At 36.5% G+C, this 258,770-nt stretch overlaps 4 protein-coding genes across 4 annotated transcripts; 1 reads left to right on the forward strand and 3 right to left on the reverse strand.

The window, feature by feature from the left end:
• The first annotated feature begins 11,332 nt into the window (after positions 1 to 11,332).
• On the forward strand, positions 11,333 to 199,657 carry nlgn2a (neuroligin 2a). Its single transcript, XM_051115785.1, is given in 11 exon segments — positions 11,333 to 12,147; positions 93,512 to 94,022; positions 94,024 to 94,318; positions 115,267 to 115,277; positions 115,279 to 115,321; positions 136,697 to 136,846; positions 187,934 to 188,119; positions 190,630 to 190,895; positions 192,606 to 192,765; positions 193,359 to 193,725; positions 195,435 to 199,657. Coding segments are annotated over 10 exon segments (2,487 nt in total). The 5' UTR covers positions 11,333 to 12,147; positions 93,512 to 93,845; the 3' UTR covers positions 196,267 to 199,657.
• Positions 199,658 to 206,984: 7,327 nt separating this feature from the next.
• Positions 206,985 to 210,500, reverse strand: LOC127167557 (interferon-induced very large GTPase 1-like). Its single transcript, XM_051113686.1, has one exon. It carries the CDS (start codon positions 210,498 to 210,500, stop codon positions 207,606 to 207,608), a length of 2,895 nt encoding a protein of 964 aa, XP_050969643.1. The 3' UTR covers positions 206,985 to 207,605.
• Positions 210,501 to 210,502: 2 nt separating this feature from the next.
• LOC127167558 (up-regulator of cell proliferation) lies at positions 210,503 to 219,604 on the reverse strand (the record flags this gene model as incomplete). Its single annotated transcript, XM_051113687.1, has 4 exons — positions 219,423 to 219,604; positions 217,927 to 218,045; positions 217,588 to 217,618; positions 210,503 to 215,022 (listed from the first exon to the last, which is right to left on the reverse strand). Coding segments are annotated over exons 1-4 (4,851 nt in total), but the record flags the coding sequence as incomplete, so codon positions are not given.
• A 24,678-nt stretch (positions 219,605 to 244,282) lies between these two features.
• Positions 244,283 to 257,317, reverse strand: si:dkey-85k7.12 (interferon-induced very large GTPase 1). The gene is made up of 6 exons (XM_051115783.1): positions 257,263 to 257,317; positions 251,502 to 251,554; positions 250,869 to 250,974; positions 250,145 to 250,405; positions 249,739 to 249,999; positions 244,283 to 249,639 (listed from the first exon to the last, which is right to left on the reverse strand). The coding sequence occupies exons 2-6, from the start codon at positions 251,523 to 251,525 to the stop codon at positions 244,952 to 244,954; spliced, it is 5,340 nt and encodes a 1,779-aa protein (XP_050971740.1). The 5' UTR covers positions 251,526 to 251,554; positions 257,263 to 257,317; the 3' UTR covers positions 244,283 to 244,951.
• Positions 257,318 to 258,770: the final 1,453 nt, after the last annotated feature.

Below are 258,770 nucleotides of genomic sequence, written 5' to 3' on the forward strand. Positions count from 1 at the left end.
TAATTTATTCATGTCGCAATGCACTCTGGGAGTCAGTGAGTACCTATTAGAGGAATGGAGTAATTACATAAATTAAAAGCATTAAGTAAATTCAACTTAAAATGGTTGTTAAAATGACTCTTATATTTAAGTAATGATTACTTCAAGTTTTCCAGTAAACGTTACTTAAATATTTTAGGGCAACCAGTTTCCTTAAGTTTTTTTAAGTAAATTCAACTTAACCGGGTTTAGAGTGAGGGAGAGCAAGACAAGACAAATGTTTGAGATTGAAAAGTATTTAAATTGTATTTTTTTAAATAAAAATAACCGATGGTTTTGCTAGATAAGACGCTTCTTCCTCGGCTGGGATCATTTACAACCACATTTGGGATCGTTTGAAGCTGCATTTCAACTGCTTTTTGGAAGTTCAAACTCGGGGCACCATATCAGTCCATTATATGGAAAAAATGCTGAAATGTTTTCCTCAAAAAACATAATTTCTTTACGACTGAAGAAAGAAAGACATGAACATCTTGGATGATAAGGGGATGAGTACATTATCTGTAATTTTTTGTTCTGGAAGTAGACTTCTTCTTTAAGACTGCACAATAAAGTGTCTCCACTATATGGTTTTGTCATTTCAACTGGCCTCGAAAGTAATGAACGTTATGTATTTCCAGCAAGATAAAAGCTTGGTTTCATCCAGACTCTTGTAGAGAAACCCATCAAACTGCCTTGGAGGCTACTGCAAACTTTTTATTACAAGTTTTTATCTCTGCTTAGAAACATACTGATAATTTACATTCTACCAGTGTGCAGTCCAGTCTCATGAATAAAGGCCCATTTGCACCAAGGGCAATAACTATAATGATAACTAAATGTATTAATTTTTTAAGAATCATTCTAATTTTATGAGAATAGTGGAGTTCACATCACAGCTGTAATGATATTGTTGGAATCACTTTCAAAGCTGTGTTTTTTTAGCTGATTGGCACCAAAATCAGTCAGCTAAAATATAGTAATATATAATAATATAAAATGTACAATTTATATACTTTTTAACCTCAAACGCTTTGTCTTCAAAATCTTTAAAATCATCTTACATCGCTGTTTTGCCTTTTTTTGTAAAGGGCATTTGATCTTCTTTGTAAACACTGGGTCGGTACTTCTGCAGCGATGTAGGGCAATTTTGAAGTTGGAGGAGAAAATGAGATGGGAGTTTTTCAGCCTACCCTAACTGTCTTGATCCAGATTACACAGAGTTTGCATGCACATCACAGAGAATAGACAAGACGAGCGTTTGAGGTTTAAAAAGTATATAAATTGTCTTTTTTGGGATCGTTTAGAGCCTTTTGAAGCTGCATTGAAACTACATAATGAATGAAAATTCAAACTTGTGGGCACCACAGAAGTACACTATGTGTCAAAACTGTGCTGCATCCATAGAAGGATGCCATGCCTCGAAGTCTATGAAATTCGGACCAAGCATTATTTATGGTCTAGCCTATTGAAAATTGCTTGTGTACTTGTGTTAGTACTTGGTAACCATACAGTTAGCCATTGACTTCCATAGTATGGAAAAAATACTGTGGAAGTGAATGGTTTGGTTACCAACATTCAACATTCAAAATATGTTATTTTGCATTCAACAGAAGAAAAAACTCATACAGATTTGGAACAACTTGAGGATGAGTAAATGATGAGTTTTCATTTTTGGTAAACTGTACCTTTACAGATTGTGTCAAAGCAGCTTCAAAGGGATACACAGGAATACATCAGAATTAGTTAAGGAAACCTAACTATGGAGACAATTCAAATTCTGCTGTACACCAGCTCTAAAAGACAATAGTGTCATTATTTATGTCAACTTGGTTCAGTTTAGATTAACTGTATTAAAGGAGAAGTCCACTTCCAAAACAAAGATTCACATATAATGTACTCACCTCCTTGTCATCCAAGATGTTCAAGTCTGTCTTTTTTCAGTCGTAAAGAAATTGTGTTTTTTGAGGAAAACATTTCGGCATTTTTTCCATATAATGGACTGATATGGTGTCCCGATTTTGAACTTCCAAAATGCAGTTTAAATGCGGCTTCAAACGATCCTAACTGTGGTTGGAAACGATCCCAGCTGAGAAAGAAGGGTCTTATCTGGCGTAACAATTGGTTATTTTCATAAAATGTTTTCCTCAAAAAACACAATTTCTTTACGACTGAAGAAAGAAAGACATGAACATCTTGGATGCCAAGGGGGTGAGTACATTATATGTGAATCTTTGTTTTGAAAGTGGACTTCTCCTTTAAGTTCAAAGGATAGTTCACCTAAAAATTAAAATTCTGTCAATAATTACTCACCCTCATGTTGTTTCAAACCTGTAAGACATTCGTTCATCTTCAGAACACAAATTAAGATATTTTTGATGAAAATATCTTTCTGACCCTGCATACACTGTAAAAAATAACAAAAAACACAATTTGTTGAGTCAGCTTAAAATAATTTGTTACTCTGCTGCCTTAAAATTTTAAGTTCAGTCAACTAAAATAAGTTTAGTCAACTTGAAATGTTAAGTTGTACTAAGTACGACTTAGATATTTGTGTTTGCTAAACTGAACAGATGGGTAAGTAACCTAGCTGCCTTAAAATTTTAAGTTGATTCAACTCAAATATCTAAGTTGTCACTTATAATTGTATAATTTAACATTCAAAGTTGAATAAACATTTTTTTGAGTTGACTGAACTTAAATTTTTAAGGCAGCCAGGTTACAAATTATTTTAAATTGCGTCCCAAAGATGAACAAAGGTGTCACGGGTTTGGAACGACATGAGAGTGAGTAATTAATAACAGAATTTTAATTTTGAGGTTAACTCAATTTAGATATAAGCAGATCTACAAAAGCCAGCAATGTTGATATTCAGTTCAAGTCAGTTCAGTTTTGACTCAATTCAGTTTAATGCCGGTGTTGATGTTAAAAGGTGTGATTCGGCTGTAAAATTAAACATTCTTTCTGCCAGTGTAATCGCTTTTGTGACCCTGTAACGACATACTAATACCCACTCAAAAAACCTCAGAATGGCTATTCGGTTGCTAAGGTTTAACACTCAAACATTGCAGCAGTGAGCTTTTCACAGGCAAGCACCTTTTAAAATTTAGCTCAGGTAATACAAACATACATGTAATATAATTAGCACACCCAGCAATTAAATCATAAGCACATTACGTTTACAGACACAATTAAACATTGACAAAGGCGCCACATTTGTTTAACATTCTAGTTAATTATAGCATTTCATCACACATGGTCTTACTCTCAGCATGAATCCAGTCTTCATTACTGTGTATCTCAAATGCTCTGACATAAGCTACCGTATTCATGTCATATTAACGCCATGCCATCTTCTTAATTTTTTCAGTCGCCGGACAATGTACTTTTATTAAACACGCAATTCCTTTGCGTACGTCACACGCAGCCCCGAATGCTTCTTGACAGATGCTGTTATACTCTGAGTTTTGACAGGTGTCACCCCACCGTTCTAATACTGTGTGAGAAGAGACCTGTCAGACTGTCTGTCTAAAATAAATTTGCCATCAGCAAGGTAATGAAAGCTTCATGAAGTTAATGTTTAAAGATAGATTACATTTTTTCACCATCACCGCTCTGTGATGTGCCACCATCACCGGGGTGTAAAGAAGATTTTAGTTCCACGTGTTGATGGGAAAGTGTGATGCTTACACATGCAGGTCTGGGTGTGTGATCTTTATATGCCTGTTCATGTTTTCTTGCCAGTGTGTGTGTACGTGTGATACGGCACCACCTCTTTGCGTACGCTTTGACTCAATCGCATTTGTGAGGCATTTGAAGCGTGACTGGTGAACATAGACACGGGGGTGAGAGTGTTGTTCCAGGGAGCCATTGCTTGTTGAAACTAAAAGAAAGAAAAACAAGTCCCCCATGTGTAGGAGAACTGACTGCTTTCACAGGATCTCACTGCTTCAACAGTGCATGTTTTGTTTTTGGTAAACATGTCGGATGGCAGGTAATGTGGAAGGCGGTTACTGAGTGGTTAGAAAACTGGTCCCAGACCCCCGGATGGGCCTAGTATTTAATCTGTCTTAAACCCTGAACTCATCCTGCAATTGATGCCTCCTGACCTCGTCTCCAGGGGTCGCTGAACTGTAGATGACCCTGTACTGTGTCCCCCAGCAGCATGATAATTACATCAGTGATTTCATTACCAGTACTCTATTGAGGACATTGTCCGATCCGAATGTAAACGGTATAGAATATAAAAATTTAATTTTACAAAAAAAAAAAAATCATATTTCACCCCCAAATTTAAATGTTAACACTTTGCATTAAGAAACTTTTTTTGGCATAATTATTATTTATTTATTTATTTCAAATGATTTTCATTTCAGTTAATTGCATTTATCTGTACTTTAATGCATCCAGACACATTTACATGTACATACATTTACATTACATAAAAATAAATCTGTATACATTACGGGTGAATTTCACAAAAAATAAAAAAAATAAAAATAAAAATCATATTTCACCCCAGAATTACAATTTAAACATTTTGCATTAAGAAAATTAAGGCCTTTTTCATTATTTTATTTTATTTTATTTTATTTTTTTATTTTTTTATTTTTTACATTAAGTGCAGTTACCTGTACTTTAATGCATCCAGGCACGTTTACATTTACCTTATTATACAAAATTTATATTTCATAACTACATTGCTAGACCTTTATACTACTACTACCACTACTACTATTATAAAAATATATATATATATATATATATATGGCATTAATATTATTATTATTGTTGTTGTTATTTTTTAATTTTTAATTATTTATCTTACATTATTTTTAATTTCAATTAAGTGCATTTATCTGTACTTTAATGCATCCAGATGCATTTACATACATTTACAATACATAAAAATACATTTGTATACAGTATAGGTAAATTAAAAAACATTTCATATTTCACCCCAAAATTAAAATGTAAACACTTTGCAGAAAAATAAGCCTGTTTTTTGCTTTATTTATTTATTTATTTATTTATTTATCTTGCATTATTTTCATTTCAATTAAGTACATTTACATGTACTTTAATGCATCCATATGTAATTACATTTTTCAGAATTACCGGAATTATTCTTTTTTTTTATTATTATGCAAAATTTTCATTTCATAATTAAATTGCTACACGTTTATACTGCTACTACTAATACTACTAATAATAATGCTAATAATAATTTACATTATTTTCTGTCCAATTAGGTGCATTTATCTGTGCTTTAATGCACCCAGATGCATTTACAATTACCATACTTTTGTTCCATAATTTTGTTAATTAATTAATTAATTTATTTATTTATTTTTAATTGGTTTATTTTGCATTACATTTCATTTGCATTCCAGGGAATAATTTGTATTGCAGGGAAATAATACCAAAAAAAGAAAAAGAAAAAGAAAAGAAAGCAACAACAGCATGAGGATCTTAATGACGCAAATTCTTTGGATTTTGAAGTAAAATATGACAGTTTCACACATACAGGCAATATTTTGTATTGTGAAGATTTCCTGTAAACAGTGTATATACATTTAGTCATTTGGCAATCAGAAAGTTTAGTAACTGCCTCTGTAGGTTGCAAATTATATTTGTCAAAACACAGATGGAAGATCATGATGACTTAAAGCATCCAATAAACCCAACTAGCTTATTACATTACCATTGTATAAGAGCAATGACGACTGTACACAAAAATTGCTATAAGATTACAATGTGAGCGTGAAGGTGGATGAATTGCTGAAGGTGTGGAATCTGTAGGAATGTATGAATGCATGTTTGAAGCATCTTTGTGAAAACAAAGCCCCCTCAGCCTCTGACAGCAGGAGAGGATCTTATAAGACACTTCAAAGATTCTTCTCACTGGTCACTTACTGAGAATAAGACAGATCAAACGTCCCTTAGTAGAAATACGAGCGAGAGAGAGAGAGAGCATTGCAGAATATTTCTTTATAGAATGCTCAGCTCCCCAGGGGTTTCCTGTCCTGTTGTAGATGACCCCCAGCGGGCAAACACTGTGTATGTTTGTGCGATGTTTGTGTGTTGCGAATATCAAAGAGGTCGTGTGGCTACATCAACTCTAGCTCTGCGCATATGTCAGTCTTCTCTGGTGTGGACCATTACCTTTGATGGCTGATTTTTATCCATTGCGTCCTCAGCTCCCAACTCTCAAGCTCTCAGTCTTTGGTTCAGTGCAGTGGACATGTGAAATAAAGGTAATATGTCTCAGGGACATCAGGCAGCTTTGTTTTTGTCTTGGACAGTATCTTGCTTGTCACCGTCTTGAGTAGTGTCGTCAATCATAGTACACCTCCCCCTCCCCGACCTAATTGCTCTTTTCTGTTCACCTCCTTACATCCATCTAACACGTCCTCCCTTTTTCTCGTCCCTTGTCTTCCATGTTTTTCTTTGTCTTCATCACTGATAATCTGCCAGCATGACTGTTAAAAGATACTTTGGCAAAGCGCCATATCAGTCATTACAGAAATGTGACCAATAAAATGGGCCGCATGAGACGGATGTTTTTTAGCACTGTAACAATGCCATTTCTTCAACAAATCAAGCTTCTGAAAAAAATGATTTAAAAAAAAAGAAATTAATGAGGCTGCCATAGAAGAACCTTTTTTTGTTTTAATGGTTCCATAAAGAATCTTTAACATCTGAAGAACCTTTCTGTTTCATAAAAAGTTCTTTGTGGCCAAAGAATGTTCTTCAGATTATAAAAAGGTTAAAAAAAAAAAAAAAGAGATGTTTTTTAAAGAACCTTTGACTGGTTCTTTGTGGAACCAAAAATGGTTCTTAAATGGCATCACTGAGAAGAACCTTTTAAAGCACCTTTATTTTTAAGAATGTGGAAATGATTTTTAAAGGATTTAAAATCAGAAAAGTAGAGCTTGTGATTTTGTCAGAAGGCTTTTGTCAGAATATTAATTTCTTTATTAAAATGTGTACTGTTTGAGCTGTAACGTTATTTAAATCATTTTACAGTTGTTTTAAGGTAAACAACGTCGTATTCAGAATATAACTAATATAAAAATGTTTTTTTTAAAGCCTAAAAAATATATAGTGTCTGCACATGCGAATCAACCATTGATGATGAAATGACAACATAAACAAGAAAACATATAGATCTTGCACACTTCTCAAGTTTGCATCATAACAGAAATTTTACTGAGCAATGTTTCAGTCAACTGACCTTCCTCAGGGAAAATTAAGTAGTGTGTGTATGATCTATATTATTTTTATGTTTTTAAGAAAAAAGGAGGGAGAAGTGATTTTTTTTGTTGTTGTTGTTCTAATCAACATTATGCCACAAGTGCTATAAACACTTTACATATTTTGTGTCAGTGTTCTACTTTTATACAGTCATTCCATTAAAGCCACACTGTAAAAATGGTTGTAATATTTATATATTATTTTTGTATTATTATATATATATATATTTTTTATAGTATTTTTTTTTATTATTATTTTTAGATATTTTTATAAAACACTAAAAAAACTGTGGTAAAAACTGTTAACTGGTTAATGGTAATTTCTTTTAGTGTTTCATGTTACATCTTATATGATTTACTTAATGCTTACTACATTATTTTAGTGTCATTTTAGTTTGTTGCTTCACTGTAAAAAACAATTTGTTGAGTCAACTTAAAATAGTTGGTTACCCAGCTGCCTTAAAATTTTAAGTTCAGTCAACTCAAAAAAGTTTAGTCATCTTGAAATGTTAAGTTGTACTAAGTGACAACTTAGATATTTGAGTTGATTTAACTTAAAATTTTAAGGCAGTGGGGTAACAAGCCCAGCTTTTAAGTTTAACAAACCACATTTTTTGTTTAGCCGACTCAAATATCTAAGTTGTCACTATGTACAACTTAACATTTCAAGTTGACTAAACTTATTTAAGTTGACTGAACGTAAAATTTTAAGGCAGTAAGGTAACAAATTAAGTTGACTCAACAAATTGTGTTTTTTACAGTGTTGTGGAAAAGTTACTTGTGATGAATTTTAATTCATCATGTACCACTTGGTGTCACTTTTTGATGCTTTTTGAGCATTTTTCGACACGCAGAGTCCTCCATTGTTTTCAGTTCTTTGTCTTAATTTAATGGTTTGCGTGCATTTGTAAAAATAGAATTTTTTTATATAAATGTATACTTTCACTGGAGCACCTAACCCCACCCCTACCCTAAACCTACCCACTTCTGAACTATATAATACACGCAGCAGGCAAATATATGTACAGTCACAGGTATTTATTGCAAAAACTGACCATAAACAAGCAGTATAAAAGCATTACAGCAAGTCCTGTTGCATTCCGAGTCTTCTGAATCATGAATCATTAATACATTGGTTTGTAGTGCAATCAGTTTTACTGTTTGCACAATGTCCTTTTTCCTATAGCGGATAATTAAAGTTATCAAATACTTCCGCTTCAAAGAATAAGGTAGATACTGTAAAATCTACAGGTTGCTTTGTAAGGTTGTTAACATTTTACTGTATTTTAGACAATTATTCCAGAAACCACAGCTGCCAGTTTTGTTTTGTAAAAACAACAGGATTTTTCATACAGTGCATGCTGACTCTGGCTCTCAGACTGTAGATAAATAATTGTCTGTGGAACATTTGGGAAAGTGCCTCTGTTGTTTTCTAGTGTGTATGGTCTTGTAAGGTGGGATACTGTGGCAAGGCAGGCCAGTAAGTGTCTCCCTCCTGCTGTGGGAGGCAGGAGGAATGAATCCCTCTTCTGCCCAGAGCAGATGTTTCCGCTGCTTTAACAGATTTAGACACACCTGCTGCCTTCAGCTTCAGTTCAAATTAAGGTGAGACCGGTCTGCATGAGTTTAAGATCTCCTGAAGTTCCTCAGTGTTGTCTGGAGATTGTGATCTATTTCTTTATAACTAACTGGACGGGTTTCAGCTGGGTCTCACTGACGCCCGTGCTGACGCTCAACACATTATTCTGTAGAGCACAAATAGAATATAGATATTCCCACAAGAGTGCTGGGATTTTGCTTATTGCTGTCTCTAATTTTTTCTTTGTTTCATGAGTTTAGACATAATAGTACTGCAGTTTGTGCAACTGGAGCAGAATCAAAGATTATAGTTATTACATTTTTTTAATACATTTATCAAACTGCTGCTTTCTCATTATAATTGACTGATGTTAAGTGATGGAAGATTGTGAAATAATTGCATGTCATGTAGTTTACAATTAGAGTCTACTGAGTTAATTTTAACTCTGCATAAATTTGATGATTAAGTTATAATGGAATGTGTTTCCTTTCTGTTTTGTAAATGTAACCAAACATCTGATAATCCTGTAAATAAGCAGGTCATTGTCAGGTGCCATTTGTGTCCCCATAAGCCATGACTATTGATATAATTATCAGAATACTGAATTTACTTTCATTTTTTTTGACTGATTTGAAAAACCACAACAAATTCCTTGTGTGTTTGCGCACACCTGGTGAATGAAGCTAATTCTGATTCTGATTTGATTCAGTTTATTTAAGAAAATGTGCATTGTTTCAGTGGTTTATTCTGGTTTATTCACTATTACATTTTATTGGATTATAGAATTAGGTCAAAAATATTCTGACTTGCTTTTATTAAAATCAATTTTCAAAAAAACAAAAAAAACAACAACAACAACAAAAAACACAATTTAAATAGAACAAATACAATTGGATTTTACAAGAAATATGTATTTTTTTACCAATCTTTTAACTTTAAATTTTCAGCTTTAATTCAATGTGTTACTTGCCTCTTTTCTTTGTAACTTAATTATTGTGAAATTTACTAGCAATTTCCAAGTGACTGTTTCTAAATCAGTATTTTTTCCCAGTGAGAAAATATGTTGCAATAATAAAATATTCTAATACTTCAAATATCATGAATCTATTTTACCTTTATACACTGAAAAAAAAAAAAAAAAAAAAAAAAAACTTGTGTGTAGAAACAGTTTTCATTCAAAACTAGTTTCTTTACACAAACAAACGGCACATAACATAATGCATTGCCAATTTGAATATTTGAAAAAAATTGAAATAGTTGTATTTATTTATTTATAGCCTAATCTTTGTTTATTTACTTCGATTGACTTAATTTATGTAATTGTTTATTTAATGTCAATTAACATTATTTGACTGATCTGATGTATGTTATGTAGTGTTTTTTTTTTGTTTGTTTGTTTGTTTGGTTTTTTTTTTTAAGAAAATGTGCATTGTTTCAATGGTTTATTCTTAATCATAACATCAACCAGTTTGCATGTCCCCATTCATCACTATTACATTTTAATGGATTTTAGAATTAGGAGAAAGTTTTCTACTCAAGTTTTGCTTTTATTGAAATCTTAACTTTGTAGACGTACACTGTAAAAAAAAAAAAAAAAAAAAAAAAAAAAAAAAGATTATTCAAATTGTAAATAGAACAAAAAATATTGGAGTAAATTTTACAAGAAAATTACATTTTACAAGAAATATATATTTTTTAATCTTTAACATTTTTTCAACAATTTTCACATTTATTTCAATGTTTTATTTGCCATTTCTTTGTAATTAATTGTGAAATTTACTAGCAATTTCCAAGTGATTGTTTCTAAATAATTAATTTTTTCAGTAATTTTCTGAGAAAATAGATGGTTTGCAGTAATAGTAAAATTATAATACTGAAAATATTCTGACAGTAAATATTTGCAGTGATGTGTTATTTTACCATTATACACTGAAAAAAAAAAACTGGTGTAGAAACAATTTTGCACTCAGAAATTTAACAGACAAAGAAACGGCATGTAAAACATTGCATTACATGTAAATTTGAAAACTGAAAAAGGTAATAGCCTAATGTTTGTTTGTTCAGAAAATCTTTTTTTTTTCCCCTGTCTGAAGGCCTATATTATGCTGTTATGTGATGCTTCAACATTTCTGCTTATGTGTGATTAGTTCTAGGTCTATTTATTATATAAGTCCTGAATTTTTAGGCACAAATGTCATCGTTTCTTGAGAATGACGAGTGCAATCTTTTGTGTACCAAAGACGCGCGTTTCCATTCTAATATCAAACCAATAAGCCTTAGCACAACAGGCACATAAAAGAAGATCCCCCATCATTCACCGCGGTTGAGATCGTGTGATAGTGAACAAGAGGGGCTTCTGCCACTTTAATATGCCCTGACGTCATTCTGATGCAGGGCTGAGGATGACCTCGTGCGCGAGGAAGGAGAGAGAAATCAAACGTATCATATGATATAAAATTCAGCCTTGTTTTTTTGACAGCACTGCGGCCGTCAGCACGCAGTTATACGCCGGGGTCTGTTAGCGCTGTGGCCAGCAGACCTGTATCATACAGGAATGCAGGGATGCTGAGAGGCCGGCGTGTGGAATGCGCGCGTTGTCACAGCGACAGAGCAGCTTGGATACAGAGCGTCACAGAGAGCGTGAACGCGCATAAGAGAGAGAGAGAGAGCGAAAGAGATGGGCAATCAAAAACCTCACAGCATCTCTCTCATTGCAAAGGCGCCCGGAATCTCGGGGAAACGACAGCGGAGCCGGTGAGCACCATGACCGCGTTCAGTAGCTGGAATCAGACGCTCGAGATGCCGATAGATTAGAGACTTCACCGCTAAAGTCAGCGCGTAAAATCGCCGTTTGAAACGAAATATATCAAGTCTAATACGTTTAAACGGGAAGAGACTGTTGATTAGACTCATAAGAGGGGAAAACAGGTCATAGAAGTGAATTCGTGCTTGTTGTTTCGTTTTTCCCCATTCGCGCTATGATGGGAGAAGCTGGCGGTCGTTTCCAAACAAGCTTTTCAACGGACAAATCCAACTAGACTTCATTTGCGCAGACGTTCTGTTGATAACAGTTCCTCACTTCTGAAATCGTTTCCTCTGAAGCTGTCTTACGTCTGGGTGTTGTCGGGAGAAACCGTGAAACATTTCCTGCTGTTCTTGGGCAACGGAGAATCTTTTGGTTTATTCCGAGCTCAGGCTGATGGAATTGCGCTGAGCCGCGACTGAGAAAAAGAGGAAATACCCACAGATCTCCAATATACAGACCTCGGATTTCTGCCTGCGGCTCATTCCCAGGTAAAGGCACTTGTGTGGAAAATGTATTATAAATTCATCTCTCTCTGCTCTTACTGTTTGTTAGGCTGTTGTATAGTAAGCAGGGTTTTCAACTGGGACGTACGTAAAATGTTGTTGGCATAAGCGGAAATGATAGGAGCACTTTTTGCTGTTTAAACTGTGTGGTGCTGCAACCTGTTCTGAAGCCTTTTTCGAAATGCAGAGCGACAGGCGCTTCATCCGCGCGCGTTTCAACTGGGGCATAACGGGCACGCGCGGATGGTGCTGTAGCGTGCATGATTGTGTGTGTCGGGATATTAAACGTGCATATTGACCCATTTTAATACTAAGCATTAAAATGCTTTAAATTTGTCTTTCCTTTTTGGCTAGGGCAGATTCATATCTATGGCTATCCTAGTTCTCTCCAATTCCCAGGCACTGTTTTCCCACATTTTGTTTCAGCATTTAACTTTTAGTGTTTTTGCATTATATCTCAAACTTTGATGTAATACTTAAACATTTATTTTCATACAACTTAAAATATTTAGCAATCAGCAAAGTAAACTGCAAGTTAATGTCATGTGCCAAGAGTACCAGTACACTGAGTTGTAACACCAGTTGGACCTTTTAATTCTTTCCAGGAATTAGTGGTTAAATACACTTTTTATACTTTTTTTTTTAACTGTATATACCATTCCATATCACCGTCACCCAGCCAAACATTTTAATTCCCATTCAAAACAGCAAATAGAATTAGAATCAAAAATAGCAATGCATAAGCTGATATTTTATGTATATTTTGCTGATACTGCTCTGTACAATCTACTTGCCATTGAACTTAACATTCATTATATATAATTTCACATATAGAATTAAGTAAAATCTATTCAAGTAAATTTAACAAAGAAAATATGTAACTTTAGCTTGGCCACTAAAAGTTTGAGTAATTTTTACTTAGTCAAAGCTTACTTGGCAATACTTTGAATATGTTAAACCATGCATTTAATGTTTATGTTACTTAGAGAAAAATCTAAATACTTTATATCATGTAGACATCATATCTACATAATTAGTAATGTGGTACTCATTTGAACACAGAGACTTAAATACTTGGAAAAAAAATACATAGTGGCGGTAACATTCTGTGGTTCATTTTTGAGTATGAATGTGTCATTTTATCACAAGTTACCAAATCTAACAACAAAAGCAATGATAAAACTGTGTAAATACAGCTGGAAAACAGGACAAAATCAACTTTATTAATTATCCATGCACCAGTGCATGATAGAAACACCAGTATCAGGAAAGTTGAGATGGTTTTAATAAATTTTATAATGTTTATATTTCGCTTTAACTTCTACAATTGAGTACCAATATAGAATTTACTTTTTGTTGTTTTTTCTAGTTATTGCCTGAACTGACTTTTTCATGTAGAAATTACATTTGTTTTTCTGTAGTATTTACTACACCACAGAATAATTTTTATCAGTGTATATATACTGTAGGCTATATATCATATCACATATATAATCTACTATTCATTAGCATGATCATAAATGCAGTTCAGATTCCAAGTCAGGGGTGAAATTCTGTTTTTCTTTTTTTAAATAAATCCTTTATATTTGCACAAAGAGGCATACATTCTGTTAGTAGTGATTTCACTCCATGTAGTCCATTTACAATTTGTTAAACACTGCTTGGGCTTCCCTTGTTTTTTCTCTTAACATATTTGAAAATGCTTTGACGTCATAAAGCGCGAAAATTAGATTATCAAAGAATCACTCCAGCCCCCAGCATCCTTCTCTGTCCTCCTGCAACACACACTTACACATACACACATACACTCAAACACTGGAACGTAAACCTTTCACCGTATATCAAAGACAAGTAATCGCTGGTTCACTGATGTGCCGAACATCTGATGGGAGGAGAGGTCGAAGCAAGAGCAGCAGTTACCCCCCACACACACATAGTCTGAAAGAATGGGCCACATTTATATGCTATCCTAGTATGGCCATTCCAAACCTAGTGGATAGCAGAATTGAGAAGAGACAGAAGCGCTCTGTTCTGTGAGCAGGGAATGCTGAGCTCTCTCTCTTTTTCTCTCTGGCCCAAATAGCAGATATGGAGCTCACTGTGTCATTTGGGAGCAGTGTAATGGATGGAAGCAACTGTGTGACTGTCCTTGTGCTGGACTGATTTGTTACTGTAGATGTTCATTTTTCCACTCGCTGCAAAACTGTAGAGTTTAAATTGTGTGTGGGTTTTGGACTGTAGCTTATGGACTGTACCCAGACACCACCCGTATTTGTTTGCTGAACATTTCATTTCAGTGCTTTTATGTTGCTGCTATAACATGTGCCACTCTTTTCGTAAGACTTTCTACTAGACGTTGAAACAGGGTTGTTGGGATTTGCTCCCATTTGAGGTGATAATGTTGATGTCATTGTCATGCACATTTTTCTTCTTCCCTGCGTTATTAATCAATTACTTCAACAAATTATACATTAATTGAAACAAGTATCAACATTTAACAACAGCACGCGGAAACATGTTTTTAGAGTGTTATTATGGAAAAAGCATATTTACAACATGACACATTTTGACTTATACAGTTGAGGTCAAACGTTTACATACACCTTGCAGAATCTGCAAAATGGTAATTATTTTACCAAAATAAGAGGGATCATACAAAATGCATGTTATTTTTATTTAGTACTGACCTGGATAAGATATTTGACATAAAAGGTGTTTACATATAGTCCACAAGAAAAAATGATAGTTGAATTTATAAAAATGACCCCTTTCAAAAGTTTACATACACTTGATTCTTAATACTGTTGGTACCTGAATGATCCACAGCTTTGTTGTTGTTGTTTTGTTGAGTGATAGTTGTTCATGAGTCCCTTGTTTGTCCTTAACAGCTGAACTTCCCGCTGTTTTTCAGAAAAATCCTTCAGGTCCCACCAATTAGTTGGTTTTTCAACATGTTTGTGTATTTGAACTCTTTCCAATGATGACTGTATGATTTTTAGATGCATCTTTTCACTCTGAGGACAACTTAGGGACTCGTATGCAACTATGACAGAAGGTTCAAATGTTGCTCCAGAAGGAAAAACCATGCATTAAGAGCCGGGAAACATTTTCTTCTGGGAAACATCTTCTGCAGCTTCTGAAGGGCAGTACTAAACAAAAACTATCATATTAGGCAAAATAAGAAAAATGTACACATCATTCTGTTCAAAAACACAGCTGTGGATCATTCAGGTAACAACATAGTATTAATAATCAAGAGTATTTAAAATTTAGATTTTATTTTCTCTTGTGGACTATATGTAAACATCGTTTATTCGAAATATGCATCTTATTCAGGTCAGTATACTAAATAAAAAACAACATGCATTTTATATGATCCCTCTTATTTTGTAAAATAATTAACCTTTTGCATATTCTGCAAGGTGTATGAAAACTTTTGAACTCAACTGTATGTAACTAAGTTAAAGTGCATTTGTTATTTTATGTCATTTTGTGGAGATACAAGTTATAATGTTATATAATAGGATATAAATAGGAGTTTTTATATAATTTAAAAAGATTTCTACCTTAAAAAAAGATTAGAGGATTGTTAATATGAGAAGTGTTGTTTTTATTGTCATATGTTAGTCAACAGTATGCGTGTGTGTGTATTAACATCGTCATTGTCATGAATCCCAACTAAAAATTTCATTGATTTTGTTGATTATCAGCACAACAGGCCAGTCAAACTCATGCCAGACTCAGAGAACGATTTCTGTAAGAGCTTCATTGTCATGCTGGAACATAAAAGTTCTTGGAAAGCACACAATTCTCTAGAATGTCACTCACTGTATTCTGTAACAGTAAGTTTCATCTGCACTGAAATAGTGAAACCCATTCACAAGGCGGTTTCCAGACACTTTTGGCCATATTCAGTAGCATATTTGTGTACAGTAGTGCAATATGTAGACGTGTCATTTCAGCTATTTGCTGCGTGTGTGCGTGTCAGCAGCAGCACCAGACAGCATGTCTTGTTTATTCATGCAGAAGCTTCGGATCAATGAGCTCTAATTGATTTCAATGAACTGATTAAAGACAGGAAGGCAGGAGGCCACATCGTTGAAGGATATATGAGCATGTGTGCATGTGTTTTATGTGTTTGATGCCTTGCTGGAGTATAGACTCTGTGATCTCACAAGATGGAGAGTCCAAACATATGGGTGTAGATGCACACAGAAGTGAATGTGTGTGTGCTGGTCTCGTACCCTGCAACAGATGGACTGGACTGAGCCTGATAGGGAGTTGGACACCATGCTCTTGAATCTCCATGTGTTCATCTAATAGTTACTGATTTCTCGGTAGTCTAATACTAGGACTGCATACCCATATTTACCTCGCCGTTCGTTCACTTTGTCCGGAGTGTGTTCATTCAGAGCAGCTCATCGGATTCGTTTATGCTCGGTTGGGGCTGTGAGATATGTGTGTGTGTGTTGTATTGTCATGGATGAATTAAGCTGGGGGATAAAAGGTAGTGCTGTCAAAGGTCAGATTTGATGGTTTCCCCTGGTTTATGTCATTTCTATCCGCTTTTGTTGTACAGAACCTATCCAGGTGTTTAGTGGTCTTGGATCAGAGCCTGTGTGATGTCCAGATGTAAGGGATAGATTGAGGGGTAAAGTGAACGAGATAAAAGCAGGATTCTCTCACAAACACGCACACACATTCTGGATTCTCTCTGGTCATGCATCTCAGAGCTTTAAGTCAATGCTGGCCATCATGTCACCACTCGGCAGCCATTTTAATGAGATCTGTGTCCTCACTAGGGTGTGATGGTACTCCTGTCTCCTCTGGTTTGTGTTTTCCCTCCCTCCCCCTTCGATAGATTGTTCTATTCTTTTTTGTTCACAGCACCTCACTTATCTCTTACTCATAGGCTCTCGTTTTAAGGTTAGAGCAAGGTCAAATGCTCAAAAGAATCACATTCGCACACACGGCTACCACGGTGTGTGAAGTATACCCTCACATCGGTGTTATAAAACAGACCAGTGAAGAGGGCCAAGCGGATTAAAGACATGAATGAAACCATTGGACACACACATAGACTTACACACACTCGCATTCACATCCCTCAGTGTGTGAAGGCACCTGTTGGGTTGTAAGACTTAAAGGTGATGTGTGAAGAGTTGCAGCTCTGCAGAAATTCGATCTTCCCAAACAGAATTCTGCTATGTATTCCATATATATATATATATATAAGCTACAAAGTTTTAGGTTGGTGAAATTTTTTTATGTTTTTGAAAAAAGTCTCATGTTCACCGAGGCTGTATTTGTTTGATAAAAGTAAAAAGCTAAAAAGTAAAAACAGTAATGTTGTGAAATATTATTGCAATTTAAAATAACAGTTTTCTATTTTAATATATTTTAAAATTTGTAGAATTTTAAGCAGCCATTACTCCAGTCTCATGGTCCTTCTGAAATCGTTCTAAAATTAGGGCACTATGATTTTTGCGATGCAGATGGAATCAGGGAATTCAGTCATAAAAATGGAATTTACTGTATAACGTGGAATGTCACAGAATTTGGCAAATTTTGGATGAATGAATCTAAAAAGTAGGTCAGTACACTGAAGTCAAAACATGATATGGACTAGTATCGGTGAATATAAAGCCACAAAATACTATTTAAATGTAAATCCTGCATGCTCTGTGTGAATGAATGGCACAGACGCACGGTTTCGTTTACTTGATTGATCATGAAATTATTTTTAGAAAAGAAAAAAAAAAACTATATAGCTAATATATATAGATGTATATGTAGATGTGATGTGTGTGTGTATATATATATATATATATATTGATCCTGAAATTATTTTTAGAAAAGAATATATATATATGTGTGTGTGTGTGTGTGTGTGATATCAAAAAATAATGGGTTTTCCAGACAGTTCTACCGCCTACATTGTCTCTGAGGAAATTGCTTACTTTTAGCTGTCTCTGCTTTGGGATAAAAATATTTTAACATCAAAAAAATACACACTTCACTTTTAACTCGAAGTTTATTGTGGCAGATTTGTCAGCTCCCAGAGTGTGTTTGACGGGACAAATAAACCCACAATACAAGCAGCCGGAGCAGATCGCAGGTTTCCAGGGCATGACGCTGTGAAATTCATTCAGTGTTAATAAGAGCCGTCTAAAAATATATTCACTCAGGTGGGGATGGTGTTAGCTGATGTTTTTCCTGTTTATGTTTAGAAATCTGTTTAAAATGCTGTGTTTAATTCATCATCTGCTGTTCGTACATTCTCTCCATCCATCTAATGGAAATCACTGCAGGTTGAACACACAGGTGTCGCTGAAGCATCAACAGGACATGTCTTGATTGCATCGATCCGCATTGATATTCAGTTTAGTCACTGCCACGAGTCACGTGACCAGCGCAGCAAGGTCACTGCTCGTCTATGGCCTGATTTCCTCTTCCTGCTGTTGAGGGGATTTGAGTAAATCCGCATTGCACGATGACGCTCAGCTAGATTAGTATATTTATTATGTAAGACACGCGCATACACACACAGACACTTGCACTTATATCTGTAATCATATTCTGTCAAATTTTGGGGATATAAATAGAAACATTAGTTGCCAGTCTGTCCTCGAATGGAATTCAAGCAATGCATTCACCATCAGAGCAGCGGGTTGAAATGCATTGAGTGGGCTATTACACCATTTCCTTCCTGTTCTGTTAACATATGCACACACACACTTACACACACAGAATGAGACTATTAAGCCAAATGGCTGCTCTTACGGCAAGTGGGTCCTGGCTACTCCTGGTAACGCTGTGAATTCTGGGAAACTGATATAGTTTGAATATAGATGTTAATCTGGTATGATGGACACAATAAGATCAAGACCTAGCCATTTAACTGCTAAAACAACCCGTTTTCTTGATTCGTCTCCCGCTTTACTTCTCTGTCCATTCAGGGTGTTTGTTTAGATAGTCGTGTGTGTGTGTTTTGACTGTCTGCTGTGGGTGCCTGGGTCTGTCTGTGCCCTTGTCTGAATGTTAATGTATAATAGGCGTTAGACAGCACACAGTAAGTGCCATCATAACGGCCTGCGATATGACAACCGACTGTCACAGGCAGGTTGCTGGGGACAATAACGAAGCACTAAACATTCCGTCTGTATTTTCTATCGTCGTTCTCCCCATCTTTTTCTCTCTCTCCCTAAAGTCAACATGAAATAGCATTTGCGCTTTACTTCCATAATGTGGCATATTTATGAGTTAAACAGGATTTTTTTAAATAAAAAGGGAAAAAATTAGATGCAGTCAAGGACCTGATTGGTTTGGAATTTCCTTTATAATATTTTTCTTGATATATCCCTTTTTTTCACAGTGTTGCACCAATACCATAGGTTCTATTAGTAATATTTTAATTTATTTATGTGTTTATACAGTCTCATTTTTAATAGTGGTCAACTGATGTTGGCCAGTATCAGGCATTTTTAATTACTGGCATCAGCCAATAATGTTTTCAATTTGGCCGATATATCAAAAGCTAGACTTTAATTTTGACAGCGCTAAAAATGCCAGCACCTGAGTGCATGGAACTCCTGTCTAATAAAGTTCTGTCTAACAAGTCTTTTAAAGGAACACTCCACTTTTTTTGAAAATAGACTCATTTTCCAACTCCCCTAGAGTTAAACAGTTGAGTTTTGCCATTTTCGACTCCATTCAGCCAAACTCTGAAAACTCAAAAATGACCATATATAATGACTATAGTGACACGGAAAAAGAAGAAGTTACGATTTTCTAGGCTGATATGGCTAGGAACTATACTCTCATTCTGGCGTAATAATCAAGGAACTTTTCTGCCGTACCATGGGCTCTGTCAGCTCTGCCGGCTGCAACTCTGCATCTACACAAACTTAGTGCCAGTCACTTTCAGACGCTGCGTAATATCATTGCGCCTGCTGCACCCATGGTATGGCAGCAAAGTTCCTTGATTATTACGCCAGAATGAGAGTATAGTTCCTAGCCATATCAGCCTACAAAATCGTAACTTTTCATTTTCCGTCAGTCTTAGTACATGATGTAACTACAGAAGAGTCAAGTTTTAAATAGGAAAAATATCGTCATTTTGTATGGTCATTTTTGAGCAAGATGCTAACGGTCTAATCGGATTCAATGATCTATGCTAAGCTATGCTAAAAGTGCTACCGCCAGACCTGGAGACGTGGCTGAATGGATTCAAAAATGGTAAAACTCAACTGCTTAACTCTAGGGGGAGTTGGACAATGAGCCTATTTTCAAAAAAAGTGGAGTGTTCCTTTAATCTCTAATTTAATTGAATTATAAGAAATGAACACCACATTGTGTTTATTAAACAAATAAACAAACAAATACATCAATAAATAAACAAATAGAAAGGATTCCTGGTGTAAAAAGACTTCTAATTTATTCATATTTTTAACTATTTCTTTATTTTTTAAAAATACTATAATAGGATTACAGAACCAAAAATTTGCCAGCTAAATAAATCTATTTTACTATTTTCTATTTTTTATTCGTTTTAAATGATTGTATCATTCATTTTTATCTGACTTATTTCTAGTTTAGTAAATATTATATAAAATAATAAATTTTATTTCAACAATTGTTATGCACGTTTTCTTATTATCTTTAAATTAAATCTTGTGATATCATATATATATATTGGCTCTTAAAAGATATCAGCATTAGCATCAGATTTTTAACATTTTTAAATGATCAATCAGTCTTTTTTGGTCAGTTTGGCCAAAGTATCAGAATCTGGACTTTTATTTTGACAGCACTAAAAATGCCAGCACCTGAGTGCCTGGAGCTCCTGTCTAATAAATTTGTCTAATGAAGTATTGCAACAAGTGATACAACTTCTATTTTATTAAACATTTAATTTAATTGTGAGAAATTAGCACTATAGTGTTATTATTAAAAAAAATAATAAATAAATAAAAAATAAAATAAAAAAGCATTCCCGGTATACAAAGACTTTCTAGGTTACTGTCACTGTTGGTTACAGTGTTTACTTGTTTAACAGTTGCTTTATTTGTGAAAATACTATAGGATTACAGAACCAAAAAATTGCCAACTAAAAAAATCTATTTTTCTATTTTCAATTTTATTTTTTTTATTCAGTTCAAATTATTGTTTCATATTTTCATTTTTCATTTATTTATATTTAATTTAGTAAATATTACACAAAATGAATATAAATTTAATTTCAGCAGTTAGCATCATCAGATAGCAAAAAATCAATATCGATCAACTACTAATTTTCAGTAGTTCAGCTATTCAAAAGCAATTTGTCTAAATAACTGGATGTTGTTTAGACAAAGTATAATATTATGAGGTAGTTGACGAATATACACATACTTTTTCAGGCTCCGCTTTTTTCTTTTAGCTTCACCCGCTTTTTTTTACCCCCTCTCTTCCTCTCTGTCTAGAGGCATTTCCACACTGAGGACATGACTGTGTGTCTCTGGCTGGCTGGTTATGTAGGTTAAGGAGGGCGACGGAGGCACTGAGGACTGAGCGCTGCAGTGCTGCACTTTGGGAGGATGATGTGATGGCTAGAGCCTCTCTCTCTTATTCTCTCTCTCTCACATTTTCTTTTTTCTTCTCCAGAGCACTGCTGGTCCAAATACTCCTCTGCAGTGCAGGGTTGGCCACTTGACCTGTGTCAATATTAGAGCACAGCAGCTGCTCCTAGATCAGTGCAGCAGGTGTTTTGGTTGAACTTGAAGTGAAAGAAGAGAGGATGGAGAATGGGGCAGCTAATCAAGGATCTGCACTCACTCCCTGATGCACTATGTACTCTTTCTGAAAGTACGCTTTTAACCCCCCATTTCTCTCTCTCTTTCTGTCTCTCTCTAGTGCTCTGTTTCAGACTCTGGTACAGTGTGTAGCTATTCTTTTAGATGAAAGACTTGTCATAAATCTTCTCAAGAACGTTGTCTGTCATATTTCACCTCAGCTTCAAAAGAGAAAAGAAAAATACATTTTGCATAATAAGTGTTTTTTGTGCAATCAAAGTTTTTTTTTTGCAATTGCAAAAACAGTGTTTAAAATGGTAATTTTTTTAAGGTACAGTACAGTAGCATTGACAAAAAAGAGGATTTAATTGCTTAACTGAATACTTATACATTTTTATGTAAATATTTATTATATATAAAATAATGTAAAATATCATAAAATAATATTAATACACAATAATAAAAAAAGCAAAAATAATGCAGTAATAAAAAAAATCCACAATAATAACGATGTGAATATATTTGAAATATATATGTATTTTTTTCTGTTGATTTGGGGTTGAGATATTACCTAGACATAGGAATGAGAGCAAAGAATTGTAAAGGATTGCCAGTGTGTTTTGTCGTTTTGTTCATCCTTGTTACTGTCACAATCAGCGGCGAAAAAAATCCACACTGAGCCAAGACTTGAGCAAAAGAGACTGAAGGAAGGATTCAGAGAGAAAATAGGAGGGAGGGAATTAAGTAAGCTCAAGTCTCCAATAAAAAAAAAATGCCTGACACGGTTTTCTTGGCCGATTCAGCTTGTTGAGTTGTTCGTCTCTTCCTTCTCTTTAAGCGCTGGGCGTTGCGTTTGGTGCGCTGCCATTTTACACGTGAAACAGCGGCTTTTTCAAGATTCATTAATCAGAAGGCTCTTTCTTTCCCTCAAGGCCAAATCAATTCAGCAAAAGAACAAAAAGTGGAAAAAGATAGGCGGATCCAGTGAATGCTTGTATAGATGAGTTGGCATCGTGTTAAAGGTTTCCAAAGTCACTTCACTCAGTAGAGTTCAGTTGTAAGAATAGTGTGTTAATTGCAATGTCAGTAGTTCACGAATTCAGTAAATATTAAAACAGCCATTTGTCTGAGTCATGCTCTTGCTATTTGTACATAAGCTTGCTGTGGTAAGCATGTGGATAATGTAAGTTTGAATGTAGTATGCAGTGATGTCTATGAAATTTTGTTGGATTGTTGTTGCCTGCCAGATGAGTGTGATTGCTTGCAAAATGAAATCACATTATCATTAGCAAGCACCGCTCTTAAAAAGGGCAAAAAAGCCTTTCCTCCACCAAAAAAGCCATTTACCCGCACTAAGAATAATGGGCACCTGGCAGTTGGTTGTGGTGCATCGGATATTGCAGCTTGTTCTGCCAGCACCACCAATTTCAGAGCGACAGTCATTTGGGACAAAGTGTGCTGCATCAGAGACATGGACACGTTAACACCCTGCTGGACAGTGGAGGATGTTAATGTCACTCACTGACAGGCTCTTGGGAACGGCACATAATATGTTGCAGCTTTTTTTGTTCACAACACATAGTATGGCATAACCCAATGAAGTGGGATGTCACTTAATGCAATCCCATGGCTGGCTGAAACACCAAAGAAAAGAGTTTTTGAAAGCAGGAAGGAAAATTAAGAATTGTACTTTTTCCCTTTTTTTGAGGGAACTAAACATGTTTTCAAGAATTAGACTAATTTCTTGCAAATCATGCCTCTCATCTGTGAAAAGAGGAATCATATAGTCTCTCTCTGGCCATTTTAATTGCTTTCTTAAAGTAGACCTATTATGCTTCTTTTTTCAAGATGTAATATAAGTCTCAGGTGTCCCCAGAATGTGTCTGTGAAGTTTCAACTCAAAATACCCCACAGATCATTATTATATAATTTTAAAAATGCCCATTTTGAGTGGAAGTACAAACACACTGTTTTCGTGTATCTTTAGATGCAAATGAGCTGCTGCTCCCCACCCCCTTTTCCAGAACAGGGCTGTGCCTTTACAGCTTGTACCTCAGATATTCAGCCAAAAAACATCTGTTTGGTTTTGATTATCATGTCTATTGCGCTGAAATCATGAGTTCTAAAGCCATTTAAATTTTTGGAATTTCGGAAAGCTGAATAAACAAGCTTTCCATTGATGTAAAGTTTGTTAAGATAGGACAATATATGGCCAAGATAAAATTATTTGAAAATCTAGAATCTGAGGGTGCAAAAAATTCTAAATATTGAGAAAATCGCCTTTAAGCTGTTCAAATGAAGTTCTTAGCAATGAGTATTAGTAATCAAAAAATATGCTTTGATATATTTACAATAGGAAATTTACAAAGTATCTTCATGGAACATGGTCTTTACTTAATATCCTACTGATGTTTGGCATTAAAAGAAAAATCGATAACTTTGACCCATACCATGTATTTTTGGCTATTGCTACAACTATATTTGTGCTACTTAAAACTGGTTTTGTGGTCCAGGGTCACATATACAGTGTACACATCCAAAGCACACACACAGAAAGGTCTGTCACATGGCATGTGAGTACTAAACTAAGTACTAAATTCTCTTTCATGTCTCACTGTGCTTAAACTGTCAAATACACACACTTTTATGTTAAAAACACACAAGTTACAAAAACAGTCGGTTATGTCTGTGAAGGTGAACAGCTGGGAAGAAATTGCATATTTATATTAAATCTGTGTGGCAGCAGCGCAATATATGTGACCCTGGACCATAAAACCAGTCTTAAGTAGCACAGGAATATTTGTAGCTACAGCCAACAATACATTGTGTGGGTCAAAATTATTGATTTTTCTTTTATGCCAAAAATCATTAGGATATTAAGTAAAGGTCATGTTCCATGAAAAAAAATCGTAAATTTCCTACCGTAAATTTATAAAAAACTTAATTTTGACTGGTTTTGTGGTCCAGGGACACATATAGTAAATAAATAAATAAATACACAGTTTTTTTTTCTCTGTCTTCTGAGGCTGGTACTCTAAATAGCGTTCTGTGCTCATCTGTGCAACCAAAAACAGAACAGTTTTTTAAAGCATGCTTTACGTAAACTTTTGTGATGGCGTAGAACCGGTACACCATTGTCATTTGCAAAAACAAAATGACACACTGTGAGTTGAAACATGCAGAGTAAGGGACAGTAATTAGGACTGTAACGGTTCACAAACTTAACCAAATTGGTTTGATACGACACTGTGGTGTCATGGTTCGGTATAGAAAAAATAAAAAAATGCCAGAGAAATGTATCTTTTTTTTTTTTTTTTATGTATTAAAACTAACGTCATAAAGTATAATTTGTTTTTTACTTTGAACAACAGTCACATTTCCGATCAGCGGCAGGAATCAGGTTTCATTTATCACATGAGGAAAGTGAGTCGAGGTGAGAAAGACAAGAAGTTGGCGAAAGATTTAGTTTCGAAACGAAATCAAAAGCGCCTTTTTAAAAATATTTTAGACTTTGGAAGGCCTATTGACTTTTGCCGTATATATCTAAGATGATATCAGGCCAGTTGCATAAAAGGTTTAGACTAGTCTTAAACAGTCAGCTCATTTTTTCTTTATAACTGGTCATAATTTTTTTTTTATTTAGTTACAGAAAAATGTAGATTAGTCTACAATGAATCCAAAAAATAAGACTACTATTACTATTTGGTTAACTGCTAGTTGGTCCGACTAGTACTTAAGACACTATCTTAACATAGAGGCTAAGTATATGCAACTGGCCTGATTTTGTGAGCTTTTTTTAACATTCGTTTCTTATTTATTTGGTTCCACAGTTTTTGCTGATTTTCAGTATTTTATATTTAAACTTTGTGTAAGTTATTTGTTATTTTATAGCAGGCCTAAATCATGGTCTATTTGCATTCATTTTGTTAATGAATTAAACATTTTATGTTTATTATAAGTGAGTTTTTCATAGTTTTGTTGTCAATTAAATCAATTGATGCCGAATTGCTGCTAATTCGAAAGTGAAAGCATTTACAAGCAATTTAAAAGTGAATAAAAACAAGGAAAAGAGGGAAAACTCTAACAAACTACCGTACCTCACCATCACAACTACTGAACTGCACTAAGAACATTGAATTTCACATACTTTCCACTCTTTTATTTTCCAAATGTAATAGGATTAGTCCAACGAATTGAATCGAATTGAAAACCTCGTACCGAACGGTTCATTATGAATACGTGTATCGTTACACCCCTAGCGGTAATATTATAATAAGATCCCCTTCCTACGTCACGGGGGAGCGAAATTACTGTTAACCAAAGTTACTGGATTGTCCTTTCTCACGTTTTCCGGGGATGCACCGGGGACCCAATTATAGCACTTAAACATGGAAAAAGTCAGATTTTTATGATATGACCCCTTTAAATTGTTTTAAAATCGTAGCGGTGCCAAGGTTGCAAGTACACTGTACAGTTTTGACCTCATTTAATTTATGAATAAAATCAATTTAAAACTCTTTTAATTGAGTGGAAGTATCAGAAGTGATTGTGACAAGTTTAAGATGAAGATGTTTTTATAACACCATGATGAAAACATCTTTGTATTGATCTCGTTTTTGGACGGAAGGTTTTTCTTTCTCTCTCACACACCTTTATGTCTGTTTGAATTATTGAAACCTTGCCTTACAAAGTCATTGTTAGTTAATCACACAGAGCAGATCCATGCATCAGAGAAGCACAGTAGCAGCAATCTCCGAGCTTTCAGACATAATGAATCATTTGCAAGCCTTTCTTAAAGCCCATCAGATGAAATGTCAGCCGTTTTAATATTAATTTCAATGCCAATGCGGCCAATGTAAACAACGTTGTAATTATAGAAGACTACATTTCCCATGACCACCCTTCATTCTTGCAGCTTTTCTTTGCTCTTTCACCCCACTTCCCTCGTTCACGCTGCTCAGTCTCTCTGCTTAATTAACCATTGATCAGCATGCTCATAAATTAGGCCTCCAGAGAAAGGCTTTCTAAGCCTCCTACTTCATCCATTCTTCCCTGTAATTCAATAGACGGGGCTCGAACTGCTGCGTTTAACCACAGATGTGTCATTTTTAATGGACCGAGGGACATTTTTCACTTCCTTAACCTTTTCTTATTGTCTTTTTAAAACCTTGTTTGTTATTTGTAGATGTATGCACTTTCCTTCGGGGCCATAAAAGGTTAATCAGCAATGTTTTCATTCATTTCTTCCACTGGGATGGGGGTTGAGATTTAAGCTTCAGTCTAATTAGGATAGACTGGTATCTCCCTAGCCCAAACCAGCCCGCTTCCCACTTAACCATTAGCATATTCTTCACACACACACACATACTCACACATACACGCTGTGTCAGAACCTAATGAGGCAAGCCGGTTGCTAAATGGATCAGGACCAGGAACATGTGTCTGTGGGGGCAATCAGCAGACATGATTTAGTGGGGCGAGGCCTCCCTGAGCCGCCGAACTCGGGGTTTAATGCTCAGATGTCCTCGGAGGGGAGTACAGCTCTGTGAAGCACATTACCATGTCCGTTTCGCCATATCTCTAATAAGCTGAATGCATCACAGTGTTGCTGTGATGTATGGAGGAGTTATTTTGTTTTGTTTGAGAGGGGAATCTTCTAATGACGGCCCGTTGGCGTTGTTCGATGAGGAGAGTATAATGAGTCAGGCATCCAGGTCATTTGTATTACCTTGCTGTAGTGCACATGCTGGAATTTTTATTTCCATTTGTTTCTCTCCTTTCTCCTGCAGAAGGATGTTATCTGGTGTACAAATGAGGGTGGTTCAATAAATGCGTATTGAGTTGCCCAAGTCATTGATAATTTTGTAGCTCCTCCGAGCAATTGTTTAGTTCTTGAGTGTGTAACGCCACACTTCAGTTACAGAGTAGTGATATTCAATGAATGTACATAGTGTTTTTTTCCTGTATTACTGAGATTGTAGAGGAAACATTTTTTTATGTTGTTTTTAAATGTTAAAAATTAAAACGTAAGTGTTCTGATTTAGCTTCAGGCAACTGATTTAGCTTTAGGACCCATGCATTACATTGGCCATCAAATTGCTATCCAAAATTTCACAGTGCCAAAATTGTTTATCATACAAAAATGTATAATAGAGTACTGAAATGTATTAATTAGTTTCTTAATGTCACTTGGATTATTTTTTATTTTTTTGAAATCCAATAATTATTAATAATTCTCCAACAAAACACATTGTTGTTGTCACAAACTTTATTTATTCTTGTTATAAGTTTAAATATATTTATTGTAGTCTGGAGAATTTGAAGATACACTATTGTTCAAAAGTGTGGGATCAGTAAAATATAAAGAAATATAAAAATACCCTGCTCAAAAAGTAATAGATTTAAAATGCATTTATTTTATGCTAAGTATAGTTTAGTTCTATTAACATATTTACTGACATATCGCTTAAAACCTACTAATATAAAAATTGTAATTGAACTGTATTTGGAGTTCTACTTGTGCACAATGCACATTTCTTAATATTAAGCCTAAAATATGTTTTAATGTCACTATTGATGAGAATTGTATGGTCTTTAAATGCAGAATATTTAAAGTGTACCAACTTGTAATAGTTCCACTTCAGCACAATCAAATATACTTCAGCTCTACTTACGCACAATTAAAGTGCATTACACTTGCACAATTAATGTTCAAGTACAAACTTGCACATTAATTGAAATTTAAAAGTTGCAATTTAGCGGACTTTAAATATATTAGTTTAGTGTACTAAAAGTTGAATTGCAGGGTATTTTTATTAAGTACATAATCTATGTATATGTATTTGTAGTATACTTAGCATTAAATAAATTTATTTTAAATACATTTTAGTATTTTTATTTGTCACTAGGGTAGATGCATTAAATTGATCAAAAGTGACTATAAAGACTTTGAGAGCTTTGCCATCGCAGGAATAAATTATGTTTTACAATGGAGTTCAGTTCTTTTATATTGTAGTAATATTTCACAATATCATTGTTTTACTGTATTTTTGATCAAATAAATCCTGTTTTGGTAAGCATAAGAGACTTCTTTCAAAAACATTAAAATCTTACCCCCCAAACATTTAAATGATAGTGCGTGCAATGCATTTTGTTTAAATTGTAATATTATTTTTCAAATTGTGTTGTTGTAGCTTAAAATGCATGGAACTAGCAAAGCCAAGGCCATGAGTTTAATTGTTTGGGAATGAGTCTGTGAGATGTATGTCTTTAATTCAATGAAAATCAATGTACAAGAGTCTCCCAAATGCGTAAATAATTTTATATCTGAAACTACGGACAATAGCTTGATTAGCTTTCATTCAGCATTGTTTTCCCTTCTGTCCTTGACCCCATCAGAACAGATCGTTTGAGAACCTCTGCTGTCGCGTATGGATATTTTGTATTCGCAGTGGTTGGGTTCTGGCAGTTACAATGAAAAGCGAATCAACACCGTACACTGGGTGTACATGCACATTTCCACCTACTTGATTGATGGTGGGGGCAAAGAAGCTAAATGAAATCTGTCAAATAAACTTAGCATCAGTTTTAGTTGTTCAGTCTCTCGCTTTCTTGGAGTCACAGAGTGGAAACCTCATGATGTTACTGTACACCGTGTAACCAGATGCAACACAATAAAGTGCCAAGCCATAAAAGCTATATTTTCCATGAACCAGCCCTAACCGGCCATGACTGCGACAGGCGACAGAACACTTTGTTGGTTATTTCCTTTCTATTTTTATAGCCCCGCCCACTGTGAAATCCCATTGAAAGAAATCTCTTTCTACTGCATATTAAACATCAAAGATGTTCTGATTGCCTGTGATTATATTGCAGCACTTTTGCTTCCAATGAAGACAGACAAATGACCTGTTCCTGGAACTTGTCACTTCGCATCTGGTTAGGACATGGTGTAACAATCCACCTTAGATGCTGTGAATGAGGCTGTCAGGATGTTGACGATTGCTTTAGTAAAGCCTTTTTCAGCTTCTCTGTCTGTCAGTTCACCTGATTCTCATTTTCTCTATCTTCCTCATCCCCTCTCTCTTCATCTCTCTCCCTTTCATGTGCCCTTCCGAAGCTCGTGTTAACTGCCTGGAGAGTTGCCCATGTCTCTGGGGAGTACTGTTCACTCTTTCATTCTTGTTTACTGCCGAGGCTACGGCAGGGCCACTCTCCCTCCATTACTAGATTGCTGACTGCCGTCGAAAAGGCCGAAAGGTTGAGATCTTTCCCACAGATCTGCAGATGTGCCTGCAAGCACGTGCTATGGCTGGTGTGGCCAAACACCATGCTGAGTTGAACTGGGAATGCCTCTCAGTTCCTGAATTGTAACTGAGGTAGCATGATGTGTAATGACAATTCAAGTTTGAATGTAAAGAAGTTCGGGCTGGGCGAAAAATCGATAATGATAATTATCGCCAATATACAAAAGATCGATAAATGTTCAATACAATGAACGAAAGAGCGCTAATCATTTAATACGCGCCACTCGGACCATTTATCCGCTCCGACCAAATTTCAAGCGGTGATGTGGCATGAACTTACTAGAGCAGATGCTTTCACTTGCTGATGAGAGTCAGTTACTAAACAGCTGCTGTGAGATCCAGTGTGAAGCGCTTGAATTCAGTGAAGAACACAAATGACTCGGTTTAAAGCCACATGAAACAAAAGATGAAGCGCTGACGAACAGGAGAGACACTGTGTGCAACGATATACTCAGAAGTCTTTTAATTCTAAAAATTGCCATTATTTACCATAGATTTACTATACCTGGTCTCATGAAAAACGTACCTTGGGCACTTTTTCACGACACATGAAATACTTACCAATAAGTACATATCACTGCAGTTTCCAAAAGAAATGAACACTACAGGCAGTAAAACTTCGACACCTTTTATTCCTTTTTTACCCTGGTGAAAAAACCAGCATATGCTGGTAGGCATTTTTGATGCTGGGATGCTGGTTAGGTATGTTTTGGTGCTGGTTTAAGCTGGTCCTTTGCTGGTTTATGCTGGTCTTTTGTTGGTTGATGCTGGTCCTTGACCAGCAACATGACCAGCATAAACCAGCTAAGGACCAGCTTAAACCAGCATCAAAACATACCTACCAGCATATGCTGTTTTTTTTCACCAGGGTAGACAAAGTATGATTTACAGAGTTTAATAAAGCATAATTTTCACACAATTACTTGAAGAATATTGACTTAAAACAATTTTAATATGCTGGGAGATTTAAAAAACTGATGCTTTTTAATGTTAGCTTCGTATCTATGGGTTTTCATAAATGGTAGCTTTGTTTGGTAGCTCACACAGTACGGAGATGTACTGCAGAGGTGAAAAGCTGTGGTTCGAATCCTGTCCCAGAACTACGATTCGACAAAACATTTCAAAACCTGCATGAAAGTAAGATTCAAATGGCACGCTTGTGTCAATAAATGTGTTTTTATATCAGTTTTACATTTGTTAAGACTATCAGGTAGGTTTAGGGTTGGGTTTGGTTTAGGGCATATTTCCAGCGTGATAGAGCATGACATTTAGCGACAGTCCCTGGATATTTGAACTCTGAACCGCCACAATACGTATCTGAAGCAACATTATAATAACACAGCAATACATACCTACAGCAACATAATAATAATGTAATGCAATAATGCAATTGCTGCAAAAAACTACCCAGAGGTACGTATTTTTATGAGACTGGGTTGGATTTACTGGAGTAGTACTAACTGCACAGTGGTATTGTGTCAGAAATGTGGATAGAAAAGCGTTTATGCATTTATTCTAAATGTATTTACTGTTTTTCATACAAATACCTAGAGACCATATTACATTTTTACCATGCTATTGAGGTGCTATATTTGTGGTTTGAACTGGTGTAGTTAATTAAAAACTCAAACAGTCAGAATAATTAAATTTGACCATATAAAAATGAGGTTGTTACAATTTTTACAGATATTACTGATTTGATAATGAACATAAATCTACATCTGCATCCAAACTCAAGCTACTATCAAATGTGCATTTCTAAGAGACAATTTTTTTTATATTATTAGTAATATTATCAGGCAACACAAACCTGTTTATTGATTTAAAACAATATTACTCATTCAAACATGCAGAATTAAGATTTTTTTTCTATTAAAATATTTATTTTGTTAAGGAAAAATGACTGGAAAAAAGTTTAAAGAGTTCAAAAAACATGAAGCGTTGTCATGTTCTGACCATAAAAAATAGTTTAAAGCCATAATTAATTAACCATCTGGTTTTTACAACTTTCACATTGTAGCAAAAATCTGCCTTTAAACTTGAAAGAAATCTATCTATCTATCTATTTATCTATCTATCTATCTATCTATCCATCCATCCATCTGTCTGTTTTTTTCGTTTTCTCGTTTCACTCTGAAATACTTTATGTTATGGAAGTAAAATGTAATTTGATGCTGACTCTTAGGGCGGCCTTCCGAGTGCAATATTAACTGTAATCATGTTATTTATAATCAAAAGACTACTCGACCATTTCAGCAGAATGCTGAAATGCTGATTTATGTAGATTGTATTAAAACAGGCCTAGCTCCTGAGAAGCATTTATGGTGTTACTGTAGTCCTGTTTGGCAGTGGGAGGCCTGTTTTTGAGGATCAGGTATAAGGTGAATATGAACATATGGCAGACAGGCTGTTAGTCACAGGACAGTGCTAAATTTGTAGACGGTCTGGACCAAGGAGTCTAATGGGAACCAACCCAACACTGCCACCTACAACATAAAAGTATGATGAAACTGGAAATTTGAGGCTCTGCTCGTCTCTTGAGAGCTTAACTTTACTAGACACTCTTTGTTCTGCTGTGTCTACACATTCTGCTTTCTGTCTTTATTTCTTCACTAGCAACAGTCATTGTAATGATGTATGAATGTGATGTTGTATTGTACTGCGGGGCATTGGACAGTGAAGTTTCATTTGCTCACATGAATCTATATTACAGACCGCCAGCCTGGGACAGGATTATAGCACATTGCTGTCAAATGAAAAACACACTAGAATAAGATTAAATGTGACTGTGCAAAATAATATATTTTTAAGGTAAAGTGGATTGTTATAAAAGACTGAAATCGTGATGATAGTATCGAGGAGGAGAAAGTGTTATTTCACTGTCGTATCTAATCATCAAGCAAGGACAATTACACTTTTTTTGAAAGCTTAGTAGAGTCAATACGCAATCAGAATTGAAGATATGTACTTTCTTATCACAAATGTATGGCCTTGTTGTGAATGATTCACTGCTGCATTTTTGTCTATGTAGTATTTCAACAAAATTTAATACTTAATTTTTTTTACAGACAGCACTTATATTAACCAACAGCCAAGTAGTTATTTGCTTTAGCAAACTTATAATCAGATCTGGGTCCATTCTGGGATGAAATGCCTTTTGTTAATGTTTAAATAAATTTTTTAAGGATAAAATCAAGTTTGAACCAACATTTTTTTCCTTTTTTCACTCAGAATGTAATTTTCTAGTTTGTTCCAACAAGTTAAATTAAATAGTATAAACACTATTAGATTATTATAAATATGTAATACAGAGCAATACAGAGTTCCACCTTTTAATTTACTGTAAAACTGTGATTGGATGGATAGATAGATAGATAGATGTGAACATATGTGACCCTGGACCACAAAACCAGTCATAAGGGTAATTTTTTTTTTTTTAATTGAGATGTATACATCATCTAAAAGCTGCTTTTCATTACTGCATGTTTTGTTATAATAGCACAATATTTAGCCGAGATACAACTATTTGAAAATCTGGAATTTGAGGGTGCAAAAAAATCAAAATATAGAGAAAATCACCTTTAAAGTTGTCCAAATTAAGTTCTTAGCAATGCATATTACAAATCAAAAATTACGTTTTTATATATTTACGGTAGGAAATTTACAAAATATCTTCATGGAACATGATCTTTAAAAATCTATAATTTTCATCCATAAAATGTATTTTTGGCTATTGCCACAAATACCCCCGTGCTACTTCCGACTGGTTTTGTGGTCCAGGGTCACATATGTTGTGTTGCAATCTAAAAATGAAATGATAAAGAATGTTTATATAAAAACCACATGAAATATTTCTGATCTCTTACATTATACAGCAGTAACCACATTTTAGCCTGAAGTTCTCCCTTTCTATTTTTACCCCGGCTTGTTGTTCCCTCACTGCTCCATATTCACAATCACACACCGGCTTAACATTACTGCCCCGAGAGGCACACACAAACCCGCGTGTACACGCGGGAACTACCTCACAGCACTCTGGCCTCTTTCCACCGGCCGATATGGACACTCAGGGCTGTCATTCAGCTCAGACCGTGGCTGGCCAGAGGAATTGTGGGTAAAGGAGCGCTCCCGGGCGGGCGTCTCATCTGTCATCCGGTGCGTGTCAGTGATGGAGCGAGTGTGTGTTGCCATATAATCGCACGGGGCGCATGTCCCATTATACTCAACATCAGCACACCCTACACAGAATAAACAGCCCGGCACTTTGATGAAGAAAAACGACAGGCACCCTGGAGTGAGAGCTTTAGAAAACGAATGAAAAGAGAGGGAAAAGTAGAGATGGTGGAAAGGGGAAAAAGTGCTCAGCACCAGGGGTTTTTATTGTAAGTTGCCTTGGTACACAAGAGCTTTCTAGAAATATAAATGTAAATGTAAACATAATCCGCTAGGCAGAACTACACATACGCAATTCATGCCAAACTTAGTTTGCAGCAGCAGATCTATATGCAAGCTGTATGCATTTGGACTTGGAAAACGCTTACACATGCTTCACAAAACCCGGCCCGCATACACACTCTCTCGCTCTCTCCCTCGCACACCCTCGAGGGCGTTTTAAACATCTATGCGGTTGACTGTGCCATAATTGTTCAGTGATACAGGTGTTATTCGCATTGCCATGCGAGCTAGGGCATCTCATAGAAAATGAACAGTTTTACAAGAGCATGATGATTCGCCTGCGGTTGATTGGCACTAATTATCCACGTCTCTCTTATTTTTTTATTTTATTTTTTTCAAGCTACTCTGGCTAAATGCACCTGCCAATCAAAGCGAAATAACACCATTAAGGCATTTTCAGTTGAAGCATGTAGGTCAAGTAGACCATGTGCTATGAGAGCGTGTTCATTTAAACAAACACTCACAATCAGGCCCTGGCACCATCAAACACCTGTAGTGTGGAAAGAGGGCAAGTGGGAGACAATGGCTTTTGGAAACTATTTTTTGGGTACACATGCAGGCAAGATGCTTTTTTAGCCGGATTATGTTTTGTTATTACATAAGTGATTTATTAGATTTGTTGAGACAGATAACTTTTGATCTTTTTGACTTGTAAGTTAAAAAAACTGGTTCATAGGAATCATTTGTTTATATTACATTTATCAGACTGTACTGACTGTATGTTTTTTTGTTTTGTTTTTTTCCAGTCTGAGATTGCTTTCAACTTAGTAGTCAAATACAATCATCAAATCAAAGATCTGTCATATAAGTGGGCAGATTTGCTTGTGTGATCGTCGGGTAAAGGTGACAGTAATGTCACACATGATTAAAAGGAACTTGGGATGCGTAGGGGAAAGCGGCTGCTGCTGTTTGTGGTGGTACGATCTGTGTAAATATGGATTGAAAGTTTGCCACCATAATGTCACATTTCATAGCGTTTTTGCTAATGAATTATATTTAAAGTTTGCACAGCGGAGTTGGTGCTAAAATAGACTCCACGGCCTCCACGACACTGGGGTAAAAGCAGGCTACATTTGGCCCACAGGATTTAATTAACTTTAAATCTGGCCTTTAAGTTCAACATGTTGGTTGGTTAAATACAAACAAAAAAAACATGAATTTTGTTCTTAATTTTATTCTTAATGGCAAAGCTGTTTTTTGACGTTCATTAGTCTTTAGTATCACATGATCCTTTGCAAATCATTCTAATGTATCTTAATATTAATTTATTAATGTTAAAAACACTTGTTACTTAATATTTTAATGTGAACTGTGATACTGCAGTTCAAAAGTTTGGGATCAAACTTTTAATGTTTTTTAAAGAAGTCTCTAATGCTCATCAAGGCTGCTTTTATTTGATCAAAAATACAGAAAAAAAAATTTAATATTGTGAAATATTATTGCATTTTCAAATACTGGTTTTCTATTTTAATGTACTATAATTTATTTCTGTGATGCAAAGCTAATTTTTTTTTAGCATTATTGCTCCAGTCTTCAGTGTCACATGATTCTTAAAAAATCATTAATATGCTGATTTATTATCAATGTTGGAACAGTTGTGATGCTTTTTAACTTGTGATACATTTTCAGGGCTCTTTCATGTATAAAAGGTTAAAAGGTGTTTTTCTTTTCTTTTTAAAGAATTTAATATCTTGTATTAAAGGATGTGTTAAATTGATACAAATAGTGATAGTATATTGTTAGAAAAGATTTCTGTTATGAATAAATGCTGTTCTTTATAAATACTGAAAAAAGTATCCCAGAAAAAAAAAAAAAAAAATTAGGCATCACAACTGTTTCCAAAACTGATAATAAATCTGCATATTATAATTATTTCTGAAGGATCATGTGACTCTGAAGACTGGAGTAATGATGCTGAAAATTCAGCTTTGCATCACAGGAATAAATAATATTATAAGTACATTAACATATTTTAAATTGCAATAATATTTCACAATATTACTGTTTTTTTCTGTATTTTTGATCAAATAAATGCAGTCTTGATGAGCATAAGAGACTTCTTTAAACATTTTTAAAAAATCACACTGATCCTAAAAGTTTGAACAACAGTGCATATATACACAAACACACATTGTTATATTATTTTTCATTTATTTCTATATTATATTGTTATATAAACAATTTAATTTAAAAAAAAATATTTTTAGGCCTATAACCATGCAATATTGTAACTGTGTCTCAAATCACTTTCTAATTCACACATACATTATTTCCTACATAGACATCATTTTTTCCAAACTGGACGCATTGGAGTGCAAAGACTAAATTCATTCAGATGTCATTAGTCCTGATTATAGTTAGTAAGTTTATACTAACTAGTAAGTTTATAGTTGTAAAAACAGGCCCTCGACGGAGACGTTCACCTGGCTAGGGGCTCCCAGGCAATGTGTAAGTTTGCGGCCCTTGTTTTAAGAGCTCTTAAGCGCTTCCTGGTATTTAATTTGATGTTTGTCTTTGTCCTCACTCAGTATATTGAAATATCAGTCAGTCAAGCAGCAGTGTAGTCCTCGAGTTTAGTATCCTGGAGTGCACAGGAGAAGACATTTAGCATAGAGAAACTGTTGCCGTATAATAGAATTGACACAAAATGGCAATTCACTTCACAGATCAATTGTTGAATCACACTAAAGTAAATGCCACCCCCTGAGGTTGTTTTAGTTTTTCCAAGAGCTATTCAGGATTGGAACTTGCTAATAGCTTGAGCATATCAGGCCCCCAGTGGCAACGCACCATGGAGAGGCCCACCAATAAATGAATCACGCACACTAAATTAGCATCAAAATTCTCCTACTCACTGCGATAAACTGTTTAAATTTCATCACTCTGAATACGCCAAAGGCTTCATGTTATTTGTGTCTAATTTTTTAAAAATTACATTGGTCAGATGTGATTTAAGGAAGCTGGTTTCCCAGGGTGCTAGAGTGGATTGCATATGAATTTAAATTGGGTTGGCGCATAGAGGATTGGTTTCAGCTATTAGAGAATGGAAGTAAATGTGGAGGTGGAATGGGAAAGGATTATACCCCCTTACCATGACCTGGACGGAGAGAGAGAGCGCGAGCGAGGGATTGAAACGGGGGGAAAGAAATGTGTGGAACGCAAATATAACATGGATGAAGCGAGGGGAAAAGAGAGAGGAAGATATGAAGCTGAAGGTTACAAGTGGGGTGTTATGCGGTAATGAAAAAGGGTTTGTGGGGAAAGCTGAAAGGAGGAAAAGAGAAAAATGTTGAAAGAGAGAATGATATAAAAGGATGATTTCAAGCAGGAACCTGCAAATGAAAGACAGCGAGAGAAAGAGATTATAAAAGAGACGGGTGCACAACAAAAAGGATTATGGTGAAATGAGGAGTAGAAGGAGAGATGGAGAGAGACAGAAAGACAGTGGACTGATCCAATCTGAGGTAATCGGGTCTGTGGTACTGGGGGTTATTCATGAGCGATCGGGGGAAATGAGATGAGAGAAGTTTGAATCGCCATCGATTGTTACGTGAAGCCTCTGCTAAAGTGCCCCTCCCTTACAAGTCCATTTTATACAGTTACCTCCGCTCATTTCTGTGGTTTATAGCCTCCTCAGATTTGACCTTGGCCACAAGAGAGAGCCTACAGTCATAGCGATAAATTTTATATAGAAAGAATATAGACTATCCAGTACTAAGCCTTAAAATTGGCCATTTTGTCAGCTGGAATGTTATTTTAAGTTTTTGGAGGTCAGTCTATGGTTAATGCAGGTTTTGTGTCGAGCTGTGCTTTGAAGTCGATTTTCTTGCAATAAGACTTTCACACAATAATGTACAACAAAATCGCTCAGTCGAAGGGAATCTGTTTTGCCGAATCCAAACGACTAATAGTGCGTGTGATTATTCGCTGTGTTTGAGTTCATTGTACAGAATCTGTTTTTAATGTATATCATTTCTCTCCGAATCTCATAGCTGTCAGGCACCTCATAAGGCACAGCTCGTCTTGCAACAATATGGCTTATTTTTAAGGAATGATATAAATTTGAACAGTCCTACGTGACATGAATGGTAATAATGGTTTGATGCGTAGGGCTACATCAGGATATGAACCTCCACCCCTGCTTATTTTGAAATTGGTTACTGTTAGAGCAGGACTAAGAGCTCTTTTGATCTGTTGGTACCTGACAGAGGCAGTGCGCTTAGAACTGAGCAAATGGCATTCATGATGACAAATGAAGCTTTGCATTCTGGAAATGTGGTGAACTGTAATTATTATATTAGTTATGGTGTTTTAATTTAATTGAATGACCAGTTAAGACATTTCATTGCTGACATTGGCTATGCAAGACTCTCCAAAATTATTAGACCCCCAAAATTATTTGGCCACTTGAGTTATTTTATTTTATTTTATAAAAGAATTTCATTGCATTCAAAAAAAAAAAAAAAAAAATCTGATTGCTATATGCATGATGTTCAAGATTTTTTTTATTTTCTTGTCAAATTAATTAATGCTTTTAATTTTTTGGTTAAAACTTAAAGGAGAACAAAAAATTACAAATAATTTACTCACCCCCTTGTCATCCAAGATGTTCATGTCTTTCTGTCTTCAGTCGTAAATAAATTATTATTTTTTGAGGAAAACATTTTAGGTTTTTTCTGCATATAATGGACTTCATTGGTGCCCTGATTCTGAACTTCCAAAATGTAGTTTAAATGCAGCTTCAAAGGGCTCTAAACAATCCCAGCCAAGGAAGAAGGGTCTTATCTAATGAAACGAACGGTCATTTTTTCAGAAAAATAAAAATTGTGTAATTTTTAAGCGCAAAAGCTTGTGTAGCACAGGCTCTGGAATGCGCGTTCACGACACTACGCACTATTGAATCACGTCGAAACGTCACGCGGAACATAGGCGGATCTACAGGCCCAGTGTTTACAAAGCGAACGCGCAAAGACTAAGAAAGTGGAAGTCGGTCAAACGCTGTTCACAAACAAAAAGGTACAACGATGTCGGACAATTCTTAAGTTGTAGGAGAAAATAAGATGGAGTTTTTCGCTATAGTATACCTTTTTGAGCTGGAGTACACAGACAGTGAACTTAAACCTTATTCGTAGCGTCGTGAACGCGCAGCCCAGAGCTAGTGCTACACAAAAATGACCGATCGTTTCGCTAGATCAGACCCTGCGTCCTCAGCTGGGATCGTTTAGAGCCCTTTGAAGCTGCATTTAAACTGCATTTTGGAAAAATCGGGTCACCAATGAAGTCCATTATATGGAGAACAATTCTGAAATGCTTTCCTCAAAAATCATAATTTCTTTACGACTGAAGAAAGAAAGACATGAACATCTTGGATGACAAGGGGGTGAGTAAATTATTTGTAAATTGTTGTTCTGGAAGTGGAGCTCTCCTTTAAAAAAAGAAAAGAACTTATATTTTGGGGCCACTGTATGCAGTTCACTGTTGTAAATGACTGTTTGTTTCACAAAAATAGTGTTGGTTTAGTGCCTGTAAATGTGACAGCCTAATCGTTGGCGATCGTTGATGATTGATCCTCCATTCAAAGCTAACCAATTAATCTTGTCCTCATCAATTCATCAATTAAACAGAGCGCTTGAGCAGTCAACAAAGTCTGGGAGCCATGGTGTCTCTGGAGAGGACGTTGACGGCTGCAATATGGCTGCTGTGTCTTGAGCGGTATTGGCTGAGCAGTATCTTCTAATTCATTTACAGAACATATTAGACTTGTATTTGCAGAACATATTAGACAAGAAATTACCATGACTTTTATAGTATCTGATTGAAATAACATTAAGTATATTGCTCTTTTGTTCCTGAGACAGTTATTATGATTACTTTATTAGACATATAAACTTTTACTAGCTTTTTGTGCATTGGGGGTATTTCGAATGATGCAAGTAAAGCCATTAAATTAATTAGCTGTTTGCTGTAATTCTTTATGAGGTTTTGATGAGACAATGGCACATATGGCGCCAGAGGAAATAAAAAAAGACCCCTCCCCATTGTCTCTTGATCCTTTTTTCATTTTCTCACTCCCTACTGTGCACATTTTTTTGATCCATCCCTTCATCATGTATTCCGAAGATTTTGCTATGTGGGAACAACAGAGATTGCAGCATGGAGGTCAAGGCCCGCAGTTATCCACAGGTAGACCAGAAGCCATGGGAATCGGGTCAATACAATCACAACTCAATTAAATGCGAAGCATGGCTCTGTGTCGACCTAAATACGCATGCTATGCATTTAGTTCCTCTTGTAGTGCAAGACGGGGGGCAAAACTAGCCTGGCCACATTTCAAAAGTGATGTCAGCAGGTGTGTGATGTTCATATCTGTAGAGTCAATCAATATACAGAATGAGAGCGAAAGATGAAAATGTTTTAACAAACAAGACTCAGTACTAACTGAGGAAAATTGTATTGCTCAGTGGTGTCTCTTTCATAGCTCGAGGGAGATAACTAAGGTCTCAGATGTGTTTTTCTTTTAATATTGATATACCTTTTAAAGGGGTCATGAACTGCCTTTTTTATTATTTTGTACTGTTCTCTCAGGTCCACTTATAATGTTATCAAGATTTTTATATCAAAAACACATTATAGTTTAGAAGAAATAGACTATTTTCGGTCCTGTTTTTAACACACCTCGTCTGAATGCTGTTTGAATAGGTGTGACAGATTGTAGAGTGGGAGTAAATGCCCATTGCTATGAATGGCTAACAGTTATGTTTGTTTGACAGCCTACATCCTTTACAGATGGACGCATAAATACTCATTATATATCTGTAATAACAGACAAAGCAATAGTGACCACATAATAAGAACAGTTACTCACACTTGTGTGGTGCGACGTGACTGTCAGATCCAATATAGTCAGCACAGCATTGTCTTTTAGTTTCAATCTTTCTGAAAATCTTGCATCGAATTGCGCCTAATTGTAAACGAAACTGTGAAATGAAGTGAACAAAGGACCAAGTTCTTAATGACGCTTTAACTTCATTAAAAATAAAGCTCATCCGCTCTTTCCTAATGTTGGGATCAGAAGGAAGGCAAGGCAAAAATTGTGTTTTTCCACAACTTGGCACTGCACAGCGTCACGCTGTTTTCTGGGCCATCTTTATCGTTTGGTTTCTGTGTAGTGATGCACTCTAAAAACTGCTGGGTTAAAAACAACCCAGCATTGGGTAAAATATGGAAAAACCCAGCAATTGGGTTGTTTTGACCCAACCTTCTGGGTAGTAACCCATCCACTGGGTCAAAACACTACATTACATCATAAAATGACATATTTGACAATCTGACGTTTTGACAGACTGACTTCAATATAAGCAGTTTTTTGACTAACAAGAAAGTTTCGACTTCTGAAACTTACAGATGTTTTTATAGTACAATGACCTCTTGCATGTCAGAAGGTCAAGGGAATTTTGATTTCTCAGTTTATCAAAAAAGTCTTTGTTACTTTGTTGTTTGACATTGTTACAAAAAAAGTTTAGTTCTATTTTCTGTTCATCAAATAAATAAGTTTAGATTGCAACTGTTTAAGTCACTGGTAATAATTTGAAGTCAAATTAAAAAAAGGGAAAATCATATTTTAAGCTAGTCATTATTTTAACCAGTTCAGTGATTTGTTAATTCCCTGACATTTTTTTTATTGCATACCAATCACATTTGGAAATGTTGAGTTAGCCACACTGATGTGCATGCTGTCTCAGGGCACCTCAAAGATTTTGGTGTTTTGGGAACCTTCAGAAATCAACACATTTCTGGCCACATTTCTAATTTTCAGCCATTTCTTTATGTACATTGATATTATGTCAAATAAGAGATAAATGTATTGTTTTTTGTGTATGAGTACAAATAGTACTTTTAGTATTTTAGTACAATAGTATTTTTCTTTAAATGTAAAGATGAGTTTTATTGCCTTGTGCACAAAGCTAATCTCAAGGTCAAATCATTAGCCTTACTGAAAGATGGACTGCTGAAGAATTTATTTACAAGTAAATACATCATAAATTGTTTTGCAGAGCAGATTATTTTCATAAATTAACTTTTTTTTAAAAAGATGGGTTTAATGATACAGCACCACAAAATGCATGCAAACTACAGTCAACACAAAAAAAAACGTAATATTTCTTAATGCGGGCACAATGAATACATTTAAGCGTTTTTGTAAAGATATCTTACATTTTTAAAGAAAAACACTTTTTTTATCATTACTCACTGTGACCTTCCTTAGTTCAGCGGTATAGGCCAAGATTTCAGAGTGTCTTTAAGTAGACTGTAAACAAGAAGCTAGAATATGTTGTTTTGTAGGCTAAGCGTAAAATAAAAGAAGGAAAAATTTGACGTGATCTAAATGTGGTTTAGACTAGTGTGTCTTTTTTACAGTCTTTACAGGTCCTGTGTGGCTGGGGTTAAATGTTATTAGTACAGGAGATGAGCGCTAGCAAACATTAGTAAAAGGAATTTAAAAACACTTCTGTGTCTCTGTGTAAATATATTAATGCTTTACTTCTTAAAATCAATATGTTTTTATATACTTCGAGAATAAATCATGATGTGGGCTTATTTGGAACACATGCAGGCTTAAATGGACTTTTGACTTTATTCATAAAATATCTTGATTTTATATTCTAAAGTGTATAACCAACTAATTAATACATTTTTAAATGAGAGATAAATCTTGCATTTTAACAATTGATTTTACTTATAAACCATGTCAATATCTATGAAAATACATAAACTTAGATTTTGGTGGGCTTAGTGGGTACTCATACCCTTTGTTAAAATATAAAAGTTATTTTAAATTTAAGTAATTACTTAGATAAATGCAGCAAAGCTTACCAACCCCAAACTAAAAATAAAATATAGAATATCAAATAAAATGCAGAACTGTCAAATTAATATGGAGAGTGGAGAAATAATTCAGTTCATACTGAGATTTCTTACTTTTTGATGAGATAAACGTTTAAACCTATAGAAGAGACATGATTCTTGTATTAACATAAGCAATAGTCTCCATTTTGTCTGACTGTTGTCTAGAATAAATAGTTATCATATTAAAGAGAGCTGATTTGTGATTCCCCCAAACTTTCCCAGGAGAAACTACTACCATAATTCTTGTCTTAAGTGTTGGTCTCCATGTGGTCTTCTTTTTGTCTCATTGCTGTCTAGAAGATTTGTGATCCCCCCGTTCCCCTTCCTATTGACACATGCAAGTTCACTTATTAAATAAAATGTAATTTGATTAAATATAATTCCAATTTGCTAGTAACTGCAGCCGCTTGACCCAGCAGTCATTTTCCTCCTCAGCGTGAGGTGCTATTTATTTCCTTTCATGAACATCTCACTCGCCCCTGTTTTAAACACCGCATGATCAGAGCTCTTCCACTCTGTCCTGAAGGGTTTCTCAATGGTCTCTTCAAAGAGCTCTCGCTTCCTCCGAGTGTGAGGTTTCAAATGGTCGGGGGGGTTAGGTTAAGATGACAGGTGGGGTGAAATGTTGAGAAGTGGGTATTTATCCTCTCTAGCGGTGATGATAATTATGACCAATTGACATCCTCCGTTCCTCTGGAAACCATCCTCTCCAAAACCCTGGCGGAGGGTAGTGCTTTAAACGTCTCATTGACAGGCTTCTTCCGAAAGAAGACAGGTTGAATTACATCAACCGTTTACAGGCTTGTTATTGTAAAGTCTTCAGATGGGATATAGTCCTTTTGAGCTTTATCTGAGATAACTATTATGTTTTTTGACAATGAGAGAGGATTTCAAGGTTCTCGCTGAATCTCGAGAGCAGAAATAATGACTGTGCGAACAGCGACCGGCTGTTTTTGCTCTTGAGATTCAGCAAGATGCAATTTGTGTGGATGTGGAGTATATACAGTATATACAGTTATTTTCTCTGTGTTTTCTATCTTTCCTCATGTTTGTATTTCGCATTTATTACTGCTGTCTGTCAGCACCTGTCATTGGATTCCTCCCTCACTGTACACCTCCGTCTCTCTCCCTCATATATCTCTCTCCTTCCTCATGCGCTGATGATTTAGCCAGTGATTTTCCCTCAGTAATGCAATAGAGAGCGTGGACTGGTGATTATTCTGCCAGCCATATTGACTCAGCAGCTAGTGCTCAGAGGTGTGGTTTAAATCAAAACAGCCTGTTACTATGGAGGCGTCACTCGCATCACTGCAGGGCTCCACCTTTTCACGAAGTCCTCATTTTATGCTGTATTTTCCTCAGTCTTTTTTTGCTTTTGCTGTAGGCAAAGGCCTTTTCTGCACTTGGTATCCAAATCCCTTTACTTTTTGAAAATCTCTGTCACATTCAATTAGGTTAGATTTTTTTCATGTTTCGTCCATTTCTTATTTCACTCCTTTTCTCCTGTACCATTTAATGTCTTTTTTAGGGTTGACACAAAGTTCAGTTTAATACCAATACCACTAAAATTTCATAGAATAATTACAGTTATTATAAAACTGTAAAGAAATTGAATTAAAACAATGCCATGTAGCTCAAATATTAGTTAAATATTTCTCAATTAAGTAAATAGCAGTGAGCGTTTTTCTTATTTTCTTGGTAATATTGTTATTTGATTAATATGTATGACTTGGGCTGTATTAACAGTGCAAGGTCTAATGCACAAATCTGATACTCAATTTTTTTTTCTAGATTCAGTTTTGCATGTTTCACTGAATAAAAAAGGTTTGACTTTTTGTATATCTTGCAATTCTGTTTATAATTGCAAGTTTAAATCTCAGAATTCTGCTTTTTTCTCACAATTGTGAGTTTATATCACAAAGTACTGTGAAAAAAGGTCCGACCTGTGAATTCATATTTCGCAATGCTGACTTTATAACTCACAGTTGCAAGCTTATATCTCTTAATTCTGAGAAAAAAAAGTCAGAATTGTCAGAATAGCGGGATATAAACTCGCAATTGCAAATTAGTTTTCTCAGAATTGTGAGATATAAATTAGCAATTCTAAAAACATATTCTTTTTTATCTCAGAATTGGACTTTATAACTCGCAATTATGAAGTTATAAAATCAGAAGTCAGAATAGAGGGATGTAAACTCGCAAATACAAGTTCAAATCTCGCAATTCTGACAATTCTGACTTTGTAACTTGCAATTAGGAGTTTATATTATGCAATTCTGAGAAAAAAGTCAGACTTGTAAGTTTGTATTATGCAATTCAGAGAAAAAAATTAGAATTGCACGTTTGTGTTATGCAGTTCTGAGAAAAAAAGTTAGAATTGCAAGATGTAAACTCGCAATTGCGAGAAAAAAAATTCAGAATTGTTAGATAAATATTCGTAATTACCTTTCTTTTTTTATTTAGTGGCGGAAACTGGAAACTGGCTTCCATAATTTCACCACCCTATTATTAGGTTTAAAAAAATACTGTTACTTTTCTGCTATCTCTACTTTATTCATACTCCCTTCTCTGTCCGGTATAATTCCTTTTTTTCCCTTCACCTCTTCTATTTGTTCAAGTGACCTGTCCTTTTTCTGTCACACATGTATAAAATATTTCTGCATATTTTTCTTTCTTATTTCTCCTCTTTACTTTAGGGGTCAGTTCCAAGAGACCTGTGAGAAAAGGGATTAAAGGGGAAAAGAGAAGAAACTGGAAATAAAGTAGGAAAAAGTAAAATCATAGAAAGCATGGGGTTTCAAACAGGTGCAGAGAGAGAAAGAGATAGATGGAATTTGAATTCATCACAGCTATAACAGATGCTAACACATTAGCCACACTATATTGTTTACTGTTGGCTACTTTTACTATGTCATCTTAGAAACACTATTTAAGTGATGAAATGGATCTTTCATCACTTGGGAAACAGTCTGTTTTCTCCACAGATTAGCTCACACTCCGTTTTGTCCACCATCTGCTTGCATCTGCCAAAATGATGCTATGTGCTAGTATAAGATAAATGCTCATGTTGATTTATGGTAAAGCGGTAGATGTAAGTCTGAGAAATAATGTGGCGGAAAGAGGAGCTTCTGGGACAAAAACCAAGTGTGATGCATCTCAAACAGTGGAATCTCAAACAAACAATAGTCACAGTGAATTTTGCTATTGCTATTGTTTTGTCTGAATGAGCTTAGAGGATAACTGGATGTTGGATTTGATTTATATTGACAAAATGTAAATCAAACTCAAGTCACAAATTCAAGCCAAAGTCAATTTACCTGTGACAACCTGACATTTATTTGTTTTCTCAAGTTGTTCACTGACTGCCTGCATATTTGTTAAAACTTACAATGTTGCATTTGTTGATATTTTCTATTCATTAAACTTTAAGAGACAATTCAGTAAATTTCCATTTCATTTCATATTCAGAACCACTCCAAATTCAGTCTAACCAGCATTAAATGTGCTGAAATATTACTGTGGCATAATTTTTCTACTGCAATTTCTGCGAGTAGAAGAATGCGAGTAGATGAAAGTCATTTAAAAGTTATGTTAGTGTACATTTTTTATTGATTTGCCATGCAGATTGTGTTTAGCACACATTTTTCTGGGTGCTGTTACTTGATTTACATCATTTCTTTAGCGAATTGGCCAGTAAAACGACATGTATAATGTGTGCAAATAAACAGCGTGATCTGCAGGAGCAATTCATTGTTAGTGAATTCTCTCCTAAGTGCTTAACGGATTGATTTACAGTCAAATATCCTTATCTTAGAAATGAGCAGTGGGTCTGGTGGTAGAGATTTAAATCAACAGGAAATTTGAATTTGGCTTGATTATTTTTGACACATAAAACCAATTATTTGGCATGAGCCCTTATACTTGAGTTTGACTTGCGGTTTGGAAAGCCACAACTTGGTTACGGCTCTGCGTTGTTGTAAGTATGCCCCTTGCAGCTCAGCTAAGCAGATGAGTCATAATTAGAATTAAGCCTAAATTGGCTTTCATTCCCCCTATACTCAGAGCCGCATGGTGCAAAACAAGCCCAAAATGTCACGACTCATGAATGTGAGAACATTTACATAAATCTGCATAAATTTGAACATCACCACACTGTCACACATTCCTTCCTGTGGCACTACAGTAAACATCACTGTGTGTTAATTTCAGTGCCACTGCGTGGGTTTTCCCAACGATGATGTGAAACCTTAAAGTTGTGTTTAAATTTTTTTTTTTATGTTGTTATATTTCCCTGGGAGTTCACTTATAATGTTAGTCATGGTTTAGCGCACCAAAATCAGTTGTACGCAGGCTCCAATAATCCTAACTCGCAGTCTGTGAGTTTGCGGTCAGGCCCAGATATATTTGGTACCACGTTTTTTCCATTGCAAAGCTGGATTTATATTGTGTCAGGTTCACCAAACAATCAATGTTGAAATGTGCTACTCAAATTGTTAATGTCAGACTTGTTAGGATGCTTGTTTCTAATGTTGGGATCTTTTTGAAGGCAACAGGTTCTTGCAGGCCAGAAATGTGCAATTTTTCAAACATTTGCACTCTTATTGTTAATTACATTTCAGGTCAAAAGTTTACATACACCTTGCGAAATCTACAAAATGTTAATGATTTAAACCAAAATAAGAGGGATCATACAAAATGCATTTTATTTTTTATTTAGTACTGACCCGAATAAGATATTTCACATAAAAGATGTTTACATATAGTCCACAAGAGAAAATAATAGTTGAATTTATAAAAATGACCCTGTTCAATAGTTTACATACACTTGATTCTTAATACTGTGTTGTTACCTGAATGATCCACGGCTGTGTTTTTTTGGTTAGTGATACAGAAGTTGTTCACGAGTCCCTCGTTTGTCCTGAACAGTTAAACTGCCCATGTCCTTCAGAAAAATCCTTCAGGATCCCCCAGCAAATTCTTTGGTTTTTCAGCATTTTTGTGTATTTGAACCCTTTCCGACAATGACTGTATGATTTTGAGATCCATCTTTTCACAATGAAGACAACTGAGGGACTCATATGCAACTATTACCAAAAGTTCAAATCGTCATGTTGGTCCAGAAGGAAAAATTATGCATTAAGAGCTGGGGGTGAAAACTGTGTAGATTTCTTATTTTGCCCAAATATTTTTTTTTATTTTTTTTTCATTTAGTACCACACTTCAGAAGCTACAGAAGAAACATACATTTTTCCCAGAAGACAAAATAAGTAAAATTTACTGATCTTCAGATTCAAAAAGTTTTCACCCCCCGGCTCTTAATGCATCGTTTTTTCTTCTGGAGCATCAGTGACCATTTGAACCTTCTCTAATAGTTGCATATGAGTCCCTCAGTTGTCCTCAGTGTGAAAATCTGGCCGTTTAACTGTTCAGGACAAACAAGGGACTCATGAACTATCATTAAAAAAACAAAACAAAACAAAAAAACAGCTGTGGATCATTCAGGAGTCTTTTTTATAAATTCAACTATTTTTTCTCTTGTGGACTTTATGTACACGTCTTTTATGTGAAATATCTTATTCAGATCAGTATTAAATAAAAAATAACATGCATTTTGTATGATCCCTCCTATTTTGGTAAAATAATTAACATTTTGCAGATTCTGCAAGGTGTATGTATATCGTCCGGCGCTAGTACTGTCATTTAATTTTTGACAAGAACAAAATTGAGGTTGTAAGGGCTAGTACAGTGTGTTTAATAGATTACTTTTTTTGCGTAACATAACGATTGTTCATAATCTTTACAAAACGCATTTACTAGACAAAATGCCATTAAACAGTTTTGAACGTTGTGAGTTTTGAAAATTGCTTGTGAACTAGGACCATTATAAAATGGATTTTACACAGCCTTGTACAAAATTTAATGCGTTTACCATGACTGGATGTTCTACATTGCTCAATACTGAATAGGACTCGTTGATGTGTAAAGTAAATGTAGGCGATCAGGTGTTAATGTTTTCAGCTTTCTGGCATCTGAATATCTGAATATCAGGTCACAGAACAATCTGTTTTTTGTAGCGTTGTTTCAGTAAAAGTACAATTGTTGAGTTCTGAGCATTACAGGAAGTTTTCATAGTACATTTTGCACTTTTCTTCAAAAGAATTCCATTTGGAAATCATCTTTGGTCTCTGTTTGACCATATTTCTTTTGATTCAGAATAACTTCAATTATTTAAAATCACACTGACCATCCAGTTAGTGCTACTTTACAGAGCAGGACTCTCTTGCAGAAATTGTAGATGAATCTTTGGCTCCAGGATTGCATCTGAAGGATAACATAGAAATCTTAATGTAGCCCCTTCATTCTGTTTCCATTTTCCTTTTACTGAGGACCTTCTCAATAACTATTACCTGTCTTTTTCCGCTCCACTCTTCCTTTAATCTCGGCCCTCCTCAGCCTGGCTCCTAAAAAGCTCAGATGAGGTGCCTTCTTCTCCTTCAGCTCTGCAAGGTGTGTGTATGTGTGTGTCTTCTAATACCCGTGTGCACAGGGGTGTTTCATCGACCACGGCCGCAGCTCAGGAGACGCGTCTGACGGAATAATGTCGGGAAGAGAGTTGAACGGAGGGGGGGCATGAAGGTCTAAAAATAGATAGGAGGGCCAGTCGCTCCGAAATGGAATCGAGTAAAGACGCATCTGCTGCGGCAGGTGAGACAGACACGTAAGAGTGTGAAAAAGAGAGAAAAAGGGTGATGGCAACAGAGAGAAAGAGCAGGACAAATAGTCAGAGGAATGATGAGTGCTGTTAGGACAGCTTTTTCCTCTCACTGTTATATTTAGAACGAAAAAGGTGCAAAATAATTCAGGAATCAAAATATAAGATGGCTTGTGTGTGTGTGTGTGTCTGCAGGATTTCACTTTATACTAGGTTTTGCTTTATCATTGCAAACAGGTTTCTGAACAGTGTTGTTTTAGTATTATTTAGGGCTGTCAAACGATTAATCGCATACAAAATAAAAGTTTGAGTTTGCCTAATAAATATGTGTGTACTGTGTGTAATTATTATGTATATATAAATACACACAAATTAACATATATTTAAGAGAAATGCTATTTATGTATAAAATTCTATAAAAATTATAATAAATACATATACTTGTAAATATTTCTTAAATATGTACATGAATGTGCTTGTATTTATATATACATAATAATTACACACAGTACACAAACATATATTAGGCAAACCCAAACTTTTATTTTGTATGCGATTAATTGCGATTAATCGTTTGCCAGCCCTGATTTATATACCATTACAGTATTAATATTTTGATTTATCTATTATTTTATATTTTCAGTTTTCAGTTTTAATTTTAGTTTTTTATGTTTAGCTTAATGTTATGTGCTTTATTTTTATTACGTTTTTTAATAATCCCAAAACTCAGGCTATTGGTTGAGCTACTGTTGCTGTGGTGGTTTGATTGGGATGCCCATGATAGATACATGATTGGTTGTGTTACAGAACCACATTGTTTACATTTCTAGGGAATCATTTTACAAATAGCTTGCTTGTTGAGCCTCTGCATATTAAGCTGGGATGGGAAAAACATTAAGCGTCAAAAATATTACACACTTCAGCTTTAGGTTATAATGCCTGTTTGTGAGGATATATTCAGTTTTGACTGGTTCTTATTGCTTGTTTAAGCAGGTTACTTGTCATGAGCTAAATGCATTATCAGTTCCTGGTTTATTGTTATTTCTGTGTTCTTCAGCTGGTGTGGAAAAGGCAGTACAGGGATAATCAGCCCAAAAATAATAATAAAAAAAAATGTCATCATTTACTCATGTTATTCTAAACCTGTGTTACTTTTTTCTACTGCAGAACATAATATAAGATATTTTGAAGAGCACTGGCAACCAAACAACACCGGAATATATTGACGTGCGCTGTATGGACAAAAAAAGAAACACTAGGGCATTTTAACACAACAGTTTAAACTGCCTACTGTTCCTCAGAAAAATGTTTGTGAATTTGAACTCTTTCCAACAATGACTGTATGCTTTTGAGATCCATCTTTTCACACTGAGGACAACTGAGGGTCATATAACAGAACTATTACAGAAGGTTCAAACACTCACTGACGCTCCAGAAGGAAAAACTATGCATTAAGAGGGTGTAAACTTTTGAACAAAATGAAGATGCGTACATTTTCCTCATTTTGCCTAAATAGCTTTTTTTTTTTCATTTAGTACTGCCCTTCAGAAGCTACAGAAGATACTTGCATTTTCCCAGAAGACAAAATCAGTAAAATTTGATCTTCAAATTAATTATGCATTGTTTTTCCTTTTGGAGCTTTAGTGAGCATTTAAACCGGTAACACTTTATTTTGATAGTCCACTTTAGACATTCTACTAACAGTAAGTAACTTTGCAACTGCATGTCAACTAGTCATTAGAGTATTAGTAGAATGTCTGCTTAATATCTTCTAACACTCTTCTAAACTTTGCAAGTATATGTCAACTTATTCTACTAATCCTAAACTTAACCTAACAGTCTGCTCTGAGAGTTAGTAGACATGTAGTTGCATATTCATGAGAATTAGTTGACATCTAGTTGCAAAGTTACTTATAGATAGTACAATGTCTAAAGTGGACTATCAAAATAAAGTGTCCTCAGTGTGAAAAGACAGATCTCAAAATGATGCAGTCATTGTTGTAAAGGGTTAAAATACAAAAAAAAATGCTCAAATACCAAATAATTTGTGGGACCTGAAGGATTTTTTTCTGAAGAACAGCAGGCAAACAAAAAACTATCACCAAAAAAAAAAAAAAAGTCTCTGGATCATTCAGGTAAAAACACTGTTAACAATCAAGTGTATGTAAACTTTTGAACAGGGTCATTTCTATAAATTCAACTGTTATTTTCTCTTGTGGACTATATGTGACCCTGGACCACAAAACCAGTCATAAGTGTCAATTTTTCAAAATTGAGCTTTATGCATCATCTGAAACCTGAATAAATAAGCTTTCCATCGATGTATGGTTTGTTAGGATAGAACAATATTTGGCCAAGATGCAGCTATTTCAGTATGTGGAATCTGAGGGTGCAAAAAAATCAAAATATTGAAGCCTTTAAAGTTTTCCAAATTAAGTTCTTTGAAAAGCATATTACTAATCAAAAATTAAGTGCTGGGACACAGGCCGGAGTCTGATCAACTCTGGTCGGGTCGCCTGGGTGAGGGTGTCTGATGTTGAAAGACCCGAAACACCCAGTGACCCCAGGTTACATCACTGATGATGTGTCCAAGCGCATCAGCAAGATGTATCTTTCACAGTAGGAAATTTACAAAATATCTTCATGGAACATGATCTTTACTTAATTTCCTAATGATTTTTGACATAAAAGAAAAATCTATAATTTTGACCCATCCAATGTATTTTTGGCTATTGCTACAAATATACCCCAGCAACTTAAGACTGGTTTGGTGGTCCAGGGTCACATATGTAAACATCTTTTATGTAAAATATCTTATTCAGGGCAGTTCTAAATAAAAAATAACATGTATTTTGCATGATCCCTTTTATTTTGGTAAAATAATTACATTTTGCAGATTCTGCAATGGATATGTAAACTTTTAGGAAACATCTAGGAATTGAATGAATTATGAAAAATGGCCTTTAAGACAGCAGGGGGGGTTGAAAAATAAGAGGACTTGGTGATGGCAAACACAAAAAAGGCAGACTGAAATATTACATTTTCATGAAAGATTATGAATAGAATAATGTGCACTAATAAATCATATGAAACCAGATGTATATGACAGCAAAATAGTTTCATGTTGACTTTAAGGATGAATCTCTATGGCTGATTTAACTCTGTCTAGCAAATGCAGATTTAATTGATTTAAATAGTCACTCACTACTGTAGTTTTCTCTTGTGATTCCCAAATTTGAGGTCTGTTGTATATGTGAGTGATTCCTTCCGACAGATGTGTTTCCCTACATTTAAAATGGCTGCTACATCCCCTATATGTGTATGTGAAGTATGTGTTCTAGTGCTCAGTATGGAAGCTTTTTTTTTTGGTAGCTGCTCTCTGGGGACTGAGCTAGCAGGTGTTACCTATGCATACAGACTTTCCTATAAATCCTTCTTTTGCACTGTCACATTCTCAAGCACACAAGCATGCACATCACTGTCCACATCCTGCTGGAAATGAAAGAAGAGGCTTTCTGGTGTATTAGTACTGCAAAGACAGTGACGGGTTTATTAAGAACACTTGAGTGATCAGAAGCCATAATCACACACAGCCTGCCCTGTGCCTTTCACCCCCTCACACACTCCGAGTTCCTCTCCCTTACATTGAAGTATGCTTAAATGTGCTCCCTTGAGTATGCACTACACAATGACAGCTGCTTCAAAGGTTCAAGGGTGCTCACTGCGTCCTGGAGCCACTGTCTACAGGCTCAGATATTCAAACAGTTAAAAATTCACATCTTCTTTCTTTTTTCTGTGGCCTGATGTTATTCTCTCCTCGTCTCTTTTTGTTCCTGCTTTACCTTTGAGAAAATTATATAGACTCAATTTCAGAGTGCTATTGCATTTGTGACCTTTAAGCAAAGAAACAAAACAAAGAACGGAAGAGAAAAAAAAGAAATAGAGTTATTATTTATTCGTTTATTCAACATGTATAGACCTCAATACAGAGCTGTGCTTCATATAAAAAGATGAAATAGAATGTGTGGGTGAATGTTTGGGTGTTTGAGAAAGGCAGAAACTTTGTTTGCAGACTTTTTTTACATATAGATATGCATTCTTCACCCATAGACCCACATCTACAAAGTGCATACACTATATATACATACAATGGATTCTATAATCCATACAGAAAATCTAGGACTCAGTACAGAATTTAAACCTGGAAATAACAACGGGATAACACCAAGGTTTTATTTGTTAACAGTAGGGATGTGACAATAATATCAATATCGTGTTATTGCAATGACATAATATCGTTGTCAAATGGCGATATGAAACGATAGGTCTTCTGGGCAAAAAGTGTAGTTTTTAAAAATATATTTAAACGTCTTATTCTAACATATAAGGTCAATAAAGTTGTGTTTTGGGGCATTATGCTTTGGCACACTATCTGTGAAGCTAACTAAAACCAAAAACACAATATGGCTTAATCTCTTCATCAAGTCTGTTTTCACTGTGCACACTTCGTTAAGGCAATCAGCTTGATCCGGTGTTTTCTGTGCCTCAGAACGGCTCTGTTCACAGCGAATGTGGTGAACTCGTTTACTGCGTGAGCTGTGAGTTTAGCACACGTTTGAGAACACAACAGCCACATGTTATGCTTTATTTTTGCGGCAGATGATTACACATTTCACTCAATTTGTAGTGAGAGGTGTTTTCACTGAAGCTGGAGTTTTTTTTGTCAAAATAAAAACTCTACTGCCGTTTCCATCAAAATAAAAGCTGTCTAAAATAAAAGTGCAGTAAGAATTTCTGACAGCTAGTGGTTTCAGTGGTTCCAGTTCAAAATATCTCTTTTTTTCAAGTGTGGAAATAAGGAAAGAAACAATTTAATTTCCCTACTGTAGTGTAAAACAAAAATTTTAAATTTTACAATATATGGCTATTACTGTCATAGGAATAACAATAATATAAAATTATTATTATTTTATTATTATTATATTTTTAATTTGTTTGGTTTCCTAAAACATCTGTGTGAATGCAATTTAGACTAAGACAGTATACCACAACTAAAAAGAGGGTGGAGTCCCCTTTAAAGTTCAGGTACAAGTCAATTCACCGACTTTTTTTCTGACTTAAGTTTTCTTAGTTAAGAACTTGGGTTGGAGCTCTTAATTTTGAACTCTCAAAGTACATTAAATAGAGAAATTAACTTTAAAATGTACAATTTTTTCATTTTCACAAGTCTACATTTTTAAATATTTTATTAAATATTGTATGTGGACTTCATATAGAGCATTATCATATTGTGAGATTTTTATAACGTTACATCACTAGTTAACAGTAGTTAAATACATAAGTTAACATGAACTAACAATGGACAATACTTCTACAGAATTTAGTTAATGTTAATCTCAGCAATTTCTATCATAATCATAACATTCAACAAAGGTTAATGAATGATGTTAAAAAGTATTTGTACTGTATTTACTCATTGATAGTTCATGTTTATATATAATAGCATAGTTTATATATAATAACATTTATATATAATAATATAGTGGACAATTGATATGTGTTTTTCAGGGCCAGTGCAATACTGATTATTGTAGAATAAATAGTCAAGTATTTTGAACCGATATATCTGGTGTAAAAATAAAAATTAATTAAGAATAACAAGAATAATTAAGAATAACAAGGCCCCTGACAAAAACGTTATTTAAATGCATTTAAATTATTTTTTTGGCAAATTAAAATGACCGATAACCATAAAAATGCTTAATATCGGTGTCGATTATCGGTTGACACTTAATATTAATGAATGTTAACAAAAGAGAATTTATTGTAAAGTAATACTGAAATGATATTACAGTATGACAGTGCAAAATCTATTTATTTATTTACTTATTTATTTCAAGAATAAAGTTGCCATGTTTTGAGAATAATCTCATAATGGGCCTTTTACAAGGATAAAGTTCTTATTCAAGAATTAAATTTGTTTTCATAAATTATTGTGTGTCATATCATTGTTTTGCCAGTAATTAATGTTATTATGAGAGAAATCTTAGAGAAATTCCACTCTCTATGGCTTTACAGGAATATTCCCTTTGATGTTGTTTTCCTGACGACATGTTATGACTTTAATGTCATAATGCAATTTATTATTCAGGGCTCACAATAAGGAGTGCCCGATGGCCCGGGGCCAGCGTGAAAGACGTCCGGGACCTGCTCGGGGCCACCTGCTCGGGGCCACCTGCTGGCAGAGACTGAGTTCGCGTTCTTTCAGTCTGTCTGCTGTTTTTCCCTAAAGCATCTTTTCATTTGTAATAAAATAATAATGATAAAATAATTTTTCAACAAACAAATAATGTTTAGACAAGTAGGTTTAAGTGTGGTATCAAAATTGGAATGGAGAATTGTAAAATTTAATTTGTATGTAAAATTTTGGTGTCATATAAGCTTATTTATTAAAATAAAAGATAACATGAGTCAAAAACAATAATAACAGCAACTATTTATTTTTTTGTGACAGGGCAAGTAAAAATTTTAACCACTGGTCCCTTAGTGTTGAGTCATGTTATTGTAATTACGACTGCTGAAAATATTCTACAAATATTTTTGCTTTAATATGGTAATAAGTTGCAGTAAAATGACAAAATGAATCCCAAACATTTACGATTGTAGAATGTTTTTAGATCACTAATCAAACAAGTACATCTGCAACATTTATCATGTGATTCCTGTGTACAGATGGTCACATGTTCCTGCTTCCAGAGAAGTACAAGACTCTCTGGATCATTTCCAAATCATGCTATAAAAATGATCATCAGGTTTTACACAAACTTGTAGAATTTATTCAGCTTCAGTGCTGCTGCATGAAAGCAAATTGCTATAATGTGCAACAAAAACAAATCTGTATTAAATTAGAAAAATACAAAATAGAAGCACTTCACTAGGGGTGTCAGACACGAACCCCATTGTATCCACACCCACGTAGATGAGCCTGCTCCTCTGTCATCTTTTATTAAAGACCACTCTTCTATTTCAAGCACAGCTGTGCTATGTCTATTTGCGTGTTCGCATACTTTTTGAAAGCAGCGAACTCTGCACAGAAAGAATCACAGTACAGTACAGTAACACATCCTGGGGGTGTCCGTACATGTTTGCAGTCGTGTATGACATCACACAAATCTCAGTGATAAAAGAGACATCTATTTCACATGTGTAATCCACCACAATCCACAGCCAATAACTCCATCACACACATCAGAGATCAGACCAGATGAAAGCCAGAGAGTAAATGCTAAGATACAGTCAGTGGGACGGAAAGAGCCGGATGCAGTGGAATGGAGTGGAATGGAGGAGAGTGCTTTGAGTGCGTGCGCACACACACACTCACTCTGCTAGCCACCAAATGGGGATGTACCTGTTGTATGTTTGTGTGTGCATGCTTCTGATTTTCAAAGTGTATTTTATGCTTTTAAAGCTTGTGTGTATGTGCGAACTATGTACACACAAGCTTTTGAAGTGTATTATTTCCTCTAAATGCTCGGGTGGCTACCGTGTGTGCGTGTGTTTATGTGTTTTCTCGTACTTAGTGGCATTTTCTTCAATGGGTCTTTAATGGCCGTGTTGCCATGGCCACCCCCTGTCTGCACGCTCAGAGCAATGGATCTTTTGTGCGACCGCTGAGAAAACAAGCCATCAGAAGACATTTGCACACACACGCGCGTGCACGCAGTCTAAAGACTAAATCAGGACTCTCCATTATCCCGCAGCACAACGATTATGCGTTTAACTATTATAATTGCATAACTCCGAAGCATCTGTACGTCTCGGTGGATTCTAGTTACGATTCATCAAAGCGCGCCTAGCATTTTCTACGATTTCAATTTCCCGATCAATGGCGGAATCTTGTCAAAATATAAAATCAATCGCAGTCGTAAAGTACAGCCAAATGGGTTTGTAAATCACACCCGTAGCCTGCGACGCTCAAAATTGCGGACGTGTAGCCATCTCGAGTGCTTTGTGCAGCCCTCAGCCATTTTTTAGGTAGTTATTTCCTTTTTTCTCCATCGCAAGTTTATGGAGAGACTTTAAATTTATAGTGGCTCATTATTTCGGAGGAAGTTGCCTGCTATAAATGACTGAAGTTCTTGTCTTTGTATACTCCGGGAAGAAAGCCTGGGAGAGGGAGAGATATTTTAATACTGTGTAGACGGAGCGTTTGTAATGACATTCACAAGTTGTGTTCAGACAGGATCTTGAGGGAAAAGAAAATATTTAGAGAGTAGCGTCTTGTGCTTCTCTTGAAATAGGCCATCTTCAGATACCGATTTAGAAAAACACATACGCTTTCGCACCAATTCGCTAGCTGACGAACGAACGCCAAATACCATTAAAGCTGATACACAGGCTGGCATTTCATTACACGAGGGCTTACTTGTGCGTATGCCTTTGATTTAGTTTAATATAATAACACAGTAGATAAAACAGCCACGAGCACTGTGATCTATGGCCGCCTGCATCTCAACAGCAGCGTGCATTTGTCTCAATGATGCCTCCTCTTATTTAGAGTGGAACTCCAGTGGGCATTTTCCCAGCCATATGGAATGAATGGACCACGATGCCATCGCTACAATACGTGCCAGGCCTGTGCCAGAAGTTGCCTTTTTGCGAATGTAATGCTTACTTTTGCTCTGCAACTTTTTTTTTTTTATCATCTTACGGATAGATTTAGGTCTGGTGCCAGACTTTTGCTACTGTGAATAGAGTTCTCTGTTCTGTTTCACGGCTGCCGAAAGCCAAAATGTCAAGCGCTGCAGTAGAAAGGGCATTTAATAGATGCTGTCTTAGAATTTCTTCTTGTCGTCTGAAAACCATGCACAATAATTACATGAGACGCTGAGTTTAAACAAGCTCGTTTTTGAAGATGTGTTACAGAAACTTGCTTGAAAATGTTTTTTAATCAGTCCGCTCTTCATCTTATTTAGAAATAGAATATGCTACCGTTGAATGGCTTGATATAATGAATAGAAAAAAGTTTTATTTGGAAGGAATTAATAGTTTTATTCAGCAAGGACAGATTAAATTTATCAAAAGTGACAGTAAAGACATTTACAATGTTACAAAACATTTGTATTACAAATAAATGCTGGTCTTTTGAGCTTTCTATTCATCAAAGAAGAAAAAAAAAATTAAAGTTTCCACATAAAATATTAAGTCGCACGACTGTTCAACACTGATAATGAGAAATATTACTTGAGCATCAAATCAAGTGATTTCTGAAGGATCACTTGAAACTAAAGACTGGAGTAATGGCTGCTATTGAAGATTCAGCTTTGCTATCTCAGAAATAAATGACATTTTGAAATATAAAAATATTGTTGTTTATATGCCAGGTTTCTTAAATACATAGTTATGTGTAAATGTAGGATAAATGTGACCCTGGACCACAAAACCCATCGTAAGTAGCACATGCATATTTGCAGCAATAGCAAACAATACATTGTATGGGTCAAAATGATCAATTTATTAACTTTTATGCCAAAAATCTTTAGGATATTAAGTAAAAATCATGTTCCATGAAGATATTTTTAAAATTTCCTACTGTAAATATAGGAAAACTTAATTTTTGATTGGCAATATGCATTGCTTAAGAACTGAACAACTTTCTCAATATTTTGATTTTTTTGCCCTCCTAAGATTCAAGATTTTCAAATAGTTGTATCTCGGCCAAATATTGTCCATACATCAGTGGAAAGCTTATTTATTCAGCATTAATATGATGTATAAGTTTCAGATGTCAAAAAATGTCCCCTTATCACTGGTTTTGTGTTCCATGGTCATAAATATATGAAATATATATAATGGATATATTTTATATTTATATTAAATATCAAGAATCAACCAAAAAATAAAATGAAAATAAAAATGTCAGCAGATAAGGTGATTTATCATTAATCCCTATATTTATTTTTTCCCTATATAAATACAATCTTGAAATTTAGTTTTTTTAAGTTATTGTCAGCACTAAATTTTTCATTGGCTTGAAATTGCTCGGTCTGAATGCAAACTCTATAAAAAGATTTGGAAAAATCTTTATCCAGTAACCACAAATGACTGGAAAATGTCATGGAAATGTCATGAAAATACACTGGTCAAAAGGTGTAGGAGCTCTGTTTTCAGCACAGATTTTTAGACTATTATTGATGGTTGAAAGAATTCTCAAATATTAAAAGTGTTAAATAAGCAAACAGTATATGCAGAACTGTATTTTGTGTTTGCATAGTGTAAACTCCGTTACTGTAGTTTCGTTAATACCCAATATGTTCTCTTTCTCAGCCTCACCCAATCTCCCTTTCTTTTCCCCTCCATCTCACACCTTGTCTCCTTGCTTGTTCTCTAACTGAATAAATTTGCAGTGCTCATATAACTCCGGGCCACCGTGTGTCTTGTCAGCTCTCAGCAGGGGAACATCTATAATATTACACCCCAGCGCTGCACTCCCCAGCTAAACCATGTCACAGCGCCGCTCTATCTAATAAACAGATGTCTTTATTGATCTGAAGTGCCATATCCTTCTCTTTCCCCATGCACTCAGCTGAAAAAACTTTGTTAGGAGCCAGCGATAAGTGTCACGCAGGCTTGGGTTTTTATATCTCAGTTACCACTGGAGACTAGAGAGTGTCCCACTGCGGTATATTGAAAGGTTTCGCAGGGTCAGAGGAGATGACGAGCTAAGAACTTAATAACTCCGAGTGTGTTTATAACAGAGAGCCGGGTGTATTATTGAGAGGGTGTGTTTGTGTGTGTGTGAGAGGGAACTGTTTGGAAAGGTGTTAACAGGACAGCAGACTAGTGATGTTGAATTGTGTTTCTTGAACTGCTACATCTGAATGGGTCATGTTTCTATACATTCACAGACTATGTAGCGTCTGTAATGGATACTTGCAGCATAAAATGCTTGAGTAACTCTGCAATGGTTAGTTTACAGTTTTGACACAAGCCTGTTTTGACACGTAACATCTGTTCTGATGCATCGTGGTCTGTTGCTGAGGGCAGTTGCCATAGTTTTGCAACATTTGGGCCGTGCAGTCATGTACATGTGTGTGTGTTAGGCTTGTAAAGAATTCAGAAATGAACTGAGGATGACTTTTAAAATCCAATTAAATTCCTGAATCTGAACTGAGCACATGAACTGAGGTAATAAATAGGATGCAGAATTATTGTTGATAAAATTAGAATGTAAGGTAGTAGAATGAATTTTAAATACAGAGTAATTCATAATACTGTAATTTTTTAACAAAAGCATATTTTGTCAAAATTAAATTTAAAAAAAGCATATTTTGTCAATACAAACTTTGAATGTAGACATGACAAAACTTTATCTAACAATATAGGGACCAATTCACACCATAACTATCTACTTTTTAGCATGCATATTACTAGCATATTGGCTGTTTATTAGTACTTATAAAGCACATACAGTATTCAGCATGACCATATTCTACATTCCTAATCCTACCCAATACCTAAACTTAACATCTACCTCACTAACTATTAACAAGCAGCAAATTAGGAGTTTATTAAGGCAAAAGTTAATACAGAGAATTGGGCCTTAAAATAAAGTGTGACCAAAAGGTATTTGTGAACTTGTGATCAGCTATTCTTGTTTTAATAGTTAATATAACTGTTTTTGAATTTTTCAGATCATTGGTCATCAAAGCTTGGTAAATATTGGTCACAGACACAATTTTTAAAAACATTTGTAAAAATCTAAAGAACCTTATTCGAATATATAGAACCTTTTCTGCCTTTGAAAGGTTCCATGAATGTTCAAGGTTCTTCATAGAACCATTGATGCCAATAAAGAACCTTTATTTTTAAGAGTGAAGCGGGATTTATCACATTAACCAATCATAGCCGATCATAATCAGTCATATCCAATCATATCGTGATGGAGGAAAGTGAGAAGTGGACTCCCACTGTAACTTTACCTGGTGGTGTCGCTGTTGGACAATGTTTCTTAGGAAAAAACAAGTAATTTGTACACTTTTTAATGTTGTATCTTGTAATATTGGAATTGTTTTATTGCTGTACTACCATTTTTTTTCTCATCCAATATTTTGAGGAGACTCTGCCTCCCTTGCCTCCCCGGAGGAAACGGCCCTTATAAATAGCATTAAACGATAATAAAGCAATAAGCCCTAAGAAGCCGTGGTTTACAGTGAATTTATTACAGCTAAGGGGCGTTGTTAGGCACGACGCTGTTATGAATTCACTGTAAACCACGGTTTCACTGTGCTTATTGCTTTTATAAAACTGTTATTCCGTGTACGTAGTAAGGTTTCACAAAATGAAATGGAGCAAATTAAGTGTAATGATATAAATAAAAACAGTATTCTTACACCAAACAATGTAGTTCCTCAGAAACAGTTGTGGTTGCAACAAAGTGGTTGCCATGCAACTAGGGGTGTGTGATATTGACAAAAAATAATATCTCGATATTTTCTGGGATTTTATCGATAACGATAATTAGATTATATTATGTTATTGTGCTGGTATCTTAAGGACTATCATGGACAGCTGACTCCTACCTTTTTTGATATTCTTCATATTCTGTGTGGTGTTCAGTTCACACTGATTGAAATTTTTCTTTTCCGATAAGTTTAAATTGATTTTTACCTGTTATGGGCATTTTAACCTTTAGCATTTTTTTAATTGTCTTTTGAATCAAATTCTTACATCTGAGCTGTTACCAAGCAAATGAAAGCTGTATCAACAAAATTCATCTTTCCAATGCAGAGGAAACATAGAAGTTGCATCTGAAGTGGCATTTAGATTTAGATTTAGTGGCATTTAGATTTAGATAGGTATTCACACACGGTTTAATGCAGGTCATGAATGCATTTAACCTGCAGTTACAAATGCATGAATAATGTTTTGATATTTTAAACATAAAACGTTGAATACTGATATTTGAAATTATTTAATTAATAAAAAGATAATTTTAAATGTGGAATTAAAACCGCTGGTAGGTGGCAGCAAAACACAGTTAATAAGTGAGTCATTGCGATTGAACTGAATCATTTAAACGGTTGAATCATTCAAGAACGAAACACCATCATGTTGCTTAGAGATGCGAAACAGTGCTGTGGCTGTGTTTGGAATGATTTTTGTTGGCGAAATAAAGCAAAAACAGCAATATGGTGTCTAAAACGTAAGTCTTTTAATTCTTGCCTTTTGAACTGTTGTAAAAATATCAATATCACATTTGTACCCATGGTAATTTTTGGAGAAGAAAACGGCACTCTTCGTGTGACATTAATTGACTATATGAAGTGGAATAAATCTATACGTTTTCTGTCCCCATGTCTTCAATTTGTGATCATTCTTAAATGTATTTTAATAGACTGAATCATGCAGTGAAAGAACACCCTGTTAATGTGTACGCGCACTAGTGATACTGACACCGACACAACCCATCGGCACATGTCACTAGTGTCAGTGGCACATGCCACTCTCCGCTGACTCATGTCACTGAAAACCGGAAGTGTCACTGGACGTGCCACTGAGCAGTGACGTGTGACAGTGGCATCCGTGCGTCAGTTGCCATGTCACTTAATGTTAATTCTGCCTCTTCACACAAGTCTAGACTTCACATAATGCGTGCAGTCCACAAAGCATGAGTTTTAAATGGTATTTGCAAAATTAAACATCATTAAAACATCAATTACGATATTATCACAGACAATATATATCGCACACCCCTACAAGCAACACACAAGAGTAAACAAAAGGTGTATGTTTGTAGAGTATTTTACAACGGCTTCGAATGCAGCTCAGCCAATTAGAATCAAGGACCGGAACTAAAGTATTTTTTTATAAATGCACCTAATTTACCAGAATGCATTGCCTGTTGAATGTCTTTGAAGTACTATTCAGTGCAGTCCTCTTCCAGTTATTTCAATTCAAATTTAACTTCCTGTTGAGGGACAGACAGGAGAAACAAAGCAAGTCATCAAAGTACCAACAATATTTATGCTACACTCATGAATTGAAACCCAGTTTTTCAGTTCTGATTGTGTTCATATGGTATGGATGAGCAGTCTGCGGTCTGCAGGAGAGCTGAGGTGTTCGTCCGTGTCCATCATGAGCATTTTAGAGCCCTCAAGCACCCCTAACAAATTTAAATCTGACCTTGGACAGCACATCTTATCATCAGTTTAATGAAGCACCTGCAGCCCATGTAGACTCATGATTGAATGGGGAACACGATTCCAGGTCATTATGTTTAAATACTCTGACTCTTTAATGACGCACACTTATTACTGATTTGGGAACTGTGTGAGGTCATTATTCAAGACATTAGTGAAATCTTGTCTCTAACACGACAGAGACCGAGCAGGGGCTGGCCATAATGTTTTGAGCTCTGTTAATGGAAGAAGTTGCTATCAAACAGCAGGGAAATCTACTGCACATGGTGTCGACGAGGTCAAACACACATTTCTCTAAATAAGGACTTACCATTGATGTCTATTGTCCTTAAATTATTCACAATAGATGTCTAACCCAAAAATGCAGCTTTTGCCATTTTAGATCTGTATTGAGATCTCTTCTGAGACCCTAGAGCTTCTAGAGTCTTTATTTGGTCTCATTGATTTCTGTGAAAAGTGAACGAGACATTAAAGAGTTTTTCTTTCCTAAAGGATGACAGGCCTTAAACCGGACTGGTTTATGCTGGTCTAGTTGGTTGGCCAGCAAGCTATTTCTGATGAAACCTGAGGACCAAGACTAAATATGGATATTTTTCTTAGACAAACACATTGATTAATTTCAGAAGGCCTTTATTAACCCACTGGAGCTGTGTGGAGTACTTTTTATGATGAATGGATGCACTTTATTGGACTTTGAAATCTCAACGGCCAATCACGGTCATTATAAAGCTTGGAAGACCTAGGACATTTTTTAATTTAACTCTGATTGTATTCGTCTGAAAGAAGAAAGTCATCTATGATGAGGGAGAATAAATAATGGGGTAATTTTCATTTTTGGGTGAACTATATATCTTTAAAAGCTATTCAGTAAACTAATTTAAGATCATAAATGGAGGAAAAATAGTCATTAAAAAATGACAATTACCCTTTTTTGTCAGATTTTGCTGAATTCATAGGATATTTATAACAAGCAGTAGCAAAGTCAGAAACACACACAAAGAGACAAACAGTTAAATTCTAGAACAATTAGTGTTTGTCCTTATTACTGATCTGAGACAAAGGTGTCACACATGCACAAATACAGCACGATTTATAACAATTAGACTCTGCTCTTGTCACTGATCCGTGACCAAGGTGACACACGCAACAGCATCAGTTGATTTCTCCGGTTCATTTCGGTATCATTAGAAAGGCAGAGGTCGTTACCAAGTTTAATTTGCCGTGATGATGTTTTGGTCAGCTGCAGAAAGAGAATTACCAGGGGCGGAATGTGTTCATTTGGATTTTGTAGGTTTATCTAAAACTCTGTGCTTGCTTTGTATTCACATCATGTGCATGTGTTTATGTGTGAGTGTGTGTGATGTATCACACTCACCATGTGTTAACACTCCTCAGGCATGTGTGGGTGCCTCACTGTGGAGTCATTATTTCAAACAAGCACCTATTCTATTTTGGAAAGATGTTTTTTAAGGAAGCATTTTAAATATTCTAACTGACAATGAATGTCATTAGATGTTAATTCATTATAACGTGACATCTCAAGTGAACTTAGTCTGTTAGGATATTGTGAATTTGTAAGGGAAGAAGGTGACAGCATGGAACCATTTCAAACCAAATAGCTCCTTTCGTTTTTTAGAGTTTTCTAAAAATTTATTTTAAATTCATTATTATTACATAATTAATTATTAATTATAACATTTTATTTAAAGATAATTGGTTACATTTTATTTTATTATATTATGTATAACATAATATTATATATATTATATTATATATTTTATTACTATATTATTTAATTGCATGTATGTAAGGTTTGGCTTAGAGTAATGATGAGTAATTAATTGTTTTTATAATAATAAGTACATGTAACATGTGTAACAGGAACACCTTAAAATAAAGTGTTACCAGATATTTTTTTAGATTTTAGTAAAATCTTTAATAATGGATTTTTAGATAAATAATTTTTAATAAATATTAAACCCTATTTATAGAGGAGAGAGAGAGAGAGAGAGAGAGATTTCTTTAAAAAATTATAAAAAATAAAATACATAATTTTTCATTTTAATTAAAAATAATTTTAGGTTGGTGTTTTTTTGTTTTGTTTTGTTTTGTTTTACGATTTTAATTTAATTTTAATGTAATTTACATTACATTAATTTAAATGAATAGAAAACCAAGTACATATGTTACATTCATTTAGCCATTCATTCATTAATTTGGACAATTTCTAGAAATTATTTAAAATTTTAAATCAACACTATTGCATGTGACAATAATTATTTTTTTAATTGCATTTTTAAATTTCTAATTTATTTATTTATTTCAATTTTTAAGTTTTAATTTCTATCTATATATATGACCCTGGACCACAAAACCAGTCATAAGAAGCATGGATATATTTGTAGCAGTAGCCAAAAATATACTCTATGAGTCAAAATTATAGATTTTTCTTTCATGCCAAAAATCATTAGGATAATAAGTAAAGATCCTATCTTCCATAAAGATGTTTTGTAAATTTCCCACCATAAATATATATCAAAACTTATTTTTTTTATTTGTAATATGAATTGCTAAGAACTTCATTAGGACATTTTTTCTTTTCTTTTTTTTTTTTCAGATTTTCAGATTTTCAAATAGCTAGTTGTATCTCGGCTGAATATTGTCATATCCTAACAAAGCTTATTTATTTAGCTTTCAGATGATGCATAAATCTTAATTTCAAAAAATACACCCTTATGACTGGTTTTGTAGTTGAGGGTCACACACACACACACACACACACATATATATACATATATAGTTAAGCTTTTAAAAATGTAATGTTTTGTGTTTAGGGCACTTTGTCCTTTGCACCTCTTTCATAAAAAGACTCCACAGTATCTGTGTTATTCTGTGTTCTTCTTATTACATTTTCTTGCATCCTTATTACTTATGAGCATTGAAACACACACACAGACAAACACACATATACCTGCCAACCTTCCACTCACATAAAGAAGTCAATTTATCAGATGTGTCACAAGCACTAATAAAAAGGCTGCTCTTTGTCATTTAGTGACACGTGTGTGTGTGTGTGTGTGTGTGTGTGTGTGTGTGCGGGATATTGCAGTCTGTTTGTACACTTCACATCCACACGTTGCTTGGCTCAGAGATAGTGAGATGACACTGGCATGCCTCTCTCTGCATACATTTCCATAATCAAAGCTAATATGGCTTCACCCGGTGTGTATTTTAAGTTTATATTGATGTGTGTGTGCATGTGTATGCGCAGAGGTGGGGTGTGAGAATGCGTGGGCACCGGAATATTAATCAGATGATAAATTGAAAGCGTGTGTACGGAGTGTACGTGTTGCGGTGAAGATGGAGGATTTAAGATATGAGAGAGCGTGTGTTTGTGTGTCGGCCCATCCTGTGCTGGTTAATAGACCGTTTACTGTGAGCGTTTGATCCCAGCAGAAACTGAAGGGCCACAGCAGCAGCCAGGTCACAAGAATTATGAGACACCGTCGCACCAGGTGACAGTAAATCTCCTCACTCCACACTGCATGAGTTTAGTATCGCAGCCCCTTTTAAGTGAAAATTACCTTACTGATATTAAAATCTAAGTAAGATGACACCCCACACAGGACAAACACGGCAAAAATCTTAATGGCTCTCACAGAAACTATGTTCCACACTAAAGCGCTACTCAGACAGGATTAATTGTCCAAACAGTTATTAACACATGGCGTCTGTGATGTACTGCTTTGGACGTGATTGGAATCTCAAGGGTTTCTCACACTGTGCTTAACCCTGGATTACTATCATCCCAGGTAAAGTTACGTTTTACACGTGTAATATAGAAGTGGGGTTAGTACGGCTTTTTCCCCAGGCTTATGAATCCTAGTCATGGAAACACTGCATGTTGTAGAAACAGTTGTTTCAGCTGTTAAACAACAGTACAATTTATCCAATGCACTGAATTTCTATCCCTCACAGCCTCATTTTCATTCCTGTCAAAAATTAAAAATGGCGCTACCCTGATGTATGAGGATTTGTAATTCTAGAGCTGTTGTTTAAACAGGTTGTGTGCTGCATTTGTCAGAATTACTCTGTAATCGCTTTTTACAGAAATAGCGCTGATTCTCGTGCCGGTGTGTCACTGAAATCTGAGCCAGTGAAGGGCTGCTGTTCGCCGGGGTAACTGCAAACTTCAGATGCGGCCTCGCGTTTCACTCGTAACTGAAAGATGCCGTGACTGACTCCAAAACCTGCCCATAAACAAACAGTACTGACATTAGAAACATATTTTAACATCAAATTAAATTAAACTCATATAACAAGTAAAGTCCATTTATTTTATGCAAGGCAAAAGGTGTTTCCATCATGCGAAGTGGCCACTGCTAATGCAGCTGACTGACATCTCGTCCTTATGTTGCGTTGCATAAAATAAAACAATTTACAGCACAGCAAAGAGTTTATAAATGAAATAAAATGTATACAAACCTTTATTCCGCTGAAGAAGTGCACCAAATCGGCGAGAATCAGCGCCGAGAACCTTCTGTAGAGGACTTATCAAGCCTGTGCTCTGACTGTAACTCAGCAGCTGTTTTGGCAGAGACAGGCTTAACCCAGGGTAGAAAAAATAACTCAGCGTTAAAAATGAACTAGCTACTTAGTTACAGAGAAACTACCCAGCACCTGGGTAAAAAATATTAAAAACAACTGAATAAAATGACCCAACAAGTTGAACCCAGCATTTGGGTTAAAAAAATAACCCAGTGTAGGATTTTAAAGTGTGGAATTAATTGTTAAGCCCTGGTATATTATGAGCAGTGTGAAACATGAAGGTAAATTGGTATTGTCTGTTGTCTGAATGTGGTGTGGGTAATGTGGTCTGGATGTGCACATCATGAAACCAATTGAAAAAGTTAATTTATGTGATATCATGTGTATATAAATATGGGAAGGAATTAAATTGGACAGATATATAATAAAAGTTTATTAGGCGGAGAAAGGGACATTTAGTTTCACAGTAGGTATTGGTATTCAGTTAAGGTCAGAATAGCAGAAACACTGTGAAAAATTAATATACCACAATCAGAGACATTTCTATACAATTGGGGTGAGATTCCTCAGGGGCCCCCCTGAGTTAGATGAAGAACAGTAGGTAATTTGCTCTGTAATTTTTCTGAGATTGTGTAAGTAAATCACAGACATGCTCAATTCAAGTGGGATTGAAATCACAAAGTCCATCTGTAAAACACAAATTAACCTGACTTTCTCAGGGAAAACTTAAAGCATCTGAATAAAGCTCTTTACTTAAAAGTAAAAACGTTTTAGAAGCAAATCATGTCTGTGAGGCAATAAAAAAAAATAAAAAGGAAACGTTTGTTGCTTAAAGGATATTCGTACTGCAGTTCAGGAGACTTAATAGAGGTTTCCCAGCCAAGGAAGAAGGGTCTTATCTAGTGAAACGATTTGTTATTTTCTAAAAAAAATTTACAATTTATATACTTTTAACCTCAAATGCTCGTCTTGTCTAGCTCTGCGTGAACTCTGTGTATTCCAGTTCAAGACAGTTAGGGTAGGTCGAAAAACCCCCATCTCATTTTCTCCTCCAACTTCAAAATCTTCCTACATCACTGAAGAACTGACCCAGTGTTTACAAAGTGAACACGCAAGGAGGTCAAACACCCTTTACAAAAAATTTACAACAGCGATGATATAAATTGTCAATTTTATTAGAAAATAACTGATTGTTTCGCTAGATAAGACCTTCTAGTCCACTATATGGAGAAAAATCCTGAAATGTTTTCCTCAGAAAACATATCTGTAAATTCTTGTTCTGGAAGTGAACTTCTTTAAGAACAGTCATTATTTCTGCAATTAACATTGGTACCACTAGTGGCCCCAAAATTAGTAGCAGCTTTTTATCAAATGTTTTTACCAAGTTTCTTTTGAAATAAAAGTAAAAACAGATTAAGCATTTGTTGATTTGCGTGCAGAGCTATAAAAGTAATTTGGGCAGCATCAGTCTTGGGAGAATTAGCTGACAAATGTTCATACTGAAGTATCAGACTTTTGATTGCAGAATTTAGATTCTTTTGAAATCTGAAAATAGTATGTGACACTGTTTAGATTCTCTTTTTAGATTCAAAAGTGCATGTGGTCTCTATTTAATCTCATTGCTATCAGAAATAGTGACATTTAATACATGTTTTTTTTCTGACTTTAGATTACATGAGAGCCTTCAACCAAAAAGCTGGTAAAGTTTACATTTTACAGATTCTTTTATCCAGACTGACATTGCATTCAAGGTACTAGCCCTCTCTGTGACTCAAACCCATGACATTGATGTTGCCAGTGCCATTCTCTACTGATTGAGCTACAGGAAGGCTTGAATCCTGAATTGTTGAATACTGTAAGATTTAAGCCCTGCCATACATGGTTTTGAGTGCTGCAGCCATTTGTCTGGCAGTAGATAATGATATATCAAATGCTTGGCCCAAATAATTCATTATTTTCCTGTCTTACATTAATTATCGCACAGTTACATGTGTTAAAGATTATTAAGCTGAAATTTTCTTTAATATATTACGAGACTCCGAGGGATGACCTCTGTTAAAGTCATTAGATGACTAATACAGTGCTCCCCGTAATGCGGTAGGGCCAGTGTTGTGTGTTGTCTGTGCATGTGTGTTGATTACTATGGGATTGCGTTGATTCTCAGCTCTCGCTAGTGTCAGTCAATAGCACAAACTAAGACTCCCTGGTGGCCAAAAGGCTGGCGGAATATCTAAAAACATGTCAAAAAGATGAGCAACACCATGAGCCATCGCTCCCCCTCCTTTTCTCTCACATCCACATGCAGACACGCGCTGGCATGAATATTATTCAGTGTCAGATTGAGTGAAGAAATTACGTGATGTCTAGATGTATGATGATGGCATCCCTAGTGCCACACATAGGCACACACACACTTCGCTCGTTTACTTCCAGGCTTCTGGCAGGCATGTTCCGGGGGCAAAGGTCATGGCCATGTGGATGGTTGCCATGGTGGTTAGCAACCATTGCTGTGGTGTTGAGACTGACTTTTCCAAGCTTAGACTGGCGTAATTAATATTGGCTCGAACCCCCTGATGATGACGCAGTCCAGCTCTGTCTGGCCCAAAGCAGCCTGGCGGCCCTCGTAATTCGAAGCACAACCTCTGCTATTTGCAAACTGGAGCGAACTGGCTATGCTCTCTTTCCCTCTCACTCTTTCTGTTTAGTTCATTTATGGAATCCTTTTGTTTTAATTAGGGCTGTCAATCGATTAACGATTTCAATTCAGCATATCATTAACCAGCACTCCATTAAAATTATATGCTGATTAATCTAATTAATTGTAATCACATACATAAATATTTGATAAGAACAACTTGAATGAAGGTAATTGATAATTAGACATTTGAAGGTTTTTGAAGTCAATATATTGTTTGTTTTATTTCTATATTTTTGGACATAAGCCTGTCCTACCGTCCATTTAGCAAAAAAAGCTCTGCTCCTGCTTGGTTACTGTTTTAGACAAACTCTACAGAAAATCCTATAGGAGTTAGGTGGAAATTTCTGTAAACTTTGAATGTGGTAAAAATAGTTTAGGAATTTTACCTGGCGGACCTGAGAGGAGCCAATGCCTCCATCACGATATGATTGGATATGACTGGTTATGTTCGGCTGTGATTGGTTCACACAAAATATCTTGCGTCTTGTGCATTCTGCATTTGCAAAACAGTCTGAATAAACAATATAATGCTGTTAATGGGAAGACTAGGTAAAAAAGTAAGTAAACAACTGAGTAATCAGCTTGATAAAAGTTAAATCTCTGCGTTTGTGACCATTATTTACTAAGGTTTGATGGCTGATGACCCGAAAATTAAAAAATTGTTAACTATTAAAATTAATAAGCTGAATAGATTTTTTTTTTTTAGGAAATTAATACTTTTATTCAGCAAGGATGCATTAAATTGAATAAAACTAACAGTAAAGACATTTATAATAATATAGCTGCAAGCAGCAATTACCGGGGTTCAAGCACTTGAAGGCATTTCAGCATATGACAAAAGACATTATTTAGCAAGCTTTTAACCACTAAATCAATGATTTTAAAAAGCATTTTGGGCAAATCTGGGCAATTTACCATAGAAATATTCTGTTTTTTAATGTGTTATAGCACCAGCTGTGGTCCTCCTAAAAATTTTGCATGCTTGTTTAGAATCACCTGCCTCATGTGCTCACCAGGTTTCGTGAAGTTTTGAGTTTTCCTTTAGGCTTTATAGGATTCTGGGTAAATTTGGACAGGCCCCTTTTTTAAACTACCCTGTTATAGCTTCCCAAAGGGTAAATTTCAGCATTTCTGTTGATAATTATTGGCTTACGAAGTCCAGAGAATTGTACTGCAGTGTTTTTTCCAGATTGAGCGAAAAACCTAGCACTAGTTTTACATCTTCTCCAAAACTGAACAAACAATGACAGCAATGACCATTTTTTGATAATTATTGATGTTCACTCTCCAGAGAATCTTCCTGCACTGGTTTGGTTCCGATCGGGCGGAATTTTTCAAAAAATGCTAAATACCTGAAAATTTCACCAGGTTCACAATCAAATCTGAGACATGTGTTTTGTCCAGTGTGAGACAAAGATTCCAACGACATTAGACACTTGAGTCTGCGACGGTTCAGATTTCCTACTTTTGATCGCTGTAGTCACATTGTAGGCGGTGTGAGTACTACCATCCTTCGAAGTTTCAAGTCTCTACGATTTACGGTTTGGTCTGCACGATCAGTTTTACATGGAGGATCGCTGATTCGTGATCCGCTACGCACTTGAACCCTTAATTATAATATATGAAACAAAATTCTATTTCAAATAAATGCTGTTCTTTTGAACTTTCTATTCATCAAAGAATCCTGAAAAAAATCCTGCCATGATTTCCAGAAAATATTAAGCAGCACAACTGTTATCACCAAATCAGCTTATTACAATGATTTCGGAAAGAATTTTTAGCAGCCGTTACTCCAGTCTTCAGAGTCACTTTGCCATCACAGGAATATTAAAAAAAACTTAATAGCTAAGGTTTATGTATACTTTATCATATCACTATAGATTAACAAGTTTAATTGACATTTGTAGTTTTACTACTTCCAAATATTTTTTTATGCACTGCAGGATTGGAGCTAAAATCTGTGCACTGTCGGTTGAGAGGGGTCGTTGTTTTGAGACCGAGCACCCTGTGATCATTCCGTTAGTAGATGTATGAAACTAGGACAAGTGCTGGTGGGGTGGCTGCTTGATTCTCTCTGGCTCTGTATCAGAAGCTGTGATGGAGCGATAGAGGGATAGACGTGACGAAGACATTGATGGACTGATGAAGAGCGCTGTTCTTTTGTCAAGAGCAATGAACGTTTAAAGCGCAGTCAGACACCTGCTCATGTCACCTGTGCGCTGTGATTTTTCGCTGTACATGAAAATGTTTAGGTTTGTGCGTTCAGGTGTGGTTTCATGGAAGAGTTCACATGCAAGATGTTGAGATTCATGATAGCGGCTGTATTTATTCATGTGTGTGTAGCATTTACAGGCACATATGTGAAAACATCATCTCGCAGTTGTGGTTGGGGTTTATTTCTACCTGCCGGGAGTGTGGGGCTGAAACTGGATTATAGGTTGATTTATTTGAAGTCACTTCACTCAACAGCCATCTTGGCAACTATTTTCTTGTCACGCAAGGATGGCTTCTTCCTACTTTAATAGGATAAAGACCAAAACCACCAAAACTGTTCGTCAAATCACGAATGCAAATCCAGTCCAGCTAATGCAAAATGTGTTCTAGAGCAAACAGACCGATGCCTCAATTCTAAATTGGCTTTTTAAAAGCAGGACTTCATTTTATACAGATCCTGATCCTTGTGATTCATTTTTTACTATTGACCTGTTTTCTCTTCCATATACTGTCTCTCTAAACCCACTAGACTTCACTGATTAAACTAATTTCATTATTGTTTATTATATTGGAACAAATTTCAGCATTTTTGGAAGATCAACTTATTGTAAATTATGACATTTTACAATTATGTCGAAAGTATGACAAAGAGGATGTTTCTGTAACATTAGACACTTTTTATGTCCCAGGGAACATTGTTTATTTATGCACATTTAATCTTTTTAATTTTCTTCCTCCTTCTTCAGCCTTTTCTTCCTCCTCCTCCTTTTTATTCTTTCTCCTTCTCCTCCTCCTTCTTCTTATTTCTCCTCCTGCTTCTTCATCGTCTTCTTCTTCCTCTTCCAACTTCTCCTTCTTCTTCTACCTCCTCCATCTTCTTCTTCCTCCTCATCCTCCTCTTTCTTCTTCTTCTTCTTCTTCTTCCTCCCTCTTCTTCCTCCTTCTCCTTCTCCCTCCTCCACCTTCTCCTTCTTCTCCTTTTCCTCCTCCTTCTTCCTCATCTTCCTCCATTTTCTTCTTCTTCTTCCTCCTCCTCCTTCTTCCTCCTCCTCCTCCTTCTCCTTCTACCTTCTCCTCTATCTTCTTCTTCCTCCTCATCTTCCCCTTTCTTCTTCTTCTTCTTCTTCTTCTTCTTCTTCCTCCTCCTTCTTCCACCTCCTCCTCCACTTTCTTCTTCTTCTTCCTCCTCCTTCTCCTTCTTCTACCTTCTCCTCCATCTTCTTCTTCCTCCTCCTCCTTATCCTTCCTCCTCATCCTCTTTCTTCTTCTTCTGCCCCTCCTCCTCGTTCTTCTTTATCTTCTTCCTCCTTCTTCTTCCTCCTCCATTTTCTTGTTCCTCTTCCTCTTTCTCCTTCTTCTTCTCTTTCTTTATCTTCCTCCTCCTCTTTCTCCTTCTCCTTCTCCCTCCTCCGTCTCCTCCACATCCCCCTTCTCCTTCTTCTTCCTTCTCCTTCTTCTTGTTCATCTTCTTCTTCCTCTTCTTCTTTTTCCTCCTCCTCCCTTTTCTTCTCCTTTTTCCTCTTCCTCTTTCTGCTCCTCCTTCTCCGTCTTCGTTTTCTTCCTCCTCCTACTTCTCCTTCTATGTCTTCTTCCTCTTCCTCCTCCTCCTCCTTCTCCTCCTCAGTCTTCTTCTTGTTTTTCTTCCTGCTCCTACTTCTCCTTCTTCTTTTACTTCTCCTCCTTTTCCTTCTCCTTCTTCTTCCTCCTCCTCCTTTTTCTTCTTCGTCTTCCTCCTCCTCCTTCTCCTTCTTCTATTTCTTCTTCTTCCTCCTCCTTCTCCTTCTTTGTCTTCTTCTTTCTCGTCCTCCTCCTCCTGCTGCTTTTTCGTCTTCTTCATTGAAACGGATTTGGAACGTAACTTTTTTGTCCCAGACTTTCCATCTTCAAATTTAAAAGCTCATAATATTCATTATAATTTGACTGATTTTATTAAATCTAAATGAAGAATAAAATAATTTATACATATTAATTTATTTATATGTTTAACATAACATAACATTTTGTTCTAAAAATGTTTAAATGTATTTTTCACTACATCATTTCCAATACAGAACACTATTTTGTGTGGAAGTGTTTAGAGACAGTTTTATATCTAATAATAAGAATGGTTTATTGTTCTTTTTGTGTTTGTTGTTTCATCTTGTGTATATTGCATGTGTTTATGAATATGAATAAGTACACATTGAACTGTACAAACATTCACAGTTTGCTTATCTAGCATTTTTTTCTATCTTGTGAAAGCTGTTTGCTAAGGAGAACCTTGACATGGAGACCAAGCGCTTCATGAATGCTGAACTTAATTTTCCGGTATTTAAACTGAGATTAATCTGATGCTTTTTGAATGGATGCTCTGGTTCCCCAAACATAGTTTCAGCCTCATACCTGTCCTGCGAAGTGCTCAGAGCAGAATACAGTGGCCATCATTTGCCATAAATTGGATCTCTGACTTAATGTGCTGTCGGTGCCACTGCTGTGCTTTACTTTGCTACGAGCACACACACCCACATACACATGTACACACACACAACTCTAGTCTAATGTTCTCTGCCCAATCCCATCTCCTGCCTCAGCTTTAGGTCCGTCCAGTAATCGTTATTGGCCATGGTAATTAATTTGTGTAGCGGCAGCTGTTATTGTGTGGAAATGGAGGCTGAATCAGAGGGAGTGTATTGATGTGATAGAGGGATGAAGTAAAAAGGTGTGGAGGGAAAACTGAGAGCCAGCAGCATTAGAAAGGATAGATGGAGAAACCTGACAAATAAGTTCCGTTCCAAAACCTAGTGAGCTGCCTACGGAGACAGCATTTTAAGGCCTCGTAGGCAAGCTTCCAACGCGAAGACTGTTGAGAGAAAATCTAAATTATGCTGCCTCCTAATACACCTCATTTTTGCCAAATACTATAGCAACATCGCATTTCTGCTTCACTATGAACGCAATTGCAATACCAGTGAAAACAATTCATCCAACATGGTGTATGATTTAAGATGTAAATTTAGTATAAATAGTGGTGGTTGATTTCAGATAAACTGGTATAAATTTGACAGTTAGTTTAAATTTTCAAATGATCATTTTACCTATAATTGTAAAATTCAGTGTCATCTAAAATTTTGGCATTGCAAGAATCCTATTTCCAGTGGCTTTGTTATGACAGTTTCTGAATATATGAGGTTTCATTCCAGTTAGCATGCATTAAATATTTAATATTAATGCAGTAGAAGGCAGCTCCCGTAGGTGTTGAAACAGAACTTTAATGTAAAGGAGAGAATTTGCCGTGTCTCAAGGCATTTGCATGATCCTTGATGCTAGCAATGTCAAGGTCACAGATTTGATTTTCATTGAAAGATGTGCAATGCAAGTCCCTTTGGATAAAGACATCTACCTAATGCATTGTATGTGCATGTAAATGTAAGGACACACACATACACAAACAAAGATTTATGATTTGGGGTGTGTTTTCATAGCTTTTACATTGCTTTGATATCAGTCCCATGGATGGAGAGGAGAAGAAAAGAAAGAGAAGATGAAGGGAGTGTGAAAGAGGGTGGGAGGATTCTGCTCTTTCACCATTACAGCCCCACTCCTCCCCTTCTCTGCTCCCCTGATTATGCTGTTGCTGAGGATGTAGAGCACATCAGTATTGCCTGTATGGTCCCAGCCTTGCAGACTCAGACTTTCGATGATCAGTCCTTTTCACTGCTTATTCTGTCTAGGAACACACAGCGTGAGGTCTGAAATTTTAAATTTACTTGCTACTAAGTGTCCCAAACTAAGGTTTGGGTTTAGTCATTTTCTAAATGTTTTGGAAAATCACCAAGGCTGCATTATTTGATTAAAAACAGTAGTGTTCTGAACTGTTTTTCATGTTAATGTATTTTAAAATGTAATTTATTCCTGTCCAGCTGAATTTTCAGCAGCCATTAGGCCGTGTGTCCACCAAAGCTTTTTTCCTGAGGCGAGCATATTTTTTTCAATTGGGAGCAATGGGAGTATTTAAAAACAGCAACAGCATGACGAGGCGGTGAGCGTTTACTTCACACTGAGCACTGCGTGCTTGGGATTTTTTACTGGTTGCTGAGAGTTGAAAAATGTTTCACTTTAGGTAAAACGCAGTGCTCATCAATGTCACTTTTTACCCAGTCATCCATCCAATTGTGGGAGAGGAGAGATGGGACAAATATCACTAGAGCTGGGTTGATTACTTACGTAATCCATTACATTACACATTTGAGGTAATTTAATCAGACTACTTTTAGGTTACTTTTAGATTACTTTTGACCTAAATCATTTATCATATTGATTTAAATAGGATAATCTTGTACCATATTGACATAAAAATACAAAGAGTAAGACAACATATTCCATTTGTTGAAGTTAATTAAACATTATATTATGTAAAGAGGTTGCGCTAGACTTCAACATTGTTCATAAAAATTCCATCTTAGTCTATTATTAGCTGTCATTTTAATTTTCTTATTTTAATTAGTATAACACATTTAATTGCTTTTTTTATGATCACAGTTTCGTTTTTAATCATGAACCCACAAGGCGACAGCGCAGTGTTTAAAAAATACACTAGGGCTGGGTAAAAAAAAAAAAAAACGATTTCTCGATTTTAATAGATTCTCATTTTAATGAACCAATATCGATTCTTAAATCACAATTGATCTCTTGGTCTATGCTGTTTTCAGTTGATGAATGGACAGTACATAGTGTGTCTTCCTTCCAATAAATAGCAATAGGCTAGGCTTTGTGTTACTTTTGACATAAAACAAAGTTCCTTAGGAAATTCAAGCAATAAATACCGTTTTGGCGCTCTTGAATGTGGCGTGATAGATCGTTGTAGCTTCTGTGTACTCGCCTGTGCGTAATCAAACACATAGGAAAACATTCGTGATAGCTTCGTTTTTGTACTGGATCCCGTGCTCTGCTGCCACACTGGAGCGCACTCGCCACCAACTGGACAGGCATGGGAATTACAGCTGCAATTTACAATAGATTACCCTCAGTGTAATCTGTTAAAATGACGGACGGTCTTCAGATTTTTCCGTCACTGATAAAAAAATTCCGTCAATGACAGAGAATTTTCAGTTAATGTGACCTCTGCGTCAAGGTTTCCCAAACTATTGTTTGTAAAGAAACTACAGGGGGTTTATGAAAAGCCAATAATTAATTAAAACATGAAAATGTTACATTAAAATAAATCATTTTAAAAAATCACTAAGAGTAAAAGAAAAACTTACTAAGAAAATGAAATGTTGTTATATTTGTTTATTTGCATGTCATGTGAATATAACCAGTGTCAGAGAACCAATGAACATGCATATGTGATACTTAAGTATTAAAATATTTATTTTAAAATATCAGGTGGACTTCAAGTAAATATATTAGATAAACTAGGATCAGATGTCAAAAAAAAGTTTTTGGAAAAAGTATTTCAATATGTGTAAAAGACAAAATCCTTCCAAAGACATAGAAATACTTGGTTAAATAACATACAGAGTGATAATTCAAATAAAAATGAATGTGTGCATCAGTAGTTGATGCAATATTGAAATGGTCAATGGTCAAATGCTGTGTAGCCACCTGACTAACGACTGATCTTTGTGTGAATGTCCAAAAAACTGGAAGACTTTTGGTAGGCTGTTTTGAAAAGGAAATTTTAAAAGATGAAAAAGAGGAAGTAGGGAGAATCAATAAATTCTGAATAATTTACTGCTGTTGTGTAAATAATATGTAATTGTGTAATGCATAAAAAAATAAATGTTGTCTGATTACGAGTATTTTAAAATCTAATTACAAGTACTTAATTTTGTAATTACAAGTACTTATTTTTTTTCTAATTACAAGTACTTTATTATTTAAATCTGGTTACGTAATCCAGATTACATGTAATGACTTGCATCCCAGCTCTGAATATCACCAACCATCACATTCTGCTTTTACAATGACTGAACAACAATGGAGAAGAAGTAGTCTAAATATTAATCGTCTCAGAGTATCAATGTCTATACCAGATGACTTCTCCAGACTACAACAATATTAATATAAAATATATTGCTTGGAGGTACATTTTGTTCACTTTGGGTCTAAGTGCTGTGCTTCCAAAGTGCTGTCAATCGCACACAGCTGGGCATTTTCAATAGAGCGCCTGCCATTTTCAGCTGGCTGAAAATGCTTTGGTGGGCACATGGCTGTACTCCAGTTTTCAGTATCACACGATTCTTCAGAAATCGCTCTAAAATTCTGATTTGATGCTCGAGACATTATTATTCATTCATTGTTCATTCAGACTGAAACACAAGAGGCGGGATTTATCGCATGAACCAATCACAGACGAAAATAACCCGTCATATCCAATCATGTCGTGACGGAGGCATTGCCACATTCATTTTCACTTACCCCCCAACAAACCCACCGCACACTTTAGGGGGTTTGTTTAAGGCGAGAGACGTGCTGTTGTACCTACTGGTGTCCCTGTTGGACGTTGTTTCTATAGAACGGGTGATTTTATATACTTCTCAATGTTGTATTTTGTAATATTGGCATGGTAGCACAGTTTATTTTTCTCATCCTCAAATATTTTGAGGAGACACTACCTCCTTTGCCTCCTCAGAGGAACCACCCTTGGTTCTAAATGGATGATTGTTGCATGCCCAGCATTTTACTTTGAGAGTAGACAGACAAATTACTTGTCACTCGAAGCTTGTTAGCAACTAGTTAGGACACAATGTGAGATTGAGACTGCAGCAGCAACAGTAGCAGTGCTTGATACATGAGCAACATCATTTGCATCAATTTCTATTCACTTTTCATTCCATCTGACAGATAGAAAGGGAGAGAAAGAAATAAAGGGAAGAAAAAGATTGTGTAAGCCACCAAATAACTGAAATTGAGAAAGCAACGCAAAACAGCATTACCATATTTTACAGCGCAGTTTTGCATATATGTTCACTTAAAAATGCACAGATACAGACACACTCACACAGTTATACACAAACTTGGTCATTCATCATTGATAAAGGACTCAGACTGTGAGCTACCCTGGGGCCTAAACAGTGGCTTACTCACACAGAGAAGTAGAGGAAAAAAATCTCTATCTCCCTCTCGCTTGTGCTCTCTGTCTCTCTGACACACAAAAACCCATTTATCATTGATTTTATATAAGAGTGATTGGGATGAGATTCTCTTTTGGATTTTCTTGATGTCTCTTCTAGTCTTCTTTCTGTTGGTTTTCCTACTTTCTGTTTTTGTTTGGAGTTTCTCTGCACAGGAGAGTATATTGTAATTGGCTAGAGGGTGTTGGCTCTGTGGGCTGCACATGTGTTGAATATGCAACAGTAACAGCCTCACTTGCTTTTGAATATTAATGAATGAGAAATTGTGGTGGCCGCTCTGCCATTTTTAGGAGCTGCTGTGCTGGTGCCGGTCTTTGTAATACAGTAAAAAGACTACAAATGTAATGACGGTTTAACACAGGCACACACGCACTTCATCAGACAGTGATTAAGCAGATATGAATGGTGTGTGAGTAATGGTTGTGTCTAATTAGCACGGCGCTGACTGCCGCTGACCCTTCACGGAGCGGCCGTGTCCCAGCTCATATTAAACCCCTGTAAATATTTGCTTTTAACTCTTCCTCATCTGTTGTTTCCAATTTTGTGCTCTGGTGGGCTGCGACCACTCATTCATTCCTGTGTGTTTGTTTGTGTGTGTGTGTGTCCTATGAGTGGACAAAGGTTATCCCTTATCGCTTATCTCTCTCTTTTTTCTCTAAACTGGTTGTGGGGAATAGATAGAAAATAGTTTTTAAACTAGACTTTGAATCGGCAGTGGGATTAGAGGTTAAAGGAGGCATTGGATTTGCATATAAACGTGTCTTAGCATTGTGTGGACACAACCAGCCTACAGCGATATGACATTATAATGCTCAGGCCCCGCCCACGACCACTCATGTACTGTCGTGTTTTAGCATATTTCCACCCTTAGCCAGTTGTACGCCGTCCACCATTGTCTGGTGCTCAGGCAGCTGTAGTGGCAACATTTTGAATGCAATGCAGGTGTAAAAGTGAACACAAGAGTCTTCATTTTCACCCAAAATCAGAGCCAACGAGGATGCAGTGGATTAGTTTTTTTTTTTTTTTTGATGGTAACGCACCACCGAATGCAGAAAAAATGTAAGAGGGGGCGGGGTGAGCAGTAGCTCATTATCAATTAAAGAGACATGCACTGAAACAGATCGCTGTGAACACAGCTGTTTTTGACAAGGTAAAAGGGTGTTGTTTTATATGACCATTGAGAAATTTTAACCAAAGTATTTTGCAGACATTTCATGAAGACCCTAAAGAATCATACTAACTTGTGGAAAATGGGTATCTGATGTCCCCTTGAAATATCTTCTAAAAACTCTCCTAAAAGTCTTCTAAACAACTCAGATTTATGTACTTTATTGGTATGACAAATGACTTGAATCATTTGTGTTAAATATGACATATAATTTTATGTTTGAGATGTAAAAATTAGGGGCAATGTGATATCATTTGTAATCATATGTATTCTTACATAAGTGTTGTAGCACATGTTTATGTGCTACATGTCCATGTTTATATGTTTGAACACTGAAATGTAAATTAGTAATGTATTGACAGCATCTAAAATGTAAGCATCTTTCATATGAACTGCTTCAGAGATGTAACGTTTTTTACATATACTTTCAGTTCATAAAATATTGAACTGATTGAATTAATAGGCTGAACTGACATTTTTTGGGTGGAAAAATGTTAGTTTTTTCATATATTTTTGAAAGAAGTCTCTTATGCTTCCCAAAATTGCATTTATACAGTTAAAACACAATAAAAACATTATACATTCTAAAATATATTAAAATGGAAAACAGTTATTTATTCCTCTGATGACAAAGCAGCAATTTTCAGTAGCAGTTATCAATACTGAAAAATGTTGTGCTGCTTAAAATGTTTATGAAAATGGTGATTTGATTGATTGATTTATTGATTGACTTTTTTAGAAAACAAAAATGGTTCTATCTACAGAAGTCTAAGGAATACAAAAACTTTGAAGCTCAATATCTCATAACTGCTCAGAATGCAGACAGAACCGTGTAATTCCAAGGTGGTAAAATGTAAACGTTTTTCTGTCACTTTTGATCAATTGAATAATTGAATAAATATGTGCTGAATAACAGCATTACTTTCTTTCCAAACTGATTGTAATAGATGTATTTGAAGTGTAATATAAAGGATTTGTAAAGGTCCAGACCTCTGTACATTTTTCATGTTCAAAAATAAAATTTGTTTTCTAAATTACTAATTTGCTACTAAACTCCTCATATGGATGTCTGCCATGTATAATTCAGTTTAGACAGTTTGCAAGAATATTTAGCATCCGTGGTATGCAAATATTATACGCATTTTTGGACTTTTAATTTGACACTTTAGAAAGTTCATTTTCATTTTTATTAATTTTTTTGGTGTTTGCTTGTTTTAAAGAAGAAGTCCACTTCCAAAACTTCAGATTTACATATAATGTACTCACCCCTTGTCATCCAAGATGTTCATGTCTTTCTTTCTTCAGTCGTAAAGAAATTATGTTTTTTGAGGACAACATTTCAGCTTTTTTCTCCATATAATGGACTGATATGGTGCCCTTAATTCTGAACTTCCAAAATGTAGTGTAAATGCAGCTTCAAACGATCCCAAATGCAGTTGTAAACAATCCCAGCCGAGAAAGAAGGGTCTTATCTAGCGAAACGATCAGTCATTTTCATAAAAATAATACAATTTATATACTTTTTAATGTCAAACGCTCTTCTTGTCTTGCTTTGCCTGAACTCTGTTTTTTCTGGTTTATGACAGTTAGGGTATGTCGAAAAACTCCCATCTCATGTTCTCCCTAAACTTCAAAATCGTCATATATCGCTGTTTTACCTTTTTTGTCAAGGGTGTTTGATCTTCTTTGCATGTTCACTTTGCAAAGACTGGGTCGGTACTTCTGCAGCGATGTAGGATGATTTTGAAATGATTTTTGAAGTTAAGGGAGAAAATACATTTTTTTACGTTTTTCGACATACCCTAACTTTCTTGAACCAGAATACACAGGGAGAATTCAGGGAGAGAAAGGCAAGACGAGCGTTTGAGATTAAAAAGTATTTAAATTGTATTTTTTTTAATGAAAATAACCAATCATTTCGCTAGATAAGACCCTTCTTTCTCGGCTGGGATCATTTACAACCGCATTTGGGATCGTTTGAAGCCACATTTAAACTGCCTTTCAAAATTGGGGCACCATAGCAGTCCATTATATGGAGAAAAATCTTGAAATGTTTTTCTCAAAAAACATAATTTCTTTACGACTGAAGAAAGAAAGACATGAACATTTTGGATGACAAGGGGGTGAGTACATTATCTGTAAATCTTTGCTCTGGAAGTGGACTTCTCCTTTAATAGCAATATCTGGCAACACTGCATTGTCGGCACTTAAACTGACAGTAATCGAAAAAGCCCACGGACAGGTTATTGCTGACAGGATACGACACTCGCTAAGAGAAGTGCAAAAAATACCATGATAAATGGTATTTTTTGTCATAAACATTATCAGTGCTGTCAAAAACAGTAACACTTAACACCAGTACACAGATTTGTAGAACAAGTAGGTTACAGAATGAAATTAAATACATAAACACTAGCCATATAGAAGTCTATGTCAGTATAGTCGTTAAATTTTCACAAATCATTCTATAAACATTCATAAGAGCACTAGACAAAGTCATGTTATATAGCATAGTATTGTTGCATGAATAATAAACAACTGATAAAATTATCCACCCCTAGCTATAGTAAAGTATCAACAAATTTTGATACAATAAATAGGGTATGATTTAAAAATGATTCCTCCAAAACAGAGAAAACATCTTTCACAAACATCTACATATCTGTCTCTTTTAAAGTGTTTATAGGGTATTTAATGTAGACTAGTTGTATTTGTATTTGTACCCCCGGACCTCACTAATTTTCTAAACCTGGCTACGGCCATGACTGCAGATGCACAAAATATTTTACGTTTTAGTTTGAATATATTCACATACTGTATTTTGTTCTGTGTTACCTTGAATTGCATCGAAGGTAGTAAAGAACAAAATACAGTACATTAGTTCAAAGAAGAAACAATAGACTCTATATAAATCAGCTGAAAAACAAAAGATCATTTAAAAATAAAAATAACCCATAATACAACCATTAGTGATAATTATAGTTCTTTCTTGATCTCTATCTTTTTTAATGCTTTCAGCTCATCATCCATCTGTGCTGTCTTTTATTCACAGATCAATGGACAGATAAGGGGGACAGAGAAATGAGATAAAGTGGGGGGCGGGAGAAGGTACCGACAGGTTGTGAATGTCTTTTGACCTGACCGTCAGCAGCTCTGCTATCAGTTGGCTGTCTGACACACACATACACACACACTCGCACACGTCGTAACCGCTGTCATCTCCCAGGGTGCCGAGCAGCAGCGAAACCTCGAGGGTCTGAATGAGGGCGCTTCTCAGAACCACCCCTGCACACATCTGTCCTCCTTTATGACACTCGCTGCAGGTATCTGCTGTCTCAGACACAGACAGGCCTGGTGCCAGTGTCTCCAATTCACACCTCACAGTTCCCCCTTCAGATAAAGCAGCGTATATGTGAGCGTGAGAGAGTGAGAGTGTGTGTTCCTCTATCTCTCTCGCCCACTTTCTCACTTGTAGCCTGTTTTGTCCGTCTGTCTCTCTCTGTCTGTTTACTTCTCCCATTCATCATTTTCCATCACACCCAGAGGGCACACAGCACGGCCACAACTGGCCAATTTAAGCCTTGTAACGATGCCAATCAAGCAATTAAGACCCAAACAACCTGTGCGCCCCCCTCCAGCCCCTATACTCGTGCCAACTTTGCGCCCGCTCCGGTCCTGCCGTTCTTCTTACTCTCTTGCCCCGGCTGCAGGGGCATCAGCTGCTGCTGGACCCATCCAGCCCTCTGATTAAACACAACGCACACTGGCTCACGATCAGGGAGGTGACAAGCTCATTAGTCTGACATAAGCCTTAATTACTGCGGCGGCTGATTCTAGATCAGTGTGGAACGGAATAGCAGATGGATATGTGGGAAAGGCATCGCATGGGAGTTGATTGACATATGTGATGAACTGTCAGAGGGTAAATGCAGCAGTTCAGCAGGGTTATGAGCCACAGGACCCTGGTGTGGGTTCTTTTGCATGAGTCATGAGCAGTGTAGGAAAGCTAGTTTGAAAATGTAGCCTGCTAAGCTACAAGCTACCCGCAAAGTAGCTAAATACAGTCAAGCTGTACTATTGTTAGCTAGCAAAACGGAGCAAATGCGGCCTTCAAATCAAATGGTGGCTACAAGTAGGTGGTGCCCATCCTAAAGGGCCTGCATCCCACCAAATTAAGGTATTTTAAAATTCACTTTTTGACTTAGATATACTTATCATTTTCTCTAATTGATTATTGGCTATTTAACTGTTGCACTGAAGAAGAGCTGTGGTCAAGGGATTCTTTATCCAGAAATGAAAATTCTTTCATCATATTACCCTTTTGGCTTTCATTATGGCCAACAAAATACAGATCTTTTGAAAATATCTTCTTTCGTGGTCCACAGAAAGGTTTGTCATCTCATAGAGGTTTGGAACAACACAAGGATGACTAATTGATGACTTTTTTATTTTTTATTTTTGAGTGAACTATTCCTTTAACAGTCAATGTATGTATGTTAATTAATTAATTAACTAACTATTCCTTTAACTTAATTTTTAGTAGTTTTAATAGTTTGACATATTTAGGTTAGTAGCCAAAATGTTTAAGTATTAAAATTAAAATTACAAATTAACTAAAAATTTTGAAAACTAATGTCGATTTTGTAATTCTGTTATAAACCTAAACGTTTTGGCAACTAACCTAAATACATTGCATACCAAACATTCCAAACATACCACAAACTGAAAACTAAACTTAACTAAAATAAAAAGAAAACTAAATACATATCTATCTATCTATCTGTCTATCTATCTGTCTGTCTGCCTGTCTGTCTCTCTATCTATAAACTAAACTATATATATATATATATATATATATGTATATGTATAAATATATATATATATATATATATATATATATATGTGTATGTGTGTGTGTGTGTGTGTGTGTGTGAGAATTATTAATAATTATTATTAATCATTACTAATTCTTTATATTTATTATTATTTATTATTATTTTATAACTTAATTTTTGCTTTTAATGTTCATTTAAATGTTTAGTTTTTCATTTATTTCACTAGTAGGCATTTTTATGGAATTAACAGTTGCAAACGGATTATAAAATTGCATAATTCCAAATCTAAATTAGGTTTGAAAGAGCTGTATGTTTCTTAAGTTGTTGCTTGGCAACAGTACAGTAAGTCAGTCTCTTATTTTACTTGGCAAAGTGCACAGTTAATTCCTATTATTAATATTAATTACACTTATTTGTTATATATTAATGTCACATCACGTCTGTGAGAAAAAAGTTCAGCTTTGTAATATGTTGTTGTTATTAGTACTAATTGTGAATGATGACTGTACAATTAATTTGTCAGGAATTGAAAAACAAAGATAGAAATAAAAACATAGGAAAACATGTTTTTTTCCAACTGGTACAAACGCAAATATGCCACCCGTAAATTGATGCAAAATACAGCTAGTATGAACAGCAAAAACACTATCATAGAGTATTAAACAGAAGTATTTAAAATATTAATTGTGATACAAAAATGAAGACATAAAATTCATTGTATGGTAAGTGAGTAGGAGCATCCAAACAAAGCGGCGCACCTAAATGAATCAGACATCCAAGCACTACATGCTTTTGTTGCCTTAGCTTGCTCAGTTGTGAGGATGTTTGTGCAATACAGTATGAAATAAAAACAGGCATGTCGTGCAACGCTGCTGGAAAAAAATAGCTTGTTATTTGAAAAGCTACACAATTTTGAAAACTGCCGAACTTCTGTCACGCTACTGAGATCGCAGTTTAGTTATTAGTGTCGCTACTTTTAGTTAGTTACGAAGCACTGATCAGAAGCTAGCCATACTCTTGCTGTTCCTTTCCATCTCTAATCTCTGTCATGTTTTCCCCTTATCTTTCTCATGCTCTCCAGTGTTTTTCACACAGCCCTCCTTTTCTCCTGATCAGTTCGTGTGTATTATTGTGTAAGAAGAGTGTGTTTAGTGTGTAGCTGTGTGTGTGTTGTGCAGTATGTTTGGTCTCTAAGGTTTAATTAAAGAGCAGCCAGAGAATCCTGTCAATGGTCCCAAGACTCCCCTCAGAACCCTAGAGTCATCCTCTTCTATTTTACACTCCACAGAACACGCACACACACACATATACACACACAGACGGCCGATAAAGTGCCGAATTATGAGAGGGATAATACAGAGAAAGATGGTTTTCAGTGTTTTTGACAAGAGTTGTTCCTGTTATACCTTTGACCTCTCCAACTTGAAAAAGAAATATGCTTGTGTTGCAAATTGAGGACGTATATTTTCAAGTGATGTAATTGTATAACATTTTAATAATATAAGTATTTAGTAATTCTATTTTTGTTTTAGTAAATAGTTTTTATCTGTAAATTGTTTAATCATTTTATTAAATAATCATGACATTTTATAAATATTTTGTGTTTGTGTGTGTTTGTGCTCAGCAAGCCTGCATTTATTTGATCCAAAGTACAGCAAAAACAGTAAAATTTTGAAATATTTTTTTTTCTATTTAAAATAACTGTTTTCTATTTAAATATATTTTAAAATGTAATTTATTCCTGTGATTTCAAAGCTGAATTTTTAGCTTCAGAAATCATTCTAATATTCTGATTTGCTCAAAAACATTTATTACTATTATTATTATGTTGAAAACAGCTGAGTAGATTTTTTTCAGGTTTCTTTGATGAATAGAAAGTTCCGAAGAACAGCATTTATCTGAAATAGAAATATTTTGTGACATTATAAATGTCTTTATCATCAATTTAAAGCATCCTTGCTAAATAAAGGTATTAAATTCTGTAATTTCTTTCCCAAAGAAAAAAAAAATACTGACTCCAATCTTTTACATGTTTTATATTTACATATACTGTTACAAAATCTTTTTATTTCAGATAAATGCTGGACTTTGAATCTTTCTGTTCATCAAAGAATCCTGAAAAAAAGGTACTCAACTGTTTTAAATATTTACAATAATAATAACAATAAATGTTTCTGAACAGCAAATCAACATATTAGAATGATTTCCGAAAGATCATGTGACACTGAAAACTGGACTTTTCAGTGTCACATGAAAAATTGAAAATTTAATGACATTTTAAAATATATTCAAATAGAAAGCAATTGTTTTAAATAGTAAAAATATTTCACAATATTACTGCTTTTTCTGTATTTTTGGATCAATTGAACACAGGCTTGGTGAGCAGAAGAGAATTCTTCAAAAAAAAAATCGTACTGTTCAAAAACTTTTGACTGGTAGTGTGTACACACACACACACACACACACTCACAGAGGATTTCATTTTCTAATATTTATTTTTTTTGCATAACAGGAATGAGTCACCCTTTATTGCATACAAAGGCTAAATGCATATACATATCTTCTATGCAACATTTTATCTTTATTGAACTTCATTTACATAAGGGTGGGAAATGAATGCAAACTAAGCACAGCATTGAGTCTTAAATTATTATGAACAAAGTAGGAAGAATTATAGTGCAATAATAAGAGGGATAGGCAGCTCAACTGTTTTATTCCTTTCGCATTTCTATCTGACCTCCTTAAATACCACATTACATATAGACTACTGGGGGATTTATACCAGAGTTGGTATTGGATTTTTACAGCATTTATCCGTATTTAAAGCGCTAGTGCCTGTACAGGCCCCTGAGCGAAATACCTACTATATCTTCACACCTCCGTTTTTCTCTCTCTCCTATTCCTTTATCTTTCTCTCATTCCCTTTTTCTCTCTCTCCAATCCATAGTTCTCAAATTCAAATAGCTTTATTGGCATAACAAAAAGACAGACACACACGCGGCGACAGCGCTGCACTAGAAACGCTAATGGCCACATTAAATGAGACTATTATAGGATGGTGATAAAGTAATATCACTGGAGGAGTCCATTCAGCATGATGATTGTTGCCACATTAACGATGATGGTGATGATGATGGTGATGATGAGGAAGCATTGTTTTGCTTTTTAAATAGCTTGCCATCCACATTTACTGCACCGAGGAGGTCGATAATACCTGCAGACAGCTCTCTGTTAGCATTCCCATTCCTCCCAACGGCCGTTTGAAATCTACCATCACTGCCAGATTTTTTTTTGAGCCAATCACCTCAGCTGCAGGAAATGACATCATGATAATGCTGAATCCATCTGTTCCTTCTCCTACCTTTTGTAATGTCTCTGGCCTGCACCTATTTGTGTCCTTCGGTGCTGTTATATATGACATTCCTGTCATCTCAGGAGTTGAGATTTAATGCCTCTTTCTCCATTAGTTTTAAAGTTCACTGCTTATGCTTGACCTTTTGCCCTCCATCTTGTCCAGACTTCAATTCTAAACCCACATTAAATCCATTCACATCACATAAATCTCTCTCTCATCTGTTTTAGCTAACCGGTAAAATGCTTAAGCGTATAAGCTAAGCGCTCTTGGCTAAATGCTAACACCATTTGAAACGAACATCAAAGTTTTAAAGCATCAATCAGCTCTCTCAGGCGATTAGAGGCTTTAAAAAACAAAAGAATGCGTTCACGGGCGAAATGCGTTGGTTCTTAATTAGACTTCATATCCGCACAGATGATTTCATTCAGGATGTGAGAGCTAAAACATCTATTTTTAGTTTGTTAGTCACAACTGAGTGATAGAGGCTCTTTGTGTGGGTGTTTCGAGATGTTTTCCTTTACATCACTGTCTCCCTGTCTCTGTCTCATTGTGTTTATGATGCTCATAATGCCCTGAACGAGCCGTCTGAGCTGTCACTTGCCTGCAGTGATGCTTTTTTTCAGGGCTTAGATGTAGAACTCTACGGGAGGCACTTGAACTGCTGAGTCATTGAATTTTTAAGCTACATTTAAACATCGAAAAACATGTTTGATGAGAAATATTATAGAATATTTTCAGTTTTCTGTCTCAAATGCAATCTAGCCTTGTCATCAAAGACTAAAAGGTTATAAGTTCAAACCTTATGGAAATCCTTCAGTTATAACCACTGTGAGCAAGAGGCTTAACAGTATAGTTCACCTAAAAATGAGTAACTCGCCCTCAAGCGTAGTTGCAAGCTTGTATGACTTTCCTCTGCAGAACACAAAAGAAGATATTTAGAAGAAAGTTGCAGCTGTTTTTGGACTTAGAGTCCCCATGAAATCAAAATTAAAGTTTTTTTGGCTTTTAGTATGAATATGTTAGCCTTAAATTTAAGCTAGTGTGCTCCAAAACAACGACAAAATTCGAATTTACAAGATATAAGCATTCAAAACTCACAGTCTCTCACTTCCGCCAATATGGATCAACGATTTTGATGACATCACCCTGCACTTCAGCTTCTCATCAAACTTTCTGTCCAATCAAATGCTCTCTTAAATCCGAAGCATCCCGCCCCCTACACTGCAAATAGACGTTGAAGCTGCGGCTGAGATCGATCACTTGTTTACAGTGTTAGTATTTTCTGTATAGTGAATGGCATGTAGAGCACAGTGTAGGCAATAGAGAACGATTTAGACAGTGTAAATATGCTTTTGATTGGGGCAAATGAGGTCTGGTTTTGCGTTGTGTCTCCGGTCCAGATACGCGATAGCACGGAGCAGATCATATGCACGAGTCAGCGTATATTCAACACTTTTGAAACAGCCTCAGCATGATTATGATCGCTATTTTGTTTTAGTAAGAGTTTCATATTAAATCTAGGGCTGTCAAATGCGGCTTTGCCGAGCTCAACGGCTCCAGCAGATATAAATGAAATGTTATTAGCTATTTTAAAAAGGGGTGGCTGCTCGATATGTCCCACCCTGTCTTCCTGATTCAGTTAAAATTACGTTAACACATAGAATAACGCTGCGTGTTTCAAAGCACTTCAGTGGACCTTTAAGGTGCTGTCACGTTAGCAAACTTCACATGCAAATAAAGCTCAATTTTCCATTGATGCTTATAATTTTCCTCGATAAAACAATAACAAGAGTTCGATATAACTTTTATGCGCCATTTGAACCGCATTTGAACCGCACCACACGGACCATTTTTCAGACCATTTACTCGCTGATAAGACTGGGCTTGCATCCCAATGTGCATACTATCCATCCTTAATTCTATGTGATAGTAGTAATTTCAATACTATTTAGGGCAGATAAGGTGGATAGTATGCATATTGGGATGCAGGGCTGGTCATGCAACCACTAAACAGTGCTGTGAGATCCAGTGTGAAGCGCTTGAATTTAGTGAAGAACACAAATGACTCTGTGATTTAAAAGCCAGATGAAACATCACTGACAAACAAGAGAAACACTGTGCGTAACACACTTAGAAGGCTTTTCAATCTGCATGATACTGAACTTTTTACCATGATATTAAGATGCTTACACGAACTCCCAATCACACAAATTCCTGTTGAAATGCCTGGATTTGATGAAATGTTGTTAAGCAATGGTTAATGCAACCACACCTTTAGAATGAAAATCTGTGGGGTCCAAAACAACCACTGACCTTCCTAGTGAAAAATAAAATATACTAAAATATATTAAAAAATACATTTATTCCATGCTAGGTATACTATAAATACATTTACATATTATGCACTTAGTATGAAAAATGTATGTAAAATACCCTGCAATTGTACTTTTAATATTCTAAACTGGTACACTTAAAGTCTTCTCAACTGGAACAACTAATTTTGTACTTAATGCACTTTAATTGTGCAGAAGTAGTGCTGAAGTCCAACTAAAGATATACTTAAGTATATTGCAAGTATACTTAATGTACACTTTAAATATTTTGCATTTAAAGACGATGTTATTTAAAGATCATGCAATCCTCATCAACAGTGACATTAAAACATAGTTTAATATTAAGAAGCAGTACTCCAAATGAAGTCTAATTATAATTTTTATATCAGTAAGTCTCTAGTGATATGTCAGTAAATATGTTAATAGACTTGAACTATACTTGCATTTTAAATCTAAGATTTTTTACTAGGGTTTTGTTGTATAGGCACAAAAACAGAGACATTCTTTGAATGATCTTTTGTGTTCTGCGGAGGTCAAATAGGTTTGCAATGAAATCAGGGTTTATAAATGATGACAGAATTTTCATTTTCGTGTGTACTATCCCTTTAGTCAAGGTTGCAGCATTTAACATGATACAAATTCATGTGGTTCATACATGTGATTGTGCATGTGCAAACTCGTAAATAAACCTTTAATTAACTCTTACCCCTTTTTTGTTGCTCTTGACAGGATCAGCAATCATCTGCGTGACCTCTTTAACTGACCCCATGAGGACGGCTGTGGGAGATGGAACGTAACAGACTTCCCTCTTTTATTCTCTGCGGCATTACCACGATAACCCACCAGGGCTGAACACAACCTCAGCCCCTTGTCCACCCCAACCCTTCCACAATCCCCCCATTCCTGTCCTCCCTCTTGCTCCCCACAAGACCAAAACAAACCAGCAGGACCACTTTTTCTTATTCTGTTGTAATAGTTTAACTTTCCTTTGCCCTTCACCCGTGACCAAGCGAAGAGGAAGTCAATAAACCAGCGAAGTGAAGAAGGAAAGAACAAGACAGTCATGTATCTGCCCCATGCCTGTAAACGTGATTTGGGCCATGCCCGCAATTCGGAGGCCACCCACGCAATTACACTCCTCTGGTTGGCACTGTGGATCACTTTGGCATCGTGTCAGCGCATTGATCCTGGCTCCAAATATCCCACCGTCACCACAAACTACGGCAAGTTACGCGGGATTAAAAAAAGAGCTTAACAACGAGATTCTGGGTCCCGTGGAACAGTACCTTGGCGTCCCCTATGCCACGGCGCCAATCGGAGACCGTCGTTTTCAGCCACCGGAAGCTCCCGGGTCTTGGCAGGAAGTGCGTAACGCTACACAGTTCGCCCCTGTTTGCCCGCAGAACGTGCACGGTGTTTTGCCCGAGATCATGCTGCCTGTGTGGTTTACTGACAACTTGGACGTTGCCGCCACCTACATTCAGAATCAGAGCGAAGACTGTCTCTACCTCAACGTCTATGTGCCCACAGAGGATGGTGAGTGTCTGACACAACACAGCAAAGCATTATGGTTATATCTAATAGGGGAACAGAGTGCAACACTGCCCATCCACTTTTTCAGCAGCCTTGGTTCAGGAAGTATTTTCCCATAGGGATTTTAAAACAGAGTTATAAGCCGCGAACAAAAACCAACCAGCTACGAAGTAAATAACATATTTGAAGTAAAAAAAATATTTGAAAATCCGACAAAAAGACAAGACTTTAATAAGGGAAGGAACTACAGTCCCAACAGGCATTGCAAATGAAATAATAGAGAAAATGATGAAAAAGTATAAAACAGTTTATGCTGATTGTGGATATAGAAACTATGTATTGCAAAATATACACTATTACAAATATATACATATGGGGATGTTTACCCTAATATGACATTCGCAGTGCCTCATGGGAGTGAGCAGGTGCAAATGAGTTGTTTTGGCACAATCTGCTTGTTTTGAATCTCTGATTGGTGACTTTTTTTGAAGAATCATAGGTAATTCATTTAGTTAACAACCTTGTAGGTCACAGTGGGTCGTCTTTAGTTTCCCTATGGAGAAAATGAATGGGGTTTTTGCTTTCAGAGCCCAACTGCTGCACTCTATAGAGTAATGGAACCTATAGACATGCATTTTTTTCGTGCATATTGTGCTGCATAGTAGGTACTACGGTACTTATAGTATACTTATAGTAGGATAGTTAGCTCAAATATGAAAATTCTGTTATCATTTATTGTTGTTCTAAACCTGTATGACTTGCATATTATAATATATCTAAACAATGTCTTGTTTTGTCCATCTAATGAAAGTCAATGGGGTCCAGTGTTGTTTTGGACCTCATTGATCTTCACTGTTGAAACATTCTTCAAAAATATCTTTTTTTGTGTGTGTTCTGCTGAAGAAAGAAAGCCATACAGATTTGGAATGGCATGAGGGTGAGTAAAATTATGACAGAATTTTCATTTTTTTGACTGGACTACCTCTTTAACACTACAAAGTACTATACAGTGAAAATGAAATCATTTTCTGACTTTGAACTTCAGTGCAGCTTTACCAGACCTTGACTAAGGATATGTCCTTGCCTTTTCCCAGTTATGATCAGTCCAATGCACTCTGGATCAGGACTTGTCAAGAATAGTTTACCCTGTGATTCACTTAAAGAGTGAGGCCAGCTGGAAAGACTAAAGCGTTCTGGGAAATTACTTATGCTCCGGTATAAGACGTACACTTACGACAAATTGCGGTAAATTGACGGAGAGTTAACAAACCAAAAAGTGGCTGACTTTTTAGACTGAGACAATACCCCTCAACGTTTCTCTTTTTTTTCTTTTCCTCTTCCAGTTCTTTTTTGTCTTTTTTTTTCTTTCTTTTGAGAGAGAGCAAAGTGGACAGATACTCTCAGAGGATGGAAAGAGCTGATTTGCGAGGAGGTGTTTTTCTCTCGCAATTAAGGCTCCAGCCGCCAAGTTGCCCAGAGAAACAAATCATTGACATCAGCAGTAATTTGCAATCTCAGAGCCCTTTTTGCTCCTTTCCTCAGTTTTTACCTCTTTTTGGCAGCCAGTGTAGGTGTTTTGTGTTTACAATGGTAATTGTCTTATTTAAGCAATTCTTTCTATTATGAAAGATTGCTTTGTAATTTGCAATCTGTGTTAATGAGGAAAAAGCTATCAAACGTATTACCTCAATATGTGCACTATACATGCCAATGTGTAGTATATAATGCCTAATAGTACATTCCAGCACATTGCAGTCAGACTGAACATCTGCATAGTCGTGTGTGTGTTTGTTCACAGCAAAGACGCCAGTGTTATTTTCTTGTTTTTTTGACATGATCAGCAGGAACGTGTCTCGTTTTCTTCCTTCCCTTTTTGCTTCTCTCTCTCGTTCTGTCTTCCAACACCCATTTTCATCCCACATTATCTCTTTCTCTGCGCCATGTGTCTTTCACAAAGCCCTCTGCAAATCTGCCGATTCCTAGATTCCCAAATGCGCCAGTTCCCATTTTCCCAAATCCCCAAATTCCCTTTAATCCATCAGTCTCTCCCAGTCCTAGCAATCCTGCGCATCAGAGACTCTATTTAAAACAAAATACGTTATCCAATGCATCATGCTTCTGCACCAAATGGTGGATTAATTCCTTAATTTACCTCTACATGACTATAAGTTCAGATCTAATAGCAGGCTCTTTTGTTTAGTTTTACATATGTAGACTAAGTCTATGCCTTAGAACTGCAGTAAAGATATACAGATTTATTCTTAGAAATGTATGCACGCTGTGCTGCAGTTGATCCATGTGAGAGTTAGAAGAGGGGGTGGACAGGAGATCAAAGCTACTACATCAGTTACTATATGTGGGGACCATCTTGGCCCCAAACTGCCCCAGGCAACTTATACAGCAGTGTATAGTCTCATTATTTGTCTCCCTTTGTTCTTGTTCCTCTGACTATATACAGTGACATCTGTTATAGCCTCTTTTAGAGTAAACTAAAGCAAAATTCAGAATTCTCAGATGCCAGAAGATGTGCATTAACCATTTTATGTTTTTACAGAATGGAATCGATTTCCATAATTCCATGAAATTGTTTTAATGTTTTGAAAATAGTCTCTTAAAGCATAATTTACTCACCCCCATGTCACACAAGATGTTCATGCCTTTCTGTCTTAAGTGGAAAATAAATGAAGGTTTTTGAGGAAAATTCCAGGATTTTTCTCCATATAGTGGACTTTAATGGTACCCAATGGATTGAAGGTCCAAGTCGCAGTTTCAAAGGGCCCTACACAATACCAGCCGGGGAATAAGGGTCTTGTCTAGCAAAACAATTGGTCATTTTCTAAAATAAAATCCATAAATGCTCATCTTGCAGTACTGTAGCTCTGCGATGCATGTGCGCGACTTCACTCACCCATCACATAATCATTTTGAAAAGGTCACGTGTGGTTTGTTCTTCGTCTGTGCACTCCGGTACAAAAAGATAAGGTAGGGCGAAAAACTCCATCTTATTTTCTCCTCCAACTTCAAAATCGTCCATCATCATAGTTCTAACCTTTTTTTGTAGGGCATGTTCTCTTTGTAAACACTGGGTAGGTGCTTCCACCTATATCACACGTGACCTTTCCAATGTGACTATGTAATGTGTAAGGTCAGGCTAGTGCAAGATGAGCCTTTGTGGTTAAAAAGTATATAATTTTGTCAGTGCTGATAGCCTAGCGGTTAGCGTACTGACATATAGTGCAATTGCACCTGACCCGAGTTCGAGTCCTGACTTGTGGTCCTTTGCCAATCCCATTTCCAACTCTCCACCCCATGCTTTCCTGTCAATCTCTACCGTCCTGTCTGTTTTTTAAGAAAGCAGCCGATCGTTTCGCTACATAAAACCAAACAGTGAAGCCAAAATGTTTCGATCGCCCCCAGGTGGCTGGTCTCAGTATTGGTCATAACCCCCGCCCTCTCCATGTAATCTAATGGGGCGTGAGACAACATAAACAAATAAAATTACACTTTAAATAATGGTTTCCATCATTTTAGGTAGTTCTTATCATGCTGATGTATGTTCAAGTGTTCGTTTTTCTAACAAGTTTGCTTTTAGTTATTTGATGCTATAAAAACGGGGTGTGGTGTTATGATCTTGTGATTGGGTCTGCGAGTTTGAGCGGGACTTTGATACCTCGGCTCCACCTCACGACACTTCTGCGCAGACTTGGGTTTCAAATTAATCTCTACTGCACAGACAATCCAGCTCCAAATGACGCAATATGATGCTGAGGTGTTTTGGCTTTACTTTCCTGTAGTGGAAGGAAGTGGAGACACGTCATCCATCTTTTTTACAGTCTCTGGATAAGACCTTTATTCCTCAGCTGGGACTGTGTAGAGCCATTTGAAGCTGCATTGAAACTACAATTTCAAACTTTATCCCATTGGCCACCATTGAAGTCCACTATATGGAGAAAAATCCTTGAATGTTTTTCTTAAAAAACTCTTTTCAACTGAAGAAAGAAAGACATGAACATCTTGGATGACATGGGGGTGAGTAAATTATCAGGAAATTTGTATTCTGGAAGGGAACTAATCCTTTAAGCTCACCAACAATGTAAAAAACAATTTGTTGAATCAACTTAAAATAATTTGTTACTCCACTTCACTTAGAACAACTTAACATTTCAAGTTGACTAAACTTATTTGAGTTGACTGAACTTAAAATGTTAAGGCAGCAGGGTTACAAATTATTTTAAGTTGACTCAACACATCGTGTTTTTTTGTTTTTTACAGTGAAGGCTGCATTTATTTTGCGGGCTATTTGTTACAATTTAAAATAACTGTTTTCTTATTATGCTATATTTTATAATTCATTCCTGTGATGGCAAAGCAAAATTACTCCAGTCTTCACTGTAACATGAACCTTCAGAAACCATTCTGATATGCTGAATTGTTGCTCAAGAAACATTTCTAATTAAACAGTTGTGCTGTTTACTATTTGTGTGGAAACAGTCATGCATTTTTAAAGATTCTTTGATTCTTTTAATTCAAAAGAACAGAATTTCTTTGAAGCTGAAATATTTTGTAACAATGTAAAAGTATTTACTGTCTCTTTTGTTCAATTTGATGCATCTTTGATAAATAAGTGTCAACTTGACAAAAAAATACCCCAAACTTACCTTCTGCAACAATAGGTTAAATATTGTGGAGCCTATTGTTATTAAATCCTTGTTGTTGTTTTCGGATGCCCAAATTGCTTTTCGCTTTTTCTCTCATTCTTGTCTGGTGGTTATGGCAGGGCTGAGTCAGCCTGGGGAGAAAGTAGCAGGACCTGTGGGAGTTGTTTGAAGGCCGGAGGCGGATGGTCAATCAGAGGCATGTGTGAGCAGGACTGATGGGTCGGTTTTAGCATGACTGTGCACTCTGCAGTCCACCTGATACTGTCACAGGCATGTTAATGCCACCAGCCTGTCTACTCACTCTTCATGTCGATTTGACCGAGAGAGAACACAAAGCCTACAGAATTTTCTCATTTTTTAAGTAAAAATAGATGAATTGATCAGTGAATCAACAAGCAACTAAAGCATTCTGCCTTAAAGGAGCTACAATAACATGCCATATATTGAAGTATCCCAAAGGCCAAGGAGGTAGAAATGAGAAATGGAAGAAAGAAATGAGGGAACGCTTGAACAAAAGACAAAATACGAATAGCACTCTTGTTTTCTATGGGAGCGAAATCAAAACTGCTTCGGAGAGCACCTGAGCGTTGGTGTGGAGGGCGTTTTTTAATTAGCTCCTGGAAGCTCTGAGGTATTCTGAATATAGACGGACCGTTGCGGGCCCCTTTGAAGTATTAGAAGCCGAGAAGCACAAAAACAGCTCTGCGACGCATGACAAAAAACAAATATTGCAAGAAGTTTACAGGCTACAGCTGGAGTGTTTGAGATTTTGCTTTTAAACAGGATCGGTAGAGTATAAATCAGAGGTGGACTGCTTTTGGCAGTGGCATCATTGTCATATTATGACCAAATGAATGTTTAGAGGGAAAAGAATAATTTAGCCTTCTCTCCCCTGAACTACTATAGCTTGTTCTGTTCCGCAGTTTCCCTTTTTTACTAAATAAAACCAAAAGGAAAGCTTCAATATCGCAGGAAGGTCAAACCAATGGAATCAGCCGAGGTCAGTTTCTCAGCTTAGAGTTTTTAGTGGAAAGTAATGAGAGCAAATTGGTAACTTTCCAGCTGAGAACGTGTGCAGGCTGACTTGAAATTGTGTGTGTGAGTGTGTGTGTGGAAATCCCAGAGCAGAACAGTTATATTGTTAGACTGCTGGGCCATGAGATTTTGGGAAGGAAGCGTGTGTTAATGAATGTGTCTATAAGGCTGTCAGCTCAAGAGAATAACAAATACTCAATTAAAAGGAAGAGATAACAGCTGACGGACACAAGAAAGAGAATAAGATGGGACGTGCGTAATAAAGATGTAAAGCGCAAAAATAAAGCATGAATATACTGCAAAGCAAGACTGAATAAGCAACAGTATTATAATTAAAGTAAAAGGAACACTGAAACGAGAGAGATGCAGAGAAATAGAAGGAAAATGGAGAAGGATGGAGATGAGAGCAGATATGTAAGGATAGATAACGCTGACACAGAATGAGGGTTTGGCAGGGGAAGGGGTCGCCTTGGCAACCCCTCAGCTCTTCCTGCGTGTAGCTGTCAGGCAGCACGTCAGAGCCATGCGAGCGCGTGTGTGCGTCCTTGTGCGTTACCACTAGACTCTCAATGAAGGAATTAGCAAGAGCTCTGCCACACACTCTATTTATAGCCACAGAAGAGAGAACCACTTGAGAGAAAGTTATGAGGTGTGTGTGTGTGAATTCTTGACGCAGGCCGTCGTCGTGCAGATGGCGCATTGTGCCGGGTCGTGCGGTGCTTTCGTTCTCCCTCTCTTCTTTGCCTCACACTAAAACTCTCCTCACATGCTAACAAGCTAATTGGTTTGACATCAGTTGCCGTCTGAGGTGTTTGTACAGTTGCAGGCGATTGATGGAAATGAGCTTACTAAAGATCCCACTGACTTCTGGGACTGATACAGAAAGTACAGTGAATGAATGGACTCCATTAATAAACACGTGCTGTATAGATTAGGTCTCTAAAAAAGCTGTTTTCAGGAGCGTCTAATTGCAACAGATGTAAAATGGAGGACGGGATTTACGCTAATGGCTGAATGCTGTTGGAAATTAATAGTGGATGACCAATATAGTTTTGTTTTGTTTTGTTTTTTTTGGCTGTTATAGATTAAAAGCCAATATCAAAACCAGTCTTAGGTGGCACGGGTATATTTGTAGCAATAGCCAACAATTAGTCAAAATTATCGATTTTTCTTTTATGCCAAAACTCATTAGGATATTAAGTAAAGATCATGTTCCATGAAGATATTTTGTACATTTCCTACCATAAATATATCAAAATTTAATTTTTGAATAGTAATATGCATTGGTAAGAACTTTATTTAGACAACTCTAAAGGCAATTTTCTCAATATTTAGATTTTTTTTCCACCCTCACATTCTAGATTTTGAAATAGTTGTATCTTGGCTGAATATTGTGCTGTCCTAACAAACCATACATCAATGGAAAGCTTATTTTGCAACTTTTTCAAATGATGTATAAATCATAATTTCAAAAAACTGACCCTTATGACTGCTTTTGTGGTTCAGGGTCACATATATCAAATGTTTAAATTTAAAGACAGCTATAAAATAGCATAAGCATAAAAGTTGCTACAATTAACTATTTCCATTGCCAAACAGAATTTTGCAATATTTATAAGACAGTGCTTTACTGTTATATGCTCTGGGCTGCCATTACACATCTCCTGAATGAGCCTAGAATCTTCTAGAATCTGATCAAAACACAGGCGAGGAAGATGCAGAAATGAGCAATCTCATATGTAAGCAGATACTTATAAAAAATAATGCGATCATCAACTTACAGTAAACGACATATAAATTAAAACTGCCTAATGTTACAGAGTGAAATGTCAATCCAGGAAGTGGTAAAGGACCGTGAAGCTTTGAGGGTGATGATGGAAGTGATCTACTGCATCTTTGCTTTGCTTAATATGATCCAGATGTAGTATTTGATAAAACCTGCTCAAAATGTTGCTTTTTTATGAAACTTACCTACATTTAAGTGTGATCAAATGCTTGAAACAGATTTTTTTGTTTGTTTGAAAGTGGAGTCTCTGATTTTATTTTGATATGTTGCATGCTTAGATATTCATATGACAAAATATTCTGGGGGCCATGAAATTTTAGTGAAAATTATTAAAAATGCTGGCGGTGACTGGCAACTTTTTTCAAAAACGGCAGTAGGGACATTACATTTATACTTAATTTCCATGTATTACACAAAATAGAAAATAATTCATTTGAAAAATAAATAAATAAATTGAACTTTTATTTAAAAAACTATAAAATAAACAGATTTATGTTTTAGATTTTGATTTAGCATCTAAATTTAGTTAGATGTTTATACAGGAAACAGTGTGCACTTCAAAGCTGGATTTTCTGAAGTTTGCAAGGTTTGTGGAATTAAAATGTTTAATATGTATTCAAAGTGCATGATGCAAATGTGTATTTTCTGAATGCCAGCGGTATATTAAAAAAGTATTATTGTGTTTCCCTTTTTTTATTAGACAGAAATGAGAGCTCCTCCAAGTCTGTAATCAAGCACTGAGCTTCTCCGACACTTATAGACCAAAAAGAAAAACACATTGGCAAATGCTGATAATTACAAAATGACGGATATTGACTGATGTCTGGTCCACTCTTAAAAATAAAGGTGCTTCACGATGCCATAGAAGAATCTTTTTGTCTAAATGGTTCCATAAAGAACCTTTAACATCTGAAGAACCTTTCTGTTTCACAAAAGGTTCTTTGTGGCAAATAAGGTTCTTCAGATTATAAAAAGCATCTTTAAAGAACCTTTGACTGAATGGTTCTTTGTGGAACCAAAAATGGTTCTTCTATGGCATTGCTTGAAGAACCTTTTAAGGCACCTTTATTTTTAAGAGTGTATTGGTCTTGGTGATACACATCAGTCAGCCATCAGTAATGAAATAGATGTTTAGTGTAAAATGTTGAAGGAGCAGTTCACTCCATTTGTTTACTGACTATCATGTCCTTTCAAACCCTTATGGTGTTCCGTGGAACAAAAAAGGGATAATTTTGAAGATTTTTTTTTTCTTTTACAGTTAATAGTGATGGATAAGTGTGCTGTCAAGAAAAAAAGGCACCATAAAGTAGTTATATCTGTTATATCTTGTGTGCTGTGTTTCACATCAGTAACAGATTTAATATCATGATGTTCTGTTATGAAACACTTGACACTGATGTTGCTGACATTCCATCTATGCTGTAGCCACTGTATTTGATATAAAAGCTGCACCAGAGAGAAAGATTATTGCTTAAAATACATATATTGTAGTTTCTTACATAAACTATTATGAGTTCAGTAGACTTGGGCACAGGACCTTGGAATAAAGGTCCATGAGTTGTCCACGCTAATACATTTTCGTTTGAAAATGCATGTTTTTCTCTCCGGTTTGGCCTTCTGTCGACACCAAGACAGCATTTTTGTCAAGGAAAACTGAGCTTTTTGAAAACGCTCTCCAGTGTGGATAAATTCATTTTCAATTTTTTTAGTGTGGACTGTGAAAATGGAGGCTTTTGCAAACATGTTTAGTTATGTAATATTGTACTAACAGATACCCATGTTTAAACCAGCATCGTGCCTGTTATGTGTTATTCACTTTCACACAATGTAAGAAGTTTTTACCAGTTTCAACTTAAGTTAAGCAGCTGCCTTACAATTTTAAGTTAAATCAACTTAAAACCACAAGTCATTTTAACTCATTACAATAAAATGAGTTAAAATGACTTGTACTTTTAAGTTGATTTAACTTGTGAGTTGAAATGACTTGTACATTTAAGTTGATTTAACTTAAAATTTTAAGGCAGCTGCTAAACTTAAGTTTTTAAGTTGAAACTGGCGAAAACCTTTTACAGTGTACTGTTGCTAACAATATGTTACTTTTTACACTCTTCATTTTACAGTCCTGCAAAGATGACAGAAAATTTGTGAGGGCAGTTGCGTTTTAGATCAAACATATAATAGTGAGTGAGCGTGACCTGGATGCAATAAAGTGATATTATCAGCAATAAAATGATCCTGTCAGATGAATTGCATGAAAACGTATTATGTCTGTTCCATCTGTATCACCTCAGTGAGCTTTTATGAGGTTTTACACGAATTGGCGAATTTAGCGTTTTCAAATGTTCCAGTGTGGGTGAGAAACTTCAAGGAAAGTGTTTTAAAATGAAAAATGTCAAATGTCTCTGGATTAATGTAGACGTAGTCTTAAATGGACTACTGTACTTTTATGGTGCCCTTTTGTCCTTTCTGAAGCTTGACAGCCCAGGGTCACTTAGAACCAGTGTTACTTTAGTCAGAACTATTTATTTTTTATAGAAAAATAATATCATATAGGTTTCAGGGTGAATAATAAATAATGAAAGAATTTTCATTTTTGCAATATCTATTTCTTTAACAACTACTTTAAGTAGTTTCTTTGTCTTGGGTAGTAACAGACTTAAAAAAATGCCATCTTGCATCTTTCCTTTCACTCATAGAGAAACATGGAAACACACACGTGTTCGCATGCATGCATGCAGAGCCATTGCTCTCTCCTTCCCTTTCTGTTTCTCTGTCCTCTCTCTTTCCTTCTGCTGCTTTCTTTCTCACTTGTTTCTTCTCTCTCCTTCTCTCTCTCTGCGTAGCTCAAAGGGCCGTCTCTTCAGTGCCTGCTGCAGCTTAGGCAGCAAGTGGCTGTGAATGCAAATTAGATTCAAAAACAGACACACGCACACTCACACACAGAGCTTGTACCTCTCCTGGTGCTTGGAGAAGGATGAATGTAGAAGTAGAAACTGTGGGAGAGGCAATGAAGGAAAGAGCAATTGGGGAGAAAGATGGAATAAGGTTAAAATAAAAAGGATAGGAAGTTTGAGAGTGCGTGAAGAGTGAACCAGTCTGACCTTGTATCAGTTTTTACTTTGTGAGGGGAAAAAAGATTTCGTACACGTCCCATAGGCAGGTCCAGATGAGATTTTTTTTCTATGCTGAATTTGTGGAAAAATCTGCAGATTTCTGTAGGATGGAGGTATTGAAACTTACTGGGAGAGCGAAACGATAGAGAAGAGAAGAGATGATGTTGGCATGGTGGAACATTGTCAGTGACAGTGACATGTTCTATTTTGATCCATGTGATTAGCGGCTGCTTTTGTGTGTTTTAACAGGATTACAGCAATGTCAGCGAGAAAAGGAGGAAAACAATAGTCATTTAAAATGAGCTAGATCATATTAAATCAGCAAGATTAGCCTGCATCTGTCATGTGTGCACTTATACACACAATCTCTCACATTTACACGCAGACACATAAAAGTCATTAGTTTGCCTCACAAGTCACCATGGAGTGTTTGACTTAGCTGTCACAAATCGTTATTGTAAAGTTATAAGTTATGATGATATGTTTTTTTTCTCTCCAGTACACTTGTTCTGATTCTTTTTAATTTATTATGCATGCAGATTTTAGAATCTCATATTAATTACGAAAAGATGTATTAATAATTGGTTCATTGAGATTAATAATATTATTAGATTTGTCTTCAACACATGCATTTGTAACAAGGCAGTACTATTCAGTTACAATGCAATTATTTAAATAACAGCACCTAAAATATACTTTTTTTTACCTGTGAATATATTTTTACATTAAATATTGATATTAAATGATCGTTTTCACAGCCATAAATATTTCTGTTTTCATTGATTATTGCATTTTATATATTTCTTTTATTTTTACATTATATTTTTAGCTGTTATCCCAACATAATAGTGACAAACAATGCCGATCAAAAACATAAAGACCCATTTGCACCTCATATTTTGATAGCGTAATACAAGCAGTGTTCCATGTGTCACCACATTGAGGTAAAAGTTGTCGGATGTTAGTCCTAACAGGTGTTTTCTTCAGATTTGACTTAAATCAGGGATGTCCAGGCTTCATAATTAAACACACCTGAACCAGCTAATCAAGGCTTTCAGGATTACAAGACACTTCCAGGCAGGAGTGTTGGAGCGGTTTAGAGCTAAATACTGCAGGAAGGTGGCCCTCCAGGAGCAGATTGGACATCCCTGTCTTAAATCATGCATATTATTGCAGTTCTTAATAAAGTTACTGGCCAACTGGCCTTCAATTTACCCACCCAAAGCCAATTTTTACTTGCCTTTGGCACTTGATGAGTGTTAATTTTGGACCCTGTTCTCATGTCTCGTGTCTCTTGTTGGCTGTTAGGAACTAAGATTTTTAAATGTTTTTGATAGAAGTGTCATATGCTCCTACCAAGGCCGTAATACACATGTCTGTGCAGTTTTGCTTTTCAGATATATTGATCTTGTTTTAAAGGTGACACATCATGAGATCTGACTTTTTTCTGTGTTTATGTGCTATAATCGGGTCCCCAGTGCATCTAACAACCCAGAAAACATGAAAAAAGGACAACCCAGCCTTGAAAAAAACTTGTGAAAAACAATCATGTCACATTTCACTTTTCCCAGGACATAGAAAGGGGATCTTCTTATAATATTACTGCCCCTTAATCTGCATGTTTGCACCCATGGCGCCGCCATTCTGTTTTCGCAATCCACACCAGTGTACCAGTTCTAACGCCATGGCAAAAATTAAAGGAAAGCATGCTAACTGTTCTGCCGTTGGCTGCATAGACAAACACAGAACACTATTTAGAGTCCCAACCTCAGAGGAGACAAGAGTACAGTGGATTTATTGATTTATTTACTGTATATTACTCTGCGCCACACAGATCTAATATAAACATGCAATTTCTTTCCCAGCTGTTTTCCTTCACAGACATAATTGACTGTTTTTATAACTCCTGTGTGTTTTTAACATAAACTTTTGTGTATTTGACAGCTTAAGCGCAACAAGACCTGAAAGAGAACTTAGTTTAGTACTCACATGTTGTGTGACAGACACGGTTCTGTGCACGTGCTCAGAAAAAGCTTTTATCAGAAGTTTAAACCAATATGGTTTAAAAGACATGATTTCAGTGCGATAAACATGATAATCAAAACCAAACAGATGTTTTTTGGTAGAGTATCTGAGCTACGAGTTGTAAAGGCACAGCTCTATTCTGGAAAAGGGGGCGGGGAGCAGCAGCTCATTTGCATTTAAAGAAACATGCACGAAAACAGCGTATTTCTGCTTCCACTCAAAATAGGCATTTTCAAAATGATTTAATAAATGATCTGTGGGGCATTTTGAAACTTCTTATATTTTGACTTATATTTTGTAAAAAGGGGCATAATAGATCTTTTTTTAAGAATGCTTAGATATGTTTACTAAAAAGGTACTAATTGAGTTTTTAATTTTGCAGCATATTTTGGATGATCTCTGTAGTAGTGGACCATCTAAGTACATTATTTCTTAGAATATGATATTACAGCAGTCATTATAATGAGCTCTTGGTTCGCGTCAGCTGTATGCAGGATTCGAAGAGCCTAATGTCAGTCTTATGACAGCTCTCTGCAGTCTTTATGACTGAGCAGGCAGATATATCGCCGGGCATCATGTTTCTCTGGAGACCCAGCTTTAATTCCATGCGGCGGGGGTTACCGGGGAAACAGTTTTAACCTTCATGCTGTCTGCATCTCCACCGCACCTAAATGTCATCCCATCCAGCTCTGCTCTGTTCAAATACTCCTCTTTTCACACATTCACTCCATCCCAGTCACCTTATCTCTGTGTGTCTCTCTTTCTCTCTATCTACACCAAACACTCCCTCCACTTTTATTCAGCCTCCTCTTTTTCTCTATTTATCATTCATGCTCTCGTTCCCTCTCAAAATCGACCATATTACCCAGTATTGCCATGGCAATACTATGGCTTTTTGGACACTACAATGATGGTAATATAATAGAGTTATATAAAATCATTTGCAGAAGTGGTTCAACAGAACATTGCAGTATTCTGTGTTTATTCTCAAAGTATATTGAAATAATTAACATGGTTAATTACTTTAAAATGTTAAAGTACTAAACCATGATTCATTTGGTGTTTCTGCACGTTATGTTCTAATCCAAAACTGTATGTTCTTCAGTAAAAACAATCATTAGTGGGGGAAAATAAAATAAATATTTTAATTTGGATTCGAGTTTGAATAAATGATGTTTAATTATAAATTAAATGAATAATAATTTCTTAATTTAAATACTTTTAAGCCACCCTTGGTAATTTGGTGAGGCCCTCTAGTGGCTCCTGACTCACTGTTTTGGAGTGTCATATAAATTTCATGGCATATGAATATGATAATCATACAGGACTATAGGTATATAAAGACACTTTCCCACACATGCTGTGTCTGACAGTTTAGGCAGCTGACTTGTTGCCTTGCTGCCTTATCAGGCAATGACATTGTAGGCAGCATTTGCACACAAAGGTACGTCCCAAAACTGATTTCAGAAAGGCTTCCATGATCTACTTAATAATAAAAGAGCTTTTTACTAGAGCTTTTTTTAGCTTGACTGTCACAGCATCGAACACACAGGATAGTGGGATATTATAGGCAGCGAAGGAAACATCAATGCTGCCTTCAAAAATCGATCGCATGACGGTGTCTTAGAAGACAGGATGTCATACGATCATAGGATTCAGATGTGCCTTGTTGCCTTCTTACCTCCATATGTTGCCTGCGGAGGTAGCATTTTTTAGCTTTCAGACACAGCCAGAGTTTTAGTTCCAATCATGCTCCAACACACCTGGAGGTAATTTTCAAGTAAAAGACCAAAGACCTTGATTAGTTGATTCAGGTGCTATTAATTAGAGTTGGAACCAAACTATGCAGGAAAGTGGCTCTTCGGGACCAGGAATGAGAAAGCCTGGCTTAGGCTGTGCATGTTATTGGATAATGGTAGCTAATAGTTCAATGCTGTAACAGCTATTTAAGGACAGCTTTGAGTGAGCAAATTCACATTTGCTTTGCCTCCTTTCTGATATGTATCCACCTTATTTTTCCCGCAAGAGCAAATGCAGCCATTTGTAAATTTGATGGGTCTGGCTTCTGATCTTGTCCGCGTCCAGCTATTTTTCGCTGTACAAAACAGCTCATTTTGCTGCTTTATATATTGCAAATTGGTATGTTTTACCATATTATTTTAATGTATTATCTTAATTATGAACACTCTGGTTTGTAGTGCAAACTGTTTTACCATTTATTGCACATTGTTATTCTTTTCATTATTTCCCTATGGCGGCTAATGAACTGGAAAGTCTCTGTGTTAAAGAATAAGGTGGATAGCCAACCATTCCATAAATTTGCTCACTGAATATCCAGTTTCACTTCATAAAATAAAAACTCACTTTGATTTAGATTTTAATATTATTTAATAGCCATATTTTCATAATAACTTAACCCTAATCCCCTAAAGCTCTATGATATTACTGTCTGTTTAATATTACCATTGTAAGTCTTTCTGTTTCTCTTTTAATCAATCTCTTTTTTTATCATGCGTCTATCAGGGTTATAGTTAACTAGACCTAAAAACATTAAAAAATTACTTGAAATTAAACAAAGGTTAAGTGAAATTAAATAATACAAATATTAAACTTATTTTTTCATCTAGGTATCAAGGTAACATTTCTCATTTTCATTTAGTTTAAGTTGATGAGCTAAAACAACTAAAACTAAAACCTAATAAAAACTGGCAAAATAAACACAAATAAATGACTAGTAAAAAAAAAAAAAGTAAAAAATGGACAATATAAAAACTAATTCAAAATATTAATAAAAACCATAAGATATCTCAGTGATACTAAACACTGGTACATTTTTCCTTTCTCAGTCCCGAGAATTTTCCTTACTACATTTATCTAAGCATTATCTAAAAAAAAAACTCAACTCATTATAGATCCATGCTGGACTGTGGCAATACTCTGTTTAATAGAAATGCCTCTAATGCTAAATCTAATTCTAATTTACATCTCCCCATGTCGTATAATAGAAGCGCACTTCACACCAGGTCGGCCAGGCATCTTTAATGCTGTTAAATAGAGCTCAATTATATCCAGTCTATCAAAGTCACTTGGGTGCTCTCTTTCTATCTCCGCTCTAATTTCTACCCATTTCCACTCAGGAGAAGCTGAGAGGCATGAAAACATCAGGTGGAAGCCATCTGGCTATCTCATTCCTCTTTCAAGCTGATTTTCTGAATCATATTTCTGTAAAGAGGGTGAGCCACAGGTAGCAGATTGAACTCATATCCCCCCGTTTGGGATATCAGAGGAGAGGGTAGATTCCTGCTAGAACGTTCCGGTCCACAGACACCTGTGGTCGGACTGATTACGAGCCCTGACATCTAACACTGAGGGAGTGTGTAATTCGACTGGCATCTGCTGATGAGGCTGGCTGTGTGTGTGAATGCGTGTGTGTGAGCAGCTCATCCACGCAAAACAGCGACCTCATATAACTCCTGCGTAGCGTTCATCTACTTTCGGTCACGTGTACATATGTACATACACTCAGACACACCTGCAATTGCCTTGAACAAACCTCCATACCACAAACATCTCAACAAGAACAGATCAGTTGTTAACCACAAATAGAGCATCACATGTGCACGTTCTCACGTAGGGCGTTTGTTGGTGTCAGCTGCCCTGTTAAGGGCAGAGGGCACAGCAAGGTCAGCACCAGGAACTGGGGCTGAAATAATAGATTGCATAAGCACTTCACCAAAGAGAATAGAGAGAAGGTAGGCTTGGAAAAAGAGGTTATGAGGAGAGAAATGATGAGGAGATGATCGGAAATAAAAATTGGATGGGAGGCGTGCAGCAGAGGAGAGAGAAAATGAATATGAGAGAGGCAAGGGACGGTCAAATGGATTGGAGGAGGATGAATTTGAGTGCAGTATCACCATCCAGGTAAAAATCAGAGAGTGGAAAGTAGAAATGAGCCTCTTGGATTGGATGGAATTGATTTTGGAAGGTAGAAAGGCCGTCCTGAGACAATAAGTCTATAAATGGAGGAATTATAATGATAAAGAAAACGACTCAGTGTGTGTATATACACACTACCATTCAAACATCTGGGGTGTGTTTTGTAAGAAATAATGCTTGTACATAGCAAGGATGCATTAAAATCAAAAAGTAGATATAGTGGTTACAAAAGATTTTGTCATGCTACAGTGAATAATAAATGCACAAAGATGAAGATCAAGTCAAATAGTCTTCAATAAATCCACAAGATGGTAAATCCACAGAAGGCAGGCAGGTAACACACGTAGGCACGTAGTAGACTAGACAGAGAACTCATAAGGAATGAAAAACATAACTAAACTGTTCATGGGTGTGACAGTTCGCCCCCTCTTGGAAGGTGTGAACAATGGGTGGGACGGAGCGGGATTTAGGAGGAGGACAAAGTGGATATGGGATGGTGACAGGGGACGGCAGAGGGCTGGCAGGAAGGCGGGCAGACAGTGCTGGAGGAGGTTTAGCGGAGGATGGACAACCAGGAGGAGGACGACGAACAGAATCCAGGGTGGAGATGATGGAGGGAGGAGCCAAGGAGGAAACAGGAGGTGGATCAGATGGAGGGAGGAGCCAGGGAGAAGACAGGAGGGACCTGGAGCAGGAGAAGCCAGGCAGGACCCAGGCCGCAGCCATAAAGGCGATCCATGCTGGAGCCGACAGAGGGAAGAGCCATGTTGGAGGGAGGGCTGACGACTCCAAGGGGCTGAACGACGGCGGCGGAGCAGGTGGAGAGCTGATAAGCCAGGGTGACGCTCAGGATCTGGAGAGCCAAGCCAGAGCAGATGGCTCTGGCGACCAAGGTGGAGGCAGGGATCCGGAAGGCACGACAGAGGACCAAGGTATAGCCAAAAGGAAAGAGGAGACTGACAGAGCCGGAGGGATGAGGCCTAGCCGGAGGAGTGGAGTCCTGAAGTGGCAGATGGTTGACGACTGACCAAGGTGTAGCCAGAGGGACGAGGGAGACCGGCGAAGCAGGTGGACTGATGGGCCACAGTGGAGATGAGGGCGCTAGAAGCCATGGTGGAGCCGCTGGGTCAACGGGCCGAGGCAGAGACAAAGGATCCTCTAGCAATGACGCCGATGGGGACTGGCAGACCCATGGTGATCCCACCGCACAGATGGTGGGTTGAGGGTGAGCAGAGAAGCTACGAGGAGACAGCAGTGGTGATGGTCAGGACTGGTGCAGAGGTGGTGGGAGAGGAATGCTGGGCGGGAGTTCAGGATTATCAGGGGGCTTAGGAGCACCAGCGACAGGGGAATGACCTCTGTGGTCATTGTCATACAGGCAGACAGTTCGGGGCAGATAGCTAGTTCACAAACAGCCTCCTTGGCCAAAACAGGATAGAGAGTTCAGGGCAGACAGACAGTTAAGGGCAAGCAGATGTTGACAGGGGAAGGACAGGTAATACACAGTCCCCTGAGCTCAGCTCACCCTCAGCCATGGTGCAGTGGGCGGAGCTTCCCTCCGCGCTCTCGCTGTCCATAGCCATCTTCCTCATGGCGAGCGCTGTTGCCGGCTCACACACCTGATCAGATGATCCTAAAGTCTCGGGCTCAGGGGAGGTCTCCAGCTTTGTCGCTCTCCTCTGTGATGGCTTGTTGATGGCGGTGGTCTCTCCGTCTGTGGTGGGATCGAGCTTTGGCTCCGTGCAGCGGGCGATGGTGGGCTGGGTCTGGCTGTGTTCTGGATCATGCTGTAGGTGCTCTCCAGATACCGGATGATGGCCTTCCTCCAGCTCAGTGGTTTTTGGGAGGTCAGTGGGGCGATGGTAACTAGCCCGATCCAGAACAGTAAGTTCAGCTTGGTGTCACCCAACGCTGTTAAAATGGTGAGCTGACTGAACTCAATTGCATACTCCAAAAAGGGAAGGTCTTTACGGCTAAGGAGGTGAATCTAGCGGGGAGTTCCACTGAAAGAAGAAAAACTTTCAAACAAAATTAAACATGAGGAAAACACATTGCGTTACTTTCACGCTTTTTCAGGTCCATGCTTCTGTCACGCTATGGTGGAATGAACACACAAAGATGAAGATCAAGTCAAACAGTCTTTAATAAACCCACAAGAGGGTAAATAACAGGACAGACAGGCAGGATACACATGTAGGGACGTAGTTGACCAGACAGAAAACAGTGAACTGAGAACAATTTAAATAGGAGGGCAAATGAGAATGATTAATGACACACCAGAACCAAATGACATAACCAAAGAGAGACAGAAATAGATAGATAGATAGATAGATAGATAGATAGATAGATAGATAGATAGATAGATAGATAAATAGATGATAGATAGATGTTAACAGTTTTCAACACTGATAACAATAACAAATGTTACTTGAGCACCCTTCATTGCATACAAAGGCTGCATGTATATACATATCTTTTATGAAAAATTTTATTTTTATTGAACATCATTTACAAAAGGGTGGGAAATGCATACAAACTAAGTACAGCATTGAGCATTAGCATCCTAATCATTGAGTCTTCAATGATTAGGAATGAAAGCAGGAAGCATTATAGTGCAATAATAAGATTAATAGGCATAATTCAAATTTTATATAACACTCTCTCCCCATTTTAAAGCTCACATACAAGAATTCAGCCAGACCTTTATTGAATCTCATTAAATTTGGCTTCCACATCTTGTCATTTCATTTCCACCCAGTCAGATTACCTTCTGACACCAAGCGGCCCATAGGGTCCCTCTCCTGTCATCGCAGGAAAAGGGAGACAGTAGTGGACTCACAGATACATCTGTGAACTCAGCGGCAGATGGCACTTCCTGTTTGGCCGGACTGCCTCTCTTGTGTGTTTGACTGACATGATATTTCTTTCGGTCAACGAATACACACATTGTCCCCTGATTTTACTCTCCATCTCTACCAGAGCGAGAGTGATCTGACCTGTCTTTCTCTCCCACATACATGCACTCTTTTCTTTTTCCTCTTTAATGTCGAGAAAGGACAGCCATGTCCAGTAGAGAGACCTCTTCATTATTTTTCTATATGTACCTATCTTTCTCTGTCTCTTTCTCTCTCTCTCGCTTTGACAGGCATTTTTCAGGTCAACTCACGCAGAAAGAAGTCTAAAAGGGGTCTAAAAATATCTTTATAATGCATTCGCTGACAAAAATGATTCGTTTCGTGAAGTTACACTTCTTTCTGCCTTTCCTCTTCTGTCTGCACCTGTTTAGTTTACAGTGAAATTTAGAAACCCGAGATGCTATTTTAATTCAGCAAGGTTGTATTAAATTGATCAAAAGCGACTAAAGGTATTTAGAATGTTACAAAAGATTTCTGTTTTGAATAATTTTTTTTTACTATTGATAGTAGGAATTGTTACTTACATTGGAATTCAGAAACCACTTGTGAAAACGTATTTCGCTTAAACCAACAATAAAATTTATTAGAAAAAAAAGCCTTTGGTTTAGGTTCTTGGTTTAATTTAGATGCTAAATGCCAGATTATCATTGTGGTCTCAGTCTTTTGAAAGAAGACCTTCAAAGGTTAAATGAAATGAGTATATGTTTGATCACAGATGTTTCAGAACACTTTGAGGGTTTATTTATGAGAGATGGTGTTAAAGTTTAATTGTTGTGCTGCGTATGTCTAGAAAGGCTAAACTCCACCGTTTACACACAAAGACAAGACGGCGTCAACGGCGTGCGTGTATGTGCGAGCGCAGCACCCTCTGTTCCTGTTTCCCCAGAGGGTGTTTGAGCCGTGTTTGTGTGAGAACACGAACACGTGCCCAGTGTGTTATGCCCTCCTTCCCTGGGGTCCTCTTCTCTACCACCTCTCACATTTTCAAAGCGAGGCGGATGATAGCTTGACCGGAGCACGAGGAACGACAGAGGAGGGAGGGGGGACCGGGGTGGGAATGGGAATTCTTGTTTTTCATACCTCCGAGGTTAATTCCTGATTCCTCCACATTGATTTTTCCTTCATCCCCGGAATCTAAACAAACCGTCGGAACGGTATCAAGTAAAAAGCTGGTGTTAAAGAAAGGCCTGCGAGCCGCAGCAGAACAATGGCGAGAGAGAATATTCACAGAGCTAACATCAAACTTCTTTGATCTTGTAGCCGATTTGTGTCTTTCTTGTTATTCTGTGTTTATGATGCTTTTTGTTGTTTGCCTTTGCTTTTCTTTTTTGTCACCTTTTGAACAGAATGAGAACAATAACCTCTTGCTGATTTCTTGTTTTTTGCTCTTTCTTGTTTTCTTTTTTGATTTTTCTCTTGCCACAGTAATCTTTTTTTGAATTTTCTCTTTTCTCTTTTTCCCTCCTTTTTGTCTTAACCCTAGGTCCACTCACAAAAAAAACACGATGAATCAACACTGAACCGGCCACGAGACGAAGGTATTTTTGTTGCATGTTTTTCCTTTTTTCTTGTCTTTTTTAGAAGTCTTTTTTGGAAAATTAAAAAGAAAACAGCCTTCCTTTGGTAGAGTATATGAACCACGTGTGCATATATATGTATGTGTCTGTCTGTGTGCGATGAGCTGAAACTTTCTCGTTTGACTTTGGAGAGAGACATGCAACTTCTAAAAGATGATGGCAGGAAAAAAAACACTGTATCTTCATTAAATGAGAGAAGAACAGTGGTTTTGAAATGTAATACTGCGATAGTGCTGTCTGAAGCACAATTTTACAGCAGTTGCTTTATGATGTTTTTCAAGACTCAGAGCGATTATTAGGCTTTAAACTTATCTCCAACTCTCATGAAGACAAAGAGGTGTTTTCACCGTGTTTTGTCAGTGTGAATAGTTCTCTGGATGTGCTAGTAAAGACCAGCCAATAAATCTAAGAAATAAAATGCTACCGTGGGGAGAAATGCCAGAAAAACACAGATACACACACACACATGGATCAGCACATGTTGTCATCTTTTATCTCGGATATTGCTATTAATGTTCGCTTTTTGAACTCCTTTCTTGAGAGCAATGTGTGGTTTTTTGCCCTGATGTTCTTTCTTGTGTTTATCAAAGACTTTTTTTTCTTCTTCTTTTTCTTCTTCTTCTTCCTTCTTGGTCTTGCTGTTTTTTTTACCTGTGGTTCTTTTGGAAAGTGAAAAATTGGGATCATAAAAGCTCTGAAAATAACTTTCCCTTATGCAAATTGGCACTCATTGGTTTTATTGTACTGATAAACTGCTGGTTGGATCCTTGAAAGCTTGTGGTCTCTCTAAAACTCACTTATGAACCCACTCGATTGTAGTTAGTACGCACACAATATGAATTTTTGAAAAAAGTGGCTAGGCAACATAGACAAAATCGTGATTTGAGAGGAGGTCCCTGTTAACTGCATACACATCTGACTAATGGTTAGAGACCTGTTAGTAACACACACCAAATTGTTTGAACTGGGCAAATAAACCGACTGTAAACGGACGTTAACAGTAGTCAGAGACACTGAAGACCAACGCAAAAAGGAGGAAATACTGTAGCAGACAAAGCAAACTGTACACGATGCACAAAATATTGGAAGAAAATCCCACTGAATTGGGGGCGGGGGTTTATATGAATATATCTCTGATAGGAACTGACTGTCTTCTGAAAAGTTTCAATGGTATTTTCTTTTCATCTTACCTCCATATAATGCATATTAGTGTATTATTTAAAGTCTTTGTGAAATCAAAAGTTTTTTGGCTTTTAGTATGAATATCCTAGCCTTAAGGTTATCTATAAGCTATAGAAGAAAGTTGCAGCTGTTTTTGGACTTAAAGTCCCCATGAAATCAAAATTAAAGTTTTTTGGCTTTTAGTATGAATATGTTAAGCTTAAAGTTATCTGTAAGGTAGTGTGCTAAAAAACAATGACAAAATTGGTATTTGTAAGATATAAGCATTCAAAACCTACAGTCTCTAACTTCCGCCAATATGGATCAATGATTTTGATGACATTACCCTGCACTTCAGCTTTTCGTCAAACTTTCTGTCCAATCAAATGCTGTCTAGAATCTGAAGAGTCCCGCCCCCTACTCTATAAATAGATGCTGAAGCTCCGGGTGAAATCGGCCTCTTGTTCACAGAATTAATATTTTCTGTACAGTGAATGGCACGTAGTGCACTATATAGGGGATAGGGAACGATTCAGACAATGTAAATATCCTTCCCATTGGGGCAAAAGAAGTCTGGTTTCACGCTGTGTCACCTGAACCACTGCAGTCTGCTCCGGTCCAGAGACACGATAGCATGAAGCAGATCATATGCGCAAACCAGCGTGGACCATAAAATGCATTGGATTCATTTAAATTCTACACAGAATGCAATATTTTATTGCGAAATGGATGAGATTGTGGCTGTCAAATGCAGCTTTACTGAGCTCAGTGGCCCATGCTAATATAAACAAAATGCTATTGGCTATTTGAAAAAGCCTATTAGGCTATTGGCTATTTATTTTTCTTGTTTCAGTTGAAATTCCATCAACAAATAGAATAATACAGCAGAGATTTTCTTACTATTGAGAGATGAGAGGGTCTGTATTACTTACTATTGGAGAAAGCATAACGGTCAACTTGGATCACGTGTGACTTGGTAACCAATCACATTACAGCTTTGGGTTGTGCGACACTCAGTCGCTCTTTACAGATACCATAGGAATGAATGGGAAATGAGGTAAGCTGAATCTCACCTGTTGCAAAAAGTCAGCGACTTATTTTATAAAACTGCCTTTTTCAGTCTAAACTCTACAAATAGTTCAATCCAAAAGTATTGTTTAGTGTAAAACAAGTTTAAAAAAAAATTATTTGCTGAGTGGTTGATTCATTATATGATAAGCTGTTTCCTCTAAAAAGCTGTTTATTCAGCATAGTGAAGGCAAGCTTGCAGGCTTTCCTTCTATTGGCTTTGTAATGCAGCATGTTTCAAAGCACTTCAGTGACCTTTAAAAACACAGTGCTGCTGTGTAACCAAGGAAATGCTTTACCACTGCTGTTCCAAAAGCGCCACCTGCTGTCAAAGAGTAAATTTGAATTTCATTCAGTCTGTCTGCTGTTTTTGTTTTGTGCAGATGTTTTATGTAGCATAATTTTACAAAGCTAAGGTCAGAGCGTTCTGTTTTTGTTTTCAATTTTGAAATTATACAGTCTAATTTATATAATACATATCATGTTTGGATCGTAATTAAAATGCAGTGGTTCATATAAAGTCACAGTCAGGGACAAACCACCCAGCACTACTATGATGATAAGTGTGGAGAATAAAGATCTGGGATGGAGAACCATATATATATACATATACATATATACATATACATATACATATACATATACATATACATATATGATTTCAAGCTTATAATCTATTGTTAAACTTTTTAAAATGTTTTTAAAAAGCACATGGCTCAATAGCGCCATCACTTTGCAATGTAGCAATAACCGTCATTTGTCAGTGCCTCACTTCTCAAAGTGTAATGAGTTTACCATTCCAAGACGGCGGATGCATCTACGTGCTTGGAGCAGTCGAATGGGGCTCTATACATATCTATGTGGAGGACAGCCACAGAGATAGAATGTGAATGTCCATCTGTCTGTCCATCTGTCAATTCCTAAATAAATTATATAGTTATATACAGTTCAAATTTTTTTTAGTATGTACTTTATATTTTCCTGGTTAACATAATTAACTCAAGCAATGGAGTTCTGTCTTCATTCAGCTACAATAGGTAAATGTATGTGAGTGTTTGTCAGGTGTTTATGGGAAATGCTATTTGTGAACATGGCAGTGTTAAGCTGCTGAAAACAAGATCGATTTTTTGCTGAGGGAGAAAGAGTGACGTCTGAGCGCAAGTTTGTGCATGTGTCTGAGTGAGTGAGTGCGTGATTAGTGTAAGCTTCAGCCGAAGGCTGGGTGTCAAGACAAAGGTGTATGTCCACCTGAGCCCGGCTCATTATTCAGACTGTGTGTCACATCATTATCAATGTGAACGCACACTCACACACACTTGAAATTTACAGCTTCATGCTCGCTTTCTCCCCTGTCTCTTACGCTCCACCTGTGTCCACACTTTATAAACTGTTCAGCCAGACAACGTCGAACACGACCTCTCACTCAACACCAGTCTATCAACACCTCAGTCTAGATCAGGTGGATTAAAAAGCGAAGACTTTAGGACCCTGAATCCATAGACTTCTCATCTCGCAACAGACCTAAACTGCTCTGATACAAGCCATCTGTTTAGGGGTTATTCTGTTCATGGCTCACCTCACTCAGGGTCTTTCCTTTTAGTATATATGAGACTTACGCAACAGAGCAGAAAGAATGTTGCTGTTTTTTAGGTTTGGAGATCAGTTAAGGTTATTAATTCATCTGCCAGTTCGAAAAATCAATAATAATCAGACATATTATATTATAGACTTAAACAACGAAAAGGTTAATTTAATTCCTCATTAATAGCTGACAGCTTTGGCAATGCAAAACATGGTTTTTACATTTTAAGTAATCAGTGTGAGAAATAAGAGTTAGGTCTTTTTTAGTATCATTAAATCATAACATATTGGCATGACTGCTAAATTTCAGTAAAGCTCTATCGTTTAGTAGAAATTGTTTGTGTTCTTCATTGGTTACTGAACAAGTCTTTCACGGATGGTTACCCTGATTTACAAAACACATTAGCACAAACAAAACTACTGCAGCAACAGCAATCAGCGGCTGATTGGTTGAGGGAATTAACACACTTCAACCAGAGTACGACAGAACAACTTTGTGTAGTTCAGCCTAGCAAAGCTAGATTGGGATGGTGCGTTTGACAGCAGTTGGATATTAACTTCTTGCCCCAATTGCTGCCTGTTTTTTTTATAGTTGTCCATATAACAGAATTAATTTTCTAGTGCAGTTTATTGTCATTTGGAGGATCATATAAATCAGTCACTGTTTTAAATAGTATGTCTTATAAATGTGACCCTGGACAAAACCAGTCATAAGGGTCCATTCCTAAATGATGTTATAATGGACTATTTCACATCCAGAGATGAAGGATCGGATGATGAAAGTGCTAAAGAGGAGGAGTCTGATGACAGTCGTTTTATGCACAGTAGTGCTGCTCTCACATTTACTACAATGTAGGGAGCATTATTCGTGCTATCTAAACATACAAGGGGTGATCAAAAGTTCGGAGACTATGCCCATCATAAACAGACATTAGTCTGTTGGTGTAATGATGCGGTATAGCGCTCCTGACTTGACAGACAACTCTCGTTAAACCTGTGAAGTAAAAGTGAAACCCATCTCACTTTAAACCAGTCTTTCTCAAAATTCCATTCCTGAAAATCATCACTATCAGCCAACTTAAGATAGTCATAACTGTTATTACGTTCAAGCTATGGACAAAATAAAAACAGTTTTGGAAAAGCTTTCAAATGGCATTGAAACCTAAAAAAAGGTAAAATTTTACCATGTGTTGGGTTTTCCTAGATCACATCACATATATAAATACACACACATGCAGTATATATTTTGAAAATATTTACAAGTATATATTTATGCACCTGAAATTTAATATAAATATGTTTTAATATATAAAAATAACATATTTTTCTTAAATGTATACATGCATGTATGTGTATTTATATATACAAAATAAATATACACAGTACACATACATATATTATGTACACAAAACTTTTATTTTGGATGTGATTAATTGTGATTAATCATTTGACAGCACTTATTTAATTTTTTAAAATATTTGTATGTTTAATTTTATTATTTTGAGTTTAATAGTTATATTAAGTTTAACAGTTATATTTTAAAAGTATTACATTTGTTTTTTGTTTTTGTTTTTTTCATTTTTATTTACATTAAGTAAAGCCATTTTAAAATGTTTTAGTGGTAACACTTTACAATAAAGTGTCATTTGTTGACAAAACATTAACTAACATGAACGAACAATTAACAATACATTTACTTCACTGTTTTTATTTATCTTTGTTAATGTTAGTTAGTAAAAATACAGTCGTTCATTGTTTTTTCATGTTAGTTCACAGTGCATTAACTGTAAAAAATAACAGTGAATTTAAAAAAAAACTGTAGAAATGCTACAGTAAAAAAGTAAGTTCCACTACAATATATGGTAAATAAATAAATAAATAAATAACTGTACTGGACATTGCATGTAATTTTGCAGTAGTGGGGCAGGAACACACGTACACAGATGAGACCGGATGACAAACACTGAACTGAAACCAACTTACAAAGACTTACAAAGACAGGTGATGGAGGGAGGAACCAGGGAGAAGACAGGAGGCACTTGGAGCAGGAGGAGCCAGGCCGCAGCCATGATGGTGGCCCACGGTGGAGAAGACGGTGGAGCAACAGAGGACTGAGGTGGAGCTGGAGGGAAGGAGGAGTCCAACAGAGCATGAGGGACAAAAGGACGAGGCACTGCCGTCCCGAGGTGGAGTTAGGGGGAGGGCTAACCAAGGCAGAGCTGGAGGGACGAAGGAGCCCGGTGGAGCTGGTAGACTGACGGGCTCTGGTGAAGACGAGGGAGCTGGAAGCCATGGTGGAGCCGCCGGGTTGTGGAATCTGGGCCTCGGAGGCTGGAGGCGGAGTCGAAGGATCCTCCAGACTCGATGCGAATGGAGCTGGAGATGGGCAGACCAGCGCCAAGCACCCGCCACAGATGGTGGGCTGAGGGTGAGCAGAGGGACTAACAAAATCCAGCAGAATGGGTGTTCTTCTCAGTTCAATAGTTCAGAAGATGATGGAAAGAGGATTGGTAACTCACAAACAAAGTCAATTAAATCTCCAGAGTCCAGTGTTTGCTCACCCCCAGTGGTGGTGCAGTGGGCAGGGCTTCCTTCCACGCCCTCATGCCCCACTGTGATCTCCTCCGCGGCGGGCTTCGTTGCTGGCACACCTGATCAGACATGTCGGGCTCTAGCTCCGTGGCGATCCTTGGCTCAGTCATTCTCCTTTGCGATGGCTCATGTGTCGCGGCGGGCTTTGGCTCTCCGTCTGCATTGGGCTCGGGCAGCTCCGCGTAGGAGGGTGATGGTGGGCTGGGCTCTGGGTCCTGAGTGGGGCTGGTGTCGTCGTCTGCATAGTCCACAGTCACCGATGACTCACAGGACATCAGCACCCACGCAATGAAGGTGGCGAGGCTCTCACGAGGACCCTTCCCCGGACAGCTGGGCTCGTATGGTGGTGTTCAGTCCAGCAAAATAGAAAGAGCAAAGGCGGTTGTTGCGTGTAGTTGGCCAGAAACACACAGTCCTCGGTGTGGTCCTCAAGAGAGCGGTCCCCCTGCTCCAGCAGGAGGACGAGGACAGCAGGATCATTCATAAAGGAAAAAAATTAAAATAAAACACTGATCAAAACGAAAAATAAAACACGGGGTAAGCATGCCGCAAACTTTTTTTTTTTTATAGGTTTGGTCTTCTGTCACAACTACGTGTGAAGGATAAGCACGAAGACGAAGGTCAATGAAATCAAAAGTCTTTAATATATTTCAAACGGCTAAATCCACAAGCAGGGCAGGAAACACGCACACATAGACAAGATCGGACGACAAACACTGAACTGAAACCAACTTACAAAGACAGGTGATCACAATGAACTTAATTAAGACACAGGTGGTACAAGGATAACTAATAATGACATAATGAGGGCAGGAACAGGAAAACCATATATGGGCGCAAGAGGTAAAAACCAATAGAAAGAGTTCAGGGGTGTGACAGGTGGTTATCAGTGTATTACAAAGGTACAAAACAGATTTCACTTCAATGGGTTGGTACATTATATCATTTGAATGAAATTACAATATTTAAATGTAAATTTAAGTTACAAACGTAAAACTTAAAACGTTGCTACCGTATTTTTTACAGTAAAATTCTGGCAACCACAGCTGCCATTTTTTACAGTAAATTTGACGTTAAAAATTTTGTGATTTTAATAAAGCATTAGTAAATGTTGAAATTAACATCAAGATAAATGCTGTAGAAGTATTGTTCATTCTTAGTTCATGTTAACTAATGTAGTTAACTAATATTAACTAATGAACATTACTGTAAAGTGTTAGCATTTAAAGTTTTAGATTTAATTTTAGTTAACATGGGAAGACGTGCTGTATATGAAGGCAGGACAGCAATCCTTCAGATAAAGATAAACTGACATCAAATGCAAATCTGTACAAGCAGGATGATCCCACAGCATATAGATTTGCTTGCTTATTTACTTGAGCTAAAAGGCACATCTGTCAGAGTTTACTTCCAGATTTAGGCCTAATTGACAACATTCTCAATATTTTTTGATATTTGACATCTAAGTCTAATACTGCCTACTCGATACTGTAGCAAAATGTTTATGCAGCATAATAAGAAGTAGCATAGTTTAAGTTTGCAAAGAGACCTGTGAAAACTATGAAAACTTTGCTGTTGTTGACACCTCAAGATGAGATGTTCTGTAACCTCTACAGCGTTCAGGACTGCACATACATTCATCATTAGAACTGTAGTGCCACAGAACTGCCGACACACTCCTGCAAGCAATAGATTTGCTGTCGACCTGAACGCGCACACAACCACACACACACACAGTTCCCGTTAGGTTTGATTGTGTGACACAGACTGTGATGTGTGCGCGTATGTGAGTATGTGTGTGTGTGTGTGTGCTTGTGTTCGTGCATTTATGCTGTGTCTGATGAAGGTGCTGAGCTGGAATCACCTAGAGAGCGATCCGTCATGTTCTCTTGCACTTTGCCGATCCCTCACTCTTTCTCTCTCTCTCTCTCTCTCTCTCTCTTTCTCAGTTTTTCTAAACAAATTTTCAGATCTCTGTTCAAGGACAAATTTTGGTCCTGCAAGGCCCTGGGGCACCAATCTTTTTGGAGTCCCCTTTTATTGCAATTTTGAGATAAGTAAGGAGAAATGATATCCTAAATGATAAATAAAGTTGAAATTGTGAGATATGAAACCACAAACGCAAGAAATTTTTGTGAAGAGCCAACCAAAAAAAGAAACACAAGTTTGACAAGATGCATAGAGTGAGAATCAGTGTTACTTTAGTATCATTTATATACTGTTATAGTATTTATTGATATTTTGAATTCCGTTTTTTATATTTTTAGTTTTCTTTTTTTATTTTATTTTGTATTAGTAATTTTGTTATGTGCTTTTGGGTTTTTTATTAAATTTTTTGTTTCAGTTTTAGTAATTCTAGTATTTCAATTTTAACTTATTTTATTTTAGTTTTAATTTCAGGTATATTTCATCTTTATTTCAATTAAAGAAAGTTATTTTTAATATGTTTTGTTTTAGATTTAGCTTTAGTTATCAATACCAACACTGGCAACTTGACAGCAAATGGAGGAAATGAAACTACATATACACTGCTTTTCAAAATGTTGGCATCAGTAATATTCTTTAAAGAATTTATTATAGAAAAACAGGAATATTGTGAAATATTACTACAGTTTAAAATGATGGTTTTCAATTTTAATATAGTTTAAAATGTAGTTTATTCCTGTGATGCAAAGCTGAATTTTCATCAGCCATTACTCCTGTCTTCAGTGTCACATGATCCTTCAGAAATCATTCTAATGTGCTGATTTATTACTTATATGATTAATGTTAGAAACAGTTGTGCTGCTTAATATTTTTTGGAATCTGTGATACTTTTTTTTTCAGGATTATTTGATAAATAAAAAAGTTTAAAAGAACACCATTTATTCAAAATAATCTTTTCTAACAATATAAGTCTTTGCTATCACTTTCTATCAATTTAACACATCCGCAGTGAATTAAAGTATTAATTTCTTTTAAAAAAAAAAGGACTGACCACAATATTTTTAATGGTAGTTTATCTTGTTACAAAATATTTCTATTTTAAATAAATGCAGAATCCTGAAAAAAAAAAGTTCCAACAAAATAGCACAACTGTTTTTAATAAATCAGCATATTAGAATGATTTCTGAAGGATCACGTGACTCCGAAGACAGGAGTAATTATGCTGAAAATTCAGGCTTGCATGACAGGAATAAATTACAGTTATTTTACAATAAAAAATATTTCACAATATTACTGTTTTTTTTTCTGGATTTTTGATCAAATAAACGCAGCCTTGATGAGCATAAGAAACAAAAAAACCACATTAAAAATCTTACTGATCACAAACTTTTGAACAGCAGTGTCTAATAATAATAATAATAAATACCACTGTTAATGGTCAATGTCCCATCAGTTGTCAAAATGATCCATTTGCCTAAATTCAGTTATAGCATTTAAAATGATTAATTGACATTATTTTAATTTTGTCAAAATAAAAAAATAATTTTAGGGCTGTCAAACGATTAATCGCGATTAATCACATACAAAATAAAAGTTTGAGTTTGCCTAATATATGTGTGTGTGTACTGTGTGTAATTATTATGAATATATGAATACAAACACATTCATGTATATATTTAAAAAATATTTACAAATATATGTATTTATTATCATTTTTATATAATTTATATATAAATAAAAACATTTTGTACATAACATATTTTTCTTAAATATGTACATTAATTTGTGTGTATTTATATATAATAATTACACAGTGCACACACATATATTAGGCAAACTCAAACTTTTATTTTGTATGCAGTTAATCGCGATTCTTTGTTTGATAGATGTAAATAATTGTAATATCACCCATTTGTATGTTATCAGCCATAAAATACAAATAATTAACAGTTTTTTTGCTATCAACAGAATACCTGCGATCCCTAATATTACTTTTTTCTCTGTTCTACAGTTCACTGCATTTCTGTCTGTCTTACTGTGTGTGTGTGTGTGTTTGCCCTGTAGGCACTGATGTGTGCTGACGTCTAACTATTCGCATGTTCTCTTTCATTAGCATTAGTGCCCTACCTCCATGATCCCTCAACCACAGAGCGCTGAGCCCTACAGCACCCCCTAGGGGTAAACCACACCACCCACACATTACCTGTACATTACACCGCAAAACAACATCTACTGCTTGTTCATTTTGTAGGTTAGACGATGTAAAGTGAGGGAAAAAACTATCAAGAAAGAAAAAAGAGTTGAACTGGAAAAATTGCCTGACAGAAACATTAAAGGCAGAAATAACAGAATAAAAGAAGAGATTCACTTACCTATACAACCATTAGCAGAGAGAGAGCGAGAAAGAGAGGTATGTCCTACTTACGTCAGATCTCTGTCTAAGAGAGCAGGTTAGACGAGCTGGCAGGGAAAGACAGAGCGAGAGAGAGAGCAAGTGTTGATCAAATCACAGTGACATTGTAATAGAATAATTCATGTTTGAGTTTCACCAGTGAGCTTTTCCATAGACATTTTCAAAGATGGAAACAGCAGCGTACTCAGCATCTCCAACATTCAAATGTATTGATTAGTAATAAATATGCTGGGGCGCAACCACAGATATTGCGTTGCTCTCACTCTTGCCGTCGCTGATTCCTTCAGGCTTTCTTTTATTATTCTCAATAGACAACTTCTAAAGTGTTTCAGAAGGCATATATCTTAAGTTTTATAGTCTTTAATTGAAAGAGGGTGCAATATAGAGTACAGTTAAACTTTGGACACACCTGCTTGCTCTTTTTTATTCATTTGAATTCATTCATTTTATTTAACAGTCATTGATCCATAAAATAATACAAATATACAGTATTTGTATTATTTATTTATGTCTTATTATTTTATTTAAATTATACATTATTTAATATGTATTACTAAAATGTTTTTAAAAGTCACTAATTGTAATTTAACTATCGTTTAGCTATAAAATCATTTAATGTACAGGTAAGTGATGTAAAAAAAATCATTTTTTTTTACCCGTTAAGAATATATAAAAGCAATGGCACTGTATAAACCTTTTATAAAAATTTTGTCAGAGATCACCTTTACACTTCTTTTACAATATCATCTACAATGTAATATATAGACTGCCGGTCAAAAGTTTGGGATCGCTAAGATTTTTAATGTTTTTTTAAAGAAGTGTCTTATATTCATCAAGGCTGCATTTATTTGATTGTTTATTTAAATTCAGAAAAAATGTAATATTGTGAAATGTTATTTTAGTGTAAAATAAGTGTTTTCTGTGTGAATATATTTTAAAATGTAATTTATTTCTGTGATGCAAACCTGAATTTCCAGCATCATTACTCCAGTCTTCAGTGTCACATTTTTTTTCAGAAATCATTCTAATACGCTGATTGATTATTAATGTTGAAAACAGTTGTGCTGCGTAATATTTTGTCGGAACCTGTGATACTTTTTTTCAAGATTCTTTAAAAAATAAAAGACCATCGTTTATTTAAAGGGGTCATCGGATGCTAAGTTCACTTTTTCATGTTGTTCGAACATTAATGTGTGTTGGCAGTGTATGTACAAATCTGCCCTATAATGATAAAAATCCATGCAGTGGTTTTTAATTAATCTGTAAAAACAATATCCCCTTTTTCAAATCAAGCCAAGTTAAGTAAGTTAGACAAGAATATCTCAGATTGAGCGACTGAGGTGTTGTGTTGCTGGATGTAATAATGAACATAGTAGTCGTCATTTACTCCCAACATTTATATTATATATAAAAAAACATTTTGTACATAAATAGCATATTTCTCTTAAATCTATACATGGATGTGCTTGTATTTATATATATATATATATATATATATATATAAATTGCCAATCATTTCACATAATAAATCTCATTTACCCTACAGTACTTGCAGATAAGTTTTCTCTGAAACTTTTTTTTCTCCCTCATTTCTCAGTACAGAACTACTGAATCCTAAAAGCAAATTCATGTGGGCTGCAATCACAGGCTTGAACAGGATGCTGTGTTTTTTTCTGGTTCACCAGTCAGTGATGCTTCTCTCTTGTCAACAGGCCAGACAGCGGTACTCTTCACAGCGGTTCTCCGTAATCTAAATGAGAGGAGGATGGAGATAGGTTTAATGAACCTCGTCCAGTCAAGCGGCCCGCCATTCAGATTCCCCCAGAATTCACTGCCAATTAAATGGGGCTTGCTGGATGAGGGGAAGTTTATGGAGAAAGGGGAGACAGGGACTTAACGAGGTTAAATTAGGACACCCTCTCCACGCACACATGCATTCCCACAACGACTGCCAGGAGAGTCCAGTCTATTATTGTTGGTCTTGCCATTATCCTGAAATAAACAAGAGCGAGCGTGCAATGGAGAAAGAGAAGAGAGGGAGTGGGGGAAAAGAAGCAGCAGAAGAAGAATGAGGGTGAAAAATAATGAGCAAGAAAAGAATTGAAAAATGAGGCCTTCATATGTGCTTTTGTGTGGTAGTTCGTGTGTGGTCGATTTGGGTGTGTGTTAATGTGCATGGTTGTTATTCACGGTTGAAGAACTCCTGCGTGACTAGATCTCAGTAATTGATCCTCTTTAAATAAAAACAAATCAAGTCAGCTCAATTTAAGCATGCTATTTTGGAAGCCCAGTAAGAAGTCAAGGAGAGAGAGAGAGAGCGAAAGACGAGTGCCGCGTGATAGCATGAGAAAGATTTAAAAGAGATAGTTCACCCTAGTTTTCTTTATATGAAAATTTTATGAAGTTCATAGTAGCCACGTGAACCACAACTGTCAAGCTCCAAAAATGACCAAAAAACAGTGTAAATGCAACATAAATGTGGTTCATATGATTTGTGTGCTATATTCCAAGACTTCTGAAGCCATATGGTAACTTCTTGCGTAGAAAATAATATTTAAGTCATTATTCACTAATAATATGCCTTTTAAGGAAACACTTAATAACTGTTGTTAGATGATTGTTAGATGATTAAAAAAAAAACTTTTTAACCATTTTTAGCTTAAAAACTTACGTCTTGCAGCTGCCTTAAAATTTTAAGTTAAATCAACTTAAAAATGCAAGTCATTTCAACTCACTACAATAAAATGTGTTTAAATTAGCTGAAAGTTGATTTAACTTAAAATCATACAATTTTATGGCAGTTTTTAAGTTGAAACTAGAGAAAAATTTTACAATGTAGAGTTCAAAAAATGTTGTATGAGTTGTGTAGAATTATTAGTTTGTGCCACTGAATAAAAAATTTAAAAAGGTATTTATGACTTTTTATCTTACAATTCTGACTTTTTTTTTCTTGCAATTGCTAGTTTACATCTTGTAATTATGCAAAATCACAACTCAGAGTTGTTTTCTCAGAATTGTGGTATATAAGCTTGCAATTTTGAGAAATGAAGTCAGAATTGCATGATATAAACTTGCAATTCTGACTTTTTTTTAGATTTGTGAGATATAAACACAATTGCGAGTTATAAAGTCAGAATTACAAGATATAAACTCAATTCTGACCTTTTTTCTCAGAATTCTGCAATTCTGACTTTATAACATGCAATTGCAAGTTGTAAAGTCAGAATCTTTTTTACCCTCAAAATTGGACTTTATAACTAACAATTATAGTCAATATTTCACAATTCTGAGAAAAAAAGTTAGAATACTTTTATGACTTTATTTATTTACTTTTCTCTTTTCTGACTTTTTAGTTCATATCATGCAAATCTGACAACAAAGTCATGCTTATGAGTTTGTCTCGCAATTCAGACCTTATTTCTCTCAGTTGTGAGTTTGTAACATGCAGTTCTAAAAAAAGTCAAAATTGCGAGTTTGTATCGCAATTCTGACTTCTTTTTTTTATATAAGCTGCAATAACCTTTTTGATTTTTTTATTTTGTGCTGTTATACAGTCTTATAGACTCATTTTATAGTATTTTTTGTTTTGTTTTGTTTTTTTTGAAGACATGAAGCTCTACAAATGTATGGGAAAAACAGAGTGTGAAAATTATCCTTGTGTGTTCTACAGAAAAATATAAAAGCATAAGAGTGAATGTAAAATGACAGAATTTTCATTTTTAAGTGATGTATATTTTTGAAATGGATAGAACATGGGGGAGGATGTGGTGAATACTGGAAAATAAAAATGTGGAAAAAACAAAAGTGAAAACAAGTGTACAGAAAGAAGTGATGGAGTCTATAAGTCCAATAGTAGGAGATTAGAAATAAGATGAATAGTTCTTTTGTTTCTGTGGATGTATAAAGAGGCCGTGGGGATGAGAAGATAGGGGGGTCTTTGTTTCAGAGAAAAAAAACCTTCTCTCTCGTCTTCACTATATTTGGCCCCCTCCCTCTCTTTTAGTATCAAGATTCTTCTGTCTTGAATTCAGAGAAACAGAGATCACTTACAAACACTGCTGCTGTGCTTAAATGAGTGTAGGTGAATAGTTCACCCCAAAATGAAAATTCCAACATTTTCTGGAGCATGACATTTAATAGTCAATGTCTAATTCAGTTGTACAGAAAAGAACAGCGTGTATGAATGGGACAAGGGTGAAGAAACAATGCTAGAACTTTCTTTTGCATGTAAATGTATGTGATATAAAATGGTGCATGTGTGCCGTCTACATATGTGCACTTAAAGACAGCAAGACAGCATTCATAATAGGAGCAATATTTTTCTCCATCTCCGTCCTACAGAGTGCTCTTTATGATATTGATCCACATATAAGAGACACTGAGAGACAGTCTGACTGCAGCCTGTAGTCTAAATGTTGATTGTCAGTCTCTCAAATGCCCTGTTTTCTGCTTCTTCAAACCCCCGCCACCTCACCAAAAGCTCCCTCCTGTAATCTCTCTCAGTCTCCCTCTTCTCATTTGCTCTTCTTCGTTCTTTCAGTCATGTGGTGTATCTTCTTTCATTCAGTGTAACAACGTGACTCAGAGACTGAAGAAAATCAGAGTTAATTTCCACAGCTGTAATAGCTGAGTTTTATGTTGATTTGGCATTACGGTTTTTATAACCAAGAAAAGTAACTCTTGCTTAACCGTCCGCAAAAATAGCAGCAATCTCAGGTAATCCTCTAGAAATGTATGACAGAAAAACAGGATTTTGCCAGTTCTGGTACTGGATCTTATTATACATTTTTTATATATGTTTTGATTATAGTGTTTATCGTTTCTTAAACTTAAAATTAACAGTAGAACATGATGCTAGCAACTCCAAGGTCATAGATAGATATATAGATAGATAGATTAAATTAAATAACAAAAAAGTGAAGTTTATCTGTCTATCTATCTATCTATCTATCTATCTATCTATCTATCTGTCTGTCTGTCTGTCTGTCCGTCTGTCATTCTATATCTGTCTGTCCATCCTTACATCTTTCTTTTTATTGGTCCATCCATCCATCATTCTTTTTACTACTCCATCCATCCATCTTCCTTTTTATTGGTCTATTCATCCATCCATTCATCCATCTATCTATCTATCTATCTGTCCATCTATCTATCTATCTATCTATCTATCTATCTATCTATCTATCTATCTATCTATCTATCTATCATTTATCCATCCATCCATTCTTCTTTTTATTGGCCCATCCATCCATCCATCCATCCATCTTTCTTTTTATTTATCCAACTACAAATCTATCCATCTTTCTTTCTATTGGTCTATCCATCCATCTTTCTTTTTTGCTATTTAAATAAATTTAATCAATTTGTCTGTCCGTCCATCCATCCATCCGTCTGTCACTCTTTCTATATCCATTCATCCATCTTTCTTTTAATTGGTCCATCCATCCATCTGACTATTTAACAATCCATCCATCCATCCATCCATCCATCCATTCATCCATCGTTCTTTTTATTGGTCCATTCATCCGTCTTTCATGTTATCGCTCCATCATCCATCTTTCTTTTTATTGGTCTATTCATCCATCTTTCTTTTTCCATCTGTCCATCCATCCATCCATTTTTCTTTTTATTTATCCATTCATTCATACATCTATCTTTTTTTTCAATCTGTCCATCCATCCATCCATCCATCCATCCACCCATCCATCTCCATCTTTCTTTATTTATCCAACTACAGATCAATCCAACTTTCTTTTTTGTTATTTAATTATATTTAATCTCTGTCTATCTATCTATCTATCTATCTATCTATCTATCTATCTATTATCCAACTACAAATCCACCCATCTTTCTTTTTATTGGTCCATCCGTCCATCCATCTTTCTTTTTTGCTATTTAATTAAATCTGTCCATCCATCTGTCCATCTGTCATTTTTTCTATATCCATCCATCCATCCATCTTTCTTTTAATTGGTCCATCCATCCATCTTGTTATTGGTCCATCTATCCATCCATTGATCTTATTATTGGTCCATCCAACCATCTTTCTTTTTATCGGTCCATCTATCATTCTACCTGTTTATCATTCTAACTATCATTCTGCTCTGTCCATAAGGTCTATAAAAACTAAGCCAACATAATACATACTAATGGACTATGAGTATTTTGTCCTGTCAGTCATGGGGTGTCAATCAAATTTATATACAAAACCAAATAAACCCACACAAAAAAAGAAATATTTCATATTTATATGTTTAAAACCGCAATTTTTTGGAATTTGCTCTAGTAAACACTAAATTTACAAGCACTAGCTATGATGGTATTTGGTAGCCAGCCTATCAGGCCGAGTTGTCTCAAGTGAGAAATATGCCATTGTGTTTTAGCACCAGTTTAATTGGATGCGGGTGACAGGAGAATAGAGGAAGGAATTGTCTATGTGGCTGTGTCTAATGGATTCAGAGCTAATTAAGTTCACACAAGAGATAGAGGCTCCCCACCATCAGAGGGACATAATGGCAGAATGTGTACGTGTTTGTGGGTTCACCCACACACATGCAAACGCGCTGAGCAGTAAACACAAGTTTGTTTCTAATCACACCATTGTCTCCGTTCTGCATGAGAGGATCAGAGGTGAGCAGCAAGCTCCTGTGGGCCTCTCTATCTGAGTATGCATGTTCCTTTGTTTTGGGTTTTTTTTTAGATCGTTCCCTTTCACGCCCTCTCCTACTTTTCCTCAATATCGGCCCCAGTTTCCTCCCTTCTAATCTCCTTGTCTTTCTATCTCTCCCTCCATTTCTCAGTGTGCTTGCAGACCTGCTCGCCCTCCCTTTGTATGCCCATTTTACGGTATGTTTGCGGCGTTTGAATGTGAGGACGCGAGGACACCAGGGGGCAAAATAAAAGAACAGGATGTTTTGGTGGTTATAAGACAGAACACATTGAGACTTAAAATGAATCTATTAAAAGGGTTAGAGAGAGGCAGTGAGGAAAAAGAGCAAAAACAGGTTGAAAATAAATCAAGGTGAACACAGATCTACAGTAGTGACTGAGTTTTTGAATGCTGTCTCTGGGGGGTATGTGATAATGTGAATGCACAGGGTCCAAAATTAACATCCATAAAACAATAAATGCAGGTAAAAAAAAGCTTTGGAGAGTAAATAATAAAAGATTACTAGCCAGTGGGTATTAGGTACTATTAGGAACTGCAATACAATTCATGTTTTTAAACACCAGAAGTTTATGATGGCTAGATAACTTTTTCCTCCAACCACCGCTAGATGATAGATAGATAGATAGATAGATAGATAGATAGATAGATAGATAGATAGATAGATAGATAGATAGATAGATAGATAGATAGAAATCTCTGTTATATATAAAACAGAAACAGTTCATATATAGTATCTTTGTTCAATGGCAAGTCAGTCTTTTACAATCATAAATTTTAAAAAAAAACATTCAATAAATGTTTTAGGTCATGACAGGTGCAGCAACAGCAGCCAGTGGAAATCTGTAGGAAGAAACTGGTATCAGTACGCTGTTCATTAAATCACAATCATATATATTCATGATTAAAAAGTTACATCAAAATTAGCTTCACCTCATGCAATCTCATCTGTCAGAAATTTAGGTTTCAGTTTTAACCCATCAAATCAACCCATAGCACAGCCACAGCTAGGACGCTAGACCAATAATGCTCCAATTGTAGTCAGTGGAGCTCATGTATACATTTTTTAAATATTACAGTGATGTTGCATCGTATTTCAGTGGTGATTGTGCATTTGTTTCGTGGGAGCTGAAGCTAAGACAGAGATTTCCTTGGAAATGACAACCTATTTTCACAAATATACAGTACATGACTCGGTCTGAAGGACAGACACAAGTAATCGCACACGATCAGTCAATCTCTCTCTCATTCGCTGTCTGTTTAGGCTTGTTAAAGGAGAAGTCCACTTCCAGAACAAAAATTTACAGATAATGTACTCACCCCCTTGTCATCCAAGTTGTTCATGTCTTTCTTTCTTCAGTCGTGAAGAAATTATGTTTTTTGAGGAAAGCATCTCAGGATTTTTCTCCATATAATGGACTGGTATGGTTCCCCGAGTTTGCTTCCAAAATGTAATTTAAATGCAGTTTCAAACAATCCCAAATGTGGTTGTAAACGATCCCAGCCGAGGAAGAAGGGCCTTATCTAGCTAAACGATCATTTGTTTTTATAGAAATAATATAATTTATATACTTTTTAATGTCAATCGTCTCGTCTTGCTCTGCCTGAACTTCATGACAGTTAGAGTATGTTGAAAACCTCCCATCTCATGTTCTCCCTCAACTTCAAAATCACCCTATATCGCTGTTTTACCTTTTTTTGTGAAGGGTGTTTGATCTTCTTTGCATGTTAACTTTACAAAGACTGGGTCAGTACTTCTGTAGCGATGTAGGATGATTTTGAAATGATTTTTGAAGTTGAGGGAGAAAATATGATTGAGGTTTTTCGACATACCCTAACTTTCTTGAACCACAATACACAGAGTTCAGACAAAGCAAGACAAGATGAGCGTTTGAGATTTAAAAAAAAGTATTTAAATTGTATTTTTAAAATGAAAATAACAAATCATTTCGCTAGATAAGTCTTCCTTCTTCCTCGGCTGGGATCGTTTATAACCGCATTTAAACTGCCATTTGGAAGTACAAACTCGGGGCACCATAGCAGTCCATTATATGGAGAAAAATCCTGAAATGTTTTCCTCAAAATCATGATTTCTTTACAACTGAAGAAATACATGAACATCCTTGATGACAAGGGTGTGAGTACATTATCTGTAAATTTTTGTTCTGGAAGTGGACTTGTGCAAATCTACTGAGCCTCTGTACAAATCAGCATGGTACACATTATGTTATCATCGCTAACTTATTTAATATTCAGTTCACATGCACAAAGTGTAAAACAACCCTGCTGAAAAAAACAATAGACACCATCACAACTTTTTAATGGTTTTACTGGTTATAATGGGTTTACTGGTAGTGGTTTTAATGGAAACTGTAATGGACCCTGTTGGTCTGGTAATTGGTCACCTTCTATTGGTGGCTTGTTAAAACCAATTAATCCTAATAGAATCTGTCCCAAAACACACTACAGGAAACTATTTTTTAATGGTTTTATTGGCTAAAAGTTGATGGTTTGTAATGTTTCTAATGGTATTAACACAAAACGACCATGTTTTAACCAGTTTGATTTGGTACACAGACCCAGAGCTGGTTAGGTATGTGAGGGGGTTCATCATTTGTACTGACAGTAAAAATGACCCAGCAGCTGATTTACAGAAAACTACCTAGCACCTGAGTAAAAATATTAAAAAATAACCCAATGCAACCAGCATTGTTTAGAGTATATTTCTCATTTATTCTTTATATTATGCTATCTGTCTATTGTTTGTTATATCTATCATTTGTTATATCGGTCGTTCATTAGTTCTGTTGTTTGTTCTATCATTCTACCAATCTGTTTTTAGTTCTGTCATTTTTTCTATCACTTTATTTATCAGTCTGTTTAACTTTTTTCAACCACCAAATTTATAATGAGCAACAAAATATCTTCAGTTAATTTAATTTAAAATGTAATCTAATTTTATTATTCCTTTATTATAAAAGGATAGTTCACACAAAAATATTCATCCAATAATATTCTGTTATCACTGGTAGCCGAACTGTTGACGGTAGCCATAGTATTTTTTATGAATTTCTATGAAAATTCTGTAGTATGGAGTAAATGATGACCGATTTTTTTACTTTTGAGTGAACTATCACTTTAATGACAATATAGTTTCAGAAAATATTTTGTCACCAGGAGTTTAATTTTAAGCTCATGTGCATTTTGGAAAAGTGTTCTGTTTGACCATGTTTGAAACAAATTTGTGGATCACAGGGCTCTTGGAAGCACACATGTCGAAAATACATCACAGCATCTGTTTTTGTCCAGTCATGTATGACAGTACATGTCCGTATGTGTTTTATGGACGAATAAGTCAATAATCCTTCTTGGCTGACCGTCTGTTTGGTGCTCTACTCTAGTAACGCTTGGATTCATTTGTGTTTGTGTGTGTGTGTTGGCTACTGCTGCATCTTGGAGCGCCCGACTTTATCAGTTATCTGCTTTAATGAAATCGACTGAGATTCAGGTGGTGATTGAAGGTGTCAAGGGGTTAGAAAAGTGAAAGTATGTGTGTCTGTGTAGTAGATCTCCATGGCAACAGTCAATGGGAGCGAGTCACATTGATGGAATGGCCTCTGTTGGGTAGATGGGGAAATCAAATTGAGGCAGTTACTATAGCGACGCTCCATTGCAGCTGCCTCTGCATCTGTCTTGGTGTGTGAGTGTGTGTGTATGTGTTGTTATATCTTGAGGAGTAAGAGCTTATCAGTGTCTAAAGTGACCTAACAACTAGCTATTTACACTCAAACAAAGAATCCAACCATCACCCTCAGATAAAAAAATAAATAAATAAAATGTGTAGTTGCACAAAGTGACTCATCATTTAATCTTTCTGTAGCTCTCACTTACACAACACTCTCTTTCCCCTCATTTTGACTTTTTTTAGACATCCGTGACCGCAGGAAGAAACCAGTCATGCTGTTCATTCACGGCGGCTCTTATATGGAAGGAACCGGAAACATGTTTGACGCCAGTGTGCTTGCAGCATATGGGAATGTCATTGTAGTCACCATGAACTATAGGCTGGGAGTTCTGGGTAAGTGTACTTCATTTATTTTCCCCATTAACTCACAGGAGGCACAGAAGCTGCTCTGTACGGCAGATCAGATAACATTTTTTAGATTACTTTGGGCCTTTTCACGCCTTTTTATATCATGTTTATGCAGGCAGCTTTGGGATTCATTTATTTTATTTCAGTTATTTGTTTATTGCAGTCATTTTATTTCAGTTCATTTGGACTGTTCATGTTTTTGTCTGATGAACCAATTTTTACCGAAGTTTTACCGCTTTTGTTTATATGAACTGTATGTCAATGACTAATTGAAATTCTGCAGGTAAGAGGGAATGAGATGTGTGTTTAAGGGATATTTCACCCAAAAAAGAAAACATGATGTTTATCTGCTTACCCTCAGGGCATCCAAGATGTAGGTGACTTTGTTTCTTCAGTAGAACACAAACAAAATTTTTAACTCAAACCATTGCAGTTTGTCAGTCATATAATGGCAGTCAATGGGATCCACGGCTCTGAGAGTCAAAAAAACATACACAGACAAAACCAAATTAAACCCAGCAGCTCGTGACGATACATTGAGGTGTTAAGACACGAAACAATCGGTCTGTGATCCACCGCAATGTCCAACTGTCCTAAGCATGTTCACAACAGCGTCAGCGTGCTCTGGCATAGTAAAAGCATGTGCAGAAGCGATTTGACACGCGTATACATCACTGATTGTTTACACAGTGCAAAGATTGTGGGTATGAAAGCTACTCAAAATGGTAATTACTTCTGCTTATCCTGATTGTTGCAGCTGATTAAAAACTAAAAAGTTACATTTGCTTGCGCAAACTCATCCAGGAGTGTTGACTTTTCACTGACTCCCAACGTTTGACACGTGGCTGTTGTGAACGCGCTTAGGACAGTTGGACATTGAGCTAGATCAGAGGTAAAAAAAAATTATATAAATTCTGCTCATCTTCTTGCACAGACTGATTGTTTGATGTCTTAACACCTCAATGTATCGCCACAAGCCGCAGGGTTTAATTTGGTTTTGTCCGTGTATGTTGTTTTGACTCTCAAAGCCGTGGATCCCATTGACCGCCATTATGTGACTGATAGACTGCAACGTTTGTGTTCTACTGAAGAAACAAAGTCACCTACATCTTGGATGACCTGGGGTAAGCAGATAAACATAACATTTTTATTTTTGGGTGAACTATCCCTTTAACTACCAATATTTCTGACTACACAACTCTAATGTGGGATCACTTTTAGCCGTCTGGTCAAGGTAGTTAACTTTTAGTTAATGATTAAATCTAGTTGAATTGAGCCATTGATTTTCTACAGAAAAGAGCACCAGCGGATCCCACAGTGCGGCAATTACAGGCTATAGGTCAAATTCTGCTTAATTGGTCTTATTATATAAGAGTCATTTAAAGTGAAACCTAGATCAGAATAACTCTCCGGGGAAGCTTCCTGCTATTGTCATTAGACTGAGTTTCTTCATTAGTTTTGACCACAAAGCAGAATGCGCATAGTTCAGAAGAGTTTTTTAGAGGTAATATGAGGTCTTATGAAAGCGTTTTTGAGTTAAAGTGCTAAATCCTTTCTCATTTCCTCTCTCTTTCTCTCTTTTATTATTTTACAAGACTGAAATATTGAAGAGTGATATATTCATGCAGATTAGCTTTGGCTCTGACGGTTTTATTGGGCCACGGCAGTTAGAAATATATTTTTCCATTTCTTACTTTAACTGCGGCACTGCCCAGAGCGGGGATAAGGCGGCCGTTAGATTTGCACTTAATAAAAAAAAGGAAATAAAAAAGAAAGGCGCTTGAGATGTTCAAAGCATTACTACTAAACTGCAGAATAGTTGGTGCCGGTTTGTATTCGTAATGCTTGTAATATATAACATACACACAAATACAGCTGAAGGGCTGAGGCTGAGTCAGATGTTTCTAAGGCCCTGGGTGTGGTGCTTTAGCATTTCGACTTTCTCTGGCGTATTAGTGCGTTATGTACTTGGCTCTGGAGCTTAGTGCAGATAGTCAAGCTTAAAGATGTCAGCCTCTCAGCTCAGTTCCTTCTGCCAAGCAAAAGAGAGTGCTTATGTTTGTTTGTGAATGCCTTTCTTTCACTGGCTGTTTGTCTTCTCATAGACTCAAGACTTTCCCCTCTAGATATAATGCAAAGCACAAGAAATTTAAATTGAGGCAGAGAGAGAGAGAGTGTGTGTGTGTGTGTGTGTGTGTGTCTACATTATTGATGAAAACTGTCTGTCTGGTGTGATGAGCAGTGAAGCCGCAGTGGGATTAGTGGTGACCTGTTTATTTAAATAAAAATATAAATGTGAATGGCAATAAAACTGTTCGTGGGCCAGTGTTGCAGAGTAGCTTACTCAAAGTAGAGACACTACTTGATAGCTTGATAGTAGCTAAGCTGTTTTCAAAACAGTTTAGCTTTTTAGTGTGTTCATAGTTTTATTGGTTGTATTTAATACAGAAGTATCATTTCAAGTTTAATGCTGTAACCCATATTGAGATGACTATTGTTTAAGTGTAAACTATATAATCTGAGATACTGTTCAGGGTCAGTAAGATGGATTTAAAAGAAATAAATTCTTTTATATCACCATTAAATTGACAGTAAAGACATTTAAAATGTCATAAAACAATTCCATTTCAAATTAAAGCTGCAAGTAGCGTTGTAAGGGCCCTCGCACCTGGGCTCACCGCCATCTGGTGGCTTTATGAAACCAGTGAACGGTGAACAATATGCATTTAGAAGGAATAAATATGAATACAGAAGAAAGTCATTTATATGTGCCAAACTTCCTGGTGCTAGCTGGTGGTGCTATGGCTATAACTGGATATTGGCGTGTAGAAGTCTTCAGGCCAACGCTTTGACAGTTTGGTGCAGATTGAACATGGTATGTTTGAGTTAGTGCAAAGCATGACGTATACTGTTGCCAACAGGTGACGCAATGATTGTAACTGAATGTTGGCATTTAGAAGTCTTCAGGGTAGGACTCATATCGAACGGTTGAAGTTTGGTGCTGATTGGACATTGCATGTTTAATTTGGTAAAACAAGCCATTTGCTGTTGCCAGCAGGTGGCGCTATGATTATAACTGAATATTGGCCTTTAAATGTGCTCCAGCCAGGACTCATATCGAATATGTGAAGTTTGGGGCAGATCGGACTTCGTATGGTTAAGTTACATCAACTTCTATTTCCATGGCGAAACATCAAACTTTGTCACACTGTCATGGGCACGCCCTTTAACGAAAACTCAAGATCTTTGCAGTTTAACATCGCAAAGGCCTTTAGATTAAACTGACCAATTATAATGTTGTTGTTATTAAATCTCTATGAGGAGTTCGTTAGAGCATAACACATGCCACTTGCTGTTGCCAACAGATGGCGCTATGTCTATAACTGAATATGGGCATGTGTTTAGAACAGGACTCTTATCAAACAATTTCCTTTTTCAAGTTTGTCAGGCCACCATGGACACGCCTTTCAATGAAAACTCAAGATCTTCGCAATTTAATGTCACAGAGGGCTTTAGATTACACTGACTACATTTGGTGTTGATCTGTTTGAATCTCTAGGAGGAAATTGTTTAAATACAACGCCTGAAATGGCAAAAATGGCACAAAACTTGCAGAGAAAATTCAAAATAACTGACTTCCGGTTGGGCTTTGGACTTTGTACCGGGGGACTTTTTTGTAGGTATTGGTGTGTTACATGTGTCTACTGAATTTTGTACATGTATGTGAAACAGAGGCACTTCGCTGAAATTTTATAGGTGACGCTATCAAGCCATTTGGCCACACCTACTTCTGAAACCCATATCAGATGTAAATTTTCACCACTTTTGGCGTGTGTGCAAAGTTTCATGAGTTTTCGAGCATGATTAGGCCCGCAAAATGCCTATAGGAGACTCCTTTCAAAAACTTAAAAAAATGTTAGACTCCAAACTTTAGTAAATGATAGTGTATATAAAAATATTGTCCCCCTTCGTTGCGCCTTTAGTAGACTGTAGTTTAGCTAAGTGCTTATTAAAAAGGCAAGCTTTACTTTAACTCATTATATTAGTGTCGTGCCATACCTGGACCTCAAGGACACCTGGTGCATGCAAGCTTCCACAAAGGAGAGATGTGATGCAGGATTTATAGCAGCAGTGACAGGACACAATTAACATCAGCACATCTCATCATGCCCTGGCAGCATCGTTCCGTCGTCACGCCCCTCCTTTCCACTATCAGCTTCTATCATGAGCCTGGATGGAGGCCAGCAATATGAGCATTGAGGCGACAGTGATTCAAGGAATTGCAGATCCTCTATCATCGTGGGCCGTCATCTGAAATGAGAATGAGTGACGTGACTCAAACTATAATTTAGATAAAACCATTGGCCTGCACACAGTCTGTCACTTGTTCAGTCACAGATGCTTTGCTCATTAGAGTTATGGATTGAATTTATAGTCAAACCACATCCAACCGAAAGAATTCGATTTCGTTTTTAGACTTTAGGAAGATTGCATAATTCATTCATTTAAAAGCTGTATAGTTGCACAGGTCATTTGAAGGTTGTGTTGGTTGTTTGAAGATTATATAAGCCATTGGAAAGTATTTTTAATACTTCATAGCTGCCAGAGATCTTATAAACATTGTGTTATGCTTACTCTCCAGGGTCATGTATTCTTATATAGTCATTCGAGTGGCTTTGCCAAGTGTCTCAGGGGTGACCTGAGACTCCAAAGCAGCTACTGACCTGTCACAACCATTGAATCAATACGTTGGTTAGACTTTGCTATAAGCTTCCATTAGTTAATGTTCGTTAATGTATTAACTAACATGAATGAACAATGAGCAATACATTACAGTATTTATGTTAGTTAATGAAAAGTTGTTTATTGTTAGTTCATGTTAATTCACAGTGCAATAACTAAAGTTAACAAACAAAACTTTTGATTTTAATAATGCATTAGTAAATGTTGAAATTAATATTATTAAATATTAAGATTAATAAATGCTGTAGAAGTATTGTTTATTCTTCATGTTAAAGCAGTTAACTAAAGTGTTACCAATACCTTTTCACTGTATTATGATATATCTTAAATAGTCATATTCACACTGAAAAGAAATATAATTTTCTTAATTAATTAATTAAAAAACAAAAACTTTACGTGAAGTAATCAGTAACATTTTACAAAAAGGCTGAATTTGTTAACATTAGGTAGTGCATTAGGTAATGCATTGGAAAATGTATAAAATTTGGTTAATGTTAATTTTAGGTTGATCTATTATAAATGAGCATGCATGAAAAAGCTATTTTTATGCAAACTATTTAGTAAGTTGAACCTTATTATAAATTGTTAGTGAAACTTCGGTTAGATCTGGTGGTTTCGTATTTCAATCTGGATGACCTTTATTTCCATTTTTATTGCGTACGTCACATTTGATCACATTTTTATGTGATTTTACTCACTGATTTTATTCATTTGGCCTGTATTGTATGGTAGAGTTGAGTCATAGTCTTTAACCAATTGAGTTTGAGTGGGAGATGTTTATCAACGTCTTTTTATCTTAATATTATGCTGTTACTTCATTCCAGGTCCAAGCTGCAAGTCCAAGTACCCCAACTCTGCTCTATGGTGCTATTAACATTAATATCTAGTGAAACTGATGTGGATACTCAAATAAGTAGTTAAATTGCACATCTAAAGCTGAAAGAGTCAGTCTGAGGATGACAGAACTGTAAATCTCCTTTTAAATTGTTGTATGCGTTTTGTTTAAATTGGTTTTGGCGACTGACCCACAAGTCTGTTAGCTTAGCTATGGAGCTCAGTTTAATTCATATTTATGTCTGAATCCCTGCTTTTGTTAGTATTGAATGTCTATGTTTGTGTGTGCATTGGAAACCCTCTTGGATCCAATTTAGCTAAACTACAGTTCATTGTTTTTATAGTGAAAGGGCTTGGGGGGTAGTTATAAATTCCGTATTTACACACACATCTTACTCTCTCTTTAGCCTTTCAGGTAGTTCTGCCTGTCTTTTCTTACCCTGCTGCAGGTTTTTCTGAACAAAGCCTAAGTAGACTACACCAGCATTCATCACTGCCTTGACACCATCACTTGTTCATACATCTTTTTCCCCTCCTGCTATATTCTGTTTTTCCCCTGGTGAGTGGTGAGCTGCAGGTAGAAGTGCCATCTTCATATTCCCCAACACAGCCATGTAGCTGTTTTTTTTTTCACAGCATCCCCTGTTACCGTGACGGTGGTTGCCGTGACGGCGGTTGCCGTGGAGGCAATGATTTAGGCTTACCACTTGCACTGCGTCTTTCTGTGGCTGACGGTGAAAATGGTGTCTCGACCCCAACCATCAGACGCTGGATATCACATCAGTACCTACACAAAGAAGCACATCTCTGAAATCCAGTGGATATTTTATAGCTTTCTTGTTTGTCTGTTCTCTCTTTCTTTTTAGTAGGATCGTTCTCACATTTGTTTTTGTTCCTTGCTCTCTCGCAGTCTGGAGTGCATTCTGAAGGGAATTCATCTCCATTTGTTAAATATGTAATGGATAAATCAGGTGCTGGCAAATTCATTAAGAGCTTGACCTTGGCTTTTCTGAGAGAGAAACAAAGATGAGCAAAACATAAAATTAAACACCGAAAATAAAGTGAGGATTTTTGGTAGAGGAGAGTGGGAAAGAGAGGAGCAATATAAAAGACCAATTTAAAGACATTTGAAAAAAAAAAAAAAAAAAATATATATATATATATATATATATATATATTAAAACAAGATACATCTTTTACACTGTATTTTTTTTTAAGTACTGTGGGGTATCATGTTAAAGGAACACTCCACACAAAAGGAACAGTTTTACCATTTTCGAATCCATTCAGCCGATCTCCAGGTCTGGCGGTAGCACTTTTAGCATAGCTTAGCATAGATCATTGAATCCGATTAGACCGTTAGCATCTCATTTAAAAATGACCAAAGAGTTTCAATATTTTTCCTATTTAAAACTTTTAATTTCTTTATTGTTATTGTATGCGTACAACTTTCGTTGTACCCACCAACAAAATTTCACATGCAATCTCCACACTAAATGCAATCAAATAAAAATAAATAAAATAACAATCTGATATATAAATAATCATAACAAACTTAATTAATAAAACAGTGCTCACAAGCTATTAAATCACGATTTAAACTGAAATCTCAGTCATTTATTAGCTTGGTTCAAAGCATTATTGGCTCTAGGAATAAAACTGTTCCTCAGACATGAAGTGTGGGCATAAAATGTCTTAAAGCGCCTACCAGAGGGCAAAAGTTCAAACATGTGATGGCATGGATGTGTAGAGTCTTTACAGATACTGATGGCCTTTACTAAACAGCGTGACCTGTAGATGTCTTCTAATGCTGGTAATTCAACTCCAATTATCCTCTGTGCTTGCAACACGACCCTCTGGAGTGCTTTCTTATCATTTACTGTACAGCTAGAGAACCAAACAGAAATACAATATGTTAAAATACTCTCTATAGTACACCGGTAAAAAGTAATCAGCATCTGTTGAGGCAAGCAAGCTTTCCGTAATGTCCTTAGAAAAAACAGTCTTTGTTGTGCTTTCTTTACTAGTGCCATAACATTTGTGGACCAAGTGATGTCCTCTGAAATGAAAGTGCCCAGAAACTTGAAACTGGATACTCGCTTCACTCTGTCCCCACTAATAAACACTGGAGCAAATTACAGCTGCTGTGTTCTTCGAAAATTGATGATTAACTCCTTAGTCTTCTCTGAATTAAGGGTCAAATTGTTCCTAGAGCACCAGCTTACCAAGTTCTCAATCTCCCATCTATAGGCAGATTCATTGTTGTTAGTAATCAAGCCAATCACTGTTGTGTCATCTGCAAATTTAACAATAATGTTAAATTATTGTTAAAACTTGACTCTTCTGTAGTTACATTGTGTACAAAGATGGACAAAAAATGAAAAGTTGCGATTTTCTAGGCCGATATGGCTAGGAACTATATTCTCATTTCGGCGTAATAATCAAGGAACTTGTTGTCGTACCATGGGTGCAGCAGGCGCAATGATATTACGCTCTGTCAACTCTGCCGGCTGCAACTCTGCATCTACACAAACTTAGTGCCGGTCACTTTCAGGCACTGCGTAATATCATTGTGCCTGCTGCACCCATGGTTCCTTGATTATTACGCCAGAATGAGAGTATACACTGTAAAAAAAAAAAAAACACAATTTGTTGAGTCAGCTTAAAATAATTTGTTACCCTGCTGCCTTCAAATTTTAAGTTCAGTTAACTAAAATAAGTTTAGTCAACTTGAAATGTTAAGTTGTACTAAGTAACAACTTAGATATTTGTGTTTGCTAAAGTTAACAGATGGGTAAGTAACCCAGCTGCCTTAAAGTTGATTCAACTCAAATATCTAAGTTGTCACTTAGTATAATTTAACATTTCAAGTTGAATAAACTTTTTTTGAGTTGACTGAGCTTAAAATTTTAAGGCAGCCAGGTTACAAATTATTTTAAGTTGACTCAACAAATTGTTTTTACAGTGTAGTTCCTAGCCATATCAGCCTAGAAAATCGCAACTTTTCATTTTCTGTCAGTCTTAGTACACGATGTAACTACAGAAGAGTCAAGTTTTAAATAGGAAAAATATTGTCATTATATATGGTCATTTTTGAGTTGGAGAATGAGCTTATTTCCAAAAAAAAGTGGAGTGTTCCTTTAAATATTCAAAACTATGGTACAGAACTTTTTTGTGAGGTTACATTTAAGAAATAATAATAATGAGATTAAAAAATAAGTTGAATCTATATAATAATAATGCCACACATTAATAAAATCAGAAATGTAGTACCATTATGTAGAAATACTTTTTAAAAATGTAAAAACTTTACAATTACTTTATTGGTTCAAATTAGTTAAATACTTCATTGAAAATTAAGGTAACACTTTAGTTTAGGAACCAATTCTCACTATTAACTAGTTGCTTATTAGCATGCATATTGGTAGAATATTGGCTGTTTGTAGATAATTCAAGACTTCAAATGCAAAATTTTTCAGATTTGTGAAATATAAACTCTCAGTTCTGAAAAATGAAGTCATAATTGTGTGATGTAAACTAGCAATTGCAAGTTATAAAGTAAGAAATGTAAGAAATAAACTCATAGTTCTGACTTTTTTCTCAGAAGCATGATATAAACTCGCAATTGCGAGTCATTAAATCAGAATTGAGATATAAACTTGCAATTCTGAGAACATTTCAGTCTTTTTTTCCTTCAAAATTGCAATTTATAACTCGCAATTGCAAGTTTATATCTCACAATTCTGAGAAAGTCAGAATTGCATGAAAAAAGTTGTGAGACATAAACTCGCAATTGCAAGAAAAAATCTGAATTGTGAGACACAAACTTGCATATTCCAGAAAAAAAGTTGCAATTCTGACTTCATATCTCAGAGTTGCGAGTTTATATCTCACAATTCTGAGAAAAAAAAGTCAGAATTGTGAAATAAGAAGTCGCAATAACCTTTTTATTTATTTATTTATTTATTTTTTTTTTTTTTTGTGGCGGAAACGGGCTTCCATATTTATGAGATTCACCACCAATTGATATTGTTTTGCTTGTTTATAAGTGCAGTTTGAGTGCTGTTGTAGAAATCGCCTGCTGTCTGTCACACCCAGGCTGACATTTAATCAACAACTAGAAGTTTATGAAGAGTAATGACATTCATGGGGAAGGCGGAAACCCTGATAGTTAATGGGGGGTCTTATTTACGTGTGAGCGTGCGTCCTGACAAGGTTGAGGGAGATATTAAGACGTGAGCGAAGAGCCAAACTCCAAATCCTGACCATCCGGGCAGTTTCCATAGCAACCCAAGGCAGAACAGATAAGCAGAGGCCTCTTGACTCCAAGAGTGTGAGTGAGGGAGAGAGGAGGAGATGGAAAAAATCAAAAAGAGAGAGACTGAAAGATCAGACTGGAAAAATAATGAAGGAGACAGAGATGGAAGGATGACATAAATAAGTGGCCTGATCTTGAAGCAGTGAGTAGCACTACTGCACACACACACAAACATTAGTGATTATGCAAGAAACACATTTTTCATCATGTGTTTCATCCATTTATTTAGATTTCTTTTTCATTTGCTCCTTTGCCCTCATCACAAATTTTCTTGCAGTCTCAGTTGTCTGACACTGCTTAAAAGTTTCCCCTTGTTTCCTCTCTCCCTGTCTCTTCATTATCTATTGCGTCATTTTCCAACTTCCTCAGCAAGATTTAGAAAAAGATTAACGGTGCTGATAGATGTATTACACCTTAGACGTGTTTTCTATAACTTCCTGAAAACTTATGGCTCCATTATAGTTAGAGATAAGTTTCCTCAAGCTTCTGACAGACAGGAGAGAATTCGCTCGGATTTGAGCAACTTTGCTTCAAACAGCTGACACAACTTTTGTGCTTATAGAGCGAGTCTGTGTTCGGATGTTGGAGTTTTCCACCTGACAGGTGCTTTAACCTGTGGGAATTAAGCCTTGGATTTTAAGTGGGTACAGAAGGAGACAAGGCCCATATGTATCAGCCATCTCCGAGTTTGACTGACGGTTAAATTCAGCTTGTCGTCGTATGGGAATTCTGTAGATGCGTTAGGATATAGAATAAACACAAATCCTGAAACAATAGTCTAGCTGTTTTTTATACATATAATTTAATGTTCAAGTTCGATTTTCATTCTTCATTCTGTTACCAAACTTCAGTTTTAGCCTTTTTTGACATGTCTATTCATATAGGACAAGATAAGGTGATAAGAGCCAGAATGTCAAGCGAATGAACACTAAAGCTCAACATGTCAAAGCACATGTTCTAGCTGCTCAGCTATGGCTGTTTATTATAGAAAATAATTTGGTGGCTTTGTAAGTATCACAGTAATAAAAAGCTATACTACTAATAACATCTCTCAATATTAGTAACATGATTGTTTGAAATGCACATGCCAAAATAAATAAACATTTAATTTTATTTTTGTTTTAATTTTGTCTAAAAATTACTTTTTTTGTTTTACATTTATTTAAAAAAAATTCAAGTAACAATTTTTTTTTAAATGTATTAGTCTTTATCTCACACAGAGAGAGGGAAATGCATTTTCCAGCATGCTTTGTTTAAATAAGTATACATTTGTATGAGAGTAATTGCTAAAATTAAGCACAAATTGTGTTTTGTGTGTGTGTGTGTGTGTGTGTGTGTGTGTGTGTGTGTGTGTGTGTATAGTCCTGGTGTTCCATATTGGTAATACCAGTCAATTTCGACCTTGTGGGGACTGTTTTTTTTTTTGGTCCTCATGAGGAAACAAACTTATAAATCATACAGAATGAAGTTTTTTGAAAACCTAAAATAGCAGGAAGTTTTGTGTGAGGGGTAGATTTATAGTAAGGGGATAAAAAATACAGCTTGTATAGTATAAAAAACAGTACACCTATGGAATGTCCCCATAAAACATGGGGACATGGGGACAAACCCAACGTGTATGTGTGTGTGTCCATAAGCTGCATGTATCTTTATTTTAAAAGAGTTTAAAAATGATCTAGTGAAATAGTTTCTAGAAATACAGATTTTTAAATTGCTTTCCTCAAATGATTTGTGTTCCATTAACCGGTTTGGTTATACAGTGAACTTACACTTTTATATGTCACGGTACTAAATGTAGTTATTCAGATCCTTACATTAATTACTCCATTCATACAGTATATTCCAGTATTTTCAGGAACAGGAACAGACTGCAGTATATAATGATTATATGGACTGTATTCAAAGTAGATGGCATATTTAATTTAGTGTGAGTGAAAAGGAGTATTGTACAGTCTGTTTAATAACGTATGCTGTCCAAGGGCATTTCTGATTTTTACTACCTATGATTTCTGGATATTTGCTGCATGTTAAGTTTAATTAATTAAAATGAGCTACTGCAGCAGTTCGTTTATCAAAACGTAATTTAACCACATTTAATCCACTTTAATTTGTAAATTAAGTATAAATGAAGTTTTCTAATACATGAACTTCAATTAGGCTTGTTCAGCAAAACATTACACATTATTTTGCATTAACAACAATGGAATTGTTCAAGTCAGTTTGGAGAAACTTCTGTTAATTGTGTGAAAATGTTTTCCTTAATTTTATTAAGTTTAAGTCATTTAATTAGAAACATATTTTTATGAAGGTAAACACAACAGTTTGAACAGACTGTACAACTATTCCCTATGGCCTCTTTTTCATTTGCATTAAAATAAATATTGTTTCTTCCCTGACTAAGGTAGCCGTAGCTTCTGGAATGACTTATCTATATGCAGTATCTTAATCCAGATTATTAACGGCTGTAATGGTCTTTGTCTGGATGTCCTGTAGAAGTTGAGAGGTCTTGCTGCGTCTCTATTCTTCTCTAGTGCATACTAACTGGACTGTAGCTATGCAGCTATGGCCTCTGGTCATATCCTGTCTGGAAAGCACAACTGGGCTTTTTGAATTCTGCTGCTCTCTTCTCATCTCGTCTTGTCTCTTCTCTTCTATTTTGAATATCTCTGTAGCATTTTAACTACACATACACACAGGGCAGCAGCAGTGACATTGATAATGACTGTCAGGCTGATTTGCATAAGCTGAAGGACAGGTGGAGGATGTGACCGGTGCCTAGTGTGACCGGATTGATTGACAGCTGAGGGCCGCCCCCTGCCTGACAAAACATACAGGAATGCAATAGGTAAAACTCAGAGGAAAAAAGGCATTTCAATGAAATATTAGTTTATTTGTGGAAAGGATACCTTTCTTAAAGGGATAGTTCACCCAAAAAAGAAAATTACCCCATGATTTTCATCCTAGGTGTATGTGACTTTCTTCTTTCAGACAAATATAATCAAAGTTATATTAAAAAATGTCCTGGCTCTTCCAAACTTTATAATGGCAGTGAATGGGTGTTACTGTACAATAGAGGTCCAAAAAAAGTGCATCCATCCGTCATAAAAAAGTATTCCACATGGCTCCGCGGTGTTGATAAAGGCCTTCTGAAGCACCACAATGTGTTTCTGTGAGAAAAATATCCATATAAAACATTATCCGCAATCTCTAGTGTCTGCTAACTGATGTGCTAACGTATGTGCGCGCATTCACGAGAGAGTGATGTTTCAGTGGATGACGTAGGACGTAGGTGTAACATAAGCTCCATTGAGAAGTCTGGCGAGAACCAAGTTTTGTTTACAGAAGCAAAGGAAGCAAAGTTTGTTGGCTTGTATGGAAATCCTCAGACATTTTTCTTTACAAAACCACTTTTTTTTTACTTCTGATTCATGATTGGTGTTTTGTTTTGCTCTTTTATGATAGATGGACGCACTTTATTGGTCTTCTATTTAACTATTGAATGGTAACACCCATTTACTGTCATTATAAAACTTGGAGGAGCCAGGACATTTTTAAATATAACTCTGATTGTATTCATCTGATGGTTTGAGAGTGAGTAAATCAAGGGGTAATTTTTATTTTTGGGTGAAATGTCCCTTTAAAGTCCAAGGAATACAGGGGAAATGGAGGAGAATGAGATGAAGTGACAGGGATGAAGCTTTCTTTTCTTCCATTAGGTTACATATGCTGAAAAAACATAAGTAATCAGTAGACAAAGTCTTTTATCAACCTGTACAAAAAAAGGCCACAAGACTTGATTAGAAACTTAAGCCACAGCTAAAATGTATGAATGTCTGGCATTTATTTTAAAGAAATATAGCACTTTTCAAGTAATTTGTAGTAACATCTGCCAAAAGCATATTTTGGTTAGGTTTAAAATTATAAAACGATTCATATTTTTCAATTGAAAGAATAGTGCATGCAAAATTGAAAATTCTGTCATGCTTTACTCACCCTCATGTTGTTCCAAACCTGTACGACTTTCTCTTTTTCACAGAACACAAAAGGTTTATTTTTAAAGCATTTCCTAGTCGTTCTTTTTCTTATAAGAAAAGTGAATGAAAACTGGGACTGTCAAGCTCCAGAGTGACAATAAAATATAAAAAACAATAAAAGTGGCATGACTCATGCTCTATATTCAAAGTTTTCTGAAACATATGATAGCTATATGATGAAGTATTCCTTTAAGACAAAAGGTATTTGGAAACTTTCTGGATATCAGTCTTAGGAAAAGTTTCTGTAGTCGTCTACATCTTTGTAGGTAATGTGAAGAACTACTAAAAAAGTAACTACAATATCTGCTGATGCCACTTGGTTTGATATTGGTTTTTGCTTCTGTTTTTACGTAGTTGACACATAATGTGATATTTTATTGTCAAGATTTTATGTTGTGATTTATATTGTGACTAACTTTTTAATCACCGTTTTGTCTACACTAGTCAGTTAAAATGATTCTTTAAAAGTCCAACATGTCACCCACCCTTTACATTTATGATCCAGAAATGTCCATTTTCTCCTCCCTCCGTTTTTCTTGGCCTTCTGCCAAGAAATCTCCATCTCTCTCCATCTCTCTCTATTTTAAGGTCATAACTGTGGAGATCAGCTGCCGCCAGTCCCTCAGCTCCCTTTTTCCTCGCATGCAAATTAGATCGGAAAGGACTGCACAAAGCCGCAATTACTGTAGGTTAAACGCACACACAGCACATGGGTGACTGATGGAAAGTAGCATACGGTGAAAGAGGGGGTGGTTTAAGGTTCATTTCAGGCTGCAATTTGGCGTAATCAGGTTTGCATACGCCATATTGCGTGTGTTTAAACGTGTGAGGCTGCATACCCGTGTGCCATAGCGCACCTACCCTACATTCTGTGCAAAATTCCACGTTTGCAAGCTGCTCATGCTAATTAACTCATTAACTCATTAACCAATTAACTGGTGCATTCTGGGGAAGCAGCCCATTTCCTGTCAGCGTGTTTTCACGCTGGTCTTGCAGCCTCAGGGGATGGTGATATCTCTGCCAGTCTCCTTTCATTCCTCTGTCTTGCACTGAGTGTTTAATAAACCTCCCACACTCTGCTGAGCAGAGACAAAGACCTCCACCGCTATTATCACTACTTATTTATTCCAGCGATGCTTTTCTATAGAAGGAGGAATTTGGTGGGGGGGAAGCAAACGTGTTTACACCCGACCTGTCCTCTTTGGTTTGCGGTGCTCAGCAAGGCGTGCTCCTTGTTTCATTCTTCAGAAATCGCTAAAGTATCTAACAGCAGTGTTCCTCAGTCAGAACTCGGGGACTAATCGAAGGCTTTGGAAGCTGCACACTACTAGTGCTGAGCCAATCAGGTGTTCCAGAGCCCCCGTGTCGTTGTGGGATTGGCCGGAACGGTGCTAAAAATGCTAGTGTATGATTTGAAATCAACATGTGTTTGTTTTTCCCATCCTTAATGCAGACAGAGTAGCTTTTTTGATAATGAATTCTAGCCTGCGGCTTCTGCATACAAACAGTTTAGAGGAGACAGAGACCGGCTAGAATCAGCAATGAGATGTTTGGCTTTATAAGTCCGGCCTGATCTCATCTGTTGTCCTTATAATTCATCTACCTCTAATTGTAATTATTCAAGCCCGCTCTGCTCATCGTGATGCATTTAGAAAATGCTTCTAGGTTTGCTTACTGACACAACCTTTGTGTTAATTAGTTCATAGGTGGCAAGTCTTCATTGCTTGTACTGATAAGCACTGATTATTTCACAAGAAAAAAGAATATATATAGTCATGGATATGTAGTTTACTTGATACTGATTTAAAACAAATCTATCTGTCTATCTATCTATCAGTCGACCTATCGTTCATTTGTTTGTTCGTTTGTTCGTTTGTTCATTTGTCTCAACATTCTATCATTCTATCTTTTTGTTATTCTATCATTCTGTTTAATTTTTTGTATGTTGTTCTATCTATCTATCTATCTATCTATCTGTCTAAGGGTCCATTCCTTGTTTGTTCATTCGTCTCAATATTCTATCATTCTATCATTGTTTATTTTTCTATATATTATTCTAATGATCTGTCTATCTATTTGTCTGTCTGTGTCTGTCTATCATTTGTTCGTTCATTCATGGGTTCGTTTATTTGTTTATGTCTTAACATTCTATCGTTCTATTATTCTATCATTCTATTTATTTTTCCATATATTGTTCTTACGTTTTCTTTATCTATCTATCTATCTATCTATCTATCTATCTATCTATCTATCTATCTATCTATCTCTAATTGTTCATTCCTTTGTTTGTTCATTCATTCGTTTTAACATTCTGTCTATCATTCTATCGTTCTTTCATTACATCATTCTGTGTATCTGTCTATCTATCTATCTATCTATCTATCTATCTATCTATCTATCTATCTATCGTTCGTTCATTTGTCTCAACATTCTATATATCATTTTATCATTCTATTATACTATCATTCTATTTGTTTTTCTATATATTGTTCTAATGGTGTAATGTTCTGTCTATCTATCTATGTATCTATCTATCTATCTATCTATATCGTTCATTTCTTTGTTCATTCGTCTATCATCATATCATTCTATCATTACATCATTCTGTTTATCTGTCTGTCTGTCTGTCTATCTATCTATCTGTCTATCTATCATCTATCTATATCATTCATTTCTTTGTTTATTCGTCTCAACATTATATCTATCATTCTATCGTTCTATCATTACATCATTCTATTTATCTGTCTATCTATCTATCTATCTATCTATCTATCTATATCGTTCATTTCTGTTGGTTTATTCGTCTCAACATTCTAACATTCTACCGTTCTATCATTACATCATTCTATTTATCTGTCTATTTATCTGTTAATTTATCTATCGATCTATCTATCTATCTAATCTATCTATCTTGTTCTAGTTAAAAACTACAAATATATTCATTTCTTTTAATTGAGTTTATATACTGCAGCCCCACTGCTACCTCGTTTTAAACTCAATTAAAATGTATATTGAATTAGAATTTAAAGGCCATTCTAAATTTATTTCCAAATGGTGCACCCTGACTCATGGAGGTTGCAAACAGCACTTGATGTGATTTTCACAAGTGCGTGTGCTGTATGCATCAGGTGGTCTATAAGCGGAGATGAGTGCATGTGCCGTCTGGGGCTGAAATTCATTGGAGAAGCAGCTTTGATGAAATTTATCTAGTAGAAGAGCACAGCAGTCAATGCCGCCCTAAGTTTTTTTTTTTTTTTGTATGTTTGTTTATTTTATTGCTTGATCAGTGTAGGATTTTTGAGCATGTTACACATTTTAGCATTCAAAATCAATTAACATGCAGTAAACTGGCTGCTTTATTCTCAAATGTTTCCCTCCACTGAGGGTACCACACTGAGCTGTGTTTACTTACGAAAAGTCATCATGTAATCACAGCCTTGTTCACACAATCAATGGTAGTTAAATGCAACAATGAGAGCTTTATTAATTCAAACATGGCTGCCAACAACACAGTAGCCATGAGTTCCCCGTCCACTTTGCCATTCTGTGCTGATCTGTTTGCCAAATGCCCCGCTGAGTTCTTGGGTTGAGTTTTTATGTATTTTTTAATTAAAATTAATTATAATTCTTTTTAATAAATAAAAAATATTTTAATAAAAAAGTAGCATTAGTTAAAGTGTCCAAGTGTCCTGTCTGTGTGTTTCTTTTTCTTCTGCTCCTTCTTCTTCTTCATCTTTTCACACAAACAGTGGCAGCAAAAAGTATTTGTACAGTACATAGTACAGTGCATATACAAGTGTATGTATATGGGCAGAAGAAGCACAGATGATATCAAGAAAATCTTTTTATCTTGAGGTGCAGAGGTAAATGATGACTTTTTTGCATTGATCAAAGGTAATTTGTAATATCCGAGGCAGAAAAATAACATCGGAAGAGTCCAAAGGCGTAACCTCAGATATGAGACTTTTATAACTGGAGACATGGGAGTCCTGGCTGGCTGACTGTGTGTTTGTGTGAGCCCAATTAAGACACTCTTGCAAGCTGACAGTTTGGCTGCATTCCTTGGATGGAGGAGTCTTCCGCAGCGTCTTTTCACTCCCACCAGCATTTCTCTTGCTTCACGTTGAGCTTTGCTTTTGTTTAATCAGTCTGGATTTGTACCAAATTTGGAGTTTTTCATGTGGAACGCAAAACTAGCAGAACAGTTACAGATCAAATCAACGATCTACATACAGCTAAAGAAATACACATGAAGTTTGGAAGGAGGAAATTAGAGAAATATTGGTTTGCATTTGCTTAGCTGTCTCATTTGATACGTTTAATAACTGTACAGCAGCACTATATACTGTGCTGAATTAAAGATGTAGCTTTACCTGATCTTTCTTTTGTCCCTCTCTCTCTCTTTCTATACCTTTACGCATTTAAACAATCAGTTTTTCTGTCATTCTCGTTCGTATCTACACAGTTTCATTTCATTAAGCATTTCGCTGCTTCACGCTGTATTTGCTTTCTAGCATATATTTTAAATATGCATAAATTCATATGATGTATTATTCAATATGAAGCTGGGAGTTCGGCACCTAGCACTTCACTTTCGACAATACTGCTGAAATTACTCATGTGAAGAAAATTACAGAGTGTGTCAACCCGCAAACTGTCACTCTAAACTAATGTTGTCATTTTGTAGGATTACCTTATGCTGAACCTCAATAGGTACTGCCTTTGGTGTCAGAGTTTGAAAAAGTGCTGGGACAGACAGTGTGGGAGAACTCACAGACGTCCTAATTGTGATGTCATAAAATGGCATATGAATATTAATCAGGTCATGCACAAATAGTTTATTTGATGCTTTTATTGTTTTGATAGATAGTCCAAGTCAATTTCCAAATCAAAATAATGTATTTCAGTTTCAATAACACATAAAGTTATTTTTCAGCACAAAACTAGATTTTTATTCCATAGCAATTTGACAGAGCAGTTCCTGTCAAACAATTTAAGTGCTCAAATGAACTTGACACATTTAAATGGTTAACTTCATTCCTATATTCGCCACTCTTAGTCCTGGGATTTTTTAGGTCATTGGATAAATGCATGGGTCCCCTAGTGTAAAATAAAAAAGGTAAAATCTATTTGAAATACATTTATTTCATGTATACTGCAAATACATTTACATATTTATGTACTTAATAAAATACCCTGCAATTGTACTTTTGGTATACTAATCTAATATACTTAAAGTCTACTAAACTGGAACAACCAATTTTGCACTAAATGGACTTTAATTGTGCAGAAGTAGTGCTGAAGTCTGACTTGTGCTGAAGTGGAACTGCAAGTATACTTCAGGTGCACTTTAAATAACTTGCATTTAAAGACTGATATTATTTAAAGATCATACAATCCTCATCAACGGTGACATTAAAACACATTTTTGGCTTAATATTTAAAAATGTGCATTGTGCACAAGTAGTACTCCAAATAAAGTGTTATTGTAATTTTTTTTAAGTCTCAAGCGATATGTCAGTATAGTGGCGTAGCAAGTCAGCCCAAGTGAAGCCTACGTTTTTATTGCTGTTTTTCATGTTAAATGTAAAGACAGGTTGGATGACTTTTTTTTTTTCTTTGTTGGCCGGAGGTGGAATTTTCACATTAACTTTACGCAATATAACATAATTTATTACATGAATTCTTTCGTTTTAAAGTATTAATTTAAAGCATTCTATAAATATATTTATTATGTCTGTGAGGCATATATTTGCTGAGTTTAGGATCATTATTTGTAAAGCGTTCCTCCTCAAGAGACGGCAGAAAGTGCATGTTTGTTTTCTTTCATTTACAAAAGCACAACATTTTGTTGATATTGTGAGTGCACACATATAAAAGTAGACCTTTTGCAGTTCCGAATGATGTATTACTCTTACCTTTATGAGCAAAATGATGGCATAAGTTTCCACTGTTATTAAGAAAAAAATACAAGTGATCGCGCTGGCGCTTCCATGTCAAGCGCGCTTTTGCTTCCACTCTCCGCACAAACGATTGGATATGAATCTAACAGCGCACATTTATCTAGGTTAAATGTTTAAATAAATATTGTGAAATGCATCAAGTGTTTTATGTCTATAGATTTTATTTTAGGCAAGTCGTGTTGATTTGAGAAGGCTAAATTGATCAAACATATGCTCAACTCATTGCCGTTGGCCGCTTGGTCATTATTTTAAAAAACAAAAGCTTGAATTTGACAAACATAAAATGTTCCAAACATATTTCTAAATTAACTTAATAAAGAAATTAAATGAATAGCCTCTTTGCCATTAAACCAAAATTAAGTTATCGTTCAAGAGCAGGGGTCGGGCCTGAGCATCTCAGTGCAGGGCTCTATCGTTTCAATTAAAAGTTCCCCCTCGGCTTGGCGGGCCTCTAATCTGCCTGGCCTGTAGGCACCTGCATACCCAGATGCTACACCCCTGTGTCAGTAATTATGTTAATAGATTTGAACTATATTTAGTATGAAATAAATGTATTTTAAATATATTACTTTTTCACTAGGGTCAGTTAGTTTCATGTCAAATATAGTAGATTTTTGCAGTTCAGACTACATTATCATACAATCACTTATGTGATTCATCTTTGAGATAAAGGCTTATCAAAATTTAATTTTGTGACACAGTTGTACTGGCGTGCTAGTATACTGGCTAACTTTGTACATTACCATCACCAGTCAAGTATATACTTTTTATACTTAGTATCTTATTATAAGTAAGAAAACTGCGGAAGAATTAATGTAGCCGCTGTGTGAAACACTTGCTGTAGGGTGAGTCACAGCACAGAAATCTAAGTTCCCACTGAGCATAATTTGATCAAACAACTTATTGTCCACTCATGCAATCACTTTAAAATGAAATTCCTGGCAGAATTATAGGTTTAAAAACAATTCAGCATACGATATATGCAGGAAACATCTGCTTAAGGCATGTTTCTCACACTAACACAAATACCACTGTGACAAAAGCTGTATAAAAATAAATTAGATTTGGATATGCCTAGGAATAATTTACCTTTAAGCAGTGATGTCGTAGTTTACATATTTACCAACCATTTACTATTTTGCTTATCCATCTCTTGTTTGTACCATTTATTTAATGCTTAACCTCTAAGTGCTTCATTTGACCAATCAGAATGAAGTACTCCAGCTGAATAACAAATGAGGCAATTTCATGAGAGTCATCAGTGTTTTGACTGATGACACTCATACTACCTATGCTTTATTAAAGATGATAATCAGGAACATTGCATTTTTCCCAGTCAAAAGATCAGTCCACAATGAATACCTCACAGGAAATTCGCTGGAGCTCAACAGTTGAACAGATTTTATGACAAGGGCAGGACGTGTTTACTGACCAGACAGAACAAAGTAGCATGTAGTCTCTGGAGTTCCAGCTCCGTCCTTCGTTCATTCCTTCCCTCCATCCTTCTTTTCCGTGCACTCTCACCCTGGCTGACAGGTCCAGGCCCGTGGCTGTTATGACAGCCTGTCAGAGTACATTCACAACACTCTCTCTCTCTTTCAGTGTCCCTTACCAGGAAATCATGTTGTTCATGCTCACTCTCCGCTTGTTGTACTTTTCCGTCCCACTCCTCCTCCTAATCCATCATCCTCTCATTGTCTGCTTTATTTCCGTTCCCCTCGTCTCAAACATTAATAGCCACCCGTCTATCCGAATCACTGCAGCAACATCTGTCTCCTTTTGCTCCTCCTGTCTCACCTGTTTGCCATTCCCTTTTCCCCTTTTGCATTCCTTCATCCCCTCTGTTTTCGCTGGCTAACGTCCCTAAACCCCAGATTCATTCATCTGTGTCTGTCTTTCTCTCTCATATGTGTGCGCTCTCTCTCTCTCTTTCTCTCTTTCTCTCTTTCTCCATCTCTCACTATTTACAGGTGTTTCTTCACCTATGGCCATGTTTGGCCCTGTGGACTTAACAATCTCTCTTAAAAACACACACTTTTTACACTCTTTCTAGTTAGATTTGTCAAAGGTTCAAATGTAGACATGCAAGCATCCCTACAGAATTAATACAGAATTCTTTTTTTCTTTTACTGTAATTCTTCTAAATAAATGACATTTCTACTACATTACAAATTATATATTAGACATTCTGTGGTAGAAATTGTAATACGTTTGAAATGCAGTAGCAAACTCTTTTGTTTTTCTAAGGCTGATTTAATAATTTTATGTATCCTAAAGATAAAAATGAGTGAGACAACCCTAAAAATTAATAGATTGTCACATTTACTTCACCATAGCAAATAAATCTTAATCTAATCATGACAAACTATACAGTCTTAAAAATAAAGGTGCTTCATGATGCCATAGAAGAACCTTTTTTGTCTAAATGGTTCTATAAAGAACCTTTAACATCTTCTGTTTCACAAAAGGTTCTTTTTGGCCAAAGAATATTCTTCAGATTATAAAAAAGGTAAGAAAAAGATGGTTCTTTAAGAACCTTTGACTGAATGGTTCTTTGTGGTACCAAAAATGGTTCTTCTATGGCATCGCTGTGAAGAACCTTTTAAAGCACCTTTATTTTTAAGAAGCCACTGTTTCGTGTTACAAATTATGTAGAAAAAAGTATTATGACAAGAGTGCACCTCAAAAATCTACTTCAGAACAGTTGACCTTTGTCACAAAAAGTCTTTCTTCATTGCCTTTTTCCTTATCATGTTTAAGATATCATAAGAAATGATATATCACTTGAAAACTTAAAATCTCAAAATTCATCCTTTGAAAACCATTTTAAAATCAGACATTGCATTACCATTGAAAATGTACATTCATATAATATTGCAAAATGTTTTTGTTCATGAATTTGAATAGTGCATTTTCATGTCTATGTTCAAAAATGGGAGTGACAGTTAAAGGGTTAAAATTTAGAGTAAAAGTATAGTTCAAGTCTATTAACATATTTACTGACATATCGAGTCTATTAACATATTTACCGACATTAAACTTTATTTGAGTACTACTTGTGTGCATTTCTTAATATTAAGCCTAAAATATGTTTTAATGTATTGATGAGGATTGTGTGATCTTTAAATAATATTGGTTTTTAAATGCAAAATATTTAAAGTGTACTTGCAATAGTTCCACTTTAGCGCAATCAAATATACTTAAGTATGTACAAAAATTCTTATAATAAAATAAAAGATTACAGAATGTTTGAAGATGAACAAAGTAGATATTGAATAATATGCTTTAAACTGCATGTTTATTAGTATTATGCACTACAGAATATCTGTAAAATGTATTATTAAAAAAAAATAGATAAAAAAGATGTTTATAGTCTTGTACATGAATTTAACACAGTTTAAATGTTTTAAAATTGAAATTGAAATTAAAATTCATGATAGATCTTCATGGTTTAAGACTGAAAGTCTGGGTCTGGTTAAAAAAAATACCAAAAGTAAATGATAAAGACATAAAAGGGTTATAAATTTTAATGTGCATATTAAAAAAATAAAATCTGTTAGTTTTATGAAAATCAATTCCGGGGACATAAAAATGTCTTTATGCACTCATTCATCCATTTTTTTTTTTTCCACATTTGCACTGTTTTATAACACTCGCCGTCTCTCTGGCACCTCTCTCACACCTCTGTGACTCTTAGAGCACTGGGTTGAACGTTGCTGGTTCAGACCTGCTGTAGATTCGCACCCTCACTAGCTGCTGCTAGTGCAGTAACCATGTGCAAACGTTGCTTCTGAATAAAGGCTGATCTCTATTGAACCAAGACACATTCTGAATGTGAGTGTGTCACAGGCAAGTGAGCCTACATATGTGTGTGTGTGTGTGTGTGTGTGTAAGTGTCTTACTTGGTTCAGACAGCGGTAAGCTTTTGCTCGTCAGCTTCCATTAGCCGCTGTTTAGTGTTGGCCTTCATATTCAGTTAGAATGAGTGACAGCAAGAGTACGGACACACACGCTCACACAGAGAGAGAGAGAGAGACTAAATCGTGGTCGTCTACACACTGACCAGCATTAATGTACTCTAGAGCATTTTATTCTATTCATCTGTTCCAGTCACCTGACCTTTTTTTCCTCGTAGCCTCCATATTTATGACCATCTGCGTGTGGCTCTGTATATAGGTCAGAGTACTAGAAAATAGCTGTAGTTTTTTAGCAAGATTTCAGCATGCTTCCATGCTTTTCCAATTTTATTGCTGTTTTCACATTATGAAACGTCTTTGAGTCTATGAGTCTTTGCTGTGGCTAATAAACTTATAAGCATATAGGCTAATTAAAGTGACAGTTTGATTTCTCATTACTTTGCAAGTTCTAAACATCATTGATGGATTTGTTCTGAGAGTCAAATAGCATGTGTGTGCATTTGCTCACACTTCTGTGCTCGTATAAATGTTTCCATACAAGTTAACAAGGTTAGCAGCGTGATCTCCCACGAAATCAATAGAGCCAATCAGATCACTAAAGTATGATGGGGTAAAAAGTGCTTTTTACCCATGCTCTCCAGGAGGGAAAGAGATGGGGAAAATGACAGAAAATAGGTTGAAAGGTCAGATGGTTTTGTTGGACTTGAACAAAGTTATTAAGTCACAGCGACCTGGTCGTGACCGTGCATTTAGATTCTTATGTCACCTTTGTGTCCCTTGTGATTGGACATAAATAAGCAGAGAAGGAGAAAGAGTGCACTGAGGTGATTGACGAAAGTGAATTGGACGGGTTTGGAAAGTGCCGGGGTTGCCATTCACCACCTTATGATTGCCTTCGGAGCCCTGAGGGAACGAATCGATTTGGAACACACACACACACACACGTGTCCGTGTGTGTTCCAGCTGAAACAGCATTCAGGTTTGGATGCTTACGTTATCACTGGATCACTTATGCGTATTTAGCTACTTTAGAGGTTTAAACCTGGCTCTATGAATTATTAAAAAATCAGGTCTGTATCACCTTTGTTCTTTGTACCATCTGTCAACTCCTGTTCTTACTAACCTGACAATTACAGTAGCAAAAGCAGCAGGGTACTAAATTATTCTCTTTAAATATACTGTCTTACACACATACTTTATAACAGTTATTTTCTTAACTCTAGGTGCTTTAGACCTGCCATTTTTGCTGTAAAAAATAGGTGATTGTAAGAGCATTTGGGGGCAATTGTAACTATTTGTAATTGCAATACAAAGCGATCATTGCCTGCTGTATGTCGCATTAGAGCAAACCTTTAATGATATCATTGATTCAACATGACTGAATAACATATTGAATAATTTTCACTTTTGTATGGTATTGATTCTTTTATCTGTCAGATATAATATGTACTTATGCACAGGTCTAAGTGGAACCTATGCTATAATTATGTGGAATGGGTTGAAGCCTTTGACTAAAATATGCTAATCAGCAGATGAGTCAAAAATTGTCTTCAACTAGATAATTAATGGAATGATCTTCATTGCACATGGAGTCATTTTTTTCAATCAGTCATGTTTTTTTTTTTCTTTAAGGGGTTGTTCAACCAAAAATTTGACAATTTACTCACTCTCTTGCTATCCAGTATATAGATGAATTTGTTTCTTCATCTGAACAGTTTTGAGAAGTTTCACATTACATCAGTTGCTCACTAATGGGTCATCTGCAGTGAATGGGTGCCATCCAAACAGCTAATCACAATAATCCACAAGTAATTTACAACTCCAGTCCATCATTTAACATCTTTTGAAAAGCTGCATGTTTGTAATAAATCCATCAAGATGTTTTTAATTTCAAACCGTTGCCACTGGCTAAAATACGAGTCCTCTACTATTGCTTTCTCCATTTAAAAAAGGGTGTTTGAATCAGGAGAGAAATATGCAGCATGCACATAAAATATACACAGGTCACATTTGTTTCGCTTCACAAGATGTTAATTGATGGACTGGACTTATGTGGATTACTGGTGTGTTATTGTTATGTTTTTATCAGCTGTTTCAACTCTCATTCCGATGGCACCCATTCACTGCAGAGGATCCACTGATGTGCAATATGTAATGCGAAATTAGTGTCACAGCTGCCACCAATCTAATAGCCATAATGACGTTTTGTATCGTAGTTGCCAGTGTCTATAGTACGTAGAAAGAGCTGTTAGCATTTTTATTCATCTCTTTGTCAGTTTCTGGTGCAAGACCCCAAGAGGAATCATACTGGCCATCCCTAAAATCGCATTTATAAAATGGATAGTTCCGGTCCTTGATTCTGATTGGTTGAGTCGCATTCAAAGCTGTTGTAAATTACTCTACAAACATACACCTTTGTTTACTTTTGTGTGTTGTGTTGTGTTCTCCGCTTTGTGTCGTGCCTAACAACGCCTCTTAGCTGTTATAAATTCACTGTTAACCACAGCTTCTTGGGGCTTTTTGCTTTATTATACATCAAAACCTTTTTTGTGACATGATCACATTGTTGTTCTCATGTAGAGAGAACTTAACTGAGCTTGAACAAGTCTCATCACTCACTAGATTGTTTATTTTTCACATGTAACTTTGAACAAGTTTGTAATGGCTGTACAGAAGGTCAGCTTGTTTGTGACCTCTTTTCAAATGCTTTTTCCCGTCCTGTCAAGAATCAACGCACAAAAGAGAGATTCACATATTATTTTTCCCTTTAATGAATTTATAAACTTCAGATAAAGGGCAGGTCATCTTATTTCTGAGAGTTTGAGAGATTTTATTGGCAGGAGATAGAAGGTCAGTATGACCTGGCGAGATCTGGCAAGAAAGCCTGTAGCACACAAAGACTTTATCAGCAGCTGGGCGAGGTTAGAGAAGAGTATTTGAATTCACGTTTAATGAGACAGGAAGCCAAAAGTCGAGAGTTAAAGAGAGCAAGGGGTGGTCCGAAACACGAGTGTTGATTTGGCTATGGCAGTAGGAACGTGTCCTAAAAAGTTAAGAGAATACTGAAACATTTTACCAATATTTCAGCCCTCACAGAATGTAATAAACAAGTCTCTTGTGCTCACCAAGTCTGCTTTTATTTGACCCAAAGTCTAGCAAAAACAGTACAATTTTGAAATATTTTACTATTTAAATGAACTTCTTTTTAAATATATTTTTAAATGAAATTTATTCCTGTGATTTCAAAGCTGAATTTTTAGCATCATTACTTCAGTCACATAATCCTTCAGAAATCATTCTAATATTCTGATTTGCTGCTCAGAAAACATTTATTTTATTATTATTATTATTATTATTATTATTATTATTATTATGTTAAAAACAGCTGAGTATATTCAGGTTTTCAGGCTTCTTTGATGAATAGAAAGTTCATGTTACTTGAACAGCAAATCACCATATTAGAATGATTTCTGAAGGGTTATGTGACTGAGGACTGGAGTAATGATACTGAAAATGTAGCTTTGGTGACAGGAATAAATTACATTTCAAACTATATTCAAATAGAAAGCAGTTATTTTAAATAGTAAAACCATTTCACAATATTACTGCTTTTGCTGTATTTTGGATCAAATAAATGCAGGCTTGGTGTGAAGAAGAGAATTAAAAAAAAAAAAAACATTAAAAATCTTACTGTTCAAAAACAGTAAACAGTGTGTGTGTGTGTGTGTGTACTTGTTTTTGCTACATTGTGGGGACCAAATGTCCCCACAAGGATAGTAAAACCTGAAGACTGGCCTGTAGTCTCAACAAATGATTAAAAATAGTAAATGATGTTTATCTGAAAGTGTAACGATGCAAACATGTTTTCTGTGAGGGCTAGGTTTAGGGTTAGGGTTGGGATAGGGGATAGACAATATCGTTTGGTCAGTATAAAATCTATAGAAGTCTATGGAAAGTCCCCACAATTCACAAAAACAAACATGTGTGTGTGTGTGTGTGTGTGTGCATAATTTACTCACAGTCATGAGGTTCCAAACCTGTTTGTCTTACTTTCTTCTTTGAAACACATGTAAAAATATATTTTCTAACTGTTTGTGTTATCCAAACAAGCAATTCGCTGTGGCCCTATCTTATTTTGACACGTTCTTCTTTTATGTTCTACAAAATTTTCATTTTGGGTAAACTATCCCTTTAAGCTTTGTCAATGCTGGATGCGTTCACTCTTGCACAAACTCCCACAAACAACGTGGGCACATCAGAGGTGTTTTAATGTGTGCTCTCCATTGCACTGTTCTTTAAAAGACAGCAGTGCAGATAAAATATTGGCTGAACCAGCAAGATAAAAGCAGTGAGAACTAAAAGTTTGTAGAACTTTAATCAGGAATGAATATTTTACTAAATATTAAAACTTAAAGGGATAATTCACCTAAAAATGAAAATTCTGTCATTACTTACTGAAGCTCATTTCATTCCAAACCCATAAGACCTCTGTTCGTCTTGGAATACAAATTTAGATATTTTTGATGAAATCCGAGAGCTTGCTGAGAGCCTGCTTAAACAGCAATGCAACTGACACGTTAAAGGCCCAGAAAGGTAGTGTGGACAGCGATAAAATAGTCCATGTGACATCAGTGGTTCAACCGTAATTTTTCAAAGCTACGAGAATGCTTTTTGTGTGCAGAGAAAACAAAAACAACAACTTTAATCAACAATTTCTTCTCTTCCACGTCAGTCTTTGTGCATTTCTTTGCTTGCAAACAAGGCGCAAGTAATTAATGACAGAATATTCGTTTTGGGGTGAACTATCCCTTTAATGAATCATGCACTATAAATTGTTTGGACCTTTTTTATTCAGTGTGGACAAAGTAATTTTCTGACTGATCATCCATAGCAGGTACTTTGACAGACAAAACATCTTTATATTTGATTGATGTCCCTACCAGCATGGAATAAATGGTTGAATGTTTGGAGTGACAGGCAGAACTGCTTACGAGGAGGGTGATATTGTATTCTCAAAAGCATTTTTGAACTATGTACATGTTTTTCTCTGCACTTGTCAGCAAATGGCTTCTCTGTTTTTATGTGTTTTTACACATACATTGTTAATAATACACTTTAAATAAAGGCCTTATTTGTATGGATGTATGATCTATTGATCCTGCATTTTGCCGTATGTGTTTAATCCCCAGACGCACGGCGCTTGTGTATTCATGTCTCTGCGAATATGTGTGCCAGATCCATATTTAGAACTGGCAAGAAGTGTTGAGGCCGCACTCTTTTTTCTCCCTTCCTCATTACCACACTCCCATTCCAGCTTTCCTGCTCTCTTTCTACAATTATAACGGCCATTAATTATGAATCCTTCCATGGATGAACAGAGCGGTTAAGACGGCTGAACGGGCGAAGGAGAGAGATAAAGAATGTGAGAGAGAGACAAATGCTTTCCATAGATTCATCATTCTTAAATGGTTACCATGGCAAGAAAGCCCAGCCTGTATTCGGTGCCGCATGTTCGCCAACGAAAGCAGGAGATTTCATTTTCGCTTTATTAATTCAGGTTGCTACCCAGTGGAGCGGGAGGGGGTGGGGGGCATGCTGTCTGTAATTATTTCCATATTATTGCTACTAATAGTAATAACGCTGATAACACGGAATTTGTTTGGCCTCTCAACCTAAAGCCAGAGCAATGTCGATTATGTGGTACTGAACAACCGCTAAAAGACACGTGGCAGCTGAATGCGTTCCTGGGGAAATGTGGTCAAATTCCCAGGGTTGTTCACTGTCAAACAGCCATGAACGGAAGAGGTTTTATTCGGAGAATGTGAAATCAGAACGAGCAGCGGGAATACATTTTCACGTCCTGTCATGCGTTGTCGAAGGAATGCACATTTTTGCAATTAAAGTGAAAAAATGATCACAGATTGCCTATGAAATGGCCTTTTGTGCCTCACAATATGTTCCTTGCATACATGTTCCTTGAGATATAATGTGCAAGGAACTCACTCTGAGCAGTCTTGATTACAGTAGGAAAATCACATTGTGCTTTCGAGTCTATTTAAATGCATAGTCTTACTGATTATGTTCCATAACCCAACCTGGAAGGTCATGTAAACACCTTAAACTGTTATTTAATCAAGGAAAGGTCAAAAATGGTTTAGGCAAAACACGATTGGCACAGATTTTTGCTCATTACCCCAGTTTCTGACATTTCTTCACATCTTGTGTGCATGTCTGTTTATGTTTACTAGAGAAACTAGAGAAAAACCCAATGATTACAAAATCTCATGCACATGCAGTTCATTCGTGTTGTTGGTTTTTCATAATGAGCTAATTTTTGATAGCTTTCAGCATTTCATTTTACATGTAAACAATATTCACGGATGTCAGGCTGGCGTCATTACCGTATCTATATGGTTCAAATTACACAATGATTTTCTGTTTTTGGGAGAATATATTTAATGGTATTGTGTATTATAACACACAGCAAAAAAAGGATGGAAAACAGACTCGCATTTATGTAGCTTCCGTGCACTATAATGCATACAGAACAGCTTACTTTCTCTCTTATTTGACCTGCCTAACATCCTGTCATCTTGTTTCTTCCTACATGAAAGGCACTTTAAAGAGAGAGTTCACCCAGAAATGAAAATTCTATCATTAATTACTCACCCTCATGTCGTTCCAAAACTTGTAAGACCTTCGTTCATCTTCGGAACACAAATTAAGATATTTTTGATGAAATCCAAGAGCTTTCTGACCCTGCATAGACAGCAACGCAACTGACACGTTCAAGGCCCAGAAAGGCAGGACATTGAAAAAATAGTCCATGTCCTCAGATGTCATCAAAAATATCTTAATTTGTGTTCCAAAGATGAACGACGGTCTTACATTTTTTTCAAACAGCAAGAGCGTGAGTAATTAATGACAAAATTTTCATTTTTGGGTGAACTGTTACTTTAATTGTTTAAGAACAAACTACTCGTTGTCTCTATTGTTTTGATATTAAACCTCTTTTTAAACAAAATTCTTAAAACAGAATTTTTATATATAGCATAATGTTTGGGACATGGTCTGGAGCTTTGTTTCATGCATCTGAAATTGCCTGACTGACTTGTAAAACTGTCTTTCATTTCAACAAAATGTTGCTGCTTTAATAAATGGTAACTTTAACAGGTTTTAACAGATTAGTTTCACATATTTAATTCACCAAAACTGTTGCAAATATATTCATGAGATACAATTCCACTTAAATATTATGAGACTCAATTTTGGATGAAAGCTGTCTTTCTAATGAAATGTTTTTATAGTTATCAAAAGGATACAGTATTACTTGTCTTTACTGAATATCATCTTTCAAACTGACTATTTCTCTACAAACACATTGGTTTGTCCCAGCTGACAGCTCCATCCAGATGGAATGTGCTATTTTGGCACAGACCTACAATCGAACCCTATGAAGAGAACAAGAGTTTCCCTCTCACACCCTCAAATCCCAGATGTTTCTCTCATTAGCTCGCTGTCATCCACATCTCGTTTCTCTGAACCAAATCGGGCACTCACGCAATGTCATGTGCAAATGGGCTGTGCCAGTTTAAATGCCACTGCCCTGGTAACACTTAGGAGGTGAATAGACAAGCAGCACATATGAAATTAAGTTAAGAAAATAGCTCTACAGTACATCTATTGTTTGGAAGTTCAGTGAGTTCATACTTATGAGCACTGGTTTTAGGAGAAGGTGCATTTTTGCCTCTAATCTTGAGTAATATAGACAAAAATTAAAATCCTGTCATCATTTATTCACCCATGTGTCATTCCAAAACTGGAATGTGGAGCACAAAAGAAGATACATTAAAAGTCAGTGGGGCCCAGTCGTTCATCTTCGGAACACAAATTAAGATATTTTTGATGAAATCCAAAAGCTTTCTACTTTAAAGTTATAGTTACTAGTTAGTTCTCACAAGTAGTAATTGAGTTAGTAACTGAGTTACTTCATTATAAAAGTAACTAATTACCAGGGAATGTAACTATTATGTAAATGTTCAAATATGTCAAATAACTTGGATGCCTCCAATATTAAATATGTTAAATGAATAAAACATTGTACACTAATCTACATTATTTTAGTGTTGCTGTGGAACAATGTGAGAGACACCTTCCAGGGAATAAATATCACATTATAGCGTTTGAAACTGCAAAGTCTACTTTTATTTGTGTATAGTCATAATAACAATAAAACAATTCTTTCGTAAAGAAATTAACAGGGTGCGCTCTGTCGTCTCAGTCTCTGTCACTTTTACAGACATGTAAATACAACAACCTGAATCTCAGCAAATACCTGCCTCATAGACATGAGAAATGTATAGAAAGCTTTAAAAAAAGTCTACTTTTAAATGAAGTAAGTCACGTCAAAAACAAATATTCTCTGATAAAGTAAAGGCTACTTTTCATTTTCGGAGAAAGATGTGTTGAGAGGAATAAGCCAGAAATTACCTCAGCAGAAGAACGCAATACAATGCGATGTGCAGGTTTGCAGGTCCTATGGCTGAGAAAGAGCCTACTTGGATGAAAACCGCTTCAGTGAGCTCAATTATAGTAATGCTGCATTTTATTGTCAGTAATAGTAACGGCCTTGCAATGGGGGAAACAGTAGTTTGTTTGATTACTCGTTACTGAAAAAAGTAATGACGTTAGTAACACCATTTATTTATAATCCATCACTATATATGATCCCATCACTGTTTCTGACCCTGCATAGACAACAACGCAACTGACACGTTCAAGGCCCAGAAAGGTACTAAGGACATCATTAAAATAGTCTGTGTGACAACTAAGGTTCAATTGTAAGTTTATGAAGCTACGGGAAAACTTTTTGTGCGTAAAGAAAACAAAAATAACGACTTTACTCAACAATTTCTTCAAAGACTGACATTGAAGAGAAGAAATTAGTGAATAATGTCATTGTTTTTGTTTTCTTTGCACATAAAAAGTATTAATGTAGCTTTATAAAACTGTTAAACCACTGATGTCATTGAACATGGTAGCTGTGTTGCTTTCTATGCTGGGTCAGAAAGCTCTCGGATTTCATCAAAAGTATCTTAATTTGTGTTTTGAAGATGAACGATGGTCTTAGGGGTTGGAACGACATGAGGGTGAGTAATTAATGACAGAATTTTCATTGTTGGGTGAACTATCCCTTTAAGAAATTATGAGGACTTTTCAGATTAGATTAACAACAAATATCTTTTAAGATTTAAAATTGGCAGATTTTGTGGTATAAACGAGCATTTCAGTTGAAAAAACAAAGTCAAATATGGAACTGACCTTTTCAGGGCATCAGAAAAGCGGTTAGTTCCTGGATCGCATTTACCACACCACAGCAGTTAGAGATGCACATGAATCCTTTGAGGCAGAATGGGTCAATCAAGCATGTGAGAACGCACCCATCCGAAGGTTTCGACCGTTTGTAGGACACAAGTCTTCATTTGGATTGAAAAGATCTTAGCTCCTCTTGTGAAGGTCCCTGTTGAAAAATCCAGCACATGCTAGTATGTTTTGAAGCATGGCTGCTGGTTTGAGCTGGTTTAAGATGGTCCTTAGCTGGTCATGAGCTGGTATAAACTGGTCATGTGCTAGTCCTAAACACATGGCCAGCTAAGAACCAGCTTAAACCAGCTCATGACCAGCTAAGGACCAGCATAAACCAGCTCAAACCAGCAGCCATGCTTCAAAACATACCTAACCAGCAAATTCTGTTTTTTTTAACAGGGGTGGGATTCAATTTGTGATTTTTTTTTTTTTTTTTTTTTTTTTTTTTTTTTTTAGCAAACGACACCTAAGGGTTTGCAGAGTCAGGGCTAAAATATCACACATCAGCACCTATTCGATTAAAGCATTTTCCCCCTAATGATTTGAGTTTGCGTGTGTTTTGATATTTGTTGATCGCTTTGAAGTCGTTTTAACCCCTGCGGAGCAGCTCTGTGTAGTAAGCCTAGGATTCTCTTAGATAAGCCAGAAACTAGTGTTTCCACTGCAGAAAAATTTGAAATTGCATTACCTATGATGATCTGCATGCTACATATGCTCCAGGTTAACTCTCGCCGTGAAGTGAATTATGACTCACCACAATATCGCTCATTTGCAATGTCCCGAGTCTCCGACAGAAGTTCAGTGACGAATGGCCATCTCAGAGCAGAGCCCCTCCACGTATGGATAAATCAATGTCCGACTTATTACCAGTATTTGCATATAGCACTACAACTTCCTCTTTGTCTGAGGGCAACCATGACTGGTCCAGCTCATTAACTTGCCAACTCATTTGCTTTTATTTCTCATTTTTCTCCATTTCCCTCATTTTACTCTTATTGTTAGCCTCTCCATTCATTTCTGTTCCTCTTTTGTTTCTTTTTCCATTTCATTTTCTCCGTCCCATTCTCTAATGGCAGAGGCCTGAAGTTGGCGGCTGTTGTTGTGCAAAAATATAGTCTGCAATAACTAATCAGAGCATTTGGTCTTTTTCTCTATCCTCCCGTTGGCGCTACAGATAAGATATTATTCGGCACAGTGTTTCCCTCTTATCAACACACACACACACACACACACATACTCCTCAGAAACTAGGACTGCAGATCTGTTGAGTCTATTGTTTAAGACTGAGATAAATAGACGTGTTGTTCTATACGATGTAAATGTTACTGAAATGTTGTCTCAGTGTCGAAGATGCCCTTGATGCACAGGAGAGCGTTGAGATGTGTTTGAGGATTGCTTATCGCATGGTAGACGATAGCATGAAAGAAAGCCGAACAAGATTATGAAACAACTATAAAAAGTGGGATAGGATGACAGAAAGAGAGGAAGAAATCTTTTCCATCCAACTTCCATTATCAGCAGCTCTTAATGTGGTGGCATCAGCAAGCTGGTGGGCAAGTAAGATTTAAAGAGAGATTATACCCACACATAAATACACACAGACGGCGCATATTCATCCAACTTCTCAAATGTGAACCAGATTGCCGTACGCACCAAAATTTACATATTTAACTGCCAATGTTTGAAAGAAATTGACAGTGTTTACTGAATATCTATGAAGTTTCATCCAATTGTTTTGGAGGCATCATGTTCAGCTTCTCCTGCCTATCACGATGATTGAACTGTCGCTTGCTTTTTTCCCCCAGTTTTGTCAAAATACTAAATTAATGAGCCTCCCACAAGTAGTCAAACCTGTCAGTCCAATTCTGCATTACTCTTGCAGATTATCAGAATCATAAAAGTATGTAATGAAATGCATTGTTGCTGCTTCTCAACACAGATGACTAAGAAGTTGTTCATGCATCATGTGGAATCACTTCTAGCTAGTCAGCATTTAAGAGCGGAGAGCTAAGGCCTAGGGATTTTGAGCCTTTGCATGAATTAATCCGTATTCAAATCAGCTTATGAATATGATGAGGCAGGCCGTGTTGCCATTGGCTGGATAAGGCTGTCTGAATGCAGCATGGTAATTAGGAGGCAAGATAAGATCATGGCCGCCAATCTCCAGCTATTCATCCCAAACCCGCCATTTCGGTTCGATGTGTATTCACTAGCTTACAGCTAATAATAATAATACCGATAAAGTTGTTTTTGAGAGTGCTGTAAGATGTATACATGCATAAAAGGAGCCTAATGCAAGGGATGCCAGGCAAGGGATGATGAATGTGTCCGTATTGCTCTCTCTCACACATTGATTGGGTATTGAACATATGAAGCCTATTTAATCCTGGAATAATCAGTACCATCAGCATATTTAATGATGGTATCATAATTTTCTCATTATAATCAGAGCGTGATTTAATATTTTGCTGAAAATGAGATATTCACATTGCTAATTAGTGGAGTAATGAGTCTCCGGTTTGAAATATTAGATTGATGGAAAAATGTTGAATTTTTAATTTTCATAAAGTAGAGGTTGGGGAAAAAAATCTGTTTTATAAAGTATGAAGTGAGATCCATCATTTTAAAATGCAATATTATTCTCTGTGTGTGTGGAGAATGATAGATGGAGCTCAAGAGAAAGACAAATACACACACGCTGCTTGTCAAATACTAATAAACTAGCCCAGAATGGTGTCACAGACTCACAGATTTTGTTATCTAGGGGAAGCATTTGTGATGCACAGATTTTACCATACTACTCCTCTTCTGAAGAGTTGCTTGCTTGTCATTTACATCATACATCAGTATGTTTCCACCCAAGTTTTGATTTTCTTTTAATAAAGATAATAAATTACTTGCAGTTTAAGGCATGCAGACGAATTCTCTGCTGTCTTATGTACACTCTTATGTGCTGGGTGAAATATGGACACACCCAGCGATTGAGTTGTTTTGACCCAGCAGTTGGGTTTAATGTTTAGCCCAACCTTCTGAGTAGTTTTATTTAACTTAACTATTGCTTAAAAATTCTTACATTTTTTGCTTAAAACAAGCCCAAGATAAGTTGGAAATTAATGTTTATTAATATGTTCAATAAAAGAACATTTATTAATTTATAAAGTTGAATAAATAATAATTGAATCATAAAGATTTTTTAAAAATTGCTTATTAATAAATGTTCAGCTTTTAATAATTGCTGATGCCTCTAGTAATTATGTGTCTGACCTTTCATTCACAACCTATTTTGGGTTCATTTTAAGCCAGCCATATGCGACCCTGGACCACAAAACCAGTCAACCAGTTTTCCATTGATGCACGGTTTGTTAGGGTAGGACAATATTTGGCCGAGATACAACTATTTGAAAATCTGGAATCTAAGGGTGCAATAAAAAAAAAATCAAAATATTGAGAAAATCAACTTTTGTTGTCCAAATGAAGTTTTTAAACAATAGTTTTGTTAAATAAATCTGCACAGAAGGTTGAGGTTAAAAATTTACCCCACATGCTGGGTCAAAACAACCTAGTTGCTGGGTTTGTCCATATTTCACCCAGCACTGGGTTGTATTTAGCCCAGTGTAGTAAATAATTTTAGTTATTTTATTTGTGATAAAACATTTTGATTTTTTTTTTTATTAAATACATGGATTTAAATAAATTAATTAAAATCATTATTTATCATTAATTACACATAGAAATATGTATGATTTATCATATTAATATAAAAAATAAATTTCAAATTAATTTAATTTAGATAGCAGCAATTCTGAATGTCCAGAGTAACATGACTTCTCCTAGTTTCAAGAATTATTCAGTTACAAGACTTGATGCAATGTCTTATTATTTTTTTGATGAATTTATTTGGGTTAGGGTTAGGGTTATGTACATGACCTGTTAGTTAATAAACTTGGCGTGCATGTTTTTATGTGCATTTTGGAAGTTTAAGTCACATCTTAGTGTTTACATCTAGCAACTTTAAAGGCAAGTCCCAATATTTTCATAAAAATATCTGAATGGAAGCCTGTCTAGTCTCCTTGTTTTTTATTTACTCTTACTCTCACTCTCCATCTTGATGTTAATCATGTTTTGTGTGTTTTAGTCTCACCTTGTTTTCTCTTCTTCATTGTTTTCTGTTTATCTTAGTCTATTTCAGTCACTCCTGGTGCCGTCTTTCTTTCAGTCCTCCTGCGGACTGCTCTGTCACATTGGCTCTCTTCCTCCATCTTGATGAATCTTTCACCATGTTTTCTATCACTCTTTCTGTATCTCCTCTGTTCAGGTCTTTGCTTGATCTCTTCAGGTCTTTGCTGCTTACCTGAAGCAGCAAATTCATGACAAATGAACCCGCAAACACAAGTACCTGTACGTAGCCTATACACTAACACACTTGTACCATTCTAGAGAGGTACATGTAATGCACCAACACACATATACATGCCAGAGGTACACACTCACGGGGAGATAAAAAGTCAAAGACATAAGGACAGAGACAGATGTCGACCGACAAGAATTGTCTCAGCACAGGCAAGTCTCTTTGCGGCAGCTTTGGAAGGTTGCCAGGCAACAGTGAACTGTGGCAGCCATGACTGGCCTTTCAGCAGAAGTGCTGGAACCCTGTGAAGCAACCTTGATAGTTTAACTATAAACTGGTGGCCAAAAGTTTGCAAGAATTGAGCACAAAGCACAAAATCAACTTAGTAGAATGATTTCTGGAGGAGCATGTGACACTAAAGACTGGAGTAATGATGCTGACAAGTTAGCTTTGCCATCACAGGAATAAATTAGATTTTAAAAAACATTAAACAGAAAACAGTTATTTTAGATTTCAGTGTTTCACATTATTGCACATTTGTGACCCTGGACCACAAAACCAGTCGTAAGGGTCAATTTTTCAACATTGAGATTTATATATGAATATATAAGCTTTCCATTGATGTACGGTTTGTTAGGATAGAAAAGAAAAATATTTGGCCGAGATACAACTATTTCAATATATGGAATCTGAGGGTGCAAAAAAAAATAAAAATAAAATATTGAGAAAATCCCTGTCCAAATGAAGTTCTTGGCAATGCATGTTACTAATCAAAAATTAAGTTTTGATATATTTACAGTAGGAATTTTACAAAATATCTTCATAGAACATGATCTTTACTTAATATCCTAATGATTTTTGACATAAAAGAAAAATCAATTATTTTGACCCATACAATGTATTTTTGGCTATTGCTACAAATATACCCCAGCAACTTAAGACTGGTTTTGTGGTCCAGGGTCATATTTTTACTGTATTTTTGATCAAATATGATGCTGTATGAGTCCGTTGTTTGTCCTGAGCAGTTAAACTGCCTGCTGTTTTTCAGAAAAAATCCTTCAGGTCCCACAAATTCTTTGATTTCCCAGCATTTTTGTGCATTTGAACTCTTTCCAACAATGACTGTATGCTTTTGAGATCACATGCAACTATTACAGAAGGTTCAAACGCTCACTGATGCTCCAGAAGGAAAAAACATGCATTAAGGGGGTGAAAACTTTCTTTAAAAAGTTGTGTACAAAGAGTTGTGTACATTTTTCTTATTTTGCCTAAATATCATATTTTTCATTTAGTACTGCCCTTCAGAGGCTACAGAAGATAGTTACATGTTTCCCAGAAGACAAAATAAGTTTAATTTACCCTGATCTTCAAATTCAGAAAGTTTTCAACCCCAGGCTCTTAATGCATGGTTTTTCATTCTGGAGCATCAGTGAGCGTTTGAACCTTCTGTAATAGTTTCATATGAGTCCCTCAGTTGTCCTCATTGTGAAAAGAAGGATCTTAAAAACATACAGTCATTGTTGGAAAGAGTTCAAATACACAAAAATACTGGAAAATCAAAGAATTTGTGGGACCTGAAGGATTTTTTTCTGAAAAACAGCTGGAAGTTTAACTGTTCAGGACAAACTAAGGTCTCATGAACAACTATCACTAAACAAAAAAACACAGCTGTGGATCATTCAGGTAAGAACACAGTATTAAGAATCAAGGAGGTTTTAACTTTTGAACGAAACTATTATTTTCTCTTGTGGACTATACGTAAACATATTTTATGTGAAATGTCTTATTCAGGTCAGTACTAAATAAAAAACATGCATTTTGTATAATCCCGCTTATTTTTGTAAAATAATTAACATTTTGCAGATTCTGATAGGGGGTGCAAACTTTTGACCTCAACTGTATATATATATATGTGAACAATATCACACAAGTAGTCGTGTGATATGGCTGTGTATCGGCTGTAATTTCGCCATAGGCAAAAGTCTGCAAGACGAGTGCGGTAGGTAATCACAGTTTGACAATTGTGATATTACAATATTGGTGGCATGAGTGTGTAAGTATATAAGAAACAACAGAGTGTCTTCAAAAACCCTCTTCCTTCCGCCATGGGTTCATGAGCACTGAATGGCCACTGACACCCTGGAGCTCTCTGAAAACATTGAAGCAAGTTTTCAATAGACATTTTGTTTACTAAGTCTAAACAAGTACATTCTCACCTTAAAAAACTCTTAAAGGGGTCATCGGATGCTAAGTTCACTTTTACATGCTGTTTGAACATTAATGTGTGTTGGCAGTGTATGTACAAATCTACCTTATAATGATGAAAATCCATGGAGTGGTTTTTAATTAATCTGTAAAAATAATATCCCCTTTTTCAAATCGAGCCATTCTCAGATGCCTGTCATTGTGGCTTCACACTGACAGAGGCCGCTCCCACTATAGTTGATTGAATGAGCATCTTACCTTAGATCAGTTGTAACAGTCCGCCCTCTTTGTTTCAATGCCGGAGCAGTGATATAAATTAGAAAAGAATATCTCAGACTGAGTGATTGAGGTGTTGTGTTGCTGGATGTAATAATGAACATAGTGGTCATCATTTACTCCTGACATCTGAGCTGCTGAAGATGCAGTAGATTACGTTTGTTTGTGAAGGGAATGCGCCTCCCATTCTACATATATCCGTCTATGTTCACGCAAATCATTCTGGATCCAGCTTCACTTACAGCAGAAGTGAGTGTAAGGGTTTTTTATGAATCTTTGCTAAATGCGGCTAAAGTAAACAGACTCGTCACATCACAGAGAGAAGAGAGGGACGGGCGTGCAGAGCTCATTTGCATTTAAAGCAGCCTCGACCAGAATGAGATGATTTTTGCAAAGCTGATTTTGGCAAGGTTAAAAGGGTTGTTTTACACTACCATTGAGAATTTTTAACCAAAGTATATTATAGTATAGACTTTTCATTAAGACCCTAAAGAATCATATTAACTTGTGGAAAATGGGCATCCGATGACCCCTTTAAAACTACACAAAAATATATTATTTATAAAATTATAGTGGATTTGGGCGTTCGCCATGACACTCGCTGTGAGAAATGCTGCAAGCGGAGTGATACAAACGGTAAAACAGTTGGATATATCACTAGAATATCGCACTCCTTTCAGCCAATCAGATTCAAGGACCAGAAAGAGCTGTTGTGTGTATATTGTTGTGTGCGTGTGTGCTGTATGAAGAGGATGAATGCTTTAGCTCTTTGTCTATCTGGGACTATTTCTCTTACAGAGGAGAGGGCTCTTTACACCTGCCAGTAAAAGCCTCTGCTTCCATCATCAAATAAATATGAGAACATTTCTTTCCTGCTGTCTCTTTGTCTCTTCCTCCCTGTGTTTTTTTCCCGGTCATTCTCCCAGTGAGCGTCTGCAATTTCCATCTCTTACTCATCCCTTTATTTTTTAGAAATATATCTAGCACTGTTACCATTGTATCATTGTTACCTTTATGTTACTAATACAATTACTGTGCCGTTTCTGTTACATCCCTGTTAAGACTAATCACTATACTGCTATATCAATGTGACCATTACCATGCCTGCCAAAAAAAAAAAAAAAAATATTAGCATAAAATAGCTTGCTGGTCTCTCAGGGTGGTCTGCTGGTTGTTTAGGATGGGTTTTTTGTCAGACTGAGAGGCCATCTTGGCAGCCAGCTAAACACCAACTTGGCAGGCTAGCAGAAAGCATTAACATTAGCCTGTGATTTTCAGATGAAATGGAAAGAAGTAACAAGTCTCCTTCACACGGAGAGATACTAGCATTATTGTGCGTAAATCCTGAAAAGATTGAGGCAGAGCCTGCTGAGTGTGTCTGTATTTGATTGTGTCTGTTTGTCAGCGAGAAATAGAGACAGAAAGTGTGTATAACTGTGTGTTTTCAGGTAGCACTGGTGCATTGCGCTGTTCCCTACACACATAGTGGGTAAACACAAAAACTCAAGTCACTCCCAGAAGCCAAACTATACAAACCCTGCACACTGCAGAACAGAGGGAGAAGGAGAAAAGAGAGACGGATGCACATTAAAGGACAAACTCCAGAAAAAAACATCAAAAACTTTGTATGCAGTAAAGTGCATGCAAATTTAGTCTTATGCATCTCTTGTTCTCCTGATAGTCTCCTTTACCTGTAGAGCAAAGTCTGAACTCAATGACATTTAATAGTCTAAGCCTCAGATGGACCAGTCCGTTCACTGACCATCTGATGCATATTGCACAAAAATTTGGAAAGCACCTCCTCAATCTACTAAGTTGTTGTTGTTTTACACCTGGAAATTGAAGAAGTCATGTTTACAAGGTGCCTGTATGAAACTACGAAGAGCTTTTGAAGTTAGAAAGAGGATATAAAAAGATTTTCAGAGTTTCCTTGGAGGCACTTAGTTGCTAGTTGCAGAAACAGCTATATTTTCTTATGTCTATGCAATATTATTTACAGTATGCGTTAAATAGTCTATAATTATTACTTGTGGACAGGCAGAAAATCTGATCTGCATCTACATGTAGTTTCCACTATTTTTTACAGCTTTTGTTTACAGCTGTTCCTGAAGACTGTCACGTTGCAATTCAAATTGACCAGCCTATTATTGTGGTATCGTTAACTTCAAAATGCAGTTTTATATGTCGATCAAACACTCTCTTTCTGTGTAATCAGGCGGTTCTTTATTAAAATAGTGAACTGTGTGAACCAGACTCTTTAGTGCCTACCACATCATTGTACTAAAATAAAAATATGAAACTGTGGGATTCTAATCTGTATTTATGAGCCATTTGTTTTTATAGATGATCATTTATAAATGTCAGCCAGTTGCAAAATATTATGAAAGTTTTGTGAATTGTGAAAGGCTCAACAGGAGTGCAGGTATTGTGCGTGAGTACATTTCTTTCTCTTTTTTTCTGTGCTGAAATATTCCCAATAATGAAGAAAAACATTATGACATTAATGTATAATTTATTGCATTCATTTATTTATAGTGTGAGTTATGAATGCATGAGTCCATCGCCTTCACTTCCATCATAGAAGCTCTGGAAAGTTTGACTGGCAGCTTTTTCAGGGCAAAGAAAAAAAAATCTGACAGTTATATGGCTTTATAGGAGATTGAGGATGGGTTGATCACTGGCATGTAAGGAAATAAGAAATTACGTAAGGAAATGTAAGGAAATTAAGGAATGTAAGGAAATGAAGAAATTTAAAAATTTTGTTTTTGAAATACATTATTTGATTTTTTTTTGCCACGTTTTCACCACAAATTCTCATTATCACAATGCAAAAATTAGAATTGGTTATGAATTCTTACATAGTCATAATTATAATGTAATCTATGATGTAACAATTCGTCTGTGATTTTAGGGATTGAATATGACCCAGAGTTTTATGACAGGTTCACCTGAATATGTTGACATAGTTCTGACCCTTTGACTTTCCAGCCAGCGTCTCTATGTACAGATCCTCCACCTTTTTGCACCGAACAGATGTAACTTCATATTCTTGGCCCCCTTCGTTTCATGCTTATCAGCACAGGCAGCTTGTTATCAGACAGATTTATTCAAATATTCGCCACATTCGGCACAAACGGCTGCAATCTGCAGCATCAAAATGAATTGTAGTTTATCATATCATTTGCATTTTTTAATTATGCTGCAAGGCAAGAAGGCAGGGGAGAGAATGAGAGGGTATGAGTAGAAAAAAGATTTGTTTGCACGTTTGAGCCACTGTTGGCCTGAGCGCTATGAAAGCAAAGAGAAAGAGGAGGGAATGTTCAGAGCAGTGGGAAGAAACGCAGCGTGGGATCACAGGAAGTCATGCAGGCACTGAAGCATGATGCTGCCCGGACACTCTCAGGAAAGCGGTCACGCAGGGTCAGTCTCACGCATTGCGGAACAAAATGTGACAGTAATGCACAAAAGTTCAGAGGAGATGGAGAAAGACAGAGTCAGGATGTTAAGAGATGGTTCAAGCGCCATCTGTTAAACACAAAGGAGCAGTATGTTAATTATTAATCATTAACCAACCTCAGTTCCACCCACGGTCCTCTCATCTCAAAATAAAGTATATTATTTAATTTACTGATTCACAAAAGTTGCCATTTCCGTCTACTGTCTATTTATCTGTTGTTTTCCTCTCTATAAAGCCTCAACTTCTAGTGTTTTCAAACTTTTCTTAGCTTTAAAACAAAGCCCATTTTTAAAGTTTGACTTTGCAAAGTTGCTGTTGTAGTTAAAATAAACAGATACAGTTGCATGCGAAAGTTTGGGAACCCCTTGCAGAATCTGTGAAAATGTGAATAATTTTAACAAAATAAGAGAGATCATACAATATGCATGTTATTTTTTATTTAGTACTGTCCTTAGTAGGATATTTTACACAAAAGATGTTTACATATAGTCCACAAGACCAAAAAATAGCTGAAATGATTCAAATAACGCTCTTCAAAAGTTTGGGAAACCTTGTAATACTGTGTGTGGTTACCTGGATGATTTACAACTGTTTTTCTGTTTAGTGATAGTTGTTCACGAGTCCCTTGTTTGTTCTAAACAGTTAAACTGAGCACTGTTCTACAGAAAAATCCTCCAGGTCCTGCAGGTTCTTCAGTTTTCCAGTATCTTTTGCATATTTGAACCCTTTCCAGCAGTAGGTTTTGAGATCCATCTTTTCACACTGAGGACGATAGCGAGACTCAAACATAACTATTAAAAAGGGTTCAAACATTCACTGATAGTTCAGAAGGAAACATGATGTAATAAAAGCCAGGGGGTGAAAACTTTTGAACAGGATGAAGATGTCCAAATTTTTCTTATTTTGTTGAAATATCTTTTTTTCCATATACTACTGCCCTTCGGAAGCAACAGAAGATACTTGCATGTTTCCCAGAAGACAAATTAAGTACAATTTACCTTGATCTTCAAATTTTAAAAGTTTTCACCCCCTGGCTCTTAATGCATCGTGTTTCCTTCTGGAGCATCAGTGAATGCTTGAAACTTTTTTAATAGTTGTGTTTGAGTCATCCTCAGTGTGAAAAAATAGATCTCAAAATCATACAGTCACTGCTGGAAAAGGTTCACATATGCAAAAGATGCTAGAAAACTGAAGAACCTACAGGACATGGAAGATATTTCTGAAGAACAGCACTCAATTTAACTGTTCAGAACAAACAAGGGACTCACGAACAACCATCACAAAACAAAAAAACAGTCATAGATCATCCAGGTAACCACACACAGTATTAAGAACCAAAGGTACCCAAACTTTTGAAGGAGGTTATTTTAATAATTTCAGCTATTTTTTGGTCTTGTGGACTATATGTAAACATCTTTTATGTAAAATATTTTACTAAGGACAGTACTAAATAAAAAATAACATGCATTTTTTATGATCGCTCCTGTTTTACAATTACAATTCGGCATCCTGTATGCTACCTCAATTCAAATTCAGGAAATGAATTGAGTTCTCAATGGCATGCTCAATTAAATTCTGAATGGCACACATACACATTTACATTTCACATCTGTTTTGAACTGTGCAGGCCCGGCAGATTGTGTTTAAATAAGTGTTATTTTATCTGGAGTTTGTGTGTGTTCAAATACATCATGCCTTCACTCTTTTCTTAAGCTCTGATACTGCACAGACTGTGTCAGCCCCACTGGCATTTAGAGCACCTGTGGAGGTGTGTGTATGAGCGTTCGTGTGTTCTGTGTTCCATCATGCAGTGCAGAACTACAAATGCCCACTGTCACCCCTATTTCACCCCCCATTACCCTGGGCAGGAGGGCCAGTAGAGTGTGTGAGGGCACAGCAAATGAGAGTAAATGGAAGAGGGGAGAGAGAGAACTAGAAAGAATCAGACAGAGAAATAGAAAGCAAAAGAAGATACCAACCCATTATTTTGGTCCATATCTTGTTCGAACAGAGCAGTTAAACAGATCCATGCACACATCTCTATGCTTATGTTCAGTAAACAGTTTCTATAGCAGTCCCGTGTGTTTATCCCTTCCATCTGTTGTTTCATGTACTGTACAGTATGTGTGCGTCTGTGTGTGGCTTTCTCAGTCTTGTCCCTGCAAGCACAGTGGGAGTCACACCAGAGAACTGTGAGCAACCACACACACACACACTTACATATAAACACCCACTAGCACACAGTATGTCATCACTAAACATTCATGTATTCAAAAAGCAGAAGTGCATTACTCCTGATGTTTCAGTTATTTAATACTAATATATATGCTATCTATAGGCCTATATATTAGCCTATACATTGCTTTTAAATTGTCATTCATAGCACCAATATGTGGATTCAGTCAAATTATGCCACACAGGTGGGCAGAATAGTAGAAGGCAAAATAAGAGCATCTGGGTCATTGCGTATGCCGTGCCTTTAAAAATCACTATCTTTTATAAGACTGAATATGCTTATGTTGTTATTCAAGGAGGAATTCCTAAGGCTATACCAAACTTTCAGAAATGTACCCTGGTTTAGCTCAGCCACTTTATTCATTCTAACTTTTTACACCATTGCAAGAAAACAGCAGGACAAAATGAAATCTGACAGGATGAAAAAAGAGCTAATTTTAGGCATTGTTTGGTGAGTGACTGAAATTTAGCTGACATGATGGTGCTGACTTGATTTTTTAAACATCTTTTGATATTTAGATGTTGTCATACTGATATCTGTATAAAAGAGAAAGAAATTTGTAAGTGTGAAAGAAACGAACTAATGCCGCAAAACATGTATATGCTGTTGTTTTAACGCATGAAATGATGTTGTTCCATCCCAGAGGATGATGTCAAGGGATAGTTCCAAACCCGTAAGACCTTCGTTTGTCTTCGGGACACAAATTAAGATATTTTTGATGAAATCCGAGAGCTTTCTGACCCTGCATAGACAGCAATGCAACTGACACGTTCAAGGCACAGAAAGGACTGTTAAAATAGTCCATGTGACATCAGTGGTTAAAAAAAATAACGACTTAAACGCAACAATTTCTTCTATTCCATGTCAGTCTTCGACATGCGTTTACGAGAGTGGAAAAAACTCTCAGATTTCATTAAAATAATCTTAATTTGTGTGCTGAAGATGAACAAAGGTCTTACGGGTGTGGAACAACATGAGGGTGAATAATTAATAACAGAATTTTCATTTTTGGGTGAACTATCCCTTTAAGCAACTGGCTTACTTAAAGAGAAATTACAAAAGACTAACAGAATGAAAATGATATTAAGTGGTAAAATGATTAACTAAATAAAAAAAATGAAAGAAAGGGAAAAAAGAAGAAACACCTGGAATATTTGTTAATGTACTTGCCTGTTTTTCCATGTCAGAAGTTTAATATTGTAGCACCCAGGGACATGGAAAAATACAGCAACATCTGCTTGAAGTGGTATAATGATTTAAAATTCACCCCATGTTCCCTTTGTTGTGATATTGTGATTAGAGAAGTTTAATTAATGTGACTTCCATCTTTAGAAATGGTGTGTTTACAGTTTTATCCACTATGTTAAGACATACATAAATGATAATAACATAAAAATGTAGATTACTCTAGGAATCTGTTGATTTCCTATTCATTGGTTTACAGAGCTGAAATACTTGCACACTTTATATAGACATTGTTTTTTCTGCTCAAAACCAGGCATTTAGAAAATGATCCAAAAATGTCAAATGTCAGAATGGGTATAATTTAACATTATGATGATATAAAATAATTGGTTGCGCTGTATTGCAAATGCAAATGATCTCTTTAAAGCCATTATAGGAAATGTCACCTAAGGTATTCAATGCAGTTCAGTAGACATTATGCACATTTACACACCAAAACACACACAGAGCCACAGAAGCTAATCAGAAAAGTGAGATCTTATTTTCCAGTCCAAATTTCTGCTGAGGATTCTTCTAAAGACAGTTTACAGAGTCATACACACACACACACACACACAATTCTACAGGATAATGTGGCTGACAGAGCTTAGAAATAATGATAATGAAGATAAATCTAAAGCAGAAGATGTTAGGAGGTGAAATCACAGTAATGACCATGGTGGTTTTAATGGCTGCTCACAAAGCTCAGGCCAAAAACAATTTAACTTCGTTATTTTAAGGTTCACAAGGAGATTTTGAGGCCAACGGACATGTTTGAGCAAGAGGTTGCATTGTACTAGCAAATCATTTGACTGCAGTGAGAGATCTACTAAAGGTGACGTAATAAATCTAAACAGCCGCAGATAATCTCATTTCCGCAACCGACGCTCTTTGATGTGATGTTTTTGCACAGTCTATTTTGATGCTCTTTGAGGAATAATCCAAATATCTCCCTCTGCATTCTGCGTGTGGATGTGGACTGCATGCTAATGGTGTATTGAGGGGTTGGAATTGATTAAAAATTGTCATAATAATGGGAGCAATTCACTAAGAATGAATCGTATGCTGCTGTTAGCGCCGTTTATTTCATTGTGTTGTTTGAGTTGTTTTAGCACCCAATTCACTAAAGAAATTATGCAAATTAGCAACAGCATGATGGCTCCATCATTTGATCATGCGCATGGCTCAACTTTCAGCAAATTTGCCACTTATGCTTTCAATAAAAATCAGCATGAATCAGGCAAAATTTCTAAGTCATGCATTTCAAGAGCTTTTTTCATGAAACATGAGCAGATTGAAATCCTAGGTAAATTATACATAAAACCAGTTTTATATTTTAAATTGTCAAAACTGAGTATATTCTTGTCTTAGTCTTCTTGTGGTTAATGGAGGAATCTTTGACAGATTTGCTTTCTTTTAATCCATCCTGAAAATGTAAACATCTACATGTAATATAGTGAAAAACATGGTGAAATATTGTGGGGAAAAGTATGTATAGGTTTGTGTGTGTGTGTTCATGGTTATTTTATTCATAGCAAATGAGGATCATGTCAAGTCACAGCTGTCATACTGTCAAGCTCTGAACTCTGTGATAGGTAAATCTACATTGTTAACTGTCCTTTCACAACCATCATCTAACCTCTCTTATCTCTCGTACTAACCTCAGACTGTCACACGGTACTTATGAATTCAGGTAGTGTCATGATTTTCACAGAAATCCAACAGAAAGGTCGTAGGTGAGAAGAGCAAGAAGAGTTTAGTGTATGTGCTCATGTATTTTTGAGAAGTGAGAATACAGCAGCCTGAAAGCTGAACAATGCTTTCACAGGCAGTATATGGATGTAGGAAGGCATCAATGCACATCAGAGTTCAATGTTTGCGTAACATTCTGTCTACTAAGATGCCATCATCTTGTCATTTCTTCTTTTCATTTTTATAGCCTATAATAAGACTGAGAATGGAATCTGACAGAGTGGTTGAAAACTGTAAATTAGTTTATACCAACAAAAGATTGGAGTTGGTCAGATGTTTTTGTATATTTTTGAAAGAAATTAATACTTTTAATCTACGGGGACACATCCAGTGGCTCAAAGAATGACAGTAACGACTTTTTCATTGTCGGAAAAAAAGCTGTTCTTTTGAACTTTCTATATTAGTAGGGTAAAATGGGGTAAAAGGCGCCTTTGATATTATTTTCCTTCAAACCGCTAGATGGCAGGAAGACGTGGCATAGCACTTTCCAATACTTCCGCTTTTCAAGATACACGTGCAAAATCCTTAACGGGCCAATCCTTAACGCAATCGCAGGCAGCAGCGCAAAGTCGATTCTGTGCTTGCTTGATCTAATATTTCATGTTTTTAAAAATGTTGTAGATTTAAGTAGCAAACGAGAATCACTAAATTATTCCATATATCTTAAAACATTAAGATAAGTAAAACAGACGTTTTTAAATAACTAAAGAAATATGCAAAAGTATGGTATTTGGGGTAAAAAGCGCCCCTGCTGTTGGGGCTAAAAGGCACAATAATTAACATGATAATTAATAGAAGGCTGACTTTTCCGTTTGTTGACATGACATTGTTAGATTCAGATGGTAAATATCATATATTATGTTGGGTGTTCATCTTAGAAATAATCACCATGTTTAGAATGGAACCATCATATATATATGCTAATAATCATATCATAAAATATTTGTTGTTACTACTGTAAATCTATATTAAATTATTATGGGATCTCCTTCGATGCTTTCAGAATCTTTACATTTTAAAATTATTTTGTTTCTGTATTTTACAATATGTGTTTCATATTAACATCTTAATGACAGTATATTTATTGAACAAAAAAAGAATTATTTTATTCATCAAAATAAGCAGAAAATAGCACAAAATTTTGCTAAAGTGATTGTTTTGAACAAGTATTACCTTATACATTATTAAAAAAAAAAAATGTATCAGTACTGTGTGCCTTTTACCCCGTGTGTGGGGTAAAAGGCCCCCTTTGCCACCTCATATATTCATGAGATTTTTAAACAAAATAAACGACTTGTATGATTTATTTTCACACAAAATCTGTTGCTCCAAAAATGTTCAGTACTAACGTATGTATTTTTCTGCGATCATACACTTTGGGCACAGTGAAAAGCACATTTTTTTCCTTAGGGAGTGCCTTTAGCCCCATTGTACCCTATATGTATTTTTTTCTGGTGCATGTAAAGACACTGAATGTTCAAATATATTGCCTTAAAAGCTGGTTTGGAACCAGTTTCATCAGAAGGCACCTTCATCCAGAAGTGTTGTCTGTTAAGTCATTAACTGACTAGGCACCAATGCAGCAAGGCCATTAGATTCAGACTCTGCCATGTATTAGGCAGATACAGGCATTTTCTTTTCATTGGAATATTTCTACATGCGCTTTGGAGATAATGTCATATCCCCCTCTCTCTCTCTCTCTCTCTCTCACTTTCTCTCTCTCTCTTTCTCTCTCTCTGTGTGAGACTTTGATCAGTAAAGTTCCTGGTGACTTGGAGGCAGATAAATCAGTTTTTCCAAATTGGAGCACCCACTCACTCACCCTCTGTCTCAGCCATCCCTCTCTCTCCCTCTCTACTGTCTCAAGCTCTCACTTTCATTCTTACCCTGCTGTTATCAGACATTTGACTAAATAAGATTAGTGGTCAATTGCCAAATCAAATGTATTTTATGTTCTTTTTAGTCTACTATTTTTTTTACTTTCTTCTTCTCTTCTTTACAGTGCTTACTGTCTTTTCTCACTGTCCAGCACTTCACTTTTTTATTTTTATAGATGATTTACTGCTAAACAACGCCAAACTTATGGCAAACTCAGTATTTTTATATGCTGTAGTATTTACATTTTGATTTATTTCATTATATATTTTCATTTCCATTTTAGTTTGGTTAGTTAAGTTTTGGTCATTTTTAATGTTTTATTAGTTTATAAGTTTTAATAGTTATAATTGTAAAGTTTTTCATCATTCATTTTTATTTTATATCAGCTGCATTTCAGTAAACAAAAACAATTTGTAGTGGTTTTATTTTTAGCTAACAATTATAATACTGCTCTCCATTAACAAGTCTGTCTGTATTTTTTCTTTTCCCCTTTCTTCCATTTTTCCTCTACTTTACTGCAGGTTTTCTTAGCACTGGAGATCAGTCTGCTAAAGGGAACTATGGCCTGTTGGATCAAATCCAGGCCTTGCGTTGGCTGAATGAGAATATTGGACACTTTGGTGGCGACCCTGAACGGATCACTATCTTTGGCTCTGGGGCAGGAGCATCTTGTGTCAATCTACTCATCCTGTCCCACCACTCTGAGGGTAAGACAAGTGTGTGTGTGTGTGCATGCATGTGTTCATGCTTTAACAGACTAATACTATCCCTGCACAGGTTTCCATCTCATTGTTAATGATGTGTATGTGTGTGTCACCTCACAAAGTGTCTCACCGTCCTGTCTAACTCTGTTCTGTTGCATTGCTCGTCAAAAAAGTCCACCTTCACCCGCATCTTCATCATCACTGTCATCCTCACCTAACATCAGTCCTACAGCCCTCACCTGTCATTCACACCAGGTAAGTCATGACAGTTGTTACCCTGGAGAAACCAGTCATGTTATTTCCCTGTAAGAAGCCCAAGCCAACAGAAACAGGAAAAGATAAACAAATAAAGGTTTGTAGGTAAGTGTTAAAGGGATAGTCCACCTAAAAATGAGAATTCTGTCATCATTTCCTCACCCTCATTCTAAAGAATGTTAGTAACGGAACACTTTCGGTCTTCCATTGTATGTACAAAAAATACAGGGCAGTGCAAGTCAATGGGGATCAAAGCTGTTTGGTTATCTTTTGCAAAATGTCATTTTTTGGTTTCTAGAAAGAAATGCATACAGATTTGGATTGACATCAGGGTGAGTGAATGGTGAATTTTCATTTTTGGGTGGACTATCCTTTTAAGATTAAGTAAGTGGATCATGTTCACTTAAAGGGGTCATCGAATGCAAAGTTCACTTTTTCATGTTGTTTGAACATTAATGTGTGTTGGTTGCAGTGGTTTTTAATTAATTTGTAAAAATAATATCCCCTTTTTCAAATCGAGCCATTCTCAGATGCCTGTAGGTGTGGCGTCACACCGACAGAGGCCGCTCCCACAATTGACATGAGCATCTTACCTCAGATCAGCTGTCAACAGTCCAACCTCCATTGTTTCAATGAATCTCTGCAATGACCTTTCCTAATAACGTGCTAGTTAGCAAGTTTAGCGGCTAAATGCAGCTAAAGTAAACAGGCTCGTCACTCCACAGAGAGAAGAGAGGGGCGGGGCGAGCAGAGCTCATTAAAATTTAAAGCAACCTCGACCAGAACAGGATGATTTTTGCAGAGCTGATTTTGGCAAGGTAAAAAGGGTGTTGTTTTACACAACCACTGAGAATTTTTAACCAAAGTATATTATAGACTTCTCATTAAGACCCTAAAGAATCATATCAACTTGTGGAAAATGGGCATCCGATGACCCCTTTAAGTGGAGCAAAAAAAAAAAAATTGGCAAAGTGAATTTTTGAGCACCACTTAACTATATGTGTTTGTGTGCCTGTTTGGACAAGCTAGGTAAAGAGAAAAGCACAGGCATGTTAGCAGAGACAAAGCTACAGTAGCTCCATATTGATTTCTCTGGGAAAGGTAACATGTTCTTCAATAATTAAAAAGACAGAAAGAGAGGAAGGAGGGCAGAACAAGGAAAAGACGAGCCCTTCGGTAATATGTTTCTACTCTTCTCTTGAGAGTAAGAAAAAGGCTTTGTTTTTAAAGTGTTTGTAAGTGAAAAGGCTACAAGAGAATAATAGATTTACTGTTATTATTTCAGTGCAAGATGGAATTAGTACAATTTTACCTCAATAATCAAAGAAAAATGTTGTTTGTGCTAAACCAAATCCTCATTTTCTCTCCAGCTGACACTGTGTTAAGCGCTACTGGAACTGACATCAAAATAATTACATCCAATTAACAAGCCCCCGATGTACTGAATTTACAACATAACGTTTAAATAACAATACCACAGTATACTGTCATATCACTGTTAAAAGGTTAGTTGACAAGAAGTACTGTTTTAAAAAGCATTTTACTAATTAGCTTTTATGAGCTTATATTATTTTTGAGACTACATGAAATATATGTACTTAATTTGTCACACATCAAGACTATTGGAAATGATGAAAACAATTTCAAAACATTGGCCTCAGATTCCAGATTTTGTATCTCAGCCAAATAGTGTCCTATCCTAACAAATACACACATCAAAAGAAAGCTTATTTATTCAGCTTTGGGTGATGTGTAAATTTCAATTAAAAAAAATTGACCCTTATGACTGGTTTTGTGGTCCAGGGTCACGAAAAAAAATCGGAATGTTGATAAAATCATCTTTAAAGTAGTCCAAATGAAGTGCTTAGCAATGCATATTACTAATCACATTTTTTTATATATATATATATATTTACGGTAGAAAATTCACAAAATATTTTAATGGAATATGATTTTTACTTAATATCCTGATGATTTTTAGCATAAAAGAAAAATGTATAATTTTGACCCATGCAATGTATTGTTGGCTATTGCTACATATATCCGATGCTACTTAAGACTGGTTTTGGTTTTTAATGAAAAACTGACAGTTATGGGAACTATTTTTAAATATATTTAAACCTAAAATGTTGATGTTTTAAAAAAAAGATTGATGGAAATGTTATGCATCAACTACCCTATGTATAAACCAGGTATATTATGTATGCAGATTTTATTCTGTGTAGTTTACAGCTTGCCGTTGCTCCCTCCCTTCGCAGGCCTGTTTCAGAGAGCCATTGCTCAGAGTGGTTCAGCCATCTCCAGCTGGTCCATTAGCTACCAGCCCTTGAAGTACACTAAGATTCTGGCCCGTAAAGTTGGATGCACATATGGGGAGACCGCAGACCTGGTGGACTGTCTCCGCAGGAAAAATTTCAGAGAGTTAGTGGATCAGGACATCCAGCCGGCCCGCTACCATATTGCATTTGGACCTGTGATGGACGGAGACGTTGTGCCAGATGACCCCGAGATCCTGATGCAGCAGGTGATCTAGAGATTACTGTCATTTGTGAAGGTGGTTTCTAAGACTTCCGTTAGTTTAAATTCAGCATAGTCTTTCCAACATTTTTCAGTGTAAATTGCCTTTTTCCAAGTTAAGAATTAGGTTTTAAACTATATGTCCGGTAAACCACCCAAACTGCCTTTGAAACCAAAGCTTAGTGAGTCTTCAAGCACAGGATTTTGATAAAGCTTGAGACCTACTTTTGTGACTGCAGACTGAATATTATATGAAAATGACACCATATATATTTTGATATGCAGTGATTTGCTATCATGTTATACAACATCAGATATGTGGGTGGTTCTTCAATTAAAGGGTCCTACCATGGTCAAGGCCCAGAAACATAGCAGGACATCACTGAAATAGGCCACGTGACATCAGTGGTTCAACTGTAATTTTATGAAGCTACAAGAACACTTCTTGTGCACAAAGAAAATGAAAATAACAGCTTTATTCAACACATGCTGTGGAACTCTCCATAATGGCGCTAGGATGGCGCAGAGGAGAAAAATTGTTGAATAAAGTACTTATTTTTATTTTCTTTGCAAACAAAAGTTTTCTTGTAGCTTCGTAAAATTACGGTTGAACCACTGATGTCACATGGACTTTTTAACAATGTTCTACTACCTTTCTGGGCCTTGAACTTGGTAGTTACATTGCTGTGGAGGGTCAGAAAGCTCTTGGATTTTATCAAAAATTTGTGTTCAGAAGATGAACAAAGATGTTGTTTGGAACAACATGAGGGTGAGAAATTAGTGACAGAATTTACATTTTTGGGTGAACTGTCCCTTTAAGGTCACTAAATTCTTTAATAAGTTATACTTTTTTTCTTTTTTGGCATTTTTAGTCTTTAAATTTTCACCTCTCATTTCTCATTTATTAAAAATAATACATTTACCATCAAGACCAAAATATCTGGGTTTTTAAGGGTGGACTCTTTATTCATTTAAAAATCTCTGGAATTTCAGAGGTATTTTTTTAAGATATCATGAAAAAGTGCAAAGTAAAATTGCCCAGACATTAACACCTCATTAAAGCAAGAAATGTATAAAGTAAAGATATAGGGGACAAGCCTAACATAATGAAATTCTAGCTAATTTAACATTTCTAAAATGGGAATATTTAATTAAAGACACATGACATAAAGTTTAAGGCTATAATAATCTACCCTTTAAAACTTAGTTTTTCTTTAAAGTCATTCTGGGGAACAAAAGTTAAAGAATTATATATTTAACCAGGACCCAAAACGTCATAAGTAGCATGGGTATATCTGTAGCAATAGCCAAAAATGCATTTTATGGGTCAAAATTATTGATTTTTCTTTTATGCCAAAAATCATTAGGATATTAAGTAAAGATCATGTTCAATGAAGATATTTTGTAAATTTCCTACCGTAAATGTGTCAAAACTTAATTTTTGATTAGTAATATGCATTGCTAAGAGCATCACTTGGACAACTTTCAAGGCGATTTCTAGATTTTTTTATTTTATTTTTTATTTTTTTGCATTCTCAGATTCCAGATTTTCAAATAGTTGTATCTTGGCCAAATATTGTCATATCCTAACAAACTGAATTTCAAAAAAATGGACCCTTATGTCTGGTTTTATGGTCCAGGGTCATATATGTAAGAAATCATCAAATAACTGCTTTTTATTACTGGTTACTTGAATGTTACATTTTTTCTCCACCAGGGGGAGTTCTTGAACTACGACCTTCTAATTGGTGTCAATCAAGGGGAAGGGCTGAAGTTTGTGGATGATGGGGGTACTGAGAGTGAAGAAGGGATTTCTGCTGCAGCTTTTGACTACACCATCTCCAACTTTGTGGATAACCTCTATGGATATCCTAAAGGTAAGATCTTAAGTCCCCTTTTTTAGTTTTATTTTTCTTAATTAGAAAGTAAACACTTGGGTTTCTATATCAGCATATTTCATATTAAATTGTGCTAGAGTTTGTGAAAGAGTGTGAAAAAAATGATGTTTTAGATCATGAATTTAAAGCTCCAGAGTGCAGGTCTAATGCAAAGCAGTCCTTATGTTTATTTTGCCCGATGAAGATTCAAGTCTGGTTGGGTAAACATCATTCTGACCTTTAATAAATGTCAATACTAAGTACAAAATAAATAAAACAAAAAGTCTGTACTAGGAATACTGCTTACTCTTGATTAGGTGCTATTGTTTTTCTTGTCCACTAGGGGGCGATAAAAGACAAGCTATGTCCATCAGCATGCCATTTTATGTGACTTTATGGCTCATATTTAATGACCTATTATATATTATTTTTAAATAACATGCCTTAATGGACAAATTTTCTACAAGCTTATTATATTCATGCACATACTCAAATACAAAACTTTTTTTAATTTGTCAGTTGCTTAGTCACTTTCCTCCCCCAATTTCTTGTCTGCTCTTTCTTCACTCTAATTATTCTCTGTATTTTTGTAGGTAAAGACATCTTGAGGGAGACTATTAAGTTCATGTACACAGACTGGGCAGACCGAGACAACGGGGAAATGCGGCGCAAGACTCTCCTGGCACTATTTACTGATCACCAGTGGGTGGCGCCAGCCGTCGCTACTGCCAAGCTCCACGCAGAGTACCAGTCTCCTGTCTACTTCTACACATTCTACCACCACTGTCAAACAGAGACTCGACCTGAATGGGCAGACGCTGCACACGGGGATGAGATACCATATGTGTTTGGTGTTCCCATGATTGGAGCAACAGACCTCTTCCCTTGCAACTTTTCCAAAAATGATGTCATGCTTAGTGCTGTGGTGATGACATACTGGACCAACTTTGCCAAAACCGGGTGAGTCTGAATACGCAAAATATTCTTTCTTTCTTTCTTTCTTTCTTTCTTTCTGTCTTTCTTTCTTTGCTTCCTTGCATTCTTTTCTTTTTTCTTTCATTCTTTCTTTGTTTTCTTTCTTTTTCTTTCTTGCTTGCTTTCTGTCTTTCTTTGCTTGCTTGCTTTTTCTTTTCTTTCTTTTTTCTTTCATTCTTTCTTTCTTTGCTTGCTTTTTCTTTCCTTCTTTTTATTCTTTCTTTTTTCTTGCTTGCTTTCTGTCTTTCTTTTCTTTTTCCTTTTTTCATTCTCTTTCTTTCTTTGTTTTTCTTTCTTTTTTCTTTATTTCTTCCTTGCTTTGTCTTTTTATTTTCTTTTATTCACTTTCTTGCTTACGTGCTTTCTGTCTTTCCTTTCTTTCTCTTTCTTTCTTTGCTTGCTTGCTTTGTTTTCTTTTCTTTCTTTTTTCTTTCATTCTTTCTTTCTTTGCTTGCTTGCTGTTTTCTTTTCTTTTTTCTTTCTTTCCTTCTTTGTTTCTTTCTTTCTTTTTTTCTTTCTAGCTTGCTTGCTTTCTTTCTTTGCTTGCTTGCTTAGTTTTCTTTTCTTTTTTCTTTCATTCTTTCTTTCTTCTTTTCTTTGCTTGCTTGCTTTTTCTTTTCTTTCTTTCTTTCTTTCTTTCTGTTTAAATAACTAAATTACAACTTTAAATATTAAAAATTAATTCTAAAAATGTATTATTCCTGACATTAAAATTCGGTCTGGATGATATGGCAAAATATATTAACATATTTTCTCCATATCATTCAATATCGATATATATCATAATATTCATTTCATACAATTAATGGGGAAGAAAATTCCACATGTTTGTTAGACCTCAAATAAATATTAAAAATTAATTCTAAAAATGTATTATTCCTGACATTAAAATTCGGTCTGGATGATATGGCAAAATATATTAACATATTTTCTCCATATCATTCAATATCGATATATATCATAATATTCATTTCATACAATTAATGGGGAAGAAAATTCCACATGTTTGTTAGACCTCAAGATTAAATGCAAACAAATACGTTATTACAATTTTATTTAGTTTTTTTCTGGATTCAGTTTTTTATATATATAAATTAATAGAACATTTTAATTAAAAGTGGTCTCTAATAAAACATTAGCAATTCAATCAATTTTTTAAAAATGTTATCAAGTGGAAATATAACAAGTAATTTACAACAAAATGTTGCATTTTTATTTTTGGTAAAATAAGGTGCTGCACAACAGAATTTGTATGCTGTATAAATTAAAACATGGTTAAAATTATATCTTGGTTTTATGATATTTATTAAAATCATAATAATTTTCCTTATAGAGGTACATTTTACTATGCAGTAGTAATATATTTCTGTCAAAAAAATTAGGGTAAACAAAGCCTTTATTTTGGTGGCTTGCCAAAAAGACCATGAGTTTCAATGTTCAAGATTATCTAGATGTTGGCTAAATATTGAAAATTCCTAAAAAGTTTATTATCAATATTGTGATTTTTCTTTTTTTTTTTAGCAATAAATGTCAATATCAATTTATCACCTGACCCAAATTCATATTGCAATTCTGTATCCTGTTTTAAATTCCAATTTCCTGTTCTGAGAATTTAAAAAGTTCTGAGTGGCTCCCAACATTAGTGTCTAATTCATTAAAACACCCTTTTGACACAAGATATCTGTTTTCTCTAGAGATCCCAACCTACCTGTTCCTCAAGACACCAAGTTCATCCACACCAAGCCCAACCGCTTTGAGGAAGTGATCTGGACCAAGTTCAACTCCAAAGACAAGCAGTATCTCCACATCGGTCTGAAACCTCGCATCCGGGACAACTACCGAGCAAATAAGGTTGCCTTCTGGCTAGAACTGGTTCCTCACCTCCACAACCTTCACGAGGAGGTCTTCAGCACCGCCGCAACCAGGCTGCCACCAGGGACCGCCCGTACTCCACACTGGAAGGGTCAGGGACCCCGTACGACACGCCATCCCATCCCAACCTTCCCTACAGAACAGGACCCAGATGGCTCAGAGCCCCCTCGATTCCCTCCCTTCCCAAGCGACACCCGGGACTACTCGACGGAGCTGAGCGTGACGGTAGCTGTTGGCGCATCGCTCCTCTTCCTTAACATCCTTGCCTTCGCCGCACTGTACTACAAACGCGACAAACGGCACGAGGTGCGACGGCACCGGTTATCGCCACAACGAGGCGTACCTGCTAATGACTTAGCACACAGCCAAGAAGAAGAGATCATGTCCCTGCAAATGAAGCACTCGGAGCACGACGCCCACCACGATATGGAGCCGTTGCGACCGCATGATATTTTACGCCCCGCATGCCCACCCGACTACACCTTGGCATTGAGGCGAGCGCCCGACGATGTTCCGCTCATGACCCCTAACACTATCACCATGATTCCTAGCACCATCACTGGCATGCAACCCCTCCATGCCTTCAACACCTTTCCTACAACCACCGGCCACAACAACACCTTACCCCACCCTCATTCCACCACCCGTGTATAGTAGCGCCCACCGAACGAGAGGACTAGCTCTCATACATATCCAGTTTTCTCTCTCTGTCCACCTTTTCAAGCTCCTAAACTTAAGATGCTCTCAGCTCTGCTGCCTAGAACAGCGACGGCGCATCCCGTTGGCGTTCTCATAGACACAATCAGAGGTTTCATAGAAGTTGTACACACTAGAGGAGCTCTGTTTATAGACTCTACGTGAGCAACAGATTCGGTCGGCAGTGACAAGTCATCAGCCTCGTTCTGGATTTAACTTGCTGTTTGTTTTTTTCACATTGTTCTTGGGGCGTCAATGATTGACTAAGCTGATTTGATGTCATCCGGAGAGGAAATGATGACATTTTCCCACTTTTCCTCTCTCACTAAATTGGCAGAGTGCAGATTTCATCCGTCCTTTTTATCATCCTTCTTTGTTACTCCATTTCCAGCCCATCGCTCTCTGTCCGAATGTGATCTGTGTCCTTGGATTATGTTTTACATGAATCATAGGGGCATTCGATAAAAGGCGGAAGCTGGATATATTGTGTTTACCTGCAGTCTTGTGTCAAGTATTAAATCATACCTTGTAACAAGAGACGCAGAGAATGAGAGAAAACGACAGCGTCTGACATAAGACAAAAACAAAAGTGCCAACCTCCTCTCTTTTTCTCTCGCTCTCGCTCTGCTCTGTGCGTGTCATTTCATCACACATATTTGACTTGGCTACGTGTTGTTTCTTAGGAAGATTTTTGTATGTATAAATATAAAGACAAATATATAAAAGAATGATATAAATATATATTTACATGGATTGCTCGGTGGGATCTATGCATGAAATATTTTAAAGCACCAAGAAGGACACTGAGCTGTAAACTCCCACAGCTTATTTGCATTTTTTTTTTTTGTTAAGTTTGCTTGCTTAAAAAGCCTACAAAAACTTCTCCACAGCGTTGTTTTCATCAGCATTAGTCCAAATGTAACATCCTTCTCAGTCTGACCACTCTATCTAGAAAGAGCTATTGGCAATATTCTTTTAAATGCTTTTTAACATTCATATGCAGTTGTTGGTGCTATTATTTGACCGTCAACCATGTAGTGCTCTACCAGAGCCATCTGTGATGGTCCGGACAGTTGCATAAATACAGCAAATAGCAATGCACATGTAGCTTTGCATATCTTTCATCGGCCTCTGACGGATATTCAGCTTTTATTTTTCAAATGCTCTTACACCTCAGCCCAGCTTTCTCTCTCTGTGGCCTCTCTCGTTCTATCTCTGTCCTTGCTCTTTCAGTTAAACATCATTTGGTTTTGACAACCAATTTTAATAAGCATCTTTTTGTGTATTTGTGTGTGCACACATAAAGAGTGTGTTTTCTAGGCAATAGCTAGGTGCCCTGTACATTTGTGTTAACGTGAATGTGTAAGGTAACAGAATATGTGACAGAGAGGCATAACGAGAGAGAGAAACGTACAGTAGACATTCTTATGACACAAAAATAATCTGTGGCGCTCTGCCACTCGGGAAGGAAAACCTACATGGCCTAAGGCCATTTTCCATACAAAATAGTTAGGAAGAGGCTGGAAACACTAATATCAGTTTGATGTGTTTACCCACATCTCTACATATCTCACATCTGTCTGCACTGCACACTTGACCTTTTTGGTTATGACAAGCACAGCAACTAGTGGTGGAGGTAAACCAGATCTATATATAGACAAATTTTACAGATTGTTTCATGTTCAGGTTAAAGAACGAATGGCTCAGAATCACTGGACAGTAACTGCAGGAATGAAACGATCACTTGTGTTCTGTTCATGCCTTGTTAGTCACATTTTTCTGCCGATGCCGAGTGTCACGGGAGGATGACGGTTTGTGTCCCACTGTTGGTTCAGTTTGCCAGTGTATTGAGTCCGGGATGCCCAGGACCATCACGATGGAGCGAGAACTAACGCCAGTATGCTGCACAATATACTAAAACATGAACAGACTCTAAATGCGTTGCTGAGCAAACATGCTGGAGGTTCAGTACGAACGTTATTCTGCGGTGTGGACTGAAAACAACTGGACAATAAACAAACTTCAGTTGCAGGTACATTCTGGAGATCTGAAAGTGTAGGTTGGACCTGTGGATATGTACCATCTGTGGACTTTTGTGTGGTTGTAGGTATAACTGAACTCCATTTTAAACAAACTATGAGAAGTTGACTAGAGCTGCGTACAAACAACCTCAGTTCTAATATTCAATACTGTTTTAAGGGATGAGTTCAGACTCTTTTGTTATTCTCTCGTTTGTTTTTGTACGCTCAACCACTAGAGTGTGATGTCGTGGTACATACAGAATAAAGACTCTACATCCATTACGAGCCATTCATTGGGTCCTCAGTAGGCGTACGGTGAGAGAAGGATAAATAGAAATTTAACTGTACATTTTTAAGTGTAAGAACAAATCAACTGAAAATATTTGTAAATATTCAGTTACTTGTTTAATGTTTTGTTTGTTTTTCTTTTCTTTGATTTGTTTTGTTTTTTTTTTCTGGTCGAATGAAATTTGAAATACTTTGTGACCAGGACAACAGGTGCAAGTTCTAATTCAGCCACCAGCAAAATTGATGAATCTCATTCGTTCAATTCACTTTCTGCTGCTTCATTTAGTTTTGAGATCTGTGGATGGAGATGATGTTTTGCTCTCATATTTGAGCATAAAGAGACTGTGTATTATGTAGCATAACAATGTCACTTGAATCATTACAGCTAGTCATATTTATACACAAGTATGACTGGCTGTTTCAGATACAAAGACTGCCAGTTTTCAAATATCTTTGATATGGAGTTGGACAGGAACGTCCAGTATATTTAAGCAAAGCAAGCACTGGAAACCATGGTGGTTATGAGACGTTTTTCATCTGCCATGAACTTGTTGTAGCATTGAATTCTTACCAAACGGAGGTAGAGATTTTATGAAATATCTAAAATAGAGAAAAGTGTCGTTTTATGGTCACATTTGTACACTTAAGTATACATCTGATTATTTTTGAATGAATTAAGCATCTAGCGGAATAATGCCAAATTATAGATGGCATAAAGAGCGCACGAGGATCTTGATATGTCAAGTCGGATGATTTAAAGATTACAGAATAAATGAAGCACATGTTATTCCTCTAATAAAATAAACACATTTTACTGGGTCCTAAAGCAAATTTACACCTGTTGCCCTGTATTACTATATATGTTCAGAATTGGAACGCCACACCTGATGAAGAATAAACATGTTAATAATGGATTTTAAAAAAAAGAATAGGTAAAAATATATAAATAAGATGATGATATTTCTCTTTATTTAGAAGTTATTACACACTGTATGCTGTGACTCTGATCTGGGGAACATTAAAGAAATTCATAGCCAGACTGCAGACTCTTGTTTCCTTTTAATAAAACTACTAATCATGTAAATGACCCATGTAACTGGAAGTAATACCTGTATTAACTGCAATAACAGTAACTTTGTTGGAAATGTCCTCTGACCAGTGAACATTACTGTAAACATTAATCTTACTATTACTAACGTCTCGGTTACGTATGTAACCCTCGTTCCCTGAAGGAGGGAACGGAGACGTCACGTCGGTGACCGACGAATTGGGATCTCGCTTAGAGAGACCAATCTGCTTCAAGTGTAAACTAAACGAGCCAATGTACATTGGCATGCGATGATTGCATCCAGCTGCCACTGATAGCAGCAAGAGTATAAATATGCAGCAGGTGCAGCGCATTGTCAGGTTTTCGCTGAGGAGCCGAGCCGGTGACCCGGCGGTTCAGCGGTGGTACAGCAGCCATGGCGACAGGACGTGACGTCTCCGTTCCCTCCTTCAGGGAACAAGGGTTACATACGTAACCGAGACGTTCCCCATTCAGTCAGTCACTTCAAGTCACGTCGGTGACCGACGAACTGGGATCCCTACCAAAGCGCCACAGCTGCTGTCCCCCTCCAGTGTCCTGAGCGAGCTCCTTGTGCCCGCTTCCTGGCCTAGGCCGGGCTCGCAACAAGAATACCAGTCACTGTATAACATAGCACTACCCACTTCCGTGAAGCTGGAGCACTGGGAGTGTGCGGAAGCCCCACCTTTCCTGTAGGAGGTTCGAAGCATTTACACACGACTCATTTTTCAGGAGCATATGGAAGATTGGAGGTGATTGTAACCTTCTTAGAGTAGCAGACATCCTGCTGGGAAACACAGGCTCTGAGGCTATACCATGGACTTTTACACATATGGGATCCACTTAGGTCTCTCATATGGACCCCAGCCCTCTATCGGTTCTCATGGATTCGTCGAGTGAGGGCCTGACGCCTAACGCTCCGCTACGTCTGGCTGCCGAAGGGATGGAGGAGCTCGACAGGGTCTACTGTATGGACACTCTGGAGCACTTTTTGAGGTCCTGAAGCTTTGTGTCCGGTCTACGTACCATCTTAGGGCTCGGACGGGACAAAGCAAAGCTAGGGCTGGGTCTGCCTCCTCCGGGGGCAGCGCCTGCAGGCTCACCACCTGGTCCCTGAAGGGAGTCATGGGAACCTTGGGCACATAGCCGGGCCGGGGCCTCAGAGTTACCTGGGAATCCGCCGGCCCGAACTCTAGGCACGATTCGTCGACTGAAAATGCGTGCAGGTCCCCTACCCTCTTGATGGAGGCCAATGCATGCAGGAGCAGAATCTTCATTGAAAGGAACTTCAGCTCAACTGAATGCAAAGGCTCAAACGGGGCCTGCCGTAGTGCTGTCAGAACTAGGGACAGATCCCAAGAGGGTACAGAGGGGGGCCGGGGCGGATTTAGCCTTCTTGCCCCCCTGAGGAACCTGATGACCAGGTCATGCTTCCCCACCGACTTCCCTTCTATGGGGTCGTGGTGTGCAGAAATAGCAGCCACGTAGACTTTAAGGGTGGAGGGAGACAGCCTTCGCTCCAACCCGTGCTGCAAAAAGGAGAGCACGACTCTGATCGGGCATCTTCGGGGGGCCCTCTTGGTGGGAAGAACACCACTCGACGAACAGGTTCCATTTCCAGGCGTAAGCATGTCTCGTGGACTGGGCTCTCGCCAAAGTGATGGCGTCTACCTAGAACCTCCGCATCCCACCCAGGGACCAGACATGAAGAGGTCTGGACGCGGGTGCCATAGGGTGCCCCCTCTCTGAGTCAGTAGATCCTTCCTCAGAGGAATCCGCCAGGGAGGGGCTGTCACGAGGAGCATTAGTTCTGGGAACCAAGTCCGGGTGGGCCAGTAGGGTGCCACCAAAAGGACCTGCTCCTCGTCCTCCCTGATCTTGCACAATGTCTGTGCGAGAAGGCTCACTTGGGGAAATGCATACTTGCACAGGCCCCGTGGGCCAGGTGTGTGCCAGTGCGTCCGTGCCGAGTGTTCCCTCTGTCAGGGAATAGAACAACTGGCAGTGGGACGTTTCTGGAGAGGCAAACAGGTCTACCTGAGCCTCCCCGAAACGTCTCCAAATCAGCTGGACCGACTGGGGATGGAGTCTCCATTCTCCGGGGAGCACAGCTCGCGACAGCTCGTCGGCTGCACAGTTGTGCAAGCCCGGAATGTGAACGGCACGAAGCGACCTCAGATGCTTCTGACTCCAAAGGAGGAGGAGGCGGCGAGTTGCGACATGCGACGGGAGCGTAGACCACCTTGTCGGTTGATGTACGCAACGGTCGCAGTATTGTCAATACCAGCACGTGCTTGCCTCGTAAGCGCCCTTTGAGACGGATCAAAGCAAGGCGTACTGCTAGCAACTCTAGGCAGTTGATGTGCCAGTGTAGTTGAGGGCCCGTCCAAACCCCCGACACTGCCTGCCCATCGTACGTGGCCACCCAGCCGGTGGTGGAGGCATCTGTATGTACCATAGCATGCCTTGAGACCTGTTCCAGGGGGACTCCTGCCCGGAGGAACATAGGGTCTGACCACGGGGTGAAGGTTTGGCGGCAGGCCGGTGTCACTTTGACCCGGTGAGTGCCACGTTGCCACACCCTCCTTGGGACTCGGCCATGGAGCCAGTGTTGAAGCGGTCTCATATGGAGCAGCCCCAGCGGTGTAACTGCCGCTGCAGCTGCCATATGCCCCAGGAGCCTCTGAAATAGTTTCAGTGGGACCGCTGTCCTGCACTTGAATGTATTCAAGCAGTTCAACACCGACTGGGCACGTTCCTGCGTGAGGCGTGCCGTCTGTTCGACCGAGTCCAACTCCATACCGAGAAAAGAGATCCTTTGCGTCGGGGAGAGTTTGCTCTTTTCCCAGTTGACCCGAAGGCCCAACCGGCTGAGGTGCGCGAGCACCAGGTCCCTGTGTTCGCACAACTGATCCCGAGACTGAGCCAGAATCAGCCAGTCGTCGAGGTAGTTGAGAATGCGAGTACCCTGCTCTTTGAGGGGAACAAGGGCCGCCTCCGCGACCTTCGTAAAGACACGGGGCGACAGGGACAGCCCGAAGGGCAGGACCTTGTACTGATATGCTCACCCTTCGAACGCGAACCGCAGAAATGGTCTGTGGAAGGATCGAAACCTGAAAGTACGCGTCCTTCAGGTCGATCGCTGCAAACCAATCTTGAGGATGGACACATCTGAAGATGTGTTTCTGCGTGAGCATCTTGAACGGTAGCCTGTGAAGTGCTCGGTTCAGAAAACGAAGATCCAAGATCGGTCGTAACCCACCGCCTCTCTTGGGCACTATGAAGTAAGGGCTGTAAAACCCCGTCCTCATGTCGGCTGGAGGGACCGGCTCTATCGCATCCTTCACCAGTAAAGTAGCGATTTCTGCACGCAAGACAGGGGCATCTGCAGCCTTCACAGAAGTGAAGTGGATGCCCCTGAACTTGGGGGGGCGCCGGGCGAACTGAATCGCATAGCTGAGTCTGATGGTCCGGAGGAGCCAACAAGACGGACTGGGAAGCTCTATCCAGGCCCCCAGCGATGGGGAACGCAGGGACCCCGCTCGGGCGTCTCGTTGCTGGTCCAAAGCGGGGTCAGAGTGTCTGTGTCTGGAGTGTGTGAGACACTTACCTGCGTTCGGGCAGTAGTAAGTCTGATAGCACTCTCCAAACACCCCCTGCCGCTCACTGGCGAGAGGGGAGGGTGAGCGAGGTCTGAGGTTGGCCCGTACCACGCCCCCCGCCCTCTCTGGGGACCCAGAGATAGAAGAAACTGCTTTTTTGTCGAGTAATTGGGTACCACGGCCAGTGGCGGAAAAAAAGGAAACAAAAGATTCTCCACCTGGCCTTCCTCCGGGGGAGGGAGTGGTGCGTTCACCATCTCCCGAAGAGCAGCTCCATCCATTTCTGGGTCGCCCGTCTCAGGGCCTCTTGCTCTTCCGCTTACCACCAGTCTTAGTGGGGGCCTGGACGGGCGGGGCAGCTGCCCTGCGACCGGCTCCACGGCGCTGCCTCTGAGAAGGCTGCTGCGATGGCTGCGCGGGAGCGAGGGCAGAGGCAGGGGGCCGCCCTCGGCGACGAGCAGGCTGAGGTGCTGCCGCCGGCGGCCGGGTGGAGGCAGCAGCTGGACGCCAGGGCAGGATGTGTCTGATGGCCTCAGTCTGCTTCTGTGCGGCGGAAAACTGCTGGGTAGCAGCTGGACGCCGGGGCAGGATGTGTCTGATGGCCTCAGTCTGCTTCTGTGCGGCGGAAAACTGCTGGGCAGCAGCTGGACGCCGGGGCAGGATGTGTCTGATGGCCTCAGTCTGCTTCTGTGCGGCGGAAAACTGCTGGGCAAAGTTCTCCACCGCGTCGCCGAAAAGGCCGGTCTGGGACACGGGGGCATTGAGGAACCTGATCTTATCGGTTTCCCTCATGTCGGCCAGACACAGCCAGAGATGGCGCTGAGAACCAGCGCGAGCCACCCCGAGATACCAGTCATCCAGCAGAGAGGGTTCGGGACGTGATGGAGGCTTCCATTCAAGCCCTACACTCTCAGCCGCCCGGGCAAGCATAGCCATCATCTCAGGGTCCGTATCCGGCACCGCTGACCGCCTGGTAGGCACCAGTGTGCTCAGATCATCCTACCCTGAGAGGTCTGGCTCACCCTCCGATGCCGCAATCGACATCCGATTGTCGGGGGGAGCCCCAAAAGATACAAGAGGTACCTCACGGGAAGGTCCAGCCTGTTCTTTTGGCCGCTCCACTGGCTGCGAGGTGCTGGTGGAAGGAGGAAGTTTCCTTGTTGGGGAGTTCCTCACAGTCACCGTTAAACCAGCCAGCTCCCTGCCAGAGGTGGCGCCCTCCCGGCGTTTGCCAGGAGGAACGCTAGATCTGGGCAGAGGAACCGGCACCCCGCCCCTTTGCAGGAAACGGAGTCTGGTCCGCAACTCGCCGATGGTCATCCTCCCGCAATGAGAGCATGACTCATCCACAAAAGCTTAATGCCCAGCTTAGTGCTTAATGCCCAGACACGTGAGGCAACGATCGTGACCATCACCCGGCGCCAGGTAACAACGGCATCCAGAAGCGCACGGGTGGAAGGGCATGTTTAAACGCCGTCTTTATAAAGACGTCCACCCGTGAAAGCTCTTTTAGAAAACTGCTCTGAGTGCTGAGGCACACAGGGGAGATGGCCGCAGCAATACAGAAGGGGGTAGTGCAGCCTAATGTGTGCTTTTTTCCCACTCGACAAAGGAGACCACCGCCGCTGAAGCGCCGTGCCGCCAACACACAAGCAGGTGCCGTTTGACTCGTTTCTTTTCTCTGTGTATCTTGCTTGCAGACCTGATCATCTCCGAAGCGAAAAGCTGACACTGCGCTGCACCTGCTGCATATTTATACTCGCGCTGCAATCAGCGGCAGCTGGATGCAATCATCGCATACCAATGTACATTGGCTCGTTTAGTTTACACTCAAAGCAGATTGGTCTCTCTAAGCGAGATCCCAATTCGTCGGTCACCGACGTGACTCGAAGTGACCGACTGAATGGGGAACTGAACTGTCAACACCATAAATGTTTCTGGGTTCCTATGGTTATCAGGAAAGAAATTCAAAGCTGAACATCAAACTCCATTGTTTAATAAAACTACTGTGTACACTGTTAATTGAGAGATATGCAATACATGATTCTTAATAATTTCTGGCTTAGAAAAGAGATTTTGAATCTACATGTTTAAGTGATTTACAGAACCTAAACATTGAGGCACTAAAAATAATAATAGTAATAATAATAATAATAATAATAATAAAATTATTATAAATAATTTATTTTTGAAAATCAGAAAGTTTTAATTGTTCAAATGTTCAGAAAGTGAACATTTAAGCTCTTCTGTGTCCATTTTTTCAAAGCCCATGTTATTTTTGGAATGGGTTTTTGATTAAATGCCCAAGATAAGGTCTCTAGTTAACACAATCTCAAAATAAATTTTATTCTACAACATAAAATACATTAGTAATACCACCTTGTGATTTATTAAAAAGCTTTTACTTGTAAATGTAAACTGGACAAAGTTACACTCTTAAAAATAAAGGTGCTTCAAAAGGTTCTTCAAGTGATGCCATAGAGGAACCATTTTTGGTTCCACAAAGAACCATTTCCTTCTTACCTTTTTATAATCTGAAGAACCTTCTTTTGCCACAAAGAACCTTTTGTGAAACAGAAAGGTTCTTCACAAGTTAAAGGTTCTTTATGGAACTATTTAAACAAAAAAAGGTTCTTCTATGGCATTGTGAAGCACATTTATTTTTAAGAGTGTATAATGTATAGACGTTTGATATACATTTTAAATTTTGCTTAACAGTTTATTACCCATTTCACGATTAGTTATTCAACATGATCTCATGAGTATTCATATACATTTTTAAAGTGTGGTTCTACCCTCACATACATTTGCATATGTTTGCATGCAATAAAATTCAAAATACTGATGTAATGCAGCATGTAAAATGTAATTTATTTAGGTATGAGCAGCTTTAAAAATGTACAAATGTGTATGAATCCATATTTATGAATATTTAATTAATATTAATATAAATGGCATTAATATTTAGATTCTGTCATATTTAATTGTCATATTAATGACATTACAGTATGTATTCAATTGCATTTATTAAATGCAGCTTACACATTTACCTAATATGAAATCATAACATTCTGTTTTGTCCGACTTCGATCATCTTACTTTAGACCCACCCTGAGTGAGGTGTGAACTGTCCACCAACTTGTTTTGATGCCGGAGCAGGGGAAGACAAGACTGTCTCCTAAGCAATTGAGGTGTTGGATGTAATAATGAACATAGCAGTCGTCATTTACTCCATCTGAGCCACTGAAGACGCAGAGGATTACTTTTGTTTTTGAAGGGAATGCGCCGATCCCTGATCTGCCTAAATGTGTCCATGTTCACACAAATCGTTCGTGATCCAGCTTTGCCTACAGAAGAAGCGGGTATAAGCGTTAGTTTTTTTTTTTATATAAATCTTTGCAAATTGCAAATTTAACCATTATTTAATATTTAGTTTGCTGTGGTGCAGAGTGGGTGCAATCCTACTGAAATGCTACAGTCAACTCAATATACTCTGCTCCATATACCACAGTGCTACACAATTGTGAGGTCACAGTACATCACGCTACCCTACCCCAGTGATGGTATGTGTCAAATTGTTGTGACATAGCTAGATGTTTGATGTTTGGATCGAGATTGCGTTCTTTAATCAATCTTTCTTTAAATGTGCAGCTCTACTTGTGATACAACATAAGATTTGCATGTATTTATTTAGCACTTTATTCCACACTAGCACAGATTTGTTACATTAAGTAATCATAAATGACAATACATCAGCATCAATACTTAGAACAATCATTTTATAATTGTGATTCAGAATTTTGCCTCCAATAAACACAAAATATTTAATGCAGTATATATTTTCCACAGTATATCTGTATATCATTATAAACAAATAAATGATTAGAAGTTAATTATATTGTCCACAAACCAGAAAATATACATTTTAAAGAGGTTTTCATCAAATAACAATATGTAAAACATGTAAGATGTAAGTAATAGGAATTAACAGTTAAAATACCACTAACATATTTCACCACTCTATGTTGATTTATTTCAAACCTTTGATTTGCATTTTTATATTCGATATGTATTTTTCTTTCACCTATTTTTTTCTTTTTTTCTTTTTCTTCTTTCACCTTTTCTTTCAAACTGTCTTTTAAATATCTAACCCTAATATTTATTCCTCAAGCAGTTGGTTACTGGAAGTCAGTTAAAATCATATGCAAGCAATAGAGTTTTCTGACCACTAAGATAAGCAGGCATTGGTAATATGTGTTTAATGGTCATGTTACCAATGTATATTTTGTTTATTTTGCCAAATCACTGTTGTGAAAGTATTTATATTTTGATGCTGAAAGACTCGTTTAGGCTGTTCTCTGCTTGCTGCTTTGTGATGGATCTCCAGGTTGAGGGTATATCAGCAGGGACTGCATTATATTTTTCAGCAAACTGATTGTTGAACTTTACCATCACATATTTCCAGTAATCTGAAGCCTGTATGCTAACATCAGCAGGGATGTGCCAGTCTGGAAAGATTTCCCTGTATCTTTTGTAAGGATGAAACTCACTGTTAGTCTCATAACACCTGAAATGTACTTCACTGTGGACATCTGTTGAGCAGATATTAGTCACTAATTTTTTTGAGTATTCATCACTATATCGACCCAGTCCCTGAGGTCTGTGAACTGAAGCACAGTGTTCAGTGTGGGCTTCTCCACCAGCCTCACATGGAGTTTTGCAGAATGGACACTGTTTGCCACATCCAAACACACGCTTGAAGAGCTCATCCTGGGGTTTCATTTTGAGCTTTCTGAGTTTGCACTGTATGTTGACTTGCTTAAATTGTTGCTTCAGTGTCTGTTCCATCTCCTCTACAGATTTGGTTAGCCAGCATGCAAATGGCTCTTCAGAAGCATTGTTTAAAACCATCACTGTTTCTAGAGCATCTTTGGGAATTATAAGCTTTTGTCCAAGCTTCCTGCATATGCACTGTATGAATCCTTTGATGCCATCTTTGTTTGTTTCATTCTGTGCCATTTTGACAGCTTCTACTATCTGCTTGGTAATTCCTCGAAGGTGACGTTCCTCCAACTCAGACACTTCATGGTTATTTGAAAACTGTTTATATATTTGATCTAATATCCAGCCCTTAACGAAACCTTCATAGTAGCTAATGTATTTCACATACTGTTCAAAGTTATTTTCATTCACAAGTTGCTTTAAGAGTGAGTACTGGAAAAATGCACGTGTGCTGAATTGAAATGCATTTTTTCCCTGAAGCATTTTGTCAACAATGTCTGGACCCAAGGAGCTGTAGATGAATGTCTCAACCGCAGGCATCAAGCACAGTTTAGTGAATTCTTCAGCCTTTCTTTGACACTGATCGCGATCATGGAACAGGTCCTTGAAATCATTGCGATATTTGTCTTTATACTGGTCAAGGCATCTACGTGGGTCATTGTCCTTAATGAAACGTTCATGCATGTCTTGAAATGCTCTCGCAGAAAACCCACAAATGTGCAGTTTCAGGGACAGTTCAAATTCATCTGAAAACCGGATATTCTTGTTGGACATATATCTGTCATCAATGATGTGTAGGACCTCTTGAATGTAGGTGTCATGATAATCTGAATGCATTGCAGTCTTCTCCAGAACAAACTGAGTGCATGTGTGAATGATATTATCTGCTAAATTTTGTAGCTCCACTGCAGAGTTGTCATTGAACATCTGTTTAATCCACCTTTTGTAAAAGACTTCTTTAGTGATTTTGAACACTCCTGTTCCATGATCTTTCAGTTTCACTGTCATTAATTGCTCTGTAACAGAACCTCCTTTCTGTTTCATGTTTTCTCGAAGTTGCCTGAAAACATAATCGAATACATTTCTTTGCTTCAGTCCAGTAAATGATAGCTCATTTATGGTTTCTTGCCATATTTGTCCAAAACATGTGTCAAGCTGCATGTCAGTCATATGTGCATCATTCTTTGAGCTGTTGTTTTTGCGTAAATCCTCCAGTAGGCCCAGCACTTTTTTCTCCATTGTATCAGTGAAATTTTTCTTGATGTTAACCAGAATTTTCATTCCTCTCCTAATGTCCACTGTTGCCTCAAGCTGTGTCAGCAGTGAGCTCTCAGTTTCCCTCCTGAGACATTTTACACTGCTCACAAAGTCTTCTTTGTATTTTTCCACAAGGTAGACATGACCCTCTGTTTGTTCAAAGTATTTGGAAAGGTTTTCCATTGTGGTCTTTTCCAAGGTGTCAAGCTTTGTGACAGCTTCCTGTTTCAGCTTGCATAAAAGATCTTTTAGATCTGACTTGTCTGTTTTCAGTTTGATTATCTCAAAATTTGACACTCTGGTTTCAGCTACTGTTAACCAAGAATGCATATTCTTCTTGAAAGACCATTCCCATTTATGAAATTCTGTGCACAGTCTCATGTATGCATCAGCCACCAAGCTATTCCTGAAACTAAATATGAAATTTTCATATTTGACTGCATTCCACAAGCTTTTTGTCCACTCCAAAAATTCTGTTATGTTATTTCCAGATGTTCTGAGTTTGCATTTACCAATTACATCAATCATTTTCTTTTTAAGGTCATAGACAGCCTCGGAATAGCCAGCATTCACTGGTGCCATTGGAGGATTTCCATGCCAGAGTCCAGGAATATACCAATTGCAAGTTTCTGGATCATACTCCATCACATCAGTGAACATTTTATACTCTTCCTTGTTCTCCATTTTAGCAGCCGCCTCTGTCATCTCATTCAGCTGCTCGAGCAGAAGCTTTCGGTCTCTCATGTTCTTGTCATGGGCTGACACATCAGCAACATTTTGGTGGACAAATTGACACTTAGGTTTTTTACCTATTTCCTTCATTCTGATGAAAGCATGGACTACAATCTGCAAAACGTCCTTCATCTCTGTGGAATTCTCCATTGCGATGTTGATGATTGTGATGTCACTCAATCCAACAACAAGTGTGGCTAATTCATTGTCATGTTCATAGCTATCATCTAGTTTTGCCAGCTCTGGGGATTTTAGGCCTTCAGTGTCAATTATCACTAAATAGTCACAGCCAAGTTCTTTCTTAATGTCCTCATTGACTTTGATCAGCTGCATAAAAGCTCCTCTGGTGCATCTTCCACTGCTGACTGCAAACTGAACTCCAAACATGGTGTTCAGCAAGGTGGACTTCCCTGTGCTCTGAACTCCTAAAACTGTGACCACCATGAGTGCCAGTCTGGAAAGATTTCCCTGTATCTTTTGTAAGGATGAAACTCACTGTTAGTCTCATAACACCTGAAATGTACTTCACTGTGGACATCTGTTGAGCAGATATTAGTCACTAATTTTTTTGAGTATTCATCACTATATCGACCCAGTCCCTGAGGTCTGTGAACTGAAGCACAGTGTTCAGTGTGGGCTTCTCCACCAGCCTCACATGGAGTTTTGCAGAATGGACACTGTTTGCCACATCCAAACACACGCTTGAAGAGCTCATCCTGGGGTTTCATTTTGAGCTTTCTGAGTTTGCACTGTATGTTGACTTGCTTAAATTGTTGCTTCAGTGTCTGTTCCATCTCCTCTACAGATTTGGTTAGCCAGCATGCAAATGGCTCTTCAGAAGCATTGTTTAAAACCATCACTGTTTCTAGAGCATCTTTGGGAATTATAAGCTTTTGTCCAAGCTTCCTGCATATGCACTGTATGAATCCTTTGATGCCATCTTTGTTTGTTTCATTCTGTGCCATTTTGACAGCTTCTACTATCTGCTTGGTAATTCCTCGAAGGTGACGTTCCTCCAACTCAGACACTTCATGGTTATTTGAAAACTGTTTATATATTTGATCTAATATCCAGCCCTTAACGAAACCTTCATAGTAGCTAATGTATTTCACATACTGTTCAAAGTTATTTTCATTCACAAGTTGCTTTAAGAGTGAGTACTGGAAAAATGCACGTGTGCTGAATTGAAATGCATTTTTTCCCTGAAGCATTTTGTCAACAATGTCTGGACCCAAGGAACTGTAGATGAATTGCTCAACCGCAGGCATCAAGCACAGTTTAGTGAATTCTTCAGCCTTTCTTTGACACTGATCGCGATCATGGAACAGGTCCTTGAAATCATTGCGATATTTGTCTTTATACTGGTCAAGGCATCTACGTGGGTCATTGTCCTTAATGAAACGTTCATGCATGTCTTGAAATGCTCTCGCAGAAAACCCACAAATGTGCAGTTTCAGGGACAGTTCAAATTCATCTGAAAACCGGATATTCTTGTTGGACATATATCTGTCATCAATGATGTGTAGGACCTCTTGAATGTAGGTGTCATGATAATCTGAATGCATTGCAGTCTTCTCCAGAACAAACTGAGTGCATGTGTGAATGATATTATCTGCTAAATTTTGTAGCTCCACTGCAGAGTTGTCATTGAACATCTGTTTAATCCACCTTTTGTAAAAGACTTCTTTAGTGATTTTGAACACTCCTGTTCCATGATCTTTCAGTTTCACTGTCATTAATTGCTCTGTAACAGAACCTCCTTTCTGTTTCATGTTTTCTCGAAGTTGCCTGAAAACATAATCGAATACATTTCTTTGCTTCAGTCCAGTAAATGATAGCTCATTTATGGTTTCTTGCCATATTTGTCCAAAACATGTGTCAAGCTGCATGTCAGTCATATGTGCATCATTCTTTGAGCTGTTGTTTTTGCGTAAATCCTCCAGTAGGCCCAGCACTTTTTTCTCCATTGTATCAGTGAAATTTTTCTTGATGTTAACCAGAATTTTCATTCCTCTCCTAATGTCCACTGTTGCCTCAAGCTGTGTCAGCAGTGAGCTCTCAGTTTCCCTCCTGAGACATTTTACACTGCTCACAAAGTCTTCTTTGTATTTTTCCACAAGGTAGACATGACCCTCTGTTTGTTCAAAGTATTTGGAAAGGTTTTCCATTGTGGTCTTTTCCAAGGTGTCAAGCTTTGTGACAGCTTCCTGTTTCAGCTTGCATAAAAGATCTTTTAGATCTGACTTGTCTGTTTTCAGTTTGATTATCTCAAAATTTGACACTCTGGTTTCAGCTACTGTTAACCAAGAATGCATATTCTTCTTGAAGGACCATTCCCATTTATGAAATTCTGTGCACAGTCTCATGTATGCATCAGCCACCAAGCTATTCCTGAAACTAAATATGAAATTTTCATATTTGACTGCATTCCACAAGCTTTTTGTCCACTCCAAAAATTCTGTTATGTTATTTCCAGATGTTCTGAGTTTGCATTTACCAATTACATCAATCATTTTCTTTTTAAGGTCATAGACAGCCTCGGAATAGCCAGCATTCACTGGTGCCATTGGAGGATTTCCATGCCAGAGTCCAGGAATATACCAATTGCAAGTTTCTGGATCATACTCCATCACATCAGTGAACATTTTATACTCTTCCTTGTTCTCCATTTTAGCAGCCGCCTCTGTCATCTCATTCAGCTGCTCGAGCAGAAGCTTTCGGTCTCTCATGTTCTTGTCATGGGCTGACACATCAGCAACATTTTGGTGGACAAATTGACAACTGGGTTTTTTCCCTATTTCTTTCATTCTGATGAAAGCATGGACTACAATCTGCAAAACATCCTTCATTTCTGTGGAATTCTCCATTGCGATGTTGATGATTGTGATGTCACTCAATCCAACAACAAGTGTGGCTAATTCATTGTCATGTTCATAGCTATCATCTAGTTTTGCCAGCTCTGGGGATTTTAGGCCTTCAGTGTCAATTATCACTAAATAGTCACAGTCAAGTTCTTTCTTGATGTCCTCACTGACTTTGATCAGCTGCATAAAAGCTCCTCTGGTGCATCTTCCACTGCTGACTGCAAACTGAACTCCAAACATAGTGTTCAGTAAGGTGGACTTCCCTGTGCTCTGAACTCCTAAAACTGTGACCACCATGATTTTATTATTGGGCTGCACCAAAAAGTTCAGATACTGAAGCACATCACTCACCCATCTGAGAGGAATATTTGATGCATCTCCATCAACCAGTTCCAGAGGGAATCCATCCAACATCAGCTCAGCACATAATCTGGGTAAGTGAAGCATTTGTTTATGTGGTTGTAAGATGTCTGGTAGTGACACTGCAGCTTCATAGAGTTGGCCCATTTCACGCAGGAAGTGCTCTATTCCTAAAGAACTGTTAGAGATCTGTTGGTCAAGCTGTGCAATTTCCTCTTTGTTTTCTGAATATTGTTGACACTTTTCTTTGTACTGCTCTCGGAGACAGGACAGGCTTTTTCGGGAGAGATTGTCAAGGTTCATCCGCATCCACTTCAAGAAGTAGGACCTCTCCTTGTTTGAGCTTGATAGTCCACTAACAAAACAGGACATGGCCTCTGAGATATCATATTTACTCTGCTGTTTCCTGAGTTCAGTCTTTTTAATTTGGAGATCACTCTTGTATGTTTCTATGTTTTGATCACCAGCTTTCCGGAGTCTGCATTCCTCTTTTTCCAGTTTTGCCAAATCTTTCCAGATTTTACCCTGAAGGGGAAGCTGTGTCTCTTTGAACTGCAGTGTGTCCTGTATATTTTTTGTTAAGGCATGCGCATTACTTTTTGCTGTCTGGCATTCCTGGATGTCTTCATCAACTAAAATTCCAAGTTCATGTGCTATAGTGTTTATTCCCTCCAGACGTGCTTTGTTGGTATGATTATTAATTATGTAATTTACTGCAGAATGCAGATTTTTAACAAAATTTGCATCATTTTGATTGTTCTTCAGAATGATGTTGTTTTTCTTCAGACTCATTTCAGAGGCTGTTCTTTTCAGCTGCTCCAAATCAAATGCTTTGCTTTGTGCATTGCCAACTAAAAAAAACTGTGCTGTTGCATGTTGGTTGGTGAGTAACTTACAGTTTCTGTCCAGATTGTCAAAAAACACAAAAACCGCAGTGGAGGTCTGACATAAGAAGGAGTACTGTGTCTGAAAGGTCTTGATATCACCTCTTAAATTTGCAACCGCCACGGCTTCAGGAAAAACATCAATGTTTTTGTTTCCACAAGGTAGATACCAACTCATCTCCACTAATCCATTTGATATCTTTCTTTGGATATCTCCACAATCCATGTCATGATGTACAAAAGTGTCATGATACTGCTGGGGGTTGCTGAGCAATTTGTTTAAGATCTGAGATTTAGAAATGCTGCAATCACCAAGCCTAACAAAGGACACTAGGGGGAGCTCAGAGTGAACAATTCTCTCCTCCACAAACCCTTTTGGGTCTGACAATGAGTGAGGTCTGAATTTCTTCACAATATCTCTCATGGCCCAAAGCATGAATATGCACTCTTTGCTGTCACAGTTTGGAAGGAGCAAAGGCACAGAGAACTGACACATTGACATTTTTGAGACCATTTCCTGTTGGAGGAAACCATCTGAACAAAGAAAAAGAGCAGTCACTATGTCTAAAGGGTTTACACTACTGTTTTGATCATTAGGGTAATCTAACGTATCATTGTAAACATCTAAGTTTGACAAATCATCACTGTCATCAGATGACTGAGAACATTTTTCACTTCTTGCAGTCACATTCACCATCATCAATTTCTTCAGAAACAGCCATGGTAAAGATGGTAGAGACTGGGCTGGCTCATCTGCCACTGACCTTGTGTCAATCTGTAACACATCACTGAGTGAGAGTTTGTTCGGGTAGTACTGCTCCAAGCCCAAATCCTTCAAAAGGCTCTGAATGTTTGTTTCTGTTTTAAAGAAGAAGAAGAAGACGAAGAAGTAGTAGTTTTATTATTTGTTTCTACTCATTACATAATATTTATTTTGTTATCAAGTCTATAAAATGTCTGTATTGAAGTTTGTTATATTTTACTAACTGGTTTGAGTGTATGTGACCGCCTCTTTACTTCGGCTGCCATTTGGAAGCACTGTTGTAATGTGAAAAGAGTACTTATTCCCAGGACTTAGGCGACGGAAAACCACAGGGCCTGATTTTGTTGTCTCTTGACTGACTGAAAGGGTACTCAGTCCCAGGACAAAGACCTTCCACCTCAGTGGCTCTGACTGTCTGGGCTATTCCAAGCAAAAGTAATAGAACTGGTCCCAATAAACCGGGCAATTCCAACAACAGTGCTAATAGCAGATTTCATTGCCTGTCAGAGGATAAGAAATGTTTTGTTTTGTTTTGTTTTTGTTTGTTTGTTTGTTTGGTGTTTTGTTTTTGAATAATGAGGAAGGAATCATGAACAATAAGGCCATGAATACAAATAAAAACTTTGCAAGTTGTGCAATGTCATCTAGTTTTAATTCTAAAGATTTTATTGGTCTTGTTAATCACATTAACAAGGCAGACTGCAGACCGCTAAAACAAATATTATAAAACGGATAGTTCCAGGCCTTGATTCTGATTGGTTAAGTTTTTGTGTGTTGCTTGGGAATCACTTTGTTGCAACCACAACTGTTTCTGAGGAACTGTATTGTTTGGTGGAAGAATACTGTTTTTATTTATATCATTACACTTTATTTGCTCTTTTTTATTTTGTGAAACCTTACTACATATATGGAATAAATGTTTTATACAAGCATAAGCCCTGTAAAGCTGTGGTTTACAATAAATTAATAACGCTTTGCATCGTGCCTAACAATGCCTCTTAGCTGTTATAAATTCACTGTAAACCATGGCTTCTTGGGGCTTATTGCTTTATTAACCCTTAACCTAAACTTATAAGGTTAACCTAAACTTATATGGGTAACTTGTAACACATCTTGATAGCATTAGTGTTTGTTGAGATCTGATTCATTCATGATATCACTGAACTAATGAATACATTAAGTCTGAACTTTTCTTGACAGGTAACTGTAATTGAGTTGACCAGTGAAACCGGCTGCAGGGGAAGGTTTGCACTTAACTTGTTTGGGAAACCGAATCGTTCTGACTTGAATTGTGCTGAGGTATGATGAGAAATGACTTGCCAACAACACAGCTTGATGCTTATTGATCGAAACAAATGTGATGTTTTGTTCTTTTCTAAAATGTTTATTTTTAACTCTAACATCATGTTTTATAAATTATTTTAAAATTCCCAAACAATGTGACATACAATTTTTACATAAAATTTCTTCTGTGATTCTTGTCTGCTTTCAAGGCAATGTGTTGGCATCTCAAACAAGCTTAATATAAAACTTACTAGCAGTTAATCATAAGCTAGCAACCCAAACCCTAAATGTATTGTCAGGAGCCACTATGATAACTGTTGATCAGTTCTATGGAGCACTTGCATATATCAAACGAGCCTAATGTCAAACACCTTTGGCGTAAGAAAGTTATTTGAAACAGGTAACAAAGAAATTAATTTCAAAACAGACTTGTAGCTGAAAGGAATTAACAGGTGAGGAAATACTACGGAAAGCTATATAGCCGAGGCTGAAATCACAATCACACAATAAACCACACCGAAATAAGCTTTGGCAATAAAAAGAAACATAAAAATGTTGTTTTTTTTAATATATATAAATAGGAACTTAAGTAGCATTAGAGTTATTTTGTTGTTTAACCAGCTGGTTGGAGTTCTTTGTGAAATCATCTGTTCACATTTTCATTGTCTCCACATTAGCTAGTTTAGTCTGAACAAAACAAAAAACAAAACAAGTACATGGCATTTATGATTGTCCCAGTCCCTATCCCAAATACTGTCCTAAATACAACAAAGAAGGAAAAAATGCCTTTTTAGACCAGACGTACTAAACATGAGATGATGTGAAAATGTCATTTCTAAAATGTTATGTACCCTGTGGATATGTATTCCAAAAACACATTGACATATGAGGCAAAACTGCAGGATTATTTCAGGTATTCAGACAGAAAGAAGCTAGACCAGCTCAAGCTGTGCTTTGGACCATTGTGGCTGATTACTACAAATTACTTCCAAAATCCTGTGTTATCTGTATTTGATTCTTATTTTTTCAGATCAAGCCCATGGTTAAATTTGATCATGCAGGGCATAGTCCACATAGCAAAGCTGTATATCAGGCCACATAGTCAGAGTACAGTAAAACTGAAACCAATGCAGTTATAATTTCATGTCCCTCTTATGCTGACTGTACATTATTTCATTTTTTAATTGTATAATTGTATTTTTGTATGTATAGTATGAGTGGGAATATGGAGCTCAAACTCGAGGAGGAAAAAACACATTTTTCAAAACTTTAAAACATTCTAGCCCTTAAAGTTTTAAAACAATAACCTTATCAGTAAAAGATCACGTACACATACAGTAAGCAGCCAGAGACCAAAGTCCAGACAATTTACTTACTTGGTTCCTGATATCCACATGCCTGCTCCTTCTGAAACCACATAAATGTAAAGCATTTACAATTATGTATATGGAGAACTAAATAAGAAGATTTAGTTATCTGTACTCTATACTCCAGCCCTTTTCAACAATATAGACAATGACAACCATTTTTTATATACATTCTTAAATGCATTCACCATAAAACTGAATTTAATATTTTATTTTATGATAGACCATTCTGTTTACAGTGACCTTAAAGTGACCATATCTGTTATAGTATAGTTAATAGCAATCCAAAGGCTTGAATTTAAAGAGCCACTTATCCTAGGTTTTACTATGGTCCTGTAATCCACTTACTTTTTGTCCAGTTCTGTCTGTCTGTTCCTCTATATCGCTGGATTTGTACACTTTCAACTTGATTTTCTGATTGTCAATGGTAATAATATGCTCTGCCTTTGAGAGGACACCATCTCGGACTTGAACACAAATGATCAGGTTTTGTCAGATACATCACAACATATCAAAACAAAGAATGAAACACAAAACAACAGTAAAAAAATATACATATCATTGTATGTGATATTATATATAATATGATCCATTATTAATGAATGATCAAATGATTAACAATGATATGACATAGGCCTACAAGCTCAAGGTTCTTCAAGTAGGGTAAACCATGTTCTGACACTTCACTTTTTGTACCACATAGTTATTTAAAAAAATTATTAAAAATAAAAATAAAAATGAATGTAATACTTCTTTCAACAGTCTAGAAAGATAATTATGACTACTTGCATTTAGAAAATAATTTACAAAAACCTTATACTTTCATATTATTAGTTCATAAATACATGAACTGCATTTTAATGCATTATGAATGAGTGTTTCAACTGAACCTGACATGGGTACAGTTGAAACACTCATTCATAATGCATTAAAATAGCCTAACCAATAGCAACCACCTACAGAAAATGTTAATGCTTTCAAATTTATTTATTTTTTCTTTCATAAATTCACTCCATGATATCATATATACTAAACGATACCATATGTATCAGTTATTTGTTATTCCAAAACTTCTTTGATGCTGGGACATGACATCATCTCAAAATTATAGGATTATACTTTTAGTTTTGATACAGTGTTTGGGCAGTAATATCATCTAAAAAGCATGTACACATTTCTCTAAATTGCACGATAACATTGAACAACACTGTGTTATGAAACATCTAACTTTATAGACCACGGATTAAAGATGACAAATACAGTGCCCATATCTATCAAGCTTCTCAAAGTGCCATTTTAGCCTTACTATATGAGAATTTGCTCCTACTTTCCAACTAATCTAATTTTTAAAGCTAAGAATCACTCTCCCAGATATTTAAGACAGATCAAGAGCCTTTTATAACGTTACGCTTTTCAACTAATTCAGCAAGAAGTAGCGCTTCTTTTTCCCGCCAGTTCGGTTTCTTTTGGAACCCATGGTGGCTGATCATATAAGCCAGCTCAGTTAACAGCACACCGGTTTAAAAATTGTAATTAAGACAAGGTTGGAAAACGTGTTCATCTTTATTTTCCAATGTGTATATCATAATATATTCTCTTGAAAATTCGTTATTGTCAAATGTGTATGATATTTGGATTGGAGAATCATATCTCATCAATCATATCTTCGAATTTGTAAACGATCAATAGGCTATTTAAAGTGTTTCTACTGCACATGGTATAGGTCCAAAGTAGCCTGTATTTGAACCTGAAACTGCCTTAAATGTTGTTTTATAAATTATTGCACGAGTAAAAAAATTTTTTGTTATTTTGATAACATAAAATATTGTGTGTTTAGCACTTACTGTCAAATGATTTGAACAGAATCCTAGCACAGTTACTCCCATCATTACATTGCACGACGCAGTCTCCTCCCTGAGATTTCTTCTTACTCTGAAAGTAAATCTGAAGTTTATTTTTCACACTTTTAGCGTGTTCAGGCCTCCAATCTCCCTCTACAATGATGGGATAAAGATAGTCGTCCATCGTGGTTATTTTGGTCAATGAGGAAATGACTTGCTACTATATAAGTCTTAAAGTCCACTTTCAGAAAAAAAACAGCCAATCCATGAAATTTGTTTAACCCTTTAACTGTCACTCCCATTTTTTAACACAGACATAATAATGCACTATTCAGACTTAATTTTTTATAATTCATGAATGAAAACATTTTGTAATATGATTTTGATGTACATTTTCCGTGGTAATGCAACGTCTGATTTTAAACAAAATTTGTAACACAAAAATATCTATTTAGGAGTCTTAGACCTTTCCTATGGAAGCCCGTTCCCTATGGAAGCCCGTTCCCGCCACTGTTAAAAAAAAAAAAAAAAAAAAAAAAAAAAAAAATCGGTAAGTCATAATTATGAGAAAGTTTCTCGTAATAATGAGTTAAACAGTAATAAAATTCTGAAAAAATAAATTCGTAATTACGAGAAACTTTCTCATAATAATGACTTAGTATCTCGAAATAATGAGAAACTTTCTCGTAATAATGAGAAACTTTCTCATAATAATGAGAAACTTTCTCGAAATAATGAGAAACTTTCTCATAATAATGAGAAACTTTCTCGAAATAATGAGAAACTTTCTCATAATAATGACTTAACATCTCGTAATAATGAGAAACTTTCTCGAAATAATGAGAAACTTTCTCATAATAATGACTTAACATCTCGTAATAATGAGAAACTTTCTCGAAATAATGAGAAACTTTCTCATAATAATGACTTAACTTAACATCTCGTAATAATGAGAAACTTTCTCGAAATAATGAGAAACTTTCTCATAATAATGACTTAACATCTCGTAATAATGAGAAACTTTCTCGAATTAACGAGAAACTTTCTCGAAATAATGAGAAACTTTCTCATAATAATGACTTAACATCTCGTAATAATGAGAAACTTTCTCGAAATAATGAGAAACTTTCTCATAATAATGACTTAACATCTCTTAATAATGAGAAACTTTCTCGAATTAACGAGAAACTTTCTCGAAATAATGAGAAACTTTCTCATAATAATGACTTAACATCTCGTAATAATGAGAAACTTTCTCGAAATAATGAGAAACTTTCTCATAATAATGACTTAACATCTCGTAATAATGAGAAACTTTCTCGAAATAATGAGAAACTTTCTCATAATAATGACTTAACATCTCGTAATAATGAGAAACTTTCTCGAAATAACGAGAAACTTTCTCGAATTAACGAGAAACTTTCTCGAAATAATGAGAAACTTTCTCATAATAATGACTTAACATCTCGTAATAATGAGAAACTTTCTCGAAATAACGAGAAACTTTCTCGAATTAACGAGAAACTTTCTCGAAATAATGAGAAACTTTCTCATAATAATGACTTAACATCTCGTAATAATGAGAAACTTTCTCGAAATAACGAGAAACTTTCTCGAATTAACGAGAAACTTTCTCGAAATAATGAGAAACTTTCTCATAATAATGACTTAACATCTCGTAATAATGAGAAACTTTCTCGAAATAATGAGAAACTTTCTCATAATAATGACTTAACATCTCGTAATAATGAGAAACTTTCTCGAAATAACGAGAAACTTTCTCGAATTAACGAGAAACTTTCTCGAAATAATGAGAAACTTTCTCGAAATAATGAGAAACTTTCTCATAATAATGACTTAGTATCTCGAAATAACGAGAAACTTTCTCGTAATAACGAGAAACTTTCTCGAAATAACGAGAAACTTTCTCGAAATAATGAGAAACTTTCTCATAATAATGAGAAACTTTCTCATAATAATGACTTAGTATCTAGAAATAACGAGAAACTTTCTCGTAATAACGAGAAACTTTCTCGAAATAACGAGAAACTTTCTCGAAATAATGAGAAACTTTCTCATAATAATGACTTAGTATCTAGAAATAACGAGAAACTTTCTCGTAATAACGAGAAACTTTCTCGAAATAACGAGAAACTTTCTCGTAATAACGAGAAACTTTCTCGAAATAATGAGAATGTAGCACCCGCGTACTCAAACGCGTCACTTTCACTACTGGACCAGATCTAGGTTCTCAAGGAGTGGGGGAACAAACATAAAATCAGACTGGAGACCAGATCTTTAGTGTAAAAGCCGGCACTTTACTAAAAGGCAATCAATATTATACAGACAAGTTGTTTAAGAAAAGTCTTGTAAATGTTATAAAAGAGAAATCTTTTTCTATTAGTTTTCTTTTGTTTTTTAATAATTATAAATAGTTATAAATAATAAACTAATAAATAATAATAAGTTAATTATTTTTATACAGTGGATCCACTTGTATTTGATGTCCTATTAAAGCTGATAATTTGTCTGATTTAACTTTTCTTTTTGTTTTGTTTTTTTACAGGCGAGAGAAAAAAAAACTCAAAATAAACAAAATAAACAATCACATATTATGTCATAACACACACACACACACAATACAATAAAAATATCTATAACACTTAAATTCAATTCAGTTGTGTGATGTAGTTGAGTTCAGTTCAAATGCTGTGTAATGTATTTTAGTTCAACACGGTTCAGTTGTGTGATGTAGTTCAGTTCAATTCAAAAATGAAGGAAAAAAAAAAAAAAATAGTTGTGGAAGAAAAAAATGTTCCCGGGAAAAAAATGGAAGAAATAGGTGAAAGGTTGTTGTCCTGCTCAATCCGTGATCCAGTGAGTTTACCGACAATCCAGCGCGTGTAATCGGTCTCTTTCGTCGTCGAATGAGGATCAAAGCTCTGGTCTGGGTTGGCTCGCCATCTAAACTCTCGGTATCGTGAGTCCTCTCATTGTTCGTCACACAGGAGTTTTTCGTGCTTAAATAAAAAACCTGACCTACACAATAGGTCACAAAGGAATCTTGTTATTGTAACAGTAAAGATTTACAAACACTACAACCCGCAGCGTCAATGTTACATCGTTCAATTAACTCAACTGTCACTTTGTACTCAAACAATAACATTCAACAGTTCACACAGTTCACAATAAATACCCATATAATGTTCAAATAAACCATTAAACAATGTATCCTTTACAGTTTTTGATGTTTAACCGTTAGCTTTTTCTTGTAGCTATTATGAAACGTTGTTGACAACCGATCCAAGTTCAACATATAATGTGTCAAACTCACCAAAACCGCTGTTTTCTAATTTAATTATGTTTCCTTCAGGTTCGCGATCAGGTAAGTATTGTCTTTCTTCTTTCCTGGCTTCTTAAAATCAACTTGTTAATTAATTATTTCCCTCATTAATATCTTTGATCTTTCCGCTTTCTCTCTCTGCCGTTGCTCTCCGGTTTTTACGTGCGCGAGTTGTTCTCTTAAAGGGGAAGCAGCACTATATTCCTAACTGGCATGTTTTCATTCAAATTCCCTATAGGCTCTAATTATGTACTATAACTATGGTCATTGAAACCATATTTTAATGTGGGTTACATCAAACTTTCTCGAAATAATGAGAAACTTTCACATAATTATGACTTAGTATCTCGAAATAACGAGAAACTTTCTCGTAATAATGAGAAACTTTCTCGAAATAATGAGAAACTTTCTCATAATTATGACTTAATATCTCGTAATAATGAGAAACGTTTCTATAATAAAACCATGTTAATCTTCATAAGGGGTGACGGCTTTCTCGAAATAACGAGAAACTTTCTCCAAATAACGAGAAACTTTCTCGTAATAACGAGAAACTTTCTCAAAATAACGAGAAACTTTCTCGTAATAATGAGAAACTTTCTCGAAATAATGAGAAACTTTCTCATAATAATGACTTAGTATCTCGAAATAACGAGAAACTTTCTCGTAATAATGAGAAACTTTCTCGAAATAATGAGAAACTTTCTCATAATAATGACTTAGTATCTCGAAATAACGAGAAACTTTCTCGTAATAATGAGAAACTTTCTCGTAATAATGAGAAACTTTCTCGAAATAATGAGAAACTTTCTCGAAATAATGAGAAATTTTCTCATAAAAATGACTTAGTATCTCGAAATAACGAGAAACTTTCTCGTAATAATGAGAAACTTTCTCGAAATAATGAGAAACTTTCTCATAATAATGACTTAGTATCTCGAAATAACGAGAAACTTTCTCGTAATAATGAGAAACTTTCTCGAAATAATGAGAAACTTTCTCGAAATAATGAGATATTTTCTCATAATTATGACTTAATATCTCGTAATAATGAGAAACTTTTCTATAATAAAACCATGTTAATCTTCATAAGGGGTGACGGCTTAACGAAATGAAATGACAATTGTCGTCATCATTAAATGCACTGGTTGGGACATTCTAAAGAAAGCTTATGGTGAAGCCCAGTGGTGTAATGCAGGGTAACCTTTTCCCGTTCGTAGAATATTTTATTAGTAAAATGTATACCAAAATTGTCATTTTTATGTCAGTGTTTTCATTCCATGAAGCTACGATCAGCATTTTCTTATAATGAGAGAGGAAACGCTTAACATATAAGCCTTAATTCTTAGTTCTTAATTCTTAATTCATATTCTGAGCTATTCTGTTTGTCTGTAAATAATAGGCCTATGCTTTATTAATAAGGTGTGTATTAAATTTGGTCCTCCAGTGTGCTTTATTAATTTGTAATTTATTAGTGTAATTTATTAAAGGTATTGTTTTTGTTACAATGTACTGATTCAAATTAGTAATCAATAATTAATTGTTATTTTACCATTTTGCGCACATTCCCCGGGGTGTTCTCGCGCATGAACAGGTGTCATTTCTGTCGGCATCCTCTCTGACTGGGCTGCGGGACGAAGCGGGCGCGGGCGCAATCATATTTCATAGGAAGCCGACGCTACGGTCCTGACCGCTTAAGTGTCTTTACGGGTGTTTTTAGGGAATATTTGCATTTATATATGCAATATATAACATTTACTTATTACTTATGTGTGTATATATATATATATATATATATATATATATATATATATATATGCATTTATAATATTTGATTGGATTAGCTATTAATGTGGTGGACTGTCATGATTTTGGGTTTGATTGATTTATGCAAGACACATGAGAGTGAATTTAGAAGAGGGTATACGCAAAGCCGACGAAGCCGACTGATAAAGAAGTGGGTACGTCGTATACCTGCGTATACCCTGCATTACACCACTGGGCTTCACCATAAGCTTTCTTTAGAATGTCCCAACCAGTGCATTTAATGATGACGACAATTGTCATTTCATTTCGTTAAGCCGTCAGCCCTTATGAAGATTAACATGGTTTTACTATAGAAAAGTTTCTCATTATTACGAGATATTAAGTCATAATTATAAGAAAGTTTCTCATTATTTCGAGAAAGTTTCTCATTATTTCGAGAAAGTTTCTCATTATTACGAGAAAGTTTCTCGTTATTTCGAGATACTAAGTCATTATTATGAGAAAGTTTCTCATTATTTCGAGAAAGTTTCTCGTTATTTCGAGAAAGTTTCTCGTTATTACCAGAAAGTTTCTCCATATTTCGAGAAAGTTTCTCGTTATTTCGAGAAAGTTTCTCATTATTACGAGAAAGTTTCTCGTTATTTCGAGAAAGTTTCTCATTATTACGAGAAAGTTTCTCGTTATTTCGAGATACTAAGTCATTATTATGAGAAAGTTTCTCATTATTTCGAGAAAATTTCTCATTATTTCGAGATTTCTTATATATTATTATTACTAGTCACTTTTAGAGTAGAAACATTAAAAGAAAAGCATGAGGCTTTACTATGTACTTGTTGTGTGTGTGTGTTTTTTTTTGTTTGTTTGTTTGTTTGTTTGTTTTTTTGTACTGTGTAACAGCATTCATTGTTTTTTTTTAACAGATTTTCTCATATTTTCTTCTCTTTGTTGTAGTTGCGATCTGTGAAGTAGATTCATCATCTACTTTACGTTTACCTGGCACTTGTTGTCTTTTCAAAAACTTGTCTTGAACAAAAACTTGAGGTAATAAAATATGATGAAATTCATATTTTGTGTTTAATTATTTACATATGTGGCAAGTAGCCGTATAATAAGCAAGATAATTTCACAGTGGGGTCTTGTATCACCCTGAAAATGTTTTTTTACATAAAAATCTAGGGATGTACCGAAATGAAAATTCTTGGCTGAAACTGAAACTGCTTTGTAATAATTATTATTTTATTAATTAATATAGTCATTTTGTTGGACTTTAACTCAATAATATTAATGATACTGAATAAAAAAATATTTTATTCAGTTCTATGAAACACATTAGGAGTTCGAGTGCGTAGCACTGAAACGTGCAGCCCAAACCGTAAGGCCTAGAGAGCTGAAACTTGGTCAGAAGGTAGTAGTCCTCCTCGCTACTCAGGCGCAAAGAACCGGCCCAATCGGCCTAAAGGTGGCGCTACAGCGCAAAAAACTAACTTTTTTTACATTTTTGGCCCTAGCTCGTACATTTTTTGTCGTAGACTCAAAAAATTTACATCGTTGCAATCCTTGGGTCAATACGCACAAAAGTGCACTGGCGCAGATTTTTCGTACGAAGCCCGGTTTTTCCGCAAAATGGCGTTATGTCCGAAACCTACTTTTGCGAACTAGTCCTAGGTTTTTCGATGGATCGGAACCAAACCAGTGCTGAAATGTTCTCTGGACAGTGAATATCAATAATTATCAAAAAAAAGTTGAAATTTTGACTCACGGTCGAATAGGAATGCCAAAAACGTTTCTATGCTAGGGTTAGCAAATTACTACATTTGGCTATAACTTTTGAACCAAATGAGATATCTTCACCAAACTCGGTACACATGTGTATAAGCTCAATCTTTGGTCAAATAAAAAAAATTGCACAGCTCTGCCACTTGGTGGCGCTATAAGCCTGAAAAAACATAAAAATGACTATAACTATGCAATCGTTAGTCCGATCGACCTGAAAATTGGTATGCAGTGTCTCTGTCCAATGTGCCATAAGGGTCTATGAGGACATTGGCGTATCTCAAAAAACATGGCCGCCATCGGCCAATGAAGTTTGAGCACCCATTAGACAAGGTTAACGGAGGCCGATCGGAACGAAACTCACTGGGCATGTTCGACTCATGGCCCTAAAGGTCTGTAAGAATTTTGAAACAAATCGGCCACTAGTTGGCGCTAATGAGTTTTTTGCCTCTGTAACGTGCCTCACTCACGTGGTGTTTCACACATCCACACAATATGCATATCATTTGATAGATCTCCACATGCTGAACAACTTTGCCTCAAGAACCATTGCTGTCAATCAAATCATTCATTAATTATTCACAAATATGTGAAAAACCTACTTTTGCGAACTAGTCCTAGGTTTTTCGCTCAATCTCGATCAAACCACTGCAGCGCAGTTCTCCAGACTCTCTAGATCAATAATTATCAAAAAAATGTGGAATTTTGTCCTTTGGGTAGCTATAACGGGGTCATTTAGAAAAGGGGCGTGGCCACATATACCCAAAAGCCTATAAAACCTAAACAAAAACTCAAAACTTTACAAAAGTTGGAGAAAACATGTGTCAGATGACTCTTAACAAGCATGTAAAATTTCATGGAGATCGGACCATAGGTGGCGCTATGACAGTTAAAAAGGCTTCAAAAACACAAAATTTCAAAAGTAAATTGCCTTAAATTGCTATAACATGCTCATATAATCACAGAAACACTAGAACTTCATACCATATGATAGATCTCCTCATGCTGAGCAACTTTGCCTCAAGAACCATTGCTGTCAATCAAGTCGTTTATTACATATTCACAAATATGTGAAAAACCCACTTTTGCGAACTAGTCCTAGGTTATTCACTCAATCTCGATCAAACCACTGCAGCACAGTTCTCCAGACTCCCTAGATCAATAATTATCAAAAAAAAAGTTAAACTTTTGACTCACAGTCGCAAAGGGGCGCCAAAACGTTCAAAAGAGGCGGGGCCACTTTTAGTAAAATGGCTATAACTTTGGAACAGAATGACATATCATCACCAAACTCAGAACACATATGTAAAAGCTCAGCCTTTGGTCAAATCCAAAAAATTGCGGAGCTTGACCACTTGGTGGCGCTATAATAGAGAAAAAACATAAAAATGGCTATAACTTCGCAACCGTCAGTCCAATCAACCTGAAAATTGGTATGCAGTGTCTCTGTCCAATGTGCCATAAGGGTCTATGAGAACATTTGCGTATCTCAAAAAACATGGCCGCCATCGACCAATGAAGTTTGAGCACCTATTAGACAAGGTTAACGGAGGCCGATCGGAACGAAACTCACTGGGCATGTTCGACTCATGGCCCTAAAGGTCTGTAAGAATTTTGAAAGAAATCGGCCACTAGTTGGCGCTAACGAGTTTTATGGCTCTGTAATCACGTGGTGTTTCACACATCCACACAATATGCATATCATTTGATAGATCTCCTCATGATGAACAACTTTGCCTCAAGAACCATTGCTGTCAATCAAATCGTTCATTAATTATTCACAAATATGTGAAAAACCTACTTTTGCGAACTAGTCCTAGGTTTTTCACTCAATCTCGATCAAACCACTGCAGCACAGTTCTCCAGACTCTCTAGATCAATAATTATCAAAAAAAATTTGAATTTTGTTGTTCGGTTAGCTATAACGGGGTCATTTAGAAAAAGGGCGTGGCCACATATACCCAAAAGCCTATCAAACCTAAACAAAAACTCAAAACTTTACAAAAGTTGGAGAAAACATGTGTCAGATGACTCTTAACAAGCATGCAAAGTTTCGTGAAGATCGGACCATAGGTGGCGCTATAACAGTTAAAAAGGCTTCAAAAACACAAGCTGTGTATGGTAAATGGCTTCAAATGGCTAAATAAAATGCTCATATATTCACACAAAAGATCTTCATATCATTTGAAATCTCCTCATGATGAACAACTTTGCCTCAAGAACCACTCAAAATTATTTACAAATATGTTAAAAACCTACTTTTGCGAACTAGTCCTAGGTTTTTAACTCAAGATCAAACCACTGCAGTGACTCTCTAGATCAATAATTATCAAAAAAATGAACGGTTCTTAACAAGCATCAAAACTTTACGAAAATTGGTGAAAACATGTGTCAGATGATTCTTAACAAGCATGCAGCAAAACCATTGCTGTCAATCCAACTGTTCATTAAATATTTCACAAATATGTTAAAAACCTACTTTTGGGAACTAGTCCTAGGTTTTTTTTGATTTGAAGATCGGACCATAGGTGGCGCTATAACAGTTAAAAGGCTTCAAAAACACAAGCTGTGTATGGTAAATGGCAAATGACAAACTGTTAAATTGCTTAAGTCTTTTAAAAACATATATTTCATTATAAATGGAATTAAAAAAAAAAAAAACATTCAATAAAGGAGACAGTGTCTCAAACTTCATTAAAAACATATATTCATTTGACTATAAAGGAGACAGTGTCTCTCCTGAATGAATGATTCAATGACATACTTTTTTTTTTTTTTAAACGGGCAGTTGTCGCCACCTCCTGGCGGAAGAGGATAAGCGTTACAATAGATACACGTGTTAAAATACTTTCATTTTTTATCGCTACTGTAGACAATAAGTGTTTATACCCAAACTATAAACTTTTATCCCAGTACTTCTATTATTTAAATATCTGTAACACAGAAATAATGATTATAATGTGGTTGAAAAGACTGTTTGTGTTGCTCTTTCTGCGTTCACATTTACTCCGACCTTCTGATTCATTAACATGGGCATGCGACAAACAAAACCTGCTTCTCACGCTCCACTGACACTGGCGATGTGAAACAGTCCTAATAGACATAGATAACTCATTGTCATTTAGGAATAAGATCGCGTGGGTGTTTGAATCGACACCTCAATATTTTAAGGATTAATAGTGCAGCTCTAATGTAAACATGGCAAAATGTTGTGGGAGGATACTGTCACGAGATCTCGCGAAATCCGACTGGTCTCGTCACATCCCTACCATTTAGATAGCCACTTAATAATAAGATCATGATCTACTGTACCCGAGTCTATAAAACCTAAAAGAAAAGAAAATTTCACAAACCTAAGTCAAATCATCATCATATGATTCTAAAAAAGCCTGCATTTTAAAGACATCAAAAAAAAAAAAGGCAATGTAACAGTTATAAAGCTCAAAAACTATGCATCGCTCTTTAAAATGTCATGAAATTACAACTATAACCACTAGATGGCAGTAGAAGACCACTAATGGCTCATTGAAATGAACAGTGCTATTCACAGATTTTCCATTCATTTCAATTCATGCAAAGACTAAATCACTATATAACATTTCAAATCACATTTAGTCAAAGTTTAACACTTCATTTAAACACATATATCATATTTGACAATAATACAAGATTATGATTACAGTGAAACCTGAAAACTATATATAAAATCTTAAAAAGACTTGCACTAAACATTTTGTCACCTACCATTTAATACACAAATCTCTTATGTGCAACAATGTGTGTGTGTGTGTGTGTGTGTGTGTGTGTGTGTGTGTGTGTGTGTGTAATAATGCTTAATGAACTTTAATATAATAGTTTAACTATTTCATATTCTGTGTTTGTGATTGTATTGTCCATCATAGATGTGCTGTAGTGTTAGCCATATATTTTGGGTTGGACTACATCCTAAAACCATAGCATCGGATCATAGGTGGTGCTATAACAGTTAAAAAGGCTTCAAAAACACAACATTTCTATTGTAATTGGCCTCGAATTGCTAAAAAAAATGCTCATTTTTTCACACAAACACTAGATCTTCATAGCATATGATAGATCTCCTCATTCTCAACATTTTTTTTGTCTAAGACCATTGCTGTCAATCCAACTGTTCTTTAAATATGTTCTTTAAATCTACTGTACCCAAAAGCCTTACATTTTTAAAAGAAAGCTTGCAACGTCTCAAAACTGTGACAAAAATGACAAATAATCTCATTCTAAACAAATATGCAAAATTTAAGAGAGACTGGGCAAAAATAACACTATAATAGTTATGATGTTTAAAATCTCAGTGTTTGTATGAGACATTGCATGAAATTGCAATAATAACCACTAGATGTCAGTAGAAGACCACTAATGGGCTTATTCAGCTGAACACAACTGCTTTTAATAGGTTTGATGATCGATTAACACTTATAAAATCACTGTTATAACATTTAAAATCACATTTAGGCAAAGCTTACAATTTTGTTCATACAGACATATCAGTTTTTTACAATTATGCCACATTATGATTACAGTGAAATCTGAAAAAGACACAAACTGTTACAAAGAGAATACTTGCAAGTAAAAGTGTTGGCCCATATCATTTATTTCAAATATCTGTACAAGAAAATGTGTATGCATGTATGTCTCTGTGTGTGTAAACATGTTTATTCAGTATTAATATATTAGTTTAAACTTTTCGTTTCTGTGTGTGTATTTCTGTGAGCATATTCTCCATTTTGGATGTGTTTTACTGTCAGCCATGAATCCAGGTTGGCCTAGACCCTAAGCATACCACCTTAAAGACCTTAAAATGCTCGAAACTGCGCATGCGTGTCATGTGCCTGCCTGTCAATGGGAAGAAGCCACGCCCTATTTTGGAGCTCCCACCCCGTTTTGGAGTTCCCGTCCCCATTTGGAGATCTCCAGGCTGCAGTTATACCCTTCTACTTACCTGGGCTAAGGAGAAAAAGAAATGGACTGTTGCCCAGTGGTCCGAAGTCCTCTTTTCAGATGAGAGCAAGTTTTGTATTTCATTTGGAAACCATGGTCCTACAGTCTGGAGGAAGGGTGGAGAAGCTCATAGCCCAACGTGCCCGTTTTGATCTTTTTTTTTTGTTTGTTTGTTTTTTGTTTTTTCAATTTGACATGAAATAAGCAAAAACGAGAAAAGGGCTACTTTATTGTTTTTTTTTCTTTTGTTCAGAAAAACGGAAAAACGAGATAAAAACAATAATATAATAAAATAATATTAGTAGTAGAATTACTAAAATAATAATAATAAAATAAGAAAATCACATGTCCAATAGATTTAAGGCTTTAAAATACTTTACAGTTTTTGTCGCTTTGTTATTTCCTGTTTCTTTTAACGGATAGGTAGTGACCTATTTCTATTTTAAAACGATTACAATTATTTTATTTTTTATTTATTCATTTATTTATTTCAACAAAACGATAGTCCTCTGACTGGGCTTTCTTCTGAGCAACCTAACGCATTTCACAGAAATATTTATTTCAGAAATATTAATCTGCACCAGCCTGTTTTATTTAGCTGCGCTACCCACTAGACAGCGCAAAAGCAGTCATAACTTTCCTTTTAGACATATGCTCAGTTTTTGGTCAGTGCAAATACTGTAATGCAAATCGGCAGAAGGTACCAAGGATGGAAAATTTAAAAAAACATATTAGCGTTAAAAATAAATAATGTTTAAACAAAAAACTGCCATTTTATGCCGTATTATATATTTACACTGGATCACCAATTAAGTACAATTTGTAATTTGTAGTAAAAAAAAAAAAAAAAAAAGCGATCCAACATAATGGAAGAAGCCAATAACGTTATTATTTGCTCAACATGCAACCTGTAACCCTGTGCATCAGCAATATTTTGATCTTTAATGTTTAATCTTTATGTCTTCCCCCATTGTTTGATCAAGACTTATTAACAAAACGAATAAGACGACATGTAACACACATAGCCTAAATAAAAGACCTATAGATTTTCAAGATTACTTTCAAACGAATAGGCCTACTTAGTTTTTGGATCATTACTAATTTAATGAGAAAACAACAACAATAAAACAGCACAAAAAACCCTCGCTTATTGAACATAAACTTTTATTAACAAAACGATTAAGACCGATGACATGAAATAGGCCTATCCTATAACCTAATGAATTAAAGTTTTTAGATTTTCCCCTTTAAAACAAACGCACAGTTTATGGTTCATTTCTACTTTAATGTACAACAACAAATGAACAAAGACAAACTCACTTATATTAAACAGTACAATATAGGCTATACATATTTTTATTAAAAAAAGTTCTCTTGCGCTGGTTCTGTCAATCATTTTACTAGACTACTGGTCCGCTGTTGCTCGTGATGTATGAATGTATGAACTACATTGATATTATTTCTATAAAAATGCAAAACGACCATACAGCAAAATAAAACAGGCTGAGTGCAGATTAATATTTCTGAAATAAATATTTCTGTGAAACGCGTTAGGTTGCACAGAAGAAAGTCCAGTCAGATGACTATCATTTTGTTGAAAAACAAACAATCAAACAAAAAAAACAAAACAATTTTTACTCATTGTAAAATAGAAATAAGTCACTACCTATACCTTAAAAGAAACAAGTAATAACAACGCGACAAAAGATGTAAATTATTTTAAAGCCTTAAATTGTTTGAATAATGTGTAACTATTTGTACTTGTTATGGACATGTAATTTTCTTATTGCTTTTACTTTTTTAGTTTATTATTTTTATATATATTATATTATTATCATTATTATTATATATTTTGTCTGTTTATTAGCCTATATTTCATTGTAATTTATGTTATTGCCCTTGTTTGTTGCTCTAAAGATTGCAATTAAAAAAGAATGAAAAAGATAAATAAAAGACTATTATTTTGTTGAACGGAGCAGAGGAACAACTGATGACGTCAGCGGTCTAGATTTGGTTGACCAATCGGCGGAAAATGAATTTTTAAGCCGTTTGTCCGTTTTCTACCAGTGAACCCAAAAAAACTAAAAATCGAGCCGAAATTTCGTTTTTTTTTTTTGTTTTTTTTTTCGTTTTTCTGAACAAACGAAAAAACAAATGAAGGAGCCGTTTTCTCATTTCTATTTCAATCTCTATGATTCAATTTCAAATTGAAAAACAAATGATCAAAACGTACACGGACCTTGCTTAAAGTCCAGTGTTGAGTTTACACAGTCTGTGATGATTTGGGGGGGGGGCGTGTACCTACGTATAATTGGTTTTCTCGTTTTTGTTCTCAAAACAAACAAACGAATAAATGATTGGTTTATGCAATATTTACATTTTCTCGGGAACACAAAAACGAATTTCATTCATATTTTCAATTTTGTTTTCATTACACGTCGTTGAAATGCAGATATTAAAAAGTCAACAAAACCAAATCGAAAAATTAAAGTTTTTTAGAACAAATCGCGTTTTAGTACACCGGAAGCTCTCTGCTGCAGCTGAAGGTTTTCACTTGAGACGGGCGTAAACAGGCTAATCAGGAGAAATGGCATCGGTGCTGGAGAATTGCACCGGATAAACATGGTCAACAACGGGGCAACATATTCAGATATTTCCGCTGCCTTAGCGTCTTCTGGAACAAAAAGAGGACATTCAGTGGCAAATATAAAAAAGTTTCTTGGCGACCGCAACCTGAGAAACAGGGGTCGTTTGGCGGATGAACATCTGGAGGGGGCAGTGGCCAGTGCTATTCGAGATATTAATTCGTGAGAACGTCATATCAACTCGTGGGAACGTCATATTATGTCATTTTGTCAAGGTAACGACATCCTTATGTCGTGGCCATGAGATGCTATGATGAGGGAACGACATCCATTTCTCGTGGCCACGAGTTTAATGCGTAAACAAACCTGCGTGACCATAGTAACCCGGGATTATCAGAGATAGATTTATTACCATTTTATTCTGAATTAAGGAATTATTATATTCATAATTATAGAAATTAATACAATATTAAATGATAATATTATGCGATGCTGTCTACGCGAATGTTGTCTGTGCGCGATGTAGACAGCATTCAAAAGAAGTTGATCATTAATAAATATTACATAAAGTATATCAAATAGTCCTACAAACATTTCATGCATCCCACAGTCTTGTAAGTCCATTAACTGATCCTTTTTTTCTGTAATATTTGTATCATTCCTTTGTATTCGTTATATTTTTTTTTTACCTTAATTTCTATCTCTTTACTTAAAGTTTTGAATGTAAATGATACAGTAAAAATTTGAATATGCTATATGACTGGGATTTTTACTGGAATGCAGTTTAAAGGTTGAATTTGACACACATTCTATTTTATCTCGTCTAATTAATAGACTACACTCTAAAAAACGCTGGGTTGTTTTTTCAACCCAAATGCTGGGTTGAGACCGCTGGGTAAGAAAGTTGGGTTAATTTAACCCAATTTTGGGTTAAAACTGGTCTTAATTTATAACCCAGCGGTGCTGGGTTAGGAACGCGGACTCGAGAGAGAGCAGGCAAGTCGTGTCCACCGTACGTCAAAAAGTGCGAGAAGCGGCCATTTTCTCAGCGTCTGCAGATGGAAGCGAGTGAAGGACGATTTTCGGTAAGTAAAGATTAAAAATGTAAAGTCATCATTCATTATGTGTGTCCGGGAGTATTTTAAGACTTGGAACGCGGGAAAAGTCGGAAAAGAGCTTTTATTGTAAAATACGCTGACGCGGTTTTCGCCTCAGAAATAGTCTTAACGGCCTCTTAGCTTTAGATAGCTCTTAGCTAGAGAGATAGCTTTAATACAACGTCTGTGAGTTTCATATGTCATATTTACACAAGATTTAGGTGTTAATAGAGGACTGTTAACCGATTTACATGTTAATTCGTGAACTTTTTTTTCCCGCGATTAAACTTAAAGTAGTTTCCTAAAGAAAACGGCGTCGTGTAATGAAGACTAACGTTAGCTTAATTATTTTAAGGCTCATTAAGTTTTAATTGTTAAAAGTAATGTTTTGCATGTAATATTTCAGACTTGTTGAACTTTGAATCTTCATTGTGCCGGCGCCGGGAGTTAACGACACAGAAGACCGCGTGTGAGAGCAGGCGATCGGCTCGGCTTCTTCAGAAGAGACGGAAAGACGGTATAAAGGTTATAATTCCATATAATATAACCTTTTTTTTTACTATTAGTAAAAGAATGGTTGCATTTTTTAGAGATTGAAAGCCAGGGACATAGGAGAGCTTCATTCTTTCAGGATTAATGCTTATTTATTAGAATTTTTTAGAAAATGCATGTTTCTGTTGTCTCCTGCCTGTTTACTTCACATTTTGATACAACAACAGTATGATGACTTGTTCACATTTTATTTAAACCATTGATGTCCGTTTTTTGCAGAACTCAACTTTGGGGCTAACACCACAGGAGCCTACTTGTGTGAGGAGGCAATTTTTCTGAGCTTTAGAAAAGAGGGAAAGGTGATTTAAGGCAAGCAAAGGTAATAATTTAATGTTATCTTTTATTTGATTTATTTATTTATTTATTTATTTGTCTAAGAGTAAACATATGTTTTATGTAGATGTTCAAAGCCAGAATGAGGATAGATTCATTTTTTTTTTTATTGATACAAGCTATTTGTAGAAAATAAATGTTTCCATTGTCTTCTGCCTGTTTACTTAATATTTTGATGCAAAAATAGTATGATTACTTGTTCACATTTTAATTAAATAAATGATGTGCATATTTTTCATTGCAGAACTCAAACCAGCTCTGGAGTTAACGGCACGGAAGGCCGCTTGTGAGAGGAGGCGATCTCCTCAGCTTCTTCAGAAGAGACGGAAAGACGGTATAAGGCAAGTAAAGGTCATAATGTTATAATTACATATTATATATTTTTTTTGACTAGTAGTAAAAGAATGTTTACTTTTTTGTAGGGATGCACGATATTATCGGACTGATATCGGAATCGGCCGATAATGACTTCAAATGTAAATATCGGCATCGGCCCGATATGAAACATTATGCCGATATGTTTTGCCGATAAGATGAATATGTTAACTCACATGTGCTAAGGGTGTGCTAGGGATTAGATCATGTCAGCAGTGTGGCTCATTCTTGAAGCAAAGTTTTGACTGAATGAGGAGTAGATTCACTGTTTTGGATCGCTGCATTTAAACTGAGAATACACATACAGAATGATGCATAGCAATAGCACGTGCAGTGGCAGCAGCGGCTATAGGAGAAAACGCGCCGTTGTTCCATTTGGGATAATTTACTGTTGCCTGTTTCATATCCAGTCACTAGATCGCTAAATGCACATTTTAAATGGTTTTATGGTGCTCTTTGTTGTATTTTGAAACCCAATGGCTGTGTTTGCACATGACATGATCTGCATTTAAAATAAAAAGTAATTACGGCGCGCCGTCAGTGAATTCTCTTTCTTCGGCGGCGCGACGGCAAAACACACTGTTGCTCATATGAAACATTTTTCGTGAATATGACACAAGTGAGGTACAAAGCATTCTTTATAAGTTAAATAATTGGTTAGCAGGGAAATGTTAGTAGCGACCATACTTTTGGATTCATGCCGTTCGAGCCAATACATTTAAAGCCATAAGCGGCTGTGTGTCCTGTTTTCCCGGTTGGTCACGAATTGCCACAAACTTAATAATATTTATGGTTTCTTTTCACAAATCATCACCGTCTCACCCTTTAATTTCGCAGGTTTGTTTTCTTGTCATTTACTTTTAATCCATGTTGTCGGATCATTTATGCGGGTAAACTGCGTGTGGGAAATAAAAGATTTCGTGGCAATAAATTAAGAATTTGTTAATACGACTTTTTAATTCGTTCCCTTATTTTACAAATTAATAAATTAATAAAACGTAGGAACGAATTAACAAGTTGTAGGAAATAATTATGTTCGTGTCCTGCAGCCCTGTCAGAGCGAAGTGCACCATATAAAATAATTAGAAATTATAATTAAACATGACTTAGTGACTACATTTCTATTACTTTCTTTCCATGTTGAATGCCTTTGTATTGCAGGGCTCTAGACTGATCAAAACTGTCACATTTTTTTTTTTTTTTTTTTTTAAATGTGCAAGTTAAAATTTGACATGGTCGCACTGCTCCATACAGCGCGGGTTACAGAGTTACAAAGCCGTGGCATATTCAGGATTTCACTGATCACGCGAAGAGTAGTTTTCGTTGTGAGCGCTTCGGGTGTAGAGCCTGGTTTGTATTTGTAGTGTCAGCACGAGCCAGGCGGTGACGGCAAAAAGGACGCGACTATTCTGGAAAGATTGCGGACGGAGGATTTGGTTTTCGAGTAGGGTAAAAGACCGCTTGTTAAACCAGAGAAGGTAAACATGTTGGTATTCTTGTGCAAAAAAGGTGTACTGTTTTGCCAGTTGGTCACGAATTGCGACATAACTTAATATTTTTATTTTCCCAAATCCTCACCGTCTCACCCTTTAATTTCTTAGGTTTATTTTCTTGTCATTCACTTTTAATCCATGTTTTCGTATCTCTTACTGTGATAAATTGCGGGTGGGAAATAAAATATTTTGTGGGAATAAATTAACAATTCGTTAATACTACATATTAATTCGTTCCCTCATTTTACAAATTAATAAATTAATAAATCATAGGAACGAATTAAGAAATTGTAGCAATGAATTATGTCCTGTTCATGTCCCGCAAAGCACCCTCACAGTCACCCAGTTTAGTTCTACTTTTCTGTTTTCGTTTTGAAATGTTGTATTCAGATTGCAAAATCGAAAGTAAAAGCATCCGAAGTTCGGCTTATAACATAGCAAAAGTGAACTTAATTTACAAAATTCAGATCATAAATAATGCTAGTCTACTGATGAAAAAGAAGGGATTGAATGTAAACCACTCATTACTATTTATTTAATCCTAACAAATAAGTTATTGTTAAAAACTAACTTTCCAAATAAAATGATATATATCGGTATCGGTATCGGCCAAAATGAGATGAAAAAATATCGGCATATCGGATATCGGCAAAAATCCAATATCGTGCATCTCTACTTTTTTGTAGATGTTGAAAGCCAGAGACATAGGAAAGCTTCATTCTTTCAGGATTGATGTGAGTTATTTTTGAAAATACATGTTTCTGTTGTCTTCTGCCTGTTTGCTTCACATTTTGAACCGTATGATGACTTGTTCACATTTTATTTAAACCATTGGTGTCCGTGTTTTTCATTGCAGAACTCAAACCAACTTTGGAGTTAATGACACAGAATCCTACTTGTGTGAGGAGGTGATCTTCTCAGCTTCTTCATAAGAGAGGGAAAGGCGGTTTAAGGCAAGTAAAGGTCATAATGTCATGTTATCAGTTTTTTGTTTTTTTTTTTGTCTAAGAACAAAAAACATTTTATGTAGGTGAGCCAGAGACATCATGTAGAAAGCCAGAGACATAGGTGAGCACTTAATTCTTTTGAGATTGATGCAGGTTATTTGTAGAAAATACATGTTTCTGTTGTCTCCTGTTTGTTTGCTTCACATTTTGAACCGTATGATGACATTTTAATTAAACCACTGATGTCTGTGTTTTTAATTGCAGAACCTAAACCAACTTTGGAGTTAATGACACAGAATCCTGCTTATGTGAGGAGGTGATATTTTCAGCTCGTTCATAAGAAAGGGAAAGATGGTTTAAGGCAAGTAAAGGTCATTTTTTTTTTGTTTGTTTTGTTTGACTAAGGGTAAAAAAAATTATGTAGAGGTTAAAAGGGCAGAGACATAAGAGAGCTTCATTCTTTTAAGATTGATGGGAATTATGTTTTAGAAAATAAATGTTACCGTTGTCTGCTACTGTAGTATTCTAAAGCACTGTGGTAGACAAAGACAATAAACAACCACACAATATGGTTGAAATTATAAAACAGTCTAGTTACCCATCCTTACAGAATTGGAGGCACCTCTGTTTGAAAATGGTTACATTTGAACTAAATGTTTTCTTTTTTAAATGTTTTTCTCTTTTAGGCCACTGATGAAGAGCAAGTGGTGACTGGGATGAATGCTGGACAAAGAGGAGAAATGATCTTTCCCCCAAACTGATGCAACAGTGGTTTTAAAGGAGGAGGCCACCCTGGATAACATCAAAGATGTTGCACGCCTTTGCTGAGCTGATGGGACTTCATGACCACATCAGTTATCTTAAAGAGATAATGAAAATTGGCAGTGATGCATTTTCTGTATGTGATCATGGACTATGAAACAAGCCGTAAGTGTATAGTCTGTAAAAACAAAATGTCAAATGCTTGTTCTGTGTTGTTCAGTAGAAATGGAGTTCACATTCATTCATACACATGCTCACAATACTTCACACATTTGCTTGTGTTAAATGTTATAATGTCAGTGTTAATGTTGTGGTTTTATTTTTAGTTTGTGTTTTTAAAAAAAAAAAAAAAGAAAGAAACTATTAACTAATTGTACAATTATTGTAAAGTAGTGTTTTTGTACAGTAGTTTTATACAAAATACAAAATTTACCAGACAAAATAGTCAGCAGATATTCAGTGCTTCATTTATAAACTCAGTACCTGCTAATGCCACTTTTTCTGCATTTCTTTTCACATGCATGTTACTTTTGAATGTTTTCTCTTGTTGTAGTTTTTAATAAACATTTATCTTTTGATAGTCATTCTGTGTGTGTTAAAGTGACTTTATAATGATCAAGATTTGTAGATTTAATGCCTAGCTCAATTTTGGGTTCATTTTAGCCTAGCAGTGTAGTAATTTTAAACCATAAAAAAAGCAACCCAGCATGCTGGGTCAATAATCCAACCCAACTTGCTGGGTCAAAACAACCCAGCGTTGGGTTTGTCCCTTTTTTTACCCAGCGCTGGGTTGCCAAAATAACCCAAATTGGGTTGTTTTTAACCCAGCATTTTTTAGAGTGTAGCCTATATATTCAGGTAGTTTCATTTGTAAATCATTTATCTTCACACACGGGCATAAATACAATCAAAACTTCTGTCAAAACTTTATTGGCATAGTTGTCGTTTACAGTATTTGCAAAATATAGCAAATACTAGCATATAGGGCCTACAGAACGTTAGGCAAAGCGATACACAATAAATATAAAAATATAGCCACTTATAAGTCACTTATAATTTGGATCGCCATGGATCGCGGAAGCGGGGGGGGGCCGCCCGGGCCTGGGCCCGGGTAACTTTTGAGGTCTGGTACAAATTATGACATACATAGGCTATAGACGCATATGGATAATTCATTAAAAGTTCGCGATCTCGATTCAAACACACACAATCTTATTGCTATGATGATGACTTCGCCATGTCTATAAAACATTTGAAATCGCAGTCACATCGGATTATTTAAACCTGCTTTCCCGCAACCGCTGATCCAGAGAGAGCTTTGGTCATGTAAGTTAAGCTTTATGTTTAAACAAGCTTCACGAGCAGGATACACGGTATAGGCTACATTTCTTTGTTGCAAACATTAAATATTAACTTAAGTATTGGGATAAATGCCATTATAGCCCAGCACGGGCCTCATATATATGCCCTAGCCCGGACCTTGTCAGACAGCTTATCAGAATTCTCGGGCCGAGCCCGTCTTCACCCAAAACACCTTATACTACTGTTTCATCTATTGAACTAGTTCCGTTTTAATGGCAAAGTGATTATATTTCGTTTCATTCTCTTAAGTTAGAGAATTTTTGTTCATTAAATATAGGCTAAGTTTTTTTTTTTTATAAAGTAATGACCAAGTGGTCAGCGAAAGACTGATCCGACACATTGATCAAACACGCACAGTCTGTTTGATCAATATTGCCTTCTCAAATCACGACTTGCCTAAAATAAGATCTATAGATATAGGCCTAAAAGTTAGTTTCAACGTTAAACAGATAAATGTGCGTTATTAGACGCATACCCAATCCTTTGTGCGGAGAGTGGAAGCTAAAGCCAAATTGCAGGAAATGGAGGCGCCAGCGCGATCACTTGCATTTTTTTTTTCAGTGGAAACAATTTAAATTGTTCTGTCATTTTTGCTCGTAAAGGTAAGAGTAATACATCATTCGGAACTGTTAAGGGTCTTTTATTTGTGTGCACTCACAATATCAACAAAACGTTGCAAACGGTGCTTTTATTAAATAAAGAAAACAAACATGATGCGCTTTCTGTTGCCTCAACAGGAGCGCTTCACAAATATTAACGGAAACTTAGCGAATACATACCTCACAGACATGATACATATATAGAAAGCTTGAAATTATTACTTAAGGAAACAAAACTAATACTCTTTCACAAAAACAAAAAACTCTTTCAATATGTAATCTGTAAAGATGCATTTCTCTAAAGGCGCGTCCAAAGAGGAGATGGTAAGTCAGGATCCGCAACTTAATCCTTGGGACACTGACTCAGAAAACACTGATTTGTTGATAAATAATTAAAATATCTCCTTTCTATTTCCCCCGACACACACACACCTTCCACACAATTTTTTTCCTGATACGTTCCGCGATCAATGGTCGTGGCCACGACAAACTTAAGTGAACCGAAGGTGTCCCCTCCCGGTCACCGTACAGTACAAATAAAACATTATAAAGCATTATCTCTCTTCACTAAAAACACCTGTAAACGAGCTTGGTGAGCAGGTTGATTGACAAGCCTCAGTGCTGCTCCCACGCGCAGTTCTGAAGCGCCGAGACCCTTTGAAGCAAGGTAGCCGGTCATCATTTTTCGCCCAAGGAAGGGTCCAGTCTGTAAAAAATAACAAAATTGGACATGTCAGCCAGTGAAATCACATCTGGCAAAGCGAATAGATTTCTTAATTAGTAGTAGTAGCAGCAGCAGACAGTAATATAAAAAATATACGTAGCCTACCTCTCGAATAGCACTGGCCACTGCCCCCTCCAGATGTTCATCCGCCAAACGACCCCTGTTTCTCAGGTTGCGGTCGCCAAGAAACTTTTTTTATATTTGCCACTGAATGTCCTCTTTTTGTTCCAGAAGACGCTAAGGCAGCGGAAATATCTGAATGTTGCCCCGTTGTTGACCATGTTTATCCGGTGCAATTCTCCAGCACCGATGCCATTTCTCCTGATTAGCCTGTTTACGCCCGTCTCAAGTGAAAACCTTCAGCTGCAGCAGAGAGCTTCCGGTGTACTAAAACGCGATTTGTTCAAAAAAACTTTAATTTTTCGATTTGGTTTTGTTGACTTTTTAATATCTGCATTTGAACGACGTGTAATGAAAACAAAATTGAAAATTGCGTTTTTGTGTTCCCGAGAAAATGTAAATATTGCATAAACCAATCATTTATTCGTTTGTTTGTTTTGAAAACAAAAACGAGAAAACCAATTATACGTAGGTACACGGACCGGGGTGCAATGTCATCTGCTGGTGTTGGTCCACTGGGCTTTTTTTTAAAACCACAGTCACTGCACCCGTTTACCAAGAAATGTTAGAGCACTTCATGTTTCCTTCTGCTGACCAGCTTTTTAAAGATGCTGGTTTTATTTTTCAGCAGGATTTGGCACCTGCCCACACTGCCAAAAGCACCAAAAGTTGGTTAAATGACCATGGTGTTGGTGTGCTTGACTGGCCAGCAAACTCACCAGACCTGAACTCCATAGAGAATCTATGGGGTATTGTCAAGAGGAAAATGAGAAACAAGAGACTGCAAAAAATGCAGATGAGCTGAAGACCACTGTCAAAGAAACCTGGGCTTCCATACCACCTCAGCAGTGCCACAGACTGATCACCTCCATGCCACACTGAATTGAGGCAGTAATTAAAGCAAAAGGAGCCCCTACCAAGTATTGAGTACATATACAGTAAATTAACATACTTTCCAGAAGGCCAATAATTCACTAAAAATGTTTTTTTTTTTTTTTTTTTTTTATTGGTCTTATGAAGTATTCTAATTTGTTGAGATAGTGAATTGGTCCTTCTTATTTCCTGTTCCCATTATGTTCCATTTATGTCAGCTGTGTTTCCCTTAATTCCCTCATTTTCTCCCCGCATTACTTAAGCCTGTGTTTTCCTGTGTCCAGCCTCTGGTGTCATTCCCTGAGTTTTTTTGTACCTGCTTCAGTTTATTCATTAAAGTCTGTTTTGAGTACGTAATTTATGTCTCCACGTCTTCTCGCTCCTACACCTTGTGAGATTTGTGACAAGTTACTTGTTTAATGTTTTGTTTGTTTTTCTGGTTGAATGAAATTTGAAATACTTTGTGACCAGGACAACAGGTGCAAGTTCCAATTCAGCCACCAGCAAAATTGATTAATCTCACTTGTTAAAATTCACTTTCTGCTGCTTCATTTACTTTTGAGATCTGTGGATGGGGATGCTCTTATATTTGAGTATAAAAAGACTGTATTATTATGTAGCATACCAGTATCACTTGAATCATCACAGCTAGTCATATTTATGCACAAGTATGATTGGCTGCTTGTTTCAGATACAAAGCCTGCCAGTTTTCAATCATCTTTGATATGGAGATGGTCTGGAATGTCCAGTTTAAGCAAAGCGAGCACTGGAAGCCATGGTGGTTATGAGATGTTTTTTTTTTATCTGGGATGAACTTGCTGTAGCATTGAATTCTCCAAAAGGAGGTAGAGATTTTATGAAATATCTAAAGTAGGAAAAGTATTGTTTTATGTTCACATTTGTACAGTTAAGTATACATTTTGATTATTTTTGAATGAATTAAGCATCTAGCAAAATAATGCCAAATTAAGGATGGCATAAAGAGCGCACGAGGATCTTGATATGTCAAGTCGGATGATTTAAAAATTACTGAATAAATGAAGCACGTTATTTCTCTAAGAAAATAAACACATTTTACTGGGTCCTAAAGCAAATTTACACCTGTTGCCCTGTTTACTGTAAATGTTCAGAATCAGAACACCACACTTGATGAAGAATAAACAGATTGATGGATGATATTTCTCTTTATTTAGAAGTTATTACACACTGTATGCTGTGACTCTGATCTGGGGAACATTAAAGAAATTCATAGCCAGACAACAGACTCTGTTTCCTTTTTATCAAACTACTAATTATCTAAATGACTCATTTAATTAAACGTAATACATGCATTAACTGCAATAAACTGCTGTACCTTAAATGTATTTCCCAACAACAACATTGATGAAAATATTCTCTTTGACCAACAGTACAGTAAATATTTATCCTACTGGATAAATAATTAACAGAATTATTTTTATTCATGGTTTAGAATCTTATTCCAAGGTTCACAATGCCATTATAAAGAAATAAAAGATTAGTATATTTATTTGACAAACAGAAAAAATAAGAAATTATTTTCAATCAAATGACAAACAGTAAAACTGCAGGGGAAAAAAAACAATAATATATGAAATATTTCACCATTGTTGGTTACACAATGCAATATGCAATATTTCAGCTGTTTTCACCTTGACTGATATGATATTCATTTCCAATTCCTGAGAGTACTGTTGGTTACTGGAAGTCAGCTGAAACTATTAATTGATAGCATTTTATGTGTTTTGGTGGTCATATTATCAATGTGTATTTTTGTAGGCTTAGTTTAAGAGTTCAGCTAAATCACTGGATCTGCAGCTGTGAAAGAAAATAGCTTATTTAATGCTGAATGACTCTTTTAAACTTTTCTCAGCTTGCTGCTTTGAAATGGATTTCCAGGTCAAGGGTATATCAGCAGGACGGGCACTGTATTCTTCAGCAAACTTTGTGTTGAAACGAGCCATCACATATTTCCAGTAATCTGAGGCCTGTATGCTAGCATCAGCTGGGATGTGCCAGTCAGGAAAGATTTCTTTGTATCTTTTGTAAGGATGAAATTTAAAATCAGTCTCAAAACAAATAAAATTTACTTCACTGTGGACATTTGTTGAGCAAATATTTGTCACTAATTTTTTTGTGCGAATTTTTCTGCAGGAACCGAGTCCCTGAGGTCTGTGTACTGAAGCACAGTGATCAGTGTGCGCATCTCCACCAGCCTCACATGGTGCACTGCAGAATGGACACTGTTTCCCACATCCAAACACTCGCTTGAAGAGCTCATCCTGGGGGTTCATTTTGAGTTTTGACAGTTTGCCTTGTATGTTGATTTTCTTCAACTCTTCCTTTAGTGTCTGTTCCATCTCTTCTACAGACTGGATTAGCCAGAGAGCAAATGGCTCTTGAGATGCATTGTTTAGGATCATCACTGTCTCTAGGGCATCTTTGGGAATTATTAACTTTTGCCCAAGCCTCCTGCATATGCATTGTATAAATCCCTTGATGCCATCTTCGTTTGTTTCATTCTGTGCCATTTTGACAGCTCCTACTATTTCTTTGGTGATTATTCTAAGGTGACATTCCTCCAAGTCAGACACTTCATGGCCATTCGAAAACTGTTCAGTGATTTGATCTAATATCCAGCCCTTAACAAACCATTCATAAGTGCTGATATATTTCACATACTGTTCAAACTTGTCTTCATTCAAAAGTTGCTTTAAGAGTGTGTACTGGAAAAATGCACGTGTGCTGAATTGAAATGCATTTTTTCCCTGAAGCATTTTGTCAACAATGTCTGGACCCAAGGAGCTGTAGATGAATGTCTCAACCGCAGGCATCAAGCACAGTTTGGTGAATTCTTCAGCCTTTCTCTGACACTGATCACGATCATGGAACAGGTCTTTGAAATCATTGCGATATTTGTCTTTATACTGATCAAGGCATCTATGTGGGTCATTGTCCTTAATGAAACATTCATGCATATCTTGAAATGCTTTTGCAGAAGACCCACAAATGTGCAGTTTCAAAGACAGTTCAAATTCATCTGACCCTATATTCTTGTTGGACATCAGTCTGTCATCAATTATGTGTAGTATTTCCTGAATGTAGGTGTCGTGGTAATCTGAATGCCTTGTTGTCTTGTCCAGGACAAACTGAGAGCATGTCCGAATGATATTATCTGCTAAATTCTGTAGATCCACTGCAGAGTTGTTATTGGTCATACGTTTATACCACCTTTTGTAAAAGACTTCTTTAGTGACTTTAAACGCCACTCTTCCATAATCTTTAAGTTTCACTGTCATTAATTGCTCTGCAACCGAACTTCCTTTCTGTTTCATGTTTTCTCGAAGCTGCCTGAAAACGGAATCAAATATATTTTTTCGCTTCAATCCAGTAAACGACAGCTCATTAATGGTTTCTTGCCATATTTGTTCAAAAAATCCATCAAGCTGCATGTCAGTCATATGTGCATCACAATTTGAGCTGTTGTTTTTACGCAAATTCTCCAAGAGGCCCAGCACTTTTTTCTCCATTGTATCAGTGAATGTTTTCTTGATGTTATCCACATTGTTCATTGCTCTTCTGATCTCCACTGCTGCCTCAAGCTGTGTCAGCAAAGAGCTCTCAGTTTCCCTCCTGAGAGATTTTACACTGCTCACAAATTCTTCTTTGTACTTTTCCACAAGGTAGACATGACCCTCTGTTTGTTCAAAGTATTTGGACAGATTTTCCATTGTGGTCTTTTCCAATGAGTCAAGCTTTGTGTCAGCTTCTTGTTTCAGTCTACATAAAAGATCCTGCAAGTCTGATTTGTCTGTTTTCAATTTGAGTATCTCAAAATTTGACACTCTCGTTACAGCTTCTGTTAACCAAGAGTGCATATCCTTCTTGAAGGACCATTCCCATTTATGGAATTCTGCACACAATCTCATGTATGCATCAGCCACCAAGCTGTTTCTGAAGCTAAATATGAAATTTTCAAATTTGACTGCATTCCACAAGCTTTTTGTCCACTCCAAAAAATCAACAATGTTGTTTGCAGGTGTTTTGAGTTTGCATTTTCCAATTACGTCAGTCATGTTCTTTTTAAGGTCATATACAGCCTCAGAGTAGCCAGCATTTACTGGTGCCATTGGAGGATTTCCATGCCAGAGTCCAGGGATATACCAATTGCACGTTTCTGGATCATACTCAATCACATCAGTGAACTTTTTATACTCATCCTTGTTCTCCATTTTAGCTGCTGCCTCAGTCATCTCATTCAGCTGCTCCAGCAAAAGTTTTCGATCTCTCATGTTCTTATCATGGGCTGATACATCAGCAACATTTTGGTGGACAAATTGACACTTAGGTTTTTTACCTATTTCCTTCATTCTGATGAAAGCATGAACTACAATCTGCAAAATATCCTTCATCTCTGTGGAATTCTCCATTGCGATGTTGATGATTGTGATGTCACTCAATCCAACAACAAGTGTGGCTAATTCATTGTCATGTTCATGACTATCATCTAATTTTGCCAGCTCTGGGGATTTTAGGCCTTCAGTGTCAATTATCACTAAATAATCACAGCCAAGTTTTTGTTTGATGTCATCTTTGACTTTGATCAGCTGCATAAAAGCTCCTCTGGTGCATCTTCCACTGCTGACTGCAAACTGAACTCCAAACATGGTGTTCAGCAAGGTGGACTTCCCTGTGCTCTGAACTCCTAAAACTGTAATCACCATAATTTTATTATTAGGCTGCACCAAAGAGCTCAGATACTGAAGCACATCACTCACCCATCTGAGAGGAATATTTGAGGCATCTCCATCAACCAGTTCCAGAGGGAATCCATCCAACATCAGCTCAGCACATAATCTGGGTAAGTGAAGCATCTGTTGATGTGATTCTAAGTTTTCTGGTAGTGACACTGCAGCTTCATAGAGTTGGCCCATTTCACGCAGGAAGTGCTCTATTCCTAAAGAACTGTTAGAGATCTGTTGGTCAAGCTGTGCAATTTCCTCTTTGTTTTCTAACAGTTGCTGACACTTTTCTTTGTACTGCTCTCGGAGGCTAGAGAGACTTGTTCGGGAGAGATTGTCAAGGTTCATCCGCATCCACTTCAAGAAGTAGGACCTCTCCTTGTTTGAGCTTGATAGTGCACTAACAAAACAGGACATGGCCTCTGAGATATCATATTTACTCTGTTGTTTCCTGAGTTCAGTCTTTTTAATTTGGAGATCACTCTTGTATGTTTCTATGTTTTGATCACCAGCTTTCCGGAGTCTGCATTCCTCTTTTTCCAGTTTTGCCAAATCTTTCCAGATTTTACCCTGAAGGGGAAGCTGTGTCTCTTTGAACTGCAGTGTGTCCTGTATATTTTCCATCAAGACATGCGCATTATGTTTTGCTTTCTGGCATTCCTGGATGTCTTCATCAACTAAAATTCCGAGTTCATGTGCTATAGTGTCCATTCCCTCCAGACGTGCTTTGTTGGTATGATTATTAATTATGTGATTTACTGAAGAATGCAGATTTTTAACAAAATTCGCATCATTTTGATTGGTCTTCAGAATGATGTTGTTTTTCTTCAAACTCATTTCAGAGGCTGTTCTTTTCAGCTGCTCCAAATCAAATGCTTTGTTTTGTACATTACCCACTAAAAAAAACTGTGCTTTAGCATGTTGGTTGGTGAGTAACTTACAGTTTCTGTCTATATTGTCAAAGAACACAAAAACCGCAGTGGACGTCTGACATAAGAAAGAGTACTGTGTTTCAAAGGTACTGATATCACCTCTTAAATTTGCAACAGCCACGGGTTCAGGAAAAACATCAATGTTTTTGTTTCCACAAGGTAGATACCAACTCATCTCTACTAACCCATTTGATATCTTTCTTGGAATGTCACCACAATCCATATCACCATGTACAAAAGTGTCATGATACTGTTGGGGGTTGCTAAGCAATTTGTTTAAGATCTGAGATTTAGAAATGCTGCAATCACCAAGCCTAACAAAAGATACTAACGGGAGCTCAGAGTGAACAATTCTCTCCTCCACAAAGCCTCTTGGGTCTGACAAGGAATGAGGTCTACATTTTTTCACAATATCTCTCAAGGCCCAAAGCATGAACATACAATGGTGACTGTCACAGTTTGGTAGAAGCAAAGGCACAGAGAACTGACACATTGACATTTTTGAGGCCATTTCCTGTTGGAGGAAACCATCTGAACAAAGGAAAAGGGCAGTCACTATGTCTAAAGGATTTACACTGCTATTCTGATCAGTCAGAAAATCAAGTGTTTCATTGTATAAATCTAAGCTTGATATATCCTCACTCTCATCAGATGAATATTTGACACTTCTTGCAGTCACATTCACCATCATCAGTTTCTTCAAGAACAGCCATGGCAAAGATGACAGAGACTGGGCTGGCTCATCTGTCACCGACCTCTTCTCAATCTGTAGCACATCGCTGAGTGAGAGTTTGTTTGGGTAGTACTGTTCCAAGCCCAAATCCTGTAAAAGGTTCTGGATGTTTGTTTCTGTTGGGAAAAAAGATCATTTGTTTCTACTCAATTCACATTTTTTAATAAATGTTTGAAATTAAATATCTGAAATGAAGTTTGCTCTATCATACTAACTGGTTTGAGCATATGTGACTGCTTCTTTACTTCTGTTGCCATTTGAAAGCACTTTAGTAATATGAAAAGAGTACTTCTTTCCTGGACTTAGATCACTGAAAGCCACAGTTCTTGAATTTGTTATCTCTTCCTGAAACCTTTTTCCATTCTGGCTGCATGCAACATGAAATGTGTTCTCCTCACAGCCAGATGCATCCCAAATAAGAGAAACTGATGTGGTGCCCACACTCTCAACCTTGAAGTTTTCAGGTGGGACTGGCCCTGCAATGAAAACAACAAAACATTTATATTGTTCTTTTTTTAGGTCAGTTTTAAAGACACACTGTAATACTGTAACACACTTTTTTCTTTCCTTTCTAATACAATTTCAAGTTCATACTGCATAGACGATCTGAAAGATAATTACTGGTGCATGCAGTCACTTTAACTCCCACACTGCGTTCTCCATTGTCTGACACCGAAACAAGGTTGAAAGTGTACTCGGTTCCTGGACACAGATCTTGCACCTCGATGGTTGAGGCATTTGTGATGGTAGAGGTCTGATTTGTAGATGTGAGACTGTAGTGGGTCAACTCAAATGTAGATATGTTGTCTGGACTATCCCAAGCAAGAGTAACAGAACTGGTCCCAATAAGGTGCACTGAAATTTTATTTGGTGCTGGAATATCTGTGGAAAGACGAAAAATACATTGTTTAACATCTAAAAAGTATTGTCAGTACTGATTGGTTTATCAAAGTCAGTGTGCATTCACCAATCCTTTATGTCATTCAACAACTCAGATGTTTAAAAAGAGAGTCAAACAGTTATATCTGTCTCTGCCGAAAGCTTCTGTCAAATGCAAGGTAAGTTGTTTTCTTCTTTGTAATAATATGCACTGATGCATTATGCAAAATAAGACCAAAAATGTGATTGAAAGAAAACAGGGTTCATTTTGATTTCAGTCAGAAAGTATTAAAAAAAAAAGTATTAAAAGCAACTCTTTGGCATAAAGTCATCCAAATTCACATTTAAAACAAACTATAGTAATACAAAAACTTGCTAACAATTATATAATGTAAACAGTCATTCAACTTGTGGTCAACATCCCAATCTCAAAGATATGATCCTGATACAAGGGTAATTTTGTTACCTTGTAACTTGGAAACATCTTCCTTTTGATCAGCCTCAACAGCATGTGCTCCTGAAGTAAATGTTTGTTGTTCGTCTTCAAGGTATTCAATAGCATCTGCGAATTCCTTAATTTGACAGTTTTTAAAAAAATATTGGCATTCAAATTTAGGTTTGCCAAGACTAAATTTGACTTAAAGGGGTCATGAACTGCCTTTGTTTTTCACTGTTCTCTGAGGTCCACTTATAATTATCAAGATTTTTTTTACAATAAAAAACATCTTAATTTAGAAGTAACAGGCCATTTTCTGTCCTGTTTTAACCACCTTCATTAGAACGCTCTGTTTAAATAGGTGTGGCAGATTGTAAACTTATATGCAAATGCCAACTACTATAATTGACTAACAGTTGTGTATGTTTGACAGCCACCCTACATCCTTCACAGATGGACACAATATGAAGGCAATATGAAAATTACTCAATGTTTTTATAGTACAATGACCTCTTAGGACAAAAAAAATCAAGGGAATTTTGGTTTCTCAGTTCATCACCCCTTTAATTAAACACTGTTAAGTGTATACAACTCTAGACTAATTTAAGATACATAATTTGCAAACAAATCTGCCTTGTGAAAGTAAGAGGGAGAGATGCTTACTTCCTCCTCACTGGGGCAGTCCATTCCAACTGCTTGTGAGTTGATTGAGACTCCTAAAAGAAAACGGATCCAGTTTTAATTATACAAATTAGTAGACTATAGTAGACTATAGTAGACTTTAAATCATTTAGTAGGCTAAATGTCGCTAGATTACTGCATACGCTAATTAGCATAATCATGACCAGGGGCGTCGCTAGGGCTAATTATTCGGGGCTCGAGCCCCGAAAGTTTTTACTCCAGCCCCGAATGTTTTTTTGTATGACCCTATGATTTGCACGGAATTTCAAGTTTGAATGATTTAATCAAAAGTTGGTCATTAAAATTAAATCAAGTCGCGACTGACAACATCTCCAGAACTGCTCTGAGAGTCACTTCATGAGCGTAAAACAAGCGTCAAAAATATACACAGAAATTTAAAGGTATTCACGGCAACCCGTAAAAATAAAAGTTCGGTTTAACTTTATTAATCATTCAGTATAATGTACGTGACTACTACTACTATTAATTAATAAAAATGTATAAATTTTTTTTCACACAATATTTCTTCCATGTTTTTACATTTTAATAGTAAATCCCCTTTATTTGCCAAAAATAAAATATAATTTTCATTAAAAGATCAATAAAATAAATATTTTATACCTTCATCTGATAACCAGAAAAATGCACAACACAGAATTCCATGAAGCTATTGTAAAAAATAAATAAAAATTGTTTTTATGCATTCAAATAAACAGAGATGCTAAAACGTAAAGTGAGAGAAAAAAATTAAATTATTTCATAGGGTCCTAAACATGTAATTTTTCTTAACTTTTGATAAATTGACAGTAAATTGTATAAGATTCATGGTTTTAATTAATTACACATGATTAAATACATTTTGATTAATAAAATTAAATGTAACCATTAAAAAGAAGACCAGAAAAATGAAAACAGAATTTGAAAAAAAAATAATAATAATAATAATAATAATAAAATAAAACGGAATTTGGGGGAAAAAAAAAAAAATAGGGCCCTATTTTTCCATGCAACTATATATTTGTTACAATTATAAATACATTTTCAAATGTATTATTTTATTTGTCTAACATATTTCTGTAATGTTATAATTTTGTTATAATACTGTGATATGTTTGCTATTTGCAGTGATTACTATTTACTATTGTTAATAGTGTGACAAGGTCTTTAACACCCAGTTTAATGCCCCCGGACCCACCTAGAAGGATCCAGGTTCAACCACTTGTGTCTAACAAAATCTTATGTGAGCATGATGTGAGCTCCCACCAACTACCAATAGCCCCTGATGTTTTGGCACCAGCCCCGGATGTTTTAAAATCCTAGAAACGCCCCTGATCATGACGCCATCGTGTCCTATTGTCTTGCCTCTCTGTGCTCACATATTGCATTTTACTACAGCCAAATTTTCAATAAAACTATTTTCGTTTATATATTTTACTGTTTCTGCTGTCAGACAACGGGAAATACTGACTGAAACGCGGCCCGTTAAGACTACATAACCAGCTCTCAAAGATATTAATCTGCACTAAAATTATGACATTGTCTAATGAAATCAAATACACATACGATTAGGACAATGGAATATATATTTTAACTGAACGCGCTGCTCCTCTCTGCCGCTCCCTGAACAGATCAGACGCAGAGAGAGGTGCGTGCTGTGCGCGCCGGGAAAGCAAGACCTCGACTTCGTGCGGCAGTACCGGCGAGTCTCACAAACCAAATAAGGTTTGTCCAAGAAGTCGCTAGATTTGTCGCTAGGTACTTTTTTGGAAAAAAAATAAAATCAAGAATCAAGAATAAAATCAAAAATCGCTAAATCAAGCCCTACTCTGAAGAGATTCGCGTGCGCTTCCTGCTGGACTAAAGTTGCGTGGCAACGGAATGAAACGCCATCGTTATTATAATTATATATTTATAATTATTATATTAAATAATACTCAAATCACGCTGTCAACGCGTTATACTGTCTAAGATTAATTAGCTAAAATGTTCAACATTGTTATTTCTTTAAGGTAACGCCCGCGTATTCATTCATCTAATTTAATACCGCTCTTACGAAAATTAACCTATGTGTAGTAAAACTATGGCAATACAAGTGGAAATCAGTCCGCGGAAAAAATAAAATAAAATATAACATGTTTACTACATTTACTATAGTAAATCCATGGTTAATTTTGTAAGTAATTTGTAATTTTGTAGGGTGTTTATTTAAAATGTATTTTAATGTAAACAGGTATAAAATATGATGAGAAAAACATTGTTAATGAGAATACGAAATTGACTGCAGCAGGTTAAATTTATTTATTATTCAGAATGCACATTTGGAAGAGAAATATATTAATAGGAACATTTCAGCAGGTGATATGAGATGTAGGCCTAAACATCTTAAGTTTCGAAATGCATACCCCATGCGAACGTGCTCCCGCATAATATTTTAGAAGGACCTTGATTCATCCCACGCATCTCATTCGTGTTGTGTCAGGAAATCGTGACAACTGAGGCGGTGTGTCATTGTTTAGAATAAAAGCAGCCAGGTACACTGCAGTAACACCGGCGAAAGAAAGGAAAGAGAGGATCCTCGCATTAGTTTTCATTGCGTTGCGATGGAACCGGATACTCTGATACACTGCTTCGCTTACCGGATATAGGAAGTGAGATAAAGGTCCATTCAGCATATATATTGTCTTTTATTGGGCTGTTAACTCCTGCACAAGCCTAACAGACATATTCTTTCACCACTCTGAATGGTTGTCTATTATCATTACCTGGCTCGGATATTAGGCTATTGTCATATGAGAAAGATTATAGCTGAGGCTGAATTTACAACAATAACACCAGGCCCGTAGCCAGGGGGGGTTCGGGTGGTTCGAACGACCCACCCCATCCAGTCAAAGGTCCGGAATTTATGTAGGTTTTTTTTTTTTTTTTTTTTTTTTTTTTTTTTTTTAATAAACAAGTGTTCTTTTAAATAACAACGCACTTTTAAAGCCATAAAAAGTATTAAATACCTTAATAAGTATAAGAAAAGTCTTAATTATAATTTCAAGAGGTCTTAAATTTGGGGACGGAAAGACAAAAATAGCGTTACTTATGGATTAAATGTGCTAGTCGTTTGAAGCGCAACACGGACCGTTCGTCCGCTCGGATCACAGTTCACTCAGCAGCGGAGCGCAAGTTTACTAGAGCAGAAGCGTTTACTCGCGATCACTAAACAGCGCTGTGAGATTATGGGATTATTTTTGTGCCAATAAGAATGAACGTAACTTTATAAAACTGAACGTAACTTTCCAAGAAACGATCAAAAATATGCCACTGCAAAAGAAGAAAAACACAATGAAAATGAAAAAATGAACTCAGTCGCACGAATTTAACATGCTCTTCAAATATGCTTCATTCTTTGTTAATGATTTTCAAAGAATCGTTTTCGCGAATCATGGATTCTGAATGCATTGCCACAGCTTTCGCTTACGCTTCGCAAATTTTCGTTTGCTGTTTTGGCACAAACCTCTCGTGGGGGCGGGCTTAACAGCGATCTACTCTAACTGGCTAATGAGCTTTTGATGGACAGTTGCTCTCTGACCTGGAAGCACGGACGGTGACGTCAGTGGTGCAATACGTCGTGCTTTGTTTATAGAAAATATCAGAACTGTTGCACACTGTACATTAATAAAACTTTTATCGATGTTATTGATTAACGTTACTTTAGCAACACGAACTTACTTCAAGCTGCCCTGAGGGACAAGCTGAGGTGGAAGATGATGCTGCTCCGTGTCTCTGCTGGGAGCTCATCTTTAGAAACTAAGAGACGACCGTAGGTGAAATACTAATAACATTAATACTTAATATAAACAAAGCACGACGTATTGCACACCGCAACAACTTTCCAATATGTGCGCCACTGACGTCACCGTCCGTGCTTCCAGGTCAGAGAGCAACTGTCCATCAAAAGCTCATTAGCCAATTAGAGTAGATCGCTGTTAAGCCCGCCCCCACGAGAGGTTTGTGCCAAAACAGCAAACGAAAATTTGCAAAGCGTAAGCGAAAGCTGTGGCAACGCATTCAGAATCCATGATTCGCAAAAACGATTCTTTGAAAATCATTAACAAAGAATGAAGCATATTTGAAGAGCATGTTAAATTCGTCCGACTGAGTTCATTTTTTCATTTTCATTGTGTTTTTCTTATTTGGCAGTGGCATATTTTTGATCGTTTCTTGGAAAGTTACGTTCAGTTTTATAAAGTTACGTTCATTCTTATTGGCACAAAAATAATCCCATATGAGATCCAGAGTGAAGTGCTTGAATTCGGTGAAGAACACAATGACATGGCGATTTAAACATGAAACAGCACTGACAAACAGGAGAAACACTGTGCGCAGCCATAGTCAGAATCATTTAATATGGATTATTTTTACTGTAACACTGACTGCACTATGGTATTGCGGCAGAATTGTGGGACATGTCGCGCTATGTTATATTATTATGTAGCCGTATTAAATCTATTAAAGGAGTAATGGAATATAATTACAGTATTTTGTGATTAATAGGGTTTGTGCATTAATACTAAGATCACTGTTCTTCATACAAACACCTAGAACCCATGTAGTTCATTTTTATACCATGGTATTGAGGTGAATAATTATTATTAATAATTTCATCATACAAAAATAAGGTGGTTGTCGGCGCCGATGGCCTTGTGGGCAGCGCGCTCCGGGCTTCCCGTGTTCGAGTCCCGACTCGGGGACCTTTCCCGCCGCCTATATCACTTCCTGTCCTTTCTGATCTGTCCTGTCCATAATAAAGTTTTTTTTAAAAAAAAATAAGGTTGTTACAATTTTAACAGATGTTACTGTTTTTGATAATGAACATTATCTGAGCTGTAAATCAGGATATCAGTTTAATATATTACTAGACAGCTTTTTCCATATTAATTCTATTTCTGCAGGTCTTTAAAAAAAAAAAAGATATATATATATATTATTTCTGCATAAATTTCCTTTCTTGACATTTGTATTTTGAAAAGGAGGAAAGACTGCATAGGGCTCAGAGGTTGAAAGGGGCCCAGAATGGGGGCTCAGAAAACTCAGCGGAAGGGTGTAGCATGGGTCAAGGAAGAACACAGTATATTCTTACCAGGGGCGGTTCTAGAACCGATTTTTCAGACTGTCATCAACTTTTTTGTTTGTTCAATTTGTACAATGAACATGGGTTAGAGCTCTTACTTCTGAGTTCTTAAAGTACACCAAATTAATGAGTTTCACTTTAAAATGTGTAAAATTTTCTCCTGGGGGGGGCATGCCCCCAGACCCCCCTACAGGGACACACCTCCACCCACCATTTGGATATGTGTTAGTACAAAGAATCTGTGATTTTATTACATTCAAAATGTCATTCATTTAATTAAATTACTTATTGCTTTAGGTATTTGTGTATATTTACTGAACAAGGCGATATCTTGGTAAGCAGTTTGACAACATTGTAGTAAATATTTTTGGTGAATCAAAAAATCATGCTTACTAAAATACCAGCACACATGATAATACAGCACAAATTGGTGTATGAGTAGTCAACAAAATGAAGTATTTGAACCTCATAGTTAAATACAAAATGAGTGGGAACTGAAAAAGGTCCACTTTTTGGAAAAAAAGAACCCCCCCCTTCCGCTAGGCTGGCTACGGGCCTGAACACTACAGGCAAATAAAGACAGTGATTCAGAAAATCTTGTCGATTAATACTAAAAGTACTTACAATTGGTTATCCACTTGTCAAGTGAAAGAAAACGTATGCATTTGTAACTTCAGAGTCTTCTTTTAATGGAATCTAACCACGCCTGACAAATTTATACCTAAGTGAGGGACTCAACAGGACAAACCATTTAGGCATATATTAAATATGCACTGAGAACGTTTACCCTGTTAGTGTAAGTGCTTTACAAAAACATTTACTTCTTACTGTTTTCGTTGTCTCTGAATTAACTGTAGGCTCTGTATTCGTTACATTCGCGCATAAATATAGCAATAACATATTTTCAGTGGTTTGGTCCAAACGCCTAAAATGAAACTATCGTTTACATCTGAAACGAAACTCATTGAGAACATGGCATTTCTGGGAAATACATACCTGGTTAGCCTAAATATAACCTCTTTTTTGTTTTGTTTTTCTTTTTTTGCGTATATGAAAAAAAAATGTTTAAGCTATTTCTTTACCAATTTTTTTATGGGTAAACACTAAACGTAAAACTTTTAGCGTTGCGTTTACTGAGTTAATCTGTTTGCCTGTAGGTTGCTCATTTTGTTAATAAGGCTATACTGAATCGCCTTGAATGCATTAAGGCACACTAACCTTCTTTATAATGGTTTTCTATGGGAAAACGTTTAACGTGCGTAGCGCGTTGCGTTCATATTCTGTGCGCATCTGCCTACCTGTACATAGTATGGATCACCAGAAATTGTATATTAAGTTTAGTATGTCAGTATCACTGTCTTAGTACATTAGAACTTGGTACAGTCCTGGTAAAAACAAAACCTGGCGGCTATCATTTTGCCTTCCGGGCGTGTGACGTCACGTGAAATGAATTCTGTTATTATTTACGAAACCCAAGCTGTATTCCAAACACACATGATGAGAAGAAATTTGGTCATTTCCAGTTTAAATCCATTATGAAACATTGATAAATTTTGTTGGAGAAATGGGCTGTGCTTATATTTTATTTCAAGAGACCAGATTCCTTTATGAGCTGAATCTGTGATCGTTCAGTCTGTTCTCTAAACCTCCCAGTGTTCCATTGGTCAAAAAGGTTTACACAGTTTGGAAGGGTAAGAAAAGTAATGCTTTGCATATGGTGGCTTTCACTCTTCCAGGTTATCAGTCTGGCTTTGAACGCCATGGAAGAACAGATGGATCCACCTGTCTTTGCATTTAAAAACTGGAAATTTTGTTACGAACACTGAAAACCTATCAGCTTCTCGCTTTCTGATGGCTCTTTGTAAGATATATATCTTCAGGCTTCTTCTGTTGACAGGTTTGCGTTTGGCAGGTGGCACGGTCTCTGACAGCTTCAAAGAATGCAGTCAGTTCTTCTACATGCATACAGCACCCACAGGTATCCGAGGGGGCAATCTGAAGAGGATATGCCAACGCTACGGCGATAAAGTACGTTACGCCACATTGTATGACAGCAGCCACCGTTTGGCACTTTATTCAGCTTACACGTTCAAAAAGTCAGACGGACAGAAGAGGATGGACACGCCCTGGAT

The sequence above is a fragment of the Labeo rohita genome, chromosome 7, assembly GCF_022985175.1.
Source record: "Labeo rohita strain BAU-BD-2019 chromosome 7, IGBB_LRoh.1.0, whole genome shotgun sequence".
NCBI classification, from domain to species: domain Eukaryota; kingdom Metazoa; phylum Chordata; class Actinopteri; order Cypriniformes; family Cyprinidae; genus Labeo; species Labeo rohita.

Coding starts and splice junctions, on each gene's coding strand:
- LOC127167557 (XM_051113686.1), bottom strand. CDS start 210,500: ATGGTGGTCACAGTTTTAGGAGTTCAGAGCACAGGGAAGTCCACCTTG.
- si:dkey-85k7.12 (XM_051115783.1), bottom strand. CDS start 251,525: ATGGACTGCCCCAGTGAGGAGGAA. Junction 250,975..251,501: donor ACTGCCCCAGTGAGGAGGAA/GTAAGCATCTCT, acceptor TGTCAAATTAAG/GAATTCGCAGATGCTATTGA. Junction 249,640..249,738: donor AGTCACATATGCTCAAACCA/GTTAGTATGATA, acceptor TTTTCCCAACAG/AAACAAACATCCAGAACCTT.